Here is a 288,358-nt window from a genome sequence, read left to right on the forward strand (position 1 = left end):
GGGAGCAGGGCCTAGACCTGTGGCGTTATTTCCACACCTCGTCCATAGACCTGGATCAACGCAGAAAAGTCAATTACTGCTTCAATTTGGTAGATTTCTTATGGGACTTACTTGGAGACTTCGAGTGTAATGATGAGTGCCAGGAACGGCTCCATGAACTGGCCCGGGACGTTCCACACGACTGGGACCTCGAGCATCACACAATCGACTGTCACCGGGCAACCAAGAGCTTCAGGGAATTTTCCCGAACCACCTTGGGATTTATGGTGCGCCAGCTAGGGCAGGCCTTAGAGTCATGGCCTGGCTCGAGGCAGCAGTTAAGCCAGGTGGGGGTCTGCCAGAGACATCTGCCTGCTACACTAACCACAGGGTTTAACTCCTTGGGTTTTTTAGGGGACATCCCTATTTGCACACTGGCTACAAAAGCAAAAGCTCAAAAAAGCTTGACAAAATGATGAAAAAATACTCCCAAAATGTTAGTAAAGGAAGTGAGTTCGGTGCTACCTTTGCAAAATCCCCAGGTCCTAACGCACAGTGGGAAGATAGATAAAGACAATAGAGTGATGGAGGCAGAAGTAAGCATGGGCGAATTTTGCGAATCTCGCGTTCGCGAATTTTGCGGATTTGCAAACTCGCAATCCGCAAAATCCGCGAATTCTCGCGAATTTTTTTTTTTTGTGTGTTTGCGCGGGTTTCTGCCAGTTCGCGAGGGTTTTGTACAATTTCGCAAACGCAAACTTACCTGTCGGGTCGCAAGTTTTGCGAACTTGTTGTTTCTACGTGTCCAGCCTGTTTGGGACACTCTTCTTCATCACTGCCACTCTCTGTCACCACTGCCACTCTCTGACTACTCATGCCACCCTCTGGCCCACCCATGCCACCCTCTGTTTCATCACAGCACCCTCTGGTTGTCCAGTCAGTGTACATTATTGTGGCAAAGCAAAGCACACCTTCCCTGCCTCAAGTGACCTGAATTAATTTGGGGCTGATTAATGTGTCACAGAATATTTTTTTAGCTGGCACCTGCTTCCTTAGTGCTTCCTGATTAGTGATCTTTTGCACTTGCTAAGTGCTTTCATTGTTGCAAAATTAGTTACAACACCTGCCCTGCCCCAACTGACAATAATGAATTAGGGGCTGATTAATGGATTTGAACTTCCAGCCTGGCTCCTGCTTGTCTCCCTTAGCTGTAATTCAGGACCTTTGTGGCATATGTGTAACTATTCTGAGGTTCAGAGCAGGGTCACATAATAGTTGCAACTGGCAACTGAACTCTGGAGGGGCCCCTCAGGAAGCACTACAGGAAATGGCTACTAATGATGAGCCTGAACTTTTGAACCTGGTAAGTAGTTTCAGTTTTGCTAAGATCATATTTCTGCAATTTAGCGCTTATTCGCGGGGCGCGAAGTTGTACTGGGAAGCCGCGAACTCACGCGAACAGTGCGAGCAAGCCATAAAATCCGCTGCTCGCGGATTTGCGGATTTTGCGGGAGATTCGCGAATCTCGCGGATTGCGAATTTACCGAAAATCCGCAAAATCCAAGAGCGAAACGGATTTTCCGCCCATGCTTAGGCAGAAGGCCAGGAGGAATAGACACTGGGAAAAAGATACGGAGACAGAAAACAAAGATATGTAAAGAAGGAGACTTGGGGGCAGGCACGGGATTAGGAAACAAGGACCAGAACAAGGAGACTGAGACAGGAAACACAGACACTGTACTATGTGACATACCGGTGGACAGGACATAGGAAAAGGGGACAGCCACAAAGAACAAGATTTACTAAGGCTTTACGCCTGCACAAAGGCATGGATGTAATTTACCATTCAGAGCAAACTGTTTTGCGATGGAATAGTGCCCTTTTTTCACTGCAATAAACGCTTTGGTCAAAATGGTGTTAGACAAAAGAATGTAAAATCCACCTGCCAGGCAATTACAATACCCACACTTAACGTGGCCACCCTATTCCAGCCTTCCAAACACTCCAATGGCTACCCATAGTCAGGTGCTTTGTTACCAGACACTCTGGATTGCTCCTCTGGTCTCAACTGTGGCATTAGATAATCCTTCGTTTAAAAAACAAAAATATAGAGAATAGATAACCGTGGTTTAGGCTGTCACCCTTACTGCCTATTTAGCCTAACAATAAATCACAGATCGGTGGAACCTCCTTATCTGTTCAGACAGCAAAACTATTGAATTCTCAATTAGCAAACATCAAAGATCACCTGGAATTGAGTAAGGAAGTAAACCACCGTCTTTTCCTCCACGGATGACTCCTGACGATAATCAGAATCAAATTCAGCCGCCCATGTAAAGATGGTAGCCACTTACAAACAACAAAGCCGTCTTTCACTCCTCACTCTACTCCTTTTAAAATGGAGAAGCAAGCTCACAGCAACAAATGGTCATCACACAACATTGAAACACTTCCTACACAGGCCCTACTAATTGCCCACACTTTTCAAACCTAGTACAACCTATAAAGTAGCGTGCTACCTGTCCATCAAGTGCTCCCTGGTGCCTCAAAGGGTATGAAGCACTATATAAATAAAACTAAAATACCGCTCAGGCCTGCCACCGATTTGAGTCAATAGTCTCAGACTTTACTGCTAACACCAAGTTCCTATGGTTACCTCACAAAGAGGTGTCTCCTGCTGCCAGCACCTTGCTACACACATCTCGGCAATCTTCTTTCACCATCCTCCTTACCAGTGTTTTTCAACACACAGATCCTGGAGAAATGCCCGCATTTAAGGCACTCCCAACATTACCATTTGCTAGTGGACTAGTGTTGATCACATTATGTGGTCTTTGCTACTGTGCCTTAGCATTTCAGTCTCTTGGGTGTTCCCTTTCTCTATGCATTGACATTCCCACAACACTTCCACCTCACTGGGATCACTGGAGTTCACCAGTATCAGGCTTCATTACCATGGCACAAAAGAGCCCATCCCTTTTCGCCCCAGAATTCTATTTTCTTCATATCATCATAAGGACTTTTTTTGTGGTTAATTAGAACCATTACCATACAGAAATCATACACAGTTCAATTAAAAAAATAAAAATACAAATAATTTGGAATAGCGAAAAATATAATATCAAGTGCAAAATGTAATATCAGGTGAACAGTCAGCTGCCACAAAAATCCATGCTTAATTCACATAGTACAGGTATTATTCTTATACAATAGGAGGCTGGTTGAGCAATGAACTCCTGCAAGTATTAGATGAGCACGGCGGCAGCTGAGGCTGCCTAGAATTTCTTTTGATTGACCAACATGAACTTTACAAAACCGGACTATATCCACACGTCACCGCAGTTGAAACATGATTTAACGGCTTCTTTGCAAGTTCTCACACCCAATGTAAGCAGGGGAGGTTTTAATAAAGGAATTCGGACTGTTTTTAGAGCTGGGCACATGCAGAGAAATGAGACAGTTCATTTGAATTAGCATTCCACAAAGTGCAAAAGTTGATAGTTTTAGCATTTTTCCATCTCTGCCCTGCCTGAACTCAAAAGGACCGAATCTCAATCTCCAGAAATATGTTTTGTAGCCTTTCTTACTGCAAAGGTTATGTATGATTGCAAATTTGGTTTTGTATATGAGCTCTAAACCAGATTAAACAATTCGTGTATTTTCAGCAAAAACAGGTTGTGTTTAAAGGATAGGAGTCTCACCTTTGGTTCAGGAAGCTTTTGAGGTGACCGTCGGGTAGACCGTCACTCCAAGTTGGCACTGTGCCAAGGTTGTCTTGGGAAGTTTTGGGTCATTGAACTCTTTGGATAACAAAGATTTTAAAGGGTTGTCTTAGGCACTTTTGCTCCGATTCCCAACTCCAAAGTAAGCCGGCCTCGCCTGCCAAGTGCTGATTTAGGAATCAGAATTATAGTCTTATCTGTTCTTGGCACGAAGAAGAGGATAGACAAAGTAGATCACAATAGGTTTACCCAGGATGACTACTTACCTTAAAGGCTTCATATCCGAAGGTCAGCCCTATAAGAAATATAGCGCTTGTTAACTAATACAATTGAGGAAAGGAAGTCTAATCGATAGACGACGTAATACAAATGAGAGCAACACTGATTTTGCTTTTAGGGTGGATTTATGGAGTTGGTGGCCACTTCTCTTGTGAAGCCAATTTCCAAGATATTTATAGCCTCTGCCCCTTGGGATCAAAGATCCCTTGAAAGTATTTGTTTCTTAGATACTTAATGAAAAAACTGCTGAAGCAATAAGTCTCCAGGGACGTCAACCAGCACTGGAGGCAAAAGCCAGTCTTGTCTACTAAAAAGGTATCATCAGCGTCTAGCTTTGGTGGACAATACGTGTTACTGAGAGCTATCCGAAGGTACCCGACATGCAGATTTAAAAGTGTGGGTGGCAATACACCACCCTGCTTTAGGCCTGGTAAGTATTTATTGGGTTAGTTATGCGATTTTCAATCCCTAATTTGACGTAAACCCAGGTACCATGATGCAGTCACTGTATCATTAAAGGTAGGACTCACAGTTCATCAGAACCTATCTTGTATCTCCATGTAATAAGGAAACCTAAGAATTGGGTTGTCCTGAGTATTTGTTTATATGGGGCCACATACTTCTTTGGCGACTCATTTTCTTTCAGGTAGAATACACAACTATGATGTGACCACATTTCAACCTTAACTTTGGAGGTAAGCAGTGTTAAAGCAAAAGGCCTTGAAGCTGTCTGGAGCACTGTGACCTTCGTTCAGCATAGTACGTAGTGACTGAAACACCAGCTAGCCTTTAGCCCTTATTGCAGTTCCGCATTATTACATCTTCTGCTAACATTGACGCTTTGATCTTAATACAGTAACCTCGAAATACATTTACTTCTCTTGCAATTTTTGTGTAGTGGTGGCTTCTTTGGCAATAAAACTGAAGGCAGGATCTACTCTGCGTCGCTCTGCTGTGTACATTAGTGCCTGGGTGCAAATGGTGAAGCAAAGACGCCATTTTGGATTCTCTCATTCAGTGTGGCCCCAAATATGTACCTTCCACACATGCCTAGTCAAAGGCAAGCACACCGTCTTTTGTTCATACATCGGCTTCTGGATGCTTCCCGAGTTTGCTCACTTCATCCTCTTAGCTTGTGCACAGATTTTGGTTGTTTCACACATGAGCTCCAACGCTACTTTAATTTACGCACTCGCCAGGAGCATCACAGAAAGCCTCAATTTTGCTGGTGCGCCCTTTCAACAACGAACTTCCAGCTGCTTCAGTGATGACAAGAGCTGGGGCTTCTCTGAGAGGCAGGATTGAAACGACCCCTCATTATCCAGTCTGTGTCCTAAGGTCATTATACCAAGGTCATTATAGCTTCAAACAATGGGCGGTAGCGAAACCATCGAAGTCTATTGGCAATAACAGAACGAGAGACTGTGGACGAGTCAAAACAACAAAATAAAAAAGTTCTTCAGGGTGGGGTCTTGAACTAACATTTTTCTTTTTTAGATATATTTGTTATTTGGAATCACCTCCTCTTTGTATGATGCTTACGCATTGTAAATCAGATTTCGAGAATTATACATAGATGAAGTGCGGAAGCGGCGAAAAGCAATTGGCTGTACACATGTTTAGCAACGATGAATAGTTAACTCGGACATTACCTGTAAAACAATGCATTTTAAACAGGCTTGCACAGTGGCTTAGTGATATGCCTTGTTGGTTTTCAAATTCTTTAAGAACTAAGCTAAAGATAAAATGCTCAATAATAAAAGTGAGAAATTATTTTATTTGTTTTGTAGTTGTCTCAAGTTTAAGAGACTGAAACCAGTTCTGTACTTGAAGAGATATTCTGCCGCTGGTAGTGCTGGCTTGAATCCACTGTTCTCTCTCGCTCATCTCATTCATGTGCGCTGAAGGAAAGGAGGACAGAAGAGCATTAGCAAGGGGACTTCACATCCATGGCAGTAGACAACAGCGACAAACAGAGGACACATTACGGCCATGACAGACACTTCAATCACGATGGATTATAGCAGAGCCCAATTTTACAGCAAGACCTAAGGAATGTTCTTGCGCAATAGCATATGTGCAACTTGTCCAAATGCGCCCAGAACCTTTACTGCATCACTGACAAAAGCACACCCCATTTGGGCCTCTTCTTTTATTTTCCTGAATAAAGAATACCTTCACTGAACTGTCTCTGTAGCTAGGTCCACCCAGGGGTCTCCAACCAGTAGCCACTGCAGCTCTCCAACTACCTCTGAGTAGCTCACATGTGTGCATCCCAGCTAATTCAATTAGAAAGCTTTTGCTTAGTTGAATTATTACACATATAAAAAATTAAAGTTATACAGCACTAATAATATTAGCGGCTCTCAATGCATTTCATTGAACATAAGGATCCCTCAGTTCAGAAGAGGTTGCAACAGCCTTTTTTGCTGGGAAACGAAACCAGCCTGAAAACTTCGATTGTAAACTCAATTCATTTTTGGATGTTCAGACAGATTTTTAAACATTTTGAGAATAAAATTTGCAGCTCCATAAACTATTTCATTGAAGGAAAAAGTTCATTTGTGAAATATGGGCCTGATGGCGGAGTGATGAAGCGCATCGAACAGAACCATTTGTTTGTGCATGACTTTTCTTCAACAGTAACTGGTCCACGTCCATTGACCATATGGTAATTACAATCTTAGACCAACACAAATGATATTTCCTCCAAGATAAAATGAGTATTGCTAATGTTTGTCTGTAAATAATTGTTTAAAAACAGTAAAAGAAAAAACATTTCAAAATCCTGGAGGAAAAGCAAACATATCTTATAGTACATCAAAACTGTACCTCAACCTCCTATATAGTGCCACACACCTGGATTTCATGCCTCCTGCCGGTAAAGTCGTGATACAGCTGTGGCGGGTTAAAGTCTGACAGATGGGTTGGAACGGGAAGTTTACCCAGAAAACCCCACTATGGCAGGGTACATACCTCTGCCCTGTGGCCGCCTTGATGGGGTACCAGGGATGGGATCTAGTAGGGATCTAGACCCTCAGCGATGTGATACGGGGTACTACACTGAAATCCTTCCAGCTATTTATAGGTGGAGTTTGATTTACATAAAACACAATTCTACAAATTCTTCCAACTTTGTCATGCACTCACTCCCCAGATTCACATGCTTGAGACCCTTGCAGAATTCCACCCATTCGAAGGCCTTCTACTAATGGGCGACCTTGGCCTTCACAAGATCCGACAAATATACCAGACCCTGACGACCCACACACTGACAACACTTGACAGGACGCGACTGGCATGGCAGGCCGACATTCCAGACTTGACAGACGACGACTGGGCTGAAGTTATCGCGAGCCCGCGGGGTGCGGCGGTTTCCACCGATACCGCTTGATATAGTTTAAGTACTGCACCGGGCTTACTATACACAGACTAGACTCTGGCGGATGGGAGTTCTCCAGTCCCCTACATGTTTGCGGTGTGACTAGGAGGAGGAGACATTCTTGCACACTGTATGGAGTTGCAGAGTTGCAACCCTTTTGGTGCAGAATTCGGTCCTGCCTCAATGAGGTGCTTTCGTGGGAGCTCCCGCTCGACCCGCGACTCTTTCTCTTACACAGCACAGACGACATTGGGGGTAATAATTACAAGCAACATTTACTGTTTCTGGCTCTCTCTATCGCCAAGAGAGACATCGCATAATTATGGAAAGCGACGTCTCCCGACCCTGGGCAAATGATAGACCGAACTGGATAGATGTATGGGGGCCGAAATAGCAGTATTTCTAGCTCGTGGCTGCCCTGCAAAACATTGGAAAATTTGGACTCGATGGGCGTCATATCGAGGAATCGAGCTTCCTCCGCCTACCACCCGCAGACCCCCGAGTGGTGCTCCATATTCCCAAATGCTCCTTGATCAGACTTTCCTACACCATCTGTTAATGAATCCCTATGCAAATATGTCATATATCATGGTCTTGAGATCGAGTGCTGTCTGCAGTTTGTTTAGTTGTACCACCTGCATGTTTGAAAATTTGTAGAAATACTGGTACTTTCGTGAGGTTAATACTTTTTCTCCTACAGGTCATTGTAGGGCTGTGTCCTGTCTTTTCAACAAATAAACCAATAAAATTTGTTGTTAAAAAAAAAACTGTACCTCAAATTCAGTACTACAAATCTTCATAAAGGTTGTGGGTAATTGTTTCAAATACCTTTCACTCAGGAAACGCCAAACAGAATAAAAAAAAGATTAACTGAGTGTCAGAATGTAAAGAAAAACGCTGGTCAAGTCTAATTTACTTTCCACAGGATTCAGTCATATTCCAGCTAAAATATCCATGTTACTGTGCTTCTACAGATAAGCTTGTAGGGGTGGAGAACAAAACAGCACAAGGGTTTGGGAGGGGGGGGGGGGGGAGTTGTGGGCCATGCTCCATAGAAAGAGCATACACAAGAAAAGGAAGGTAAGACATTAAGTAAAAAGCAAGTAAATTAGAGTGAAAATAAGGCCACCAAATGCTAAGGAATGTGAAGGCTTTAAGCCCACTATAAATTCACAATAGGTCTTTCTCAACCAAACATCTTGTGGTGCGTCGTGGACGAAACCCAGAAAAGGGAAACAATGGGCAGAAATCTCCCCAACCTTCTCCAGATGAGACAAGAGGAGTTTTTGCATGCACATTTATAATGGTTCATAAAAAACAAATGCACCATATTAGGTTTTATTGTTGTGTCTCACTCTGTTGCCCCATTGGCTCACCCTGGAGGACTTTGACACACATGACAGTGCTTCAGGCTAGCACTAGTGTAAACCTAACCCCCACCTGGCCACGGTTAGGAGCTAGGGCTACCCTCCTCTTGCCTCATACTGCAAAGGGATGGCTGGCATCTCTGACAGCTGCGCTCTGTGTTCTTCTTGCAAGTTGCAGAAGGGCTCCACGTAGAAACATGCCATAAACAATCCCCGTAAGTTCTGTTTCTCCTTACCAGCAGTTGTCATGACAGCGTTGACCCAGTCCTATTCAAACATGGTAAATACTGTCAACTACACAGCCAGGATGAGCACAGGACTACTTTGGAATTCAAGAGCCACAGCTCGGCTTTAAAAGATCGCCAATCTGGATCTTTACTATTTGGCAACTGATGGGGTTGCAGAAAAGTTCTTCTACATATATTATATTTCACCCAGTAATTTGAATAGGCAATACATTTTTGCTGGACAATGCAGATGTTGCATGCTTTTTCTTATGTCTCGCCTTCCTTATTTAGTTACTGATTCTCTAAATTTCATTTTAAATACTTGCTGGAGAATTACATTGGGTCACCAGTCCCCTAGGGTAGCATGGCACGAGCGGGTAGGCATCCGAAAGCTTATGTGTAAAGCGACCATACAGCACACGCAACCACTGAGTCAGAAACATGAGCACGCAATTAGGGACGCCACTCCAGTGAGCTTGTGTAAAAACTCAAGTTAACTTTATTAAGGTAGAGCAGGATCAGGGTATTAGGAATTCATCATAAGATTAGCTTCATAGCTCTCTTTTCAGGTACCTGTGTGTCAACACTTGGCATTAAACTTCAGTTGAATAAATATTAGATATTTCATAAATAATAAATATTGGATAAATACATTTTTAGTAAAACACAGGCCTGACCTATGCCTTGCTCCTGGTCAGCACCTGCATCAAATACATTAAGGAGTTATAACAGAAAGCATTTCAATAAATAACAGTAGGTTTCCACTTTCCTTAAATATGAAACATCACATCAGAGGAAACCTTAGCAGTGCATAACTCTTCTCCCATATTAGGAGTAAAACATCTCATAAATAAATAAATGATGAATCATAACTGACTATTGGTCAAAGGTATCATTCTCCTTACGCAGGGGAAAGACTTCCTGAAGAAGTCAATGTAAAACATTTCATTTAACCAGCATTACCCATTTCATCAGGTAATTATAAACCTTTCTTTTAACTAGGGTAAACTATCACAACACCTGAGGCTGGAATAGCAGTGCGTTATCCCTATTAATCAGGAATAAACCTCTCCTCAAATGGGAGTAACCATCTCCTTATATACCTAGAGGTCTTTGGGAACCATTGCATTAGGCAGGAGTATGCATGACATATGACCCAGGAACCATGTAATTATGTAGTATAAACATTTCCTGAGGTAGCAAACAGCATTCAGATAACAGTGCCTTAGACAGTAATATACATGTCATAAGAGTAAAGGCAGAACATTTCATTAGTCATAAACTAACCAGACAGTTAATTACCAGTTTCACTTGGGAGGAATAACCATTCCATTACCTAGAGCATTACTCAAAGCATATTTGAATGAACCTTTCATTAGGCAAACTACACATCGGTTGGTGCATGAATGAGCAGTAAATTGCTCCTATTAATCAGGGAACATTCCCATAAGGCAAGGGAAAAACATTCATCAACAATGCAGCCCAATTTAATAATTATCTCACTGCAGGAGTACAAGGTTCCTACTGCAGAGGACCCACAGTGACCTTCGTGGGCCCAGTCCCCATGCCTGAAGGGCTTCTGTAATTAATTAGGGCCAACAGGACCCAGTCACCAGTTCTCAGCAATTAATGAGGGCCAACGGGGCCCAGTGACATCTTCCCCCCCGGGGAGGGGCGAACACGGGGCCTTACCCGGCCTTCCGCCCTCCTCCCCTGGGGAATTACCTTTTTCTTCGGCCCTCCGGGGCCCTTGCGCAGGTTCTGGAGCCTCACGCGACCGGGCGCGGTGCAGGGAGCAGCCACAGAGCACCAGCGCCGGTCGCGAGGCAGTTCCGGCGTTGTGGGGCAAATCGGAGGGGGCTCTCATGCTTCCCGGCCCCCTCCGCGACGAGCCCTGGCTTCTCTCGGGTTCCTCAGGAGGTCTCCTCCACGTAGGTTTCCTCAGTGCAGTGCCGGCCGCCAATCACAGCGCGGCCGGCAGAGGCCAATGGTGGAGCGGCTTCCGGCAGGGGCGCGGCCTATGACGCGGCGACCCCATCACGTGAGAGGGGTAGGCTTGCTTCAGGCCTAACGCGGCCTTACTGGAATGCGCGGAGGCCTCCTCAGGCTTACAATACGGCGGCCCTCTCCTGGCACACAGGGGCCGCCGAGGGGGGTCACGATGACGGCGCTGGCTCCGCTGGAATCCCTCACTCTCCGGCTGAGCCGCGGCAGTGACAGCGGCCCCAGGTCACGCCGAGACACAGCGCCTTTTCTCCCTCACGCCTCCGGTTGCTGAGGCGGCCCTCTCCTGGCACTGGGGGCCGCCTGGGGGCAAAGCACGGCGTTTCACTAGGCGCTACAGGTAGGCGCTTGGCAAGGTTGCGATCAGTGGCGCTCTTCCACTACTTCCGATCGCTTCACCGGCACAGCTACATAAGAGCGCTTTTCAGGGGTCAGCATTGGAGCAATTAACAGCGCTTGGCAGGTTACTTCGCAGCGCTTTACCGGGTACAAGTCTCAGTTCAGAGCGCTTTTGAGGGGAGCAATTATCAGCGCTTTTCACAGGCAGGCAGTCTATAGCGCTTGTCAAGGGAACAACTACTTCCAGCACCTCAGCGCTCCTCACAGGGACAGCTGGACAGCGCTAGGTAGGCAGGGCAGGTAGCACAACCAGCTCAGTGAGCCAGCGCTTAGTAGATATCGCCTAGGCCATCAACAGATTGCCAGGCTACAGCGCCTGGACAGTTTCTTTTAAAAGCGCTACACTAGTAACTCAGCTAGGTGAAAGCCATTTCCAGTTTGAACAGGACAGTCCACATGTCAGTGGTAGGTTGCCAAAGAGGTCCCAGGTGGCGTCAGGAAGTGCAGGGAGCGACGCAGCGCCAATACCTGGGTAGTTCCTCAAAAGTCCTGTGGTGGCTTAGTTTCTTCTTGGCGTGATGTTTCTTGCGCCCTTAGTTTAGTTGCTTAGTTTTCTGGTTCCTTGAAGGGGGGATAAATTGGTGGCTGGTGTTCCAAGTTCTTCTCAGCCAATCCCTTCAAGTGGTCCCTGGGGGTTCCCTTCCGCGGGGTTAGGTCAGTGGGGGGGAACAGGATACCTCAACACTTGTAAAGCAGCACACTAGGCCCTGTCATTCCAGCATCATAAGACCCTGCCCTGACCCCCACTGCCTATCCTCCTGCGTAGGTACTTCCCCAGGTCTTCCCCTCAGCTTCTCTCCTCAGGAAAGTTTCCCTCCCTTTCCTTATATACTGCCAGTTGACAGTTGGTAGTGGCAGTTGGTGTCACCTCACCTCTCCCAGAAGGTTCCAGAGGCTTCCAGGAGGTTCCACCATTCTACCTGTGGACAGGCTGACAGGCTAAGATGGATACATTGCCTGAGGGTTCCAGCCAGCCCCTGGCTACTAGAATGCGCCCACTAAACCACGCTGCTGCAGCAGTGGTCTGTGGCGGCCATGTTAGGGGTAGGAAGTACCTGCATTTTAACACTAGTTTTAAACTACACAGGGCATTCTCCACCACCCAAGGCCTACACACTGTTGTTTCAATAGGGACATCCTAAATTAACAGGGGATAAAAAGCGAAAAATTTCTGGGGAAAGGGCCAAGTCTCACACATCTCCCCCCCAGCCAAAAGCCAGGGTAGACTGATCATTCCCTTGACGGGCTTCCCTGCTTGGGGCGGAAAAAGGTGGACGCAGGCCCAATACCACCATGACATCCTTGCTAATCCAACCACCCCACTGGTGTTCCTAGTGGGATGCGGCCAGGACAGACCTCCAATCCAGATGTCTCTGGCCCTTACTCTCTCTCAGAGTGGGGGGCAGTCGCCCCAGGCCCGTGGTACCTTTTTCCACTCTCCTCCTCAACCTAGGGTCTAAACCCTTAAGTTGAATTGGTGACAGGGGCGAGACTTACCTCTCCCTGCACCCCCTCCCAGGGTTCCGCACCCTCCCACCTGGAGTAGTACCCCTGAGAGTCACAACCGGGGGAACTCTGAATACAGAGATTCCTCCCGCCAGGTCAGGCAACCCCTGAACCTGGCCACCCAACCCAGGATCTTAACCCCGTGGCTGGACCGGTGCCAGAGGAGAGTCCTTCCTCCCTCTGCACCCCCTTCCAGGGTTCCGCACCCTCCCACCTGGATAGGTACCCCTGGAAGTCACAACCGGAGGAACTCTGAATACAGAGATTCCTCCCGCCAGGTCAGGCAACCCCTGAACCTGGCCACCCAACCCAGGATCTGCGCCCTGTGGCTGGACCGGTGCCAGAGGAGAGTCCTTCCTCCCTCTGCACCCCCTCCCAAGGTTCCGCACCCTCCCACCTGGAGTAGTACCCCTGAGAGTCACTCTGGTAGGGTCCTTAGTCACCGGTACCCCACCCTCCAGGTCAGGCAATTCCTGATCCTGAAACCCCAGTCCAGGTCCTACACTCTGTGACTGGTCTAAACTCCGAACCTCGGGAACGCTGCCACCATTAAGAGCACCTGGTACACATAATTCCAAGGCCTTCAGCTCTAACTCTTCTAGCTGAAGCCTGTGCACCAGCTTCCTCTCATCCATTGCAAGGCTCTCACTCTCCCTCTCATGCTCTATCATCTTAGACGACGCACACCCCCAGTTACTCTATTCCCTGCCCCAGAACATCCTCCCGGTAGCACATTGTCAGACACAACAATTTTGAGTAGGCCTGGGTCTTCTGGTGTGCCCGCCTCCCTGGGTGTGACCTGCCCCTCCTGTTCCCCATCCCCTCTCCCCTCTGGGTGGGCTCCTACCCGTGCCCCCAAAGTGGTACGGAGTTCCTTCTTCCCTCCGCCCAACAGGCACCCCATCCCCTGACAAAACTCCATTATGCCAGGTGGGGACTCAGATAAATCTGGGAAAAGATACCAGGATGTGGGTGACAGGATTAGGTCTAACAGATCTTGATACACTCTACAGGCTAGACAATGGAGGGGTCACTTACTTTGGCTTACACACAATAATTGTGCAGCCCAATTGCTGTGCACCCTGTCCCAATGGAGGGTGCTGCATGGTCACAAGTCCTGGATCCCACCGCTCGACACCAATATGTTGGAACTGGGGTCACCAGTCCCCTAGGGTAGCATGGCACGAGCGGGTAGGCATCCGAAAGCTTATGTGTAAAGCGACCATACAGCACACGCAACCACTGAGTCAGAAACATGAGCACGCAATTAGGGACGCCACTCCAGTGAGCTTGTGTAAAAACTCAAGTTAACTTTATTAAGGTAGAGCAGGATCAGGGTATTAGGAATTCATCATAAGATTAGCTTCATAGCTCTCTTTTCAGGTACCTGTGTGTCAACACTTGGCATTAAACTTCAGTTGAATAAATATTAGATATTTCATAAATAATAAATATTGGATAAATACATTTTTAGTAAAACACAGGCCTGACCTATGCCTTGCTCCTGGTCAGCACCTGCATCAAATACATTAAGGAGTTATAACAGAAAGCATTTCAATAAATAACAGTAGGTTTCCACTTTCCTTAAATATGAAACATCACATCAGAGGAAACCTTAGCTGTGCATGACTCTTCTCCCATATTAGGAGTAAAACATCTCATAAATAAATAAATGATGAATCATAACTGACTATTGGTCAAAGGTATCATTCTCCTTACGCAGGGGAAAGACTTCCTGAAGAAGTCAATGTAAAACATTTCATTTAACCAGCATTACCCATTTCATCAGGTAAGAATAAACCTTTCTTTTAACTAGGGTAAACTATCACAACACCTGAGGCTGGAATAGCAGTGCGTTATCCCTATTAATCAGGAATAAACCTCTCCTCAAATGGGAGTAACCATCTCCTTATATACCTAGAGGTCTTTGGGAACCATTGCATTAGGCAGGAGTATGCATGACATATGACCCAGGAACCATGTAATTATGTAGTATAAACATTTCCTGAGGTAGCAAACAGCATTCAGATAACAGTGCCTTAGACAGTAATATACATGTCATAAGAGTAAAGGCAGAACATTTCATTAGTCATAAACTAACCAGACAGTTAATTACCAGTTTCACTTGGGAGGAATAACCATTCCATTACCTAGAGCATTACTCAAAGCATATTTGAATGAACCTTTCATTAGGCAAACTACACATCGGTTGGTGCATGAATGAGCAGTAAATTGCTCCTATTAATCAGGGAACATTCCCATAAGGCAAGGGAAAAACATTCATCAACAATGCAGCCCAATTTAATAATTATCTCACTGCAGGAGTACAAGGTTCCTACTGCAGAGGACCCACAGTGACCTTCGTGGGCCCAGTCCCCATGCCTGAAGGGCTTCTGTAATTAATTAGGGCCAACAGGACCCAGTCACCAGTTCTCAGCAATTAATGAGGGCCAACGGGGCCCAGTGACATCTTCCCCCCCGGGGAGGGGCGAACACGGGGCCTTACCCGGCCTTCCGCCCTCCTCCCCTGGGGGATTACCTTTTTCTTCGGCCCTCCGGGGCCCTTGCGCAGGTTCTGGAGCCTCACGCGACCGGGCGCGGTGCAGGGAGCAGCCACAGAGCACCAGCGCCGGTCGCGAGGCAGTTCCGGCGTTGTGGGGCAAATCGGAGGGGGCTCTCAGGCTTCCCGGCCCCCTCCGCGACGAGCTCTGGCTTCTCTCGGGTTCCTGAGGAGGTCTCCTCCACGTAGGTTTCCTCAGTGCAGTGCCGGCCGCCAATCACAGCGCGGCCGGCAGAGGCCAATGGTGGAGCGGCTTCCGGCAGGGGCGCGGCCTATGACGCGGCGCCCCCATCACGTGAGAGGGGTAGGCTTGCTTCAGGCCTAACGCGGCCTTACTGAATGCGCGGAGGCCTCCTCAGGCTTACAATACGGCGGCCCTCTCCTGGCACACGGGGGCCGCCGAGGGGGGTCACGATGACGGCGCTGGCTCCGCTGGAATCCCTCACTCTCCGGACGGGCCGCGGCGGTGACAGCGGCCCCAGGTCACGCCGAGACACAGCGCCTTTTCTCCCTCACGCCTCCGGTTGCTGAGGCGGCCCTCTCCTGGCACTGGGGCCCGCCTGGGGGCAAAGCACAGCGTTTCACTAGGCGCTACAGGTAGGCGCTTGGCAAGGTTGCGATCAGTGGCGCTCTTCCACTACTTCCGATCGCTTCACCGGCACAGCTACATAAGAGCGCTTTTCAGGGGTCAGCAGTGGAGCAATTAACAGCGCTTGGCAGGTTACTTCGCAGCGCTTTACCGGGTACAAGTCTCAGTTCACAGCGCTTTTGAGGGGAGCAATTATCAGCGCTTTTCACAGGCAGGCAGTCTATAGCGCTTGTCAAGGGAACAACTACTTCCAGCACCTCAGCGCTCCTCACAGGGACAGCTGGACAGCGCTAGGTAGGCAGGGCAGGTAGCACAACCAGCTCAGTGAGCCAGCGCTTAGTAGATATCGCCTAGGCCATCAACAGATTGCCAGGCTACAGCGCCTGGACAGTTTCTTTTAAAAGCGCTACACTAGTAACTCAGCTAGGTGAAAGCCATTTCCAGTTTGAACAGGACAGTCCACATGTCAGCGGTAGGTTGCCAAAGAGGTCCCAGGTGGCGTCAGGAAGTGCAGGGAGCGACGCAGCGCCAATACCTGGGTAGTTCCTCAAAAGTCCTGTGGTGGCTTAGTTTCTTCTTGGCGTGATGTTTCTTGCGCCCTTAGTTTAGTTGCTTAGTTTTCTGGTTCCTTGAAGGGGGGATAAATTGGTGGCTGGTGTTCCAAGTTCTTCTCAGCCATTCCCTTCAAGTGGTCCCTGGGGGTTCCCTTCCGCGGGGTTAGGTCAGTGGGGGGGGAACAGGATACCTCAACACTTGTAAAGCAGCACACTAGGCCCTGTCATTCCAGCATCATAAGACCCTGCCCTGACCCCCACTGCCTATCCTCCTGCGTAGGTACTTCCCCAGGTCTTCCCCTCAGCTTCTCTCCTCAGGAAAGTTTCCCTCCCTTTCCTTATATACTGCCAGTTGACAGTTGGTAGTGGCAGTTGGTGTCACCTCACCTCTCCCAGAAGGTTCCAGAGGCTTCCAGGAGGTTCCACCATTCTACCTGTGGACAGGCTGGCAGGCTAAGATGGATACATTGCCTGAGGGTTCCAGCCAGCCCCTGGCTACTAGAATGCGCCCACTAAACCACGCTGCTGCAGCAGTGGTCTGTGGCGGCCATGTTAGGGGTAGGAAGTACCTGCATTTTAACACTAGTTTTAAACTACACAGGGCATTCTCCACCACCCAAGGCCTACACACTGTTGTTTCAATAGGGACATCCTAAATTAACAGGGGATAAAAAGCGAAAAATTTCTGGGGAAAGGGCCAAGTCTCACAGCCCCTCCTTTGGAAACTACTATTCTCTCCTCCCAGGCTTTCAGTTTGGATTTTTATGAATAACTCATAGGTCCCTCCCTAAACACCAGAACAGGTACCGTCGATAAACTAGTGGAGGTGAGCCTACACCAAAAGCCAGGTGGTGTCATCTCTGAGCTTTAGAAAGATGGAGATTAGATTTTCTTCCCTCTTTTTTGAGATCTCTTGCCTCCTCCAGGTCCTATGCCCTTAGCTTCCTCTGGTACTCTTTTATTATCATAGGTCAGTGGAGGTTAGATTGATAAGAAGAACACTCAATACCTTCCTCCAGAATGACCCCTTACATCTTAAACACCTAAAGATGCCCTTTTGTTTGTCCTTTTTGCTAGGTACAGTGCAGGTTAAAGGATTTTAGAATCAATAATTTTTATTGTGTGGTAGAAAGATCACAAGTACACAGCGTTCAGGTCTACATCCCGGAGGATGACCTCACGATGAATTCAAACCTCAGAGAAATCGGAAGGCACCCAGCGAAGATACCACTTTTATACAAAATACGAAACAAAGAAAGAAACATAGGGAAAATAGGGTATACTTTGTATGAGGAGAAAAACCATTACATTTCATTTAATGGAGAGCAATGATGCCTGGATGCTGTATAGTATAATCCAAGCAGCATCATGCACTGTACAGAGAACAAACGTATAACTATAATTTGATTGGATAATAAAGGCACAGAAAACTTTGTCTAAAGAATAAAGACTGAAACCCCTTTTGAGACATTAAAACACCTTTTTTATGCGTCACCATCAAAGCCATGCACTCCATAGAAGTGCTACACAGATAGTGTCACCCCCAAACAACGCTGATGTAGATGTAAGACAATATCCTAAGATTAATTTTTTTTCAGCCCTCTAGACTTAAGGAGATTTTAATCAATGAGCAAAAGAAGAAAAGGGAAAGTATTTGCCCAGTACTGGTCAAGATCATCTCCAGTATAATTTGCTAAACAAAGAAGGGCTTCCTTGGCTCGAGACAAATTCACTCATATGATCAACATCCTTTTACCAATCAAACACATTGACAAAATGCCACAATCACCTGCAACAACACTTTACGCATTAGAAATTAAAGCTGAGCTCGGTAGACTTGAATGTGTGTTGGAAAACAGACATTCAAATGACAACAAACTTGTCCTGTTGTGCATCACAAATATACAATGCAACAATCCTTGAAACAGAGAAATAGAACTGTAATAGCACAAAGCTAACAGTGAACACTTATACGACGCAACAGTTGAAAATACTGAAAAAGTTTAAGACGATTGCCTCCTCTCCAGAATACTCCTTTTGCAAATATGGATTGTGCACTAATATCGACAGCCACCTAACAAACAATACAGCAACTGCATGGACAGCCATGACAAACTTCAAGACAATGACAACACCAAACCAACCTCGCAAGCTGTCACTTCGCAACCTGCCATCTTAGCAAATTCACACACTTTCTCTTCATGCAATGGAAATGAGCATTACTCACACCAGAGCAAAAACCACAATCACTGCACAGGAGACTCAGGTATGTGTGGGGTGATCAGGGAATGTGACAATAACGGTCATAGCCAATACACGCAGTTTCCAACCCAACCGCGCCTGAATAAGTCCTGCTAACAAAAGTAATCTAGACAATTATGTACTGACTCTGTCTCATTTATAGTCTTTGTGACTAAAACTGGTGAACAGTAGCCACCACCCAAATAGTTTTTCAGAACACAGAGAGATATCCAAACAGCCCTACTTGACATGAAAGGCTACTATTTACTGCCAAGTAAACATAGCTATATTATGTCAGGTGCTTTCAATGCCATATACTTCCAAATTCGGCTGGACAGATTCAGGCAAATGGGGAACATGGAAAATGGCTAAGAAATGGTTGCCAAAAGGCATGACCAACTCATGGTAGGAAAATTCAATATACTATGCACTGCACAAGCTTGGATCACAGGGAACAGCATGTATCAGTATTCTGCAAAGCAGTGTTCAACATATACATAAATACCTCATATATTTACAAAAATTACTGAAATCATGGGGTGTTATGGCAATCACAGGTGAATAGGAAGCTAAAGACAGGCCTACTGTATTTTATTAGTTGTGCCACAGGAACACAATTAAACGAAGGCACCTCACATTCCGAAGTACTACCTTTTTATCATTGGAATCTCTCAAAGAAACTGGCTTACACTATGACGCGGAGTCCAATCAGTGTTGTATTTAAAAACTAAAAAGGACTTTAATAAAAGGCCCACTTAGGAATATTATACAGTAGGAAATTCAGAAGGTCCTGGACCTTTCTGGTATGGAGACCAAAAGCTGAAAGGGTTTCATAACTCCCATGTGCTAGTAACCCAGTTAATGCTGAGCCCTATAAAGAAGCATGCTCACCCATTTCAATGTACGAAGGTAATGCAACAGTTCCTGAACCCGGTCAGAGATCTTCTCCTGGGTAGCAGGGCTTGAGTGCCCTCGTGGCTCCAGGGAAGACTTGGTCCATCAAGCTGTCCCCACTCAAGAAATTCCCTGTGGATAAGATCTCTCCTCCTGGCAAGTGCAGTTCAGCTGAACTCACAGACATAATGGTAATCCTCCTCTCAACAGTTCAAGCAGCAAGATTATTCTGAAAACGTTTCCATACTTGGGCAGAGTATGGAGGGAGAATGACAACAAAGCCAGGAGTCAAACTTCTCCCTAGTTGCCAATCATTTCTTTTGGTGCAGGAGCATAACCCTCATCTGTGTCAAGTAGAAAATGTCGAACAAAGAAATTATTGAGAGAGACAGAATTTATAGTCCTCCGATGTCAAGCGTGGCATGCCACATCAAACTAGAGAAACTGGACTTTTTAAATGTCAAAGGGCTCTTCCAATCCTAAAGGAGCATCTTACTGCAGCTGCTAGTCAATGTTGGTTTTCATCTTTTCTGTTCTGGTGTCCATACTGAAATCAGTTTCAGCTGGTTCAGATGGAATGAGTATTTGGTCTGGAAGCTCTTGTTGTTCGAGGAGACTTAATAAAAAAATAAATGAAAGCGAGGCAGATTTCATATGAAACTTGGGCTGAGACAAAGAATCTGGGCCAACTACATTTCCTACCCACCTGGAACACAGGTCTGTGGAAGAAGAACAGGGCAGGGTATACATGTGGGCTAAGTCGATCACAAGGGACATCTTAGCTCAGCGTCAAGGAGCCAACTATTTTCTGCAGTGCAAAAATGTGGAGTTGAATTGACTCCAAAAGTCAGCTGTCCAGATACATACATGTAGACCTCTCCAACAGGCACACTAACTATGTTATAGGCATTCTTCGTGTATGTGCTCGACATGAAGAAAGTCTAGGACCGTAACTCTGAGAGACAGAACAAACTCTAACAAGGAGGAGATGGAAAGCAGTCCTCCACAACAGTAAAGGTAAAAAAAAGCCTATGCCGAAACTACAAACATGGTGCCAGCACTGTACATCTACATACATTCCACACTAGGGTACAGAGGGAAGAAGGCACCATGACAAAAAGAGTTCTCTATGGATGTCCTTGGTTGGAACCAAAAATGTGCCCTGAATGGCTCGGAAAAGCATGTGCCCCTGTCCTGATTTCCCCAAAGCAGTTTTCAGGCCTCTGCACACAGGAGAACCATGTGTGTACACTGAGAGACAGTTGTGACAGAGTGCGACCCAGAGCTAGGCTCTGTGGGCATCAGGGGCACACCATCCTCTACTGAGTATGACTATCGTCAGTTCACTGTGCTGATGACGACTGACAGTGGAGGCAGCATATTGATCTTAGTAGCTGGACAGGCCTTTTACCGGTCACGTTGACTGAAGAGTGGCTTACTGGCCTCTCCTGTTGAAACTGGCCTATAAGTCCTATGCAACGGAGCGCATCTCTGCATTCATATGGGATATGAATGTGTGATGATTTAAAATGTACATGTGTCTTAGAGTAAGTATGGCATGACTGTGCTGTGTTCCATCTGTGGCAACCAGGGACCTATTTTTAATTTCCTGGGCAACAACAATAGACTTAATCTGGGTTGGAGAGAGCCTGACAGCTATACCTACTGCAGGGCTCATCCAAAGAATTCCTGATGTCCTTTGTAGTAGACTAGACCCTATGGTGTGACCGACAGGGTACAGAGGGTTCCGAGGTAGTGCAGAGGACTGCTTTAGCCCCTTTCCTGCTTTATTCATCCCCAAGATGAATTACTCCAACAGATGATTAACACCTTCGACGCTGATGACGAGCTCAGCTCATCATGAAGTACACCTCTCATACACTCATGACGAGCTGAGCTCGTCATGAACCGCGGGATTTGCGAATCTTTAGCGCACAGTGGGAAAATGCGCCGCACCGATGGTGTTAAGTGATAGTTGAATGGGGAAGCCACTCCTTCATTTGTGCCTTTGTTTTAGGCTCAGCCCAACCCCTCCTCCTTGCTAACACTATAAGGCAGACTATGGCTCGACAAGTGTAGGAGGATTATGCAAAAAAAACAGGGTCTGCCTGGAACCAGCCCCAGAGCTAGAGAACAGGAATACACACATTTTCTGTAAACTTGGTATAAAGATGGGCTGAAAACCCCAGTAATTGTAGCAAGGGTTTTCAACGAACCAAGTACAGAGGTCCCACACCAGTGGAGGCAGGAACAGACCTTGGAGCACAAAAGTTAGGGATGTGGACTGCCAACTCTCCATGCCAGGTGTGTAACCTGAAATATGAAGAATTCTGTATCTTGCCAAATACCGCTGACTGCATTCATACTGAGGGAAGCAACACACTGTGCAGGAGGTGCCCCTAAAAGAGACTGCCTTGAAGTGCTAGTTGAAAAGTGCTGAAGATTGTCTCTTTGTGATAGACGTAAGGATCAGCAACGCCCGGTTCATCCTTGTAGCTTGGTCCATCTACTGTGTGACTGATGCAAAGTTTCTGGCTTCTCAGGAAATTGCAATACCCTTAATGATGCAGAGATCTGAAGTATCGCAATTGGTTATTTCATCAAGACATACAAAATGCACCTAGACAATATGGGGCAGAGAAGTTTCACTATCACAATTGGAACTGCAGCAAGCCCCTCAGAGAGCCTTGGCAACAGTCGTGGTAGGCTTGTGGCAGTGGGTTGAGAACCCCATGAAAGTAGTCTAGCAACTTTGACATGCTCTGTGCTGAGCGTGGATCGCTTCTGCAATCAGTGGACCCATTGAACTACCCCTGGATCACCACTGTGACTTAGAGTGGGCTCTCTGCTTTGATTAGGTGTCAGGTTTAGGAATGGGACCCTAGGAAGCAGGCTGTAAGGAGGATCCACGTTCCCGATCATGGGAACAAAGCACAATTGCTCCTCATATGCGCTGGCCAATTTGCCTCTCAGTCTGGAAAGCACATGACAACATACTAGAAATAGGAACTGGAGGACAGCAAATGAGACCTCTCACTGCAGACTGACATAGGCGGGAAGAATTAGAAAACCATTATCCTTTCCAGTGAGAGTGGCACAGGCAGCAGGAACTTTGAATCAGGCACTATGCATGGACTGTAATAAGAATAAGGGCAACTAACAGACTACTATCAGACCCTACACCAGGAACCCAGCATCTTTTGAGTGCCTCAGAGCAAAATAGCATCTTCGCTGTCCCAGTCACATAAGTACAACTTACCTTGCACAAACCTTCTAGTATCCAGAGAGACCATCTAATAATAAGATGATGATTTATAAAAGGGCCATTGATAGTATTGGTGATATTTTCACGACGGCTAGGCAACAAATCAATAAAGGTGCCGTGAGACATCCTTGCAGGTAAATGAATTCTCATTGCCAGTTTTGGTTGTGAAATCTGGGGATGTGTCCATCGCGCCCAGTTAGGTGGTGGACAATATGTTTCTCTTGCAGTCTCGTAAATATTACGTATAGAATACCTAGCGAGATTTTGACGTACTACCGTTAATGGAGTTACTGGTGGTTCTCATCACCTTTCACACCAGCTACACATGTAGGCAATGAACTGGCAACAGGAGGCCTGGAGCGGACTAAAAAGAAATGCAGCAATAGGTGTGTTGTTGGGAAACTAGGGCTGTCAGCCGAGGGAGATCGAGGACTGAAATGCTGGTGGTGGGAATGTGGGCTAATACAAGCAGGCAGATGGGAAACTAGAGCTGACAGTCAAGCAATGAGGAAATCTCAAGTGACAGGCAGTCAGCGGGAAAACCTGGACCCACAGCTCATTGTGAGGGTGAAGAATTGAGGCTAGGGTGAGGTGGGGTGGGCAGTGAGGACCAGTTGCTGGCAAGTGCATGTCAGACGGAAGCAGACACATGGCAGTGGCAAGAAAATGTAAGTTAGTAGCAAGAACGATGAAACAGAGAAAGTATTCACTATATTACATATAGGTTGCTGGCATCACCCTATGACATGGCGGGAGTAACAAAATACCATGAAAACGGGTAAACATGAAAGGGGCAGTGTGACAGACGTGAGAGAAAGACAACTGTGATTAGTTGAGGGAGGAGCAATTCAGAAGTAGGCTCGGAAGGAAGCAGCTGACAGGTGGTGGCTGAGCAAAGAGACTGGATGCAGGGAAAGAGTAGTAAGTTGGTGGAGGAACAAGTAGAATAATCAAAAAGGTTAACCTCCTCCTAAGTCCAATTTGATAGAAACTCTGTTTACTGGTTATCCCTAACAACAAAAGCCCCTCATATTAAATGACTGCAATTAAAGGGAGTAGATTGAGGTACAAGATACAACAATTACATTGTCATCATTTGTTCCTGTCATGCGCATACATGTAGATGAGCAGAACCAATAACGTTGCTTTTCCTTCAAAGATAAGCTGTGAAGAATACTGAAACGTGCTATGTTCATTTTTTTTTTTTAACAAATGTATTTATGATCTAGGGCCATTAAACTTCTAAAATTCTAATCAACTCATGGCAACATGTTGCATGCAGGTACTTCCCTATCCTTCGTAAAGCAATGCTTCATAGTTTTGAAAGAGAGGAGTCAAACACATGAAACCTAGAACACAACTGTAACAACTCCAGGCACATACAAAGGTGTTAGGAAGAGCTATCTAGATGTTTACAACACAAAAGAATACAATTAAAAGAATAACGAATTGAAATCTTTACCATTAAGAGTCTTCTGTCCACCTTCGGTAGAATTCTGCCTTCCTTGTAATTCGAGCTCTGGGCTTACATCAATCTCTGTGCCAGAAAGCTGGAAATGAGCCTTTAAAGAGGCTGGCACTTTAACTGTAATATTACCTGCATCACAGTAAAATCATGTTAATGTTAATGCATAATCAACAACTACACAGGAAAAGGTCAACTATCTGTTAACATTCATTTGCCTATGCATTCACATACAAACATCCATACAAGGCGTTAACCTTAGAACTCCAAGGCTGTCTAATTTTCCTGTTGTGGATCACAGGACTAATCCATCACTGATGGGACCTTAAACTAGAAAGAGAAAATAGTGGGGAAATAGCATGTAGAGTCCCGCTGTCGAACAGGTACCACAAAAATAGCTTGAACAAAGGCATCAATTCTAATTGGTCGAAAGGTAGCCAACCATAAAATGTGAAACACTGTGACGTTTTAACCACCCTGATTGGTCGTCCTTAAACCCCTGGGTCACTCTAACTGGATACTTGAGGATCAACCCAAGACACTTATGATCACCAACACTTTAGACCACGAAAAAACAAGGAATCCTTTTGCACAATGACGTGCACCACGAAAGCAGGATTGGTAAAAAAAAATTCCTGAGGTGCCAAATTTTAATAATTGAATTCTGTACCACCAGGGGAATTTCAGAGCAGGTTTATTCTTTCTATTTTACATTTTGCTAAAAACGTATCACTTTGCACTATAAACTGAAATCTCAGAACCACTGCAAAGTGTCAACATACCTTTCCCAATAAACAAAATACACTAAAACTATATGGCTCTGGGATAGATAAGCAGCCTAATAAAACAAACGAAAAAGAGAAAAGATTTGAAAATGCGAACAGGAAAGTGATTACAGCACTCTACAAAGAAGCAACCTGTCCAGGTTCTAAACATATGGCCATATTTTCGCACAGAACACATTAACATTCATGAAGCTTCAGTTAATATACCTTATTGTACACTTTCCTCTTAAGGTAACAATATTTCTATCCTTGAGAGTCACAAATACACAAGCACATTAGCCAGTGTCAATTCAAGATTAAGTAATACATAATAAATTAAGATAATATACCACCTATTTTGACTTCAAGCACAGAAAACACCAGTTGGGACGGCCTCCCACACTGGGTTTCCGGTTCCAATTCTTAAAATCAGGTGGGTGAATGGTTCTACATTACTCTGGGTATCCGCCATGCCTACTGTCTATGTGGTTTGGATAGTTTATATATAGCACTTACAATACGAGATGTGTGGTTCCTCGGGGCATTGACAATTCTGAGCCATCTGTGAGGATTGAGTACTGCCACACAATTTGCAGACAGCACAAGCTATTCGCGCATACTCTGAAGTCCCCAGCCATATCTTATGTCACTTTCCTTCCCTTTAAACTCTAAATTTAATTGAAGCAAAATGGGGCAATCTGTGCAGGTTTAGCGATATCCTGGAAGTTACAGGCAAATTCAAACAAATCAATCAGACAGGTTTAGTTCTTTGCTGCCTGTACGTCCCAGTTGTAAATGCATAAGCTGAGAAGTCATACACTTAGATCATGAAGTCCAAACTGGAGTTAGGCCCAGGGACAATGAATGGGAATCGCTGGCTTCATAGTGAGCTATGCCGATGACAACCAGCTGGTGTTTGCCCTCTCCCAGGCCACGGAAAATCCCCAGGTGCTACACTCCTGCCTATCCAAAGTCCACACCTGGATGGGGGAATCAGCACTTAAGCTGAACGGCTCAAAGACCGAGATAATGCTGATGGGGATGAATAGCCCCTCACTCCCCCAGTCTGCCTGGCCTAGCTGCCTGGGATCCCCCCCCAAACCCAAGGCTGAGATCAAGAGCCTTGGTATTTGGTTGGAGCAAGATCTTTCCTTCAGGATCCAGGCTACCAGACTGGCTGGTGTCTGTTTCGGCCTTCTCCGATCGGTGCGCAAAGTGCTGCCTCTGCTTCCATTTCTATCTCGGAAGCTTTTGATCCAGGGCCTGATTATATCTAGATTAGATTTCAGTAATGCAATCTATCTGGGTGCCCCTGAGATCACTCTGAACAAACTACAGCAAGTTCAGAATGCGCCGGCACGAATGCTCCACAACATCCCTATGTCACGATCTGCCAAACCCGCATTGAGGGCGCTGCATTGGCTGCCAGTGCAAGAAAGGGTGAAATTTAAATCTCTCTGCCTTGCACATAAAATCTTGCAAGGCAAAGGCCCTCCTGCCCTTCAAAAGCTGGTGATCCCATATAAGGCAAGTAGAACACTACGCTCAGACCAACAACACTTACTCATGATCCCCAGGGTCAAAAAGGCCCGCTCAGGAGGGAGAAGATTCTTCGTAAAGGTTGCAACCCTCTGGAACTCACTCCCCCTAGTCTTGCGCTCGGAGCCATGCCTTTTGCGTTTTCGTAAACAACTGAAAACGTTTCTCTTCTGTTAAACCGCTGTGCCTTTCTCTCTCTTAATCTGTTACTCTGTTTGTTGAAGCGCTGGGATGCTCTAGGGTAACCACGCGCTATACAAAACTGTTTTAATAATAATAATAATAATAATAATAAATCTAATGTGGTCACATGTCCAATGCACTCTCTCTAGAGGTCTGAAAACCGCATAACTTTCCCCATAGGCAGACATCATCTGCGCTAATCGCGGGCATGAACAGAACCTGTAGGCAAAGGAGGGAAGAGCTGTTGCCTTTGAGGCCCATGTCAAACAATTTTGAGGCAACAAAGTATCTCCCTTCATTTACGCAGGCCAAGGTGAGGCGGCTGCCCATTAAGATGCCTGCTTCGAGATGCAGAGGTGCAGGGCAGCGGGCTTATGCTGCATCTTCAGCTAGGGGTGGATTTAATGTTTCCCATTTAAAGTGGTCGGAGTCGTGCTGCAGACAGGGGACTAAAGCTTTTACACGACGCCCCCCCGTCCCTCTCTGAGGGAAACTGTATAACGCTATCTATAAAATGATTAGGAACTACATTTTTGTCTCCCACATAGTTTCCTCCAAAGAAACTTTAGAGCTAAAGACTGTTCTCTGCTTGCACAGGTAGACATGTCTATCTGGGCATTGGTGCACCTGAGCTCTGTCTTTTACCAAGGACACCGAGGTTGGCAGAAGTTGCTGTTGACTTAGAAACACCTTTTATTTTCAAATAGTTTTTATTAAAGTTTTACCATAATGGTAGAGTTGCCTGAGCGTAATAGAGACATCCATGATATGTCAGGTGGAAGTCTTCAGTGGTAGGATCATAGGTATTATTTCTAGGGGCAGGTTCCTTACACGGGAGAGTGGGAAAGGAGTACAGAGAGGCACACCACCCATGAAGAAGCAACAGTGGCACAGATTTCCAAAATCCCACTTGCGCCTCAAGGGCCCCAACCGCTCTAGTGAGGTTGCACTCCAGGAGGTCCTCATCAGGGTGATATATCTGAATTACTCGATAGGAAAGGAGGTACTTTCCCCCAGAACCTTGGCTACCCCTCAAATCTAAGTCGAGCTGTGGAACTGAGGGGAGACAAAACGTTCGCCAGCTGACACAAAAAAGTCCTGATTGTGCCCCAAATTCAATAAGGAGTCTGCCTATTCCAGAATGATATTTCTATATATCTTGCAGCTATTATAAGAATATTGGGATATGGTGTGGGCTAAATTAGACTGGTGAGCACGTCTGAGTTGTTAAAAGGGTTCCTTCTGACCCTGGGAGACAGCAATTAAATGCACTCTTTGTTAGGGTCTGAAAGAATAGGGATTCCACCGGAACAATTGTTCAAGGGCAATTGTAACCGCAGGGAGTGCACGGAAGAGACTGGCGGGAACGTAGTATTGAGTAAAACAAGCACTAGCAAAGCTAATAAGTCTCACCTATGCAAAAGCTACTGGATGTGCCAATATGTTTTAGCAATGTTTTACCCCAGAGTGCTGTTTTGCATGGCTAATAGTTAGTGGAGTAAAGAAGAGTGGAGTGTCATAAGTGGAGTCTTCTGGAATGGCGTGAAGTGGCGCAGAGCAGAGTGGAGTGCCTTGGAGTAGAGTGTCAAGGAGTAGAGGGCAGTATTGTGGAGTATCATGGAGGGAGTAGAGTGTTGTAGAGTTGAGTGCAGTACAGTGTCAGAGCAGAGTGCCGGTGAGTGAAGTGGCATGGAGTGGTGTAGAGGGTGCTGCATAGACTGCAGTACAGTGTTGTAGGCTATAGTGGCGTAGATCAGAGTAGATTGTCAGAGTGGAGTAGCATTGAGTGGAGTAGTGTGTCAGAACAGAGTATAGTGGAGTGGCATTAAAGGAGTTGAATAGAGCGTAGTAGAGTGGAGTAGTGTCGTAGAATGGCATAGAGTGCTGTGGAGTGGAATACAGTGGAATTGTGTGTCAGTGGAGGAGAGTTTAATGGATACAGCATCAGAGTGGAGTGTCATGGAGTGGAGTAGAGTAAAGTGGAGTAAAGAGGACGAGAGTGACCTAGAGTGAAGAGGTGTAAAGTACAGTGGTGCAGAGTTGACTGGTGTAGAGTGCAGTGGCCTAGAGTAGCATAGAGTGCAGTGGCATCGAGTAAAGTGGTGCAGAGTAGATTGCAGAGTGTAATGGCATAGGGTGAAGCGACACCGAGTGGAGTGAAGTGGCACAGAGTGGAGTGAAGTGGCACAGAGTGGAGTGAAGTGGCACAGAGTGAAATGGTGCAGGGTAGAGTGGAGTAGAACTGGGTAGGGTGTAGAGAAGAGTGGCGTAGAGTGCAGTGGTGTAGAGTGCACTGGCATAGAGTGCAGTAGAGTGGCATAGAGTTGAGTGGTGCAGAGTAGAGTGCAGTGGCATAGAGAGCAGTCATGCATTAATAGAGTGGCAGAGTGCAGGTTCGTAGAGTGGTGCAGAGAAGAGTGCTGTAGAGAACAGTCACCTAGAGTACAGTGGTGCAGAGTAGAATAGAGTGGTGCAGAGTGCAGTGAGAGTTCACTGGCATAGAGTGACGTAGCATGCAGTGGCATAAGGTAGAATGTTGTAGAGTATAGTGGCATTACGTGCACTGGTGAAAAGTAGTTGGCGTAGGTGCATTCGTTTTAAGTAAAGTGGCGCAGAGTTCAGTAGTTTAGGGTACAGTGGCATAGGGTAGACAGCAGTGCCGCAGTATGGAGTGCAGTGGCGTACAGTACAGTGGTGTAGAATACATTGTTTCAAAGTAGAGTGAAGGGGTGTAGAGTGGATAGGTGAGGGTTCAGTGGAGTGGTGCAAGGTAGAGTGGAGTAGTGGCGTAGAGTGCAGTGTTGCAGAGTGGAGTGGCGTAGAGAGAAGTGATGTAGAGTGCAGTAGCGAAAAGTACAGAAGTGAATTGTAGAGTGGGGTAGAGTACACTGGCATAGAAAAGAGTGGTGCGGAGGAGAGAGGCATGGAGTGAAGTTGCGTAGAGCGCAGTGTCAGAATGCAGTGGTGCACAGTAGATTAGAGTGTGTTGACATAGAGTAGAGTAGACTGCAATAGAGTAGAGTGGTATAGAGTTCAGTGGCAGAGAATGCAGTGCTGCAGAATAGAGTGTCTTAGAGTGCAGTGGTATAGAGTAGAGTTGAGTACAGTGCAGTAGTGTTGAGTGGTGCAGAGTAAAGTGATAGAGTGCAATGGTGTAGAGTGGCATAGAGTGCAGTGGCATAGGGTAGAGTATAGTGGCGTACAGTGCAGTGGTGCAGAGTAGACTGGCAGAGTGCAGTGGCGCAGAGTGTACTGGTTTTAAGTAAAGTGGTTTAGAGAGGTGTAGAATCTAGTGGCATAAAGTGCAGCAGTGTAGAATAAAGTGGTGTAGAGCGAGAGTGGAATGGCGCAGAGTGGAATAGAGTGGCGTAGACTGCAGTGGCACAGAACAGTTTGTTTCTGAGTAGAGTGAAGTGGCTTAGAGTGCAGAGGTATAGAGTAGAGTGTCATAAAATGCAATGGTGCAGAGTGGCTAAGAGTGGATTGGTGTAGAGTACAGTGGCGAAGAGTGGAGCGATGCAGAGTAGAGCGGCGGAGAGAGCAGTGTTGCACATTAGAGTGACGAAGAGTGGTGCAGAATGGTGCAGGGTAGAGTGCAGTGGCATGGAGTTATGCAGTGTACAATAGTCTAAAGGGCATCAGCATAGAGTAGAGTGGTGAAGAGTGCAGTGGCAGAGTACAGTAGGATAAAGTGCAGTAAAGCAGAGCAGTGGCATAGAGTGGTGCAGAGTAGAGTGGGGCAAAGAGAAGTGATGTAGAGGTAGTGGTGCAGAGTAGATTAGAGTGGCGTAGAGTGCAATGGTGTAGAGTAGCGTAGAGTGCAATGGTATAGAGTGACACAGAGTAGAATGTTGTATAGTGGCGTAAAGTGCAGTGGTACAAAGTAGTTGGTGGAGGTACAGTGGCGCAGCGTGTATTGGTTTTGAGTAAAGTGATGTCAAGTGCTGTTTTCCAGTCTAGGGTTTATACATACCTGAATTGTTGTGATTTATATAACAATTTTATATGTACTTGGTGGTTGCGCCTATAAATTAAATGAAGTGCAATGGGTATTAAGTCCAGGGTGATCACTTTCACGGGACGATTTGACTTTAGGTACATTGTAACTTTCTTAAATCTCATTCCCCTGGTCCCAGACCTTATATTAGGGGGCCTCCTATACTTTCTTAGAGAGCAGAAGTACCCACTATGAAACAATGGCGGACCAGCATGGATTTATACATGGGTGTGGAACAAACAATATATAAAGCAAGGGGAAGCCCGAGAAAGTTCAGGAAAGTATGGCAGCCAAGGCTGAGTTATTACAATTTAGAGATGAAGGGGAGGAAACAGATGTAATATAACCCACACAAAGCTGAATGGTAGCGGAGAGCTTTCTATCTCACATCTGCAAACAACTGAGGGATTCGCTATAAAGCCAATTTGGAGAAGAGGGAGCAACACAGGAGCCATGAAGAAGAAGTGTAATGGCGCAAACTCTGTAACTTTCCTAATTGTACCCATTATTTATTGTACTGTATGCATATTATGTGAGATATATCTGCTGATTGTTCTGTTTTTTCAAAATAATAAATATATATATTTTTAAATATGGATTTACATTTTCAAAAGTGTTGCAGATCATCGTTCCTTATTACTTTCATTTCAGGAACTTACAAATGTTAGATGCCATCTCAAATGTAGACTGCCATCATATTTTAGTCCATTATCCCCAACACGTCTACTATCTTTAAATACATTTTACAAGGTGACAATTTCTTCTAAGCTGTCATTAAGTTCCAAACACTAAATGTATGTGTTCTCTACCCACTTTCTGCCGTGTAGCATGTTTTTGTATCGTTCCGGTACAAACTTTGCTATAGGTGTGTGATCTAAGCATGTGGCAGTGGCTCCCTTTTGTTCCCCTCCCTCGTCTATAGGTTTCTGATGTGCGCCAGCATAGGGTGTGCAAGGTTCCAAATGAGCGGGAGTGCTGGGATGGTCTGACTTTTGCTAAACGTTTGTAAACTATAAAGTTCTATTGTTTCTAATCATAGACTGAAGATACAGTGATATGTATGTATTTCACATAACCTAATTATCTAGTGTAGTTTGTTGACCCTTCAGCGCCCTGAAACCTATTGGTGATGTGTGCGCTGTATAAGAACCTATGACTATTCATAATCTCCCACACTACGGCTCGATTTGACCCCACCAGGTCACTTTAAATATGGTCCTTGTTACTCAAAATATTGAAGTAGTCTAAGCACATATTGCATATAATTTTGTTCGGGGCTGAAGAATGCTGCAAACAGAAAAATCACACCACAAAATGTAGTACAGGCTGGAGCCTTAGAGCCTTCCAAATTCCATCACAAAATGGCAGAAAACACAAACGTATGAAACTCAAAGCGTCACTTATTTTGTTGTGGTAAATAAAAATTACCTGTACTGAATTTCTATGCGGTAAAGTTCAATAAGAATAACTCAATCAGAAATGAGAGGCAGAGTCCGTGGCATCTGAGTTTATAAGGGTTTTATTCCATAAAATGGAATTGGTTCGAACCAGGTATCATGTTCCATCACCACGAAGGTTCAGGAAGGGATAGACAATGCTTTATTAACAGATTACAATATATATAGTAAATGCATTTAATGGTGATGGATCCAGAAGGCGTAACAGCTGAGAGAAAAGAGATAAGAACATATGTACGTAACAGAAGGCGTGCACGAGGGCGTACACGGAGGTGTGTGCTAGACAACGTCACATGAAAGTGTCACAGGTAGGTGGATCCATAGAGGAATCCTGCAGTGTCAGCAGAAATACATGGCAGAGATGCGCGCGCAGCAGCATGACGTGTGATTGACGTGGAACTGGAGGGTGAAGGGGACTTGACATTTAGCACCATACGTGGAGACAGAAGTCTGGGGTGTCAGAACAACCTAAACCCAAATCATATCTAATATCTTGTGTTTGAGGAACTGTATTATCTAGAAGGAAAGGTCTCTCGGGCAGAGGCTATTCTATACTGACTGCTAGTGCGTGCATATGTGTCTACGTGTCTACGTGAGATGCGAGGGGCCATGGGCCTACCATGGTAACGGGAGCAATGAATTACTTGCACGGAGACAGAAAGGCCGGGCCCTTTGCTCTGCAGCTGGGGAGATGTTTTCCTAAATCACTAGACAGGAATGTATTTTCGAGGAGCGGAGCAGATAACTTGAAGGCAAAATACAGTCTTGGCAGGCAAGCAGGCCGAGCCAGGCACCGCTCGCCGCACAGGGAGTAAGGCAAGGGTCATGGAAGCGGCAGGCTGCGGCTTTCAGAGGCAGAAGGCAGAAAGGACTCGATGGCAGAAATCAGGGCCTAGCTCACCAGAGCCAGAAAAACGTGAAAGTGCACCATGTAAAGACGGTGGCAAGGCATACTTAGGAACTGAATATTCGACCCATTCATGGTGGATCTGAAAGAGGACATGTTAACGTTGGACGCAAATGTATTTGCGTCTTCATAGCTGGTTGTGGAGGGAACATACATGTACTTGAAGCACGTACATGGAGCCGTTGGGGTCTACGTTAGGGGACACAATTGACCATAAAAATTCATATTACCTCATTCCCTCCTTGTCCCCTACGGACCCTTCATGATATATCGATCTTCATTAGTCTATCAATTTGTTCATATAACATCATTTGCTCTTCTTTTTTCTGGCGGGATTTTGAACGTGGGCTTGAATGGGGAATACATGATGTGGCGCACAAGACGCAAATCGCTGGCCCACATTGTAAACATAGGCAACAACTGAATACTATGAGAAGGGCTATTCCGAGGAAGGATAGGACCTTCCATCCCCAGGCTGATCGCACACTCCAGAACCAACCGTACCAAGTCCAGGTGCCTGGATTCTGATGTATCTGACTTGCAATCTTGTGGAGACGGGTTATGGCTCTATATACTGATGGTGCGTTTTCTGGAATGAAAACACAGCAACTCGATCCGATGACTCTACAGGCTCCGCCCCTATCGGCCAGGATGACGTCAAGGACAAGACGATTTTGAAGAACAACAATCCGCATAGCAGACTGCTCCTCCGTTAAGTTGCCTAGGGCGGAAGTAGTTTCATTCACTACTGCTTCGAGTGTTCTGGTTAATTTACGTATCAGTTTTCTATTAAAGACAGCACCTAAATAGGGAAAGAAACCTTTATTGAAGTCTGTGTACTGCTCCCATGCCGTCTCAGTGTAGTCGACAATCGGGAGATCTCTCTTGGGTCTAATGTGTACTAGATGGGAGTCCCTAGGATAATCAGGAGGGGCTAGGAAAACAGGTGGCAGAAGGAATGCAATGTAACAAGTACCATCCCAATCTAGAGGTAAGCGTATATATGCTGTATGACCACAAATGAAATAGGAATGACGGGAAGCTTTAAATGTAGACTTGCCTTTATCACTGAATTCGATCACAGTAGTACATCGACTATGACCCAGGTGTACTGAGCCATTCTTTCTGACACATAATTCACCTTTGACTGGTAATACGGACATAGCGGGCAAGACTGGTTCGGCTTCGGACTGGACATTCAGAATCATGAGGTTGAGTGTAAAGTTACCTAATCCATATACTTCATTTTCTAGATCAGTCCCTGTCCTTTGGGGAAGACCCTCCTTATCAGGGAAACATACTTTATGCAGAACTGTGTTCAGATTTCCCCATACCCAATTGCCCTGGTAAACTACGGAATCGGAATCTAAAGAGTTCATTAAACTAAACCATGCACCACAGGAACCATTATGTGTAAACGGGTACGGAAAGAGGGGCAGAACTCCCTTGTATTTCTGGTAGAGAGGGAGTCGGCCACATATCCAACACTTGGTAGCATTGCTGGTCTGATGGGAATGATGTAACATGCTGATGAATGTATTGTTGCGCAGCGCAAGTCGATAAGATAACTCATGCGGGGGCAGTTCACTGAAAGTATGCTCGGCAGTGACATTTGAGGAAGAATGTGCACGTTTGAAAATAGGAAAATATATGTGTAACAGTATACTTGCAGCAATAATCAAAAGACTCAGGAAAAACATAATCAATAATGTCACAATACAGTGACTACGGAGAGATTTACAATACTCATGTTTCTTGATCTGTTTCTGTCTATCTCTCTCTCTATTGGGGTCTAGGTGATACATGTCAGAAACTTGTCTAACCGATTCACCTAGGGGAGGACTTAAACAATTAAACTGTCTGACTTGCTAGACCTCAACTTCATGCGAAATTCCTGGGAGGGAGTTTTCTCTACCAGGGGGAGCTTTGTATCAGTCTCTGGAAGGGGGCAGGGCTGGGAGTCTAGTTTCGGAGGCAGTCCATAATGTCGTTTGACATGACTCGAGTGAAGCCAGCCCTTGCGGCCCTCCACCTTGACCGCGGTCCTTGTTGTTAATAACACGAGCTTCGGCGCCTGCCAACGGGGCTCCAGCGGACTCCTCCTGTCAAAGTTCCTCACGAGCACCAGGTCCCCCGGAACAATCTCGTGTGGCTTCACCTCGGTGTTGTCGGGAAAGGCTGCAGCGACCTGTGAACGACATGATTGTAGTGCAGACATCAAGGAGGCAAGGTAATCTGTCAGCATAGTACAGTCAATATCAGTTATTTTACGAGGCAGAGGCGTCCCCCACATATTCGGTGGCCTACCAAAGACCACCTCATACGGGGATAGCCCTGTTCTTGAATGCGCTATCATTCTCATGTAAAAGAGCGCAACTGGTAAAGCTACTATCCAGTCAACGCCTTTCTCTCTACAGATCTTGGCAAGACGAATTTTCAGGGTCTGATTATGACGTTCCACGAGACCTGCTGCCTCAGGATGTCGGACACAGTGGAATTTCCATTCATAACCTAGCAGGAGTGATACCTGCTTCATAAGCTCGGACGAAAATGGCTGACCGTTATCTGAGTATACGATACGGGGCAAGCCATACCTGGGGAAGAATTCACGAACCAGCTGCTTGGCAGTGGTCGGAGCAGTGTAATCTGGGACTGGATATGCTTCTGTCCAACGGGAGAGTGCACATACAACTACGAGGACATATTTGAATCCTCGACAACGTTCCATCTGGATATAATCCATCTGGAGGACTTCAAAAGGGTGATCGGGAGGATGAAATCCACCTTGCTCTACGGGAATGCTTTTACCTGGGTTGAACTGACAGCAAATCATGCAAGTACGTACTTTCTGTTTGGCTGCTGCTCGTAAATGTTTATTGAACCAAAGGTTTTGAATACTGTCTAGCATGGCTTTTTCTCCTAAATGTGCAGGACTGTGTACTGTGTTAATAATAACCTGAACCATAGAGTCGGGGAGAAACCATGTGGCTTTCCCCTTTGTCATCCATCCCTGTTCTGTCTGGATCCCTCCTAGTTCAATCCATTTCTTGATTTCGTCTGGTGTAGCATGTGTCTGTATGTCAATTACATCTAGGGCGGGATCCCGAACTGTCATGCAATGTGTCGGTGTCGGGACTATTGTCTTTGTCAGGTCAGTTACGTGAGTCTGAGTCTGAGCTGTATGCTTGGCTGTTCGATCTGCCAGGTCGTTACCCTGGGAAATTGTATCTGTGACTTTCGTATGTGCCTTGCACTTCATGATGGATATCGCTGTAGGCAAATGAATTGCGTCTAACAGAGCTTGAATGAGGGGACCGTGCTGGATTTTGGCCCCGTGAGAGGTCAAGAAACCCCTCTCTCGCCAGAGTACACCGAAGTCGTGTACGACTCCGAAAGCATAACGTGAATCTGTGTATATGTTAACTCTCTTGTTCTTTGCTCGAATACAGGCTTGAGTCAGAGCGATGAGCTCTGCTGCTTGGGCTGACAGAATGTCAATACAATTTGTTTCTGTGACTTCAGTTTCGGTCGTGACTGCATATGCGGCCACTAACTCTCCTGTACTTGTTCTCATACATGAACCATCCACATAAAGTGTCAGGTCTGGATCTGGTAATGCAGTGTCTGTCAAGTCTTGTCTGGGTTTCGTCGTAATGGTAATGACTTCAATACAATCATGTGCCAAAGGGTCTGTCTCACCTAATGGCAGAAGTGTAGCAGGGTTCAATGTATTGCAACGTCTGATTTCTATGTGTGGCTGAAACAATGTCAATTCATAACCTGTCAGTCGTGCTATAGTCAAGTGCTGAGTCTGTGTTCGGCTTAAAAGAACTTCCACGGAATGTGGAACTTGTACTGTCAATTGGTGTCCTAACACTATGGAATCACTTTGTCTGATTGCTAGAGCTGTTGCTGCAACTGATTTCAAGCATGCAGGCAGAGCCTGAGCTACTGGATCTAATGTACTAGAAAAATAAGCACACGGTTTGTATGAACCTGCTTGATCCTGGGTAAGTACTGACAATGCAGTACCTTCACGTTCTGTGACAAAAAGTGTAAAAGGCTTACTGTAACATGGTGTCGCTAAAACTGGTGCTTGACATAAGGCTTTCTTTAATTCGTCAAAAGCTTGTGTATGTTCCTGAGTCCAAGGGAGGACAGTCGATGTCGCTGCCTCCTGGGTTGTCAACTGTATGAGTGGTTTCGCTAGAAATGCATACTGAGGGATCCATTGTCTACAGTAAGAAGTGAGGCCTATAAAGGCTCGTACCTCCTTTTGTGTCTTGGGTTGTGACATGTTTACAATTAACTGGATACGGTCAGGCGTTAGCTGTCTCCCCCCTTTGGACAGCAAGTGCCCAAGGTAAACCACTTGCTGAACACAGAATTGCAGCTTCGAAGGGGACACCTTGTGTCCCTTGTCAGCCAAGAAATGCAAAACCGTCAGTGATGCTTGCTCACATTCAGGTTCGCTGCGGGCGGTGATCAGTAGATCGACATACTGAAGCAGGGCAGTGTTGTCAGGCATGTGAATACTGTCAAGTTGTCTTTTCAGTGCTTGGCTATAGATGCTGGGGCTTTCTGTGAATCCTTGAGGTGCGCGTGCAAATTTGAAGCTTCGACCATTTAAACAGAATCCGAAAAGATATTGGCTTTCCGGATCGATTGGGACACTAAAGAAGGCGTTCTTCAGATCAATTACAGTAAAGAACGTTGCTTCGGAATCAATGGCAGTCAATAGAGACAAAATATCTGGGACCACGGGATATTGTGGTACAATGCATTTATACAGTTCTCGTAGATCGATCACTAATCGATAAACTGGGGGTGCATTTGGGTCAGTACGTTTAAGAATTGGAATGATAGGGGAGTTACAGAGATTTGAGTCGGTTTCTACAACCACTCCTTGTGCAATTAGCTCGTCAATGATTTTCAGCAAAGCCACTACAGCATCTGGAGGTAACTTGTATTGTCGGATTCGTGGTAGTACTACTCCTGGCTTGAGTGTGACACGATATGGAGTGATGTGCATACAACCTACATCAGTGGGGCCTTGTGCCCATAAATGTGCAGGAACATTCTGTAATCTGGGATCAATATCTCTCAACACATAGTGACCCTTAAAGTCACGCAAAAACAATCTTACTCCTTCCGGAGAACAACATATCACAGCACCTAGAGCCTTCAGTGTCTTGATGCCTAATAAGTTTTCTGGACATGATTTCGTGAGCAATAAATCTGTAGTGCGAGACAACGGACCAACTAAAAGGGGTACTGGTTTCGATACTTCATTTACAATAGGCTTGCCTGAAAATCCAAGGGAAACATTCTGTGAGCCTGAGAGGGGTGCCCCTGGAACCTCGTCGTGACTTATTGTCGTCCTGCTTGCCCCTGTATCAATCAAAAACTTTCTATCTTTTCCTAATACTTGACTATGTACGTAAGGACCCTCTTGATCTACAGGAACCTCAATAAGAGGCAAGCCAACCTCCCTCTCTAGGCTGTTTCATGTGTATCGCTGATAATCGGGATAATCAGTTTGTGCATACTGGTACATCTGCTGTGTTGCATGTTGTGTTGCGGCAATCGGTTGTGGCTGTGGTACCGCTACGGTCTGTACTGTCTGTTGTGGAGCATGCATAGGCTGTACATTCTGTGGAACGTGTTGTTGGGCCTGGTCTTGTCTAGGTTGACGTGGTCTTTCTTTAGTTTTACCTGTGGATATATTGTGTTTCAAGACTGCACAATCGTTTACATAGTGACCTGGCTGTTTACAATAGTTACATGTCCCTTTAACAGGAGCTGCCGAATTATTGGACTGTGTCATACCCTTTTTCTGACCGTCAGCTGGAACTGACTGAGCAACTAGCATTTTCATTTTCGTGTCTTTCATACGTCTTTGTTCGTGATCATGTTCTTCTCTAATTCTGTTCTGGTGGTACTGTAACATTTGTAACATTTGTGAAGGCGTATTTGCTTGCCATGTGCTCTCGACTTTCAGTACACGATTCTTAACTTGGGGTAGAGAATTTTCGACTAGTTTAGATACAAAAAGGTGTGGGTATGACTCGCTACTTGCTTTCAGGCCACTATTAATAATAAAACATTTCTCAAATCGGGAATAAAAATCACTAGTGTCTTCATCGGGTTTCTGTTTACAGGCTGAGATTGCATCCCAGTCCTCCTTTTTAGTTGCTAATAACCTTGGCAATACTTGTACTAATAATCCTGGTTATGCTTTAGTTTTGTCCCCAAGACCCAATCCTGGGGTTCGGGTTGCTTCTTCAGTTTCTAATGCAGCCCAATCAATCTTTGTTTCTCCCACTTCCCATTCTTTTTCTTTGAGTTTCTCGTAAATACCAGCAGGCAATAGTACTTTCAATATCTTCATAATGTCGGGATAGGTATAATCACCCATGAGTAACATGTATTTTATTTCACGGTGAAAACCTGCAGGGTCTTTATCATGACTGGGCACTATTTTCTTCATTTCTAACAATTCCATTTTAGTTATGGGCGTGTATACATACACACGTGTAAGGGTGTTATCATCATTCCTGACTGGATGCACTTCTCGTAAGGGATTTTGTCTGTCTATGTAAAACATTTTTCTTTCTGGGGGTGGAACTGAAACAAACTGTGGATTCAGGAAGGCACTATATTTGTGTCGATGTTCTAGAATTACTTTAATTAAATCGGTACCCAGGCCTCTCCATTTATTCATGAGTAACTCTATTAATACATCAGGTAGGGGACCTGGATCAGAATGTTGGCTTTTATACAGAATAAGGAGATGCTGTATCATGTACATACCAGCTAGTCGCTGTTCGTCTGGGGAAAGATTCAAAAATGCTTGCGCTACTGCGTCATCATTATATTTATCAGAATTGTCAGCCCATTGTACTGCTGACCTGGCTAATTCTTGTTCATCCATGGAATTGAGTACGTGGTACCCCATTCGCTCTTGAAGTACTTTATCGGTAGCCTGAAATAGATGTTCAGGAGTCTTCGGATTTGACATAACAGAGTGGAATGTCTCTGGTATTGGACAGAGGTAATGTTTCTGGTTTTCACACTTTTCTTGCTTACGAATGGGTCTGTCGAAGGGCCTATCAAAAGGATGCGGTCTAGGGAATTTCCCTCTGCCTACATATCCTATCATCTGTTTGCCTGACTGATGCGAAGTTTCTGCTATATTCTCTGTATCATCCTCCTCCTGCGAGGAAGTCGGACCGTCTAATTCAAGATGTTCTTCAGGGGCCCGCCGGGCATGTATATCTATTATTTCTTTACGGATCTTTCTAACCATAGTATGTACACTGTTCTCCTTCTCATGTTTACCATCCGCGATATTCTGGCTCCATCTATGCAGTCTATCCATTTCATTTTGCGGAAAACCTGCCTGATCTTGTTCTCTTATTAAACAATTAACCATAAATCGCATTAGTAAACCTTTGTTCTCTACTTTCTGACGTGACATGGCTTCGGCAACACACTCCATTCCTTCTCCTGTTCTAATAAAATAATACAATTTGTCTAGATGATCTGGCATACCTGGTAGTAACATCAGATAATCTGTAACACGTCGCAAACGTAGGGACGCTAGCAACAAGGGTCCTGTTGTACCGGGCACTGGGTCATATCTACAATCTGTAAGTTCTTTCCTAAGCTGTTCTGCCGGTGCACCCTTAGGTGTCCGAGCATTTGCTAAATCTCTCATTGTCACTCGGTGTAACGGTGGGGGTGTTTGATAACCTCCGGTAGCACCTCCTGAAGCGGAGGCTTGACTATAACCTGGCTGTAGGGTCGGTACCTGCTGTAACTGAGTTGGGGCCTGAACCGCGCCAGGCCCAAAAGGATTATGCGGATTAATAGGGGGCGCAGGTAAGGGTGGAGGAAGCAGACCGGGAGGGGTTTGCTGTTGCGGACCTGGAGGCTGAAGATCAGGGAGCGGGTTACCGTCAGCAGGTGGCACACGGGCAGGCATACTAGCATATGCGGGAGCTACATCATCCAAGTAGGATGAAATAAAAATGTCTGCTGCGGTCTTGTGACGTAATTTAGTCGGAACCAATGGAGGGGGCAGATTTTTCGGTGTTTCCGGGGTCGCCTTAGGCAGGCCCTCGGCCAGGACTGGATACAATCCTGTCATAATTGCGTTACTCCGTCTATCGTGTTGTTCCATTCTAACTCGTTCCCCTTCTTCTAGTAGTTCTTTTTCTTTGGCTTTTTCAGAATCCTCTCTACTTTTCTCTGCTTTTCTGAGTGCTTTCTCTGTCCGTCTGTGTGATTCTTTACGCCATAGTTCAATGGCATCTTTCTGTGACTGTCTGGCTTTCTTTTTCCATAATGCTTCTTCTACTCTCATGATGCAATCGGCATCCCATGTCCCTGTAGCGGGCCATCTCTGATTCTCTGCTAAATCCTTGGTGTAATCCACCCACAAGTCGAGATATAATACAGCGTCTAAGCCGTGCTTGTGGTACATAAAATATCCGGGAGTGTCCCTGGGTGGGATGGGAACAGCTTCCTCGAGTATCCCTTTTCTAGTTCCTATCTGTTTCAGTTTCGAAAACAGCGGCATTTTTAGCCGTGATACTTGATACTTGATACTTACTCGTATTTGGACACCACTAATACAATGAACACAGTAATGAAAATCAAACAATCACTCATACCACGACATTAAAACACATTAAAACATTTCGTAAAAACGAACAATAACTTGATAGTTGAATACTCGATATACTGCTAAACAGTACAGATACACTGCTAAACAGTGCAGACCGGGTCTGTGTACCCAAACCCGTCTTGACCGGACACAAATTAATGCACCCGTCTAGATGCGTCCCCAGCAACGGTACTCACCGGGAAGCACGGAACGGAAGGCCTCGGAAACTCGACACTGGACTGGACCGGACTGGACTCGACTCGTGACGTAGGTACCTCGGAACTTCGGAACTGGTGGGCCTCTGAACACCTCGGACCTTGCTCTCTCGGCTGGGCTCTGGTCGGGATCCTACGCACTCCTCACCGCCTCGTCTGGGTGTCGATCGCAGCCTCAGTCACCTCCGTTGGCCTGAGGGAGATACAGGAAATCCTGCGGGTACGCGTAGTTGTCCGTCACGGCTGTGGCAGGGGACCAGGCCTGCAACGCACCGCCGGCGCGTAAGGTGGGCGAGGGGTCCCTATTCGGGCGCCAATTATGTGGTAAATAAAAATTACCTGTACTGAATTTCTATGCGGTAAAGTTCAATAAGAATAACTCAATCAGAAATGAGAGGCAGAGTCCGTGGCATCTGAGTTTATAAGGGTTTTATTCCATAAAATGGAATTGGTTCGAACCAGGTATCATGTTCCATCACCACGAAGGTTCAGGAAGGGATAGACAATGCTTTATTAACAGATTACAATATATATAGTAAATGCATTTAATGGTGATGGATCCAGAAGGCGTAACAGCTGAGAGAAAAGAGATAAGAACATATGTACGTTACAGAAGGCGTGCACGAGGGCGTACACGGAGGTGTGTGCTAGACAACGTCACATGAAAGTGTCACAGGTAGGTGGATCCATAGAGGAATCCTGCAGTGTCAGCAGAAATACATGGCAGAGATGCGCGCACAGCAGCATGACGTGTGATTGACGTGGAACTGGAGGGTGAAGGGGACTTGACATTTAGCACCATACGTGGAGACAGAAGTCTGGGGTGTCAGAACAACCTAAACCCAAATCATATCTAATATCTTGTGTTTGAGGAACTGTATTATCTAGAAGGAAAGGTCTCTCGGGCAGAGGCTATTCTATACTGACTGCTAGTGCGTGCATATGTGTCTACGTGTCTACGTGAGATGCGAGGGGCCATGGGCCTACCATGGTAACGGGAGCAATGAATTACTTGCACGGAGACAGAAAGGCCGGGCCCTTTGCTCTGCAGCTGGGGAGATGTTTTCCTAAATCACTAGACAGGAATGTATTTTCGAGGAGCGGAGCAGATAACTTGAAGGCAAAATACAGTCTTGGCAGGCAAGCAGGCCGAGCCAGGCACCGCTCGCCGCACAGGGAGTAAGGCAAGGGTCATGGAAGCGGCAGGCTGCGGCTTTCAGAGGCAGAAGGCAGAAAGGACTCGATGGCAGAAATCAGGGCCTAGCTCACCAGAGCCAGAAAAACGTGAAAGTGCACCATGTAAAGACGGTGGCAAGGCATACTTAGGAACTGAATATTCGACCCATTCATGGTGGATCTGAAAGAGGACATGTTAACGTTGGACGCAAATGTATTTGCGTCTTCATAGCTGGTTGTGGAGGGAACATACATGTACTTGAAGCACGTACATGGAGCCGTTGGGGTCTACGTTAGGGGACTCAATTGACCATAAAAATTCATATTACCTCATTGTGCATTTGTTACCCTAAAGAGACTGTCCCTACGATTATATTACTGGCCCGAAAAACGTCAGCAGCACATGCTGCTTGGTACTTCGTAGGGGGCTAGAGGCCGGCTTTTGAGACAGCTGAGGTATAAATCGACTTGCTTGTGAGAAGTGTTTCTATCAATAACTTATTTGCATATTACATTTTTCACAATCAAATCACATTGGCAGCAAAGAATACTTGCAGTGCCTCCTGATGCTGCAGACACATGCAGCTGCTCTGATACCCCTGTTTGGTCTACACTGCCTCTACACCCACACTGAGGCCTCTGTCTCTTGGTGGATGTTCAGTCGATACACAGAACAGTGACCTCCGGGTGTCGCATCACCACCCATGACCTCCACTCCTGCCCGTGAAACCCCATTGTGAGTCCGCCCAGGTCACAGTATCCCCAGGTCTTTTGAAACAGGGTCTCTCTATATATATGTTTCAATTACAAGGAAATCTGGTTAAATGTGGTAGAGACTTTAAACTTTCTTTGGTTGTGGACCTAAATAGATAGCGATATGCCTCTTGCAAAAACCACAGCCAGGTTAGCAATAAATGATGATGAACTAAATCTACAGAATGTTGACATTTTGTAAAAAGAGGTCTTGATGGATAATGTATTTCAACAACACCTCCAAAATCAAACGCTTACTCAAAATCAATAATGTTTGATTGAGAAAGTTAATTAAAATAGGAGAATCTTTGAAAATCTTCATTTATGGGATATGTAGCTCTGGCCAATATGAGGTCTTCAAATGCATTAGGGAAACACTCCCCAGTTATATTTTTGTGTGAGGGGCATCAGCAGGCTGAAGGTAGGTTGTTTATGGCGGTGCCTGGAAAACCTTGGCCATGCCTTACTTTGCTTGCCCCCCCAATACAATTGAGGATCAGAGAGCTGTGGAAAATGTACACTGTACCATGTACAAAATAACAAAGCACACAGGTGAGGTGATAACATGGCGCTATTATTCAACTCTGGGGGCTAATGAAATAGCTGCAGCTTGAGCTTCAGTCTTGCAGTCTAGGATGCCAATCTTAACCTCTGCTTGTTTATACTAACCCATTGATCATTCCACATATTCTCCCGAGTCATGATTTTATTCTACTTTGTATTTTAGAAACAACAATGATGCATACACTTAAAAACCAAAGCTGAATGTTTCAGAGCATTAGTAAGAATCCAGTAGCAGCTAAATATTACGCAAATCACTGGTTTAGATTAAATACTACTACCAACCACCACCCTACACTACAATATCGGGTGTCTGCAAAACAATATATTTAGTGCACTACATACAGTACTTTTCTCTGCTGAATTCATGTTGTGGTAAGTGGGAACCTGGCTTGGCCGCAGAATACTGCGGACGGTAATCAGCAGGCTCCTTGACTAACCAAAGCCCGCTGGCCCTTTTATGATAGACTGACCCCGAAAATCGCTGCCAAAAGGGACTCCACAGCCATGAAATGGTGCGTTTACCGGCGAAAAGCCAGAGTGAGCACCTTCAGATACACGCACCAACAGACCCAACGGCTCTTTCGGCCGCCTTGGTAAAATGGCAACCGGGCGGGGTGTTGGAGCTCTCCTTCCACAGTAGGTAGACCCGAACAGTGAACCCTGTTTATCAAGGCCGAGAACACTAGCTGCTGCAACCCAGGGTTCTCCCATGCTGCCTTGGGTGGAGACGCCTTGACGACCCTCACTGGACACTAACGAATCACAGTACAGGGAGGGGCAAGGATGGATGGAAGCCCCCTGCAGAATTAGTCCAGGCCTCCCTTCGGAGTCAGATACCCCCCTCCCAACAGAAAAACATCCCTCCCACAGATATACTTGGGACAAGTGGAGATATTGCTACCCTCCCCTTACACCGCACTGCATAACAACCAGGGACCTTGGAGACAGTGAAAACTGCCACACTCAACCTATTGGACGGAACATGCCTATCGGGCTTGGCCTCCCAGCACTCTCCTGGAATTTCAAGATTCAGATGGACTACTCAGCGGACTGACCAGGACCAAGGGCAGGGAAAGTTGGGGTCCAGGCCTTGAGGGGATAGCAACAAGAGACACAACTCTTCCTAAGTTACACCCTGGGTACTTAACCAGCTGAAGGCACTTCCTGGAGCTGAAGAATCTACATATTGGATAGGAGGATTGGATGATCACGTTGAAGATCAAAACATGGAATGTTTGGAGTATGTCCACTGTCACTAAGCGATATCAAGTACAATAATTTTTACGTCACCGGGGAATACACACTGCCATGCTTCAGGAAATCCACCTAATGGATAGGGAGGGAGAAAAAAGTCAAACCAAATGGCGGGGACACATGTTATCCACTGAATACTCACTGTATTATAGGGGTACACTTATTTGGATCTGCCTGGGGGTCCTGTTTAAAATTACAACCGACTCATAGACAGCAGTGAGATATACGTCATAATAGAGGGAGAGCTAGATGGCAGACCACTGCTGGTCAGCAGTATATACCCACCCAATATGGGACAATCTAATTTTTACTCCTTTTTAGCCCCACTTCTAGCATCATGGCCAAATAGTCCGCCATTATTGGAGAAGACTTCAGTGGGATAGTTGGCATACTTCTAGATCATTCTAACCCACCACTACCAAACGCTCCGCTTATACCATAGCCAACGTCCCTCAGGACTGTAGCCAAAACTGGCCTGTATTTGGCATCATAAATACCGACATATTAGAGAATCTTTATATTACTCGGCAGTCCATGATGTTCATGTTCAAGCTTCAACCGATTAGTGGCACATTTTAGCCTATTGCTGGAAGTACAAACCTGCCTAACTTTATCAGATCACAATGCATTTTTGATACACTTACTTGGGGACAACGCACAACACCCATACCCACATGGAAACTTCAGTGTGATGTGCTAGAGGATCCTGCTTTCTATACGTGGATTAAGGAGTTTATTGATCAGTATTTTGAAGATAATGAGGATTCTCTGACTCTTAAGTCTTTAAGGTGACACTGCGTGGACATTTCATACAAACATCTGTAGTTGTAAGGAAATCTATCGTCCAACAGATTGATAATTGGCACCTAAGAGAGCTTGAGAAACAATCTGTTGCAGACCATAGGTATTTCACGAACTTACTCCATGCTAAAGAGGAACATGCACTTCTGGTTAACGACAACGTAGCTAGACAGTACAGTGTTGCTGGCCCACCAACATACAGAAGGCAACAAGTTGGGAAAACTGCTCGCTTGGCTAGCCAACCTAGACAAGTGGGGTTCCATCCTGATCATAGACCAGAGTTTTTTTTACAACAATCACAAGAAACAATTAACAAAGACTTCCTTAGCTACTTATCCCTACGGCTGTATGCTACTGGCGATGTAGGACCCACCTCCACCATAAATGACTACCTTAACGCCATCTCCTTGCCCAAACTGGCACTTCAGGACTGGACAGAACTTGTGTGTTGAATTACCTTATAGGAGGTCAAAAGATTCTATTTCTCTACTAGAATGAGGGAAGTCTCAGGCATACACGCCCTGCTACTTGAGCTGTATGCTTTCTTTGCAAATCATTTAGCTCCCAAATTGGTCAAGCTCTAAAAGTAAGCTTTCGAACGGACACTACTCCCTCACCACTAAAGAGGCACTCATAACAGCCCTCCTGAAGACAGGGAAATCAGCCGAAGAACTACAATCTTATCAGCCCCTTTTAATACTGAATGTAATGCATAGAATATTGGGGGAAAATTAAGCCAACAGACTGCTTCCATATATGGCATGCTTGGGACACGACTACCAAAACACCTTCATACCAGTGTGAAACATATCTCAGAACAGAAGACAGTTGTTGTGGATAGCTGAATTTGCCCCATCAGAGCGGCCAAACTCAACTGTCCTGTCATTCGACATGGAGAAAGCGTTTCATTCCACCTAGCTGGAGGTTCTTAAATATGGCCTTAGAATGGTCTGGTTTGGGTGAGGCCTTCCATAGATGGAATAAGCTCTAAAATTAAGCTTTCGAACGGACACTACTCCCCCGCCACTAAAGAGGCACTCATAACAGCCCTCCTGAAGACTGGGAAACCTCCCAAAGAACTACAATCTTATCAGCCCCTTTTAATACTGAATGTAATGCATTGAATATTGGGAGAAAATTAAGCCCAACGGACTGCTTCCATATATTGCATGCTTGGGACACGACGACCAAAACACCTTTATACCAGGGTGAAACATATCTCAGAACAGAAGACAGTTTTGGATAGCTGAATTTGCCCCGTCAGAGCGGCCAAACTCAACTGTCCTGTCATTTGACAGGGAGAAAGCGTTTGATTCCACCTAGCTGGAGGTTCTTATATATGGCCTTAGAATGGTCTGGTTTGGGTGAGGCCTTCCATAGATGGAATAAGATCATATACCACCTTCCGATGGCACAAGTAGCACCAGCCAGGTGATATCAGATCAATATCAAGTATGTCAAGGTACAGACGGAGACCTATTCTGTGAAGGTCATCAGAGAATTGGAGACATTTGGTGAAGTTTCTAGATTAAAGGTAAACTGAGCCAAAACTTAACGTGGATGGGCATGGGGGGACCCAATCTGTAAAGATGGAGTTGAGATGTGAAAGAATGGACAGTGGCAGAGGAGGTTCGGCTACGCTAGTGTAGAGTAGATGAGCATGCAGAGGAAGATTTGATGTCATGGGGAGAAGCCATAGTGTAGTTTGAAGCAGCAGTGTGTGTGGGTGGGTGGGTCGGTGAACTCCGGATCCGACTAGGAGAGATGTACTCCGGCAGGAGGAGGCCCCGGAACTAAAAATGTTGAAACCGGCTATATTAACTGTATGCAACATATAACCTGTATTACTGGAGACCTTTAGAGGATGAAAATATCTAATTAACAACTGCACAGGGAGGGGGTGGAATGGCTACAAAGTTTGTTTCACATTTCTAAATTCTGTTTGGTATCGCACATTACATGTATTTAACAACATTGAAATTGGAAAATAAATACATTCTTTAAAAAAACAGAGCCAAAACTGACATTTTTTCATAACAACCCAGAACCCTAAAGTAAGGGATAATTCTGAAGAACCCTTCCTAGGTGGGACTCCTTCACATCTAAATATCTGAGAGTGCAGATTTATCACACCATAATAGATATGCTGAAAGGGAATGCAGGACAGACAGTGCAGACCCTTCGCTCCCAAATCACATTTTGGCGTTCTCTCCCTCTGACAACAGTAGGCCGGACAATGTTGACTAATTGATAATGCTGCTTCTACTCCTTTGCCTTTACACCAATGTACCTTCTGTTTTACCTAAGACACACTTTAAAGAGTCTTACAGTCTAATATTAGATTTGATTTGGAATGGTAGTCGCCCTCGGGTGGCTATATCCACTTTAAAGCGACATACAGAACAGAAGGGGTGGTGAGTTGTGGATTTCAAATTATATTACATAGTGGTACAAAACCAGAGGCGCCCGAGATGTTTGGCTCAGTTAAATTTAAGTGAACTTGGCTGTGCCACTACATCCACTAAATTAGACCATCTGGCTCCATGGTTCCTACAGCCCTCTAAACTAAATAAAGCTCTGCCCAGACTGCTGGGAGTAGCACAACATTGTCACTAAAGGATCCTTCACCGCAAACCTGACACTAGCTTTTAAAGCCCCCATTATACTGCTCTCTTTAATTATCATTCAACCACTCAAACAGGGAAGACGTGTAACAATAAGATGGTAGCGCGTTGGCCTTACAGTGGCAGGTGTTCTTTTTTAAAATGGAGCATAACCACCTTTGAAGAGTTATGAAATAGATCTGACCTCCCGCCTGGGGCATTTCTAACACACATGATGCAGGTAGCCAAGATGCACTCTCTGGGAAATCACAAACACAGAACCACAACCACACAGCTACATGCAAACCCTATTCAACTTGGGCTGCGGACGTAAGCTTGTCACATGACTATACAGAGCATTATTAACATTAACATTATGTGGATCCTAGCACATTGATTCCATTGTAATGTTATGTTTATTCCCAATGCAAAACTCGAATAAAAAAAAGGATTGTCATTTCAACTGCCATGGCACCTAGCTTGACATGCTTGGGTACTTGAGTGTTCACCTAGACCTGGGGCTCACCACGCTCAGTGAAAACGTACGTATCCTCCTAATAATGGGCATTTGCTATCAAAGCATTGTTTTGATGTACCAAAACATGTGCTTGTTAATAATAAAGAAATTTTGTGTTTAGTAAGCATATCAATAACCTAACAAAAATAGGTCTTAAAAGCTTGGTGGTACGTTTATTTGACAGCGATCGAACATAGCGTAATTGTATACATGAACTACTTAGATAGATTCCCCAACTCTGGTTATGCACGCATCCTCGACATTATAAGTTTCAAACATTTCATAGTTCCTACCTTTCTGTGATTTCAGATCAACCTGTCCCAACTGGGATATATAGGCATCGATTTCTCCTTGATGTGTAGAGGCTTTCAAAGAACCGTCAGATGAATCTACAGGATGGAAACCCATGCAGCAGATAAGAAGCTAGATTTCCAAACTATGCACAGCAACTGAACATACAACATGCATACTATTTATCTCATGACAAAATACACGTTTAATTACTGTGGACTTTATTGCATTGGATGCTTAGCACTAAACATTCGACAATAGTTTCATTTCAAATTCCTAAAGTGCTCACAGATGTGAAATGGAATACATTCCAAAAATGTAGCTTAAGAACTGCCTCCCCCACCCCCGTTTGTTTGCATACATATATCAACTCTTACCAGACAAACAGCTTAAAAACAATCCCAGTCAGCAGTTTTTATGGGCTTAAAGGTTGTTTCCCCCAGAATCAATTCATACCGATAAGCAAATGAAAGAAGTAATATATAACACTCTATGAGGTAAAGTATTCGCCCCCACATGGGGCCTGCCCCCTCAAATCTAAGAACAATACAACTGAAGTTCGGAAACAAGCTTTTACACCTTCACTAGGTGTTCCATTTAGCTTATGTGGAAACTGATTGTGCTATTTGGGTTTTGAGTCAGGAAGCATGCAAAGGTTCATTACGTTGATAAATGTAGTTTGGCGACCTCTAAGCGCCTGGTTGGCACCTACTGTGAAGAACTCAGGCAGGTGCAGGTTCAGCTACCTTAGGAACTTTCTTCCTAAAGGAATACGAGAAGTTAAGTTTCCCAATACAATGTGTAACGTGTCAAGAAATAATGATCTGACAAAGTCCTTTATAAAGAAGACCCTGAACCTAGCACCAGATAAGTCTGGCACCTAAAGGACTAGACGCTCTACAGTCCTTTCTGGAAAACTATCTTTGACAAGTATGGCAAAGTGCAGCCATAAACCGCTGCGATTTCACCATAGAGATGAGACTAGTGTTTGCTCTGGCCTGGCAACACCACCTACCACTGGAGAACTGTGGCAAAAAATGGAGGACCAGAGGCCCTGATGGCTCTTGCTTTACATGGGGAACAGAAGAAACCCAACATTTGTTTCTGTACGCAACTGACAGCTGCTTAATTATTGAGACAATCTGGAAATTGTTGACCTGATTTTGGTCCAACAATTATAACGAAATACCTGCCCGTCTAATAGCAGATCAGGAAGTAGGAGTAATAAAACAAATGACTTCGTATCTAGATAGATCCTTCAACATAAGGGAGAAAGGGTTATTGCACACCAAGAACATGCGAGAGCCTGAGCAGCCTCTGTAACACAGTAAAAACAGCAGCGATCAGGTGGAATGCCCAGACAAAAAGGTATTAAAAAATGAAGGGAATAGACAATCCTTAACGAACTTAAGACGCAAATGACAATACTGCTTTTTTAATTTACCTTGTCCATCTTGTTTGCGTGGCTTGGAAAAGGTTTCGGAGTCAAGAAGTTGCCTCTTCCCAAAAAGGCAGATATGAGGATTCCTGTTCCTTGAAGAATACAGGTCATAATCCTTCAAGGAGACTAGGGTGGCCCCCTGACCTAATTCCACAAGTAATGTCACAGCGCTGGCATTACAAACAGAAGGTTATCTACCTTCAACCAGGAAAACAAGTCGGCCTCGAGAGTTCGAGGCGACTCCAGCAAGCATTAAGGCTCTGATGTATGCCTCTATTATGTGGTTTGCTGAGGCTGGGTCTGTGGCTTCTAATGCTTGGCTGGTGACCTGGATATGGGAGGCCATTATGCTAAAACACTTTAGAACACTAAAGTGTAGCCTGTGGATGAAAGATTGTTCACAAAAGGGCAAAGAAAACCTTGCAAAGAAAAAGTGTTCTAATTTTTATTTCTAATACATGAAGATACGGTTCTAAAAGGGAACCAGGAAAGATCTTTCAAGTTCTTTCAGAGGGCCAATTCATACAGCAGGAAGATCGTCAGATAAAGAGATTATCAAGCATTCTGAGGGGAAACATCCACAACCAGCCAGTCATAATGATAAGGGCAACCGTTTACACCGAAATAATGTTTGTTAAAAGAAGCATTTAAAAAGAAATCGATGGAAGAAAGGGGTTTAAGTAGTGCAGATTTAAGGTAGTAAGCAGAGGAATTTACATTTTCCCATTTGCAAAAAGAGGGGGAAAGACAAATTGTGCACCCTGAAAAAATAGAAAATCGGTTCTTCTATCTTTATCTCATACCAAAAGATCTCTAGTCAGAGATTTTATGTAATGTCTTCCCTTATGTTGAAGGCCCACCCCCAAATGTCATCAAGAAGCTCCAATTAAAATATAACACAACAAGAATTGGAGCTTCCAATGGGAAGTGGTCTCTCCCAACTTAATACGTTTCACAAATTCCCTAATAATAACAGTCCAGTTTAAAACCCTGTGCCTTATGCTGAAGGCCTGTTTACGCCAAGACATGCTTTATGGAACCAGCAACATGTGCATACAATTCTTTCATCTGGGCCTTAAAGCCAAATTTGTAGGATGCTTCATTTCGGTTGTTGTTGCTATTTGAACAAACTGCCTCTCCATACGATATTTTTTGATAATTGCCTTGTCTAATAATCAAAACCTGTACATGGCTTTTATTCATCCTTGTTGAATATCTCTTGCAGCGCTCCATTGATGCACCACAGAACGCTTTAGGCGCTAAGAGACTTGTATTGGCATGAATGAGTTGTAGGCATTTTGGATCAAGTTAAATCCAGCAAATACCTTTCTACTTGGTGGTCTGGCGAAACACGTTGCAGGTAATACGCTTAAGGGCAGAAGACCCTGTGGAAGTGATTGTCTGCATCCCTGTCAGCCAATCAAAAATGAGAGTCTGGCAATCAAGTGGTCTTCAAGATCTGTCAGAGAAACGTGCACCTAATAAAGAGCAATGCCTTCATATCTCCAGGACTTGGGAATTTGTGCTGATTTGCGTGATCGGCATTGGTAGAGACCCTTAGGGGACATTTAGGCACTAAGACCTATTGCCCTGATGATTGGGGGGATCACAACAGCAATGTGTGATTCTTGAATGATTAGCAGAAAATTACATCTGTGGATGGCAGCTAGGATTTGGCTACTGCTGATAGTAATAGTAATACTGGAAGGTGATCTGGTGGCAAATACTCCAGTCTTGTTGTGGTTAATGATCGTGTCTGTCAAAGGTAGAAATATGCCCATCCCACTGGAGGGAAGACCAGTATTTTGCCTGGCCCCATTCTTTTGATCAGTAAAGAACAAAGCCACACCTGTCAATCCAGCCTTGTGCGTTGTGGAAAAACTGTAGCCTTTTTCAAAGTCTTTAAAGTGTGTGGAAGATACGAAGAAGCCCATGAAGAGAACAACTGAGATAGGTCAGGAGTATTAAAATATTCTGAAGAAGGCAGTGCTGTGTAGCTGGAGCTAAGAGAGAAGGCGGTAGCAGAACTGCTGGAGTAAGGGCAATTGGAGTAGCAGGATGGGTGACAGAACCAGGAGCAGACATTGATGTGATTACTGATGTTTGAGACAGCAATCTTTTAAAAAAGAAAAGAAAAAGATTAGAATTCGAAGCCCAGTAATATGGTCACCATAAGTATGAGGTGTATTGTGCTTTTTTGACAAATGGAAAAAGGGAAGTCCTAGGAGAGTTTTCTCCAGTTGACAGCAAAGGACCTGTAAGTCGGAGCCCTGCCATGTCACATCTTTGGGGCAGGACCAGACTGTAGGCAGTATATTCACACATCATGCTGGTTATAAAATGTTTTTTTAGGCCATGTGTTTGACAGGCTCTGAGAAGCAACATTTTAATAAACGTTGCTCAGATTGAACTAAAAGCTATTAAGAGGGCGGTTGCAGGCATAGAAAAAGACTATTCCTTCTAACAACAACCTGCATCAGGCCCTCAAAGTGGGGCTACAACTGCGAAAAGGGATCCCGCAAAAAACAAGCATTTACAATGCAATGGTCTCGGCATTATTAGAGGTAGAGCTATTGGCATTGCTCATGACATTTTTTTTTTAAATCATAAATAAATAGCATTGTCATTTACATTGCCAATAGCTTAATCGTTACGTAAATGGCATTGCACTCGCACTCTGCACTCTGAATCTGCACTCACACTCTGCACTCACACTCTGCACTCTGCACTCTGCACTCTGCACTCTGCACTCTGCACTCTGCACTCTGCACTCTGCACTCTGCACTCTGCACTCTGCACTCTGCACTCACACTCGGAATCTGCACTCTGCACTCACACTCGGAATCTGCACTCTGCACTCACACTCGGAATCTGCACTCTACACTCTGCACTCACACTCTGAATCTGCACTCTAACTGACTGACCTCGGAATTAACACCCCCTCGGCGAGGGTTGCCCGGGAAACAAAGCTTCTTGTGCGTAATCCAACATTATCGAGCTCTTTATCCCGCTTGTGACCTCTTAATTACTTGCTAAATTAGAATGGTTTTCTGAAAATCACAGGCGTGGTTAATGTGAGCTTACAGAGCTGGTCAAGCTACGATGACACTAAATTCACAAGGAATTCACTCGACATGATCCCTGCAGGCGCTCTTTCAGAGGGAAGACGGCCTGTCCCAGTGGGCGCGGCATGTCCTGATAATTGTAGAGAGGGCCATAGACTATGTAGCTGTGCCCAGTGATCCAGCCGATGTCTGCAACACAACCAAACACATCTCCATCGTGGTAATCGAAGACTTACTTATAGGTCAGCGCCAGGCAGGCAACTAGAGCCAAATTTCAGGGGGGGGGGGCTGAAAAATATTTCAGGGGGGCTAATTCTTCCAACCACAGACAGAGTGGCTGTAACGATGGGTGATCAGAACAAAAGCCTCATATACAATGAATGGTATTTTAAAGACCTGTTAAGTACTTGGGTGCGGCTGCAATTAAATGCTCGCCAGCCCGCAAAGACATGTCAGCCCCGGCTGACAGACACGACGGGGGGGGGGGGGCTGAAGCTCAATGGGTGTCGCGCGCCTGGAGCGCTGTGTGCAGCAGGTACCCAGCCTAAGTGTGCACCAGACCCTTGGGCTTCCCAGTGCTCCCCAATGTGGATAGCAGGAAATGCACGTCCTCACTCTTATGGCAACCGGAGCACATGTTATGTCCTCCTTCATCATTTCCTCTTCCAGGGAAACGTCCAGCTTTGACATTGGCACCTTAAGATCCGTCCGCATGGCCACCAGCACCCGCTTCACCAACAGGCAGTGCTTCACTGCCTCATCCACAGTCTTCTTCAGTTCTGCGATCTTCCCACCTCGCAGGCCCCAATTCACAGTTACCACCTACTGAGACTCCGCATCCCGGATTCGGTCTGTCAAGGCCTCAGCGCTGAACCCTGCAAGGACCACATTGTGGATGGCCCCAATGCTGGCACATGCCAGCATGGTGTCCACTGCCAGCGGGCATGAAGGCATGTAGATGGTGACTCGGTCCCCCTTCCTGATGCTGTGTCGCTTCAGAGTATTTCCCAGTCGACATGTCATCTCCAGCAGCTCTCTATATGAAATATGTTCCTCGTTGCCGGGTTAATCCTTTTCCCAAATCAGGGCTACTTTATCTGGAGATGAGTGGACGTGTCGGTCCAGGCAGTTTACTGACACATTCAGCTGCCTCCCTGGGAACCATTTCACCTGGCCCCCGCTAAGGTCCCCCTCCAGTACAGTCTGGAAAGGGTGTAGCCACATCAGCCGGCTCCTGGCTAGGGCCCCCCAAAATGTCCCGGCCGGCCTTCTCCACCGACATCCTGTACTGACTCAGAGGGTCCACCACCACTTCCGGGAAGGAGGCCGTCTCGGGCATGTGTGCAGTGATGGAACCCCCACTCCAGGCTCGGATGGCCCCAGCATATAAGGTCCCCCCAGAGCCTCGAGGAAGGGCTCGGAGGCAGCGAACCCCCAGCTTTATCAGAGCCATGACCAAGGGAGCCCGAAAGGATTTCGGCAAAACAGGTGTTAACGGTCCCGTGCAGTTCCTTAGTCACACCGTGAGTAACAGGAGCGGTCTCATATTGGGCGTGTCAGCTCAGGAGCTGTCTCGTACCAGGAGCAGTGTGCCTTCTCGCCCACTGTGCGAATGAAGCAGGAAGTCTCAGCTTGTGCTCTCACACGTTGAGTGACAGGGTTTGTCTCACGCTCAAAAGTATCAGGAGCTATCTCTCACTGTGAGAGTCAGGGCACCCTCACACTGTGTGCCAGGAGCTCGCTCACACTCAGACTGTCGGGAGTCTCTCGATGAGTGTGAGGGTCTTCCTCTCACTGCTGGTGTCAGGTCAGCGCGGGAGGTTTGTACTCTTCTCTCGATCACAGTGCGTCTGTGGGGTCCCGCCCGCAGCGTCCTGTGACTGTCTCATTGGATGCAACGGGTGTCTCTTTTAAAACGTGAAAGTATTTGCTTGGTAAAGTTAGGCAGCCACGGTGAGAGGAGGACTCTACAGCTGGTAGTTCATTAAGTGATGGCGCTTGAGTGAGGGCGCTACGCAGATTTACGCAATCCTCAGTAGTTAGGTTCTCTGACGGTGGAGGTCTCTTTCCAGTTGTAGGTTGTCCGTCTCTGGCAGTGGTCGTCTAGTCTCCGTACAGCTGCAAGTCGCCTGTCTCTGGTTGTCTCTGTACAGCTCTGTAGGTCACCCGTCTCGTCTTCGCCATGTTGTGCCCGCCGCCGCCTCCTCGCTCTGCCTGGGGATGTCAGCTCGCCTGTGTCCCGCTCCGCTCACTAGTCGGCTCTTTGTCTCCCTTGCAGTTGAAAATGGCTACCCCCTCCCGACCACCAGCAGTTACTGCCTTTCCCAAAGTGTGTCAGCAGGAGCGGCCAAATGGGGCTTTAGCTGTAGTTTAGTTGCAAGATAGGAGCGGAGGCGGAGGGCTACCACTAAATATCATTAGGAGAGAGATGAATAACGATTAGAAGGAGGCCCGTGGATGCAAGCAGATGGATGCAAGAGCCAAACGCGGTCGGTCAGAAATGGCTGCCTGCAAAGCTCCGAAATTTTCGGATTCGGGGGCGTGTTTTGGCGTTCTGAGTGACGGATGACGTCACAGGCGAAAGAACGCAAAAAACACGCCCCCGAATCCGAAAGAGACGGGGCTTTATTGGACTGACTCCCTTCTCCTCCAATGGCTGGCCTCCGTTTAGGAAGCCAGCCAATGGAGGAGAGACTAAAAGAGAGGCGGGATAAAGCAGCCACTCTAAGAAACAATAATTCTCTGGACTTCCGGCTTGGCCTACGGCCAAGCCTACGGTCCCTCGACCTTAAAAACACTTCAAAAGAAAACGTATTTAGTTTAGATACTTGTAACAATATCTGGAGTAGGCATCTGGTTAGATTATTCTCAGAGTTAGGCAACATTTCTCTAGAGAGCTCAACAGATTATTCCGCAACACATTTCACGCAGTAAAAATCTAAAGCCGGTCACTCGTGGTGTAACTAAGCATTTTTCACCTCATTTCCGGTCTTGTGTGCCCACCAACACATGAGGTGAACAGGTAATAGAAAATAAAGTATGCAAGTGACAGGCAGTAATTCAAAATGATGTGATTCTCTGAATCATCAAATAATGGAAAATTGGCTCTTGGAATAGTCATGTTTACCCCTGTCCACACAAGACAAAACCGACTTTCTAGTATCAAACCGTACTTAACTCAAGAGCACAGTAACTAAACCCAACTAAGTGACTTTGAAAAGGTAGTCTGGTGATATATTTCCTACCCATCATCAATAACTGTTGATGGATGGAGACGTGCATGTGTATCCGAAAAATATATCTTCAGTGCTAGAGCTACATGATCGCAGGGTAAGGTGCTGAATTCTGGTATTCTCCTCAAAGAAAAAATCAATTGCATTAAATGCTTTGAATAAATCCCTTACAAAGGGACAGGAGATCGAGGAACTATGAATCAGACTATGTAAATTCGAGTTTTCACGAGGATTGTGCAGCACTGCAGTGACCAAATACCAGATGGCTAAACTGATTTGATCTATGTACTGAAAAACCACCAGGTTGTAAACACAGATGGTACCCACAACACATTTACTGCACTGGAACCTGCTGCTAATGGTTCATTACAGTTGTTTTTCATGCTTACTGAGCTTATACTGGGCGGAGGTCTAGGTGACACTCGCTCTTTTCATCTGTCACATTCTCAGAGGTCTGCTCTGCTGGTGCGCCATTGCCTCTGCCCTGCTAAGGTAGGTGTTCGCGGCCCTCCTCCACCCGCAGGCTCCTGCCTGCACCTCATCCCTGGTGGTCCAGTGGGAGAGCCTTGCTCTTCTGCTTGTCCACTGTTGCCTGGCTTTGTGTTTTGTGCCCCGAGTCTGTTTTCTGTCTTTTGTTGCAGTTCTCCGTCTTCTGTTGTTGTGCCTCTACTTCATATCTGTATTGCAATTGTACCTGTTTTCTCCTCCGTGCCCGTTCTGTCTTGTGCCTTTATTTCATATCTATATTGTAATTGTACCTGTTTTCTCCACCGTATCCGTTCTGTTACTGTGCCTTTATTTTGTATTTGTATTGTAATTGTACCCGTATTTTCCTCTGCACCCGTTTTTGCCGCTGCTGCCCCAGCGGCCCCTCCCCTTTCCCGCTCCCGTCTCCCACATGCGCTTCCCGCCCACTTCCCTATTTAATGGCAGCCGCTGCGAGGGTGTCTGAGCAAGACCTCTGACCTACTGGTCAAAGACCTGCTCGCTCCGCTGGTGCGCCACTGCCGCTGCCCTGTTAAGGTAGGCGTTCAAGGCCCACCTCCACCCGCAGACTCCTGCCTGTGCCTCATTCCTGGTGTTCCAGTGGGAGAGCCTTGCTCTTATGCTGGTCCACTGTTGTCTGGCTTTGTGTTTTGTGCCCTGTGTCTGTTTTCTGTCTTTTGTTGCAGTTCTATGTCTTCTGTTATTGTGCCTCTATTTCATATCTGTATTGTAATTGTACCGGTTTTCTCCTCCGTGCCAGTTCTGTTATTTTGCCTCTATTTCATAACTGTATTGTAATTGTTACTGTTTTCTCCTCTGTGCCCTTTCTGTTACTGTGCCTTTATTTTGTATTTGTATTGTAATTGTACCCGTATTTTCCTCCGTGCCAGTTTTTGCTGCTGCTGCCCCCGTGGCCCCTGCCATTTCCCACTTCCACCTCCTAGCTGCGCCTCCCTCCCCTTCCTTATTTATTGGCAGCAGCTGCGTGGCGGCACCGCTGGCGTGCCAAAGGCAAGCCCATCCACGACCCGACCGCCACCAGCACCAGAGACCCAAAGTCTCCGACCACCCACCACTACGACTCAGCTGCTCTCCTCACACTCAACCCTAGAAGGAACAACACCTGCCAGTTGTCCACGCCTAACACCACCCACGGCCACTTCTCCTGCCGACACTGCTGCCATACCTTCACCATCCTCCGCACCCCCATGGCAACCACCCCCACGCCAGAAGCCAGCACCCCCGAAGCCCTAGGGTGCATCCTCCTCATTGTCCACTCCCTGCACAGACATGCCGTAGAGACCTGGGACCTCCTCGACACCCTCTCGCCAGACATTGCCTTCTTCACAGTAATATGGACCAACTCCACCTCCGCTCCTGACATCGCCACCGCCTTTCCTGACAGATACAAGATCCAGAGGAAGGACCGCCCCAACCGCGCAGGAGGAGGACTCGCCATCGCACACAAGAGCTCCCTCCGACACTCCACCTCCAGCATGAGGGACAGCCTGGCCACCACCGAACACCTCCACTTTCAGATCCAGACCAGCCCCAGAATAACCCTACGAGGCACACTCGCCTACAGACCTCCAGGACCTCGAACCTTGTTTACCACTACCCTCGCTGACCCCATTGTGTCCCACGCCCTCCCCTCCACATGCTCATCGGAGACCTCAACTTCCACCTCAACAACCTCAGCGACCCCAACTCTGTCACCCTCCTGGAGAACTTTAGACTGAAACAACTCATCACCACACCCACCCACAAGGCAGGACACATCTTCGAAGGCAACAACGTCCACTTCAGCCACACCATGCAACCCCCCTGGACGGACCACCACTGCGTACACTTCCACGTCAACAAGCCAACTGCCCCCAAACCTGCCCCCAGCTCGCCGCGAAGAAAACTGGAGCAAGGTCACTGAGGAGCAGCTCAAATCAACCGTCAACTGCGATGCCCCCTCCACCTCGTCCAACGCCAACCTCACAGCCAAAGAACTCCACAAATGGATCACCAACTGTGCAGACGAGTTTGCACCCCTACATAACCCCGACCTGGTTCACCGCCGACCGTCAGGAATCCAGACGCACCAATCCTCGGAAGACCGCACCACCTACAAGAACGCCAAGACATAATACCACCAACACATCAGACCCACCAAAAGGACCTTCATCCAGAACAAGATCCTCACCAACTCCAGCAACTCAAAGGAACTCTTCAACATCATCCAAGAATTAACTAAACCCACCAGCTAAACCACGGACATCACTCCCTCCCAGGACCTCTGCAATAAGCTTGGCTACTACTTCCATCTGAAAATCAAGGCCCTCTACGACAAATTCAGTGAACAGACTCCAGAAACCAGCCTTCTCCCAGCAACGACAGCCAGCCCACCATCACCGCCTGGACCCCAGTCACCACCGAACATACCACCACGACCATGAAGAGCACTCACTCAGGAGCCTCCACAAACCCCTGCCTGCCGCCCATTTTCCACAGAGCCGCCGCCGCCATAGCACCCGAGCTACGACACACCACCAACGCCTCCCTCAAATCCAGCATTTTCCCCAATGACGGGAAACACACAGAAGTTAAGCCTCTCCTCAAGAAACCCTCTGCAGACTCAACGGACCTGAAGAACTACCGACCCTTCTCTCTCCTTCCCTTCACAGCCAAAGTCACCGAGAGGATAGTCAATGCCCCGCTGACAAACTTCATCGAAGAGAACGTCATCCTCAACTCCTCCCAGTCCGGTTTCCGCAGTGACCACAACACCGAGACTGCCCTCCTCGCCGTCACAGACGACATCCGCATGCTCTTTGACCAAGGCCACACCACAGCCCTGATCCTACTGGACCTCTGGAGCCTTCAACACCGTCTCCCACCGCACTCTCGCAGCCAGACTCCGCTCCTTCCTCGCCGGCAGAACCTAAATGATCAGACTCTCGCCTTTCATCTCAGATCAACTGCAGAGTAACCCAAGGATCATCTCTCAGTCCCACGCTCTTCAACATCTAAAAGGCTCCCCTCGCCTCCATCGTCAGACTGCATGGACTCCGCATAGTATCCTACGCCGATGACACCCAGCTCATCCTTTCCCTCACGAAGGACCCCGAAGCCACCAGACTCAGCTTCCAAGAAGGAATGAAAGATTTTGCAGCTTGGATGAGCAGCAGTTGTCTGAAACTCAACTCGAGACGACAGAAGTCCTCATCCTTGGACCCACCCCCTTAGCTTGGGACAACTCCTGGTCGCCCACCGCCCTCAGCAATCCTCCCACACCCATAGACCACACCCAGAACCTCAAAATCATACTCAACTCCTCCCTTCCGACAGATCAACACCATTGTGTCCAATTTCTTAAACCCCTCCGCATCCTCCACAAGACCTTCAAGTGGATCCCCCCAAAGCCAGAAAGACCGTCACCCATGCTCTCATAACTAGAAGACTGGACTATGGAAACGCCCTCTACGCTGGAATCAACAAATCCCTGCTACGCAAACTCCAGACTATTCAGAACACTGCGGCCAGACTCGTCCTCAGCATCCTACGACATGAGCACATTACCCTACACCTGCAAGACCTCCACTGGCTCCACGTAGAGAAGAGAGTAACCTTTAAGCTACTCACCCACGCCTACAAATCCCTCCACAACACCGAACCCAAATACCTCATAGTACCCAAAAGGAACGTCCGCTCCGCCGACCTCGCCCTAACAGAAACCCCGCGCATCCACAGAAGCAGCACAGTTGGAAGAGCCTTCTCCTACATTGCAGCCAAAGCCTGGAATGAGCTCCCAGTCAACATCATACGCTCCCCTACTCTGCACACATTCAGTAACAGCCTCAAGACCTGGCTTTTCGGCTGAATCGGAGCTGCATCTCCCACCCCCAGCACCTTGAGACCCTCGAGGGTGAGTAGCATGCTTTAAACTCCCTGATTGATTGATTTCTTGGAACCATGAAGTGAGACATCCTGAAAGATCCCTGAACCACCCACACCTGGAACAAATCATAGGCCACTGTACTTGATGGGATGGCTAGGCTGGGCTGGGGCACTCAGCCCAGTTAGTCTGGAGGGGATATCAATCCAAGTGCCGACTCCAATTCAAGATGCAGGTTGGCTGTGGGGCCCAGTTATGCTTGTTCTTACGATTACAGGGCACACAGTGCTTCTGACACCTGCAGGTATGATAAGCCTGGAGGCTGAGATCATCTGTGAGGCAGAATAAAAGTCTGTCCAATGTGGCTAAGTAATAGGCAGTGGGAGTGGCCCACTAAGAAAAATATTGGGCCCCGATGCTTATATTTTTACATCGTAGACCCCACTAGTTGTGAAACACTGCACTATCTTCCAATCGGAAAAATAGAGCTACAAAGAGAAATTAAAAAACTACTCCTATTTTCAAACAAATAGATGGGAACAGAGGGCACTCTTTAAGTGACATGAATGTCTGTGCAACTCTTTTTTGGGCCAAATCATGCCTACTCTGTGTACACACTACTAGCAAAATTTACATTGTGGTTTCCTGAAAGTGTAAACATATAATATAAAGAATAACTGATACACGCAAACTGCTTTACCAGGACAAAAATACATCCACAAAATTCACTTCCTTTAAAGTTGGTAAATAGATTACTCTAGTAGAAAACTTTCAAATGCCTACCTACTGTGATGTTTCCGTGCTGGCTTTCAACTGTTACGTCACCTATAACATAAATAGACAAAATGTAATAAATAAAAGCCTGCATGACTTCGAAGAAATGAATACAATTGATTTTGCTTAAAAGAACATTGCATATGTGTACACACAGAGTTTAAAAGGCTGTTGAGTGCAGCAGTAATAAGGCGTAGGGAATTTCAAATGTGGATTTCTGAAGTAGGTCTAAAGATATTTGGAGACCCTATCTCTGTATCTACTTAGAGAAGCATACACTGGCTCAGCAGTAGACAGCCTGTGCCCTCACAGGAGATATATTGTAATCCAAGTTGGTCCCTTCGATGATACAAGTCCTCGAGTGCAAAATTTTATGTTAAGTGATATGATCTCGCCTGAAAATATGTTTGTTGGGCCTCGCTGCATACTTTTTTCCATTTAGGTTGATCAAAGCGGACTGCTGACTTTGCTTCAGATGTTGCTGCACTTTCATGGTTTAAGTGTTGATGTAGTGACTGATGTGCTCAAACTATGATGTGCCATCGGACTTGCATTGTTTACTGTATTGTTTTCCTAAAATGTTAAATCAAATTTTTTTAAATTGGAATCCTCACCAGAGGTGAATCTTCTAACTAAGTAGATATCTGTACCTTACCACAACCACTGGTTACCATTCCTTCAAATCGCTGCCAGACAAAATTGTGGGGATAATATTCAAACTTCATGATGAGTAGGGGCTGCCCCCATAAGTACAGCAAAATCTGGGGTCAATGGAAAGAACAAAACGGCCTGAAGGAGCGACCACCGAGAGGGAGACACCAGGGCAGGTGAATGGTGGATACCTAGCCCTGTGAAAATTTGGCAATGATCGCTGTTAGCATTTACCTGAAGCCATCTTGTTTCCGGCAGCCATTTTGTCAACCATGAGCTTTTTCCTTCTTCTCTGTCCTTTGCCCTTGTACTTTGCTCAACGAACTGGCTATACTTAGCCTCTGCTACTCTGCACATGCTCAGAAGAGTTTGTGGCTGCGCATGCACCTGCTTAGGTTTGTTACTGTCAGGATGTTTCTACTAAAGTCAGCAACTGTTGGCTCCTCCTTCTTGGTTGACTGTGCATTTCTGTATGACTATTTATGTATGTAACTCTCCTATATGTGCTTGTACCACCTTCTTTTGAGCTCCTGTGTGGGTAAAAAAAAAAACCCATGTTTCTTCTACTCCTTGTGCTACTTCCTAAACTACTGAAGGGTGTTGTGTGAATGTAGTTCCACCTCATGAGGTTTAATAAAATTTCTTTTTGCTATTTCAGTTTCCGTGCAAACTTCTATTTACTGGTCTGAGGACTTGTGTGCAGAGAAGGGCAAACCCCTAGCATTGGTAGGCCTTGCTGAGGTCCACCTCTACAGCCCGAGGCACCACGAAGGGCCCTAGGGAATGGGGATGGGGGTAGAAGACACTGACCTAAAGTATAGCCAGCAAGCTGCAGGGTCCATGGCAGCAGCAGACATGGAAGGGAATGTGTCCAGTGGAGGTGGTGTCTCCTGGTTGAATGTGTTAGCATGCTTATTCAATCATTTGTAAGAGTGGATTTGAGGTACTGTTTTGATGGGCCAGGCAGCAGTGGTGATTTGCGGATGTTTTGAATGATTTTACGGTTTCAATCAAAACTCTAATAAAAAAGAATTTAAAAGAACATTGCGAGTGAAGGCACCTGAGGGCCACTGACGAGCTGCTCACAGTTCAAATCACTGCTGCTGCATCACTTTGGGTGGCATCAGAAGCATAGATCTTTTTTCCATCTTTTTTGGATATTCACTGTGAACGAACATTTCAACTCTTATCCTTGGTTCATGCGTAAATCAAGGAGGGCCAGCCCACATATCCTTTCTTTATTTTCATCTTTGTACTCCTTCCTTCTCAGTTCTGACTTTAGCTAAGGCCGCTAGATAAACAGACAGACACCTCCAGCCAGTTCTCCATATTTACTGGTCTGCCAATATTCACAGTTTTGTTTCACTCAACACAGCATATAGCACAGAGCCAGCCCTCTTTAGACACTGGCTTATCTTACTTGGATTTATTAAAAGAGTGTTTGGCCCACAATGCAAGGCATAGCTGACTTTCACACACAAAGAAAAAAAAAGATATATATATATATATAATAAAAAGCTGACAATAAAAGTTTTAAAGAAGACAAAAACTGCACAAGCATAAAAGCACATAACATGTCTACTCTTTAAAAAGCAAACTCTTGAGGAGGAGGAGCTACGACGGCAACCAAGATGGCTGCTTAGGTTCCCGGCTCCGCCGACCTCTGTATCCCGCCACGAGATCCTGTACGATATCCTGCTTCTACACCCAGCCTCTACCTGGATGAAGTGTTCCTCGCTCCGGTGGTGAAATCCCCAAGCTTTTATCATTTGATTTCATGGACTTACACCGAGTTAAAGATCGTGGCCTGTTCCAGCAGTGAAGCCGGGGCCTCGAGTAACTGTAAGGCTGGGTTGCAGTTCAACAACATCGGCTGAGAGACCCTGGCAGGGTCCGGTCTACCGCCATGGAGACTTTGTCTACGCCCAAATTTGATGGCTATTGTTTTCCGTGCCCAGCGTTGTGAAAGAAGTGACCTGTTGCTGCTGATTGAGTGTGGGGATCCCTGTACCGCGGACCCGGTATTGATTCCAGCCGGGGTTCGGTGGGTTGGAACCCCGGACTGCGGTGCTGCGCCGGGCTCTCCCGGCTGTGGATAACTACGGGTCGCTGTCCACGCTTGCCCCCCCAGTATCCTGCTCGTCCCCCCCGAAAATGCCTGATTCACCCGGGAAGTCGATTGCGACTGCCACTGAACGTGGTATAGTGGATCGACCGGCGTCTGGGCCAACGCTGGAAACAATATTAGCAGAACTTTGGGCGTTTCACTCGCAAGTGACTGTGCTAATGGCTAAAATGGATGTCAGTCTGACTGGGATCCTGTTCGAGGTACCGGACCCTGCCCTACGGTCGGACCAGCAAGCAATACCCCTCAAGCCGCGGCCATTTTGACTTCGGGCGAGGACCCCGTGCGAGATCGAGTGTGGAGATTAATATCGGATTCAACGGATGGCGCCCAGGAAGACGCTGTCCTTGGGACCACAAGTGTATCACAGTGCCTTTTGTCATCATCGACTTCGGAGGTCTCGAAAGGCGTTCCCCCCCCGGACAACTGTGCTGTAAACTCTTACCCCATCTTGTGGTTGTATCCCCCTTTTCTGGATGCTCTAGGATTCTGGGGCAAGAACTATCGGGACAGTCCAACTTGGAGAGGGGAATTTTCCGCGTGTGAAGACCTCTTGGAGTCACTAGCCACCGGGGGTAATGGATTGACTTTCGATGCTTTCCCTCTCATCTATGACTTGTTTGTGTCCTCTGGGGTTTCGCTGGGGAGGGTTTGTGTGATGATTCGAAAGGGTCAAGGTTGAATCAACTGAACTGGGCTGGCTTGGAACACTGGTAATGGAAGTTCGAATTGGAACTGTTTAATAATGGAAGCTGGGCGGTGTATCACAATGCCCCCTCTTGATTTTGTACGAGGTGCTTCACATCCGTCTTTGGCTGTAGGGGGTGTCTGTGTTTTGGCGGGGGAGCCAAGGGGCCGGGAACACCGTATGATTAGACCCTCCTCCATTCTTCTTCTTTCACCTTCTTTTAGGGTTTAGGTTACTAGGGCGACAGGCACGCTGCTAGTGGGGTCAGGCTATAGCCATCGGCAGGGGTCCAGGGTGGTGGGGTTGGAGGGGGGGGGTTTATTTTTCCTTTTTTGTTTTCTATGGCCATTTTCTCCCTTCCCATATTTCCTTAGGATCGGTATGGTCTTTGTTTTATTCTGATTTCATTGTGTTCTGAAATTAGTGTCCAAGTTCTTCAGTTACTCGTATCACTGGGCGGGCGGGCCCTGAGGACTGGCGGTCACAAAAATGTATACTGTTTTATTGTTTACAATGATATATAGGTATTAACGCTAGAGACCCACAAATGGCTGTTTCCACACATATATCCTGTTTCCCTGGCCTGCCCCCCGTATCCTGTTGTTAGAAAGTATGGCACCTGATCCGATCATTTCAATATTATAAAAAGAAGACCTTTATTATATCCTGTGCTTTATCAATGCGTCCTGATCCAATATCCATCCTGAATCGCTGCCGGACATCAGGGTTGTCGGCTGAAGAGCTGTGTTGTGTCATGAAACGTCAAGGTTTACTACTGTTTAGCGGCCGGCCCCGGAGGTTGTAGGCCCATCCTTGTATTTCATGAATGCTGCAATAAAGGTTTTTTAAAAAAAAAAAGCAAACTCTTCACAAAGTTCGCCAATATCTGGTCCGGAGTGTTACGTTTCTGCAAACTACAGGTTGTTCAGTAAAAGAAGTGGAGAGCCTAACAGTATTCTCCTTTTGCTGAAGTTTTAACCCAAGGTCTCAGCTTTTTCTCACATACAGATCCGTTTATTTTGTTATATATTCAGAAAGGTCGTTTACAAGGAACAAAATGTGTTGTCTGCATCATCTAGTTCTCCTCTGTACAGTATCTTCAGCAGCGGCTCCTCTATTAGGGCAGAGGAGCGTCGCCCCCTGCTGCCAGTGCTGCAAAGGAGAAAAATCACATGTAATAAAATGAATTTATTACTATTTTATTTTTCACTTGCCCCAGCCAGCCATGGTTGGGGCAAGGGCCACTGCTGCGGGCTGGCAGCAGGGGAGTGGTGCTCACCTCACAAGTTTAGAGTGCACATGCCACTTTGGTCCGCTGTCTTGCGATGGCCAGCCTGACATGCACACTTTAAGCCACTACACCCAGCTGTTGTAGACAGCTGGGTGGAGAGCAGGAAAAGGTCCCCCAGTGCTTGCATGACCGTCGCAGCACCTTGCCCCACCAAATCCTGGTGCTGCCCTCATGTTGCTTAACATTATCAGCAACATGAGAGCAGCGTCTGGATTGGTGTGGAGACTTCAACTGCTGTAGGGACCACCAGTGCAGAGGGACTGAAGCACAAGGAGGATCAGAGGAGGTGAGCCAGCGGAGTGGGAAGGTACATTTGTATTCTTTTTATTTATTTCTTACTGAAAAGCACTGCCTTCAGCTTCAACGCCAGAGCTCTCAGTAGTGGTTTGTTATAAAACCTGTTTATAACAAGCTATAATGGACTGCTTTGGCATTGACCTCATGCAGGTCTGTGGTTGGTTGCACAACAAAATATTTAGGGTACCAGCCGCCACAGAGTATCTTGCTAATTCTGCTCGATCTTATGGTGTTATACAAGTTTATTCAGGGGGTAAAGCTTCTAGTTCTCTGGGGCATTGCCCAAGCATTTATTCTAAATTGCTGGATTTCTTCTGCTCAAGGTGTCATTTTGCAACAAGCATCCCCCCTCGTTAAAGCCAAGAACCACCTTTCCCTGTGATTAGGAGCTAACCAGTATGTTTCAGGATGGGTCAGTTGGCAAAAATAAGTCCGACCCTGAATAAAATGCTTAGTAGATGCTTGGGCCAGAGCCAGTTCTTCCAAGAGCTACATCCCACTGCACCGCGTAAAATAGTGACATTTCATCTACAGGGCGTGGCACAGCTGTGCCGAGAGAAACCTACAATTCTTCTAAGCCTGCCAGAAACTTGCCACCGCAAAAAAAACAAGCATTTGCATTTCAATAGGTCTCGCAGCATTAAAGTTTGAGTTATTGGCATTGTATATGACAATGTGTTGCATTACATTTTTAGCAAAGTCTGTATTGGTGTATAAAGATGATTTGCAAGATGATAGCTGTTGAAAAATATTAAGCAATGTTGGCAATAATATTATATTATAATAATATTGTAAGTTACTGTTGTAGTTATAAGCATTTTGGTTGCGCATAGTGATGTTGTGGTGCCCCTGAGTGATGCTGTGGTGGTGCTGAGTGATGCTGTGGTGATGCAATAGATAGTGAGGGCGATAGATAGATAGTGGGAGGGCGAACGATAGATAGAGGGAGGTCGAAAGATAGAGGGAGGGCGAGAGATAGATAGAGGGAGGACGAGAGATAGATAGAGGGAGGGCGAGAGATAGAGGGAGTGCAAGAGATAGATAGAGGGAGGGCGAGAGATAGATAGAGGGAGGGCGAGAGAGAGAGAGAGGGAGTGCGAGGGATGGAGTGTGGGCGAGGGATGGAGTGTGGGGCGAGGGATGGAGTGTGGGGCGAGGGATGGAGTGTGGGGCGAGGGATGGAGTGTGGGGCGAGGGATGGAGTGTGGGGCGAGGGATGGAGTGTGGGGCGAGGGATGGAGTGTGGGGCGAGGGATGGAGTGTGGGGCGAGGGATGGAGTGTGGGGCGAGGGATGGAGTGTGGGGCGAGGGATGGAGTGTGGGGCAAGGGATGGAGTGTGGGGCGAGGGATGGAGTGTGGGGCGAGGGATGGAGTGATGGATGGATGGAGTGAGGGGATGGATGGATGGATTGTGGGGATGGATGGATGGGGGTTGGATTGAGTGGGGGGGTTGGATGGAGTGGGGGGGATGGATGGAGTGGGGGGATGGATGGATGGATGCATGGATGGAGTGGGGGGATGGATCGATGTAGTGGGGGGATGGATGGATGGATGGAGTGGGGGATCAATGGATGGAGTGGGGGGATGGATGGTTGGATGGAGTGGGGGGATGGAGTGGGGGGATGGATGGAGTGGGGAGGATGGAGTGGGGGATGGATGGATGGAGTGGGGGTGATGGATGGATGGATGGAGTGGGGGGGTTGGATGGAAACACTACAGAAAACATAAGCTCTTGTGAATTAGAAGGCCAAGATTACTATGGGCAGTCAGAGATGCAGGGTGAGGCAGGGCTTTAAGTGGGAATACACGCATTTGCAATGCAATAGGTCTCGCATTAATTAAGTTTGAGCTATTGGCATTGCTAAATATTGCAACACCAATTGCAACAAAAGTATATAAATTGTAGGCCAAAAGAAATTGTATTTATTTTTGTAGCAATGGTGGCATGCTGCGCTTTAGATGAATATGTTTAAAAGTAAAGTGCGCCATACTGCGATTGCTACAATAGTTAATTTTGGATGCGTTAACGATGAACACATTTTATTTACAACTGATAGGGACGGGTGGTGACAAAGTTGGAATATCACTAACTCTTTCACAGAAACCACACAGATGTGCTTGAAAATGTAGTAAAGGGTGGGCTTTGTTATTAAAGAGCCTAAACCAAAGCTTTTTTCAAGTGCTTACTGCAACAGCGCTGAACTATTTTGTGAATGTACAAACAAGGACGCCCAATATAAACATTGGATTTCACGTACCTTAAGTGAGGGAATTACAGCCTTCAGAGAGCAAAGACAGAAACGGCGGGGGCGCCACCTCTAAATGTTAGGGTGGGGGTTATCAGTCATGGGAACATCATACCTAGAGTCTTCCACTCATCTAAACTTCTCGGTGCCATGTTGGGTGAAGAGCTCCCAGGGGAGAGGCGCGTGACCTATGCTCCCTGCCTACGGACAGTGAACCCTCACAATGGCCTACTCACGAGAGGACACTGCAGCAACCAATGTCAAAGCTGTTATTAGTTCTGGCATCGCTTAGGGACTCCATGCCAGCCCGCGGATGAACAGCTCCCAGAAAGGGTCTGCAGAGAAGTCCACAGAACATAAAAAGCACATCTGCATGGCAGTGGAACAGCTTTCCTGTAATCAGTAGGAAATTCGATAAAGTGTTAACTTTAAAAAGAAATTGAAGACGTGGCAGCTTAAATATCTATTGAGTGATATGCAATAGTGCCTGGAAAACCCTCGATTTATGGCGCTATATAAGTCTATAGGCTGTGGGGGCACATTGAACAACTCAGCGCGGAGACAGTGACTTGTGCAGGATCACACAGTTTGTTACAACTGGTAAGCGGGGCTCTGATAACAGCCGCTAGGGCACATTCTATGCCAGGGCACGTAGTGGCCTCTCCTCTGCAGCGCCCTTTCTCCACGAACAGCAGTCAGGAGTCAGTGCCCTTCAGTCCCCGTGTATCGCCCCAGTACTAAAGCGTGTGGCAATTAGAGAAGCATTTTTCATTGTCTTTCCACGCAGGACGCCAAAACCCCATCCTATTTTGTTTTCTCCAGTTGGACAAGTTGCTGTTCGCTCCTCCAGTTCTCCATCTTCCGGTGAGCACAGGAAGAGGGGGGTTCCCAGGAGCTGCAGAACAATATTGGGCTCCCGAGCATGGGGGCAGGGATGAGTTGGCACAGGGGAGCAGATCCGTTCTTGTGAAATCCCCAAAATGTGTGCAAATGTAAAACAGATGCACAGGCGAGCAGCGTATGGGAAAAACAAACACCAGGCCCGCCGCTGAGGGAGCCTTTGCGAGATAGCTCTGTCCTCCCACAACATGATTCTTACGTTTATTTATTTACTAACTTAGTAGTTTTATAAAGCGCTGCGTCGCCTTTCTGAGCTTCGGTGCATCAAGTGATTTGACAGAATGTTTGAGGGTTCAGAGGCTGCCAGAGAGCCTGTGGCCCCCGGGCTCCCAGTGCCCGCCCTTACTGTGTGCTTAAAGTGCCAAGGGGGTCAGCTGTGCACACAATGTGCAGAGTCCTGCTCGGTGTCAGAGAGGGGACAGCGTCTGCAGGGAGCTTGGCCGCTGCTCAGGAATGCTTTGGGCGGAGAACATTAAACGCTGGACACCACGGCGAAAGGGACATTCATTTCAAAACTTTTAGAGCGCTTTAATCAAAGCGCTATACAAAACGACAAAATAATTGAGTGGCACAGGAGTTATGTGATGATGTAAAAAAACAAAAAGCACTGGTCAAGCCAATAGGTCTCGAGTCCGAGGTGCGTGTAGGCACTCAACACCATAACATAAATGAAGGTAGCACACATCCTTGCACTTACAGATCCATTCATCAAACCACTGACTCAGTCTTGCCTTTGCCCACTTTCCCCCCCACACTGAAACCCTCCTCACAATCACTCAACAGGCATATGCAGGAACAATTAAAAGAAAGCAGAAAAAGAAACTAAGTCATCAACTAACAGTGGTAGGCGCTTACTTGAAGTAAAAGAAATTGCGGAAAATGAATCATGGCGGAGGGTGGTGGCCCTTTTGGAGTGATATTGTTCATAGTCTTAGATAACTAGACAATTCATGATCAGCGGAGAACGGGATCAAATAGCTCCTTTAGTGAATTAGACTTTTCGCGGACAAGGGCGCCTCTGCGCACATAGCCGATGACCCAGCTTGTAAAGTAGACTATATGGCTCTCAAAGTCTACCACGGTCATATAAAAAAATCACCTTGTGACTTTTATACTAACAAAATTCAGTCTACCCAGAATTTAAGTCCCTCTTTTCGCCATCTCTAGTCCCAGTCTCTACTTCAACATCAGAGAAAACAAAACTTATCGTGGGGCGGGACTTCCGTCTTCTGAAGCCCCGGCTGGAGGAGCAGTGGTGACGCGGAGCTCCCATGCCCGAGGGAGAGCCCCGCAGAGGATGCAGAAGTCCGGAGTGGCGGTAAGTGGGCCTTAGTTGTAGGGGGGGGAAGCGGGGGGGGGTCTCGGTGCGCGCATGTGTGTGTGTGTATGTATGTGTGCGACAGTGGGGGGATGTCTCTGTGTGTGCGCATGCGTGTGCGAAAGAAGGGGGAGGTGTGCCTGTGTGTGTTGGAGATTCCCAGAAGACAGGAGATGGCCACAGCGTGCGCATTCGCGCGCGCGGCCCGCTCCGATCCGATTTTTGAAGATGCGCGTGGCCATCTCTTGTCTCCTGGAAAGCTGAGTCTCTGACAATAGGTCTCTGGCGAGACAGCGCTTGCGCGCAGTAAACGCCACGAGACCTAAAAACAGAGGAGTGTAATATTTAGAAAACAACACACACAGGGCCGGACTGGGAACCAAAACCGGCCCTGGCAAAGTGCTCGGCCGCCCTCCCCCCTCCCCACTTGGCGGTTGTGGGGGCCGCCGAGTTCTTTGCCAGTGCCGGGTATCAGCCGATTTTGTTACAGGGCCGATTTTGCAGCAATGTTGCAAAAACGGCCCTGTAACAAAAACGGCCCCCAGGGGCCCCAAACCTGCCCCCCCACTCGTGCGACGCACCGGGGGATTGCCCGGTGCCTGCTATGGCCAGTCCAGCACTGAATACACAGAACTCTCAAAAACCATGTCAAACGTTTTGTGGTCGAGCATACAGGTCATTCACCCACGAGATAAGTTCTCCAAAGACAAAGGAACTTAAGTAATTCCAACTCAATGATAAATCTACTGTTTGAATGTTGCCCCTTCTGCAGGCCCCCATGGATTTCTCTTGCCTCTCTGCAGTTTGCCCCTACTATCAAGAGGTAAAGTGCTAGTGCTTCTCCTTTCAACATGGGAAAATTAGTATACATCTGACTGGGTTATTTAACCCGTTGACCGTGGCGCTAATTCCGCAGCGGTGCGGGTGAAATAATGAGTGGGTGTGGGTCGGACGGCCCCCGGGCTGTCCTTCGCACACACCCACTGTGACGTGGAACAGCCGGGGGCCGTCCGACGCATCACACCGCTGCTACCTCACCTTGTTTTTACATTTGCCTAATTTGCTAGCTCATATTTGCTGGATATATTTTGTTTAGCTTTCATTCCTTTATTTCTGTACAGTGGCCCTCCTATACACTGATGCTACCCCACCTTGTTTACATTTGATCAATTTGTTTTTTTTCAACTTTGTATTAGAGCTTGTTTAGCTCTTTATCTGTTTTTATCTCATTTGTGTGTAAAGCGCTCTGATATCCGCAAGGATCTTGTTCGCGCTCTATAAAACTTTGAAAATAAATAAATAAATAAATGGGTTAATTTGCCTACAAATCCCTAGTATCAAGTGTACCCAGGGCCTGTAAACTAAATGCTACCAGTGGACTGCAGCATTCATTGTGCCATCTACAGCAGTGTGAACGTAAAGCCAGTCTCCAGGCCTGGCATGCAGCCTGGCTGTGCCGTTTTAAACTACAAATTTGGCCTGTCAAAATAACTCCTTTTATACGGGCCTAACCTTTCCTTTAAAATGTTAAAAAGTCACCCCTAACTTGATATTATTTCCCACAAGGTGGGATTCACAGTATGTAAAGCGCACTGTTACCTCGTTACGTGGCGTCCTGGCGCTGTATACCGCTGGGGAACCCGTCCTGGCTTTCCCTGTGAGAGGGCACCCCCAAGGTGAAGCCAGGCATCCCCGGTGATGCTGGGGCCGTTGTGGAGATTATGCAAGCTATTGCCCAGAGTTGCAGAGTGGGACCCATGGTTAGCGTAGGCACCTAGGCGAGAATTATCGAGTCCGCGGACATTGACTCAAGACCCTGCCGCGTCGGGAATTGAACCCTGGTCCCAGGCCGACTTCTGCTTCAGGGTCTGCCGCTTCTAACCAGTGAGCCACACTTCTCCACTGTGACATGTAAATGTTAGCTGACACTTGGGCAGGGCCATTTTTGGTCCTCGCAGCCAGACAGGCCCCAATCATAAAGGGCCTCTTTTTGACATTACATTGCTAAAGCCTGTTTGACATGTCTGCTGGGTTTGCATATACCATTTGGGGTGAACTTCAAAGGAGGGAAACACGATGCCTAAACAATATGTTCACTGTCAGGTTGCTGAAAAATCAACTTTTGTTCTGCCAGACTTCTATCTCTGAGGATGTTGAGGGTACAGTATCTGCCTCGAACTGGATCTTTTATGTTAGATACGAGAGAACACGAGGATTACCATAGTACACTCCTTGTACACACACCCAGCTCTCACAGCCTAAGATTAGTGTTACCAAAGACATTGCCCATCTGGAAAATGTACAGAGTGGGTAGGGTTAGCCCTGGGAACCTTTACCTTATTGATTAGAGCATCCACTGGGGTCATTCCCACCTAATAGGTCATGTGGAATCTCCAGGCACCCATGTCACAACACTCCTGAATCTGAGGAAGATCAGAAGAGGACTGATCCTGCTGCTTGCAACCTGAGGAGAGTCCTGGAGGATGGGACCTGCTCTCTCTAGTGTATCCAGGATAAAGAAGCGGACTCCAAGGATCATAAGGCTGACCTCCTTTTCAAGCTACAGATACACAACAAGCTACAAGAGGCCTTTTCTGCAACTGCACTGTTTGGCTACAGAGATGCTTGTGTATTATCCACTGTTTGACACAGCCGAATACAACCCTTGTGTTCCCTTTGGGTTTCCAATCTCTGTGCTAACTCCTGTTATATGTGAGTGCAGTTTTTGCTTGTTTCTTTAATACATTTGTTTATTATTACTTTACTGTTTTAAAAAACAATAATTCTCCTCAGCATTGGATTGCATTTTAGTGACTGCCATCTTGTCTTTCAACCATCGCCATTTATTCGATTTTTTGCTTGGACTATCGATTGATACTTTCACTGCTGTTACTTTAGTGGACCTAATTAATAGCCTGCGTGAGGACCCTAGGTTAATATGGTTAGCAATGTTATATATTGTTCTCGCTGTACAATTCTCCAAGAAGTGTCATCACCTTGTGCCCCTTGTTGTTATGTGGTAATTGACCTGTTTTGATGTTCTAATTGAATGCAAATGAGAAAAACGCCGTCAGAAGGCAACATATTTGATCAAGATGAACCTAGATAGTGTATCTGACCTGTGCTCCATCACGGTCAGAAACAAATTGCGCCTAGGTTTTGTTCTACTATGAACATAGAATGTCATTTCACTTTGTACTTGGTGCTATTTCAATGTAAATTTTTAAAAATGAATGTCTCAAGTTCTCATTGGATTTTTTTGTGATTTTGGTGTCATTTTGTTTATTTCGACTTAATTACGGTTTAAGTACTGTATAAATACTTTACACATTGCCTGTATGTTAAGCCTGTCTGCTCTGTGTCATAGTTGCCAGGAGGTTGAGCGGAGGTTAAGTGAAGTAGTGAGTTACCCTAACAAGGACATTGGTGACTACCCGAGGTCCTTACATATCCACCTCAACAAAAACGCCAATTTCTTACTCCTGCCCAACAGCAAAAGCATTAGCAACATCGAAGGATGATTTTAGAGCCAGATTATAATACTAACACCACCCCTTTCAAGGACTTCTGTAGGCTTCTTCCTACTCCTCAAATGCTTCAGTATGGGACACATTATGAATACAGAATATTCTTAGATGCGGCATTTCCAGCACCAGCCAACAAGTTTTGCTTTATTTGGTCTTACCATGTACACTGCCCAGAGCAATGTCGCCAGCAGTTGATGAGAGAAGAGAAGACTCTGCATAAAGATACTGTGCTTTCAGCAGACCATCTTCTGTACAAACGTTAACAAAGGTCCCTTGCAGCTTATCCAGATACACAGTCTGCAAAAAAGTATGCACCAGAAAATAAGAGTAACAAGGAAAAAGCTAAAACAAACCTAAAGTCAGCATCTCCTTTACACATCTGGCAAAACAAACACAAGTTATTGACTTATATTCAAACGCTTAGCCCACTATAAAGGTGTAACACCCGAAAAGATTCAGAAGGTTGTAATGCACCATGTTAATCAGTTAATACAGAGCCACAATATTTTACTATTAGTCATAGTAAATTGGAATACGTGCAATGATCATTATTGAAATGAAGGCCGACCTGATTTAATATTTCTCTGTTTTTCACTGTACGCACAAGGGTGGTATTCAAACACTTTACAAGATGGAGTTTGTTATTGTGGGAAAGGCACCCCATAGACAAAACAGGTGAAACTTCTGCTTGAATGAAGACAGTTGCATGTGCAACGTTGGAATGCAGGTCTCTCTTTTGAATGAGAAGAGTATCTAGAAACAATAAGGGAGGTTGCCAGTTCTAGTAATACCATGCACTCCTTCCGATGAGTAGCAAGCCGGCCATAAGGAGAAGGAATGGATGACACAAGTAAAATTGAAAAAATGTGAATACATTTGAAATAGGATGCTAAAATTTAGGTTGGTAGCCTCAGCTTGATCGACAGGAGCAGTACAAGCACAGCAACCTATCGATCATGGATGATTGGGGGTCGCTTAGGAAGCACTGTTATGGACCAATACATAGAGCATGCACTGAGAGCAATTTGTACCACCTGACATGCTACAGTCTAGCCTATCACTTCACCTTTAAGAAATAAAAAGACATTTTGAAAAGCTCAAATCTTCCCATTAAAAGTTTGACGTTTAAATGCTTTTGCTTGTTTAGTAAATAGAATATTTCATAATTTGTGTAGTTGTTTGATGTATGCTTGTTTCTGTGTTTTTGTGTATTGTTTTGAAGGTTGGAATTGGCGAAATAATATAGGTTGTGACTGCCTTCCCCATGTCATTGTGCTGGGGTCTACAGAAGTCAAAACGTTTAGAACCACTGTCCTAGAAAACATCCATCTTTACAGCAGAAGAAAATGTAAAGAAAACTACACTGTCAACCTCATCATACTCACATACGATAGAAGACAGGCTATGTGAAAGGACAGAGATTCTATGCAATGGTAGATCAAAAGTAGAAGACACTGGACAGGATCTCAGAAAAGGCTATAGTTTCTGACGTACTCAAAATCTCAGGAACTGCTAGACAGGATAGCGGAGGTCCACACTTTAGAAATAAGGACAACAAAAACCTATGGCACCACACAGACCTCTAGAAGTTAAACACTATGTACATGCATTACGAGAACACCATTACATACAGAAAACACTATGACAAAGGGACAAACAGAACATATAAGTTACTGCTTTTTGAGGAGTCAATGCACTTTTTATTTATTTTAAGGTCTCAGCCTGGCGCAAGCAGAGCATGTGCTACTCTCGCCATGCAGAGGGCTTCTTGGAATCGATACGGATTCCGAAGCAGTGTCCCAGCTCCGCCTTCAGTTTTCATTTGTGCGCGTTGTTTGGCATCACAAATTATGCCAAAGGCAGTGCAATGCTTGCACCAAAGGTATGTTAATCCCTCCTTGTTGCCACCCTGTCTCCTTTCAGCCATGCCCCCTGGGATTTGATCTTTTACTGGTGGCGTGACACTCTCTCCTTCATTAGTCGTTGTAGGCACTTTTTCCCATTAAGGAGAAAGCCTTTACGCAATGGCAACAGCTTGTTCATTATGGTGACAGCTTGTTTCGCTGGTGTTTGATGTTGCGAAGGGCAGACAAGGAGAGGTGATCCTGGGGCAGGCGGGGAGAGCTAATTACAAACACATGGGCTTCCCGGGGTGCACGCCTCGTCTCATTCAAGGGGGCTGCTTTTGCGGCGAAATGGGGCGCCGTAAGCTCACTGCACAAGTAGGGTAGCCGTTGCATTACGTTGTTTACCTGTGAAATGTTGCACATGGGTGCAGGCTTGAATAGAAAGTGATGCAAACATTGCAAAATGAAAGGGTAGGCTGGGGACCCTTTCCCGGTGATGCGCCCGGTAACGGGCACCGTGCCTGGAACAGTATATTCCAGGCAGCGCATTTTCTGGAACGCTTCCTCTACTAATCACTGCCTGAGGTTCAAATCATCCTGAACCATTCCTGTGAACAGAGAAAAGCCAGAGTGCCAGCAGTAGCTTGAGGGGCACTGCCTGGGTAGAGGAGACCCTAAAAGAGGCCACTGTACCGGACTCCCTGTCCGTACAAACCTCCATCTCATCACAGTTACAGTAGGGCTTGTTTGACCTGAGTTCCTCGGCTGTTGATAGAGACGTCTCAGTATGCTTCTTCTTAAACTGCATTTTCTTCAGATAGCGAATCGTATTTTTGCCTCAGTGACTGCATTATCAGCTTTATTTGCGAATGCGGGCATTTGTTTTTGGGCGAGTGCCTTTTGCAACAGCAGGGAGGCAGCGGTTGGAATAGGATTATTTTTGGGGAGGCCTGCAGACAGGGAACATCTCACATGGTGCGTTATCTGCCACCAATTGATCCTAGAGCTGATCCTCCTGTTTATGTTGTTCAACCATTTAACACTTCACCATCCCCTTGGCGTAGTGCACATTATAGTTTTGGGGGAAGGTGGGGAGTGGTACTTATCCGAAATCCGGGCTGCTGAAGGTGCTGGAGAACCCTTGAATGAGCGGGACGCACGGGAGTCGGTGCGGAAGGAGCAGGTAGGTCCGGGCTTTGGTCGGGGGGTGGGTGGACGCTGTGTTGTCTGTTGGTAAAGCTGTGGAGGAACACAAATGACGCGGACGAAGAAGCTTCAGGGGTATCTGCTCAGGAAAGGCAGCCGAGAGGTGGGGGGTAGGCGGGGTGAGGGGAAAGAGGTGAAGCGCCATGCCAGGCACAGGGTGAGGGGCATCGTGGAGGCGCTACCCCCTGTCAAATGGCTGATAGAAAAGGCAGATAAACATGCAGTGTATGAACATCCGGGAAATTGGTGGGTTTACCAGGCAAGGGCTTGGCAGCTAGGGGATGGGTATGGGGGTACAACAGTTCATGTGCACGCAGCTGGGTGCCAGTGGGCAGCAGTTACGTGCTTCTGGTTAGGTAGCTGTTATAGTCACGGAGAGGGGCATACATGGATTCGTAAATGGGCTCTTCTGAAGGCGAGTGACCTCTAGGCAGTAGGCGATGAGGGGTGGATAGGGTGCTTGCTGCAACAATACACTGATAATGTGGTATGACTAGGGGGTGCACAGCATGTCACGAACAGTCCGGTTCGCACACATTACAAATAATGTACATTAATTGCATGGATTTACAGGTGATCGGGGTGGGCAGGGGCCATGTGCATGCATCTATGGTAAAGATGGGGATGGCGATGGACTAGGGCTTCAGGGGTGCTCAGCTACAGATGGATTGGCATGTGCATTGGTGCACACATCACAAGCAACTGACAGGAATTGCACGAGTTTACAGGTGATGAGGGACGGGCAGAGGTCGTGCACACCTGCATATGTGAGATATAGGGCTGGGTAGTAGCTTCATGGGTGCGCAACATTTTATGACTGGGCAGGTGCATGGTTGCACTGATAACAAGCAGCGGGCAGGCTGCTTGCTACATGTGAGCAGGAGACTGACTGGGTATGCAACTCCTGCACAATGAACCGAGATGCATCTGTCTCACTTTCATTGTAGTGAATGGGGCCACATTGTTGAACATGGCTTGGGAAATTGAAAGTGGGTTGCATGTGTGCACATACATTTATTTATTAATTTATTTTAAAGGTTTTCTATAGCGCTGGCTAGACCAAGGGGTATCAGAGTGCTTTACAGGAATGTGATGAGGTACAGTATTAAAAAAAAAACACACATTTGAATAAGCCAAGACCTAATATTACAAGCATTAAAAATGCAATAGGTCTCGCCTTTCATTGAGTTAAAGCAATTTGATTTGCTATACAATACCATTAGCAAAGCAAATGGCTGTAACTTAATCAACGGCGAGACCTATTGCATTTTCAATGCTTGTTAAACACCTCTAGTTGTTCTTGAAATGTTTACTAGGGTTAGTAAATTAATTAAGGTTTTTATTATTTGGACATCATATTGATAACATACAAATATGCCTAGAAGCCCAAGATAAAGTGTGACACATTCTGGCATTCAACAATTTTTTCAAGAGCATGTTGCATTCAGAGATTTTTACTTTCTCTTTTCCAATTTAAAATATGGGGAAACCAATCCCAATAATTAGTTGCCTGCAGGAGTGTGACGTATAAGAAGCACATTTAAATATACTTGTAGGTTTCTATAAGTAATGCGTTATATTATATAAAGAGTGGAGCTGAATAAATTAAAAGACGATATATTTTGGCAATGTAAGGGAATTTAGTCATAGTAACTTTAAATTGTGAGACTCTTTCCATTTATGGCTTATCTTTGTTGGGATTCTGAATTAGCATATTTAAATGGCTGACTTCATGTTTTAACTGGCTTCTTATCTCGTATGAAATAATAGAGAGTACAAGTCATGTTTACCAGAATGGCAATCGCAGGTTGTAATTCTTATTGCTGCATTTATTCAATTTAGAAAGTGTAGGGGAGGGGGAGTGAGGGTGGGTGTAGGTGTGTCCAATCCAAACAAGCTGCAGGTACCTTAAGTATCAGACAGGCCCAACTAAGCCTTTCATCCTTTAACATTTAATACCTGAAATTTAGAGTACATCATGCATTTATAGATATGAACATCTATACAGGCGACTGATACCTTTATTTCTACATAGCTAGTTGACTAACAGATTCAAGTAAAAACAAAGAATATCAAGTCTAGCACAGTAGGAAGAAATCTGAGATTTTCCATCACCCATATGCCGGATCAAGCATATGACCACATTTCTATTGCAAATGGATGCAGGACATTTACAGTATTGATAAATCAATGATTTTGTATTTGTTTGTAAACGTGCCAAGAGTAATAGATGGTGTAACAAATTGCATATAGGGCTGTAGGGAGCTTCACAAGCATGAACTGTGTCAACATTTGCAAAAGAAGTAAATCATCTTTTTACGTACACTTTTCTCTGATGCACGAATATCTAAATTCCCATGAAGTGTTCCACGTCCAACAACTTTGCCTCCTTTAGCTCGTACATAAATGTGATGGCTCTAGAAAAGAAATCAGAGTTGGTTTAAAATCAGCAACATGCGTACTCACTTAGAAAACATACATTATATTCCTTATAATTCATCTAATTAGGTTGTAGCTAAGTGATGCTATATATGAATGAAGAAAGTAGATTAACTCATTCAAGTGTCCATTTCCGCAGTATTGCACTAGAGTGCATAACCACAACCGAATGCTCAGTGCATTGAAACATTCACGTCATGAAGAGGAAATGAAGACCATGAAAAACAAAATGGTTGAAGATAGCATAAAGCAGTGATTAAAGCCTACTATAGCGTTCCTTTAGGTTCTTAGAATAGGACAGGTGATCATAAAGAGTAAAAACATCTTTGTATTACTAAAAGCCTTGTACACAGCGATCTTAAACTAGTAGCCTGCTTCCAAAAGTACACTTTTAAAATGGTTACCCAATTTTAAATGTATTTAGGCCAGCTAGATAGTTCAATCATTTAGTGCTGACCAAGTCCAGTAAATTAAGTACCGTCAAATTGCCAACTGGGTCGTCTGTTATTTACACTTAGAAATGACAAGAGCACAACGATGAGCTTTAATATGAAAAAGTGAATATTTAAGTATCTAGTAATCACTCTGCTCACAAACTAAATCCAAATATATGAAAATTTTGCGCATGGATAAATTGTCAGTCCTTGTAAAAATTATTCTGTTAAGAGTTTACAAATAATGTTGCTGTTTATTTACCATAAAAGAAGTAAACATACTGATGTGTTAACTTGGTATTTTTATTTAAACCAGTCGAAATACCTGGCTGGAACTCAATGATGCAACACAAAAAGATGATAGACGGAATGTTAAACATTGTCAAACATTCACCCCCAGTCACAGATCTAGGTTTAATGCATCTGTATTTTGCTAGCCACGCCATTCCAGTTTGGACCCTGCCATATGCAAATCAGCCTTGCCCCTGTTCCCCATGGGAACAGTTCAGGCCAAACTGCCATGCCAGATCCTCCCTGGACTGGAAAACATTCATCCTGGGGCCGGTTTCGGGGTATCACCCCTCATCAGCCAGGCTAGCTTGAAACCAGTGGCGTAGTGAGCAGAGGACCCACGTCACCCTAAGTGGTAAGGGACCACTTAGGGTGAAAATGCAACACAAAAAGATGAAGGACGGAATGTTGAACATTGTCAAACATTCACTCCCAGTCACAAATCTTGGTTTAATCCATAATTATTTTGCTCGCCACACCATTCCAGTCAATGATTCACTTCATAGGTTTGATGAAGAGCAAACATTTATCTGCCCATCCCCTATGAATTGACTAATTGTTGGACTTTGCTCTCTCTGCTGGGTCACCCCAAATGTTTTCCTTACTTTGCTGAACCAATTTATGTTGGCTTTTAAGACTCTGAACACTTTTTCCTTGCTAACCATTGCCAAAGTGCTATGTAATCTGGGATTGTAAATTAAATGCTACTAGTGGGTAGCAGCACTCTTTGGCCATCCACTAAAGAAGCCTTTTAAAATATGTCTCAGGCCAGCCACTGCAGCCCATAGCACAATATTAAACTGCCAAAATAAACCTTTTGCCAGGCCAAACACTCCTTTTCAATGCTTATAAATTACCATAAAGTAGGCACTAAAGGTCCTAGAGCAGGGTGCATGGTATTTAAAAAGTAGCACACGTGGGATTACATTTTAAATGCCCTGGTAACAAAAAACTCCTAAATTAGTTTTTCACTGCTTTATGCCTCTCTCTCTCCCATAGACTAACACTGGGTTATCTTATAACACTTAAGTGCTAACTTCAGTTTGGGACCAGATAGAGATATGCTGTTTACACTCAAATTAATTGCAATTTAAGATTTTCTTTAGTGGTAAAGTCAGAATTTAAGTTACTATTCGGAAAATGCAATTTTTAGAAAGTTGGCATAGTTCTACCCTAAACCAAATGTGCCTTTTTGCCAGTGCACTTGGTCACATGACTGAGTGGCTCTACTGTAGTGGGTTGTGTGTTGCTTCCAGACATGGGAACAAAGAAGGCCTAGGTGTGAGGAGGGTCTTCCTGACAGGATGGTCGGGAGGCACTGAACCCTGCACTGATTACACTTCAAAGGGCTCTGCCAGTACCCTACTCGAAGGAACTTGACACCAGCGGTGCCCTTGCATTTGTCACCCTAGACACTTTGGAGCCAGGATAAGAGGAAGACTGACCAGAACCAGTATTGAGGATAGGTCAGGCATTTCAGGGTACCAGGTATAAAGGTGGGACCACCTCTCATCAGAACACTCCTGGACCAGTAGAATATTCAGAAGAAGGACTGTCTTGCAGTCTGTAGAAGAAAGATTGGACCTGCTTGCCTTGAACCCAGGTTCTCCACAGTGATTCCAAGGTTCAGCTGGCTGACCACCTGTTTGAGCTGCAGGGACAAAACAAGCTTCCAGAGGCCTCCTTTCAGCTGCCCACCTGACCAGCACCAACTAGACCTGTCTGAGTCTTGCTGCTAGAATCTTCTGCAGTGAGTCCTGATCCCTAAGAGGTGGCCCCAGGTCCTGTACCCTTGGCTGACATCAGTGTGAACTCCTCCTGAAGAAAAAGGGGATGATACTGAGGTTTCCAGCGCATCGTCTCTGCCAAGTTACCATTCTGCGCCAAGAATCAACCACCAGCAATGACTGCCAATGCGAACCTTCAGCAGCACTGGCTCTTTGCGCTGAAAGCAACCACCTGAAAACAACAGGCAATGCTCGACCTGCCCTTCGCGCCGACAGCCCGTGATGATCGCCATTGCAAAGCTCCAAAATGTCCATCTCTTCATGCTACAGCAATGACTGTCTGCGATGCCTGAACTGCTCCTCATGCCACAGCATCCTCCTCAAGGCTCCTGCTAATGGAAACAGCACTTTTTGGGCAGAACTCGAGACGGTAACTCATCAGCAGGACTAACGGGTACTTCTATCCAACCCTCACTCCATCACAGTCATCTTGAACAAATGATTTTCCCCAGGTCCAGTATAACCATATAACTGTTAGTTGCAGTTTGTGCTTCTTGGCGCTATTTTTACCTAAAACTTTGAAAACTCATATCTGCGGTTCTACTGATTGGATTTTTGTTGTTTTAATATAATTTTATTGATTCAAAATTACTCTTTTTTCCTAAATTGGTTAGGAATCTTTCCTTTGATGCGTTTTAACTTTACTACTGTTTAAGTGCTACATAAATACTTTACACATTGCCTCTAAATTAACCCTGACTGTTTTATGCCACGCAACCAAAAGGTTAAGCACAGATTTATTTAGTAACTTTTGTGGTTCACCCTGACCAGGATTGTGTTTATTATTTGAGTGGGGTTTCCACCCCAATCATCGAATATCCCAATTTATTACACTGATGGTACAATTAAAGAATATGTTCAATGAGACCATGACACTGAAATCCAATTAGATGAGTAAGTCAATTCTGGAAAATAGGATTATATCAGTTGGCGCTAGTAGCTTTAGCAGCCTATGCCCTCCTCTTCCTGAACTTTTTCCAATCATTTTGAGATTCAGCACAGTGTTTCTACTTTATTCTACTGAAAGTTGTGCGATATCTCGAATCCACCTACTGAGTTTCTGTTAAATAAGGAGTTTCAATCACCACGCGATGGTTATTGACCGATGGGAGGATATTAAAGGGGCTACCTGGTGCTTTTCACATTATTTAATTTTTTTGGAAGGGGTCATTTACTAATGAAGCAGCAGTGTCATTTGAAATTTAAGTCCCAATCAACCACAGGAGTACACTTCTAAAGCCTATGATCTCAGGAAGAGCACTGTGACAGGGCAACCACGGGGGCAGATCCACAACACCCCGGGGGCACCACCAGGAACAAACTCCCCATCTTCCGGAAGCCCAGCCCTCGGTCAGGGCAGACGCAGAAAAAAGGAAGACACAGAACCAGTGGTGTTCTGCGGCGTGGTGGAGAAGGACGGAGTAGTCGGCTCTGAGGAGAACAACTGCGGCGCGGACTTCGAGAGCACCGGAAGGCGTGAAGACCCCAAGGCGGATGAGGAGAGCGGAGACGAGGCGGCGCAAGAGGCTTCGACCCGGGGCGGCAATGAGCTCCAGGGAAACACCCCTCGGGAAGGCTTGGAGGATGATGCAGCCGTTGACCCCCTTGCTGAGTCACGGTACAAGGAAAGTGCCAAAAGGGACAGGGTGGGTCTGGCAAAGCTCGGCGGTTCACCGGGTGGTCTTCCTGAGATATTGAGGAGCGGGACCTTAGAGCAACAATATTCAGGCGGTAAAGCGGCAATTGTATCGGGCGGTAAGGAGGCCTCGGGTAGAAGATAGCACTTTTTTTTTTTTTTTGGAAAACCTTTATTGGTACTTCAACCAGTTACAAATATGGGCCTACAACCACCAGGGCCGGCCGCTAATCAGTTTCATCACAGTAAGTCAGTTAGAACACGACTCAGCAGCCCGGGAGGCGAATGTACCACAAATTCAATTAAGACTGGCTATTAAGCATACCATGCGAATGACAGGATTCTAAAGGCTCCATTTTACAATATAAAAATAGAAGGATCAGGTGCCATACAATATCACAGAGTCGCATAAAGGGCGGGCAAAATAGTAGGATTTCCACAGTTAGATCGATCTCATTTAAGACAGTGGCGCGAAGGCATACAATTCAGGATAAACAAGCATACAATCACAGTTCGCACCAGTTAAGCGCCCGCCCAATGATACTGAAATACCGTGAAAAGTATTGGCACAGATAAGAAAAATCGATAATTGACACAAGAGTGGACCCACTACGCTGACCCGAAAAAGGAAGAAGCACAAGAAAAGGCAAAAGGAAGGATACGAAAGAGAAAAAGGGCCATAGAAACAATAAAGGAAAAACAAAAATTGTATCACAGGATGGCCGCAGCTCCCATTGTGAATATTCTGTAGAGTTGAGAGAAGGTACCTCAGCCTATTGCTTGCTCCTGGGATGACTTTCACATCTATTCAAGGCTGAGCATAGACTGGGAGCTGTCAAAAGCTTATTCTAATTAGCCCTGGGAGAGTTCAGGCAGGTAAAGGGTAACTTTATAAAAGTTACTTTTTCATAATGTTTTTTAAAAATTGTCTTTTAATCACTATTAAAAATAGTTGTTTGGGGTAGGAACTACGCTAGCAAGCAAGATGGTCGCATAAGCTCCGGGCTCCGCCGACCTCCGCCAGCAGCTCGTATATCCTGCAAGTTATCCTGATTTCACACTGGTCTCCCGTATGTATGAGGAGTAACTGACTCTGAAGGCGAAATCCCGAACTTTTTATCATACCGGGTGACAGAGATACGCCGTCTTTCATTCTCGGCCTACACCGGAGCTGAAGCCGGGGCCTCGATTTCCAACCCATCCGGGCTGGAATTGAACAACATCGGCTGTGAACCTTGGGCTTTGTCCGGTCTCCCGAACGGAGATATAATCTTCCTGTTTTTAACGGCGATTTCGTATCCTGCCTGCAACACACACGCTACGGCGTGACACATCGTTTGCTGCGGCCCCGTGTCCGACGCCCGGAGACACAAAGCTTGTCGGGGGGTGTGGACGGGAGCCCTGATCAGCGGCGAAGGAGTAACATCGTGAGGTGAGAGCGCCTGTTGTTGGTGTCCGCTCCAGATTTGCCTGCTACCCCGGAGAAGCCGGCCTCCGGGGTTTGCATCCTGATCTGTTGCTTGCGAGAGGAGATGGAGGGGGCAAAAGACACGCCACCGCTGCACGCTGTAATGGCGGCCATTAGAGCGCTCCACTCACAGATCATCGTCAACTACCAGGCACTGTCGGTAACAATGGACGATCTTTGCCGGAGACCGGACAGCGGCTTTTTGCCATCATCGCAGCCAGCGGTGCCACCAACGGAACATCGTATATCCAACTTCGAGGTCCCTGTGCAGAAGCCGGATCCCTTTGGCGCTGCGGATTCCTATAAGACAGATCACGCGCCCGTGAACGTTGTCAGCGTCCCTTGCCTGAGCCCTATCTCGCCGAATATCACTATGGACAACCTTGACTGCCTTAACAAGATCACCTGTGACTATTGGAGAGTTTTATCATCCTGCCACGCTTTTTCTCGCTTGCTTTGTGTATATCGTGAACTTTTATCCTTTACTTGGCTTGTTCGTACTGACTTGAATTTTCATGAAAGCGTTACCGCTCTCCCTGTTGCTGTGGCCTGGGTTAGAAGTGCTCCAGTGAACATTCGTACTGGCCAGGGTTAACTTGTGGGGCTTTTCAGGATACGGGACATAATTTAATCTGCTGCTGGGATTGTGACCTGTGAACTGCGGGAGTCGGGTGGTATGTTTGGTACTTCCCCGGATTGATTGTGTATTTCGCTGCATTTTATTTTGAACTGGTTTCCAGGGGGTCACATCTGGTGGGGGGTAGGGGAGTCCGGGAGTGTGTTTTTTGTTTCTCCTACTCCGCTGCTTTCTTCTTTTAGGGACGTTTCTGGGCCACAGGCACGCTGCTAGTGGGTTAGGCCGTAGCCATTGCAGGGGTGCAGGGTGGTGGGGGGGTTTGTTATTTTGCCTTTGTTTTGTTCTATGGCCCCTTTTTTCTTCTCTCTTTCGGGTATTCCTCTGGGCGACAGGCACGCTGCTAGTGGGATAGGCCGTAGCCATTGCAGGGGCGCAGGGTGGGGGGTGCGAGGGGGGTTTGTTATTTTGCCTTTGTTGTGTTCTATGGCCCCTTTTCTTTTTCTTTTTTCTCGCAGGGTCCGGTAGCGATAACTTTCGGTTTCATCCTGAAGTATATGAGTGGGCGGGGTCAGGGGTGGGTGGCTGTGATGATAGAAAGGTAGCTTTGTTCTTTACCCTTAGTGAACTTACTGGCGCTTGCATTTTCACTGTTGGTCTATTTTGATCCACGACTACTTTTAACACCTACCCACATTTTTATACCTCCGAGTGTGTAGCTCCGGATATCATGTATCTTCTTCTTTATCTTGTTCTTGGAGGGGGGGGGGGGGGGGTTAAATATAAAATGAAAACTTATTCATATCCTTGATTCGAAATGTTTTCAATACATCGTTTATCCTTTACCGCTGCCGGACCCATGGGTTGTCGGCTGAAGAGCTGTGTTATTGGCATTACTGATCCGTGTTGCATACATGTGGTACCGGCCCCTGTCGTTGCAGGGCTACTTTTGTATCTTGTGTTGAACGATATAATAAAGGTTTAAAAAAAAAATAGTTGTTTAATTTGGATTCTAGCTGGTCGAATTCCTGAGATATAATATTAGTATATTAATCCTAACTCTGGTTTTCTAATAAATGACAATCAGGACTGCCACATTGTAAATTACTTTTAGAGCCTTGTCAAAGGAGGGACATGGTAACTTTACTTTTCTACATGTTCCACTTTTAAATGCAATGCACCCTGCCTTGTTGGCTACAGAGCCTGCAAGGGGTACCTACTCATTCTAAAAGGGTGTTTTCTACTTTGTCAAAAAGGGCTATTTTTACAGATCACAATGCATCAATTGGGCTACACAGTGTAGGCCTATTGCCATGTTTGCACTGCCACTGTAAAGGATGGCAGCATCAGGATACACTCATGGGTGATAGTGCACTTTACAAATACATAACACAATAGGTGCTACAGTCCAAAAGTGGCACTTAACTTCCAGACCCTGAGTGCAGTGTTTATACAATATACTAGTGACTTATGGACAAGTTCAATGTAGCAATCAGCAGTAAGCCAATGTAACCATGGTTAAAGGGGAGCACATTCACTTTACCACTGGTTAGCAGGATTAAAGTACACAGTATTCAGATAGAGGCAACAGAAATCTAGGGTCCAGCAATTGGTGAAAAATCTGGGGAGACCATGCAGAAAAGGTGAATTTCTTACAATGCCCATCGTATTGGTGGGAGCTTGTGTCTTGAGGAAGCTAGCCACTGGCCTGCTGAGGAAATCTGCCAACTTTAGTGTGAGCATGGCATCATCGGGGGGGCCTGAGGCCCATTCCATTCCCACCAGCTTGAAATTACTAATATGATCTCCAAAATAACCCTTTCTAGTGTCTTTCCTTCTCAGCTCATCCTAAACCTCATTTTACTACTAGGATTTTCCCTATCCATTTCTAGAGACTCTTCTTTCCTCCATGTTTCCTTTTACTCGTTCCAAACTTCATCTTACCACTATGATCTCCCAAATGACCCTTTCTAGCCAACAGGCGTCACACCTATGCAAGATCTATTGGCATTGTCAATAATTGTTTGGACATGTTGCACAGCAGTGTGGGCTTCTGGACAACACAGCTTAAAGTCAAGAAAAAAGCACTCCAACTCGACCAGCGTCTATGTCATTGTACTTTTTTCTCTTTAAGCATCGGAGATGCGGGCGAGGAGGGAGAAGCAATGGACCATGGGAGGATGGCATGGGGAGAGCAAGAGCTGCAGAGGAGGGAGGAGGAAGAAGCAACAACAGATAGGGAGAAGGGCAGAGACTGTACAGTTCTGTTCACTCTTGTAGAGTGCATGTCAAAAATGTTTTTTAAAGTACCTGGAGGAGCGCGAGGGCAGTGGAAGGACACTGTCTGCCAAAGAAGCTGTGCTAGGTCAAAGCTCCAAGGAAAGCCCAGAAGTCCCAGGGGAAAGCATAAGGAGATGAGCAGGGGGAGGAAGCAGGCAGCGTGACCAATAGGAAGCACAGAATAGAGAGGGACGAGGAAACCAACCAATGTTAAATACCGGTCAGTAATGTGCAAGCTCTAACCCCATTTTAATATAAAAAAATGTTTACAAAAAAGGTAGCCGACAGCTTGATGAAACCGAAAAAGAAGACCATTAAAACTAGCACTGTAAGAGCCGTAGAAAAATCTCAGGAAGGACAGGCAAATGCTCAGCAAGCAGCACTAAATGAAACTGCTGCCAACAGCATCTTATATTAAAGAAATAGACAACAAATGGGGTGTAGATAATAAAAACGCATCTGTGAGACATTAGAAAAATAACGCACAATATCTGCAAAGAAAGAGGAAATGATTCCGAAGAACTCTGGCTAAAACCCCCTGTGAGAATAATTAAGAAATCTGATAGGAGGTGAAAAAAGCACCCAGAAAGCATAATGATTCTCCATGCAGAAAACAAAAGGGCCATGGAGAAGCCAAAAAGCATAATTCCGAAGAAAATGATTAGGTCTTAGTAAGAGAGAGCTGGACTTACACATGATCTTCACTTTCCCAAAAAGACTGCCATTTTCTTGTAAATAAAACACATGCTAAAGGTATTGGGAAAAGTGGTGATGGCTTGGCTAAGGACAATTAACGTAGAGCAGGGACTGGCCAACAGCACAGTCCCTCATGGAGCATGATTACAATAATGGCTTCCAGATTCAGGCACTCTGCTAAATACTTGACATGAATGCTGATTAAATTAGTCAGAACTGATCTTTGCTTCACTTGACCTTACTACTTTTGGGTACTTGGTACTTTTATGCTGACACTGCAAGGATGCAATACATGTCTAGCCTTGGGTATTCCTCCCAGAGATGTTCAGATAAACATGTGGACAACACCTTCCTACATTCCACACTGATTAGGGAAAGCCTCACAAACTCTTTCAAATACTCCATTAAGTAATCTCTCCATTGCATTAACTCAGAACATCCACAGATTGAAGCACTAGGCAGGGTCCCGCTTGCCACGGGTGCCACACTGCGAGGGGATACCACACTTCCATCATGGCATTCCTTGTACACACAGTGAGGTACTTCAAGGCCTCCGTATCTATGTCTAGGTCCATCAACCCTTGAAATAATGGTTCCTTCTGTTCTAGGAAAGATGCCCAGTGTCCCCAGCAAATGTGCAAGGTAAGGAGGTTGCCCAGTATAAGAATAGCACCTTGCAATCAACTGAAAAAAACTAACAAGTCTTCTAATTAGCTTCCATATTTAATATCAAACTGAGAATTCATTACACACACTGTGTGGTCTGTTGTCTGTCAGGTGGCTCACTCAAAAGTATAGCGGCATTAAGTATGGGACCCACGAGCAATCAAGGGCAAGAAAACTTTAGTAACTGTGAGCAAAGTAAAATGCCCCAAAATAATGTTAAAGTAATTACTGAAAAGTCAATTTTGATGTTTTCTTTGGGGCACATTGAACAATCTTTGAACAGCAATTATATTAAGGTTTCTTTTCAGCAATTTCTCTGCAAGACAAGTGTTGCACAGAAAGCAAGTTAATACCTAAAATGACGATTTTTCTAAATCTTCCCAAGTGTAGGTCAAGAGAAATCAATAACTCCATAGTATTGCACTACAACTCCGCTTTTAGCCCCCAACAACCTATTGAAACCTGCTTCTAAAATGGTAAAATAATCAACATACGTAAAATATGAGGGGCACACGGAGGTCTATCAATCTCACTAAACAGGGCCCGAGTTGTTAGAGATGATTTAATCGCACTCTACAATTACCATGAATGCTACTTTAAAATGCAGAAACTTCCTCCATCTATTAAGGTTATTTTCTTCAAAACATGGCCATAAACCGAGGCAGATGCATTTTGTACACACCGAAACCATGCAGTCATGTCGACAAAAACATTCAACAGTCTGTAACATAATCAATAGGAAATAATTTGAGACAGTGGAAAAATGATGAAAAGATTGAGCAATATGCAAAGTGGAACGGCGGTGGAAAGGGAAAGGAATTCCTTCCCATTTCAGATCTTTAAAAGATTAGGTTTAAATTGATGATTTTTTTAAATTTTTAATACAAAAGTGAAATGCCTGCTTACAAAGGTTATTAATCATGCGCCTATTATTCATACACACAGAAAGATGTCAATGTACACCATATAATCTTCTTTATTTCTGTTGGTATTTACGCGGTTTCAGAAGGCAATGTCTGCAAATGTGTTTCCTCTTATTTTCTAGAAATACTTATTTCATGTGTGTTCATACCCTTCTTAAAACCGTCTGTTTTTTGCCTTTGTTCAATTTCATGGAGTGGTTTTCCACTGATGTATGAAGACACCCTTTGATTTTTTTTCCTTAACTGTAAATGTCATTTTAAAGCCTAAATTATTTATTAATCGTTGTTCAGTTGTAACAGTTCGAAGGTTTAAGTAATGCTGGCCATAGGAAGCCATACAATTTTATTTTTAAAGCGTGCCATGCACCTGTAATATCCATTACAGTATTTGATGAGAGTTGTATGCAAAATAGTTTAAAGTTTATTGATTTTCGATTAGTTCAAAATGATTACATCTCGACTCGATTAATTAAAATCATTACATCTCGACACATTGAAATGTTTTAAAATATTGATAAAACACTGTTGTGAGAAGGTAAGGAAAAAGCTATCAAGTGTGAAGTCCCCTTTCGGAGCCACAAATGTTCCATCCCAAAAAGTCCGACACAGTCATTCACCTTAGCCTCACAAAGAAGTGAACCGCTAATTAAAAGTGCTCTGTGCTAGAGTGGATGCGACCACAGGAGATAAAGTGCTCTTGGAAATAAACAACGACCAATATAAAAACAATCAAAAGCATTTAAAAATGGTTATAGCTAGTCTGTAACCAGGACATTATCTTCATTCTGATTCATCAGTTAAGACACCCACTGGTCAAGAATGCTCCCAAGGGTCAAGGTGCTCCGTGCAAAAATGGGTAGCAAGGTAAAAGTAATCAAACATATTCAATTACAAAGCACCGCTTACATAAATTTAAGAAAACACCAGGATAGCCAACATGATTCTCCTTTTAAGCAAGTTAGGACAGCTGTTTAACCTGTCCTCACATTGAAAGTTCAAAATATCGGCAGAAAGCCAGTGGCCCCTCTGTGGTTTTAGGGCTTAGCAGATCACATGTATTAAGGACTCTTCTGTTTGGTCACACCACCTGAATGGCATCACCTTCACCATCCTTGCGACTATACCAATAGCACCATATGGGAATAAGTTCAAAGTTCATTCTTATAAATGTACAATCCGCCTTTTTTGGGAGGGGCAGATTCATATATTCAGGTAGGGTAACCGGAGTGTAGAGATTCACAGCCCAGCTGTCATGGAATTGGGCTCTCAAGGCCTAATCCCATGAAGTTCTCTTTTCTGCTTTCATTAATAACTTTGCTATCGTTCTCCGTGTTAAGAGGTTATTTATAAGATCTTCTGCACTCAGGGCCTTAATAGAGATTGCAAAAAAATGCCCCACGCTGAGCCAGGCTCCTGGAATTTCACCCAGAGGTGTTTCATTGAGCCAATTGGTGCCATTTTCAAATGTTGACAGTAGGAAACAAACGTGGCCCGCAAACCCAAATTCTGCTTTGTTAATCCAGTCTTATTTGTGGTTGGCTAGTGCAGGCTGGGAGTGCAAATCCATTATTTGTCAAGCCACTCATGGAGATGATCCTTAAACACCATTGGTTATTGTGGGCATCATCTTTGCTGCCACCACAGTCAGCAGTACATTTGTATTGTGGCATACAAGATTTCTATTGAGTTGGCTCATCCTGCATATCAGGGGTTTCAAAATAAATCTTAGTCAGAAAGCAATTTATAACTGCATGACAAGGAAAGTTGTGATTTAAGAATATTAGAAGTGCCGTACCTTTACTGATTGAAGAACACTGTCCCCCTTCTCAGTTTCAATCTTGCAGTTGTCACATTCAACTTTTTGAATTTTCACACTGCCAGTACCAAATGTCTTAATGTCAAGATCTAGAACGTAAAAAAGAAAAATCCCATTTATTTACAGCATCGGTTTTCAATTATTTTGTGGATTCAGGTTCATGAAAAGTGCCAGAATGAATTTGTACGGCCAAGGCCCCAATCTAGCTACACCAGAGTCTAAATTGCAAATAAACTTCCCATCAGTAGCTAAAAATGAACCTCGTCCTCTTTATGATCAAAGTTTCTGCAAGTAGATAATTCATAGTTCACCTTTAAAAGTCTGTTCACCCTTGGTACAGCAACATAAATGAGCTTACAAACGTGTGTAAAGTTGCAGTGGAAATGCAAAGAGCATTTCAGGGAAAGACTTTCCAGCACATAGAATCCTACACCATCCAGGTGGTAACTCCAACCGGTGTCAATGTTCCTTGTCTGGTAGATTTAGGTTCCATTCACAGGAACAGAGTCAAACTATATCCTGCTCGGGGAAACGTAAGAGACAATGTAGCCGCATAGCAATACACAATAAAAGGAGTATACTCCTTGTAAAATACACCACTTATCGGGTCATAGCTTAATTGATTAGTTAGCATATGCGTGATAGTTTATAAATATTGTTGGGCTCTGGAGTCACTTTTTTTTAGTTTCTTGTAAAGCGCATGTTACCTCCAGGCGAACTGTGTCACTGCTGACAAATTTAATAATAAAATAAGCTAATGCAAATCTAACAGGCTTTCAATTCAGCAAAAAAGCAAGACCAAGAGCTTTCTAAAAAGAAATGTTCCGTATTCTGCACAGCTGTAGAAGCTGGGCATTTCAGCGTAAGGGTCGTAGACGCCGTAAAAATAGCTTGACTAGTGTCACCTGTAACAGCTTGAAAGGGTAACAGGTTTGTGAACATTATGTTCCTCCTCCTTCCCTATGTAGCTGTCAGCCATCTCTTTTTTTAAACAAAAAAAATAATGTTCTTTATAAAGTTTCCAGCAAAAAAGGGAAAAAAGTACAAATTATGTGAAACTCCAGTATTTTGTAAATGCAGCGATCATTCATTGCTTGCTAAGTGAAATACAAGTGCTACAACTAATTATAAATATAATAAACTAGATAAATGTCTCACTGCCTCTAACAAGCAGACGTCGTCTGCCATCTCTGTACATATGTTCTTTACACATATTATTTGGTATCATTATAGAAGACAACCCCGGTGCATGTATGTTAGTTTGGGGTTACATGTAGAAGAAATTCTTACAGTAAAGCATTGTTGTACGTAGGAGAGTTAGAGATCAAACCATTTCAAATCTTCCAAAGGTATACCACAAACCACAAAGACGATATGGTTTTAATAAGTAACCAGTCACACTGTCGCCTATAATTTGTATCCTGTGGGCGAGAATGGTCAGCAAGCTGTAGCTGCAAGGAGGATTAAGTGTACTGTATTGATATCTTCCAATTAACATTAGGTGCAAATTAATCGTATGTATTCTGGGTTGCTTTATCTATGACAACGTGTGATTGCCACCAATGATTGATGCATATTATCATGAGCTTGGACCATTTGGCACAGAAGTCGTACATGTGTGGCTATATGGGCTGATTAATGAGAGTATGCTTATTTGAGAAATTATTGATTTTCCCCCTGAATCCTTGCGAGTTACTAGAGCCCCCCCCCCGGCCAGACCATGACACCACAGCAACCCTTAGCTAGGATGAGTAATAGTGGTGTGGGATTTTTCACCTTCTTCGCACTGATCACGAGTGAAAAGAATTTTTACTGTGCAGTTTCACCATGTGTCACAAGCAACTAGCAACAAACTGTGCTGATAATAGGCCACAGTGCATGTTTTTTAATACTTACACAGTCTAACACTAGACTCACATATAATATTGTGCTATAGTATTTTTACATGCAGTAATATTTATTTTCGAGGGACAAAATTCATTTTTCCACATCCGTCTTCGCATTTTCTTTTTTATCACACCCATACATCAAGGTATTTATACTTCATGATCTGAATCTTGGCATTATTAGTATTTTCTTTATCAGAAAATACTAATAATGCTGCGGTAGCTCCCGCACTGTTAATATCATCTTATCAGGATGGGATGAGGTTGTCTAGGGTGAAGCATGCCACAATTGTGTGGACAAGCCTTCCATCGTTTTTTGGGGATTTTGCAAGAGGATCTTCCTGTGACATTTGAGGAGGCACGCGATGCCCGCAATTTTTAACACATCTGCTGCAATAAAACTTAATGTTTGTTTTGTGTTTCCCCACCCATCACTTTTGCTGCCCGCCTGCCAGAGTTTAGGATGAATCACTGTCTGAGCTTGGCAGACAGCAGCAGAGAAGCATCCCCCCCACTCCTCCCTTCTGCAGGAATTGTTTGGGATCGAGAACAAGGTCTTCAGTGGGTCTCTTCGAGACACAGCTGGAACTCCTGGCATTGCCTTTCTAAGAAGCCTAACCCGATGACCGGGATAAGCAGCTTAGATAAAACAAAACATTTTTTGGCTTCATTTTCTATGCATCATATTTAGGCAAACATGGTCAACAGATGATCACACGTTGTTTCCTGAAGGATGTTCTGCTTTGAACAAGGTTTGTCACCCCAGAGATAAAATATATTTACTTTTCTATCTAATTGTGTCCACCCTGTGACCAGCTAATGGGAGTAAGTCTTTACAAATATGCTTCTAATGTATCATAGGTGTGTAGATGTATGGAACACGTGATAAATTTTTGTATTGAAGAATAATTGTGTGCGCAGGTGACAGTTGATGACTTGTGTACTTGTTGTGTTCAGTACTTGCCTCACCACTTTTTTGGTTCTGCAGAAAAAAATCCATCAGAGCAAAAATTCTACATAGTAGGTACTAAGTATTGTAAGGAGCCTTGAGTTATTAGACAGAATCTTTCCAGCATGACAATTTCTGCATAACATCGAAGACTGTGTCCACCAGATGCTAACCTATGTACATGTGTTTCTATTGCTTCAGAAAGTGGGCTATCTGAAAGGTTTTCACCACAATACAAAGGCTACAGGTAGTATAAATCTTTAGCACTTTCAGTCCTTGGTTATCTTAAGCGATTAGTGTATTTTTTGACAAGTGCAGCATAAAGTGTACACTATACTTAGTAGATAAGTTTTAATATGCTGTGGGGTATTTCTCATGAGAGTTTCACTGTCTGCAAACAGTGTGGTACAAGGCCCCCGTCGGCTCTCCGCATATAGCATGGGAGGTGCTATTAATCCTGCTCCCTGCAGGCAGGAGCAATATTTTAAATCTGCATCACAGTGGGCCGGGAACCAGGGCAAAGCCCGCTACCAGCGGGCGGAAGCACTGTGATGCTCCTGCCCACTGGGAGCAGACTTAGTGTTTACTTCCGCTGGGCAGGAGTTTTGAAAATGCTCCTTCAAAGTGAGAGCAAACACAGGTTTCCCTGTCTACAACTCTGCGGGCGTGGAAACTGCTATGTCCCGGGGGTAGGCGCCCACGGACATAGCATCTGATAAGTCTCGGGGGATGGGGTCATTAATGGCTCTGGGGCTGTGTGGCCTGGCCCCCCTCTCCCCTTTTTGAAAATGTTCGGTCCCGGGGGTTGGGCACACCAGGGCGTCTCGAACCTGGAGGAGCAGGGTTGCGTGTCCCTCCCACTCCCTGTACATAATATGTTCAGCTCTGGCCCGGGGGTGGGCTCCCAAGGGCCTCTGATGGCTTGGGGAGAAGGGCCGGGCACCCCTTCTCCTCATAAACATTTTTTCAGTCCCAGGGGTTGGCTCCCCAGGGTTTCTGGAGGCTCGGGATGGGGTCATATAGCCCCCTTCCTTTTTATAAATTCAGCCCCAAAGTGGGTTAGTAAATAAATGCGACCCAGCTGCCATTTTTTCCCAGAACCCGCAAGAGTCTTGTGGGGTTACAGCATTTGTTGCCTTTTTTCGGCCCGGGGGTAGGGGGAGGTTCCCTCTGGGTTCCTCCATGGGGCCTAGGGGGTATGGGCATTGTTTCTAATATTTTATAACTACAGGACAGGGAACTAAGTTCCAGTTGCTGTCAGCCAATCACAGAGCTTTTTGTTGCAGGAGTCTGACTCTCACAAGAGCAAGATGGCTCAAGTGTAATAAAAGCTCCCTGGGCCAATCAAAATGCTCTACTTTTAAACTGGCGCTCCTGAGTCTCTTGCAGACCCAACTATCTAAATATACAATAATTTTTTACCATACATTTCTCAAAAACTACTGAACGGATTTACACCAAAAAGCACAATATGTGGTCCAAGATCTACCTTCCTTCCAAATTTGGAACAATTCCGTTCGTACGTTTTTGCAAATCAAAAAACGCTCTTTGGAAAGAGCATTCCCACAGGCCTAAAGATACACTGGGGAGCATTTATGTATCTTCTGGCAAGATGCCTAATAGTTTAAACTTCCAAATCTATGGAAAAACTATGCAAAACTAATGAACAGCAACAAAATAAAATGGAACACAAATGCACAATACTGTGCCACAAAATTACACATATTTTGCCTTAAAACTTCCTTTCTATTTCACAATATCCTGGATGATCTGCATATATTCTGCCTAACATAGGTTACCTGAACATTAAATAAGCAACTGTTTAGGGTTGTCATGTCACATTACAAATGCAGAAAGGGTTCATAACCTGATGTTAGTTATGATGTTGGCTTCTTCTTTGGGACCTTCTCACATAACCAGACCTAAACAGATGACCAGGTGTTGTACACGGAAAGGCCAATGGTAAGCTTACTACTAAAAACAAACAGGCTTACAGCCTGCTCATTGCTTAACAGTGGTTAGCTTTATTGTCACTCAATCGCTTCCTTCCTACTCAACAACTTTCCTTTTCCCAGCTTGTCCATCTTGTGTCTGTATCTTACTTGGAGGATATCCTCTTTACCATATCTCTGAATGGCTGGCCTCTATCCTTCCACTAGTCACTTTTATGAAACACATTTTTTCTTTTCCCTTAGGCACTCCATAAGAGCGCATGTGTTTTCCAGCTCTTTCCCTTGTGGGCTTCAAACTAAACGCTTCATGCTGCTTTCTCTTTTGTCATGCAAACTCTCTTATTTCTCCCCCGACAAACTCACTCCCTGCGTTCAGTGTTCTTACTCGTGTGCTTCCTTCCTGTACCTGTATCACTCTTCCTCGTGTTCTGCTTTTCCCCTCCCCTGACCGACCGCTCCTTAGTTGTCTTTTTCTTATCTGGACATTTTAATTGACAGAAGGGTAAGCTGGAAGCCGCAGGTAGACTGCCTAGCTGTTAGGCATGCCCAACTCACGGGGTGTTTGCTGAAGGAGCCCAGCCAGTCTCATACCAAACCTGTAGCACCAGCACTCCAGCTCTACAACTCCAAAATTAGTGCCTCGCTACTTTATGGGGCTGAGTTGTGGGGTTATGTGAACTTGGACTGTCTAGCCATGGCTCAGAACAAATTCCTACGATCTATAATTGGTCTCCCTCAATCTACCCCTTTAGTACCCCTGTTTTTGGATTTAGGGTGTCATTCAATCAGGGATGTGCCACACTACAGGTTGTTTGCCTATTAGAGAAGGCCTTGGGTGACCCCAGAACTCACACATTATGCCCTGGCTTTGGTGGAAGTCAGGGATTTGGACGTAAACAGGAAATTGGTGTGGTTCAGGAGTGTTAAAATTACACTATCAGACATGGGGTTGAGCCATTTGTGGACCTCCCCGGCTGATCTTGTTGTCAATGTTGACAAGACCACGTACATGGTCCTGACGAACTCCCCAAAGGCTATTGGTGTCGTCCGAATGAACAAGGGAATTCTGGAACAAACTGAGACTTTTTCGTATCTGGGCATTTTAATTGACAGAAGGGTAAGCTGGAAGCCGCAGATAGACTGCCTAGCTGTTAGGCATGCCCAACTCACGGGGGATTTGCTGAAGGAGCACAGCCAGTCTCATACAAAACCTGTAGCACCAGCACTCCAGCTCTACAACTCCAAAATTAGTGCCTCGCTACTTTATGGGGCTGAGTTGTGGGGTTATGTGAACTTGGACTGTCTAGCCATGGCTTAGAACAAATTCCTACGATCTATAATTGGTCTCCCCCAATCTACCCCTTTAGTACCCCTGTTTTTGGATTTAGGGTGTCATTCAATCAGGGATGTGGCACACTACAGGTTGTTTGCCTATTGGAGAAGGCTTTGGGTGACCCCAGAACTCTCACATTATGCCCTGGCTTTGGTGGAAGTCAGGGATTTGGACGTAAACAGGAAATTGGTGTGGTTCAGGAGTGTTACAAATACACCATCAGACATGGGGTTGAGCCATTTGTGGACCTCACCGGCTAACAGTATATTTCCATCCAAACTGGAGTTTAAAGCTGCCTATTGGACCCTGGTTAATATGAAGAGTATTGTGGTCTCCCCCAGCTCTTCCTTGTCCGGTGTTTTCCTGGACCTTAAGCCGGAGCCAAACTATAAGGGGTACTGGGATATAATTTTATGAACCCGCGATAGGAAGCAATTCCACCAGTTTAGGGTGGGAACTCTCCCCATTAACACTTTTACATCTAAGTGGGGTAACTCACAATCCAGCAACTGCCCATTTTGTATGGACATGACAGAAACATTAGGTCACATCTTTTTCATCTGTCCCGCTTATAGCAAACCCAGATCTAGATGGTTGAAACCCACCTGTGCCAACTTGGGTACTAGGTCCAGCCTAGAGGCTCTTCGAATCCTCAAAACATCAGTGGCTGGACCGGTTGTGGTTGCGGTAGCTAAGTATCTGGGTTGGGTCTGGGTGCTTCGCTGGAAAGAGAAGAGGCAGAGGCACTGGTCCACCCCCTGATAGGCCTCTTTTTTTTTTAAACATCTATTATGTGTCACCCCATAGAGACATTACCCATTCACTGTAAATGCAGGGCCCCAATTTTAGGTCATTTGTTATGGCTCAGTTTTAATGTTTTAATGTTTTTACATATATTTATCAACAATTTTACAATGGATATATAAGGTGCTCGAATGGATATATTGTATTATTCCTGTTCTGTCTCTTGACAACTACAATGAGTAGCTCCACTATCTTTATGTCATGTATATGTAGTTTTAACTTTTGTGATTTTATGCATATCGAAATAAAGTTATAAATGAAATGAATGAAAAAAGCATGTTTGCACTACTTCTTTTAAAAAAATGTATTTACTGATTCCTCTTGCATCTGTAAATAAGAACAAATGACAAAAGGGGCCGGTATCATTTTGTAGGCGCACAGGTATAATAACGCAAATGCATGCCTACAAAATGACGTGGCTGCTGCATCTACGACATTGCACCTTTTTTGCTGTCTTCTTTTCCCCAATTACCTTTTGGCCATGCTGCATAGAATCTTGCTGATGTTGTACAGCATCATCAAAATGTACAGGCAAAGCCAACAGGCCCCGAAGGAGAGTCCAAAGGAGAAACCTATCGTCTTTCCCAATGCCCGCTCTGTCTTTTCAGCTCTCAGTCCGCCTCTCACAACCTATATGCCCACAGTGCTCTTGCAATAAACCCCAGAACGCTGTAACGTCTTCCTGAAGGCCCTGCAGCAGACCTGCACTTTCAAAAACTGTTATCCAAGAGCACCAGTCCCTGGGAAAATGCAGATGAGTTCACTGGCTGGCCAGCCCGCCCAGATCACGAGAGCAGGGTCTTCTGCTCGTGCACTTTACTACGTTTAAGCAAGTGCAAGAGAACAACTGCAAAACATTTGATAATGTGAAACACACCTCACGATAAGAATACTGTGCAGAAAGCCAGTGTGCTGAACAGGATTGTGCTATGCAAAATACTACCCCACACTGCAAGGAATTGATAAGCTGCCCAAGTTCATTAGAAAACCTGATACATCTTGGCATCACTGTGAAAACTCTGACCCTGAATGTGACAGCATTCACAAAATGTACATGGTGATAGAAGTAAATGAGAAAATATTTTTGGGGGATGCTGCTCAGTCATTACTTATAAGGAATACAAAAACTAACCTGGCCGAGAGAAAAACTCACTATTACTGCAATAAACTCTTGAATAGTGAAATTCAAAAGAAAGTATGTAACAGAGAAGTCATCCATCGTTAACGGATTCCAAAACCTTGTGGCCAAAAAGTATCACATGATATTCCCACTCCCTGGATTCTGTAATGTTTAAAAAATGTGTGAGGAGTCGGCAAATCTCTGCTAAGGAAACACCCTTGAATTCAGCCCAAGAGGGATCAATGCCTCCTGTTGATAATCCCTGGATTTTAGCAGGAAGGAAACCCATAGAATTTCCATAGGCCGAAGAGAAGTTTTCTCTGCTCCTTTGACTTACAGAAATGGCAAAACCTTTGCTACTCTGGTCAACTCCACCAAAACGTAAAAAGCAAATGATCTGTTTTCCTGAAATCCTTGATCCTTCCCATCCAAAGAGTGAAGCAAAAGTTCCTCCGGTGATGATGGTTTGGGAAAGAAAGAGGGAAAATGATTTCCTGCTCTCTACGAGGCAAAGAAGGAACCTTAGGAACAATAAACTGGAGCGGACTTTAACACACTTCTACACAAATCATGGGAATTTACACAGTAATGGACCCTACTCACCTATCATTCTGGCCAATGTGATTTCCACAAGACAAATCACTTTGAAGTAAGCCATTTAAGCTCAACCCTGGATACCCTTGCAAAGAATAAAGGACCCTAGGTAAATCCAGTGGAGGGAAGAAAAGGATGCACAGTGGGTCTAGAAATAGAGAAGCTTCTCAGAAGTCTAAACTTCAGGTTTCCATTATATGGAAAACCTCCCAGAAATTCTCTAAAGTCTCTTGAACGCATAAAGTTGCAACTGATAAGCCTTTGTTGTAACCATCCAACAGGAATTGTAGAGCCACATCATCTCACAATCTACAGAATAAATGTCTCTCTAGACATCATTTCTGAACATTCTTCCGATGTCTAGAATACGTAGCAAGAGTAGAGGTTTTGTCTAGACCGCTGAATTACAGTTGCTAGATTATCAGGTACTCCCTCACTTTCTCACTTTTCATCCCTACTCTTTCAACTTGAAAGAGTCAAGTGCCCTAGAGGAGGAGACCCTCTGGTTCACTAGAGGAATTGGAGAAATCTGAATCTTTCAAAGTGGCAAACTTCCCCCACTGAATCGATCACAATAGTTTGAGGATTAAGGTGTAAGGGAGGAACAGCATTAAAGGAATTTCTAAAGCCACTGAGTTGTTAAAGCACCTACCCCCATGTCCCTGGAGTTGGAAACTGTGTACAAATGTTCTCCAGGTATGCATTGTTGGGAGATGTACATAGATCTAACAATGGTTCTCTGAATCTGTGACATATCTCCCTGAATGTTCTCCTTGACAGGCACGGATCCCTAGATGTTTGAAACTTTGGATTCAGCAATCTGCTTGGACATGGTCCTTTCTCTTGATCTAGTCGCTGACAGGTACAGGAGGAACTTTTCTGCCCACATTCCTATCTTCACTGCTACTAGATTCAAGAAAGATGATTTTGATCCTCCTGGTCTGTTGGTGTATGCTATTGCCACCCAATGGAAAGTCTGGATGAGAACATGATGGTGCTTTATAATGTCCTGAAATGTCTTTAAAGCTTTACAGATCACCATGAGCTCTCTCCCGTCCGAAGACTTAAGTTCCTCCTTCCCAGTGCATCTCCATTGACCTTTGGAGTTTCCCAGAGCTGCTCCCATCCTTCAAGTTTTGTATTGGTTGTTAGGCGATGGGGCAAACTGGATATCAAGGAGGACTTCCTAAGCCATCAAGGAAGCTGTGTTGAATTTTGTCTTGTGACTAGTCATACTCCATTGATGATGGTCTCCAGAACTTTAGCAGATGAGCAAGTAAAGACCTCCTGTGCATTCTCGCCCAAGGAATTAGAAATACACAAAAAGTCATGTGTCTTTAACTTTCATCCAGTCTTGCTGATGCCATTTCCTACTTCAGCACATGTCTTAAGGTCTATTTCAACCCTTCACCATGATCTGTGGAAGAAAGACCATTCCTTGAATGTGTCAAACAGGGCTCTTATCAAAACTCTTTCTTGGGATGGAATCAGTTGACACTTTGCGCAGTTCAAAATGAAAGCATGCGTTTTCAGGCAGTTTTCCATGACTTCTACTCACTTTAGAGTTTCTTCTTCTATTTTGGCTACCAAAAGTAATCCAAATAAGTGAATACTTGAAGACCTTGTAGATGGATCCTGAAGACCTTGTAGATGGAGCCTATCATTTTTGTCAAGCCTTTCAGGCAAGAGTCCAAATAGCAACACCTGGAACCAATTATAATCCCAAAAGTGCAGAACCAGATACATTCCTAATGTTCTGCTGCAACTGTGATGTGAAAATACTAATCTACTAGATCCACCTTGAGCATGAAATCCCCTGGAGTAATTTTAGGTATTATCTTGTTGAATAGTTTCAATTATGAAATGCACATTTTTTTATTCCATTTGTTTGAGTTTTATAAGTCTATTACTAGAAGGAAGCCTCCCGTCACCTGCGGTTCCAGAATCTTTTTGACATTTGAGTAGGCGCCTTTCCCTTGTTGTTGTTTCAGTACAGCTTCCTTGCTAAGTTAAGCTTGTATTGATGTTCTCAGTGACTTCGAAATCTGCATGCAGGAAGGATTTTGCATAGGAATGGTCCATGTATCTGGAAAAATCAAGAGGAACTCTAATCTGTGGCATTTTTCCACTATTTGCAGGAGCCAGGAGTCTGGAGTGGATTGCTTCTAAGCTTCCAGAAATTGTGTAATGCTTTCTCCAATTGGCCAATCTAGATAATTTTCAGCATAGTCAGAGCCTCTTTAATTCCCTTCATTAACTCTGGCCCCACCCCCATCCTGGAGAAAACTTCCCTTTGTTCTCTGGTTGAGATTGAAAAGAAAAGACTTTACTTTTTTTCTTTTTCCTTGATTATATTATTGATGGAGGGCTGTCTATAGGATTTGCATGAGACAGATGACTGAACGTCCTTGTCTGAAAGATGACACATTTTTCTTCTCCTTAAAGATTCAGTGAAGCTTTTCACCCAATTCTAGACAAAAGCAGCTTCTAACCTTTCAACCTTTCAAAAGACCATCATAGTGCTGAATTCTTCTATTTAATATCTGTATACCAGCCTCTCAGGAACACATTCCTTTGTGCAGTTATACTTGCTCCTTCTGATAACACTGCTACTCTAACATCATCAAATGATATGTCAGACAGAAACTTGACTTGCTTTTCAAACTTTCAATAAGGGAAAAGCACTCCCTCTGTATCTTCTACAGCTTTGAATAGTTCCTAAAAATGTGAACGCTTCAATAAACTTGAGAAATGCCATATAAATTAGCCCTGACGTATCTTTCTTTAAAGCAAAGTCCATCAACTTGTCTGTTGAATCTTGGATCATATTTTCTACCATAGAAGCAAGTTCACCCAGCCTAGCCACCAAGGAGTCCAATGGAACAGATTTAGGAAATATTTTATCAAAGTCCTCCAAAGATCGATGTAAGAAACTGGTTTATTAGTTGAGGGGGAGGGGGCATTCAAATAATAAACACAATTCTTGTCAGGTTGAACCACAAAAGTCACTAAATTAACCTGTGTTTAACACTCTGGTAGCTTGGCACAAAGCCAGTCAGGTTTATCTTAGAGGCAATGTGTAAAATCGTTATGAAGCATGTAGACAGTAATAAAGTGAAAAACAGAACAAACAAAAAAATGTCAAACCAATTTAGTAGAGTAATTTAATTACATAAAATGATACCAAAATTAAAAAAAATGCAATCATTAGAGAAGGAAATGTTAATGTTTTAAGTGAAAATAGCATCAACAATCAGAAAGCAGCACTCTCGGTTATCTGGTTGTGCTAGGCCAGGTGAAAGTCACAGGTTCAGGCTGCCCACAATGGACCACAAGTGGGATACTGGGGCAATAATGAAATATGCCCCCCCTTCAGGGGAGGATATGGTGAGGTTTAAAAAGAATGCTAGAACATCAGGTTCACAGTGCCCTGATGGAATTCCCATTTCGATAATCAAAAAAGAGGCTGTCCCCTGGGGAACCTTTCTTGTCCCATAGTTTAATTACTGTTTTCAAACTGGGAATATCCCCCATTTTTGGAAGGGGAGTGTTGTAGGCCTTCTATATAAGCAGGGTCCTAAAACATCTCCATCCAGTTTAGACCAATTACTTTGCTGAACGCCTCGGGCAAATTATTTGCAAATAGCATTCTTCGCCATTTACGCCAATGGGCCCAGGATCAGAATATCATACCCCTAGAACAAGCCAGTTTTAGAAAGAAGCATACTTTAGAAAATACTGTGGCCCTCCAGACTATTGTAGAGAAATATGTCTTCCTTCGGGTTATGCCAATCTACACTGCGTTCATCGATTTCTCTACAGCATTTGATAAAGTGGGCCATCAAACACTGTGGAGAAAGCTTCTTCTCTTGAGTGTCCCTCATTATCTTCTTGGGCTCATTATCGAGTTACAAGTGCCAAGACTTGATGGGAGGATCTCCGGGATTATCTCGTAAGATTAGAACACATAATGGGCTTAAACCGGGCTTCCTGTTGGCCCCTCTCTTGTTTTCTTTAAATATATCTCATCTCCCTGGCACCTTAAATTCCCTGAGGGGGAATGCCCCAAGAATTGGAACAATGTCTGTTGGCTCTCTATTATACACTGATGATGTGGCCATTTTTGATTTAATGCGGATAGGTTTGCAACGCCGCTTGGAAGCCATTGCTAAACATGCAGAAGCCCACTTCCTGAAAAATAATATTGCCAAAAGTAAGATCTTGATATTTTGTAAGAAAGGACTCCGGATAAAGAGGTGTTTGGATTCTCAAAAACTTGATTTGGTTGATGCTTACCTATACCTTGGAAAGGTCTTTTCAAAAACTTGGCGGGATACAGAACATATAAAGCACTGAGCAAGGAGGGTTTTTTCCCAGGCTAGTGCACTGCACAGATTCTATAGAATCTGCGATAGATGCCATTTTGGGCATGTTTTGTCAGTTTTTAGGGTCAAAATCCCTCCCTCCTTGACTTATGCCGCTGAGGTGCTGGATATGAGCTAATGGCTTTCCTTTGATAAGACTGAAGGTCGAATTTGGCACCAAATGTGCAATCTAAACACTTTGACTGCTCCTCATGCTTTGCGCCTTTGAATTTGGTTTCGGTTCCTCAATATCTCGTCATTGGCAGCGATTTTGAGGTGGGGGAATTCTCTCCTCTGGGGGGGTGAAGAAACACTGCCGCCACCTTGAGAGTCGAAATGTTCTTTAAGTTGAAAGAGCAGTCAACAGTTTTTAGGTGCTTTGAGTGAGCACACAATGCATGTGGGCTAACCTTGACATCGATACCCCCATGTTAAAGCCCACTTTGAAGGTGTATATAAAGATTTCTGTGTCCACCGTCAGTCTGGCTAGATAAATTGCCTTAAGTTAGCCAAAGTCGCATAATGATGTGGTCTGCTGTGGTACTTTAGGGAACATATGACAGTCATATTTAACTTGGAAATTGCCTCATTGAGTCAGAAGGCTGATGCTCTTGTTGAGACTGCATTTATTGCCCTCAAAAGAAATTACTGGTATTTGGGACAAAATACAGAAAAAGGGGAGAATTTGTGAGATGTGTTACCAAAAGATATTAAATCACATGCTATGTGTGTGTCCGGAGTTGAAAAAGATTAGGTGCTATTTTTTTGCCTTTTATTCCTTAAACATAACATTCACTCTGGCCTTGAGGCTCGTTCATTTATTTTGTCCCACCAAATGAAATGATTGATAACAAGATTTATCTGTTTTGGTTACCTTTTAGAAAAGTTAATGTTATTTTTTAAGTGGTAATATTTCTACTCCTCATTTGGGAATATGTGCGCTGTAATATTTCTTGGAACTATCTGTTTCTACTTGCACTTTGTATATTGCACTCTGCGCTTTGCTTTTTTATAATATTGTTTTATTTTCTCCTGTATGTGGTATATAGTATGTATGGTAAAATGCTTTTAGGAGATTTTATATATAGGAAAATTCTTTCTCGGAAGAAATGCATTTTAGATGTATCTTTCGTATATAATTACGTGGACCTCCGTAGGCGTTCCGTATCATACAAATAAAATAAATTCTAAGATACAGGGACCTGGTTAGTCCTAGTGAAGAGTTACTTTCTCAAGTATGACGCAAAGAGTTTTGTTCTTGTTAGATGGAGCTGCATGGAGGAGTCTGCCAGCATAGGCAGCAGGTCAAGTGTTGCAGGCGGTCGTTGCTGTATCGCAAGGAGCCGGTCATTACTGTAGATTTGAGTTGGTAGATCGTTGCAGATGTCGGATGTCTGCACGAAGAGGAGGTCTCATGCTGCCGGTCCTGAAGGAATGTTGCTACAGGCGTGAAGGGCAGGTCCTGCTGGAGCTTATCGTTGGGTCTATTCTTGGTGTGAAGAGGTCACTATGGGTTGTGAGTAGCTCAAACTTTAGGATTTTAACCTCTTTTTTGGTGAGGAGTTTACACTGATGCCAGCCAATAGTCCAGGACCTGTGGATCAGGACTCACTCAAGCAGAGGTCAACAGCAGTTCTCGGGCAGGTACAGGCAGATCCAGTTAGTGCTGCTGAGCTAGGCAGTTGCAAGCAGGCCTCTGAATCTTGTTGTGTGCCTGCAGCTCACACAAGAGGTCAGCCAATTTTTTTGAGTCAGTTTGGGTAGCCTGGGATAAAGACAAGCAGGTCCAATTTTCCTTCTTCAGACAGCAAAGCAGTCCTTCAAGTAGCAGGACAGACCTTCTCCTGAATCTTCCACAGGTCCAGGATTGTTAGGATGAAAAATTCTCAAGATGTCACATGTATGCCTGGTGCTGAAAGAATTGAGGCAGGTGCACAGCTGTGTGTTTTTGAGCGGTTTTTAATCCATTAAAAGTGCTCCACAAGAGACGTCCGACGTCCCTGGACGCCAAATACATAGATAAACACGCGCTTCTAATGGGGTACTAGAAGCATCCCTGTGGGCACTCTGTTTCTCCTCGATGCAAGAATGAGGATTCTAAACACCATTTATTTTGCAAACTATTCCATTCTTTATTTCACACACTTTCAGTTGCTTTTTAATTACCACATATTCCAATTTCGTGATTTTTCATATGTTTATAAATGCGACATGGTTACTTTTGAATCCAATGCACTTCGGGCGTAACTAAACAGCCCTTCATCAGGGAACAACAATGTCGCGTTTTGCCAAAATTCAATGCTTGATTCAATATGAAGGCTGATCGTGTTATAACTGGAACGAATTTCCTCTCTTACTGAGACATTCCGCCATACGAAGACCAAATATATTGGCAAAACGCGGCCAATAAAAAGTTATAATGTGCCTCATAGTATCACACTGATTTGCTAATTAGTGGCTGAAATACTGCAGTACTACAGAGGCAGGGGTGGATTCCCCATGTCCTTCTAAATGCCAAGGCAGAGTGTGACACAATCCATCTAGATTAGCAGATGAGACATTTACACCCACGCTTCGGCACCTTAGCTCTGGCAGAAAGCAGAGCAGTTATTGTTTCCTGCTGGTTCGGGCGGAAACTAGCAATGTTAAGGACAAACTTTCAAAGCAGCAGAGCTAAGAATGCAAATGAAACAGTGTCAGATGAAATGTATAGTCCTATGCAAGTGCTCCATTATTTTACTGCGTCAATTCCTAGCAGTGGTTCTCACTGGCATTGCTCTTCTGCTCCTCTCAGGGCTCCACTCACCATGGTTTAGCTCTCCAACAGTTGGGATTGCAACACGGTTTGGTTCTCCAACATCTCAGGTTGCAGAATTGAGGTTGTGATGTGAACGACTCTCAGGAAGGAACACAATGGGCATTCGATTGGAAGAGGTTCTGCCTTTCCCTGGCATGAAGACCAAATAGGGTAAGAGCCCAAAAGGCGGATCTTCAAAGGGGATGTCACCTATGAAGGGCAAACGGTGGACACACAAGAGGGTTGCTCTTTTGTTCTGGTACTCATAGAGGGGGAAACGGTTGCCAAACCAGTTTTCCTGTGGGTGTGTAGCCCTCAGAATCCGGTTTTTAACAATTAGTAGGCACAATCACTTGACCACCACTGATCGCTGAAACAAACCAAGGGAGACAGTCTCAGCACTCAAAAGTGGTCATACAGCTCATAGAGGTTCTGAGGGACATCAGGTAGACAAAGATAGTGATGCTTGAGTTTCTATGATGCCACTCAGAACCCCAATGTGAAAAACATAACAATTATTCACTGTTGAGCCATCTATAATTTTATGATACATATGCCACCACAACTCATCAACCCTTCCATCAAACATACAACCAGTGGCATGGGAGTTATGGAACAGCCATAAATGACATAGCCTGCATGGCAAATAATAATAATAAACAAAAACTGGCCTCCTGCCCACCCAAACCCACCACTGCCCAAACTTGGACAATTAATACAAGGCTTCCTGACAACCACCAGCCCCAACCTAAACATAACCCCCTTAAACTCACTGGGAATATTGAAAAAAAATATACCTGACCTCCTGCCATCTACCCCAACAGCCACGAAAAATAACCCACCCACACCCAGATTTAAATAAAAACATGAATAGGTGAACTTCGGTCACCAACCTCTGTAACTCCCCATCCCCTATCTGTCCAAAACAGCCCACTCTGTGCTAACCAGCAGCTCTGGTCAGCTGAGACCCATGCTGACATGGGAGTGGATGAAAGCCATAACGCTGCCCACATTTGTCTGTCTTTTTCGGGTGTGTGGTTACCAGGGAGAGGAGGAAGGTAGATGAAAATGCCACTGCCACTTCACCACATCTCTTGGGTCGTTTGACACCCGGGAGAGGCAGTAGAACGTAGGGTAAGGCAGAGCCTCCTCAGACGATGTCACAGTGAGTAACCACTTCTGTTACCCACTGTTGTGCCACAGCAGTGACTAACCAGATTTTGATTCAGCTGTTCACGACAAAAAGCTTTGAAAGGAAGCTGCATATAACAAATTGTTTTAATTGCTAGTAATCAATATAACAGTGGGTTTATTTTTTACAGATCGATGGAGCAATTTCCAAAGCACTGATACGGATCTCACTGCTTTCCAGGCCTGATACGAATATTCCTCACACCAACTCATAATTGTCTTTTCCCGACAGAGCAGAGATTTTGTCACACTTTGTCTTCATGTTTTATTTACGGTTTGGTGGCAATTGTATCCACTTTGCAACGTGCAACTGGCAAGAAGTCTGTCAGACAAAACTGCATTTCTGCAGTGGAGCCAGTTCCTCAGCTGCCCGTGCTCAGTCTGTTGCATGATTTATCGTTAACTTTTCTTGCTCTTCTTGTGTTATCCCTCCCAAGGAGCATGAACGCAATACTGTGTTATTCCACTGATAGATTTTTCAAGCACGACTTTTTTACTTGAAGTTAAGCACTCCATGAGAATGCATGTATTTTGCAGCTATCTCTCTTTACAATACGCTTGTGTTTTCTTGACTGTCTCGCTCATGCCTTTCTCCACAGCTTCCTCCACGTTGCTTTTTTGCCCGGGTGTTGGCTCAGATTGTTCTCTGCTGACCCTCTTCTTAACTTTTTCATCCTGCCTTTTGTGATGCTCTGGTGTACAGCACAGTAAATAACCATGTAATTTAATGGTGATCTGCTGACCAAATTGGATTGATGAACGCTGTAGTGTAATGGTCTATATGATTCACTATGTTTTCTGTTTCTGTATTGTTTGAAAAAGCAATAAATATAATATTTTTTTTAAAAATAACCATGTCATACCTGGATAAATGTTTTGCTGCTCTCTACTGTACAGTAAATATATACGCCTGTGTAAAAATAATTCAATCAACTCATGAAAACAGATTTTTTTTCCAGTGGAATTCACCTATAAAAAGCTAGCCCTTTGGAGAGAGATTGAAGAATACCAGATTTTAGGGCTTGACTTACTTTCGACTGAATTGTAAATCCTTAACCTCCCTGTGTCTTTTGCTCACATGCTGCTCCACATTAAAGAGCTGAAGAGATATTTACTCTCTTCTGCTCCTTAATGTGGAGCAACATGCATCAATAAGGCACTTCACTGTAGCGCTGTGAGCCCACTATATATGGATAAAGCCTCGGGTGCGTTCTACTGTACGGCAACGTACACTGTGGGGCACTAGTAATATCATGTTAGACCCTCTGCTGCTCTCTAGCATACATCAGTGTGTACACTGTGAGTGCACTCTTTATACGAGGCTCTGCTGTACCGTACTTTGTACACTATCAACACACTCAATATGTCTGGCTAAAATCTCTGCTGTTCTCTAGTGTACAAAGCAAACACAAGGAGATGTAGTGTAGTGTAGTGTACAGCAGTTTGTGCATTGCAAGCGCATGTAATATATCTAGCTGAACCCTCTGTTGCTTTGTTGTGTACCAGCACTGTTTATGATGTGGGCACAGTCAGTATATCTGGGCAATCCTCTGCCAAGTTCTAGCACACAGCACCGCATACCCTGATCTCAGGCACACATCACTGTACACACTGTAAGCACATGCACAATGCCTAGGTAAGTGATCTGTAATGTACAGCATTGTGTACCCTGTGAGCACATACAGTTTGTCCAGCTAAATCCTCCGCTGCTTTGTAGTGTTCAGCACTGTGTACGCTGGAGGCCAATAGTGTGTCTGAATAAACCATTTACTGCATTCTAGTGCCCTAATGGCAGCAAGAATATGACCCTCCTGTGCCCTTACAGTAATAGACAGCTGTAACTATGGAAGCACAGTGCCCCTCATGCCGCTGGGCCCTGGTGCTACTGCTACTGCACCTGCTGGGCTACTCCAATGCAACCGACCCTCACTAAAACAGCGCAGTCCTGCGAAAAAGAAGCCGCGGAACTGAGTCGGGTTGAGCAGTGCCACACTCTCGCACCTGCAGACAAGGTGAGACAATTTGTGGCTCACCCCAACATCTACAGTTCCTGCTGACTAAGCCATTGATTGGCCCAGTGAAACATGTGCTGTAGATAAAGGTGGAATATAGGCAACATACCACAGATCTGCCTCTATAGGACAACAGGCAGGCAGCTACCGAGGGGCTGATCTCATAAGCCAGTATGCGGGTAGGTTTTTTAGGTCGAGCCTGGGCAGCGCATGCGCTGGGAGGCATGATGTATTCGAGTATGGACTTGAACCTTCACCTACATTTTTCATTGACTTGCGTTATTGTCCTTTGTAAATGCTGGTTCCTGATTCGTTAATAGGCTTGTTAGTCCCTCCTTAGTACCACCTTGTCTTCATTTGTAACCTCCCATGAGGACTGGCCCTTTTACTTCTGTTGTTACACAGTATGTATCAGGGTCTCCGACCTTTTCTGTAGTGAGTGCTACTTATGTTCAATGAAACACATTGACTGCTACTAATATAAGTGCTGTATAATTTCAATTATTTTTTTATGTATAGTAATTCAACAAAGCAGAAGCTTTCTAATTTAATACTCTGGGTTACACACAGGTGAGCTACTCAGGGGAAGCTAGGGAGCTACAGTAATTTACCAGCTACTGGTTGGAGACCCCTGGTATGGACTATTTAGTCTGTAACCACTATTTTCTTTAATGAGTTTCTCCTACATCAGGCATGACATGCTTTCCTGCAACATTCAGTGCGCCATGCGTGCTTTCACTTTCAAAGTAAATGAAATAGGTCTCACATTTACAAGAGTTTGAGCTATTGGCACAGTAAATGACAATGCCTTTTATTTAGGAGTTCATTATCAAAACAGATGGGGGGCGGAGTTTGCCTGGCTCGAAGATGTCCACTGCTTGAGCGAGCTCAGCAAGCCATCTAGACTATCCTGTATGAATCCTGGCATTTACGTGTGCGAAAGACCTGCTACTTGCCGTCGCCTGGGGTGCTGGGAGTGCGCTTTCTGCCAAGATCTTTATTGCGGCGAGACGTGGGGTTAAAGTACGGCATTGAAGTGAGAGCGCTAAAGTCCTTATGTGGGAGCACGGCGGGCCTGCTGCTACAGAGATCCTGAGGTGCCTGGTGGGAAGCCGATGCACTCTGAGGCCTACTACAAGGTACTGGGGGGCCGCAGGGAGCACAGCTGGTCAGACTGACAGAGGCTTTGGGCTGCGGTGCCTTCCGGCCTGGGACGAGCCGTGGAGCACGTGGACGGGTCTGCGGAAATAGCGGCCAGAGTCCTGTCGAGGTGAGAGGACTAGGCCCTGCTCGCTGCCCTGCTGGGTAGATCGGATCAAGTGAGGACCGAGGACAAGCCAGCAACAGGCGTTGCTGAATCGGAGGTGAGGCTACTGGGCCCTCTGTGGATTTGACAAGAAGAAGGAGGTAGGTGGTGCACTGCACAAGTTAATTGGGCTTCTGAAAGTTTTTTGCAAAGTTCTGGGTGCTCTCAAGGGTGGTGTTTTCCGTCCAAACACCAAATGATGATAGAGTAGGTAGTGTACGCAGAGACTGCAGATACATCCCCTAATGAGGCACTCCACGGGTGATCAATGACATGATTCACAAAGTCGATGCCCTTTGTCACGGAGTGCTATGGAGGAAGACAAAGGAGAGTGGGTGAGGAATAGGTGAAGGGCCGGCATGATAATGGGGAGTTACTTGTGTCTTACTTCATATCAAAGGGTCAGAAAGTGTTGGAACGGTGTGGGAAGGCAAGGGGTACATGAAGGATAAGTGGAAGCAATAAGGAGCAATGCAAACAGATAAACAAATAAAGATGTACATTACAGGTAGCAACTATATTCAATGGGACCCTTAGTCCCCTGTTAATTTCTACAGCTCCCCTGTCCCTCATCGCTGTTCACTCCAAGTCATTTATAGCCTCCTCTCACACCCACGCCCGACACCGACCTTACAGCCATTGAATAGTGGAACCCGCTACGCTTTGATATGAAGTAAGTCCTAGCTGCTTTTACCACTCGACACGCGCTAGCGTTTATGTTCTTTGCCTTTTAGCCTCACGCGTTAAATTTCCTCCACGTTCCTTCCCTTCACGATATTTTTCATGCACTATCTAGACCACTCGGTTTTTAGGTCTCGAGCCTGCGATGCATATGGCGAAGCCATATGCATCGCGCAGGCGCGATACTATAGTTGCCAGGTCTGCTTCCCAGGAGACAGGAGACTGGCACGCGCACGCTCAGGAAAGCGATCGGAGCCGGCCGCGTGCGCGCGTTTCTAATCTCCTGTCTCTCTGGTATTAGCGTGTGCTTGTTATTGTTATTTACGGCACCCCTTGCAGTCAACACCACACACATGGCGCTGCTCTTCTCCGTCCAGACAGTGCAGCTGCACAACACCTCCTTCATTTTAGTCAGTGAGCGTTTTTTAAAGCAACCCGGCACCCCGGACTTCATCTTCATCATTAGCATTCGCTTGTTTTTATTTCCAGCACGTTCTGCTGTCCGAGGCCAAGGCTCACTACACTAAAAGAATGAGACAAGCTCAAGGTGCTGATCATAATTATTTGTTATATAGCGCTACTTAGAACGCTTCTGTCGCTTCTAAGCACACTACGTCACAAATATTATTGCTACCAAATGTAACTGTTCTCAGTTTAACAATCTCGTGCAAATATTGAGTCTGAACTGGCAGGATATAAACTTGTGATTTCAAGATGTCAGCAGCAAGCGTTAACTCAAGAATCACTTTCGCGGATCTAAAGATGCGGCCGAAACCAGCGCTGCTTTCGTAATACCTTCATTTGGGTCTGCAGCCACTTTACGGGAATGAAAGCGAATGCCCCCCCCATGGCCTAGTACTGGATGTAAGGTTGTGTGATCCTGATAAAGGAATCCTAGTGCAATTCAAAATGTTCATGATAATGTGTTGGCCTGGCTGGATGAAAGTTCAGGGGCAGATTCTCAAAGAGTTTGGAAAGTTCTTTCCTTGCGTTACTCTCTATGCTTGGAACCCATTTCCAACAATCTTGAAATTCAAAAGAAAATTAAAAAGCACCCATGAAAATCTGTAAGAGGCAACGTTTTCCAAGGATACTCATATAATGTAAATAATTACGGCTACCAAAATGTAGAAAGTTTATATTTCTACATAAGTATGAGAGTTTTTGCAAGATTTACATTTTTCGCTGCTTCTCCAATGGGATTTCTTTCCCTGCCTAAAACCTCCTTACTATACACCCTTACAGTGCCGAGAGCATGTTTTTAAAGCAGCCCAGCACACCGGACTTCATCATTAGCATTCGCTTATTTTTATTTCCAGCGCGTCATGTACGCTTTCACTTTCACAGAGGTGGCCATGCGCCTTTCATTTTTGTGCCGCTCAGCTCCCGTATTCAACATCTGAGAGGAGTAGTTTGAATTCAGCAGTTCGTTAGTACTTGTTGGTTTACCTTTTTAGTGCAGTTATGTGCTTATGTTTCACCCTCCGCCACCTGGTACCAGACCAGCGACTCACCTTGTGCAGCCACAACTTTTTCAAGACCCACTGGAATTGCTTTATCTGTGTGATCTGGTACTCGAGAGCTGTCCCAACCAGTCTAGACGGGGACATGCTGCAGCCACAGTAGTCGGATTTCACTGCTCACCTCCCTATGAACCCTACAGCGAAAAGTGGCTTCCACTGGCAATGGCGCCACTGCGCCTATTCATCAGATTATTATATTTTGGGATGTATAGCCCACCATGCCATGCATTAACTTTAAAATGGCACCTGTGCACCTATTCAGCAGATCATTTTTGTTTTCCTTTGATAAGGATCAGCGATGCAAACCACAGTTCGTTTTCGCCCTCTCATTGCCACAACTTGCACTTTACTAAATCTCCCTGGCTTCCCCCTACACTTACCACCCGGAGATCTGCATTTAAAAGCTGCAGGCGTTTACAGCTCTATTTTTAAAGGGTAGCAAGCAACACCAAATGAAATTACTTATTAAATAAGAGCACTACTCAGGCGGCTCCTTTTTTACCATCATCTCAGACTGCATTGTTTTCCTTTTCCAAACGATCTGCGCAGCATTTGAAAGGATGGTCCTTTCAGGGGGGTTGCTTCAACTACACTTAATCGTCTCTTACTTTCCTCCAACAATTCCCGCCCGGAGCGTCGTGAGATGGCTGCAGCCATATCGAGCTATCTATGTAGAGTTCGGCTGCTACATACTACAAGTGAGCTACTAATTAAATAAGAGGACTGCTTTCCAGCATATTTGTTTTCCTTCCCCCCCTCTCCTCGCCACAGCACTGTACTTAATCTCCCTGGCCTCCCCCTACACTTACCACCCGGAGATCTGCATTTAAAAGCTGCAGGCGTTTACAGCTCTATTTTTAAAGGGTAGCAAACAACACCTAATGAAATTACTTATTAAATAAGAGCACTACTCAGGCGGCTCCTTTTTAGGTCTCGCTGAAGCCAACGCACATGCGTTCCTTCTACGAGACTGTCTTTAAGTCTTTATAGTATTGTCACCCTCATCCGCTACCCACTGGGATAATTTGTGCAAGGCTCGTATTTTAAGTGAGCATTATTCTGCTGGTATTTACATCTTCTATACACCCAATATGGCATCGGACGTGTTCCAGGTATAATAGGAAGGAGGAGCTTTATACGCTTATCAGTCAGAAACCCCTACAGGTGTTCTCTATTCAGCTCCTTATTTATTCCCGGGTTTTTGTTGGCATTCTGTGGACCCCTCTGGACACGGATAGGCCCCTGGATGCATATTCGCCAGAAGGACTTAACAGGTATGCTTTCTGTTTTCAAGAATTCGACCCTTGAATCTACAGGGTTTGTTGAATCTATACTTACCTTTGGTCTCTCTTCTTTTTTTTCTTCTTAGCCTTGAAATGTGTTTACATGAGGTGCCTCTGATCCAAACGGCCTGTGTTTCACTCTCGTGCACACACACAACCCCACCACACACACCCACCCCATACACACAACCCTCCACACACACACAACCCCCCACACACAACCCCACACACACACACACAACACCCCCCACACACACACAACACCCCAAACACACAACACCCCCCCCACACACACAACCACACAACCACCCACACACACAACCACCCACACACACACCCACACAACCCCCCCACACACACACAACCCTACACACACAACCTCCCCACACATATCCCCACAAACACACAACCCCACACACACAATACACTGAACATAATCTTCACAAAAGTTATTTACAAAAGTTAAAGCTATTGCCATCATAAATTACAATCACTTTTATTTAAGTATTAATTATTTAAAAAAATTAAAATCCATTGTTGTTTGTAATATCAATACATCTAAGTCATGTAAATACAACACATATTGTATTACAAATGCTATAGATGTCACATTTGCGAAAGTTAGAACTATTGGCATTGTAAGTGACAAAGCTATTAATTTCCCTATTTTCAAGACCAACACATAAATAAAATATTTGCCATTTACAATGCCAATAGCTCAAACTTCCCTAATGCGAGACCTATTGCATTGCAAATGCTTGTTTAACTTGCACTCCCCCACTGATAGACACAAGTAACTCCCCATTATCATGCCGGCCCTTCACCTATTCCTCACCCACTCTCCTTTGTCTTCCTCCACAGCACTCCGTGACAAAGGGCATTCCCGCCCGAAATGCATTGGAGAAGTTCATATGCCCGTCTAATGGAATAACGTTGCTTTAATTGATATGCTGTCAATATCAGTTTAAAAACATTTGATGAACAATATTGAATAAATCAACAAAACCTCATCGACTTTGTGAATCATGTCATTGATCACCCGTGGAGTGCCTCATTAGGGTATGTATCTGCAGTCTCTGCGTACACTACCTACTCTACCCTCTGTGGATTTGGCACTATTGAACACCGGGCCAGATAAGGAAGAAGCCAGCGGGTGGGAACTACATGATATCGGCTGCAAAGGGGGAAGCAAGGCCGCTTAATAAGCGGTTAAATATGGCCCTACACAAATGGGAACTGAATGAACAACGCATCTACTTACCTATGGGCCTGTGAGGCGTGCAAAATCCGACTTGGCCAGCAACGGAGGAAGTTGTAGTGGACCGGAATAGCTAAGCGTCTCCAGGGCACAGACTATTAGATTATGCAACACTGAGGGTGGTGTGCGACCCTCATTCTTTTTGAATTCGCTAGGGCCCCTTATTGCGTCCTGACAGTGCTAGTGGCCAGTGCTAAGTTGGACAGCCCTGCAGGAACTATGGGTAAAGTTGACAAGTTACAGCCTAAGCTGCAGTTCGAGCAACGAAAGTCACACCATAGAGAAGATGACGCAGGTAAAGTGGTTGCGAAACATCGAAATGCCACCATGGAGCCTGCAGAAGAGTCTATCCACCATAGACGGAAAAATGTACTCTCTGGCCTCCAGGATGGACCGTATGTCCTAGCGCATTGACAAACATGCAGAGCGCCTCGACATAGCAGAGAGAAGAGTGTCTGAGGTTGAAGACGCCCAAATGGAGACCAACAATGTGCAAAAACAGATGGGGAAAATACTCACAGCCCTGCAAGACAAGGCGGAAGATTTGGAGGCAAGGTCAAGGTGCAGCAACATTCGAATTACAGGCTGCCTGAAACAACGGCGATGGGAAATATGAAGGTTTTCGTTGAAAAGTTGCTGGTGACCCTCATGGGCTGGGATACATTCTCAGATATGTTCATTGTTGAGCGAGCCGATCGCTCCTTGGGTCCTAGGCTTCCACCTGGTGCCCTTCCCCGACCTGTGATTTCTAAATTGCTGAATTACAGGGACAGGGACGCCCCACTGAAACACGCTAGAGAACTGCGGGAATTGCAGTTTGAGGGGTCCTCCCTCTCACTATCCCCCCGATTTCACCATGAAAGTTCAGAAAGCGAGGCAGCAGGTTACACCTCTGAAGCGAAAGCTGTGGGAACCTGGGTTCGACTATGCTATGCTGTACCCGGCCAGTCTTAGGGTCATGAAGAAAGGAACATCAAGAATCTTCACAGACCCCATGTCACTACAGAAGGCCCTTAAGGAGTGCATTAAACCGGAGGCCAGAAAATGAACGGTGGAGGAGCAACCGGAGGTGTCAGGAGACGACTTGGAGGAGAAGTCAGATTGGGCCGGTGAGCTGGCCTGCTTATGTATCCTACAAGCAGGTAGGGTACACAATATACTCTGACTGGGATGCCTAAGAGATGGCTGTAGCTGTCTGGAGGCCAAGTGCAACGCTGGCATGCCAGCAGTGACTATAAGCTATACAACCTCAATGACCCCAACTCCGCCACCCTCCTCCCCAACATTGGACTAAAACAACTCGTCCCCACACCGACACACAAGGCAGGACGCACCCTCGACCCCATCTTCGCTGGAGGAAAGTGTCAACTTCAGTCACACCACGCAACCCTCATGGACCGACCACCACTGCGTACACTTCCTCGCCGACAAACCCAAACCCTCTCTGCGCCCCCCAAAGGTACGGGAGCAAAGTCACCAAGGAACAACTCAACTCCCCCCTCAACCGCAACATCCCCACCGCTGCAACAGACACCAGCCTCGCAGACAGGGAACTCTACACTTGGATCTCCAACTACTACGCCCTACTACGCAAACACCACAAACAACACCCTAGGAAAGACGCCTGGTTCACCACCAACCTCCAAGAAGTCGGCGCACATGAGGACGTCTGAAGAAGAACTGGAGAAACAGCAAGACACCTTTAAACCACACCACCTACAGAAATGCCATGACAGAATACCATCAACGCATCAGAACCACCAAAAGAACCTTCTTCCACAACAAAATCCTTGACAACTCCAGCAGCACCAAAGAGCTCTTCAGCGTCATCCAAGAATTCACCAAGCCACACAGCAAAGCCACGGACATCACCTCCTCCCAGGACCTCTGTGACAAGCTTGGATCCTACTTCCACTTGAAGATCAAAAACCTCTACGACAACTTCAGCGACAATACGCCTGATGCCGCAGCCATACCGCCCTCTGGCAACATCAGCCAGACCAAAGAGGCTGCATCAACCATGAAAGGCATCCACTCAGGGGCCCCCGTAGACCTTGCTCATCACACATCTACCACAGTGCCACCACCACCATCACACCCGAACTACAATGCATCATCAACACCACCTTCGAGAACGGCACCTTCCCCGATAACTGGAAATGAGCCAAAGTCAGGGCCCTGCTCAAAAAGCCCTCAGCTGACCCCACGGACCTCAAGAACTACTGGACCATCTCTCTCCTCCAGTTTACGGCAAAAGACGCTGAGAAGACAGTCAGCGCAGACCTGACAAGGTTCATCCAAGACAACGCCATCCTCAACCCTTCCCAATCTGGATTCCACAGCACAGAGACCACCCTACTCGCTGCCACAGACGACATCCGCACCCTCCTAGACCAAGGCCACACCACAGCCCTAATTCTACTCGACCTGTCAGCAGCATTCAACACCATCTCACAATGCACACTTGCAGCCAGACTACACGACGCCCTCAACTGGATCCGATCGTATCTCACCGGCAGAAGCCAAAGGGTCAGACCACCCCCCTTTCGTCAGCCCAACCCACAGAAATCAACTGCGGAGTCCAACAAGGTTCATCGCTCGGAACCTACCCATCGGCATGGAACAACACCTGGTGGCCCACCGCCCTCGGCAGCCCCCGATCCTTGCGGACCACACCTGAAACCTCAGCATCATACTCAACTCCTCCCTCTCCATGCACAGACAGGTCATAGCCGTCCAGCTGTTACAACACCCTCCGCATCATGCGTAAGACTTACAAATGGACACCCCCCCCAATGTCAAAGAAGACAGTCACCCAAGCACTCTTCACCAGCAGGCAGGACCACGGAAACACCCTCTAGGCCGGCATAAACAAGTCTCTACTCTGCAAACTCCAGACGATACGATACAGAACACCGCAGCAAGACTTGTCCTCGGCATCCCTCGAAACGAGCACATCAGCCAACACCTGCGGAAGCTCCACTGGCTTCCCATTGAGAAGAGAGTCACCTTCAAGATACTAACCTACGCATACAAATGCCTACACAACACCGGATCCCAATACCTCAGTGATAGAATCAGCCTCCACGCACCCAAAAGAAACCTCTGATCCGCCAACCTCGTCCTTGCCGAAACTCCACGCATCCACAGAGCCAAAGCAGGAGGAAGATCCTTCTCCTAATTCGCAGCCAAGACCTGGAATGAGCTCCCGATCGACATCAGATGTGCCCCATTCCTGAGCGCCTTCAGGAAGGTTCTCATGATCTAGCTCTTTGACTGAACTGAACTGCTGAACCACCCCCCAAGCGCCTTGAGACCGTCACGGGTGAGTAGCACGCTTACAATTCCCTGAATGATTGATTGATTGAATTATCACTGGTTACTGGAACACTTACTGGGTCTTGAGTTTTGTTGTTAATTGCCGTAGACGTACCCCGAACCTGCTATGGGACTTACATGACTGTTGGTGGCAACCAGCCTTGCTTTAGTGGCACCCAGCATTCTGGTTTTGAGCTCAATATAAGAGGATGGTTGCGATTATTCACTCTATTCAAACGCACTTAAGTGTATCCCCGGTAACATCCGCCCCTGTGTGTTACCCATCACATGGTATTAGACTGTGATAGTTATCTTAATTCTGTAATCTCCACTAGAGTGCAAAGGGGATTGGGGGGGGGGGGAGGGTGGGGGATTGCATCGTCCATGCCAAGTTGGTGCCTGTATGGCGTGGGGGCATGTTTTTGTTCTTTTTGACTATGCAGTGAACACACAGTGTGTATTTGTCGTTCAAGATTCGAGTGATCACCTGGACCGGACTTTGTGGAGCTTGCTTCCAGAGTGACGGCTCACACTACCTACTACCTTGGAACTGAGAACTTGCTACAGATCGCGCATTTCTGGCGACTTGGCGTTTAATTGTGATCTCCTCGACAAACTTGTGAGGATTGATTTGCTCGCGTTCCTGCCTTCCCCAACGCATTTACAGATCGTCCAAGCTAGACGACTTGAATTCTATCTGTGACTCTCTGCACGTTAGTTGATGCGGCTTGAACAAGCAACTAAGAATAAACCCTAAAATTTTAACTTCCTTGTGAATTCAGAGATTTACCTCTGTCCCGGCATAACAAATCACCTGTCTCCACCATACGGAGTTAAAGTCTTTGATTTAAGGGATTTACAAATATTAATTGCCTACTGTCCTGATGATGGTCTTGCAGAGCTATCCATAAAGACCGAAACGTCGACCTCAACCTTATCCAAAGAAGATTTTCTCATAATGTTTATTTTTTGGATAGGCCACTTACAGGCTTTACAGAGATTTTTTGATTTATTTCATTATATTTGTCCTGTATTCCAGTTTTGCTGATTCCTTATGTTTTGTATTTTTCCCTTGATGATTCAATTTTGATAAAATTCACCTTTTGCCTATACACATGTCTATTCGTTTTTGTCTTATGTCAAGTATTGTTTTGTTTAGTCTAGTTTATGAATGCTCATTTAAGCTTGTTTAATTAACTTCACCCAGGGTAATTAAGTTATCTTTTTCAATTCAGTTACATAAGTAAAATAACTTAGTTAGCACAACAAACTCCTTTGGAGACAATTCTACCCATCCTATCACGTTTGTACCCAAGCCCCCAAAGGTTTATCGGGTTGCTCACTTTATCTACCAGAACCACCCCCCAAGCGCCTTGAGACCGTCACGGGTGAGTAGCGCGCTTACAATTCCCTGAATGATTGATTGATTGAATTATCACTGGTTACTGGAACACTTACTGGGTCTTGAGTTTTGTTGTTAATTGCCGTAGACGTACCCCGAACCTGCTATGGGACTTACATGACTGTTGGTGGCAACCAGCCTTGCTTTAGTGGCACCCAGCATTCTGGTTTTGAGCTCAATATAAGAGGATGGTTGCGATTATTCACTCTATTCAAACGCACTTAAGTGTATCCCCGGTAACATCCGCCCCTGTGTGTTACCCATCACATGGTATTAGACTGTGATAGTTATCTTAATTCTGTAATCTCCACTAGAGTGCAAAGGGGATTGGGGGGGGGGGAGGGTGGGGGATTGCATCGTCCATGCCAAGTTGGTGCCTGTATGGCGTGGGGGCATGTTTTTGTTCTTTTTGACTATGCAGTGAACACACAGTGTGTATTTGTCGTTCAAGATTCGAGTGATCACCTGGACCGGACTTTGTGGAGCAGGATATATGAAGACATCACATTTATGACAGGGGTGCATTGCCATGACAGAGCATAGCGGAAGCAGAGTCCGTCTGCTTGCCTGGAATATTAGGGTTCTAAATGATTTTATAAAGTTGTGAAAGGAAGCTGCATACTTAGCAAGGAATAAGATTGACATAGCACTATTACAATAGTCCCATCTCCCAGTAGGCAGTAGTATGCTTACACGCAGGTGCCTGCAGGGCCACTTTCATGTAGCAGGGTTCACAACCCATGCCTGGGGGGTATTTACCTGGGTCAACCCGAAATCAGGGATTACGCTAGCCCCGTAATGCCAGATTCCGACTCATCCAGTATTATATAACACATAGAGCCTATCTGACGCCAGCCAAAATAAATAAATACTTTGACTGCACGACACCATAGGCGAGTAGGGGGCGCTCCTAGGCTGGACAGGCTCACCGTAGCATTTTATAAAGAATTCAAGGAGTTCCAAACCCCACATTTGATTGCACTATTCGAGGAGATGGGGGAGGATGGGACGATGTCCCCCCTCAATGAGAGAAGCTCTTTTGTCACTTTATTAAAACCAGGTAAACCTCGAACAAATGTTCGTCCTTTAGGCTCTTATCACTCCTGAATGTTGACACTAATCTCTTTGCAAAGATCTTGGCTAATCGGCTTGCCCCGTTGGTGCTGTTAATGGTGGGCCCAGAGCATTCCCAAAGCGCAACTTGTCATACAATTTGAGAATGTTTTTGGTGTGATACAACACATTAAGCCTGAGGTCAAAGCAGCAGCAGTTTTTCTGGATGCAGAAAAGGCCTTTGATTCTTTGGAATGGAATTTTGTGTATGCAATACTGAGGCACATGGGGGTAGGGGTAATTTTCCTTAGATTGATGGAGGTGCTGTACAGCTCTCCTGCTGCTCGGATGGTTACATAGTCACAACCCCTTTTAGAATATGGAGAGGCACTCAGCAGGGGTGCCCGTTGTCCCACTGCTTTGTGCCTCAGTGCCTGAGACCCTTGCATGTGCCTTACGGGAATCTCACAGTGTTAGGGGGATTACATTTCCTAAATATAACCTCATTGTGATGACATGCTGTTGTATGTTAGGGACCCGGAGACCAACCTGACCTTGATCCAAGATGAGGTTGTGCGGTATGGGGAAATTTCAGGACTTAAAATCAACTGAACTAAGAGCTATGGTGCCTGTTGGCCTGGACTACCCCCTTCAGTGGACGTCTGACCCGATCAGTTATTTAGACATACAACTACATTCGGATTCAGAACTGGTCCTCAGCAAATACTACAGCAAAGCAATCACAGGACTAGAAGAAGTGGATAGGTGGAGCAGCCTTCCCGCTGTCCTTATTAGGACGCATATCCTTAATTAAGACAATGGTACTTCCCAGATTCTTATTTTTATTTGTGAGTATCCCGATTGTGCTACCTGGGCACATTTTTAAGACAATTCACTCTCTATTGAGGTGATTGGATTGGGCAGGGAAACAGCTGCCCGTCAAGTGGGACGTTCTCACATTGCCATACTCTATTGGAGGATTGGGGGCTCCAGATCTAGAGGTATATTATAGAGGAGTGCAGGGCTTGCATGCTTTTCACTGGATCCACAAGGAAATGTGTCCGCCTCATTTACTAATTGAAAAGGTGGCTGCAGCTCCTGATTCCCTTTCACTGCTACTGTTTCGGGCCCCCCTCAGGAGGACTGGTGTCCTGGACTCTGTTAACTCGCTGGTACATGCGTGGCAAAATCTGGCGAAGAGGCAGGCAGCACCATTCTATATTCTCCCCTGACCCCGATTGAGTAGTGTCATAGGCTGCCGATAAGCGGGTAGAAAGGGGTGGCACAGGCTCTTGCGATGCTTGATATCACTGAGGTAGGAGACTTGTTCGCAGAGGGCAACGCTCTGGGATGGGATGAGTTCGATATTGAAGGGCGCGAATATACACCTCTTGCTCGTTTTTAATTTTATAGAGTGAGACATGCATTGCGCCGATGACATGTCGGAGCTGCCCGAGCTGGGGGCACTATCTCACCTACTGCGCTGCACAACCACCAGAAGGATTGTTTCTATTGTCCATGATATAATGCAGGATTATAGAAGAACTCACTATACTAAGGCCAGATTAGAATGGCAGACTGATCTGGGGGTGGCACTCGAGGACACTGTCTGGGGGTATTGCTGCGAGGTTACACAACACGGATTTCTCAATGGGAAGAATCACCCGATTAATTTTAAATATCTTAATAGTGTCTATCACACGCCGGTACGACGGTTTCGATATGGCCTATGGAATTCTGCAGACTGTGAGAGATGTGGGGCCGGCTTGGCAGGGTTTCTACATATTGCCTGGATGTGCCCGGTGATAGCGAAGTTCTGGGAACAGTTCTTCAAAACATTGAACAAAATCATCATTCTTTCGCTTACAATGGACCCACTGCTGGCGTTGCTGTGGTATACTGGGAAGTTGCTGAAAGAGGCAAGAAAGCTCATGGGTATGGGATTGTTGCTTCCCAAATGCTGGATTGCTATGCGGTGGGTTCGGGGATCCGCGCCTTCAGTTACTGATTGGTCTAAAGATATGGTTTTTGTCACACGCAATCTGAATTGTATAATGATCTGTTACCACCTCAGAGCCGCCCTAGGAGCTTCTGGGGACAGTACCAGCAGTATTTAGTTGGGAAAGAAAAAGGGGAAGCCGAGGGTGCAGGCTCTATTTAAATGAAACAAATTGGATGATGCTCTGCAAAAATAATGGCGGTCCATTCCATTCATTGAATCGTGATGTAATACAATGCTAGTGAAGGTCAATGTTATGCTGGGAGTGGGCCTTGAGAGATGGAGCTTGGGCTGGTAATGTGGCTAAGCAATGGAAGAGAGGTCATAAATTTGTATAATATGAGGTGAGTTTGCTCTATAATTGTTCATGAAGTGTGTACACTGCGAGTTGCAAATGGTCACTGTATTTATATGCTTTATTCTTTTCAATAAAACCACAAATGAAAATAAAATTATCAAAACAGTTCAAAGGCACGTCATTTACAATGCCAATAGCTTAAAGTCTCGCAAATTCTAGACCTTTTGCATTGCAAATGCTTGTTTTTTTAACATTTGTGGGCCTGTTTTATTATCTGGTGGGACAGTTTTTACTGTTTATTTCCCACATATTACCACAAACATTGCTTGTAGCAAGCATAAATACGTGCAGTCTTGAAAAACACCTATAAAACCTCTCCTTACAAGTTCAAAACTGCCCCGGCTTTGAAAATTTGGAATTTTTTTTAACTATCTGATTTACTAAACTGAGCCAGTTTTATATTGGTGCCTGTGGCAATTTTCTGTCCCAGTCCTACCCAGCACCCAATATGGGGATACAAAGATAGCACCGGTCATTGAGCGCCTTTGGCAAGTAAGTGTGGCATTTGGAAAACCCCACAACTGTAGACGAGCAGACAAATTCACTCTTTATCTGGGTCACACTAACCCCCTCTACCACCAGTAACTGTACTCAAAAGACACCATATATACATATAGGACAACAATCTCCGATGATAAAATGTATACCGCCCCTGCCCAAAAATTGCCACATCGTGCACAGGTTTCTAATTGAAAATTGTTCTGTAATGTACAACGTTCCACGTTTCTAACACAGTGGGGTGGTGATCAGTAATCGAGTCATATGGGAAACAATGCCTATCATCAAAACCAGAGCGCTGGCAGCCTTCACGGCTGTATATGGTGGGACTTTAGACTCACAGCCACCCTCCAGTATAGCTCAGTACAGAAAAGGCCATCTTTATATCAATGTTGGCTCTGAGCTCTCCGCTGGGAGGGTGGGATCATTCACTGTACCCAGGCCTCCTCAATGGGAGAGACTGCTGGGGTCAGCTGCTTCGAAGTGCAAGGCTCTATGCACAAGATGCAGCAGTTACCACCTAAAGCGGAGGTTAAGAAACACACTTCCCTCCACTCATTCTACCCCTCTAGCCACAGAGCAGACCTAGTTCCAAAGAGCAGCAGTGTTTTTTACTGAGAACGTTTTATTGTAGCAGAAGCATTTAAAAATTGAGGTACTGCATTTGAAACAATGTAAAAAGAACAATTGATGGACAGAATGCTGAACAATATCAAACATTCACCCCAGTACAGAGATTCGGCCCTAAATCCATAATTTGTGTGTCTTTAGCTTTCTCGTCCTAAGTGTGCTGGTCAAGCTAGCCTAGCTGATGAGGGGTGATACCCTGAAACCAGTACAAGGACCCTTGTTTCTGGTCCAGGGAGGACCTGGCTTGGCTGTTCTGGCTAGACTGTTCCCATGAGGAGCAGGGTCAAGACTGATTTGCATATGGCTGGGTCTAAGCTGGGGTGGCATGGTGAGTAAAAGAATGATGGATTTAACCCAGATCTCTTGACTGGGAGTGAATGTTTGCTTTGTTCCACATTCCATCCATCATGTTCGTGTCTCTTGCATATGAAACAATTTTGCATGTTTGGCACTGATACTAAAAAAAGGCATGACGTGCAGTCATCTAACTTGGTCAGTAAGTACACACTGTATTCCTTGTAAAACAAGTTCCCATTGTAAGGTGCAATAGAGACACGCTGTTTTGCCATAAATCGAATGATTAATTAATCAATTGGTGACCCTCGGATTAGAAAAAAGATACAGAGGTTCCAACAAAAAAAAAAGCAAATCAGTTAAGATTTGGCATCCGCGCTCATTCTTCATAGGTGTCTGGCATAGTTAAGTGTCAAAAGAGCTGGCTGTGAAGGATGGAGGCTCCTATGTACGGAATATGACAACAAAGCACTGTACACAAAGGAAAGGGTTGAGGGGTAGTTGGCCATCCGATGAAATGTGCATTAAGCTCATAGGGTGGGAGATGGAGGTGTCTCTTCTATGTTGGACCCAGGTGGGAGCTTGGTAATTCCACTGTGATGACAAAGGATGCTTAAAATTCTAATCCTGGTTCGAACAGATTGCATGACAAACATTGCCAACTGGATGAAGAACAACTGCTTGGAGCTGAACACAGACTAGACAGAAGTACTGAACGTTGTGAACAGCAGCGACATATGGAACAACTCCTGGTGGCCATCCGACCTGGGACCTGCACCCACTCCCAACCACACCAGAAACCTCTGAATCATCATTGACAACAAGCTCTGCATCAAATCACAGTTCAACACTGTCTCCTCCACCTGCTTCCTCTCTCTGAGCATGCTATGTAAGATCTTCAAGCGGCTACCTCTACACACGAGACGCACCATGACACAAGCTCTCATCACCAGCCAACTGGACTACTGCAATGCCTTCTATGTAGGAATTGCCGCACACCTTCTACAGACACTTCAGATAATGCAGAATGCTGTAGACTGACCCATCCTAAGCCTTCCCCAACAAACCCACATCACACCCTACCTCAGGAAACTCCACTTGATCCCTGTAGAGAACAGTTGCCAATCCAAGCTCCTGACCCACGCACACAAGGCTCTACACAACTAAGGGCCCACCTACATTAACCGCCGCCTAAATTTCCACCAACCATTGAGAAGACTATGCGCCGCCTCCCTTTCACTTGCCCATACTCCCTTTATCTACTGACGCAGAAGTGGAGAAAGCTCTTTCTCTCACATAGCAGCAAAGATCTGGAACAGCCTCCCCCACGCACCTCTGTACCATCACCTCACTTCCGGAATTCTGAATGTCCCTCAATACCTGGCTGTTTGAATAAGCCTCCAGTGCCTGCAAGTGCTTGGATACCCTATCGGGTGATTAGCTGCGCTTTATAAATCCCGATTGATTGTGTGATTCTGGGCAGATCACTCAATCTCACTGTGCTTCCGTTCCCATACCTGCCAACTTTGGAAGATCTAGTAAGTAGTAACTGTAGACATTTACTCCAAAATGCCTGCCCCCTGTCTCCTTTTTAAATAATGTTGTTGGTTCAAAAATTGCCGTTTCTCATATGTCATACTCTTCATTCTGCCCCAGTCGTTGCAACACTAAAATTATTAAATAGCTAAATTATTAAAATCTCTCCAGTCCGTAAACACAGCTGTCTTGTTAACACCAAAGTACTCGAGGACTGGGTGTTGAAAATGATCAGTGATTTCTCCAGGGTTGACATAAGGCCAGGACATGGGTTGTTATTGCCAAAGCTATTCTTCAGTGTGCAAAGGTTCATTAGGAGGGTGGCCGTACTGTGCAGATGGAAACCAATTTTTCAGCACTGTTTTCTAATCACAGATCATTGTTTAGGATGGTGGGAGCTTTGTAATTCCACCCTTGGAATAAAGATCTGCTTGGCTATGTCAGTCCTAAGCAAGCAATTTGAACTGGTAGCCTTTCCTCCAACGTTCTTTAATTTTTCAGATTTCAAAGAGACACTCTAGGGCATATGTACAAGCCCCTATCGCCACCACAATGTCACTTATATCGACGATGTGGTGGCGATAGGGGATGCGCCTTATTTACAAGGCAGCGTTAAGCCACTTAACGTGACTTAACGCTGCCTTGCAAATAAAGCCCCCTTTCACTCTATGGTTAGCGTGAAAGGGGTGGGCAGTGAGTGCTGCGGTGAGCGTTCCACCGCAACACCCATTCATTATGACGCTGCCTCCTATGTACAAGGGTGGCATACAAGGGAGGCAGCACCAAAATACCTGGTCTTAAGTTGGCGAAATGAGGAAAAATGCATTATTTCTCCTTGTTTTTGCTTTTTCCATGTGTGCTGCCTTGTGCAGCACACATGGAAAAAGGCAAAATGCCATGGATTGTTTATGTGCAGGAAGGTGTCCCTTCCTGTACATAAACAACCCTTTAAAAACAATGCCATTTTGTGACTCATGTATGCTGCATGTAACAGCACACATGACAGTGACAGACTGGCATTTTTGGATTGTTTATGTGCAGGAAGGGGCACCTTCCTACACAAACTATCCTCCCCTGCAAGCAGACACCCTTGCACTATGGTGCAAGGGTGCCTGCGTTGGGGCTATGTTGCTAAGCTTAGCACCATCGCAGGGGGAAACGCAATGCTGCACCACATTCTTGTAAGTATGGTGCAGGCTTGCGTTTCAGAAGTGGCAGTTAGAGGCGTTAAGCCAGGTAGGCTAACGCCTCACTCTGCAACTTCCTTGTACATATCCCCCTCTGTTCTTTAGGTCTTGTGTACTAGACAGCACATGCGCTGCATGTTGCAAGATGCATTGTTAGCTTACAGCCCGCCCATTACTTATCATTTCTTGGCTTTATTGTTACTCTCATTTGCTTGCTTATCAGTTTCTGTTGGATTTTGTTCCCCTTCATGTGTTTGTTCTCCTCTGGAGTATGGACACATTATTTGTGTTCTAATGCTCGCTCTTCAAGCAATACTTTTTTCTTTTTAAGCACTCTTCTAGAGTACGTCTATTACCCAGTGCATTCTTGTCTACTTCTCCTCCTCTGTCATGCTGGCTTCTGTTGCTCTTTCACCACCCATGTGCGCCTCCTCCACCAGCGCCAAATGTTTATCTTTTGCTTGTTTGCTTCCCACTACCCACTCTCACATGTTGCTTCCTTCACACCCTCAGTGTTGCTTCCCTCCACAGACATCCTGTGTTGCTTTCACCACCGCCCACCCCCATGTTGCTTTCACCACCGCCCACCCCCCATGTTGCTTCTGCACACCCATGTTTCTTCTACTCCCCACCAGCTCCCTGTGTTGCTTCCAACACTTTTTACCTCGTGGTGTTTCCGAAAATAATAAATAAAAACAGGATTTTCCGCATTTTTTCTTTTCGCTAACCACGCCTACAAAATGATGCGGCTTTTAAAAAATTGTTTAAACATGCTGCATAGCATCAGGGATACTGTGCAACATGACTAAAAAATGGTAAAGCCAGTAAGTCTCAAAGGTGATACATATTGGCTTTACCAATGCTTATTTTAATTCCCATGTTTCTCGTGTATAGCCAAAGCCTCATCATTTAACTTTAATGAGGGTATATGTAAAGGAAAAGCCTCAAAGATCAAGCTACAGATTATGGTGTCAAATAAACACCCACCAATCATCGGTAGCAAATAACAAAGATACATATTTGCATATTCGGCTTCTAGGCTAGGTTAAGTGCCCTTGCACCAAAGCACAGTTTCCTTAATAAGAGTATTAAAAATGTTAATAAAGCACCGGAATATGTTGGTAGATTAATTTGTTTTTGTTAATTTGTTTGCAGTGTTACGAGAAATAAAGACATACAAACTTAGACAGAAACAAGTCCATAATAAAACTAAAAACATGACTAATTCCAGATTGGGTTTAAGTATATCATGGAGTCTTGTGTGTGTTTTTTTTTAAACTTTCAGTATTTTCTAAAAGGAGATGCAACTATCCTAAGAATTAAAATCAATGGAAAACTCAAAACTGGAAGTGCTACTCATACGAAGGAGCAAGTTCAGATCACTATATTATACACATAAAAATATCAAGCCACAAATACTAAAGAGTGGGATCTGACATGGGATAATCCCAGAGGTATTAGCTTGTCCCGTATCAGATGTGCTTAGTTTACCTAGCCATATGTTTTCGCTGCATTCTCTTATTGCAGCCTTGTTATTGTCATTATGAACAGAACTATACGTTATTCAAAGATTAACTGAGGTAGATGCCCCAGTTTTCTTAGCGTTTTATTAAGTGTCACTAGTGGTGTCCTACGAGGGATCCAAACGTCACAGACATAGCTAGATATATTAATGTAAACAGTAGCACATTGGAACTATAGCTCTCTTAGAAGGCGTGAAGGTCTAAACATGCTCTTAAAGCTCCAGCTCTGCTGCTTCTCACGTACCAAACCTGGCAGGCGTGCACACCTCCACCTGGCTCTGGCTGTCGATGTGCTCAGAGAGGATGCTCATCCGTTTGGCCGACTCGTTGTACTTAACCTCGAGGTCCTTGAGGTCCAGCCCCTGCGGCAGAGGCCGGGGCGCCCCGCTGACCGTGACGAAGACCCTGTCCCCGTCTGGGTAGGTGACAGGGTCCAGAGCCCGCACCCGCACGTGGCAAGGCAGCTCCACCAGCAGGCGGCCGACGGGACTGACCACCAGTGTCCACTGTTTCAGGGGCAGGTTCTTGGGGGAGCTGGCATGCAGCCTGCAGGGCACGGCCCAGGGCGGGCGAGGGTAGGTGGGCGACGGCCGGTAGACCGTGGCACTGCCTAGCAGTATGTGCATGGAGCGCTGCAAGGCGCCATTCAGCGCCGGTATTAGTGGCGCCCTGGGGAAGGCAAGAGCCATACCTGCGACCTGAAACTATAACAGACGGGTCAGGGTTATGTTTCTTCTACATGTGCAAAAATGTTGCCACTCTTGGGAAGAGCAACATTCCTAGGAGAACACTTCCGTAAATCGAAACTTCGGGTCGGAAGTACTAACCAATCCCGTGAGCCTGCCAAGTTTGTCATCCAATGACGAGCAGCTTCAGTGACTGTCCTATCAAAAACTGTTTAGTAAGCACAGCGACATAAGCCCGTTTGCGCCTGGTTATGGAAAGAAGCGCAACCAACCTTAAAAATATTGAAAACAAGCGCAACGCGGAGAGAAAGAAACATTGTGGAACCAGCAGTCGAAGTGCATAAAGAAAAGTAGCATGGGAACTGCGAGAGTTGTGGGGAATGTGGGGGTGGGGTCAGAGGTTTGGCTACAATAACGAACTATTTTGTAACTATGTTGTTTTCCCTTCACTTGTAACTGTACATAACATATGTTCCACACACCTTTCATAAGAAATAAATGCAACTTAAATGTATTCTGTGGAGATGCATTTTTCTGGCATGACCGCTCGATTTATTAATGCTATCAGTTCAAAAGTCTGTGGGTGTAACCGGATGATCATTGATTTGAATCCTAATTGGTACACTGGGGAAATAGTGACTTGTATTTATAGTGCTAAGCGGTCCAAGCCTGTGACAGAAAACCCTGTGAATAAATCATTAATTACAACTATGTATTATCTGCAAATCAAGGTAGGCTGCTCACCGTGTAAGTAAACTGTCTCAAATGTGCAAAACCGATTTTGTTTAAATGTTTACAGTACCTACTACTAACCATTTTATTGGATTACATTGAAAGGACACATTCTATCAATTAACGCATATACCTGCAAACAAATAGTCTTTAGATTAGCTGATTAACTAATTGATATATTTACGTGTCTTTCAGGTTGCAGGTACAGTGGTGAGAAGGCTTGCTTCTTTAGCTGCCGATCACTTTTCTCACTTAATGATATAGTAGCCACTGCTTCTCCTCTTTTAACCTGCTCCAACTCAATCGTTCTGGAATGGTTGTTTTTTTAAGTACAAAGCACAGTAACTATTACTCAAATTCAGAAAGCTTGGGAACGTCATTCCCCTGTTACCCTGCCCACTTCGATCTCCGGATGCAACACCGAGGCTGTTATTGCACAGCATCTGTTGCGTGTGTGGAATTGCTGCTCAGCGTTTGGTGCATGTGCATTTAAAACCTTTTCAAAGAGGTTTGCGCCTGTGTACCTCTTTAGAACATAGGGCCTGATGCGCAAAATTTCTACTCGCCAAAAATGCTCTCAGATTGCAGACTGAGTTTTGTGAAGATGAATCAGGAAGCGTTGAGTCTGGGTGAGCTTAAGGAAGGTGAGGAATAGAAAGAGTAGGGTAGAGTAGGATAGAAATTGGTGTGCAAATAAAAAGTGTGAGAGTGAGTGATGCTATGTTAAATAAAGGGTGGAGGAGGGGTGGGAAGGGAAAGTGTGAAGCTCATTTAGTTAAAAAAGTAAGCAGGATGAATGATAAAAAAGAGATCCAAACAGTAGCTGAGAAAAGAGATGGTAGTGTGAGACACAGAGAAGAGCAGAGGAACTGTTTTGGGGAAGAAAACACTAGGTGGAGGCCTAGGCTCCACCTGTTGTTATATTACCAGTACTAGCAGCAAAGGTCTCAACAGTGCTAGAGAGTGTAGTTCAGAAAAATGTACCTTGAACCAGGATGGCAATAATGCTTGTGCTAGGCCTGGGGGTGCACCAAATTCCTTTGGCGGAACAAGAAGGCAAGGATCAGTATTAGGAAACTGAGGCTTGCTAAATCCCAGGGGGGCTGAACCTACCAGATTTCAAAATCTACCAACTAGCCTTCCTAGCAAAACAGGACACACAGTGGGTGACCTAGACGCCTGAATACACACCAGCGTGGTTACAGGTAGAGAAGGCCATTCTAAACAACCTGCACCCTCTTGCCCTACTCCTGAGAAAAACATACCCACTCACTTCTAAGCTGATATTTAAAAACACAAAAATAGCTCTCATAAAAGTAGACAGGAGAATAAAGGTTACCATCAGGGAATCCAAGTCAGAGTCTCTGCGGTCAAACAGCAAAATCAAATATAAGGGGAAGAGTCTTAACTTTGAGACATGGATAGAGAAAGGTATATGCTTTCCACACCAACTAGAGAAGGGGACAGCCCCTATTACTTTCTCTGACCTGAAAACAGACCATCAACTAGAAGACTTAGACCGTTACAGATTCCTAAAGATAAAAGCAGCCTTGTCGAAAACAAAACTAATCAGCACCCAGCTCTCGATCTTCCGCTATGTGACTAACATCAACAAACTAGGACACCAAGTCTCGCAAATGTACAAGCTCCTACGCCCAAAAAACACCAAACTCAATGCTAAAAGAACCAAATATTGGGACCAACAACTTCATCTCCCGCTAAATGACCAGGAGTGGAAAACTATGTGGTCCTCTGCCACACAAAACAAGATCACCCCAGTCCATGCACAAACAAAATTCTGGTTACTACACAAAACCTATTGGACCCCAGACCGACTACAGGGAGGACTCCCTATGCTGGAACTGCAATACACAGAAAGGAGACCTAGCACACCTTAGCATCCATTGCCCAACACTCAATGTATTTTGGGGTAGGGTGTTTGACTTCATTGACAATGTGTTTAAACGCAAAACAACGAGGAACTTCGCTTCCCTTGCCACAGCATTTATGAGGGTTGATCTCTCCTCAGAGAAGGAGATAATTGAATTACTACTGACCGCTGCTGTTAAACTGGTTCTAAACAAACGGAAAGAGACTAGAAAAACTAGCTACCAAGGATGGTTAAATTGGATTACTTACCTCAGAGGACCGGACAGTTTGGCACTACAGTTCTCCCCTTAGAAGGCGTCTTCCAGGGGGCTATGGGAAGCTCTGGACAGGTCCCTTGACCCATACAAGTCACCATAAACGAGTGAACCTACGTTTTTTCTGTTCTTTTTGCTCCTGGGGAACCCCGGAAACGGCCTCAAGAACCCCGAACTGTGGGACATTCGATGTTCAATTTGACCAATCGGTCACTAAGGATTTTGCCTAGAATATATACCTCTCTAATGGGCTTTCTTATCTCTTTCTCCTCTCCTTTCCAACTTTGCTGTCCTTTTCCGCCTTTCACATCCTTCTATATTAAGCCATGCCACCAAGTGGGTAAGCACGGCAATAGCAATGTACTAACAATTAAGGGCCGACTTTGGTGCTGCATGCGCCAGATTCTGTTAATTGTAAACACTTTATAAAAAATAAAAAAAGATAGTGAGAGAGAGGACGGTTTGAATAACAAGTGCGAGAGATTAGAGAGTAAGAGAAAGCAGTAAAAAAACATGAATATGAAATAAGAGGAAAATGAGAAGAGACTGAAATGTAAGCAGAAGAGGTGGATATGAAGGTGGGGAGAGGAAAAGTAGGAAGGGAAAGAATGCATAGAGGTAGAGACTGGATAGGAACTGAGGGAAAGGAAGGAGAATATCTACTAAAAGAGACTACAGAAACAAAAGCGGCAGCGGAGTGGAAGAACAAAAGAGCAGCGCAGTGGTGCTTATTTGTTTTTGCCATTTTATCTTTTAAATGGCTTTATTGGGCACATGCCTGGCCCTTCATCCACTTTCACACCACAAGTAGGTTTAGCTAGGGCCCAGACTTTAATGTCTACGGTTCACTGACAAATGTACATATGAATGGCATCAGCTGGATCCATAGGAAGTGACAGCAGCAAGGGTAAATGATATGGCAACAGGAGATACAGCAATTACAGCAGGTCTCAGAGTGACAACAGCAGGACTGTCAGGATGCTGAAGTGGAGTATCACTTTAGTAAAAATTCACATATTCACTCAGTCATCCAGCTTTGTATTGCTCTCAGTGAGTTAACATGGGCGTCCGCAGGGGGGGGCAAGGAGGGGCGCTTGCCCCCCCCCTGGAGCAACCCTCCTTGCCCCCCCTGCAGACACCCATGAAACCGTGACTTCAAGACGGTGTTCTCACTCTCTTTCCTCGCCTTTCTTTTATTTGCTTCCCTGTGAAATGGATCCAAAAAAGAAAGACGCTTTTGCTGGAAATGTCGTATTTTTCTGAAATTTTAATTCCAAAGTGCAGCATTGGGAATAAAAGGCTAAAAATAGGAAAAATAGATAAATAACAAAATAAAGTAAGACAGAGTAGTAGCAAACTGGCCAAACTGATTGTATTCACACTGAACACATTAGCTCCACTTTTACAGAGTTTGCCAGTGAAGCGCTATTTTTGTTTTCTTGTCTTTGTTTTCCCTGGACTTGAAACTAGTGCACCAATCCTGGAGGTACTGCAATGTGTGGATTGGAAAACAAAATGTGTGCTGCAGCTCTACGTCCAGGGATGTGGTCTTTTTACCATACTGCTTACGTTTTGTAAGGATATAAGCAATGGCCATTGAGATGGGTCCATTCAGGGCCCTGCAGTTGTGTCCTTAACTTTTCAGGCAAAATCACTCACTGATTTCTGAATAGTGAGTGTAAAAGCATTAAGGTAACCATGTTGTTCCTACTTACATTTCCCATGGTTTGCTAAAATTTGCATTCCCTATAAGTGTTTGCTTTTTCCAGGATGTTGTTACTTTTTTTTTTCTAGGCCGCATATTGTTCTTGTCTAGTGCGTCATTTAAATTGACCCCCATCCAGGTGTTTATAGCGGGCAACAATTGGGTTTTAGTTGAAGACAGTGAGTTTTTCTCAGTCGGGCAGTATGGTGCTCAGTGGGAAGAGGATGTGGCACTATGGTCAGAGCTGCTGAATTAGGAACTGGGAACCAGGTTCAGCCTTAATAACCAGCCCACCAGCCCACTCTACTGCGAGAGCACAATGACATGCTAGACCTTAGAAGGCTTCGCAACACCTTAGAAGTCCTGGTGTCTTCGCACCAGCAGGTGGACCCTAGCATGACAAGTGTAGGTTAACCTTCAAGGCTTGTCCACCACTATCCATACTGAAGTTCACCTCCAGTCTTGCGGGCAGGCCTATAAAGCAGCACACCCTAGAACAACAGTCACCGAGCTCACAGGACCCTTGAGAAAGGCCACCTCTAGGGCGGTGCAACCAGTGTGACCGCACAGGGTGCTGACTTTAGGTGGAGGCATCATTTTTGCAAGTATATTATGGTTTTAAAAACACTTGCTGCCTCCTTCCTGGCCACCAGCAATTTTCGGCAACAATACAAATGTCATGATGACTCTGGTGATTACTGTTCTTCCTAGAGAGAGATCGGAATTTTGTCTAGTGGAAGTTTTGACTCACAAAAAGGTAGCTCAGAGGGTTAATGTACCGGCTGCAAAGAACATGCGCTATGCAGATCACAAAGTGCACATAATGTAAATAGGTCAGTGGGCTACTGCTTTTGTCAGAGAGATCCTATTGTTACTTGCAGTTTATAAGTTAAAATCCTAATTTAGAACATTAAGCTATTAACTGTCATCTAAGAGCTGTATACAAACTGCAAGGTATAAATTATAGTGTTATGTCCCTCCCCCCCCCCCCCCAGTCTTTGATTATCCTAATGTCCCAAAAAGTGTTCTTTTGGACAGAAATCAATTCTGATTAAGGAGAACCCCCAACCATGGTATTACGTTTTAAATTCCGGGTATTGTGTTTCTCCAGACCAATCACTATAAAACTATACAGGCTACTAGTATGGTTGTCATGTGACTCCTACACATTGTAGTCATTAGTCTTATGTAACATTTTCTATACAATGATTTACACACACATTTTGATTGTCTCTGTGTAAAGTGCTCTGACACCCTACAATGGTATGAGTGGCGCTGTAAATCAAATTAAATGCATCTGAGAGAGAGTGGTTATGGAAACTTGGGGGGCACAGTTAAAGGGTGATAGTGAGGGAATCCATGGCAGAGGTTGTCATTGGGAGCACTAAAAAACATTAATGCACAGGACACCACCAGTGCTATGGCTGGCCCTGCCCTTGAGGCCAGTCTGCCTCACCCATAGGTACCTCCATTGGCCTTGTTCCAGCAGTAGTAGCTGCAACTCACCAGGGATTGTCAATGCAGGATTTGCACGCACACCAAACTAAGTTTGCAAACTTCAGTCTCCCTGCTTCATTTGCAAGCACTTTTAACATGTGCTGCCTGCTGTGGGGCCACTGGAATTAATAATGCAGCAAAGAATGACAACATTATGCTATAGTGTTGACTAAATTATGCATTAAAAAAAGGTTTCAGCGTAATGCAGTATATTTTCAAATATTTTATTATTTTGACGTGTGTACACATGCTAACAGTCTCTGGAAAGATTTTGCCTTATTAGTACCAGTGTAACATTCAAAAGCAGCAGTGAGAAAGGTGACCAGTCAACCTTTACAATAGGCCATCCACTCCGCAGCAACACAAGTCACATTTTATATTAATTTTTGATATGTTTGAGCTACAAACAATTTATTAGTTTAAATGGTCAGATCATGCAGCAGATATTGCATTATGAGGCAAATATGGCAGAGCCATCATTTTAGAGAAAACATTTGCAAACTAGGATATTTTGCCATTCATGTTTAAACTGCTGTTGTGGAAAAAGGGAGTGGTGCTGATGACAGAAACTCCATGGCTCTGAGACAAATGGCTTATGATTCCACATTTTATTGTATTTGGTACATTCTGTGATTAGAAGCATATCCCACTTTGTGAATATATTTTAATGTCAATAACTCATTATAACCTTAAATAATCATGCGTATTCATTGGTTGATTAAACTGGGCAGTGAAATGTCAAACAAATACTAAAAGTTGGGATGTCTGCACATTCTGGCCACACCTCTGGCTCCACCCACAGATCCAATCTTTGGGTTATTCCCACCCTCTGATTCTCCGCCCACTGTTCCCCTACTTTTTTCCCCCCACTTCGACCACTGTGTAAGACTCAACATCCGTGGACCTGTGATGTGCCGCCGCTGCGGGTGCCGCAGGTGCCACACATTTACGGTGCAGGGCTTCCGCATAAGGGAGCTGGCCATTATTGTATCCCTAAACGTGCGCACGTTGTCAGTTTGACATGGACTACACGTAGAGGAACTCTAAGTTTCTTTTCAAAAATATAGCTAACATTTGGACCTATACATTTTATTGTGTATAAATTAATTGAATGTGTGTAAAATTTAGCAATGCCCTGGGAATTCTAGTAAAGGGAGCACCCATTGGCGAATCACTAGCGTGTGTGATTGCTGCATTATTTATTACTAACTTTGACATTGTGCTTTAACTTTGGATAAAAGTTATCATGAATTCTAGCACCAAGAAGCCAATATTGGTAAATATGTGTGCTACAAATAATCCCTAACATACACTGTGCATACAGTATATTTAATCTGGTACTTTAATCATAGGCTGTTTTAAAGTATTCTGATAAATATCGAAATCAGCCTTGATTGGTGTCGGATCGAGGACCCGGAAGTCTGCACACCTAGCAGACAGAGATAAAGCACCTTGTCAGAAAGTTTAGCGTTTTCCCTACAGGTGGTGTTTGTTGGCCTGTGGCAGGGTCAGTCACATGTCCTGGACCCCTGGCATTTAATTGAGTCTATCCCAGTTCTGCGCCCCAGTGTTTCTTGTGCCCCACCTGGCACACATCATGTCAGAGGATGGTGATGACTTTAACATTTTGCCCCCCCTGGAAAAATGTCTGCGGACGCCCATGTGAGTTAAGCACCCGTTTAAAGATCGATATGTTATCTAAATGACAATCATGCCTTAACTGTACATGTTGAGAGCGATGACAGTTTCTACTTGTATGACTTGCTGAATCTGTTCTGCAGGGAATAGAAGATTGAACTTGTCTTCTGTGAATGGGGAGAGATTGTTTTGCAATTGCCATGCTGTACCTTTTCTGTGAGGAAGCAAAGTTGTACTTATGATGCCTGAATGGTATTTGTCTTGTGATGGGGAAAGTGTGCACTCCTGCTCCTCTTGCTGTACCTGTTCTCTGAAGGGGGAAATCCTACACTCTTACTCCTCATGATTGACATGTTCTATGAAAAAGACGTGTTTCCACTGCTGTTACTCCCATCTTATGAAAAAATAAAGGATATATTGAATGTGGCTGTGTAACATTAACGTGCCCTAGGAGCCAGGAAAGAAAAGTAGGGCACGTTGCTTCACCCTCCTGTTTTTAATCTTGAATAGGTTTAACAAAGGGAGAACATAAACATAGACACAAGGAACATAATCTCACCCAATCTAGGGAAAGCATAACAAGGAGACTTTACAACCAGTGAACAGAAGTATTTTTTTATGTTGCCCAGAGCTAGATGGGGAGCCCATTGATTGGGCATACCACACAAGGTAAGTGAGGGTTCATCGTCTTATGTGAGTAGATGAATGCACAGTAAGTACATAGAAGCTTAGGCTCTTTTTGTTTCATCAGTGTTGTACTTCTGGTGGGTTAATGGTTGTTTATGGAGAGCACACAACAGTCCTTTATCTCCACTAAGTCACTCTTTTTTGTGTTTTAGCTACCCGTGTTGTACTGTTCTGTATGTGTGAGAGAACCGTGTGATGTTCCTACAACTGCTACAGGCCTTTTTCCTATTCTTTCTGTTAGGGAGGGCTGCACTGCAGCTGCCCATGTTGTGCCATTGCTCTGTTGGAAAGCTCGGAATAAAACTTCCCACTACACAAAAGAAAAAAACTATTCATATTGCCAAAGCTTGTTTTAATGCATGATGCAAACAAAAGAGTGAACCCTCAAAAAATGTGTAATCTGTTTTTTTTTTGTGTGTGTAGGAACGAGGCAGTTTATGAAATGGATTAGACTGCTTTGCAAAATGTGGAATATAGTTGACAAGTGGCTCCCATGTCATGTCATGTTTAATAAATTCGGCCAATTTCAGCATTTTAGTCAACAGCACTTTGCATGCTGGAGGGTTCTACATATTATCACAGTGTTAAAAGACCCTTGCTTTCCTGCCTTTTTCTGTCTTCCTTTCTCTCTTTTTCACTAGGTAATGCCATGTTCGGTTAGCTAAGAATCATATCTCTCAGGACACTGTTGTAAACACTGCAGTTGGTACACCCTATGCTAACCTTGTAACAGAATCACTAATGCGTTCTTGTATAAAAAATAAATATAACACGTGATGATTGCCACACAAACAAAAGAAAGAACCCCAGTGCAACATTCTGTTGTCTGACAAGCCAGAAATGGCTGCTGGTGTCATACGTCATAGTGCCACTTGGTCGACTTGTGAAATACAAAATAAAATGTATTTCCTGGCATTCTGCTTTTTTTTCTAGGCAATCAAGGATTAAACAGCCAAGTGAGTGCATCATAATGCCACTTGGCCGAGTTGTGAAATATAATATATAATTTAGTTCTTTACTTTCTGCCTTTTTTCTTGGAGGCATTCAGGGATTAAACAGCCCAGTGGGGTAGAGGGCAGAGATAGTCAATGAAATTCAGATGTGGGCATATCACTGTTAATGGGCTAACAATAATACTTATTGGAAAAACAAACCTGCATGCCAAAAAGAGAATATTTACCATAACAGTCCAAACAAGCAGCAACTGAACATGCCTACAGAGACAACGAAAAGAAAACAATGTGATAGTGTGATTTGGATGGAGCACCTACAACACCACTCTGACGAGCCTTCCTCGAACACCACAGCAAGGTGCCCTGCTCAGAACAGGTGCTGCACGGCCTTCAGGTGCTGCTCCACAAGGGCCACCAGTGGGTTGGCTATACTAATGAATGCATGAAACTTGTTTTGAAGATTAACACTTATTAGTGAATTACAATTTGTTGTTTGTATTTTAATGCTTTCTTTACCCAGTTTTTCCTTTACCTCCCCTATCTGCTGCATTAATTTATTGCTTTAATATTTTATAATTGCTAGGGCTTCTACTGGCTCTACTGTCACTGAAAATGTGGGATAACATTTCAATTTTAAGGACAACATACTGCACAAGGGGCCAGTTTTATAGAGGCAAGTCATGAATACAATGGGCCGTGTAAACCCAAATAAAAAGCAGCTGGCTTGAGTTGATGTTAAATCCATAACTCCTAGCTTTTCAAAAATGGAAAGTCATATTTTGTAGCTGTAATAGTAGAGACATCATTCACTAAATTAGTTGTATATTGAAGCACTCCAAACAAGCTCCATACTTAGCAACCCTGTTGATTTAGGTGGTTGGCTACTGTTTTTTTTGTCAGCCCTATCTATTGTGTACGGGTTTGTTACTGTAATTGTACCATTTTTTCAATGAGGTCAGAGCATGCGTCAGTGGCTCCAATCCACCTCCTACAGTGAAAAAAGCTTTATCCTCTCTTACTTCATATAGCTCTTGCGTACTGGAAAGTGGCCCTGAGATACTGCCCCATGCGTCCCTTATCCCCCAAATATTAATTTACAGGGTCTCCCCATGTCTATGGGTACCCTGACAGAGCAAATACTGCAGACTTATGTTATGGGTCACTGCAGCCACCTGATTCGATGGTTATACCTTGGTCTGCGCATAGACCTGATGGATTCCTTAGCTCGCCTGCCGACCAGGTAGGCGGAGGACTTCACACAAGGTCTTCATGATAAGGAATGGGACTTCCTTATTGAATACCCCAGTAAAATTTCATGCTACTCCCACTTAAAGTTCATACAGTTTTCCATCTTACAAAGGCGTACCTTACACTTCAAAGACTCCATTCTATGTCCCCTCTGTGTCCTCTGCATGCACCATAGTCACACACCCGATGCAGATCCTCTGCATATATTATGGGCCTGTCCTTTGCTATATTCTTATTGGGCAGCTATCCAAGCTGCTTTGTCGAAGTTGACTGAGTTGGACCACTGGCATACTGGAATTATACCCTAGGTCTAAGGGCTCCAAAGTGGTGGTGTGTTTTGCTGATTTAGCGTTTTATTGGCAAAGTGCCTCCTAACGAGACTCTTGAAGTCCCCAGCGGCGCCTCCTATTCCCCAGTGGCAGGAGAGAGTACTGCGATGGGGAACGGCTGAAAGTGGAGCCTTGAGTAGGGAGAAGTACTGGGGCTTGTAGAACCAGTCCATGGGGTGCACTGCTTGCATCGTTCAAGGCTCAGAAGATTGCTGATGACTAACCCTGTATAGAGTGAGCTTTTTCTATTTTATGCTGTGTCCTCCAGGGTCCAATTCCACTGATCTGGTCTAGGATGTGATATCCCTATGCTATCCTATTACATTTGCGACATGAACCTTATGGCTTGACATGTTGCTCATGATGCACTCAGCTATTAATACACATTCTCAGTGGGTTAGACGGTCCCTCTAGTCATGTCCGCACGAAAATATCTCTGTCCAGTTGCACGGTGTATGTGTATATATGAATGCCATGACAAAGTTGATTTCAGGGAAGGGGAGGAGTATGTATGAATGCATATGTCTGCAGATTATTATTAATATTATTATTATTATGTTTCTTACATAGCGCCTGAATCGACCCCCGAAGGGGTATCTCCGCGCTTGCCTTGGGAACCCGTCCTGGCTTTTCCCTGTGAGATAGCCCCTACAGTGCATCCCCAAGGTGAAAGCCAGGCATCCCGCCGCGGGTGGGCCGTTGTGGAGATTAAGCAAGCTTAATTCCAGAGTTGCAGAGTGTGAACCCATAATTAGGTCAGGCACCGAAGCGAGAATTATCGAGTCCATGGACATTTGAGCTCAAGACCCTGCCGCGTCGGGAATTGAACCCTGGTCCCGGGTCTGACCTCTGCTTCAGGGTCTGCCTGCTCTAACTAGTGAGCCACACTTCTCCACAATTCTTCTGATTACACTCCAATTGACCATATATACGGTGGATTAATTTTCTTCAACATTCTTGCTATCTGTACTGCAATTATCAAACATCTTTGTTTTCGTTTCCTTGGCTTGAAGCTTGATAATTGGGCATATCTTTATATCACCATACAGTGGCACATGTCTGTATGTACAAATACACTAATGTTTGTGTTAAAAAACAAAGTGAAATTTCCAATTGGGAAGAGATAAGACCCCGAAATCTAATGTCTCTTGAATCCTAATTTAAAATCCTAACTTATAGTGAAGTTGGATTTTAAATTGCAGTTATGGAAATGCCACTTTTAGAACGTTGGTATTTTCTTACTTTAGCCATTTGGTGCCTGCTGCTTGTCTCTGTTCAGTCTGGGGTGAGTGACAGCTGAGCTTTGTGTGTTCCTCCTAGACAGCCTCACACAATGAGAACTTAGGTGTGACTTGATTGGCTATCCTGGGAGAATGGGAGGGATGAGCTTGACCCAGCCTCACTTACACACTTACACTTGAATAGGCGGTGGACAGAATGAGGAGGGGGTTCCGGGGAAAGAGCTGGTTATTTGTTTTTGGTTCATTGTCATGCAGCCGCACCCACACACTTGACCAACATCACAATATCAGCTGGAGATACGGACTGCACTATTCCAATCCAATCCAATCCAAAAATTCTTTATTTTGGTCATTTAGGCCATAAAATATACAATAAAACATTCAACATTTAAAACGTTCAACATTTAAAAAGAACATTCCCTAGTATAAACAACATTACAATTCCTTGGAAATCTATTCATGAGATTTAGTACTTTCCAGTCCATAACAGTGGTCAGGCTTTTAAAAGTTTGTTTCTTATCTGCCACATGGCCAGTATGTATTTGGCAACTGCAAAGACTATGTGGGGCAAAGTGCTGGTTTTCAGTATTCTGTAAGAATGCAAATGGCTCTGTATGCCCAAATTCCTGCATAATGGCACAAGCCAATATTTCCTAGGTCTATTGTAGGCTGGGCAGAAGAACAGAACATGAATTTCCTCCTCATCATGATCAGCACACCCCGGACAGATTTTATCATCACTCTTTGACCATTTACAGGTAAAAGTTTTGATAGGCAGGGTGCCTAACCTCCATTGGATGAACAGTTTCCGTGCTAAAATGGGGAAAATGATGTCCATAAAACCTTCAAAATTATAGGAATTTTTGGAGTTTAAGAAACGATCTGTTAAGGTGCCGTTATTGGGTGCAGTTACCTGAGTAGATAAACTTTTTTCCTTGTGTATCTCCACCAGTCTTTTACGAGAGACCCTTTGGCAGCCTAGTTCAGGAACATCCCATAATTCCTGGAGTCTCAAGCGATACAGTTCTTTCTTAACAAAAACCAACCAAGGAATTCTGTCACGCTTATTCAAGTTCATTACATGTATGAGATCTTGCCTGTAATGAGCAAGCTCACTAGTGGTCCACAGCCTGTGCCAGAATCTCAAAGGTTTTAATTCAAGATCCTCAGCTATAGCGGGAAGACCCACATCAAGTCTCAAGGGGAGGAGGGGTGTGCCACGGGGGAGGGCCAAGAGGCGTCTAAGAAAATTGTTTTCTACACTCAGAAGTTCTGCCCCAGCTTTGTACCCCCATAACTCGCTCCCATAAGAAGCGGCCGCTTTGGCTTGAGTTTTGTACATTTCTATTGCCGGGCTAATAGGTTTATAGGTAGAAGTATTTGCAACCTTCAAAATTGCACCGGACAATTGACTAAGCTTGAGCTGGGATCTTGCTATTTGTGGCTCCCAGGAAAGGTTCTCATGTAGGGTTACACCCAGATACTAGAAGGTTTTTACCCTTACCAGTTTCACTGAGCCCAGGGATGGATTAGGTCTGGTTTTAGGGGAGGGATTAAATATCATGAATTTGGTCTTCTCTGTATTGATCTCTAGACCATATTGTCTACAGAAAAGACCAAAACCATCTAGGATCCGCTGGATCCCCATCGGTGATTTGGAAAGCAGGAGGGTAACATCGGCAAACATAATAGCCGGTACCCTCCTGCCTGCCAAAAAGGGAGCGTTGTTGTCCCTAACACTGTCGAGATGGGATATTACACTGTTAACATAGAGGCAGAACAGGGTCGGCGCCAAGACGCAACCCTGTCTTACCCCTCTAAGGACTGGTAACCTGGATGACAACGCTCCTTCCCTCCCGCATCTGACCTGTGCAAAATTGTTAGTGTGAAGCCTGACTATGGCATGTAGTAAATGGGCGGGAACACCCAACTCCTTTAGGATCTCCCAGAGCTTCTTGCGAGGGACCAAGTCAAAGACTGACCTCAGGTCCACGAACACCATGTACAGCCTCCCCCCCTCGATCCTCACAGTTTTCCAATAGAGGAGTACGAGGCGGAAAATCTGATCCATGGTGGACGTGTTTTTCCTGAAGCCAGCCTGGAGGGGACTCAGAATTTCATTTTTCTCCATCCAGTACAGGAGCTGGTCCAGGAGAAGGCAGGAAAATAGTTTTTGGGGGACATCTATGAGGCTGATCGGCCTGTAGTTGGCTGGGAAGAGAGGAGAGCCCTTTTTAAAGATGGGCACTATCTCTGCCCCCAGCCAAGTACTAGGGATCTCCATGCCTCCCACGATAGAATTAAACAAAATGAGGAAGTACGGGCCCCATATCTCTGGTTGATGTCTAAAAAGGTCACCAGGCAATTTGTGTAATCCCGGGGCCTTTCCCTTCGCCAATCTCTCTATTGCACTAACCACCTCGCCGAGGGTAAATTCTAGTCCAGCTTGAGGATTGGATATAACATCCAGGTCCACATCATTGGCAAATTCAGTGGTATCTTGATACAATTTGCCAAAGTGGTCTTCCCAGACGGAAGATGCAATGTTTGGCTCCACTGCAGCCTTTGGTTCTCCTGTGCCTATATTTACTAGAGACCAGAATTTTCTTGAGTCCCTCGCTTCTAGCGCTAGGGAGAGATCCTGCCACCTGTTCCAATCCCATTCCGACCTTGCCTCTGCCATGGCTACCCTATAGTTCAGCCTGAGCACAGCGACCTTGCCCTTATCAGAACCGGCTTTCAATGTGGCTATTAACTCTGACTTAATCTTTCTGCAGGAAGAATTATACCAGTTAGAGGTTCGGGTCTTTTGCTTCCATGGGACTACCACTGGATAGAAAACCTCACCCAGATCCACCACTAGGTCTACATGAATTTGGGCTACTTTCTCTTTAAAGTTCGGTGGTCTGGGCTGATTAATTAGTGCATCCAGATCATTGAACTTAGGTAGAGCTGATTCATAGATTTTGGTTATGCTCTCTTCTGAATTAACCAATTTCCCCCATTTTACCCTACGCCTGTTAGAGCTGAGAATCAGATTCCCTGGATGATCTCTAGGATTTTCCGGTGATGATACACCAACAGGTACAGGATGCACCATGTCTAATAGAAGTGCGTTTTGGTCGCTGTCTGTTCTTATGATTACCTTAAAGTCTTGGACCTTAGACCACAGACCAATATCCACAAGGATGAAGTCCAACCTCGATTCATGGTCCTTCCTATTGAAGGTACACAATGAGGGGATGTTGGATGGGGTACGTCCATTACAAGCCCTTAGTGCAAAATTTAGTGTTATGGACATAAGTTGCACTGCAAGCGGGGACCAAGATTTTGGGTAAGGGGATTGGCATGGCGGGACGCTCCAAAAGTCATCTTCAGCAGTAAGAGCACCCTCCCTTAGACCTTCCAGTGGTTCAAAGTGGCAGTTAAAATCTCCACCCATCACTATCTTGTAATCACTAGGAAGTTGACCCAGGAAAGATGATATTTCTTCTAAGGTTGGTGATTCCGCAGTCACACTAACTGGGCGAGAGTAGACATTAATAATTGCGAGATTTAACACATTAGGCCACCTGAGTAGAACACACTGTATGTCTTGTGAAGATGTCGGAACATTCTCCGCATTACACCCAATGTGACTGGCTACCCAAATCGCCAAACCACCCGAGGGCCTCCCTTTGACACTCCATCTGGCTTTAATTTCAAAAACTGCATACCCTACTCTACACAGGAGTTCCCTGGCCCATGTCTCTTGGAAGAGACAAATATCACTACTGCCAACTAAAGAATCCCAGTCATTTGTGTGTAATTTATTGGCAATACCCGCCACATTCCATGAGAGGACTTTTAGGGTTTCGGTTGTGGGTTTTATTCCCAGCCCCCCAATTTTCTCTGATTCAATATCTGGTAAAGGAACTGCGGGCCCTGGTAGTGATATTTCTAATAGGGGTAGGGCAGCAGGTGGTATGTTTAGGCCAGACGGGGCTAGACATGGTCGACTATGTCCAGGTACATTACCCAGTAGGTTAATTGCACGGCCCGGAAGCAGGAAGGAGTTAGGTTTACCTGAGGGGTTGGGTCAATTTCTCGAATAATGACATTAGTATCGCCTTCAGAGACACTGGCGATATTTTGGGTACATCTTATGGGTACATCCTTTCGGAGTCAATCAACCTGATCAAGGCAACCGAATCTGTTCGGGTGTACGTAGGTGCCATGGGCAGGTATGACATTACGGGCGGACCTATATCTTGACCCATCGACAGCAAACCCAACCCTTGTCCAACCATCATTCTTCCTCCCGGTCAGATCACGTACATTCGGGTAGAAGTATGACAGCGGGACCAATTCTATAGAGGTATTTCCTGAACCCCCTAACCAATTACATATGTAAGTTGCAACTTGAGGGCTCTTGAAACGTACAATTATGCAGTCCCCCACAATTTTCTTGGCGGTGTACCCAACCCACGGGACCCTTCTAACCATAAGAACCTCTCCTCTGAGATTAGGTGGTAAGGGCCTTTGGATATTTAACCAGCTGATGACCTTATTGCGTAGAGAATCATATGATTCTACCGCATCATTGGTAAGTTCTGGTACCCCCACCAGGATCACAGTATAGGCTGCCGCCTCCGGTGGTAGGTTAACTGCTTTGCGCCGATTATTAGAACTAGCTGGCCGAAGTGGGCAGCTAGCTGTTTCATTTGTTGGTCTCTCCTGGCCGAGTGAACTGGCCGGAGCAGGTAGTTTCGACCACCTTGCAGTTGGTACAGGAGGCAGTTGCCTGGGAAGGGGTACAGGGACAGACTCTGGGACCGGATCTATACTCCTATTTTCACTAATGGTAGCTATTGTTGGAGTAGGGGCCGTAATAGTTGAAACAATAGGGGAATGGGAAGTCCCAGCATTATGCATATGTCCTCCCTGTGAGCTTACTCTTGGCCCTATCTGGTCGCCACCACTGCCACCTAGTCTTTCTATAGCTAAAAGTCTGGCCTCTATAGAGTCTAGTTTAAGAAAGAGAGGGTCTAAGGAGACTTTTGAGGATACCAGTGAGTGTGCCTATAATGTGCTCTGAGGTATTGGGAACTACCCCGCCAAAGACAAAAGGGCCAGTATGGGTGGTAATAGGTGTGGGGGGAGGGGTGCTTGCCGTTTCCAAATCGTTCCCCATAACGGATGTTCCAGGACAAACTAGGCTGTCCTCTACGGTGTTCACTAGCGGATCAACTTTAGCCCTTTTAGCGCCATTGGACTTTCTAGATCTTTTTCTTTTCGGGGCTGCGTCCTTTCTATTACCCATGTGTTCAGTTAACGTGAGACCATCCCCCTGAGCCCTAGATGGAACTAACTCCACAATAGGGGAAGATTCCACCTCGTCAATGTTACGTGGTGAATCTCGATCCCTATGGGAGTTAGATGGTGTCCTTAGCTGTTGTAGGACTGTCTCTATGGTTTGGTCAATGCTATCCATAAGTGATAAATGCGTAGCGTTAAGTGATAAAGATGACCTCACCTTAGATGATGAACCCGGTGAAGCCAAATGTGATTGCTCTATACCCTCCGCAATTTGCTTCTCCAGCACAGTGAGACCCTTATTGACCTGTTTGTTTCCCTTAGCTAAAAAGTTATCCAAAGTACCTGAGGCCATATTGTTGGCCTTACTTCTTGTTTCTCTGGTGGCCATTTTATAAACTCCAAATTCTCAGGAGACAGACGGGTCAGTCAGTACACCAGGGAATCAGACGTTAGGGGGGTAGCCCAGTCCGGTCTCTACCGTTCTCTAACGGCCTCAAACGGCCCGCCCTTTGCCCGGGCTTAGCCTGGCGCCTGCCCACGCGCGTCCCGCAATACGCGTGTCTTACAGTGATCTTAAAGCCTATGGATGGGCGGGGCGCCCAGGATGGAGGCGGGGTCGAGAGGGAAGAGTCTCCAGGTGCGGCACAGAGACAAGCCGCTGGTGATCCTGGGACTCGCAGTCCCGCTGTTACTGCCGCCGCCCACAACGATGATCCTTCTGCTCCCTGGGACACAGCAACACTCCAAGGGTCAGTAGCCCGCACACACAACTCGAGTGGTTCCCACGGAGCGGGGGCCGCGAGTCGTGGATTTAAGCGCCCAGGAGGGGGGCGGGGTCGAGAGGGAAGAGTCTCCAGTTGCGGCACAGAGACAAGCCGCTGGTGATCATGGGACTCGCAGTCCCGCTGTTACTGCCGCCGCCCACAACGATGATCCTGAGGAAATATAATTTTTGGTCAAATAGTGTTCCCTAACGCGTACCCCACCGTCTCCATGTACTAGCTTGAAGTGCATGTAATTTCCCTCCTGTGCCAGCTATGAAGACGCAAATACATTTGCGTCCATCTTTAACATGTCCTCTTTCAGATCCGCCATGAACGGATTGAATATTCAGTTTCTAAATATGCTATGCCAACGTCTTTTTGTGGTATACTTTACACGTTTTTCAGCTCTGGCGAAGTAGGCCCTGATTCTGCCATCGAGCCTCTTTTTCCTGCCTTCTGACTCTGAGGGCCTCAGCCCAGGCTGCATCTGTACCAGTGACCCCTGCCTTACTCCTTACGCGGCTCACGGCGCTTAACCCAGCCTTCTGCCTGCCAAGACTGTCTTCAACCTTCGAGTTATCTGCTCCACTCCTCGAAAATACATTCCTGTCTCGTCGTTCAAGTAAACATCCTCCCAGCTGCAGGAGCAATGGGCCCGGCCTTTCTGTCTCCGTGCAAGTAATTCATAGACTCCGTTGCCATGGTAGGCCCATGCCCCCTCACCTCTCATGCAGACACGTAGACACGTAGACACAAGACGCTTATACACGCACTCACAACCAGTATAGAATAGCCTCCGTCCGAGAGACCTTTCCCTTCCAGATACTACAGTTCCTTAAACATAAGATATCAGATACGATTTGGGATTAGGTTGGTCTGACATCCCAGACTTATGTCTGCACTTGTAGGTCTAAATGTCAAGTGCCCTTCACCCTCCAGTTACACGTCAGTCACACGTCATACTGCTGCGCGCGCATCTCTGCCATGTATTTCTGCTGACATTGTATGATTCTCTTATGGATCCACCTACTTGTGACCTCATGATAAATGACGTTTTTAGTACACGCCTTTATGCACGCCTATTGCAACGCCTTTTCAGTTACGTATGAACATTTTATCTCTCTTCACAGCTGTTACGCCTTCTGCATATGTCTTTACTGTAATGCATTGACTATATATATGAATAACTGTCAATAAAATGTTGTCTGTCAGTCCCTTCCCGAACCTATGTGGTGACGGAATGGTATGCCACCTTGGCTCGAGCCAAATACCCAATTCCTTTTTAAGGAATAAAACCCTTTTTGAGTAAACCTCAATATCACGGATTTTGCCTCTTATTTATCTGAGTTATTCTTATTGATTTTTCCGCATAAATTAAGCATGGGTAATTAGAATTTACCACAGAACTGGCGCCCGAACAGGGACCCCTCCCCCATCTCACGCGCCGGCGGTGCGTTGCAGGCCTGGCCCCCTGCCACAGCCGGACGGACAATTACGCGTACCCGCAGGATTTCCTGTATCTCCCTCAGGCCAACGGAGGGGACTGAGGCTGCGATCGACACCCAGACGAGGCGGTGAGGAGTGCGGAGGATCCCGACCAGAGCCTAGCTGAGAGAGCAAGATCCGAGGTATACGGAGGCCCACCAGGTTCCGAAGTTCCGAAGTATCTGCGTCACGAGTCGAGTCCGAATCCAGTCCGAGTCCAGTCCAGTCCAGGGTTTCCGAGGCCTTCTGTTTCCGTGCTTCCCGGTGAGTACCGTTGCTAGGGTCGCATCTAGACGTGCACATTAGTTTGTGCCGGTCGAGACGGGCTTGGGTACACAAGCCTGGTCTGCACTGTTTAGCAGTGTATCTGTACTGTTTAGCAGTATATCTAGTTTGCACTGTTTACGGTGTATCTGTACCGTTTAGCGGTACATCCAGTTTCGCTCAGTTAGTAGGTTTTATTATAATTGTATTGGTTCGTTTTTGAAATGTTTTAATGTGTTTTAATGTGTCATTCAAATGTCGTGGTATGAGTGAATGTTCGATCTTCTTTATTGTGATTATTGTGTTCACGTTCAGTGTGTTTATATCTGAGTAGGAACCAAGTAGCCAGATTTCAGAATGCCGTTATTCTCCAAATTAAGACAAATAAAAACTAGAAAAGGGGTACTAGAAGAAGCCGTCCCCATTCCACCTAGGGACACTCCAGGGTACTTTATGTACCACAAGCATGGCCTAGATGCCGTTTTATTTCTCGACTTATGGGTGGATTACACTAAAGACCTATCAGAGATGGCCCGCTGCTGGGACATGGGATGCAGATTGCATCATGAGAGTAGAAGAAGCATTATGGAAAAAGAAAGACAGACAGTCACAGAAAGATGCCATTGAGCTATGGCGTAAAGAATCGCATAGGCGCACAGAAAAAGCACACAGACTAGAAGAGAAAAATAAGGAGGAGCCTGAAAAGACCCGAGAAAATGTATTAGTTGAGGAAGGTATCCGAGTAAAATTAGAACAAGTAGACAGACAGCGAAACACACTCATGAATGGCATGTATCCCCTCTTGACTGAGGGTTTGCCTAAGGCCACCCCGGAAGTCCCGAAAAACCTACCACCCCCACTGCTTCCGACTAAAAAGCACCAGAAAACAGCAAAGGACGTTTTCCTTTCTTCCTATCTAGACGATGTAGCTCCTGCATATGTTAATACCGTACCGCCACGCACACCTTCGCCTGGCGGCCAAGATGGTCAGGCCCTACCTCCCCGACAAGCTACTCCTCCTCCCGCTGTTCCTCCTGGTCTTCCAATCCTCCTTCCACCTCTTCCTGGACCTGCACCCCTTGATATGGCCCCAACTAACCCCTTCGGAGCCGGCGCCTCAGGTGGCGCGTCCGGAGGAGCGGTGGGTTTCCAGACCCCGCCACCCACCCATCGGATGACTTTTAGAGAACAAGCACAACAACGTACACCTAGAACAGGCGATATTACCATCTATGGAGATCGTCTTGCAGACTGTAGATATGATCCAGTACCTGGTAAAAAGAATGATGAAAGAATGTTGCTCGCATCAGTACGATTGCGGAGAGTCACGAACTTCTTATTAACACTACCTGGAATGATAGATCATCTAGATCGAATATATCGGTTTGTCCAGACAGGTGTAGGGCCTGAATGTATTAAGGAGGCCATGGCCTTCCAGAAAGTGGATACTAAAGCCAAGATATTACGTTTTCTTATAAACTGTTTTATAAGAGAAGTGGATAGGCCGGGTATGAACCCGGATGACGTAAAAGCACTTCACAGGTGGGGCCAGAATATAGCAGATGGGCGGCACGACAAAGAGGCCTGTGTAGATAATATGTACCGAAGAATCAGAACTGCAATAAATAAAATGCATGAGAAAAGACAGCCACTACCGGAAGTAGATTCAGACAAACATGAATCCTCGGAGGAGGAGGAGGACGATCAAGCAGAGACACCAGAACACACACAGTTACCAGCTAGAGAAATGATAGCTTATGTAGGTAAAGGAAGACCGTTCAATAATTCCATGCGCCCAGTGCGTCCAGAAAGTAAAAGGATTTTTCAGGAAGCCATGTGTAATCCGAGAACCCCCGAACACTTATTCCAGGCCACTGATAAAGTACTTCAAGAACGAATGGGGTACCATGTACTCGATTCTATGGACGAACAAGAATTAGCTAGGTCAGCCGTGCAATGGGCTGACAATTCTGAGAAATATGGTGATGATGCGTTAGCACATACGTTTTTGAACCTGACACCGAGTGAACAGCGTTTAGCTGGTATATACATGATACAACACCTGCTCTTATTGTATAGAAGCCAACATTCCGATCCAGGCCCCCTTCCTGATATATTAATAGAACTGCTCATGAACAGATGGAGTGGTCTAGGTACTGGTCTATGTCTAGGTCTATGAAGAGCGGCTCCCCTAGCGACCCTGCTCCTCTCCGTATCCTTAAAGAGGTAGCCCCCACTATCATCCCTTCCCTTACCCACTTGATTAATACCTCACTCCAACAAGGAGCTGTACCCTCAAGCTGGAAGAAGGCGGTGGTAAAAGCCCTGCTGAAGAAACCTACGCTGGACCCCGAGAATCTGGCTAACTACCGACCCATCTCCCTACTGCCTGGAGTGAGCAAGGTCGCAGAAAAATTGGTCAATAGGAGACTTTCTCAGTTCCTAGAGGCCAATAATAAATTAAAAAGCTCCCAGACAGGTTTTCGACCTGGACAGGGCACGGATATCGCCCTTCTGGCTGCTGTAGAGGAGGCAAGAGCACTATTGGATGGGGGAGGATCAGTGGCAGTGATCCTCCTCGACCTTAGTGCAGCGTTCGATACAGTTGACCACCAACTTCTTATCGAAAGACTGGCTAGGATGGGAGTGAAAGGTACCTCCCTATCCTGGCTTTCATCCTTCCTGGCCCAACGGTCCTACCAGATCTGGGAAAAGAACGCCCGCTCCTCCGAAATGCCCCTCCAATGTGGTGTGCCTCAGGGCTCCTCCCTGAGCCCCACTCTATTTAATATCTATATGTCCACATTGGAGGAGGTTATCATCCCTTTCGGAGTGAGCGTCGTCAGCTACGCCGACGACACTCAACTAGTGGTGTCTCTGTCCCATCCCAAGCAACAGAAAGCTGATCTGTTCAACTGCCTTACGCAGGTCCATCACTGGATGAACAGATCAGCCCTAAAACTCAACGGGACAAAAACCGAGGTCCTTATACTAGGCCCGAAAGGAGCCTCACTTCCCCTGGACAGCTGGCCAGCCTGTTTGGGTCCGCCCCCTGATCCTAAAAAAGAGGTGAAAAGTCTGGGTGTGTGGATCGATTCCGATCTCTCCTTCACCTCACAAGCCAAGAAGGTGGCAGGGACCTGCTTCGGCCTCTTAAAATCTCTGAGGAAAGTCCTGCCCCTTCTCCCCCCTAAATCCCAAAAACATTTAGTCCAAGGTCTCATAATATCGAGACTGGACTATAGCAATGTGATTTATCTGGGTGCCCCCGAAGCGACCCTTACTAAACTACAGATAATTCAGAACACGGCCGCCCGGATCATCACTAACACCCCGGTCAGATCATCTGCCAAGCCCGCTCTTAAACTCCTCCATTGGCTCCCCATAAGGGAGAGAGTCAAATTCAAAGCCCTATGTCTCGTTCACAAAACGCTGCAGAATCAAGGCCCTCCTGTTCTCAGTAACATCGTCACTCCCTATAGGAACTCTAGGTCCCTCCGCTCCAATGCAGAAAACTTCACCAACATCCCTAGATTCAGGAAAACCCGAGCAGGAGGAAGACGTTTCTCGGTACAAGCATCCTGTCTTTGGAACTCACTTCCCCGTAACCTACGTCTTGAACCGCAATACCTGCGCTTCAGGAAACTGTTAAAAACTCATCTTTTTCCCTAATTCTGTACACCCCCTCCCCTCTTTTCTGCTTCAGTTTCCCCCCTTTCTTCCCTCGTCCTTCTCAGTCTCTTGCTCCGTTGACCTGGTGAATTCATGGTTCTTCAGCGCTGGGATACCTCCGGGTGACTATCGCGCTTTATAAAAATAAATAATAATAATAATAATAACTGATCTAATTAAAGTAATTCTAGAACATCGTCACAAGTATAGTACCTTCTTATGTCCACAGATCAACCCAACACATGTCATGGAAAGAAAAATGTATTACATGGACAGACAGAATCCGTTGCGAGAAGTGCACCCAGTACAGAATGCAGACAATACGCTTAGGCGCGTGTTTGTGTACACACCCATAACTAAAATGGAATTATTGGAAATGAAGAAATTAGTACCTAGTCATGACAAAGATCCCGCAGGTTTTCACCGTGAAATAAAGGATATGTTATTAATGGGTGATTACACTTTTCCAGACCTTATGAAAATATTGAAAGTATTACTGCCTCCAGGTATATACGAGAAACTCAAAGAAAAAGAGTGGGAGGTGGGAGACACAAAGATTGATTGGGCTGCATTAGAAGATGAAGAAAATACTCGAGTTCCAGGCCTAGGGCTTGGAGACAAAGTCAAGGCGTTACCAGGGTTGTTAGTACAAGTATTGCCACGTTTATTGAGTACGAAAAAGGAAGATTGGGGTGCAATCTCAGCCTGCAAGCAGAAACCCGATGAAGACACTAGTGATTTCTACACCCGATTTGAGAAATGTTTTGGTATTAATAGCGGTCTGAAAGCAAGTAGCGAGTCATATCCACATCTTTTTGTAACAAAATTAGTCGAGAATTCCCTGCCCCAGGTTAAGAACAGAGTACTGAAAGTAGAAAGTACTTGGCAAGCTAATACTCCTTCACAAATGTTACAAATGTTACAGTACCATCAGAATAGACTTAGAGAAGAACAAGAACACGAACAAAGACGTATGAAGGATACAAAAATGAAAATGTTAGTTGCTCAGTCAGTTCCAGCTGACGGTCACAAAAAGGGTGCGACCCAATCCAGTAATTCGACAGTTCCTGTTAAAGGGGTATGTAACTATTGTAAACAGCCAGGTCATTATATAAACGATTGTGCAGTTCTGAAACACAATATCTCCACGGGTAAGACCAAGGAGAGACCGCGTCCACCTAGACAAGATCAGGTTCAACAACAAGTACCCCAGAATATACAACATATTCCGCCGATGCCAGCTTCATCACAGACCGTAGCGATACCCCAACAACAGCCTATCACCGCAACACAAAACACGGCACAGCAGATGTACCAGTATGCACAAAATGATTACCCCGATTATCAACGATACACATGAAACAGCCTAGAGAGGGAGTTCCGCTTGCCTCTTATTGAGGTTCCTGTAGATCAAAGGGGTCCTTATGTACACAGTCAAGTATTAGGAAAAGACAGAAAGTTTCTCATTGATACAGGGGCAAGCAGAACCACGATAAGTCACAATGAAGTACCAGGGGCACCCCTCTCAGGCTCACAGAACGTGTCCCTTGGATTTTCAGGAAAACCCATTATTAATGAAGTATCACAACCCCTTCCTCTTGCAGTTGGTCCTTTGACAATGACTACAGATTTATTGCTTACGAAATCATGCCCAGAAAACCTGTTAGGCATAAAGACATTGAAAGCTCTAGGAGCTATTATATGCTGTTCTCCGGAAGGAGTACGATTGTTTTTGCGAGATTTCAAAGGCCATTATGTATTGAGAGACATGGATCGCAGGTTACAGGATGTCCCTGCACACTTGTGGGCGCAAGGCCCCACTGATGTAGGTTGTATGCGCATTACACCATATCGAGTCACACTCAAAGCAGGAGTGATATTACCACGTATTCGACAATACAAGTTACCCCCAGATGCTGTAGTGGCTTTACTGAGAATCATTGACGAGCTCATTGCACAAGGAGTGGTTGTGGAAACTGACTCCAATGTATGTAATTCTCCTATTATTCCAGTTCTTAAACGTACTGACCCAAATGCACCACCTGTTTATCGATTAGTTATTGATCTGCGCGAATTGAATAAATGCATTGTACCACAGTATCCTGTGGTCCCAGATATCTCCTCATTACTGACAGCTATTGATTCAGAAGCGACGTTCTTCACTGTAATTGACCTCAAGAACGCCTTCTTCAGTGTCCCGATCGATCCGGAAAGCCAATACTTGTTCGGATTCAGTTTAAATGGACGATCTTTCAAATTTGCACGCGCACCTCAAGGATTCACAGAAAGCCCCAGCATTTATAGTCAAGCATTGAAAAAACAACTCGACAGTATCCACATGCCAGTTAACACTGCCCTGCTTCAATATGTCGATGATCTGCTGATCACCGCTCGAAGCGAACCCGAATGTGAACATGCCTCACTGACTGTTTTGAACTTCCTGGCTGACAAGGGGCACAAGGTGTCCCCTTCGAAGCTGCAATTCTGTGTTCAGCAAGTTGTGTACCTGGGTCACTTGCTGTCCAAAGTGGGGAGACAGCTCACTCCTGATCGCATTCAGTTAATTGTAAACATGTCACCACCCAGAACACAAAAGGAGGTGCGGGCTTTCATAGGCCTCACTTCATACTGCAGACAATGGATTCCCCAATATGCATTTCTAGCAAAACCACTCATTCAGTTGACAACACAGGAGGCAGCGACTTCGACTGTCCTCCCTTGGACTCAGGAACATACACAAGCTTTTGAAGACTTGAAGAAAGCCTTATGTCAAGCACCTGTTTTAGCGACACCATGTTACAGTAAACCTTTTACACTTTTTGTCACAGAACGTGAAGGTACTGCCTTGTCAGTCCTCACTCAGGAACAAGCAGGTTCACACAAACCGTGTGCTTACTTTTCTAGCACATTAGACCCAGTAGCCCAGGCCCTTCCGGCGTGTTTGAAATCAGTTGCAGCAACAGCTTTAGCAATCAGACAGAGTGATTCCATTGTGTTAGGACATCCATTGACAGTACAGGTTCCACATTCCGTGGAAGTCCTTTTAAATCGAACTCAGACCCAACACCTGACCATAGCAAGATTGACAGGTTACGAACTGACATTGTTTCAACCACACATAGAAATCAGACGCTGCAGCACATTAAATCCTGCCACGTTATTGCCACTCAATGGAGTAGATCCATTGGCACATGATTGTATTGAAGTCATTACTATTACAACAAAACCCAGACAAGACTTGACAGATGTTCCACTATCAGATCCAGACCTGACACTTTATGTGGATGGTTCATGTATGAGAACAAAGACAGGTGAATTAGTGGCAGCCTACGCAGTCACGACAGACACCGATGTTATTGAAACCAATTGTATCGACACCTTATCAGCTCAAGCAGCAGAGCTCATCGCTCTGACACAAGCATTACTGATACCATCTCCCAGGGTAACGACCTGGCAGACCGAACAGCAAAGCAAACTGCTCAAAACCGAACTCATGTAACTGACCAGACACAAATAATAGTACCGACACACTGCATGACAGTCAGGGATCCCGCACATGATGTAATTGACATACAAACACATGCCCCGCCAGATGAAATTAAGAAGTGGACTGAACTAGGAGGGATCCAAACAGACCAGGGATGGATGACGAAGGGAAAATCTACATGGTTTCTCCCCGACTCTATGGTTCAGGTTATCATTAACACGATACATAGTCCTGCACACCTAGGAGAGAAAGCAATGCTAGACAGTATTCAACACATATGGTCCAATAATAACTTACGAGCAGCAGCCAAGCAGAAAGTGCGTACTTGCATGATTTGTGGTCAGTTTAATCCAGGTAAAAGCATCCCCGTAGAGCAAGGTGGATTTCAGCCTCCTGAACACCCTTTTGAAGTCCTCCAGATGGATTATATCCAGATGGAACGTTGTCGAGGATTCAAATATGTCCTCGTAGTTGTATGTGCTCTTTCCCGATGGACAGAAGCATACCCAGTCCCAGATTATACTGCTCCGACCACTGCCAAGCAGCTGGTCCGTGAATTCTTCCCACGGTATGGTTTGCCCCGTATCGTGTACTCAGATAACAGTCAGCCATTCTCATCCGAGCTTGTGAAACACATTACACTCCTGTTAGGCTATCAGTGGAAGTTCCACTGTGTCCGGCATCCCGAGGCAGCAGGTCTCGTGGAGCGTCATAATCAGACTCTAAAAATCCGACTTTCCAAGATCTGTAGAGAGAAGGGTGTTGACTGGATAGTTGCTTTGCCGGTTGCCCTCTTCTATATGAGGATGGTGGCCCATTCTCGAACTGGGCTATCCCCGTATGAAGTGGTCTTTGGTAGGCCACCGAATATGTGGGGGACGCCTATTCCACGTAAAATTACAGATGTTGACTGTATTATGCTGACAGATTACCTTGCCTCCTTGATGTCTGCACTACAATCTTGTCGTTCACAGGTAGCTGCAGCCTTTCCCGACAACACCGAGGTGAAACCCCACGAGGTGGTCCCGGGGGACTTTGTCTTCGTGCGCAACTTCGATCGGAGAAGTCCGTTGGAGCCCCGCTGGCAAACCCCGAAATTGGTTCTTCTAACAACCAGGACGGCGATAAAAGTAGAGGGCAGGAAGGGGTGGCTGCATTCCAGCCACGTAAAGAAATTTCACGGACTCCCTTCGGACTTGGACTTTAAGCCCTGCCCTCCTACACAAACTGATTCGAAACTCCCTTTGGTTGAAAAAACCGCCTCCGAAGAATATAGACTGAAATTACGATCTAGCAAGTCAGACAGTTTAATTGTTTAAGTCCTCCCCTAGGTGAATCGGTTAAATTAGTTTCTGACATGTATCCCCTAGATCGAGATAGAGAGAGAGATAGACAAAGACAACTCAAGAAGAGTGCATATTGTAAATCACTTCGTAGTCACTGTATAGTGACGCTACTGATTATGTTTTTTATAAGTCTTCTGATTATTGCTGCTAGTATTGTATTGCACATATATTACCCTATATTCAAGCGTGCACAATCTGCTTATAACGTCACTGCTGAACATTCCTTTAGTGAATTACCCCCTCACGAATTATCCTACAGACTTGCGCTGCGCAACAACACCTTCATTAGTATGTTACATCACTCCCATCAGACTACCAATGCTACAAATTGTTGGATATGTGGCCGACTCCCTCCCTACCAAGAAAACAAGGGAGTTCTGCCCCTCTTTCCGTACCCGTTCACTCACAATGGTACCTGTGGTGCATGGTTTAAATTGCGTAATTTCCTAGATCCTGATACTGCTGTACATGAAGGAAGCTGGGTTTGGGGAAACCTGAACTTAGTCTTACTTAAAGCCTGCTACCCTGACAAGGAGGTACGTCCCGTTGGGACAGGAACTGATCTAGAAAATGAAGTGTATGGATTAGGTAATTACACAGTTACTTTCATGATTCTAACTGTCGAATCTGATGCTGCACCAGTTCTACCCGCTATGACAGTATTACCAACCACAGGCGAATTATGTGTCCGAAAAAATGGTTCCGTACACTTAGGTCATAGTAAATGCACTACTGTGGTCGATTTCAGTGATCATGGCAAATCTACATTTAGAGCTTCACGTCATTCCTATTTTGTTTGCGGCCATACTGCCTATATCCGCTTACCTCTAGATTGGGATGGTACCTGTTACATCGCATTCCTTTTGCCACCTGTTTTTCTAGCCCCTCCTGACTACCATAGAAATACAAATCTAGTAAACCATAGACTCCGAAGAGATCTCCCGCTTGTCGATTATACTGAAACGGCATGGGAGCAATATACAGATTTCAATAAAGGTTTCTTCCCTTACCTAGGTGCTGTTTTTAACAGTAAACTGATCCGTAGATTAACCAGAACTCTCGAAGCAGTAGTGAATGAGACTACTTCAGCTCTAGGTAACCTAACGGAGGAGCAGTCCGCCATGCGGGTTGTTGTTCTTCAAAATCGTCTCGTTATTGACGTCATCTTGGCAGATAGGGGTGGAGCTTGTAAGGTCATCGGGTCAAGTTGCTGTGTTTTCATTCCAAATAACGCGCCAACTGTATATAAGGCTATCACACGTCTTCATAAAATTGCAAGTTTAATACACCAGAATCCAGGCACCTGGACTTGGTCCGGTTGGTTTTGGACAACGTTAACTGCTTGGGGATGGAAGATCCTATCCCTCCTAGGCATTGGCCTTCTCATAGTATTCAGTTGTTGCCTGTGTCTACAATGTGGACCGGCGATTTGCGGCCTGTGTGCCACATCATGTATCCCGCATTCAAATTCCCATTCAAAACGCGAAAAGAAGAAAGAAGAGCAAATGATGTTACGTGAACAGATTGATCAATTAATGAGAATCGATGTATCATGAAGGGTCCGTAGGGAACAAGGAGGGAATGAGGAAATATAATTTTTGGTCAAATAGTGTTCCCTAACGCGTACCCCACCGTCTCCATGTACTAGCTTGAAGTGCATGTAATTTCCCTCCTGTGCCAGCTATGAAGACGCAAATACATTTGCGTCCATCTTTAACATGTCCTCTTTCAGATCCGCCATGAACGGATTGAATATTCAGTTTCTAAATATGCTATGCCAACGTCTTTTTGTGGTATACTTTACACGTTTTTCAGCTCTGGCGAAGTAGGCCCTGATTCTGCCATCGAGCCTCTTTTTCCTGCCTTCTGACTCTGAGGGCCTCAGCCCAGGCTGCATCTGTACCAGTGACCCCTGCCTTACTCCTTACGCGGCTCACGGCGCTTAACCCAGCCTTCTGCCTGCCAAGACTGTCTTCAACCTTCGAGTTATCTGCTCCACTCCTCGAAAATACATTCCTGTCTCGTCGTTCAAGTAAACATCCTCCCAGCTGCAGGAGCAATGGGCCCGGCCTTTCTGTCTCCGTGCAAGTAATTCATAGACTCCGTTGCCATGGTAGGCCCATGCCCCCTCACCTCTCATGCAGACACGTAGACACGTAGACACAAGACGCTTATACACGCACACACAACCAGTATAGAATAGCCTCCGTCCGAGAGACCTTTCCCTTCCAGATACTACAGTTCCTTAAACATAAGATATCAGATACGATTTGGGATTAGGTTGGTCTGACATCCCAGACTTATGTCTGCACTTGTAGGTCTAAATGTCAAGTCCCCTTCACCCTCCAGTTACACGTCAGTCACACGTCATACTGCTGCGCGCGCATCTCTGCCATGTATTTCTGCTGACATTGTATGATTCTCTTATGGATCCACCTACTTGTGACCTCATGATAAATGACGTTTTTAGTACACGCCTTTATGCACGCCTATTGCAACGCCTTTTCAGTTACGTATGAACATTTTATCTCTCTTCTCAGCTGTTACGCCTTCTGCATATGTCTTTACTGTAATGCATTGACTATATATATGAATAACTGTCAATAAAATGTTGTCTGTCAGTCCCTTCCCGAACCTATGTGGTGACGGAATGGTATGCCACCTTGGCTCGAGCCAAATACCCAATTCCTTTTTAAGGAATAAAACCCTTTTTGAGTAAACCTCAATATCACGGATTTTGCCTCTTATTTATCTGAGTTATTCTTATTGATTTTTCCGCATAAATTAAGCATGGGTAATTAGAATTTACCACAATCCTTCTGCTCCCCGGGACACAGCAACACTCCAAGGGTCAGTAGTCCGCACACACAACTCGAGCGGCACCCTTCCTGTCTAAGCCTGTGAGGGCCTGGGTCCCCCAAGGTAATCACCTATGCACGTTTAGTTTCTTCTTGCTTTAATTCCCAACTGACTAGAAAATGAAGCTCTTTATCACGTCATGGAATTTTAATGGTCTTCTCGACCACATTAAGAGGACAGCTGTCCTCCAATATGCTAAGCACTACCAGCCCCATGTCCTGATGCTCTAAGAAACCCATTTATTGGGGTCCTACTGCCCATTTATCAGACGGTACGGCTACAATAGGATGTTCCACTTGGGATTTGCCCAGGGATCCTGAGGAGTTGCTGTTCTACTTCATAGAAACTGATGGACCATGATTATCTGAGAATGATTTTGCTTGATCTCTTCTGCTGGTGAGTTGGTGAAGATACTCAGGGATCTGTAGGTCCTTCTCCGGAAGAACTGGATGAGTCGATAAAAGAAATAGCCCCTGGATGTAGATTACAAAGAAAATAATTTGAGCATAGATGTGAGCAAATTGAAAGCAGATTTGGAAGAAATAATTTTGGGAAATATTAGTCCAAAGAGATTAGGCAAATATCGTGATGAAGAATTGCTTTTCATGTGTAAGAATATGGCGAGCGAGAACTTTACATAAGAAGTTTGCGGATGTTGCACAATCATATGGAGTTGACATAGAGAAGTCCAAGGCTTTACAAAAGACATATCGCTTAGCCTTTAGTGACACAGATTTTAAGAATTTGAATGTTTCAGGAAAGCGTTTTCAGATCAAAGAGTTCATTAACACTCTAAAGCGTTGGGGTGAATTAGATCGATGGGAAGGCAGATGGGCAAAAAAGAATGGGGATACAATAGTGACTTCAGTGGCTTTATCACTGTATCCTGTGAAGGAAACAGGAACTGGAGCAGCTGATGCGATGACATATCCTATGAGAGAGGTACCAGGAGGTGGGTTTGTTCACGTCCCTTGGTCGAGGCAGGATATATTATCATTTACAAATTATTTCCTTAGGTTAATAGAGAAGCCAGTGGAATGGTATAAACAAGCGGAGAGGTTTGTCAAAGTTTCAAAGGTTTTGTGGGAGGATTTGGATGGTTTGTTTGATATTGTAGTTCCAACTGATTTGTGGGTTGAGTATAAAATTGCTGTAGATTGGCCAAAGGAAGAATATCTAAGAGATCCAAAGACAGGAGCCCCATCAGAAGAAGTCATTAAAACAAACCTGGCTATCTGATTTCTCCCTCCCTGATATCTTGGCTGCTCTGCCCCCTCACTACTACATGCTGAATGCCAATCGGCCTGCAGCCCGCCGCGGCAGGGGGGGGTGGCGGCAATCATACGCAAAGACTTGACATCCATTGCGTCTTCTTCACTATGTCTTCCCGATGTTGATAATCTTCTCATCAGCCTGGCAACGGAAGCAGGTGCTCTGACTCTTATTGTCTTATACCGTCCCCCCACCCCCATGCCCCTGTTCCCCGCTGCCCTTAGCGAACAGCTTGCTGCTTTAATGACCTCTTCCGCTCGCCTAGCCATGTTTGGCGATTTTAACTATTGGTTCAACCATGCTGACGCGGGCCCCCACGCTACTGAACTGTTCGAGGCACTCTCTGGTTTAAATCTGACCCAGCATGTCGCCACCCCCACCCACACTGGTGGCCACATTCTGGATCACATCTGGGTGCAGGGGGTATCGCTCACTGGGCTTAACATCTCCCCCTGCGTCTGGTCCGACCACTCTATGATTGATTCGTTCATTTCTGTAAAGGGCTTGGTCAAGCCACCATTGCGGGAGGGCGGGATGGCTCGGAAGTGGAATGCCCTTGATTCCTCTGCTTTTCTTTCCTTTCTTGCAGAGACTCAGCTCCCACCCAGTAACAATTCTGGCGTCAACAAATTGGACGCCAACATCGCCTATTGGCTTACTACCGCTAGCGACAAGTTCGCCCCCCTGTCCTGCTTCCCTCGCTCTCGTCATAGCAATTCTCACAAATGGTTCAATCCAACACTGAAGTTACAGCATCTCGAGTTGCGCCAATTGGAACGCAGGTGGAGGCGTAATTATCTCAGCATAGATAGGGAGATGTATGTGCTTGCACGTAGGGCATACAAAAAACCCATTACTACAACTAAGGCTGCCTACTTCTCAGACAGAATATCCACAGCTCCAAATAAGTCGAAAGAGATATTCAAGGTCCTCGGTGAACTCACATCGGACACCAGGACACTCCCGAGCCTGCCCCCCTCTGCAGAGTCTTGCAATGCCTTAAACACCTTTTTCATTGACAAGATTCTGGCAATCAAAAACTCCATTCCTCACTCTATTCCCTCAGCAATAGCTGCAGTCCCTCTCACTAACCCCTCCACTCTTGCTTGCTTTCCTACACTTGATCCCGATTCCTTAGCCAAACTGGCCACTCGGGTCAAATCCGGTTCCCCCAAGGACTGCTGCCCCCCCTCCGTGTTCCGTGACATCTGTCACACCCTCCCGCACTGCATCTTACCCCTTCTCAACACTTCTCTTATATCCGGCATAGTTCCTAGTTCTTTTAAGGAGGTTGTACTGGTGCCCTTGCTAAAAAAAACTGGTGCGGATCCTGCTGTCCTCGCTAACTATCAACCCATATCCCTCTTGCCTTACCTGTCAAAAATCCTAGAGGCACATGTAACCACCTGCCTCTCGCAATTCATCGAGGAGTCCAACTTCCTGGAAACGAACCAGGCCGGCTTCAGACTAGCCCATTCCACCGAGGCTGTGCTTCTTGCCGTGTTGGACAACCTCAGATGTAATGCTGACAATGGCCGTCCCCAGGCACTGGTCCTACTGGATTTGTCGGCGGCATTCGACACGGTGGACCACAACATCTTACTCCACCGTGTCGAGTCCGCCGGAGTCCGCGGGCCTGCTTTGTCCTGGGTTAAATCCTTTTTGGAGGGTAGATTCCAAGCAGTCAGTCTGGGCCCTTTCAGCGCCACCAGCGCACCTTCTTCCTGTGGGGTTCCTCAAGGTTCTTCCCTTTCCCCCCTCCTTTTTAATTTATACCTTCAGCCTCTTATCCACTCCTTAGGCAGCTGGGACGTCACCGTTTTCAATTACGCGGACGATTTACAAATTATTTTTCCCCTCTGCTCTCCTGACGCCGACACCAACTTCAAGGCGGTCATGATACACATCCAGCAGTGGATGAACCAAAATCAACTAAAGCTCAACCCTGGGAAAACTGAGCTCCTCCTTCCTGGGAGAAGCCTTTCCCATTGGGACCCACAATTTTGGCCATCTGAGCTTGGTCCATCTCCTCCCCCTGCTGGCCGTGTAAAGAGTCTCAGTGTCATAATTGACTCCGAGCTCACTCTTAAGGCCCAGGTGAGCGCTGTAACATTTTCCTGTATGTTCCAACTACACAAGATCCGGAAAGCCGCTCACCTTCTGACCCCTGAAGCCTTGCTACAAGTTTTAATAGCTCTGGTGCTGTCCCGTCTGGATTTTTCTAACTCTTTGTATCTCGGTCTCTCTAAATCCCTGTTATCTAGGCTACAGATCATTCAAAACCAGGCCGCCAGACTGGCATTTAAAATCCCCAGATGGCAGTCGGCCAGACCTCTCTTACATCAATTACACTGGCTACCAGTCAGCGCAAGAATATCCTTCAAGGTCGGCTGCCTGGTTTTTAATGCCTTGACTGGTCCCTCTCCTGCTTTTTTAAAGTCCTTGGTCACCCCCTACTGCCCTTCCCGAACTCTGAGGTCTACCCACCTCCAACTCTTAGTCACTCCCTGGTTCAAACTCACTAAATTAGGCGGTCGCAGCTTCTCTCACTTGGCCCCCAAATTATGGAATTCTTTCCCACTCTCACTTAAATCCTCACACTCTCTTGTGTCATTTAGGAAGCCCCTAAAAACTCTTCTGTTCTCACATCCCTACTAAAATCCCTCTGTTCAGTGTCAGTGTTCCTATCAGCGCCAGGAAACCCACGGTGACAGTGCGCTTAACAAATGCCCATTAACATAACATAACATAACAACATATAATCAGGTCATTACATATTTATGGAACCATTCTTATTCATTAAGAGATCCGAGAGATAAACACAGCTATGCGCCTACAACCCTGGGGCCGGCAGCATATCAACATTAAGTAGAATACACAGCTTGAATGCCAACAACCCAGGAGGCAGGCAGCGAGCAGGAATCTCATATATTAACAATAAAAAACATAAGAAGGCACAAAATCCAGTAGGAAAGAAAACGGGAAGAAAAGGAGGATAATACCCTCCCTCAATCCCCCTCACCCCTTCCCACTCACCCTCCCTCTGTTCAGCAGCGGAGTACCGACACCTGGGCAAGTCTATCCTAGTCCCCACAGCCTGTGGAGGGCAATTGCCTATGCAATTGCTAAGTCACAGTCAACATAACCCAATTATCTTGGGATAAGCTTCAGGATCCGTAGATATTGAGGACAAGTGACTTCTCAAAATTCAACTGAGAGTATCTGTATGAATGGGGACCAGAGGTCGGTATAGGTTTCCTCTTTGTGGTCTGCCAGCAATGAGAAGCGCTCCATTGCTAGGGTTAGCCATAATTTATGTACCCAATGTACATGGTCTGGGGCATTCGGTGTGACTCACCTAGCCAATATTACCTGACGCGCAGCTAATAGTGCAAGGGCGATTTGATGTCCTCTTAAGGAACATAAGGGAAATGTTAGCGGATTCGGAAGACCCAGGAACGTGTAAGCTGGAAAGCATAGGATGGCAGTGTTGAAGGTTCGATCAATATCATCTAGAACCGCACCCCAGAAGCGCTCCGGTTTGGGTCAATGCCAGAGCTAGTGTACAAGAGAGCCAGTCTGACCACATCTCCCCAACATTTCTCAGACCTGCTTTTGTTCCAACAGTGAATGCGCGTTGGGGTAAGATTCCAATATGAAAGCACTCTGTACATGGATTCCACTCCTGTGGCACTATGTGCTGTGTGCGAGGCTCTGTAGTGTATGTCCTCCCATTCTTTGCCCGAGAGAACCCGCCTCAGCTCTTCCTCCCACCGCTGTTGACCCTTGGAACGACCCCCTCCTGCACGCTTTGTTAACATCGAGTAAAGTTCCGAAATGAGGTGTTCTCGAAGACTGTCAGTTTTTGTGACGCCGCCTCTTTGTAAGCGTGCCCTGTAACCCAGTGACTTAACTGGTGTCATTGGAAGGCATCCGCCCGAGGGAGTCCCTAGTCTTGTATCAGTCGGTCAAAGGGAATTAGGCCGTTCGGGTCAAATAGTGAACCGACCCCCTTACAGCCCTGCTCTCACCATCTTTGTTGAGTTACGCCCCGGCGGAAAGTCTGGGTTCCCCGTGATTGGAGTCATTGGTGAGGGGAATGAAGTCAGGTCCTTGGCACACGACCAAGGTCACTGAGGAGGAGTATAGGCCCTAAGCTCTATGCTTACGTGGGAGCCAACTTTCCCTCCAGATGTTGACCCCTGCAACCGTTTGGTCCATAAATTAGCAATATTTTTCGGAAAGGGGACAGTTCCATTCAAGTATATACCTGAGGTGCGTTGCTTGAAGTTATCTATGAATCAGGGGAAGACCCATTCCTCCCCTCCCATTTGTGCTGGGTTGCACTTTCTTCTCACCTCATACCTTGAACATCTTTTAGACCATCCAGGCAGCACCCCCCCCCCCCCCCCAGAGTTATCCGCTCTTTGCAGTTGGCCATCAACAATTTTGTATGGGGTGAGAAGAAAGGGCAACCCAGCACAAACAGGAGGGGTGCCGCCGGGATGGTCTAAAAGATGTACAGAATGTGCGGCAAGACCGTCATCTTGACCGCAGCCACCCTTCCAAACCAGGACAGACCCATCCGGCTCCAGCTGTTCTGAGCCTGTGAAGTTTGTGCCAGAAGTGCTGTGTAGTTCAACACAGAGGTGTTAAGAAAGGTAAGGCTAGCGAAATACCCAAGTATGTTATGGACCTTTCCACCCAGGAAAGTGGGAACGCTCTCTCGAGGTGGTCCCTCTGGCCGGGGGCTAACGAGAGGTTTAGAATCTGGGATTTACCCAGGTTTACCTTAAATCCCGACACCACTCCAAAGCGATCCATCTCCGACAGCAAGGACGGTAGCGAGGAGTGCAGTTCTGTTAAAGAGAGGAACACATCGTTGGCGTATAAGCTGATAGTGGGTGTGTCCGCGCCGAACTTGATGATGCTAATCTGAGGGTTGTCCCGGACCCTCTGCGCAAAAGGCTTCATATCGAGCACAAAGAGGAGAGGTGACAAGGGGCATTCCTGTCTTGTGCCTCTTTCTATAGGAAACCGATTCAAGGACTCTCCGATGACCCTAACAAAAGCTCTAGGGGTGCTATACATACAAGAGGCCCATTTGTTAAAGCCCTCCCCGAGGCCAAAATGTCATAGAGTGTCAAACAGATAGGACCACTTCACCCGGTCAAACGCATTTTCAGCGTCAATTGCAATGAATGCCTCTTCCCTGCCCAATCTATGTATAACGTCTGTAGGGTGTAGCAGTCTTTTCGTGCTGTCCCCACTTTGCCGGGTGGGGATGAATCCCGATTTGTCTGGGTCAATTAATCCCGCCATCAGCGGGTTGAGCTGGGTCGTTAGGATGCCAGCGAATAGCTTAGCGTTGATGTTCAGTAACAAGATCGGGCAATAAGAAACGCATTCTGCTGGATCTTTCATTGGTTTTAAGATAGACTCTGGTCAGAAGGGGTGCCAATTCTGGTCAGAGCAATTTATAGAATTGGGGCGTGAACCCGTCCGGTCCCGGCACTTTGTGTCTTTGGAGGTTTGCAGTAGCCCAGATCACTTTGTCTATATGGATAGGTTGGTCTAAATGCTCTGCAGTAGACTCTGTCAGTCTAGTGACATGTATGTCCCGCAAAAAAAAGTGGGGGAGTGTCCGAGCCGTATCCTCCTCCGCATATAGGGTCTGATGGAAATTTTGAAATTCTCTTGCTATATCCCTATCTATTTGCACCAAGTCCCCTGAGGCCGTTCTTATGGAGTGGATCATTGTTGTTAGGGTCTTTGCTCTGGGTCTTTGCGCCAGCATTTTGCCGCATTTGTCGCTACTAATAAAAAATGTGTGTCCGAGACTTAAAAGTGCGTATTCTGCTCTATCAGGATCTAATCGTGACAACACCAGTCTCTTTCTCTCCAGTTCCCTCCAAGTCCTGGGTGCCCAGTCCTCTTGTGTATTGCCTCCAGCTCCCTCACTTCCTGCTCTATGCTCTTCCATTTCTCCCAGTGCGATTTGTTCTCTCATGCAGAGATCGCTATGCACTCTTCCCTGACCACTAGTTTCAATGCCTACCACATTACAGCAAGGGATGTAGTGTCAGGCTCCGTCTTCTCAACTTCTTCGGTGCTGTGCTGAATGACCTATAACCTTCCCTACAGAACTCCCCCAGAGCCTGAAGTATAAACACAGGCGACTAGGACAGTCCCGCAGGGGAGGGAATGGAAGGGGACAGCGGGGAGGGAGATCTGAAATGAGAACAACAGCCAGTTAGAATGTTCCTAAACCCTTTCTTTCCTTCCTTATACAATACGGTGTCACCCCTACCTGTAAAGGAAAATACGTTGGACCTGAATCTAGGAGAAGAGACTCGGGGCGTTGACAGAGTGTTGTCACCAACGTCTGAGAAAGACACAATAACTAACATATAATTCACATTCCTATGTAGGTGGAAAGTACATACACATAATTCTTATGCATACCAAAACACTGTATGTTTTCAATCCAGTAAGCATGAGCAAACTAGTAAAAAGTTATGCACAGAGAGCTATTCAAACTAGAAATTCTTTAAAAGAAAATTTAAGAGAAACATGGTGGGTTCACCCTAATTGTCAGAGCCCCTAGGAAGGCTTACATCAATCACCTGGTAGTGGCAGGCATACTTGGAGGAAAGGTTTCCAAAAGGCACAAATACCTTTGCCCAAATGGGAAACGGATATCGAGCTGGCGACATTGGAAAACCAAGATGTCTGCCAATTTGGTCCTCCCCGTTGCGTTCTAGTTGTTTTTTCCTGAAGGCAGATTTAGAATGTGAAGCGCGTCCGAGTTCTAAACGGCGCACTTCACCTGAAGATTTCCATGAGTAGGAGTTTCTTGAGAGTTCTCCGACGGTTAGCCAGTTAAGGTAGTGTTGACGCTAATTTCGTCGTATATTGTTGCTTCTGTAATCAACCCTTTGTAGGAAATAATATCCACGCATGCCCAAACCTTTGGTAGTGTCTCTCTGTTGGGCAACCTCGCGCTGTGAGTTATTTCATCAGTCAAAAGTATTAGGTTGTCTAGGTTACCATAAAGATAAACAAGCTTGTACTGACGAGTGCATCCACTCGGAAGTTTAGAGTGAAAAAAAAAATCTTGCACTGACGAACGTGCTGCGTTCGGCGGTATTTCATTGAGGTCAAAGGAGTCAGGAATCTCCTTCTGGAAGACACTCTCATGTATTATAGAACCAAGTTCAAATAAAGCTTTTAGAGATTAGAATCTATCTCCTTATAATCCACAAAATATTGCACATTTTTATAGAAGGTTCATTCATGAGTTTTCTCAAAATATCATTCCTCTTACTAGGCTATTAAAGAAAGGAGTAACCTTTGAATGGGCAGAAGAAGCCAAAGAAGCCTTTTGCTCCTTGAAAGAATGTTTCACAACTGCTCCAATTCTCCTGCATGCAGATCAACTGAGCTTTTTTATCTTGATACTCATGCTTCGGAGTTGGCTATTGGAGGGGTCCTCTCGCAAAGACACAAGGAAACAGGACAGTTACACCCAGTGGCCTACCGATCTTGAAAATTGAGTCCAGCACAGGTCATCTATACCATTACTGACAAGGAACTACTGGCCATTAAGGATGCGCAAGGAGTGCAGACATTATCTGATGGAAGCGAAGCATTCAGTGACAGTCTTCACAGACCATCGAAAACTAAAGTTCTTAAAGTTGGCACGAACACTCACTCCAAGACAACGCAGGTGGTCCCTGTACTTTGCTGACTACGATTTTGTCATCACCCTCCGACCTGGGAACCAAAAATGGTAAGGCTGATGCCCTATCCAGATTAGACACTGAGAATCCGAAAATGAAAATTGAAGATCAGACGCTAGTTATGTTGATTATTGTTGCTTCTGTAAACAAACCTTTGTAGGAAATAGTATCCGGCATGCCCGTTTCTTTGATAGTGTCTCTCTGTTGGGCAACCTCGCGCTGTGAGGTATTTCATCAGTCAAAAGTATTAGGTTGTCTAGGTTACCATAAAGATAAACTAGCTTGTACTGACGAGCACTTTCGCTAGGCAGTTTTGTGTGAAAAAATAAAGCTTGCACTGACGAATGCGCTGCATTCGGCTGTATTTCATTGAGGTCAAAAGAGTCAGGAATCCCCTTCTGGAAGACGGTCCCGCGTATTATAGAAGCAGGTTCAAATACAGCTTTTAGAGATTAGAATCTACCTTGTTATAAACCGCAAAACAGAAATCGATTTTCAGAAGTGCAATTAAAATCTGACAGAATAAAAAAAAGAGTCTTACCTGAAGGCGAGTTTTCCGGTGAACATACATCAGTTCGATTCTTCAGAGTCTCCTGTTGCATGCAAGTACTTCCTCTGGAAGAAAAAGAAGAAACATAGAGTTTAAGAATTACGTTTTTTTATAATATATTAATACTAGAAGAAAAGAACTACATAATTCAGAAGAGGAGCAATTGCTAAGAAAACGTTGGGTAGGAATGATTGTAAATACAAGATTATTTAATATAATTAAAAAAGACTTGTAAGAATGAATAGTTATTAAATGTCATTGCAGTTTTCAGGTTTAACAAGAGATACTAAAGAAAGTGAAGCAATACTAAACCCTTGGACTGAAGACCACAATTTTCTGGCAGTCTCTTCTCTGTCCCAATCCCCTTTGCCCCATTGGAGCACATTCGCAAGTAGCTAAAAGAAAATATTTGCGGAACGGTTCTGAAGGGAGTGGGGGGAAATTACCTCGCTCTACTCGTGTGCAAATTGGAACTTAAAGTGGCTCAGACAGAGTGAAGTGCCCACGTTGTAATTGCACCCGAGTAGAATAGCGGAAGGTTTTAATTACATTTTTTTTGTAGAAATCCTGGGAAATATTCAAAAAGATTTGGAAGCTGTGAGGGAAGAAAATAAAACCTAGAGATTAGAAATAATCACCTCTATGAGGGAACATTTAGAATTAGATAATGGAATGAGTGGAATGGTTTCGGAAGGGGGTTTTAAGACTCAAACATCACAAGACGTAGGATCCCCAAGTAGTCCAATGACCTTTCCTACCACTCAGGTAATTCATTCGCTCTCTCCAGTAAATCCGCTAGCACTTCCAGAGTGTTTCATTGGAGACCCTAAAAAAAACAGATTTTCCTGACGCAATGCTTGCTCCTCTTCATGTGCCGTCCAACTATTTTTCCTGACGCACAGTCTAAAGTTGCATTCATTTTGTCTTATCTTAGTGGTGATGCAGCCTCGTGGTCCATTCCTTTGGTGACGAAAGATGATCCAATATTATATGACCTTGAGGAATTCAAGAAAGAGTTTCTACAGATATTTGACAGAAGGAAGGCACCACAACCTATGGATAACGAGTTATTGAAGCTGAGACAAGGGAATCGAGAACTAGTTACTTTCCTGGCCCAGTTTAAAAAGTTAGTAGTGGAAACTGAATGACCTGAGAATAAAAGAGCTGTAGTATTCTATTGAGGTTTAAAGGATGAATTGAATGATGCTCTGGTGCAGATCCTTAATCGACAAAGAGAGATCTAGGCCTTGGTAAATTTGGTCTTAGAAATAGACTATCGCCAAAGCGAAAGAAAAGGTGAGAAGAAGAAAGAGTTTCGATCAAGTGTACCTCGTTTTGATAGAGCAAGGTCAGATACAAATGACCAATGGAAGGTTTGTCAGGTCCAGAACCTATGAAAATAGTAACAATCAGAGGTCATTTGATAAAAGATGAAAAAACAAATTGTGCCTCTATTGCGGAGGAAATGGACATTTCGTCAAAATGTGTCAGAAGAAACTCAAAACGCGGTTTAAGGAAAACTTAAAGCACACCCAGTAAGCGAAGTTGGATTGGCATGTGCAAAATAGGAAATAACTCCAAAAGATCATTTGTTAGCCAATCCTGTCCATGACTCAGACATTCCGAAATACCACCTTGGAAGAAATTTCGGTGATGATAGACTCAGGAACCACCGGCAACCTCTGTGATCTAAAGTTTGCAAAATTGATTGGATTGATTGCTATAGGAAAAGAGAAAAGTGAGTCTGTCCGGGCAGTCGATGGAACCAATTTATCTTCTGGTCCCATAACTAGTCACACTGAGTCCGTGCAGCTAAAAACCTCTAACGGTCACCAGGAAGTTTTACAGTTTAACCTGATAGATGCCCCACAGTTCCAACTCATACTGGGACTTCCATGGTTGACTGAACATAACCCAACAATTAACTGGAACACAAGAACAATAAGATTCAATTCAGAATACTGCAAAGAACATTGTTACGCCCAAGAAGAATGCCAACGGAATTCAAGCGCAGCAACCTTACTTTACGAAAATACATTCTCTGTTTGTGTGATAAAGACTAATGAAATTCCAAAAGAATATGAGGACTTTGCTGATGTATTTAATGAGGTGGAAGCTGAGAAACTCCCACCTCATATATCCTACGACTGCAAAATAGAACTAGAAACAGGGGCCAATCCACCTTGCAGTCGTATTTATGCACTGATGGAATAGCAGAACTTGCATTTGAAAGAATATCTTGAGAAATACCAGGAAAACGGATTTATTAGACCTTCGTAATCTCCGGTATTCTCGCCACTTTTTATGTACCAAAGAAAGGAGGCAAACTGAGAACATGCATCGACTACAGGGCGATCAATAGAGTTACCATCAAAAATCTTTACCCATTACCACTCATCTCTGTACTCATCGATCAAGTTTAGGGAGCTAAAATCTACACACAGCTGGACTTAAGACAGGCTTACCATCTGATTAGACTTCAAAAAGAAGATTAGAGGAAAACGGTTTTCAGGACAAAGTACGGCATGTCTGAGTACGAAGTACTGCCCTCTGGTCTTTGTAATGCGCCAGCAGCATTCTAGCATTTTATAAATGATGTATTGAACAAATTTATTGATAAGTGCGCAATTGTATACATCAACGTTATATTGATCTACTTAGATAAAGAAGAAGAACATCGTAAACAAGTGAGATCAGTCCTCCAACGGTTGAGAAAAATGCCTTGTGTGCCAAACTGGAGAAATGTTTACTCAATGTAACAACAGTAGAATTTCTGGGATTCGTGGAATTACAATGGAAAAACATAAGATTCAGGCAGTTATTGAGTGGAGATCACCAACAACTGTGAAGGAAGTCCAGAACTTCATTGGGTTCGCAAATTTTTACAGAAGGTTCATTCAAAAGATCATTCCTCTTACTAGGCTATTAAAGAAAGGAGTGACCTTTAAATGGTCAGAAGAAGCCGAAGAAGCCTTTTGCTCCTTGAAGGAATGTTTCACAACTGCTCCAATTCTCCTGCATACAGATCCAACAGAGTCTTTTTATCTTGAGACTTATGCTTCAAAGTTGGCTAATGGAGGAGTCCTCTCGCAAAGACACAATGAAACAGGACATTTACACCCAGTGGCCTTCCGATCTCGAAAATTGAGTCCAGCAGAGGTCAACTATACCATCACTGACAAGGAACTACTGGCCATAAAGGATGCATTCAAGGAGTGGAGACATTATCCGATGGGAGCGAAGCATACAGTGACAGTCTTCACAGACCATCGAAATTTAAAGTTCTTAAAGTCGGCATCAACACTCACTCCATGATAACTCAGCTGGTCCTTGTACTTTGCTGACTACGATATTGTCATCACCTTCAGACCTGGAAACAAAAATGGTAAGGCGGATGCCGTATCCAGATTAGATACTGAGAATCTGAAAATGAAAATTGAAGATCAGACGCTAATTACGTTGTTTATTGTTGGTTCGGTAAACAACCCTTCATAGGAAAGAGTATCCTTGCATGCCCAAACCTTTGGTAGTGTCTCTCTGTTGGGCAACATCGCGCTGTGAGGTATTTCGTCAGTCAAAAGTATTAGGTTGTCTAGGTTACCATAAAGATAAAAAAGCTTGTACTGACAAGCACTTTTGCTCGGCAGTTTTGTGTGAAAAAATAAATCTCACACTGACGAATGCGCTGCTTTCGGCGGTATTTCATTGAGGTCAAAAGAGTCGGGAATCTCCTTCTGGAAGACGCTCTCACGTATAATAGAAGCAGGTTCAAATAAAGCTTTTAGAGGTTAGAATCTATCTCGTTATCAACTGCAAAACAGAAATCTATTTTCAGAAGTGCTTTTAAAATCTGACAGAATAAAAGAAGAGTCTCCAGAGTCTCCTGCTGCATGCAAGTACTTTCTCTGGAAGAAAAAGAAGAAACATAGAGTTTAGAAATTACGTTTTTTATAATATAATAATACTAGAAGAAAAGAACTACATAATTCAGGAGAGGAGCAATTGGTAAGAAAACATTGGGTAGGAATCATTGTAAATAAAAGATTATTTAATATAATTAAAAAAGACTTGTAAAAATGAAAAGTTATTAAGTGTCATTACAGTTTCAGGTTTAACAAGGGATACAGAAGAAAGTGAAGAAATACTAAACCCTTGGACGGAAGACCACGATTTTCTGACCATCTCTTCTCTGTAGTATACACTGGGGGGTAGCTGTTCCTAAGGTCTCAAGAGAGTGACAACCAAACTCTGGTTGGTAGAGAGGAATAATGGAAAGTGGTCAATCTTAAAGAGGTTGGGTTTATAAATAGTGATGGGGGAATCACTCCTTTTGGATATAGTGCTCTCACACACCCATGCGAGTGTCATGCTTCATCATCGGGCGTTGCTCCTCATGGGGGTGGCACTGGTGTCCCCCACGGGCCCTGCGAGAGGGCTCTTTGGTGAAGATCTTTTAAGGAGACGCCGCAGTTGTGCATGTGGGTGTGTGGGCCTATAGAAATAAGTATGTGAGTGAATTAAATTCACCAGACGGTACACAGAACCAATGTTTATTCGAGGGTCTGAATGGTAAGGTTAAAAATAGATGTGGATCTTGGAGCCCCTCTCAGGAACAAATATAGAGGGCAAATATGTGACTGGCCGCTGCTCTCAGAATCAGTGCACAAGTGAATTAACAAAAAAAAATCAACATGTTTTGCGATTCTTATTGTTCCTTAAGGGATCCATTGGCGCTTCGTCAGGACTGAGAGGGTAAGTGAAAATAATAGAAAAAGGAACAGGTTTCTCCTCCGTAGCAGAGCACCGGGATTGAAGTGGAGTGAGGATGGCCTGCCCAGTTATATCCTCCGGTATTGCAACCCCGGCAGGATGAAGTGGGTCGGTCCAAACGTGCGTGATGACAAGCGGTGTTGTGGATGGGTCTACGGAGCCCTGCTCTGCTCTCCTCTCCTGTGAGGTTCCAGATCATGGCGTCCATCTCGTAGCGGAGTGTCAAAGCTGGATTTACAATCATTATTTACGGCTCTTATTGAACGTGGAGATTAGTTTAAACCTGTTATTTTACTTATTTAGAATAGAGAGCTAATGAATCAACACTAGTGAATAGCGATGTTGAATCAGTAGTGTTGAAAGTGGGTGTGCACTGCTAACGTCAGTCATCTAGGGGTGGTGTCGTCTTCGCAGGTTCATTTAGGTGGTCAAAAACAAAGCAGATGGGCAGTGCTTTGTAGATGGAAAGGCCGTGGTGAGGCGTGTGGTGATGGTCCTCGGTTCCCAAATACTATAGGCCAAGTAATGTTTGTATCAGGGGCGTTTGAAGACGCCCAGGTATATCAATTTAATAGTCTTCCTCAAAAACAGTTATTTTAGGGGCTAGCCTAAGTTCATGACAAGATTGGTGTCAGGAATTAATCATGGCGCCTACCATACTGGCGGAGATGCCGAACTACATCTCCCAGAAGGCCTTCCTTCTGGGAGGAGTATCTGTATTTAATCACGTACCGCGCAGGCAGCTCCATACGTGATTCCTTCTTTGATGTCAGTACTAGGGTTTGGAGTGCAGAGCAGCCCGCTCTGCTTTCGAGTCCCGTTATTCTTCCCGTGATCCCGCGTTCTCGGCTGAGACGCGTAGAGCTACAGAACCGTCCGCTCTATTGTTCGAGCTTCGTTTGTCCACCGCTGTTTCCGCGTTCTCGGCGGAGACGAGTCGAGGTTGGAGCTCGCTTCGTGACCTTGCTCCGCTGAGCAAGGATTGTTGATATTTTCCCCTTTCCGTTTGCGGCTGCAGTGACAAGGGGATAGGATTCCTGAGGATTGAGAATCTCCGGGTTCTGTGGATATTCTCCGCCCGGCTGAGCGTGACCTTATCTACGGAGGTTGAAGCATTCAGGATTTCTTGGTTTTACCGGAGTGGTTACTGTGAGGAGAAACCGAATCCGACAGGCCCACGGGTGACCTATGACCCCCCTCGAACCTAAAAACATGTACCTGCCACAGCGAGGAAAGCACAACGGGAGCCCAGCATCAAACAGGCTCGCAACGTAACTCCTCCCCCTTGTCCTCTCCCCGTACAGCAGTACACGCCGGAAGAAGAACCCCACAGGAGGTGAAAAGGGGCAGAGACGCAAACAGAGGGCGCAATACAGCCGAACACCAGAAGGAAGCACCAGAAGAAGACGAAGGAAAAGAAGAAGACGCCAGAAGACGGACCGAAACAGGAGAAGCAGACGTGGGAGGCCAGGATGAGAGCGAGACGTGGTACGAGGAGTGGTGGTCTCCGCAGGAGGTGGCTGAGGAGCGGCTGTAACTCAGGAGAGTTACGGCAGAGCCGGTGAGTCTCTAAAACCAGGCGGGAGGTTTGGGAGGTGTACAGGAGGGCGGTGGGAGGTTCGGAGGTGTACAGGAGGGTGGCAGGAGGTTCAAAAGGGTATCGGAGGGGAGCGGGAGGCAAAAGCCTTAAGAGCAAGGAAACCTTGAAGGGCGAGGAAGCCTGAGTAATTTTTTTGTTGTTAGTAGTCTTTCTTAGTCTTTCGTTTGATAAGAGTGATTTCAAGCACATAATTAGGGGTTGTGGAAAAACCCTAGACATTGGGCCCCAAGTGTATTCTGAGCACTATCCCTTTTGGAGGTACCTCTGCATTCTTGTAGTGCACTCTCACCTAGGTCGGTTCCCCTGCACGTTCCACATGACAGTGAATCTATTTTAAAGACCTCCCTTGTCACAAGTATCAACCTACTTCCCTCACTTTTGTTTTGACCCGAGTATTAGTTGCACCAAAAGGGTGTGGTGGCGGAGACCTTTGTGTCTACAAAACACTATCATAATCCCTGCAAACACTAGCGGCTCCCTCTTTTCTCTCCTATTCTGAGCCTCCTGGGAAGGACCAACCACTGGAGCAGAAAACCCTGGACCCAAGAGAAGATTACCCAAGACCCCAGAAGAACTGTGATTGTGCGCCTGAACTTTGAAAAGGACACTACCTTTACCAATCATTGTTTCTTGTTGAATAAAAACCGTACTACTGGCCCACTATTTATAGCCTCCACGTCTGTGTATCCGGCCTGCCCTCCCACAAGTGGTGTCAGAAATGGGATCAGCCGGAGACATGGAGGCCGCACTAACTCGAATGGCAGAAAACCAGGCTAGCCTAGGACAGGCTAAGGAGAAATTCCTAGCGGTCGTGGAAGAGGACAGGGGAAAACTACAAAGGGCTATGACAGAACAAGGACAGTCCCACGATACAGCCATGGGAAGACTCGTAGAGGCTATGGGACAACAAAGAGGACCCAGCACCCTACCTTCGGTAATTTTGCAGAAATATGTGGAGGGGGAAGACCCGGAATATTTTTTCAACAACTTTGAGCGCATGGCTCGAGCTGCAGCGTGGGTGGCAGAGAAATGTGGACAGTACTTGAGACCTTTACTATCTAGGGATTTACAAGCCTCATACCAAGCTGCCAATATTCTGGGTACTACCCCTTACGACGAGATAAAACAATGCATCTTGGAACAGCTAGGGATAAATGACGATACTTATAGGATGAAGTTACACCAAATGAAAGAAGGCCCCCAGGAAACCCCTAGAGCGTTATACTTCTGTGTGAAAGACATGGCCGACCGATGGTTAAAGCCCGCTACTGCCACTAAGGAAGAAATCATGGCCAAGGTCTTCTTGGAACAGTATCTATCCTCGCTTCACCCCCAGATACAAAGATGGGTGAGGAAACATGCCCAACTCACACTGGAAACAGCAGTGGAAATCGCTAGTGCATATAATCGAGCTCAAGAAGTACAAAGGGGACGTGAAGACAGTAGCTGGAGGAGTAACCCTGGGGGGGCCCACCGCCCTACTCGAGCACCTGTCCGGAAACCCGAACCCATGACCCTCATCCCGGGAACCCCAGTGTTTAGACCCCCACTAGTCAGACCCCCTGGACCGGCCATGCTGAGGACACCTACCCCCAGACCACAGTGTTACAGTTGTGGGTGTATGGGACATATAGCACGCTCCTGTCCCCAGAAGGAGGAACTTTAGGAGATAGGTCTTGCCAAGAACTATTGTTGTCTTACCCAGTCCTTCCAACCACAATGCTATCGATGTGATGTAACAGTAAACGGACATCCCTTGACAGCCCTCGCCGACACGGGTTGTCGACAAAGCGTGATGAGACCCCAGGAGATGGGAGACAACCACGGCCCCATAGACGGTGTTGTAAACATTCAATGCGTCCATGGAGACACTAAAACATATCCAAGTACTCAGGTTCACATACAACATGCCATGGATCCTGGATCTGATTTAAAAGTGGGTCTCATTCCACGCTTACCAGAACAAGTTATATTAGGGAGCGATTATTCTCATCTACCCTGTTTACTTCAAGAAACAAAGACTAAGGAAGAAGAATGGTGGGGTAATGCCCCCTTTGCCCATGACGAAGATCCTCAATGGCCACCCTCTAAACCTAGGAAACCCAAAATCCAAAGACGAAGAGAGAAGAGCCAGTTCTCCGGAGCATACCCCGCTGTCCCAGTAGAAAATCCCTGGGAAAGCAATAGACATTTTCAGACTGCCCAAAGAGAAGACCCGCTTCTGCAAGAGGCTTGGAATCAAGCCCTAACCCAGGAAGACCCACTGCATGTATGTCCTTATTTTTTTGATAAAAATGGACTGTTATACAGGAAGGCAGACCACACCAAATCACCCCAGTTGCTAGTCCCTACCCCTTTCCAAGACAAAGTACTCTATCTGGCTCACAGTCATTTGTTGGGAGCGCATTTTGGGGATGAAAAGACCAAACAGATCATAATCAAGCAGTTCTATTGGCCAGGGATTCACCATAGAGTAAGGACTTACTATCGTGAATGTCCAGTATGTAAAAAAAACAGTAGATATAGACCGCCTCGAGTCCCTCTCCATCCACTCCCCATCATCTCCACACACCACTATTCCCCTGATAGAGTATGTCAGTAATCTAAAAACCCATCTCGGCCCGATAAGAACCGTAGTGAGGAACAACCTGGAAAAAGCACAAGAGTCACAAAAGAGACAATATGACAAAAACACAAAAGAAAGGTCCTTTACAGTAGGAGACTTCGCATTATTGATGATGTCCTCGTCCGACCATAAGCTGTTGGGACAGTGACAAGGTCCATATACCATAGTAGAAAGAGTGACGCCTGTCACTTACAAGTTGGAACTGGACAAAGATAGAGGTACCACTCAAGTCTATCATATTAACCTTTTCAAAAAATAGGAGGGGCCACTTCCAACCTTGATGGGTCATACAGAGAAAGACCATCCCTTATATCTTCAATGTTTAGATCCCGACTTGCCTTCCCACTTGAAAAGCCATCTAGTGGATAGACTATTGCCTGTACAAAACGTGTTTTCCTTGACACCGGGAAAAACTAAGTTAGTAAAACATGCTATTAAGACTATTCCTGGGAAAAGAGTACGATTCCATCCCTATCGTATACCCGAGGCCCGTCGACAAACCATCCGAGAAGAAGTTCAACAAATGTTGAAGATGGGGATCATAGAACCCTCAGTAAGTGAATGGAATTCACCCATTGTGCTTGTGCCAAAGCCAGATGGCTCAGTACGATTCTGTATCGATTTTAGAGAGGTTAATAAGGCATCAGAATTTGACACCTATCCACTACCTCGAGTGGACGAGATGATAGAACTCATCGGAAATGCCAAATATATCAGTACTCTTGATTTATGTAAGGGGTATTGGCAGATATCCCTAAGGGTACAAGACCAAGAGAAAACTGCATTCTCCACTCCAGATGGGTTATTCCAATTTGTCATGCTTCCTTTCGGACTACATGGGGCTCCAGCTACTTTTCAGAGGGCCATTAATATTATATTACGTCCCCACGAAAAGTACGCAGGAGCCTTTATAGACGATATTGTCATTTATAGTGACTCTTGGGAGCAACATATGATTCACCTATATAAAGTGATACAGGCTTTGGATAATCAGGGTTTCAGAATTAATCCCGCCAAAAGTCACCTGGCTGCCCAAAACGTAAAGTACTTGGGTTATATGTTAGGAGAGGGAAAGATACGACCACAAAGCTCCAAACTCTCTGCCATAGCACAAGTACCCTTTCCCCGTACTGCAAAAGCCCTCCGAGCTTTCCTCTGGCTACTCGGATACTATAGGAGGTTTATACCCCTATTCTCACAACTTGCAGCACCTCTCACTCATCTCTTACAGAAACATGTAAAAACCGAAGCCCGACTAAAAGAACCTAGCCGTGATCTCATCCATGCTTTTGAAACCCTGAAACAGACCTTGAATTCAGACACGGTATTAGTCAGCCCAGACTATGCCCAGCCCTTTATCCTTCAAACGGACACCTCTGACCAAGGACTGGGGGCGGTACTGTCCCAGACAAATCAACAAGGAGAGGAAAGACCAATACTACATATAAGTAGGAAACTATTTCCTAGTGAGCGTAACTATGCAGTAATAGAAAAGGAAGCTCTTGCCATAAAATGGGCCATTGACACCTTAAAATACTATTGAGAAGGACAAGAATTCACACTTTACACTGACCATGCCCCGTTAGAATGTCTCGCACGCAATAAAGGAAACAACGAAAGGGTATTGCGTTGGTTCTTGTCATTGCAACCTTACAGATTCCACACCAAACATCGGAAGGGAGCAGACCATGCAAATGCTGACTTCTTCTCTAGATATCTCTGTGACATCGCCCCTACTAGAAGGACAGCATGGGTGAGGGGATGTGAGGAGAAACCGAATCCGACACGCCCAAGGGTGACCTATGACCCGACTCGAACCCCAAAACACGTACCTGCTACAGCAAGGAAAGCACGACGGCAGCCTAGCATCAAACAGGCTCGTAACATAACTCCTCCCCCTTGTCCTCTCCCCATACAGCAGTACACGCAACAAGAAGAGGGGGAGGACGACCCCGGAAGAAGAACCCCACAGGAGGTGAAAAGGGGCAAAGACACGAACAGAGGGCACGATACAGCCGAACACCAGAAGGAAGCACCAGAGGAAGACGAAGTAAAAGAAGACGCCAGAAGACGGACCGAAACCGAAGAAGCAGACGTGGGAGACCAGGACGAGAGCGAGACATGGTACGAGGAGTGGTGGTCTCCGCAGGAGGTGGCTGAGGAGCGGCCATAACTCAGGAGAGTTACGGCAGAGCGGGTGAGTCTCTAAAACCAGGCGGGAGGTTTGGAAGATGTACAGGAGGGCGGCAGGAGGTTTGGAGGTGTACAGGAGGGCGGCGGGAGGTTCAAAAGGGTTTCGGAGGGGAGCGGGAGGCAAAGGCCTTCAGAGCAAGGAAACCGTGATGGGCGAGGAAGCATGAGTAATTTTTCTGTTGTTAGTAGTCTTAGTCTTTCGTTTGATAAGAGTGATTTCAAGCGCATAATTAGGGGTTGTGGAAAAACCCTAGACATTGGGCCCCAAGTGTATTCTGAGCACTATCCCTTTTAGAGGTACCTCTGAATTCTTGTAGTTTACTCTCACCTAGTTCGGTTACCCTGCACGTTCCACATGACAGTGGATCTAGTTTAAAGACCTCCCTTGTCACAAGTATCAACCTACCTCCCTCACTCTTGCTTTGACCCAAGTATTAGTTGCACCAACATGGTGTGGTGGCGGAGACCTTGGTGTCTACAAAACACTATCATAATCCCTGCAAACACTGACGGCTCCCTCTTTTCTCTCCTATTCTGAGCCTCCTGGGAAGGACCAACCACTGGAGTAGAAAACCCTGGACCCAGGAGAAGATTATCCCAAGACCCCAGAAGAACTGTGATTGTGCGCCTGAACCTTGAAAAGGACACTACCTTTACTAATCATTGTTTCTTGTTGAATCAAAAGCGTACTACTGGCCCACTATTTACGGCCTCCACGTCTGTTTATCCGGCCTGCCCTCCCACAGTTCCATAAACCGGGATTGGCTGAGAGGATTATGGCAGGACTTCCTTTTCTACAGGACTGTTATGAAAGGATAAGGGGCTTAATCCCACGATCTGGTAAGATTGTCCAGCATTACAGAACTTTGCATGTTTTCTTTCTTTTTTGTGCTGTAAGCAAACTGCCACTTTTCATCAAAACTTTATTGCTGGGCAAGCTGGTTGAACTGTGGAATGTCTTTAATTTTGCTGTGACTATTAGGAGTTGCAAGGGTCTCTGGTTAGGAACGATCAGACCTCTGCTTCCTTTCTTGCTATCAACCCAGGCTTTTGTCTGTTGTGGAGAGAGTTTTTCTTTGGATATTTGGGAGTGCAAGAGAGTGGTGATTTGAGGTTTTCCCATTATAATTTTGGATGATTGAGGAAGATGCTAATGTTTTGCTTTGTATTGTAGGAGTGTTCTGGTCAAGGTGATAAGAGACGCATCTTACTTCACCACGACAAGGAGGAAGGGTTCACCTCTGGAAGAAATCATTCTAGGTGTGTGTTCTTACTAGCGAGACTAATATGAGAGTAGTCAGTCTTTAATTTATGCTAACCTTTCCACCTTCTCATTTCAGGTATCCCTTCCGTTGCTGCTCCTTCCCTTTCCCATCCCTCGCTTGATCACCTCTATGCTCTGTGGATGTACTTATATTCAGAGTGTGGGGAAATCAGGCGGTGGACTCCTTTAAGCATCGCCCTGATCCTGAGGAGTTCGACACCTGTGACAATTGGTGACATGTTCCGTGATGCGGAAGATATGTATCCACATACAGGGTATCTCTTGGGTTCCCCTGGGGATAATGTGTGAGATTGATGGGGAACAATAAGGGGGTGGTGTAAATTATGCGGATAGAGAGGAAATTCCTGCTCTAAGTCATTAAGTCCACCCAAGGTATTTCATTATTAAGTCCCTCAGTGTCACTCCTTAGCCTGTGAACCCAGTGCTGTTCCTGCCTGAAAAGGGTTCTGTTGGTCTAGCTAGTGTTGGACTCAATGATAGTCCACCTTATACTCTCTGTGGTGTGATTGTTCTCCAGGAAGTGGGTGAGCAGCTTGGTGTTGGTTTTTCCTTGTCGTATGGTGCTTTTATGCTCACTGATCCTTATCTTGACCTATCTGGTGGTCATGCCAATGTATCTCTTACCACAGGGGCATAGAGTGGTGTAGATACGTTTTTTTTGTGTTGCAATTTGTGTGTTTTGTTTTTCGCCAGGGTGTGGCTAGACCGAGGTCAATCTGTTTGGAAGCTGTGGTGTGAGCACAGATGGACCAGGAGCCGTAAGGAAAATGACCTGGTGTATGTAATTACACTATTCATATACATTTGTGGAACGAATATTACAAACTGAGTCATTTTTTGGAAGTTAATATTTGTTTATTTACATGTGTGAAACAGGCTCCAAAGTCGTCTGAGAGCTGTACAGGGAATTTGCCTATTTTGAAGCTTGCTTTCAAATTGGTGTTACAGGCTTTACCACCACACAACACAGAAAATTGTATATTGCAATGTACATTATCTAATCTTGGTGTAAGAGAAATCATGCATGGATATCTGCAGTAGACAAATGAACACAGCTATTTTACATAGAACACATATCTGCGATAGGGTGACCAACCGTCCATAAATTTCACAGACCGTCTGTAATTTGGACCTCACGTCCATTGTCTGTGAGGATTCCTTTTACGGATGCCTTTTGTCCGTCATTTTGGACATTGCAGGGAACAGCACTGTTCCCTGCATGGAGCCTCAGCACCCTAATGGGGCCGCCTTGAACTCTTCCTGGGAGCACAAGAGCAGCCCCACCCCGTCCATTGTCATTTTGTTTGTGGCTGATTTGCCACATACAGAATGACAATGGGCCAGTTTGGAGTGTTCCTGCATGCGGAATGTGCAAAAACGCCAAGGCTGCTACGTGAGAATCCAATTCAGTCAAAGAAGCTGGTGAATGAAGTTAAAAAGAAGGGGCTAGAGTTCTTTCAGTTTTATCATTTTAGAAAAGTGGATTTTCCATATTATATTCAACGAACCCATGGTTGCTGCATTTTTATTTTATACAACTAACAACCTTTGACAAAGCCAATAGTTCTGGCTTGTTGTGGGTGTATCGTTACTTGTTGTGTTATGTATCTGGATGCAATGACAGAAGAGGCAAAATACCAGTCTGGCGGCTCACTATGCTAAGCACAGATTTTTAGCTTAGGTGTATTAAGCCATGCCCTTAATTACAAACACCCCCTTTGGAGAGACCCACCCCCCCATTTTTAGGTCTCGCCTGCCAATGTGCTTGCGCATTGCTGGCGAGAGATATAGAGGCTAAACCAAGCTCTGAAACCATTGCGGATTTCATCGAGTGCATGTGCTCATGCACGCGCTTGCCCGAGCCTCCTGCCTCCGAGAGCTTAGCTTCACTTCAAAGGGATCCGCTCCCCCGCCCCCTGCTTCACACTTTTCACGGCCGCTAGGCCGTGTCTCGCATTTCTCCTCCCCCCTCCCCACAGCAATGCCAAGAGCTTGTTTGTTCTTATTCCCACAAGCTTTTACCATGTCTCAAGGCCGCACTTTCACGGCCGTTTCTCTTTCACGGTCATTGCTTGTTTACTTCGTCTCCCACTAACCCCAACACTCCGAGATCGCTGTTATTATTTTTTTTTTTAATTAGTAGATCCTGTGATTTGTGTATTTAAATTAGTAGTTTAAGAGATTTTCTAAGAATCACTTAACTTTGAGCCAACGCCTAGGCTCGAACTCTGGTCTCCAGCTCTCTAGTCGGTGAAACTGTTTCAGCACAACAACAGCCACGTCACAACCCACCATTTGGAGCCTCGCATCACACTTCAAAGGCTGCCGCTCCCCCGCCCCGCGGCATCAGACTTCAGAGGAATGCGCTCGCACTTCCCGCCCCGCCCTCCGCTGTATACACATATTCCATTATCTCCTTTAACATATTTATAAGACCGCGCCACATTTCGACGCGCAGCTGTGACTTTATTTTTCTCAGGGACACTTAACCTAATTCATGTTTTATTGTGGAGCGTGACTCTATGCCCGGGGCTAGGAAGTCTGCACAACCTGAGCCGTGCCCGTCTTTTTGTCTGTTAAATGTGCATGCAGCTCAGTAGGTTAGCAAGCCTGCTGCAGATGCGTGTGTCTCTTATTTTCAGTTTTGGGCACGGGTTTAAACTGTCTTTCGGTTCCACGTGTAATTTCTCCTGCTTTCACGTTGATAAGAGCTCTGGTAACAGCCCATAAACAACCTATGTTGTTGCTGGGGCCTTATTACTTATGCTTGTGCCAGTTTTCACAGAGCCTTTGACAAATGAGCTTTGTCAAGATAAGCACAGCTTTTATAGGTTCCTTTTCTTCCGCTCCAAGAATTCCTTGTGTGCTCTTTAGAAGTGGAGTGGTGGGGGGAGAGGGGGGTTATCACCCTTCCGTCCATTTGCCTCAACACCTTTTGCAGATGTCAGCCGCATCTGATTCTGCGTTAGAACTGTTTGTTGAAATATTTACCGTTTGCGATAAATTCAGTGGTTGTTTTACCGTTAGTTTTATTAATTGTATCTGCTTGTTTAATTAGGATAATATTTCTGTCAATAGATGTGTGACTGTCGATTACAGACATTTTGCAGAGAAAATGTTTGCTTTACGCAACATCTATAAACAATGTTATTTTAGATGTAAAATAGTAACTTACATGTGAGAAATGGGGGTGGAGGGGTGCTACAGAGATTACATACAGTGATATTATTTTAAGATAACCCGCCCCCGCCTTTGCCTGTGCAGCTGTGACTGTGTAATGATTAGGTACACTTTAACCTAGTTTGTTTTTTCCTCTAACGTGACTGTGAGCCCGGGGCTAGGAAGGATGCTCTACCTGACCCGCGCTGTTCTTTTGTGTCCGTTAAATATGAATATAGCTCAGTAGGTTATAGTGCCTGCTGCAAATGCGTGTCTGTGATTTTCTGTGTAGCTAACCCATGTGTCCTCTGTACAAACGGGACACACATCGTCTTTTAATTATTATTTATAAAGCAGCCCTCCACTTCCTGTAGGAACAGGGGCCACACTGCCAAAAGAGCACAAAGTGCTGCTGCACTCTTTACAGCTACTTTTATAGCTACATAGGCCACCCGCAAACTTTGTAGAGCCTCTGACTACCGGTGTCTATATGACCACATAAAAACCCTTTCCCACATATTTGGGAAGGCTTCCTTCCACGTACTCTGGATGGCACACACTACAGTTTATAAAGACCCTGTGCGCTGTATTTAGATGCTCTCTGCCTCCAGGCACGGGCATAAACAGGGCATTTTAAACACTGCTGAAGAAGGGAACACAACCACACACACACAACCACACCTAACCACACACAAAACCACACACACACAACCACAACCACACATACAACCACAGACAACCACACACACAACCACACCCACACACAAAACCACACATACAACCATACACAACACACACACACACACACACACACACACACACCATACACACAACCACACACACAACACCTAACCACACATACACACAACCACACACCCAACCACACAACCAAACACAACCACACACACAAAGACACACACAACCACACACACAACCACACACACACAACCACACATACTCCCACACACACAAAACCACACACAACCACACATACAACCACACATACAACCACACACACAACCACACACACAACCTCACAGACAACCACACATAAAACCACACACACAACCACACAAAACCACACAAACACAACCACACACACAAGCAACCACACACACACAACCCCACACAACCACACACACTCAACCACACACACACACCCACCACACACACACACCACACACACACACAACCACACACACAACCACAAACACACACACAACCACACACACACAACCACACACATACAACCATTCACACAACCCGACACAACCACACCCACAACCACACACAACCACAAACACAACCACACACACAAGCAACCACACACACACAACCAAACACACAACCACACGCACAACCACACACAACCCCACACACACAGAACCACACACATGCAACCACACACACACCACACACACACACAAACCACACACAACCACACGCACACATACAACCATACACACAACCACACACACAACCACACACACAAAACCACACACATACACAACCACACACACAACCACACACACACAACCACACACACAATCACACCGTCAGTGCACACTTTCACCAGACACAGACACCATCAGTCGTCAGTGCACGCTTTCAACGGGCACAAACACCACCAGCTGTCAGTGCACGCTTTCACCGGGCACAAACACCACCATCCGTCAGTGCACGCTTTCACCAGGCACACACACACCATCAGCCGTCACCACCAGCCGTCAGAGCACGCTTTTTTACCAGGCATACGTCACCAGCCGTCAGTGCACGCTTTCACCAGAGACACACACCACCAGCCGTCAGTGCACGCTTCCACCAGGCACACACACCACCAGCCGGCAGTGCACACTTCTACCAGGCACACACACCACCAGCCATCAGTGCACAATTTCTACAGGCACGCACACCACCAGCCGTCAGTGCACACATCAATTGTTAACGCATCCACAATTAACTATTGTAGCAATCGCAGTATGGCACACTTTACTTTTAAACATATTCATCTAAAGCGCAGCATGCCACCATTGCTACAAAAATAATACACATTTTTTTGGCCTACAATTTATAGTCTTTTGTTGCAATTGATGTTGCAATATTTAGCAATGCCAATAGCTCAAACTTAATTAATGTGATACCTATTGCATTGCAAATGCTTGTTTTCATTGTGCTTAAAGCCCTGGAAACAGCATATCACAGTCATCTCATGGCATGGCACTGTGCATCATGATGAACCCTCCCTTCCCTCGCACCACCCCACCCACCCCTTGTTTTGGGAACTACAGCAAGGGTGAAATTCTTGATGGGCCTCTTCTGTATGCAACTCTGTTAACAAAGGCTCAGCTTAAAATTAATATGAAAATGTGGGCGAGTGAGTAGGTGAAGGGATGGATGGATGGCTGGATAGATTTGTGAAAGGGTGAATAAAAGGTTGAAAGGATGGATAGATGAGTGAGTGGAAGGATGAATGAGTGAGTGGAAGGATGGATGAGAGAAAATGTAAATAGATGGACGAATGGGTGGAAGAGTAGATGGGTGGGTAAAAGGGTGGATGGATGACTGAAAGGGTGGATGGATGACTGAAAGGGTGGATGGATGACTGAAAGGGTGGGTGACAGGAGAGTGAATGGGTTGATGGATGAGTAAAAGGATGGATGAGTGATACGGTCAGTGGATGGATTCATGAGTGGATGAGTAGAAGGATGGGTGGGTGGATGGAAGGAAGGATGACTAAGTGAAAGGGTCAATAGAGAGAGAAAGGGAGGATGGATGACTGAAAAGGTGAATGGGTGGAAGGATGAGTGACTGGGTGGATGGATGAGTAGGTGAAAGGATTGCTGGATGGGTGAATGGGTAAATGGCTGGATGGATGAGTGGAGGGATGAGTGTACGAATGGATAGGGTGAAAGGGTGGATGGATGAATGAGTGAAAGTGTGGATGGAGGGATGGATGAGGGAAATGATGGATGGAAGGGTACATGATGGATAGGTTTGCAAATAGATAAATATGTTTGGATATAGATGGGATTATTTATATATACTATTGCGCTACCTCCTCTGATGTGTCTGTAAAACGCACCTTTTGTCCTGAAGTTTTGTCCTGACTTTTGACCTCCTGCTCCGAATGTTTGTCCTGAATTTTTACCCTTTGCCCTGAATTTCTACACTCACCGTCCTGAGTTTGCACCCATGCCAGATGGTCACCCTAATCTGCGACCTACATTGTACATGCAGTGTGCGCCGAAGACACATTACTCAGTCATTAACTACGCTATTGTATGATGGTTCGGGCATGCATACTGAAGCTACACGCAGATAAGCTCCATCCAATGAATTCCTAAACTATGCGATGCCGATGTCTGTGACGAACTGAGCCAAAACAAGTTTTCTAACGCGTCAATTTTCTCAGGTACTTTTTGATTCTGCCACGTAAAGACCATCCTTAAAGTTTCCGTTACAACATGAAAGGATGTCAAACAAGTGTTTAAATAGAGCTCAGGGGAGCCCCCATCATCCGTCTCATGAAAGAAATAACGTGCTTCTCTCGTAGCACACAGAATTCGCAAGCTCCAAACGGGAGACGAGCTGTCCGAACCCTGCCCACGTGGGGAGAGGCGTGGCGAAGCAGGCTCTCGTGCCCATGGCAACGGACGCGGTGGCTGAGTGATTTGAAGCCGGTGGTGGAATCTTATCAAGGCCGCGAACCCAGTGGATGCAGTGATTGCAGTGCACGGCCCCTTCCTTCTTTGAGTCTGCCGGAGCGCGCCGGGCCCGTCTGACCGAGGTAAGAGAGGGACTGTGACCGAGCTCATCTCACCCGCACCTTGTGCGGCACATCCAAACCTTTCTGCCTCCGACTGATTTGTTGACGCAGGTTTGCTCTAACGGCAAGGCGCGCGCGCGCAGTGTATCACACGCACAGCTGGCTCGCGCACAGGGTGAGGGATACTGAGTGGGGTCGATCAAGACTGTCTCTTGCTAAGACTCCTGAGAAACGCCCTTTTGATGAAACAGCAAACTGTAAATTTATAAATCCCAACCCTCTTGAAATGTGGAGACTCTCAACGCTTCGAGCTCCATAGTTTTATTGTTAATCTAATCAGAGCTCTGTTGCTTTAAGGGTCAGTCAGGTTTGTAGGTAAATAATGGGTATGAAAACAGTACCATTTAATGGATTTTGGGGTTCGGGCAGGGTAATAAGGGGGTCTCGTATCGGCGAATTTTACTGAATTGTTGGTTAAACTTTCTGAAACGGCCTATAAAAAGCAGCCGAAAGCTCAAGTGGTCCAGAGTACATAAGCCAGCTAGTACCAAAGGAAAGTTTGAACAAGCATTGATAACTTTGTTTCTATATTTTGTGCTTGTGTCTTGATATTTTCTGTCTTGCAACGTTTTCGTGGACGTAGGTGTCAAACCAGTCTGTTCTTCGCATTGCGCGAAATACACGATAACAGCGGAAGATGTTAAGTGGTCTAGTGAATAATATGAAAATAAAACGAATGCATATGGCATTTGAAATGTAGCTTTAATTTAATGCTGGGCATTCGTAATTACAAATTATTACAATGCATCGTTGAATAAAACGCATAAGTGCCTCTGTAGTGAAATCGAAATGAAGAAATTCCAGAAGAAGAGGAATGAACTTTATGTATTTTTATTCGTAAGGTAAAAGAGCTTGTGGCCTGAGCCGTAACAACAAGGAGTCACGGAGTGTGTGACAGCTCACTCCAATGACGTCAGTTTTATACCTGCCAGACATAACAGCTGTCCGCGCGCCTGGCAACCAATAGGAACTGACTGCAACAGTTAACAACTAGACCCACAACATCTCCCTTTTTATGGGAAAAATAAGTAGATAATTAATGCACTTTACATGTAACAGTAGAGGATGGATGATGCTGGAAAAAGTAAACTCCTGGTCCCTTCTAAGTACATAATAAATAACAATTACTTTGGAACCCAAAAGTGAGGTTCAGAATGGGGAAAAATCACAGTGTGAACCTACAACTAAGTCATACTACCCCCGCCTGGTTAGAATTAAGTTCCCCGCTGTGTAGGAGGGAATCTGATTCAATACATATACATATATACATACACCTGAACTTAGGACACATCCCCTTTTCTTACATATTACAATACACTGTTTCTTTACTGGCGGCAAAGGTGCAAATAATGTCCCAGAAGAGCTGGCGTTCTTCTACAAAAGTTCTTAGTATTTTGAAGGGGGGGGGGGTGGATTAGTCTCTATCATAGGCGCAGCAACTGTGTGTAGGACGATAAGGATATCGTTGTTCTCTTCCGTTTGAACGTCAACCTCTAGGGATTCTTGCAAGATGAATTGCTTCAGAAGTAATATTTTCCATCTTCACCAAATACCTTCTTAGCCCCGTTGGATTTCTATGTTTGAAATGAATACATTAGTCTAAAGAACACTACTACTACTTTTTCTTTTACTTTCTGCTCTGCATGAAATAAGTCCTATAAGCCAAATTATGATTACACTAAGATCACTTGTGTGGTTGGAAAATTAAACTAAATTACAATACTAAGCTGGTAATGGTTGGAGGGGGAAAGAGGTGGGACACTAATGACATATGGGATAGGTTATATAACAATGTTGGAACACATGTTCTCATCAAAATCTTCCAGCACATTAATGTTTGTTCTTACGTTGTACTTTTGGTCAAATTTACCACAAACGCTTGCGAAATGTCCTACCTTTAGGCAGCTAGTACACCTTTTCTAACTTGCCGGGCAATTAGTGGAATCAGCTTTGTGGTTTAGGGAACCACATCTAAAACATACCGCAGGGGAGGAATTAGAATTATAGTTAGAATTGTTGGGTTTTGCGTAGTCATATTCTCTTCTTCTTCTGTCATTAACATAATACACACTAGAACACGATTCCTCTTTTCCCCTGGCTAACTCTTTTCTGCCTTCTAATGAACGTTCAATACCCTTCGCGATGTCTACGACTTCAGACAAAGAAGGATTTTTGCATGCTAACAAACGCTCCTGAATTTTGATCTCATGACAATGAAAAACAAATTGATCACGTAAATATTCATCAACTCTGTCACCAAATCCACATTTGGTCGCCAATACTCTCAAACTGCCAATATATTCCTCTACATTCTCAGACTCCGATTGCTTTCTCATAGCGAATCGATGTCTTCCTACCATTATGTTTTCCTCCTCATCAAACTGTCTTTCCAGTCTCTTCACTGCTTCCTGGAACTCATCGAGAGGAATAAATTGTCCTGGATCAGGTTCGTATTCTGGTAGACTTTCAAACATTTCCTGTCCTGCAACTCCTAAGAGTCCATAAAGAATAGCTTTCTTTCGTTCAGCGTCAAATTTCTTGCCATTTATCGCTACCAAATAATTTTCGAAAGCCTTGTACCATATCTTCCATTTTGATACCGGTTTACCGGGCACTTCTAGAAAATGTGCCGGGGCACTGAAATTACTCTCACTTGACATGACTATATTATCCTCTACTGGCTCTATTTTAATTCTGATATCAATTGTGACACTGGATTATGTACTTAATCAGAATAGAAACACTCTACTCATAATACAGTGCGAACGTTAAAGCTGAAATGTGGTTCACTTTTAAAAGGAGACACGTTCTAATTCCGTTTCTTAACTAAACACATATAACATTTTACCTTCTGTTCTGCAAAGCACTTGAAATACGACCTTTGTTAAATGCATCCGCAGCTGGCAGACCTGTATGCTAAATATATAAGTGCTTTACTAAAACAAGAGCCTTGTACACACCTATGATGCTATGATGAATAAATAAAATGAAACTACATGTATCATTTGATTACCTACCCTGCATGCACATCAGTTCACAAAGTGAAAATGAACAATACATGTACCATTTAATTTACCTACCCTGCGTGCACATCAGTTCACGAAGTGAAAGTTTTACAAACACTATAAGCATTAGTTGGCCATTGAATTACTAATTTGCATGTCCCACGTGAAACTGACTGTTGAATTCTCTGTTCCATAAACCTTTTAACCCTTGACCGCTGAATTATTACTTAGCGTGGCATCCGTGAAACTGAATGTAGACTTAGCCGACAGAATATAAATTTGATTCTTTGTCAGTACCTTTAGTTAACATGACGGTGACACTGTGCCTTTCAAAGCGAAATCGGCTTCAAAATGGCGTCGCGTCGCCTACGTCACAGACTCGATAGCGTGCCAGCTGCGTCACTGAATTCTACTCAGCTGAGGCGGTTTGACAGGTGACGGTTGCCGTGAAATCCCGTTAACTGAAACTGACGCTTTGGCGCGCGTCACAGCATTTCAGTTACCTCAACGCTGTGGAAATACAAGATGACAGAAAACACACGATCACCACGCTGACGCTTCTGTTGACAATAAACTGCTTTCTGAACTTGCCTGAAAGTATTCTTTACACAGCCTAGCGAGTGCGAATGTGCAGCTACACCAATCCGAATACTCTTCCTCACACAGCACCTTAATGAAGGACGTCGAAAACTCCACCGACTGAATTCGTGGCTCGAAAATAGAAAATATGCGAATTACCATCAGAACGCTTCATGAAATGTAAAAGAAAGTAGACACTTGCCTCGAAATAAGGTTTAGTCCGCTCGAAGAAATCTCCGCCACAAGCTCTTACTTTTTCATCCCACCCTCGTCGCCATAAATGTAGTGAAATCGAAATGAAGAAATTCCAGAAGAAGAGGAATGAACTTTATGTATTTTTATTCGTAAGGTAAAAGAGCTTGTGGCCTGAGCCGTAACAACAAGGAGTCACGGAGTGTGTGACAGCTCACTCCAATGACGTCAGTTTTATACCTGCCAGACATAACAGCTGTCCGCGCGCCTGGCAACCAATAGGAACTGACTGCAACAGTTAACAACTAGACCCACAACAGCCTCAAACTTCCACCAATGATTTTATCATCACTAGAAACCGCAAACTATTTACACAATATGGTATGCATTTTTTTCTGTCTCCTACGTCTCGATTTCTTCCAACATATAAAAGTGATTATAGACTTGGTCTCTGGCATCTTCTTGTATCTCCAGCTCAAATCTTTTTCTCTTTGATGTTTCCTTCTTTTTACACCCACAATTTAGACCCAAGTTTTTAATGATTATTTTAGACAGTTTGAAGAGAAACAGAACAATTGCACAAATGAGCACTATAATTGTAGGTTTTAGTATAACCCTCAGCATACCACCTCCCAAACTGTCAAACTACTCACCAACCACCAATATTAACAACCTATGCACTAATGACCTTAGTGTTATCCGGCATGAAGGAATAGCACACTTCCACTTTCAAAACCTAATATTTATTTATTTAATTAAATATTAGCCTGGGCTAATGCACCATCATGATTGAAGGAGTGCTGAAACTTTTCAACCACTCATCCCGGTCAAGAGACCTGGGTTTAATCCATTGTTTTTGCTCACTATGACACCCCAGTTTGGACCCAGCCATATTCAAATCAGTCTTGACCCTGTTCCTCATTGAAACAGCCCAACCCAAACTGCCAGGCCCTCCCTGGACCATAAACTAGCACCCTGGGACCGGTTACAGAGTTTCACCCCTCATTAGCCAGGCTAGCTTGAATCCAGTGGCACAGCAAGCAAGAGACCCACATCTGGGCATAACCGTGCCCACATAGGGCGAACATAGCAAAAACAACAAGATGATGGACGGAGTGCTGAAGCTTTTCAACCACTCCCCTCCAGTCAAGAGATCTGGCTTTAATCATCGTACTTTTTCTCACTATGCCACCCCAGTTTGGACCCAGCCACATGCAAATCAGTCATGTTATAAGCTCATTTATAGCGCAGGACTCACCCTGGGTCATCTCGGCGCTGCCTAGAAAAACCCAATAGCGAAAGGTCAGGTCGGCGGCTATTTTAAAACAGTAAAAGGCTTCTAGTTGTTTCCTAAAGGTGGTGTAAATCGGAATTTACCGCAAGGCCATGGGCAGTCTATTCCAGTAGTTTGGAGCAAGATACGAAAAGGCTTTACCCCCAGTGCGGCTCAAGCGTATGCGAGGGATCTGTAGAAGTCCTATTGTACCAGATCTCACATTTCTACCTGGTACGTGTTTTACCAATTTCTTTCGTAGATAGTAAGGTCCTCTACCATTTAGAGCATTATAAGTAAGGCTGACAAATAGAGCACGCCAGGAAGCAAGACTGACCCGACTGATCCGGTCCCCTGGCTGCCGACGGATACCACTGAGTACCGCGGCGACTGCTGCCCGATTGTGGGCGGTCACTCTTTATCCGGCCTCTACCCTCCGAGGCAACTTGGCATTTAGAGGCTAAATCATTTAAGGCTTTCATTGAAATTATCCTGATGATGGACCCCGTGATTTAATAGGGGTCCCAAACGCCGTCGACCTTTTAAAGCACCAAAACTTATAAACGTGATTACTATGTGTTTTAAGGTGCTTAGTTGTTATACTCTGTGCAATTGTATTCATGTCGGAGATACTTGCTTTGCCTTATAAAGCCCTTCTTTGCTTTCTACATCTAACCTTTGTACCCGTTCTGTAAGTGCTGGGCACAGGCTTGTGTTCCACACTGGCTGACTTGTGGAAGGTACTCAGTGTGATTTAACTACATGTACCTTGAGTAAAAACTCTGAAAGACCACTGTCCGGCTGGACATGTCTTTCTAAATATAGATTGACTCTGTCTATACTTTATTTGTTCTCTAATCTCCTGCATGCATGGGACCAATGTTGTTTGAAAAAAAGTACGCTCCCCGAGGTCCCTGCTGACTGAAATTGGGGCCCCTTGTTGTTGTAAAATTATAAGTAAGGCAGCATATTTAAAAAAAGGATCTCTTCCTTACTGGGAGCAAATGCAGTTCTCTTAGCAAAGGTTCAGAGGGGGAGCCGGCTGGCATGTTTAAAATCATTCTGGCAGCGGTATTCTGAATCACCTGTAATTTATTTAGCAGTGTTTCACCCACTTCAGCCAACAGGGCATTGCCATAGTGTAAGCGACTAAACACCATTGCATGTACCAAGGTTCTGCGGTGATTAGTAGGCATGTATGGGAGAATTTTACGAAGTAGTCATAGGCTATAATAGCAAGAGCTCGTTGTGGTTGCTATATGATCTTTCATTGTTAGTGATTTGATCCAGTTTTAGTTCAAGATTTTTGACACTTTGTTTGGGCACAGGGGTTACACCCAACTGTGAAGGCCACCATTCGTTTGACCAGACCGCCGAAGCTTTCCCTAGTAGCATAGCTTCAGTTTTTCCAGGATTCAACTGGAGACCGTTATCAGTCATCCAGTTGGAAATTGCCAATATACCTATGGAGAAACTGACTTTGTCAGCTTCTGGATTAGGGCTGATGGTGAACATAAGCTGGGTGTCGTCAGCGTAGGAAATAGTTTCGAAGCCCAACTGTTATGATACTTTTGCCTGTAGTGTAGTTCCTATTTTCCCGATAGGCCCTGCGCATTGGAATAACATAAACAATAGTATGGACGTAGAAGTGCGGTCTTCCAGGTCTCTACTGACTATGCTAAACTTAATTGGGTTTGTTACCAACTAGCTCAGAGGTCACTGGAAACTTTCTTGACTGAATAGGAAGTGATCAGCTTCCCTGGTACAGGCAAGAAGGGATTCAGTTTTCCAACAACCGCATAAACATGACAACTTTGCTCCTTAGAATAAGAGTCAATCTCTAGAGGCGTGTGAAACAATAGACAGTTATTTTACTCAGTCCGTTGTGCAGATTACTTTTACCAAGATGCAGAGAAATAGAGAGATGGGCGTTTTCAATAAAAAGGTATTATTTACTGAACAGTCTTTCTTCTCATGCAAGAGAAATGAATTGCCACAATTGCAAGACTAGTTATTATAAAAAGTGCGTACAGTAAAATGAGGATTGCGAAATAATACTGTAAAAGCATTGATATGGTTTCTTAGCCATACAATGGTTAAAATGAATACATTTAGCTAACGTACTCAACTGGTGCTTCTAACTACGCCTACCCCAGTGTACCTGACCTAAGCCTAATACTTGGAAAGGAGTAAGGAAGTAGCAGTTTTAGTTAAGTTGGTTTTGCCAAGGTTTGCTTCAAGAATTCTCCATAAGGGTTTAGTCAACACCATACCTCTGGAATAGAATGTTGGAGGTCTTGTATCTCCTTCCAGGACTCGATATCCCAGTCACTCGCAAGAGTAGGCTGGAAACGCCGGAGCTGGATTTTCTAGGCAGGAGAAAAGACAGCTCTTGATCGTTTATGCCATTATAGGGGAATAAATGGATTATAGCCGTATAGGGGCATAAGGTCACAGTATTGATCGGGGTCCTAGATTAGAACGCGACACCCACTCCACGAATTTATGTCCATCAAATCACTAAAAACTATAGCAATAAGATGCATGTGTAACATTACCCACCCCAAAATACATATTTGCATTTCAAATGGCGTACTTTGAAATACATGGAATTATTTGTACTGTACGTCTTAAAGCATAGAAATCATTCAAAATTATAGCATATTTAATCAGGGAACGATTTTGCGAAAAATTACACATGAAATATCTCTTTAAACAGAAAAGAAGGGCGAGATAATTTCATCACATAGAAATGCAATTGCTGTAACATGTGCTAGAGGCTGGTGTAAAGTTATTATGTCTCTAGAATTACCTAAAAATAGAAGCTTCTGTTCTTTATGAATAGGTCTACTTTAAGCAAAGAATTTCGTGCCAGAAAAAGGTAAATATTTTAAAAAGGTGTTCAATTCAAAAAAAATTTTTTCATGGTGAACGGGGGAATAGAGTTCCAACGCTTTTCAGCAGTTTTTGTTGATCAAAACTGAAGGCCGAATTCAGAGTTCATGGGAACGCTGTGTGTCGGAATGCTTTTTAAAATTATTGTTTCTGTTCAGGGGAGAACATCATATCAGACAGGCTCTCAAAGAATTGGTCTACAAAATCAGGTGACAGTTCGACCAAGTTCGATAGTGCTGTAACTTGGCAGGTGTGAGAATGATAGCTATCATCAAAGTCTGGATCAGCAATGCTCACTGAGGGTCGTACCTAGGTGATGTCGTTTTTATTTCTCGCTCCACTGTTACCACCTAGTCGCAGCACAGGAGTCTCAACGAATGCCGTCATCAGGATTGGTAGCCGCTGGGGACAACACAATGCGTGAGCCGTTATCGGACTTAGCAAAGTATCGATATCCATTGGTACTGCTGATGGAAGTGCAAGACAGATGTCCAACACGCACTCATCTCCGCATAGCATACATCGAAGCACAGGTAAGATGCAGGTCTGCCATATAGGTCTGAATGAAAGAAACCAGGTCATGTTCAGATCTCTCAGCCTGGCCAATCCAAGGACTCTAGTTATGTGGTCCCGGTAGCGTATTGCTAGGATCGTTTCTTCCATCCTTGTCGGAGTCATGTCTGAGTTTTGGCTTGCCATATCGGAGCAGGAGGGTCAAAAATAAAATGCCTGCTACCAGTCCCAAAAATAGGGGTATGCCGCCAAAAACTGAATGGACAAAATTAGGAATGATTCCTAGAATTGCTTTGAATGGTGTTAGCAGTCCCGTAAAAATGGTCTTAAATATGCCTGGTATGCCTATGGCACTAGACATGTTAAGGATTTGGCTAAGCATTTCTGTGAAATGCACGGGGCAATTTGTTGATAAAAGGTCATGAATATCTAATGTTGTCCTTGCAACTTGGAGTTCATACGTCTCTTTTGATGACGTGATGGGCACTGTTGTCTGCAAAAGCACAGACTTCATTCTGCTTAAAGTATCAATTCGTATAGAAGAGAAATTCAAACGAGGCCATATGGGAGTCTCAGTGTCTCCAGGGCCGTTTGGAAACAATGCTTGCATACATCATTTGACCATGGAAGTTACGCTTACGAGATATGCTTTCCCTGGCAAAAGTGAGAAAACAATACACCTGCCTGTGCTGAGAAACTATTTCTTAGAACACAACCGTTAATAAAGCATACATGAAAAAATAGCATGAACACTTGCTTTTAGAATTGCAACTTTTACTTTAATTCTTTTCTGAAGACTGTTATTATTTTTAGTCTTTTGTCTTTTTAGTGCATGAGAAAACAACATGAATAATATTATACAGTTATATACAAACAAAAAACACACATTGGTATGTACATAGTTCCAACAAACTCACACTGAACACATTCTTGGCCATCCAATCATACAAAAACCACATTCATACTGGTCCCAGTGTCATGAAAACAATTGTGTAAAATGAAAAACAATCCCGATTGTTAGTTTTTACACATAAATCAAATTTTTCAAAATTTTTAGAAAAAAGCGATATTTCAATCAATTGGTGCATTCCATATAGAACAAATGACAAGGGACCGGGTCAGGTCGACGCGTTTCGAACCCTATAATTCTGGGGGTTCTCTTCAGGACCACAGTCTAACTCGACAAGTGGGACGAGTCTCCACAGAAAACGAGAGGAAACAGATGTATTCCCAGTGAAGAGGGAGCGAAAGGTGCTTTGAGTAGCGCGTGTATGCTCAAAAAGATGCTTCCCAGTCGGGACGAGCGCGGTCCGAGGGATCGGATACGGCGTCACTATAGCCTCGTTCGCCTCTTCCTGTTCGAATGCGATCCTTCAAACTCGTAATTTTGCTTAAAGCTGTTCTTCAGACGACTTAATCCACCACTTTCCGAAATATTTCACGCACCTCCAACTCCCTGGCAAAAGGCCACAACAGCTGTGATCCGTTATTAGAATGTTACTCCCATTCGGGATCTGCTTAAAGAAAGGCTCTATCTGCGAAGCAGGTGTGACATGCTGGTGGCTTGAAAGGTTGTTAGAATTTCCTTCACAGGCTCCGTGTAAAGTAATACCTTGGCACAAAAGTATACCGCTTAGTGAATGTTTGCAGTTTTCACCACTAAGAAATACATTTTTGTTGCTGTCACTATAGCATGTGTGTGTGTATGGTAATTTCCATGCTGACTTAATGTATCCTTTACCCAATTGTTCATATTGGCCAGTAGGTATGTATGTATTCAAGGCAATTTTTAAATCTGAAAGTTGTTATCGGAATTGTGATAATTGCAACACAGGCAAAAAAGGTAGCCGGTACGTGTTTTGGACTGCTCAGGTCAATTCGAAAGATCCTGCCCCTACTCCCCCACAACTCTCAAAAACTGCTGATCCAAGGACTGATTCTTTCTAGGCTCGACTTTAGTAATTCCATCTACTTAGGGGCCCCAGAGGCAACCCTGAATAAACTACAAAGGGTCCAAAAGGGTCCAAAATGCAGCTGCCCGGATCCTTACTAACACCCCGGCCAGAGCCTCAGCCAAATCAGCGCTGAAGTGTCTCCATTGGCTTCCGGTTAGAGAACGTGTGATGTTCAAGGCCCTCTGCCTAGCACACATACTGCTCCAAAACAATGGTCCCCCAAGCCTAAAAAAATTTATCAAACCATACAAAGCCCCTAGATCCCTCTGCTCTGACCAGGAACACCTCATTGTCACCCCCAGAATTAAGAAGGCCCGAACAGGAGGAAGACGTTTCTCGGTTCACACCGCACGTCTCTGGAACGCCTTACCGCACTACCTGAGAACCGAATCCAACTACCTACGGTTCAGGAAGCAATTGAAAACCCACCTCTTCCCTTAAACTGTCTCTCCCCTTCCCTTGCTGACTCCTAGTTGTACTGATTTTAGCGCTGGGATACTTACGGGTGACTACGCGCTCTATAAAATTAAATAATAATAATAATAATAATCCCGTGTATTATCCATTCAATGACAGGACTTTCTGACATTGTTAATGGTAATCTCTCAAGTTTTTCGATGCTCAGGATTGTATAGTCTGCTCCTTTCTGTGCCAAGCTGATTTGTTTATCAGTAAGGTTAAAGATGGAAAACAATGACGTTGTGTTGATTAAACGCCAAGGCACATAGCCTGAACGAAGATTTTGCAGCGTCCAGCCTAACTGTACAATAGAACGCAATTGCGACTGGCCATGCTGTAACATTAGCAAGTCTTTGTCTATTATATCTATGGCAGATGATACAATACTGTCCAGTGAATATATTCTGGAAGACAGTCATTAACCCATTGTCCACAACAGAAAGTGATCTTTCCAAATTAATACGATAAATTTCTCGTATTTTTTCAGCTGTTTCAATTTGTGTGACTTTCCAAGCCTCGTTGTATGCTGCATAGATGCTGGCTGCTATGAAGCGTTTCTGACGCTGTTTGCGTGGTCCCATAATAAAATCGCGCAAATCAGCACCATCTTTAAGTAAAGATAAGTGTTGCTTAATTTCAGCCAGTGTGGATGATTCTAGCTATTCAAGGCACAACTTCCCTACACTGTATGTTGTTACTATCCCTGGATGTTGTCTCTGGGAATATCTAGGGTCTGGTCTGGTCATTGTTAACCCCTGTGTTTTATTCAGGAATCTATCTTAATTAAAATTAATTAATTGTGGGTTTGTAATGCGCTAGAATCGACTCCCGAAGGAGTATCTCTGCGCAGTAGACCGCTGGGGAACCCGTCCTGGCTTTCCCTGTGAGATGGTCCCTACTGGGTATCTCCAAGGTGAAACCAGGCACCCCCGGCGTATGTGGGGGGCCGTTGTGGAGATGAGGCAAGCTAATGCCCAGAGTTGCAGAGTGTGATCCCTGGTTAGAGGAGGCACCGAAAGGAGAATTATCGAGTCCGCTAACCCTGGTCCATGACCCTGCCGCGTCAGGAATTGAACCCTGGTCCCGGGCCGTCCCCTGCTCGCGGGTCTGCCGCCTCTAACCAGTGAGCCACACCACTCCACCTTGACAGTTATTCGTGTCAGTAGGCCAGATTAACCACTTTTTCCAATCAGGATGTGTTCTGTTTAGATGTAAAATTTTAGATATGTCTATTTCAATATCTGTTTTTTTTTTTTTTTTTTAAATATATTTTTATTGCAGGAATCAGTAAATCGTTACATAATCGACCAGCATTATATCACAAGCAAAATCAGTGAAATACAACCCTCCGTCCCCGCGCCGTAAGTTTCTTACACAGCCATCCGGCCCACAACCCTGGGGTCGGGCGGCGAAATTCAATGGGGGCACAGAAGGATGTCGGAGCTGGTCCGGATGATCCACTGTCCGTCATCTGCTTTTCCAAACAAGCCTATAAACCCAAAAGGAAAACCCCACCCTCAAAACACTACTAACCAAAGAAAACCCCACCCAACCCCGCCATCAGCGCCTGGTAACAACCGCAACAGGATCTGCTAAGGGACCCACGGGGAAAGCAACAGGTCTGACAGTGCAATCGTTTATCGGGACATGGGGCGAGCCGCTTCTTCACCTTCAGAGTCGCTGGGGGCGCAATAATCCCTAAGGGCCTGCACTAACGTTTCCCACTCCAGCGCTGCCTCCTGCGCCTTCTCATTACGCTGCCTCCAAGCTAGCTGGTATCTTAGCGTGCTCTCCCCCGCCGCCCACTTCAAGAGCTCGCTGTGCCATCGGCTTCCTGTCGGACCAACTCGTGCCTTCCAGTTCCTGGTCACCTCTCGTTTAGCAAGGAGGAGCCCTAAGTCGATAAATTTGCTGGAAATTTTATTCTTGGGGGTATGAGGGAACCAGTGTAGGAGTCCCACCGCCGCGTCAAACGATAAGGACCTCCCCGTCACCTCCTCCAGGGTCTTCCCCACTTCTACCCAGTAGGAGGACAATCCCGGGCAGGCCCATAGCATGTGGAGAAGGTCCGTCTCCTGGGCTGGGCACCTGGGGCAGTCCGCCGAATTCGTAGCAAAATATCGCCTGATTTTCACCGGGGTCAGATATGCTCTATGGAGCACGTAATAGTGGACCAGCTGAAAGCGGGCGTGGCGTGTGCCCTTCCAGGCTCGCCGCATCAGCTGGGACCAGGTCGTCTCCGGGATCTCCCTGCCAATGTCCTCCTCCCAGCGGTTTCTCAAAGTAGTGAGGGGAGCCAATCCCTCGTTGATCAGTCTGCCGTAAAGGCAAGTGACCGCCTTCATCGTGCCCGCAGACATCATCACGTATTGGCACACCGGAGATAAAGTGGGTTCCTCCTGCCCGCTTTTCCAGTGCGCCTGGATCGCTCGGACTAGGGCCGAGTGCAGCAGAAAGTCGCCGCGGGGGATCTCGAAGCGATCAATAAGCTCCTGAAAGGGCAAGAGCGCCCCGTCCTCATACAGATCCCCTACTAGCTGTAAGCCGGCGTCCTCCCAGGCCGCCAATCGTGACCAATCGTCGCCATGGGGGAGGGCCGTCAGCATCCCCAAAGGTATTTCGGGCGCATACGGTGTTCTCAGATGGCCTCGGGCGTGAGCTCGGTTCCAACACAGGCGAACGGTCCGCTCCTCCAGCGACAAGTCCCGTAGGGCCAAACGTTGTCGCAGCGCTATGAAGGAGAGAACATGCCTGGCCATACCCGTCCCCCTTCTGTCTTCCGGGCCCCGGAATTCCCGGGCGATGTCCTGGGTGAAGGTCTGGAGCTGCGCCGCCAAATAATACTTTTCAAAGTCCGGCACCGCAAGCCCACCCTCATCCTTCGGCCTCATCAGGGTCTTGAGGGCCACCCGTCGGCGGCCCGAGCCCCAGAGGAATCCGACTATCATTGATCTTAGTAGTCGAAACGTGGCCGGAGGGACCCAGATCGGCAGTGTCCGGAAGTAATATAACAGCCGGGGAAGCGCCACCATTTTAAGCAAAGCGATCCGCCCTGCCACCGAGAGCGGCAGCGTGGCCCAGAAGTCCATACAGCCTCGAAGTGCTCGAGTGCTGCGGGCAATGTTCCCATCTAGGAGGTCGGATGGGTCGTGATAGACGTATACCCCCAGGTACTTAAAGCAGTCGGGTTCCCATCTGATCTCCCTACTTAGAGTAGGGGCGGGGGCGCCCTTGCGAACCGGGAAGAGACAGGTCTTAGACCAATTCACCCGGAGGCCTGAGACCTCCCCAAACTCCGTGAGCGCTGTCGCCGCTCCATGTAGGGCGGCGAGCGGGTCCTCTAGGAAGAGCAACAGGTCATCTGCATACAGCGAAACGTAGTGCGGGCCCAAAGGAGTCCACAGGCCCGTATAATGGGCTCCCGATCGAAGATGCAGCGCGAGTGGCTCCACCGCCAGCGCAAAGAGAAGCGGGGACAACGAACACCCCTGCCTCGTGCCTCGTTCCACCGGATATTGTGAGGAAATCAGTGGTCCCGCCCGAACCCTGGCCGATGCAGAGGCATAGAGAACCGTGGTCCATCTGAGGAAGCCCTCACCGAGGCCGAATCTCCGTAGCACAGTGCAAAGGTAGTCCCATTCCAGGCTATCAAAAGCCTTCTCTAGGTCCACCGATAAGACAACCGGGGACGGGGCATCCACAAGCGGTTCCCCTAGCAAGCGGAACAACCTGCGAATGTTCATAGTCGTGTTACGCCTAGGGATAAAACCAGTTTGGTCCTCATGCACCAGGGAGCTCATGTGTCCCAGCAGCCTCGAGGCCAAGATACTGCTCAGTATTTTATAGTCAACCGTCAGCATCGATAAGGGACGGTAAGACCCCGGGTCGGACGAGTCCCTTCCTGGCTTGAGGAGAGGAACCACCAACGCCTCACACATCGAGCTCGGGAGCCGCCCGAGCCTCTTCGCCTCTCTGTAGACTACCAATAACCTAGGGGCTAGGAGGTCAGCATAAGCTGCATAAAACTCCACAGGCAGGCCGTCCAGGCCCGGGGTCCTATTCCTCGCCATCCGTTTAATGGCACTGCGGATCTCTCCCAATTCTATGTCGGACCCCAGGGCTTTCGCCACTTCTTGCTCTACTGTTCGGAGCTCCAGTGGCCGTAAATAATTATCGAGCAGGTCAGGGTCTCGGGCTGAGCGACTGCGGTACAAACGTTCGTAATATTGTCGGTAGCAGCAGAGACTCTCCGGCTGAGTGTACACCTCGGTTCCGTCTGCCTTATGCATAGATGTCGTCAATGAGGACTGACGCGTAGGGTTGGCCAACCATGCCAGCAACGCGCTCGATCTATCCCCCTCTGCGATGGACCGGACCGGACCGTATAGGCCTTGTAGTCAAAACAGCGAAGCCGTTCGACCTCCGCCGCCACCGTCTCCCTCGCCTCCGCCGTGCGTACCTGTAATTCAGGGCGCCCGGGGCGGCGAATTTCCAGCTCGCGGAGTTTCCGGTCCGCTGCATCTAGGTCGGCGAGGATAACTCGCCTCATGCCTACCTTTTTAGAAATACAGTAACCCCTCACCACTACCTTAAAAGCGTCCCACTCTAACGCTCTCGTGCTCGCGGTGCCGCCGTTGGACGCAAAGTACTCTGAGACCTTATCACCTAGGTCCGCCCTGAAAACACTGTCCTCAAGAATCTCGGGCCGTAATTTCCAGGTGGGCACCGCAGGCGCCCCGGGGAACCAACGAAGGTCCAGCAGGAGGGGGTTATGGTCTGAAATGGTTCTGGACAAATATTCAGACCGGACCGCTGCCGAAACCAGTTCGGGCGAGCCAAGAAATCCGTCCAGTCTAACATGCAACTCATGGAGGCTCGAGAAGTAGGAATAGTCCCTAGATGTGGGGTGGTGCGCCCTCCAGATATCCGTTAGACCCCAGCGGGTCTGCCAGTCCTTACGACCCTTAGCCATGCGACGAACCGGAGAATCTGGAAGGGGTGGATGCGAGCGGTCAGTGTCTACGTCCACTACTGAGTTGAAATCTCCCCCGAGCAGAAGGGGCCCGGAGAAGAAGTGGGCCAACGAGCCCGATAACCTGGAAAGGAAGGCAGTCTGGTCTATATTAGGAGCGTACACACAGCAAACGTTCAAGTCCCTCCCTCCCAAAGTGCCCGAGATAGCCACGTAACGCCCCTCTGGATCTATCACTGTTTTCGTGACCTGGAAGGGGACCCCAGCTCTAACCCATATCAGCGCCCCTCTGGCATACGCGGAGTACGATGTGCAAAAGACCTGCCCCCTCCATCTACGCTGTAGCGCCGCCCCTTCCGCCTTGTTCAGATGAGTTTCCTGCAGCAGCGCCATTTGCACTCCCCTACGCACTAAATAAGCGTGGACTTTGTGGCGCCTGGACATAGTATGAAGCCCCCGCACGTTCCAAGTAACACATTTCAAGTTAGCAACATCAGCCATTGTCCCATATCGTTCTCGCAAAGTCTCCCCATCTGGGTCCCAACAAAGAAAGGACATCAATCATCCCAGCACTGATGGCGGCCATTTTCCCCAACCAAAACCGAACAACCCAAGAATGAACTAGACCCCCATCCACCCTCCCCAGAACAGGACCCAAATAGCACCATCTAGATCCCATCCAAACCATACCCTCCAACAACCCACTAACCCCTACTAATCCTGCGGTCGCCACCGTAGGAAGGCCTTAAGGGCCAGGTGCGGGCCGGGCGGAGGCAGTGGGCCCTCGACGCTCCGGCTACCAGGACTAAAGCAAGCCCAAAACAGTGCCGAAAACCCTCGGGGCAAAAACAGGGCACCCCACCCTCCCTGCCCCGGTTGTCAGCATCAATTGACGGCATCCGCCACCCCCCTGCCGGGCCCCCTCCCAAAATGAGGTAGCTCACCCCGTTACCCCTGTCCATCCAGAAGGTCTTCCACCGATTTCGGTATGATCACCGGTGTATGGGCGCTATCAGTCACCGAGTCCTCGGAGTCCGTTGGTGCCCCCTCGTCACCCGGGTCTGCTTCCTCCTCAATGGCATCGTCCCGTGAGCCAGATAGCGCAGATAACACCTCCAGCACTCCCCTCCGCTCCGTCGACGTCTCTGCAGTTGAGGGCCCCCCCGAGCGGCCACGGCGACTCCGAATCCTCCTGGATCGCCGTCTCTGCTCCGGCTCCTCCGCCTGCTGGGATGAGGAGCCGAAGCCATCTTTCCCTGCTCTATAAAGCTCGAGCCAGGCACAGACATCCTCCGGGGTGTCAAAGAATTGAGTTTTGTCATCGACAATTATGCGGAGCCTTGTAGGATAGAGGAGCGAGTACTGGATGCCCTCGCTCCTGAGCTCGCGCTTGACCGCCAGGAAGGAAAACCGCCTGCGTTGAGTTTCGTAGGTGTAATCCGGGAAGATGTTCACCTGACTGTTCGCCACTTTGAATGGACCATTATGTCTGGCGGCATTGAGGATTAAGTCTCTGTCCCGAAAGTGCAATAACCGCGCCACCACTGGTCTCGGGGCACGTCCCTGCTGCGGTGGCCTCGCCGGGACTCTATGGGCACGCTCCAGGGTGTAGAAGGAGGATAGCCCCTCCGGGGCCACCGTGTCACGGAGCCAGGCCTCCAAGTATGCCACCATGTCGCCATCCTCGATCTTTTCCGGAAGGCCCACCACACGGATGTTGTTCCTCCTGTTGCGGCCTTCCGCATCCTCCGCTCTCTGCTCCAGGGTCGCAATCCGGGATAAGGCATCCTTCATAGTCGCAGCCAAGGTTCGCTGCGCCGGCTCCAAGGTTTTCACCGAGCTCTCCACTTCCTTGACCCGGTCCGAAAGTTTGCCGTGGTCCGCTCTAAGGAGACCTAGGCTCGTCGCTACCTGGGCAATGTCCTGCTGGAGGGCCGATCGCGTGGTCGCTATCGCCTCTAAGACGCGGTCAAATTGCTGTTGCATCGATGCACCACCAGAACTCTCTGGGTCCCCACGGTCCTCTTTGTCCTGGGTTTCCGAGTCTGAGGCGGCTGGGGTAGTCCCCTTGGCTCCTCTAGGTTTCCCCATGTCGCCGGGAGCACTCCGTGCTGGTCCAGGAGCAGGCGTCTCCGAGTGTAGGCTCCGGCTACGACTCTCCCGGTTACTGGACCTCAAGTCGAGTACCGGAGATCTCCTTCTCCAGGGCCTGTTGGACCTTCTTCGCCTCGGCTCGCGCCACCACCACGTCGTCCGAGGGCACCGAGGAGGAGGCGGAGACAACCGCCGCCAGGTCGGGCAGGCCCGCACAGCCGATAAAGTCCCGGGGTGAGGGTCACCAACTCCACCGGACGATTTGCGGCGCCAGAGGGTTGCGCCTCCCATGGAAGTGGGTTGGCCAGGAAAAAATAGCTAGGTGCGGTGTCGTGAGTGGGGCCACCGCCGGGAACAACAGACGTCCGCGTGCGGGATCCACTATAGCGTGGGCATCCGCCCAGTCACCCAACCGAGTGCATTCTCGTTGAAAAAAGTCCGATCTGACCGATATCCAGAACACAGATCACTGGGAGATGGCAAAGCCGGGGGCGAGCCGCCGCCGGTGATGCTCCTCCAGTTCAATGGATCCGGCCAGGGGGACAATGAAGTCCGGGCGCCATGTTGGGTCGCACTCCGCAACTCCGCAAACTTCGGTTTTACGCCGGATCATCACTCGTTCAGGCCGCGCCAAGGGCCCTGGCAGGTCTCCGTCGGGCCGTTCAGCAGAATGCGGGGGCTGGGGTGCCCCGCAGCCTCCGATTTACAGGATAATCACGGGCTCAGTCCCGGAGCCGAGCTCTCAGGCGACCATCGCCATCGGCGCCCAAGCCACGCCCCCCCTATTTCAATATCTGTTGTTGCATTATCAGGTATTGGCTTCGGAATAGACGGTTTGTTAAGGTCTTTAATCTTAGCTAGGTCAAGACAGGTTGTTTGGTGAAATGTGTCATTTAAGAACATTATTTGTTCTGGGATCATGCAGGCTCGAAATAATGCTTCTAGGCCTTGTACCTGCCAATCTTTTGTACCCCAGATTATTTTTGTTTCAATGTTATTTTTCCAATAATCAAAACCAAATGTCATCATTTTTTCATAAAATGCTTCTGAATATATCAATTTAGTATTTGTCAGCATTGTTTTCAATCCTGCTTTATCCAACAGTTTATAATAAAACGTTTCTGCATCACTGGTGTTAAACCCTGAGAAGTACTGACATTTCTCATAGAATGTTTTAGAACTGCTTTTAGGTGGAATAGATCAATGTTCCCATTGGTTATATTTAAAAACATTTCTAGGTTGTGCAGATTTGTGCAAGTAATGATCTCCATAATGTGAGAAGCAGTACATCTGTTCATAACTAGACGAACCTTGTAAATAATCATGTTCTGTAAATCTTGCTGACAACACTAAATCAGACATCATATTATTAATACTTTCAAAATCCCAATCATCAGAAAATGTACTTGGTTTTACAAAGTCACTTAGGGAAACCTTGAACTTATGAGGATATTTCAGGATTTCGACCGGACCATATATTTCATAGTCCGTTTTGTCCCATACTACCCCGCCGGGTATTGGAACGGCTGTGACATTTACTGTTGACAGTTCTCTTTTCTTCACGTGGGATGATCTGTGGGGTTTTAGGACTAAGTTGATGTTCTGACTTGCTGTGTCCATTGAATTGTATTTTCCCTCAATGAATTTTCCCAAACAAAGTACCATGATGAGCCAAAGCAGGAGGAAAAATACACCTAATCCAAACCAGAATTCTAACCATGGAGAGATAAGGTAAATTTCCTTGAGTTGATGAAAGGGTTCTGTTGCTTTTTCTTTAAAAGTCTTTGTTTCTGGCATCACTTCTGGGTTGCTTTGATCCTCAGAAAAGTTGTCGAAATTGATGAAGTAGCCAGAGGCAGTTCTGTCAATTGTTGGAATTGTTTTCTCAATTTGTCTTTCGGTAGCACATTCTGATGCCACATCATTGTAGACTGGTGTTTCTCGACTAACTGATTCAATCTGTGTTCCAAGTGGCACGAGTTCCATGGCATTATTGCATAGTCCCTCTCTGTGCACTGCAGGCTTATCAAATGTGATTAGTCTTTCAGTTTGAACCTCTTGGATTGTTGCAAGTTTGGGTATTCTGTTGTTTCTCGGGAGTCCACTGGGCCTACTGTTGATTATAGGCCACTTGCTTCTGGTTTTACCAGGTCGATTGATACAACTCTGTTCTCCTTTTTACCAGCAAGGGGCGGTAGTACTACTGATCTTGTTCCGTTGATTGCTAAGACAGGTACTGCTTTTCTGTAAGAAGGCCCAAATTCCTTCTTCACCGCTATTTTTCTCTGACTAGATCCCCAATCTTTGGAATCCAGACAGGCCTTGCTGGGGCTGGTGGTGCCTCGTCAGTGGCATCTGGCTGTTGCTTTAACTTTGTGTTGCTTAAGGATTTTCTTGTTTCATTCAAGTCCTGTAAAACAGCCAAACGGTCTTTGATGTCAAAGTCTGTTTTCTTATCTTTTACCACTGATACCTGACTATCTAAGTCCTGAATGCACATTCTAGTTCCGCACAATCGTTAATATGGGCTGAAACCTTTTAGAGAATTTCTTGGCAAATTGTTAAGACTTAACTGGACACTTATTAAATGTTTGACCCACCCATCACCCGAACATAATACCTTCGCTGTTATAGATTGCTTTATGTCCCGGTTTTTTCTTTCTACCACACTGTTCCCTTCGGGGTGTGACGGACAAGAATACCGCAAGCCAACGCCCATGCTGGCCATGGCCTCCTTATAAGCTCGAGAGCTGAAAGCAGGACCCTAGTCAGAATGGAACATGGCAATTGCGTATGTGCCGATAAAGACTCGCAGATCTTTTATAACCGTTCTGGCGTCAGCCGAGCACCGGGGCCACATTTTTTAAGTGGATTTTGTCTTAACGATATACAATGGGATGCGTTTCTCTTGTTTGATTGCGCGGATAGATCGCCTTATGCTTTCTATTAGGGTTCCTAACACTACACTGGCCGGTTCTGCACTGCGATCTCTGTTGCAGTCTTCACATTTTTTTGCAAATTCGTGAATACCTACACTCATTTCCGGCCACCAGTACTCTGATTGCAATTCTCTCAGAGAGTCCCTGATTGTTTGGCGTCTCAGACCCAACCCCATATGTGCCTCTTGTAATAGGAATCTTCTCCTGTTCATGTTTGGAATTACTCTATCCCCCACTCCAGGGATTCGAGCAAAAGGAACAGAGTTTGCATCAATTACGTATGCATAATTGAGTGGATAGTTCACGGGTAGAGCTGCACAGTCACCTTTTAAGGACGTTTTTACTGCCAGCATGGTTTCCCCGTCTATGTATTTTTCTGAATGCTTTTTTGTGGCTACGGAAGCCGGTTTAGTTGCTCCCGCTATGGCTGTATTAGCCAATGAATTCCCTGCAACGTGAACGCCATCACGTTGATGACTCAGAGTGTGCATCACCGCCGGTGATGCTCCTCCAGTTCAATGGATCCGGCCAGGGGGACAATGAAGTCCGGGCGCCATGTTGGGTCGCACTCCGCAACTCCGCAAACTTCGGTTTTACGCCGGATCATCACTCGTTCAGGCCGCGCCAAGGGCCCTGGCAGGTCTCCGTCGGGCCGTTCAGCAGAATGCGGGGGCTGGGGTGCCCCGCAGCCTCCGATTTACAGGATAATCACGGGCTCAGTCCCGGAGCCGAGCTCTCAGGCGACCATCGCCATCGGCGCCCAAGCCACGCCCCCCCTATTTCAATATCTGTTGTTGCATTATCAGGTATTGGCTTCGGAATAGACGGTTTGTTAAGGTCTTTAATCTTAGCTAGGTCAAGACAGGTTGTTTGGTGAAATGTGTCATTTAAGAACATTATTTGTTCTGGGATCATGCAGGCTCGAAATAATGCTTCTAGGCCTTGTACCTGCCAATCTTTTGTACCCCAGATTATTTTTGTTTCAATGTTATTTTTCCAATAATCAAAACCAAATGTCATCATTTTTTCATAAAATGCTTCTGAATATATCAATTTAGTATTTGTCAGCATTGTTTTCAATCCTGCTTTATCCAACAGTTTATAATAAAACGTTTCTGCATCACTGGTGTTAAACCCTGAGAAGTACTGACATTTCTCATAGAATGTTTTAGAACTGCTTTTAGGTGGAATAGATCAATGTTCCCATTGGTTATATTTAAAAACATTTCTAGGTTGTGCAGATTTGTGCAAGTAATGATCTCCATAATGTGAGAAGCAGTACATCTGTTCATAACTAGACGAACCTTGTAAATAATCATGTTCTGTAAATCTTGCTGACAACACTAAATCAGACATCATATTATTAATACTTTCAAAATCCCAATCATCAGAAAATGTACTTGGTTTTACAAAGTCACTTAGGGAAACCTTGAACTTATGAGGATATTTCAGGATTTCGACCGGACCATATATTTCATAGTCCGTTTTGTCCCATACTACCCCGCCGGGTATTGGAACGGCTGTGACATTTACTGTTGACAGTTCTCTTTTCTTCACGTGGGATGATCTGTGGGGTTTTAGGACTAAGTTGATGTTCTGACTTGCTGTGTCCATTGAATTGTATTTTCCCTCAATGAATTTTCCCAAACAAAGTACCATGATGAGCCAAAGCAGGAGGAAAAATACACCTAATCCAAACCAGAATTCTAACCATGGAGAGATAAGGTAAATTTCCTTGAGTTGATGAAAGGGTTCTGTTGCTTTTTCTTTAAAAGTCTTTGTTTCTGGCATCACTTCTGGGTTGCTTTGATCCTCAGAAAAGTTGTCGAAATTGATGAAGTAGCCAGAGGCAGTTCTGTCAATTGTTGGAATTGTTTTCTCAATTTGTCTTTCGGTAGCACATTCTGATGCCACATCATTGTAGACTGGTGTTTCTCGACTAACTGATTCAATCTGTGTTCCAAGTGGCACGAGTTCCATGGCATTATTGCATAGTCCCTCTCTGTGCACTGCAGGCTTATCAAATGTGATTAGTCTTTCAGTTTGAACCTCTTGGATTGTTGCAAGTTTGGGTATTCTGTTGTTTCTCGGGAGTCCACTGGGCCTACTGTTGATTATAGGCCACTTGCTTCTGGTTTTACCAGGTCGATTGATACAACTCTGTTCTCCTTTTTACCAGCAAGGGGCGGTAGTACTACTGATCTTGTTCCGTTGATTGCTAAGACAGGTACTGCTTTTCTGTAAAAAGGCCCAAATTCCTTCTTCACCGCTATTTTTCTCTGACTAGATCCCCAATCTTTGGAATCCAGACAGGCCTTGCTGGGGCTGGTGGTGCCTCGTCAGTGGCATCTGGCTGTTGCTTTAACTTTGTGTTGCTTAAGGATTTTCTTGTTTCATTCAAGTCCTGTAAAACAGCCAAACGGTCTTTGATGTCAAAGTCTGTTTTCTTATCTTTTACCACTGATACCTGACTATCTAAGTCCTGAATGCACATTCTAGTTCCGCACAATCGTTAATATGGGCTGAAACCTTTTAGAGAATTTCTTGGCAAATTGTTAAGACTTAACTGGACACTTATTAAATGTTTGACCCACCCATCACCCGAACATAATACCTTCGCTGTTATAGATTGCTTTATGTCCCGGTTTTTTCTTTCTACCACACTGTTCCCTTCGGGGTGTGACGGACAAGAATACCGCAAGCCAACGCCCATGCTGGCCATGGCCTCCTTATAAGCTCGAGAGCTGAAAGCAGGACCCTAGTCAGAATGGAACATGGCAATTGCGTATGTGCCGATAAAGACTCGCAGATCTTTTATAACCGTTCTGGCGTCAGCCGAGCACCGGGGCCACATTTTTTAAGTGGATTTTGTCTTAACGATATACAATGGGATGCGTTTCTCTTGTTTGATTGCGCGGATAGATCGCCTTATGCTTTCTATTAGGGTTCCTAACACTACACTGGCCGGTTCTGCACTGCGATCTCTGTTGCAGTCTTCACATTTTTTTGCAAATTCGTGAATACCTACACTCATTTCCGGCCACCAGTACTCTGATTGCAATTCTCTCAGAGAGTCCCTGATTGTTTGGCGTCTCAGACCCAACCCCATATGTGCCTCTTGTAATAGGAATCTTCTCCTGTTCATGTTTGGAATTACTCTATCCCCCACTCCAGGGATTCGAGCAAAAGGAACAGAGTTTGCATCAATTACGTATGCATAATTGAGTGGATAGTTCACGGGTAGAGCTGCACAGTCACCTTTTAAGGACGTTTTTACTGCCAGCATGGTTTCCCCGTCTATGTATTTTTCTGAATGCTTTTTTGTGGCTACGGAAGCCGGTTTAGTTGCTCCCGCTATGGCTGTATTAGCCAATGAATTCCCTGCAACGTGAACGCCATCACGTTGATGACTCAGAGTGTGCATCACGTGAGTCTTTTGTAGTTCTTTCTGTAAAAGAGCTACCTGTTTCCAAAGCATTTTATGCTTTATTGTGGCACCTGTGTCATCTTTGTAATCATTTTGAATCCAGCTCTGCAACTTATTATTGTAAGAGTTGACGCAAACATGCGAATCGCACACGATTAGTGTCGGGAATTCACGTTCTGCATTTTCAAGCGCCATCTTTAAAGATTTGATTTCAGCTCTCTGAGCCGAACAGTTTCTAACTGATTCAGTTTTTGTTATTTTCGGTCTGAATTTACCGCACAGCCAACGACCTTTAACAATCGCACAGGCTGCATCGTAGGATTTGTTCTCTACGTTGAAATGCTGTACAAATCTATCTGTATAGATTATACAGGCATATTGTTGGAGAGGCAGAAGTTCGATTTGCAGAGGATATTCTTCTTCATATGTCAAATCATTCAGTTTTTCCAATTGCGGAGCGAAATAGTATTTCACATCTTCCGCTCCAAGATCCAAGAGAATTTATACACTGTATCCATTTCGGATCCAGTGACACTGTAGGCAGGTTTACTGGGCTGAATTGCGCCTCGAAGGCGGATTCGGCTGTGAGGATATTGATCCTTTTGCCATGTGCTAGTTCTCGTTCATTTGCTAATGCAGTTTCTACTGCTTTTACAGTATTTTCTGTGAGACTGAATGTTTTTTCTGCTTGTGTGTACAAGTGAGATTTAATTGAAATTGGTACCTTTTCTCCCTCATTAGAGGTCAGGTACGTAAATCCGCATCCTCCTGGGATGATTTTGATTACAAGATTGCGTGTGTTGTCACGTGTATCTAATTTTGTTTTTGCTAACATGTCTGTTTGCAGTGATCTCAAAATTTCTGTGTGTTTTTGAGTCCAAGTGATTGGTTTAAAATCAGGTTTAATTAGTTTGTAGAGAGGTTTAACTCTCTCCGCATAATTTAGAATGTAAGTTCTACTGAAATTCAGGAAGCCTAGAATCGATTGTAAGTTTTTCAGCGTTTTTGGAGCTTGGAGTACAGCGCACTTCTCTAAGAAGTTGTCCGCTAGGCTTTTTCCTTCACTTGATAATTCGTATCCTAAAAATAATACTGTCAGATGGCCAATTCAAGACTTTTTAAAGTTGAATTTGTAACCCTCTGCTGCGAACCCAAGTATTATGGTGTTCACTCTTTTCAAGTGAGTCTCCAAGTCGTCGTCTGTGAGATAGATATCATCTACATAAGATAATGCCTCATCATCATACATTTGTAGTAACTCTGTTACTCTGGCTGAGAATAGTCCTGGGCTGTTCTTGAATCCCTGTGGGAGCCTACAGAAATTTTTCTGAGACCCCATTACTGAGAAAGTATCTGCTTTCTGGTGCAATATTTTGACAAAAGAAACCATTAGATATGTCTAATGTCGTTTTATATTTTTTCCTAACTATGTTATTCATTAGTGCAGCACTATGCAAATTTTGCACTGCAAATGTTTTGCAACATGCATTAAGGTGTCTGTAATCCAAAACTAGACGATATGAATTGTCTGGTTTGGAGACGGGAAACAAAGGATTGTTCTTTTGAGAGGTGCATGTTTCAATCACCCCCTGGTATTCAAGTTGATCTAAAATCTCCCTGACTTGTTTTTTAGCTTCTTGCTTAATGGGATACTGCCTTTGTGCAGTCGGTTGACTTTTTAACTGGATTTTGTGAGGAGGAGAGTCCTCATCCCATCCTACATGATTTTTATATAATGCTGGTGCATGGGCTACTGCCCATTTCCTTGCATAAGTATATTTTTTGTGAATCGGAATGTGATTCGAGAAGGCAGGCATAATCATTTCTTCGCCACGAGGGCACTCCCTGACAAACTCTGGGGGCCAATCTTTTTCAGCTAACAGAATGTCATAGCCTTTTGAGAGTTTATCCCAAAATAGACCCCTTATTTTCCTAGTCTTATCACCCTCTATACGCAGTGTTATTTCGTATATCTTATGGGGCTCGCTAACTCTGGTGTCGGCAGTTTCTACTTGAATGTATTCATTCGTGTCCACTGTCTCCAGATGACTCATCAGGATCTTGCGAGCTATGGTTATTTCTGCTGCATTGTCTAGCATTGTCTGTGCCCACTCCCCGTTTTTCAACTGTGTCCTCAGTATTCTCGGCATGTTCGATTACTCTAATACTGGCTACCTTCTTTATTGGAAATTGAGATTTTTTACTTTGAGCAGGTTCCTTGTCTTTGGACTTGGTGTGCTCTCCTGGTTCTGACCGTCCTCTTCTTTCCGATTTCTGCGAAAAAGATCGAGAGGGACGTGTATCAATACTTTGATATCTATCAGGCTTCTTCAAATTATCCCTATTTCTAAGCTGATATATTTTCTCAGAGGGCTCCCTCTGGGGAGACTGGTGTTCTTGAGTCGGAGTTCTTTCCCTCCGTCGAGGAGACCTTCCTCTGGACTGGAAAACTTTTTCTTTAGGAGTGGATTGTTTATTTCCATCCCAGCTCTTTTTAGGAGTGTTTGAATTATTTTTAATAAATAATTTAACTAACTCTCTCTATGGCTTTGTTAATTCTCTTATTTTAACTAAGAGTTCTTCACTTGACATTTTATCAATGTCCGGATGTGGTGTTTAGCTGGCTAGAACCGGCCACGTTGCTCCTGGTCTACCTAGTGGACCGAGCCTGGTAATATGATCATTGTGTTTTAGGGCGCCTTTAAACCAGAGCAAATGCTCTTGGAATTTTAATGGGATTTCAATCTCCTCAAAAGGAGCGTACTCATCTGGTGGATCCCCTACTATGTAGTAGTGGAACTCGTGTGTTGCGGCGTTTGCCGCTGAAATTTTTATCCAAGAATAGAATACCTCTGTCTGCCGATATTCTTGTGCCTCTATCACGAAGACGACTGTGCCACCTTGTGTGGTCAGTCCATTTTCTATAAGTTTTGACGTTATAGATTTTCTTATGTTGACCGAGATGATTATTGCACCCGGTTCAGTAGTACCATCGGGACCCTGCTCAGTCGCATTTACTGCGGGTGCAGCGGTTCCGTTTTCTCCTGGCATTGTATAAATGCAAGGTTTGCAGAGCGGGTCACCAAGGAGACAAAGATTAAGTGCACAATATTTTGGAACACTGTATCCTTCAACGTTGAATAAACCAGAGCTTTACATAGGAATCTCTTCCTACTAAGTTCGGGCGGATTTTAACCTTTCACCCACTCCAGACATCTATTGGAGTATTTACGGTAGAAAGGGGTCTGTGTGAAAAATGCACGACTGAGTTACTCTAACGTCTTGCGTTAGTTTTATCGCCTTACCAAACGTTGGGCGCCATGTAGTGTAGTTCCTATTTTCCCAATAGGCCCTCCGCATTGGAATAACATAAACAATAGTATGGACGTAGAAGTGTGGTCTTCCAGGTGTCTACTGACTATGCTAAACTTAATTGGGTTTGTTACCAACTAGCTCAGAGGTCACTGGAAACTTTCTTGACTGAATAGGAAGTGATCAGCTTCCCTGGTACAGACAAGAAGGGATTCAGTTTTCCAACAACCGCATAAACATGACAATTTTGCTCCTTAGAATAAGAGTCAATCTCTAGAGTCGTGTGAAACAATAGACCGTTATTTTACTCAGTCAGTTGTGCAGATTACTTTCACCAAGATGCAGAGAAATAGAGAGACAGGCGTTTTCAATAAAAAGGTATTATTTATTGAACAGTCTTTCTTCTCATGCAAGAGAAATGAATTGCCACAATTGCAAGACTAGTTATTATAAAAAGTGCGTACAGTAAAATGAGGATTGCGAAATAATACTGTAAAAGCATTGATATGGTTTCTTAGCCATACAATGGTTAAAATGAATAAAATATATACATTCATATATACGTTTAGCTAACGTACTCAACTGGTGCTTCTAACTACGCCTACCCCAGTGTACCTGACCTAAGCCTAATACTTGGAAGGGAGTAAGGAAGTAGCAGTTTTAGTTAAGTTGGTTTTGCCAAGGTTTGCTTCAAGAATTCTCTCTAAGGGTTTAGTCAACACCATACCTCTGGAATAGAATGTTGGAGGTCTTGTATCTCCTTCCAGGACTCGATATCCCAGTCACTCGCAAGAGTAGGCAGGAAACGCCGGAGCTGGATTTTCTCGGCAGGAGAAAAGACAGCGTCTCTCTCAGCGCGTCGAGGAGGAGGAGGGGCAGCGTCCGTGGGCAGCTTGTATCTGCTGGGCTCTGCAAGGGACAGCTGTTCTGCTCCTGTGTTCACCACACCATCGCTATCATCGATGTCGTTGAGGCAGCGTTTGCTTAAGGCAACTTTGGTAATATTTATACCTGAAAGGTGCCTTGTTTGACGTACGTTTTTGGACATAAGACGTCAATAAAGATGTCACTAGGAAGTGATCGTCTCTCAGTGCTCATTAGAGTTCTATTACTAATCAAAAAATAGCAAGCGGGGTTTTCCCAGGTTGCTGAGTTTTATCTGGTTGAAGAACTCGGAGTGTAATCTAGGAATCTTAGATAGTGGCTTCAGCTGTGTCATTTGCTCTAATGAGCTGCAGAGGAAGAGATTCTGAAATGTGGCTCTGATCGTGTTAGGCCAGAGACGAGTTTCTGAAATATCACTCTTGATCGTTTATGCCATTATAGGGGAATAAATGGATTAGAGCCGTATAGGGGCATAAGGTCACAGTATTGATCGGGGTCCTAGATTAGAACGCGACATGCCAGAGGAGCCATATATAACAGGATGACGGTTTGGGTTTGGTTGGACATAAAGTGCTGCAGCCATTTCAGGGCTATTCCTTGAATGCCACAGGAGGATAGCCTCTCCGCGTGCTTTATATGTGAAATGGTGTCGAAAGCCGCGGAGAGGTCTAATAGGATCAATATGTCTGATCCACCTGCGTCTATTGTCAGCCTAAGGGAGTCAGTCACGGCCAATATGGCTGTCTCCGTGCTGAATCCCGGTCGAATGCCCGATTGTGAGTGGTCCAAGATTTTATTAGTTTCCAGAGAAAGACTTAGTTGCCTGTTAATTATGCTTTCCAGCAATTTAGCCAGTAATGGGAGCAGGGAGATAGGGCAATAATTGCTAAGTTCTTGAGGATCCGCTGAGGGCTTATTCAGTATCGGGCGAACAAACGCTTCCTTCCAGGTAGCGGGTATAATACCTGATTGTATAGACTGATTAAACATATTTTGGATGGCTGGGGCACAGCTAGTGGCTAGTAGGGCCATATTATCAGGGGGGCAGAGGTCTTTGGGTGAGCTCGATTTAGCGGTGGACAATGCATTAGATACTTCTTCCAGCGTGGTAGGTTCAAAGCAATCGAGGGTGCAATCAACTCGCTTTACTGGTCCGTCGGTATAACCTAGAAATTCCAGATTCAGTGTGGCGGTAGATGAGAAGTTGGAATAGATATTGGATATTTTTTCTTGAAAGTAGACTGTTAAGGAATTACAGAATTCTTGAGTTTCCACGGGGGATTGTTTGCAGCTTTGAGGGGATACAAAATCCCTTACTATGCCAAAGAGAGCTTTTGAGGAGTTGCTAGAGAGGTCATTTTGGTTCATGATGTATGTATGTCTGGCTGATTTTCGACTGAGATGGTAACTGGACAATGCCAGTTTGTATTTTTGTCTATTCTGGGGGTCCTTACTCTCTCTCCAGAGTCTCTCTAGCTTCTTACAGATGGATTTTTCAGACCTCAGCTCCGCAGAATACCAGAGTGCTGATGTCCTCCTTTGAGTAGGGCCATTACTATTTTTTATTGGGATTACAGAGTCCAGTGCTTTCACAAAGGCAATATTAAAGGTGTCCAACATTGTGGAAACTTCAATGTCCTTCTTGTTTAGTTCCATATAGAACGCCTCATCAAAGGCATCTAGGGAAAGGTTTCGCCATGATCTGTATGCCACTTGTTTACTCTCTACAGTCTGGAGTAAGTCCTTCGAACAAGGATGTTGGATGGAGAACTTAATCATGGAGTGCTCCGTCCAAGTGAGGGGCTCCGGAGTTTTACAGATCAAATTGCCCATGTTGGAAAATATTAGATCTAATGTATGGCCAGCCAGGTGAGTTGGGCCTTTAACTATTTGGGTTAGTCTAATTTGCTCTAGGCTGGAAAAGAGTTTATTTACCTCATGGGTTGTGAATAATTCACCATGGAAATTTAAGTCTCCCAACAAAAGAAATTTATTGGATGCAAGTGCATGGATGGCTATTTAATCTATTAGCTTGTCCGTGAAGTTAGCTCTTGGACCTGGAGGACGATAAACTAGTGCAAATTGTAAAAGAAGGGGGGAGAGAGAGAGTCAGTGGATTCAGTCTCCCTAAATGTATAATTAAACAAAGTGGAATCCACTCAAGGTGGTGGTGATCCCTAAAGTGATGGGGAGACACACAGTGTTGTTTAAATGCCCCTCACACACCAACAGGCCCCTTGGTGTCATGCTTCATCATCGGGGCCTTCGCACCCCTCTACGGGATGCGGCGTGCTACGACTCGCGGGTACGCAGGAGCACTTTGAAGTGAACTATGTGTGGGGGTGTGTGTATATATAACCAAGGTGTGAGTGAGGTGAGGTGAAAAAGGTAGAAAGTTTAAAAAATACCTGGCACGTGGGAGAAAAAGGATTTTAATTGAATCCCCGGCAGGTATTGTTAAAAAGAAGTGCAGAGCGTGGTTAAGTAGATACGAGTTAAGGTATCGAAAACCACTGTGAAAGTGTCAACATGTTTCGGAGGTCACAGCCTCCTTCTTCAGGACAAGGGTTATGCACTTACCCTCCCCTTACTCACATGCAGAATGTAAAAGTGTTTCAAAAAATTTTTTATTTACAAAATTACCACAATGTGTAATATTCCTAACAATGTTATTTAATGTTAGTGAATGCCGTTGCGCCCAATTGGCGAGAGAACCTGCAAAAAGAAATGCATACATAAATACATGCAACTATACAAGCAGATCCATGGAGAAGAAGAAAACCTTCTCTGAATATCACAAGGTCATACCAAAAATGCTGGGACCCTAGTGATGAAAAGAAAAAACACAAATGGACTTAACTATACTGACACATACAAACACAAAACACAAAGTTACTCTCTGCTCTGATGGAAATTTTTCTTTTCATCACTAGGGTCCCAGCATTTTTGGTATGACCTTGTGATATTCAGAGAAGGTTTTCTTCTTCTCCATGGATCTGCTTGTATAGTTGCGTGTATTTATGTACGCATTTCTTTTTGCAGGTTCTCTCGCCAATTGGGCGCAACGGCATTCACTAACACTAAATAACATTGTTAGGAATATTACACATTGTGGTAATTTTGTAAATAAAAAATTTTTTGAAACACTTTTACATTCTGCATGTGAGTAAGGGGAGGGTAAGTGCATAACCCTTGTCCTGAAGAAGGAGGCTGTGACCTCCGAAACATGTTGACACTTTCACAGTGGTTTTCGATACCTTAACTCGTATCTACTTAACCACGCTCTGCACTTCTTTTTAACAATACCAGCCGGGGATTCAATTAAAATCCTTTTTCTCCCACGTGCCAGGTATTTTTTAAACTTTCTACTTTTTTCACCTCACCTCACTCACACCTTGGTTATATATACACACACCCCCACACATAGTTCACTTCAAAGTGCTCCTGCGTACCCGCGAGTCGTAGCACTCCGCATCCCGTAGAGGGGTGCGAAGGCCCCGATGATGTCGATAAACTAGTGCACCATTCCAGCTATCAATTGGGGTTGAGGTGATCTTAAAAATTCCTATTTCTAAACTGTCATTCTTTAAAGTGGAGATCCAATTCACGGTGAGATGGTTCTTAAAAGCTATGGCTATACCTCCTCCTGTTTTTCCTTCTCTGTCCAAGTGTAGGAATTTGTAGTCCTCTGGGATGGCCAGATTAATAAGGGGATAATTCAAAGGATTCAGCCAAGTTTCTGTGAGGAAACATATTTCAGGGGAATGGGAGGAGATCAGATCCCATATTTCGAAAGGGTGTTTTGCTAAGGAACGTACATTGCATAATATACTATTTAGGCCAACTGCTTATTGATCCACTGACTGCCTAGGTGACATAGTGTTCGTTACCATTAGGTCTCTTTGAAATGGGCAGTGCCTGCAAGCTGCGGGGCCTTCCAGCATACTAGGAAACTTTTTTGTACAACATATGTCTACTCAGCATTTGGCTAGTTCGTAAGCTCTAATATTGTGCAATTTGTCAGCCGAATTTGATATGCGCGTTGGATGAATGGACTTTACCTTGATTTGGGCAGGGTCCGTGACCTCTGGGCTCGGTTGTGCGCAGACGGGCGCAAGCAGGCTTGTCTTTGGCGCGCTGCTGACGCGTCCGCTGCAACCGTGCACATTACCACCTTTTATGTGGTCTGCTGTTGCATAAAAAGACTGGACCGCAACCCTTCGTGACCCCCAAGATGGCTGCTCGTTCCACCGGCTGCCTCTAGGGTTGTGCAGTGCTCACAGCACTCAGCGCCTCAATCGGCGGAGTATTTGTGAGTATATCCGTCAATTCACGATGATGGAGTTTAAAGCGTGTCAATTTAAAAAAATGAGTGCATGAACAACAAACAGTGCAGTTTTTAAAAACACAGCTCCCGGCTTCCGCCTCAGAAGTTTCTAGACTAGCGCCTGCGCGTTACCACCTTCTTTTATGTGGTCCGCTGTTGAGCAAAAAGACTGGACCGCAACCCTTCGTCACCCCCAAGACGGTTGCTTGCTCCATCGGCTGCCTCTAGGGCCGTGCAGTGCTCACAACACTCAGCGCCTCAATCGGCTGAGTATTGGTGAGTAAGTCCATCAATTCACGATGATGGGGTTTAAGCGTGTCAATTTTAAAAAATGAGTGCATGAACAACAAACAGTGTAGTTTTTAAAAACACAGCTCCCGGCTTCCGCCTCAGGAGTTTCTAGACTAGTGCCTGCGCGTTACCACCTTCTTTTATGTGATCCGCGGTTGAGCAAAAAGACTGGACCACAACCCTTCGTGGCCCCCAAGATGGCTGCTCGCTCCATCGGCTGCCTCTAGGGCCTAGCAGTGCTCACAGCACTCAGCGCCTCAATCGGCTGAGTATTGGTGAGTGAGTCAGTCAATTCACGATGATCGGGTTTAAGGGCGTCAATTTTAAAAAATGAGTGCATGAACAACAAACAGTGTAGTTTTTAAAAACACAGCTCCCGGCTTCCGCCTCTGGAGTTTCTAGTCTTGAACCTGTTCGTCATGGGAACAGTCCAGCCTGAACTGCTAGACCAGGTCCTCACTGGACTGGAGACAAGCCTCCTGGGACCGGTTTAGGTGTTTTGCCCCTCATCAGCCAAGCCAGCCAGCCAGCCAGCCAGTGGCACAGCAAGCAAGGAACCCACGTCTGGACATTCCCTTGGCCATTTAGGTAGATCGTAACACATCCAGCACAATTTGTCCAAAACCTCATTCACTTTCTTGAAACCTTCACTCATCTCATTCCCATAGTAAACCCTTGTAAACCCGTGGGAATACTAAAACCAGGGAATACTAAAACCAGGTAAAAAGAACCCACCCAGTTGTGCAGCATATTGAAATAAGCAGTTATTCCACACCCATAAGTTCCTCTAAATATTGGCTCTTCATCAACAAGAAATTCCCCAGTAAAACATAACTCCTTTCACACTCACTCTATCCAACACACTCCATTGACCTAGCAGTTCGGGCTGGACTGTTCCCACAAGGAACAGGGTCAAGACTGATTTGCATATGGCTGGGTCTGAACTGGGGTGGCAAAGTGAGCTAAAGAACGATGATGGATTCAACCCATATCTGTGACTGGGGGTCAGTGCCTGAAAAGTTTCAGTGCTCCGTCCATCATCTCCTTGTGTTTGCTTTGTTCGCCCTATGTTGGCAGGCTATGCCCAGACGTGGGTCCCTTGCTCACTTTGCCACTGGATTCAAGCTAGCCTGGCTGATGAGGGGTGTTGCACTGAAACTGGTCCCAGGATGCTTCTTTCTGGTCCAGAAAGACCTGGCTTGGCAGTTAGGGCTGGACTGTCCCCATAAGGAACAGGGTCTCAACTGATTTGCAGATGTCTGGGTCTGAGCTAGGGTGGCAAAGTGAGCCAAAGAACGATGATGGATTTATCCCAGATCTGTTACTAGGGGTGAGTGCCTGGAAAATTTCAGAGTTCCATCCATCATCTTGTGTTTGTATTGTTTGCCCTATGTTGGTGGATTCAAGCTAGCATGGCCGATGGGGGTGTTACCCCTGAACATGTCCCTGATGCTTTTTTCCGGTCTAGGTAAGCCCTGGCTTGGCAGTTTGGACTGGACTGTTCCCATATGGAACAGGGTCAAGACTGATTTGCATATGGCTGGGTCTAAACTGGGGTGGCAAAGTGAGCTAAAGAACGATGATGGATTCAACTCAGACCTGTGACTGGGGGCGAGTGTCTGAAAAGTTTCAGCGCTACTTACATCATCTCCTTGTGTTTGCTAACTTCTGTAGGTTCATGATTTACCATGGTACAGTTTGAAAGAAGATGGAACAAATGACTATGCGTTAACTATTTGCCTCTACCAACATTTACTTCCTGTGGGAAAATGAAAACACTTTTGCAGTTCCTAGCAATCATGGCTGTCAACAATCCTATTCAGAAAAGGGGGGTGGTGATGAACAGAGTGTCTGAATTAAGCAGACCACTCTTACCCAGTCCAAAGATCAGGGCTTGATCCATCACCGTTATTTATCTCACTGCCCCATCCCAGCTCAGAACCTGGCTATATGCAAATCAGTCTGTCCCTGGCCCAGTGCATCATGGGAACAGGGCAGACTAAACTACCAAGCCAATTCTTCACCAGAAAGGAGACAAGCTACCGGGGACCGGTTTCTGGCATTTCAGCCGTCTTCGGCCCGGCTTGCTTGAATCCTGATGGAGCAGTGAGAAAGGGACTCATGTCTGAGTATACCCTGCCACAACTATAGTGGCCAAAAACGATTCAGAAAAGGGGGGTGGTGATGAACAGAGTGTCTGAATTAAGCAGACCACTCTTACCCAGTCCAAAGATCAGGGCTTGATCCATCACCGTTATTTATCTCACTGCCCCATCCCAGCTCAGAACCGAAGACGGCTGAAATGCCAGAAACCGGTCCCCGGTAGCTTGTTTCCTTCCCAGTATAAGAATTGGCTTGGTAGTTTGGTCTGCCCTGTTCCCATGATGCACTGGGCCAGGGTCAGACTAATTTGCATATAGCCAAGTTCTGAGCTGGGATGGTGCAGTGAGCTAAAAAACGGTGATGGATCAAGCCCTGATCTTTGGACTGGGTAAGAGTGGTCTGCTTAATTCAGACACTCTGTTCATCACCACCCCCTTTTCTGAATCATTTTTGTCCACCATAAGCGTGGAAGGGTATACTCAGATGTGAGTCCCTTGCTCATTGCACCATCAGGATTCAAGCAAGCCGGGCTGAAGACGGCTGAAATGCCAGAAACCGGTCCCCGGTAGCTTGTTTCCTTCCCAGTATAAGAATTGGCTTGGTAGTTTGGTCTGCCCTGTTCCCATGATGCACTGGGCCAGGGTCAGACTAATTTGCATATAGCCAAGTTCTGAGCTGGGATGGTGCAGTGAGCTAAAAAACGGTGATGGATCAAGCCCTGATCTTTGGACTGGGTAAGAGTGGTCTGCTTAATTCAGACACTCTGTTCATCACCACCCCCTTTTCTGAATCATTTTTGTCCACCATAAGCGTGGAAGGGTATACTCAGATGTGAGTCCCTTGCTCATTGCACCATCAGGATTCAAGCAAGCCGGGCCGAAGACGGCTGAAATGCCAGAAACCGGTCCCCGGTAGCTTGTTTCCTTCCCAGTATAAGAATTGGCTTGGTAGTTTGGTCTGCCCTGTTCCCATGATGCACTGGGCCAGGGTCAGACTAATTTGCATATAGCCAAGTTCTGAGCTGGGATGGTGCAGTGAGCTAAAAAACGGTGATGGATCAAGCCCTGATCTTTGGACTGGGTAAGAGTGGTCTGCTTAATTCAGACACTCTGTTCATCACCACCCCCTTTTCTGAATCATTTTTGTCCACCATAAGCGTGGAAGGGTATACTCAGATGTGAGTCCCTTGCTCATTGCACCATCAGGATTCAAGCAAGCCGGGCCGAAGACGGCTGAAATGCCAGAAACCGGTCCCCGGTAGCTTGTTTCCTTCCCAGTATAAGAATTGGCTTGGTAGTTTGGTCTGCCCTGTTCCCATGATGCACTGGGCCAGGGTCAGACTAATTTGCATATAGCCAAGTTCTGAGCTGGGATGGTGCAGTGAGCTAAAAAACGGTGATGGATCAAGCCCTGATCTTTGGACTGGGTAAGAGTGGTCTGCTTAATTCAGACACTCTGTTCATCACCACCCCCTTTTCTGAATCATTTTTGTCCACCATAAGCGTGGAAGGGTATACTCAGATGTGAGTCCCTTGCTCATTGCACCATCAGGATTCAAGCAAGCCGGGCCGAAGACGGCTGAAATGCCAGAAACCGGTCCCCGGTAGCTTGTTTCCTTCCCAGTATAAGAATTGGCTTGGTAGTTTGGTCTGCCCTGTTCCCATGATGCACTGGGCCAGGGTCAGACTAATTTGCATATAGCCAAGTTCTGAGCTGGGATGGTGCAGTGAGCTAAAAAACGGTGATGGATCAAGCCCTGATCTTTGGACTGGGTAAGAGTGGTCTGCTTAATTCAGACACTCTGTTCATCACCACCCCCTTTTCTGAATCATTTTTGTCCACCATAAGCGTGGAAGGGTATACTCAGATGTGAGTCCCTTGCTCATTGCACCATCAGGATTCAAGCAAGCCGGGCCGAAGACGGCTGAAATGCCAGAAACCGGTCCCCGGTAGCTTGTTTCCTTCCCAGTATAAGAATTGGCTTGGTAGTTTGGTCTGCCCTGTTCCCATGATGCACTGGGCCAGGGTCAGACTAATTTGCATATAGCCAAGTTCTGAGCTGGGATGGTGCAGTGAGCTAAAAAACGGTGATGGATCAAGCCCTGATCTTTGGACTGGGTAAGAGTGGTCTGCTTAATTCAGACACTCTGTTCATCACCACCCCCTTTTCTGAATCATTTTTGTCCACCATAAGCGTGGAAGGGTATACTCAGATGTGAGTCCCTTGCTCATTGCACCATCAGGATTCAAGCAAGCCGGGCTGAAGACGGCTGAAATGCCAGAAACCGGTCCCCGGTAGCTTGTTTCCTTCCCAGTATAAGAATTGGCTTGGTAGTTTGGTCTGCCCTGTTCCCATGATGCACTGGGCCAGGGTCAGACTAATTTGCATATAGCCAAGTTCTGAGCTGGGATGGTGCAGTGAGCTAAAAAACGGTGATGGATCAAGCCCTGATCTTTGGACTGGGTAAGAGTGGTCTGCTTAATTCAGACACTCTGTTCATCACCACCCCCTTTTCTGAATCATGTCAACAATCCTAAGCATTAGCTATTAGTATACACACCTTATGGAATGGTGTATGCTGTATATGCAACGTATTCATGACAACAGCAGCACTTAGTAATGTAAGAAGAATCTATAATCTGGGTGTACAGTATAACTTGATGTCCTCCCTACACTTTGTAATGTATTTATATATGCTACTATTCCTTGCACACTGGACTTTTCTTTCCAATTAGTATCACTCCTTAACCCTTTATCGCTGGCAGGGGTCTTCAAAGTGGGGGGCGTGCCCCACCTAGGGGGGCCTTAACAGATCCCAGGGCAGGTGCTAGGCTTTGGTCCAAAGAAGCATCATGCTGATAGCAGTGCTTTGTTTTAAGCTAAAAACAAAGGATCAGCAGTCAGGAACTCTGTAATGGGCCATGTTTAAAAGGTTTAACATAACTCTAATTTTTCAATAAGTCTAGACATACTTAAATATTGAAAATTGAATAGAAGAATTGTGAAAAATTCTGAGGGGGTGGTTGTGGGAGGGCAGGTCGGATATACAGACGCGGAGGCTGAATATATTGGCGAACAGCACTTTTATTATCAGGAAACAAGGATTTAGGTTTCACAACGGGTTCCGCACTTCCTCCCGCAGCACCAAGTTCTCCAGGATTGAAAGGATTAGCCGTGGTACTCGATGTTCCTCCCTCTTCTTCCAGTTGATATAATTCCTGGGACGATGGAAGCTCCGTGGTGTTGTTTTACCCGGAGGTACCGAGAGGGAAAAAGAGAAAGGGGCCGTCAGTTGGACTGTTGGTTTGAAACCCTTACTCCTACACCGGAAGGTAGTGAACAGAAAAGGGAACGGTGAAGGGTTGTGCATAAAGATAATGGTTGTGAGGGAAGGGAAAAAGGGTAGGTGGTGAATTGTACAAGGCGAGGACAAGAATATAGCGGAGGAATAGTTGAAGACCAAGCAAAAACCGACTCAAGATAATCCACCAAGTGCTACTTTCTAGTACTGACTTTGTCCCTATGAACGTATAGGCTTTTCCCCTTAGTCCACTCCACCCGCCACCCACAGGTTTGCACTCCACCACCCGCCTCCCACAATATCAAACAATTCCCCAATGAGCTTCGGATCAATGTCACTCACCGGCCCCGCCGTAACTCTTCTGAGTCACGGCACGCTCTCCAGCCTCCTCCGGGGGACACCACCACTCCTCCGTCCAGCGGTCTTCGGTTTCCCCCGCCTCTTCTCCACGCTCAGCAACGCTGTCTTGACTCTCGGCGTGCAGCTCCGGCTCCCGGCTCCGAGATTCGGCGTCCTCCGCGTGTTCCGTCACTGGTCCCGCCTCCTCGACGTTCTGCGACCCTGCTTCCTGTGTGGCGTCTGTTTTTATTCGTCCATTCTCCGTAGCACCTCCTCTAGATGTTGCCTCACGCTGTGGAAAGAGAGGAGAGACATGGGTCTTCGTCCGCGGTTCTGGTGAGACATGATGCCGCCTTGTTCGTGCAGGGAAGTCTGGGCTCCATAGTCTAACCCTATCAGGTGTTCCGACCGGATCTTTCTCACATCCCTTTCCCTTGGTGTCCTGTTACTATGGTTTCTGTCCTGTGGATATCGGGATAGGAAGTCTACATTCCCTTGTTCTGACCCCTTCCGATGTTGAGTGCGAAACCTATAGGGTTGTAATGCCAGGAACCACCTTAACACCCGATCGTTGTTTCCCTTGTTTCGGGATAACCATTCCAAAGGGGCATGGTCAGTGAATAAAGTAAATTCTCTTCCTTCCAGATAATATCTCAGTGTTTCTATGGCCCACTTCACAGCCAAGGCCTCTTTTTCGATGACTGCATAATTCTGTTCTCTAGGAAATAATTTCCTACTGATGTACAGGATTGGCTGTTCTTGTCCCTGTCGGGATACTTGAGAGAGTACCGTCCCCAACCCCTGATCCGAGGCATCCGTTTGTAGTACAAACGGTAATGAATAGTCAGGACTGGCTAGCACTGTTTCGGACGTAAGCGAACCCTTCAGTGTATGAAAGGCTCTTAGAATGTCGGGACTGGGATTCTTTAAACGTTCTTCTGTGTTGGATGCTTTTTGCAGTAGATTGGTGAAAGGGGACGCTATTTGTGAAAAATTTGGGATGAATCTCCTGTAGTACCCCAAGAGGCCCAAAAAGGCCCGGAGATCTTTTTTTGTCTTAGGAAGGGGTATTTGAGATATGGCTGTCAATTTGGAATCTTGTGGTCTAATCATTCCCTCGCCTAATAGGTATCCCAAATATTTTACTGTTTGAGCAGCTAAGTGACTTTTCGAGGGATTGATTTTTAAGCCATGTCCTCCTAATGTTTCAACGACTTGTTTTAAGTGATGTAAGTGTTGGTCCCATGTATCACTAAAGATGACAATGTCATCGATGTATGCTCCGGCATACCTCTCATGGGGACGTAAGATACAATTCATTGCTCTCTGGAAGGTGGCTGGTGCCCCATGTAAACCAAAAGGCATAACCTTGAAATGGTACAACCCATCAGGGGTAGAAAAAGCTGTTTTCTCCTTGTCTTGTGTACGTAAAGGGATTTGCCAGTACCCTTTACACAGGTCCAGCGTACTGATGTATTTGGCTCTCCCTATTTTCTCCACCATTTCATCCACTCTTGGTAGGGGATATGTATCGAATTCGGATAATTTATTCACTTCTCTGAAATCGATACAAAATCTAACCGAACCATCCGGTTTTGGAACCAGGACAATCGGTGAGTTCCACTCGCTAGAAGAGGGTTCAATAATGTCCATTTCCAGCATCTTTTGGACTTCCTCTCGTATGGTTTGACGACGTGCCTCGGGTATCCGATACGGCCGAAGTCACACCCTTTTCCCTACAGGTGTCCTAATGGCATGTTGTACCAAAGTGGTCCTCCCAGGGGTTAGTGAAAACACTCCTCCAAGGGGAGCAAGATTTTGGGTTAACTGCTCTTTCAAAGTGTTTGGAAGACTGGCATCTATACACTGGGTAAATAAAGGGGCCTCGGTCTCTGTCTGCACACTTAGAACAGGTAGAGGTCCTTCCCACTTCTTCAACAAATTGATATGATAGATTTGTGAAGTACCCCTGGTTGCATCTAACTCTATTCGATAGGTCACCGGGGTGACTTTCTCAGTGACCTTATATGGACCTTGCCATTGGCCAAGAAATTTATGATCCGAGGAGGCCATCATCAATAGGTCGTGGTCTCCCACCTCGAACTTTCTTTCCTTTGCTTTCTTATCATACTGGGTTTTCTGAGCAGCCTGTGCTTCTTCCAGATTATTACGGACAATAGTCCGGATCTGACCAAGATGCGTTTTCAGAGTGGAGACATAATCAACTAAAGGTTTGGTATTGTCAGGTTCGTTCTCCCATTTTTCTTGAGCCATGTCTAAAAATGTACGGGGTTGATGGCCATATAACAACTCAAAAGGAGAATATCCAGTGCTCTTTTGTATTTTACATCGTATGGCAAACAGGGCCAACGGTAACATATCCTCCCATTTCCATGTCTCTAGTTCCAACAGTTTTAAGGGTGGTCTTAAGGGTAGCATTGTATCTTTCGACCAACCCGTCCGTCTGAGGGTGGTAAGCGGACGTTCTGATTTGATGAATACCTAATTGGGTACATACTTGCTTCATGACTTTGGATATAAACAGGGTTCCCTGATCAGTCAGGATTTCTTTTGGAAACCCTACTCTGGAAAACACTGTTATCATTGCTTTGGCGATATTGATGGCATCAGGCCGCCGTAGGGCTATGGCCTCCGGAAAACGGGTAGCGTAATCCACCAATACAAGCACATACCTATAGCCACTCCTCGACGGCAACAAGGGGCCTATTATATCCATTCCTACCCTATTAAAGGGTTCTTCTATCACAGGTAGTGGACGTAAGGGTGCACGAGGGGGTATGTACCTGCTATGTCTCTGACAGATGGGGCATTCCCTGCAATACTTTTTAACTTGTTGGTAAATGCCAGGCCAATAAAACCTCTCTAAGATCTGTTTTCTGTTTTCTCAGGTCCAAAATGACCTCCTAGCAGATGGCTATGGGCCAAGAACATAACCTTTTCACGAAAGGGTGTAGGGATTATCAGCTGTGGTGTTTGAGTAGGACTTCCTTTCCTATAAAGCAACCCATTTTTTTTTAAAGAAATGGGGACCTACATGAAGGGGATCTTCCTGTTCTAGAGCATTCTTCCAGGCCTCCAGTAGTACCGGATCCTCTCTCTGTGTAGCACAAAAACTTCTGTCGGTTTCCCAGGGATTCTCTTCTGGTATAACTGGCAATACAGTAGGTGGCTTCCCTTTTTCTTTCTCCTCTGTTTCCTACTTTTCCGTGGTTTTGATAAGGGCCACTCATGTTCATCTGCTTTAGAAAAAGGAGCTTCGGCCCACCAGTCCTCTCCTTTTTGGTTATCATGTGGCAAATGGGGATAATCATTTCCCAGGATGACTTTCTCAGGTAAATTCGGTATAAGACCTACTTTTAGAGAGGTCCCCGAATCGTTGGTATGTTGTATTGTAACCTGCGAAGTTGGGTATTGTTTAACATCTCCGTGCACACAACGTATGGCCACCATCTCTTCACTTGGTACCATCCTTGGTTGAAAATCTTGGGGTCGAACTACACTTTGTCGACACCCCGTGTCTGCTAACGCCAAAGTGGACTGTCCATTGACCTTTACACCACAGTGATATGGGGGTAAGGGTTCTCGTGATGTAGAACAATAGTAGTTCTGGGCCATCCCTATCTCCATAGGTTCCTCTTTCTGTGGACAAAACTTAGCAATATGTCCCAGCCCTCCGCAATGGAAACACTGAGGTCCAGGATTTGGCGGTCTGAATACTGGGGTGGGTATCATAGGTCCCGGTAAGAGAGCCACAGGTTCAGGTTTTTTAGGGATAGAAACGCGGGGTGGCCTATGATGTCCTGGTCCGAGAGTTCTCCATTGTATATCTTCTCTACCCTTTTGGAGCTCCTGGGCCCTGTTATAGGCACTTGCGATCTCCACCGCGGTTTCTAGAGTCACCCGTGGTTGTTGTCTAACCCACTTGTGTATGGGTGGGTGAAGTGAGGCCAGGTACTGCTCTAAATAAATTTTAGACATGATATCGTCCTTGTCCGATGTAGCAGGCTTCAACCATCGGTCGGTCATGTCTTTCACCCTAAAGTACAAGGCTCGGGGTGTTTCTTGTGGACCCTCTTTTATCTGGCATAATTTTATTCTGTAGGATTCGTCATCCACTCCCAACCTTTCCATTATATAGCGTTTTATATCTGCATACGGCAACGTTCCCTGTACGGTGGCAGCTTGGTATGCTGCCTGTAAATCCCCTGATAGAAGAGGACCTAAATACTGACCCCACTTATTGGCGGGCCATGCGGCAGCAGTGGCTATACGCTCAAAGTTGGTAAAAAAGAAATCGGGATCGTCTCCACTAACATTATTCTGCATGACCATTGATGGAAGTGTAGTAGGTCCTTTTTGATTGCCTAATATTTCAGCTAATTTGTCCATGGCAGCTCCATGTGTTTGACTCTGTCCTGTAAGGACCTTTTGGGTTTTCTCCCGATCTTCTTCTACAACATGGAGAAACTTTTCCATTACTTTGCCCAAATGTTCTTGATGTTCAGCCATTTTTGTAAGTGCCGCCTCCATGTCTCCGTCAGATCCCACTTCTGATACCACTTGTGGGAGGGCAGGTCGGATATACAGACGCGGAGGCTGAATATATTGGCGAACAGCACTTTTATTATCAGGAAGCAAGGATTTAGGTTTCACATCGGGTTCCGCACTTCCTCCCGCAGCACCAACTTCTCCAGGATTGAAAGGATTAGCCGTGGTACTCGATGTTCCTCCCTCTTCTTCCAGTTGATATAATTCCTGGGACGATGGAAGCTCCGTGGTGTTGTTTTACCCGGAGGTACCGAGAGGGAAAAAGAGAAAGGGGCCGTCAGTTGGACTGTTGGTTTGAAACCCTTGCTCCTACACCGGAAGGTAGGGCACGGAAAAGGGAACGGTGAAGCGTTGTGCATAAAGATAATGGTCGTGAGGGAAGGGAAAAAGGGTAGGTGGTGAATTGTACAAGGCGAGGACAAGAATATAGCGGAGGAATAGTCGAAGACCAAGCAAAAACCGACTCAAGATAAACCACCAAGTGCTACTTTCTAGTACTGACTTTGTCCCTATGAACGTATAGGCTTTTCCCCTTAGTCCACTCTACCCGCCACCCACAGGTTTGCACTCCACCACCCGCCTCCCACAATATCAAACAATTCCCCAATGAGCTTCGGATCAATGTCACTCACCGGCCCAGCCGTAACTCTCCTGAGTCACGGCACGCTCTCCAGCCTCCTCCGGGGGACACCACCACTCCTCCGTCCAGCGGTCTTCGGTTTCCCCCGCCTCTTCTCCACGCTCAGCAACGCTGTCTTGACTCTCGGCGTGCAGCTCCGGCTCTCGGCTCCAAGATTCGGCGTCCTCCGCGTGTTCCGTCACTGGTCCCGCCTCCTCGACGTTCTGCGACCCTGCTTCCTGTGTGGCGTCTGTTTTTATTCGTCCATTCTCCTTAGCACCTCCTCTAGATGTTGCCTCACGCTGTGGAAAGAGAGGAGAGACATGGGTCTTCGTCCCCGGTTCTGGTGAGACCTGATGCCGCCTTGTTCGTGCAGGGAAGTCTGGGCTCCGTAGTCCAACCCTATCAGGTGTTCCGACCGGATCTTTCTCACAGTGGTACAATTGTTTTTTTTATACTGTGGTGGCTCTGTATTTAAAAGTTTGAAGACCAAGGTCCTAAAGTATAAGAATTCCACATTCCCTCAGGGCCGGCAATCTTCTACCAAAGAATATTGCAGGTTGAAGAAGCCACATTTCCTGAATCCCAATATGCAACATGTTGCCTTGATGACTCACTGCCTCCATTAGATGCTGCCTCAAGATGATTTAACAGCTTGCATGCACCACAGATTACCAAAAGCGGCTGCTGTGTGGAGGACAAGTAGGTATCGAGGCAGGTACACCTCTTCATGAAATAAGTGGCTGAGCCAAGCTCTTTGCATGTCACCATCAGTATTTTCTCTTTGGTGATTTCCTTGCCATATTGCCCGCTGACACTCATGAGTTGGGGAGAATGCTTATGGCAAGTAGGCATTGATATATGGCTGTAGTAGGTTGAAAGTTGTGTGTGACTGAGTGACTGGCAAATTAAGCAAAATATGTTTTGGGATGCCAACAATTAGAGAATGTCATTGTCTATCCCCGTTGCCACCAAAAATCTGAGGCTTTTGTGCACAGTAAAGAAGGTTTTATATATGTCTGCAGCAGATTATACATTGTACATGAGAATGCTGTGGTCATAACCCTTCATAACATAGGGCTATGACCATATCTATATGTATGATTACATGCTGTCAGTAGTAAGGTGCGATTCCCTACCTCCCACGGCAAACATTGACTTGGTTTTATATAAAAAAAAATTCAAATCCTTTTTATTCGTTATTCTTGTGAGACAACCTCACCTCCGTGGGAATTCCAAATGACATTAGTACATCACATTTCTTTTTTGCATTATAACCAACCGAGAAGAACATAAGAAACAGCAAATGGTACATGTGCTCAGTGTGCATGATAATCCCATTCGTAGTTTCCAGAAGGATCCGGTGCTCAATCCAGTCTCTCCAATGTCAACCCTACCAATCCCATAACCAATAGCCACTTGTCATTTGGCCAGCACAAGGGCCAGCTGCAGAAATCTACATTGCGTCTTACCCCTCTTGGGTTGCTTGACAATCCCCAGTAAACACACCCTGGGGTGACATCTCAACAGGCAATGTTTTAGCCACATGCAGCCGTAATACCACATTCGCCCAATACGCATTCACCCTGGGGCACTCTCACGCCATGTACTGGTTTTATATAATTGAATGATTGTCACTCTTCCTCAACAAAGAATATTGATGTACAGCTGAGTGCCTCATTATCTTTCCCTCTGAAATTAAATTTTACACGACTCCTGGAGACTTTACTGGTATTATCCACTATGGATATGATACAATAATATGATGTCTTTTCCATTTTCTTTTTTCAACAACAACTATACATGTAGTGTGTGACTACAGAGGGGGCCTGCTTCATCCAGACCTAGTAGCATGGTCATCCCACCATGAGGATAAACAGCAGTCGGGAACTGTGTATAATCACTTTTTCACCAAACACATGTGGCTCATCTTTGTGTCCAGTGTAATGCCACAATTGCATAATTTAACCTGAGTTTAAGTGACTGTTATTCACAATGCATGATTTTACAGCACCTTTAATCCAGTAGTTACATTTTCTCGAGACCATAAGAACAATTGTTTTTCTAGTTTTAATTCTGTTTTAGGAACTTTTACTTATGCCCCTTGTCAAGGCAGGAACTTCCTTCATGCCAACTGTGCAACAGTTCTCTAAATAATTCAGAATAAGAAATAGAGATTGTTATTGCTCTCATGAATGCCCCTTACCACTGTAAGCACTAGAAAGGGCAGGACCTTGTTGGCTCATTGAACTCAAGGAGCAGCCACTTTTTTTCTGATTTTAAAACATACGGAGGTACCCACTAATAAAGGAATATCCCTGGGTATATACATCAAGATGTCTGTAATTTATCTTATCTGGATACCCTGTTTATCCAGAACATCTGAGAAGAACTTCCTTCCATTGATGTTGAGTCTGACCTGTAGTACCATCTTACCAGGGTGGGGGAGGTTGAAGTATGCCACAAACTGTGGATGAGGCTTCCTTATCTAATATAACTGGCATGTCTATGTGTATCAATATGTAATTGCTAGCCCAAAAGAAGGGCACATAGCTATCCTATATGAATCATGGTTGTGCCTGAACTAGACGTACCCATAATTACCATCATATCCTTTTGTGTTATTTCATTCATCTTCAACTGATATCAAAATAATTCAGAATTCAAAATCTGGTATTTAGGATTTCTCTTTTCAGTCTTTATAATTGGACTCAAAAACAAAATCGGCAGTTTTTTGCAAAGTTCAAACACTTAGTTTCCAAATTGTCGGGATTCAACAAAAAAAACAAGGTGGCTCTTCTTCTAGTTGATATTCAAAGATACATTGGCAACAGTTTATTGTATTGTAGATTGTAGATTTCCATATCTGGAACTTCTTCTGACACAGATGCTAGAAAGGTTTGCTTAGGTGATACATCATTTCTATTTGGAATGCTTCTTCTTGATGGCCTCTTAGCAACAGGTGATTCACTATCACTGTTTTCAGAATCAATTCACAGACTGATTGGACCTTAACAGCAGCGTCACTCCTGGGAGCTCTAGAGTGGAAGGCTACTGTATTACACTGGACTCTGGTCGAATCCATGGCACTGCAAAAAGAGAAACTGCTGGGCCTGATGAGGCACCAGAAGGCTGCATCCTGCAAAGACCTCCTGCACATGTTCCAAAGTGATCTGAAGGACGAAACGTACCCACTGCAGACTCGCTCGTGGTCACTGGAATACCACGGGCCATATTGGGATATGAAGACCATTATGGTTCCTGACTCAATTTGCCACTTAAATATGGAACTAGGCACATATTGCTGATCAGCCGCCGGACTCCCTACACTACCCTACATTTGCACCCGAAATAAGAGACCAGGCTCCATGTTAATATTGTTTTGTTTTATTTTCCTATCGTTGTGACTAACTACAGGTACCCTCACCAGGATCTTCTTCACCTTTGTCTTCACTAGTTTCAGAATTCACTTCTCCTCCCTCTGGATCCAGGCATCGAACTTGAGCTTGACTCTGTAATTCAGTGGTTGTTATCACCACTTCATCCACCGTCTTCACTCTTCTTGTGTGAGCTGCATGAATCAACTGGTGGTTTCCGGCACCCTTTACAGCAATTTTAGTCAAAAACATGACTTGATGTAGCCCTTTCATCTCTGCTCTAGACAGTTTATGTAAACTTGTTTCAGTGCCATGCACTGCAATCAGACAACCGCTTCTGTTCAAACTTGTTTCTTGATCAGAATCTGTCGTCTGATTGCAGTGCATGGCATTAAGTTTCTTTTGTCTCTGATGTTGTCGTATTCATCTGAAGAGAGACTTTGCAACAAAAGTCAGACCTTTGCAGTAATCCAGTATGGTATCAGTTATTGATATAAGCGTTGGTGAAGGGAGAAATAAAACCAGTCTTTTTATCTGGAATATCTCTAATGCTTATGAGACCAAGCAAAAAATTATCTTTCCAAATATTACTTGTGAATCCACACATCGTGGCAAGCTTGGATCTTATTGTGTCATTCACTTTCTCCATAACTCCTGATGCTCGTGGTTCATACCTACAATGGAACTTTTGCTCAGTCTGGAGAGCAGTACGCATCAATTTTAGGACCTCATTTTTAAATTGAGTTCCAAAATCTGTCTCAATAGAAGTAGGCAAGCCAAACCGTGGTACTAATTGCCTCGAGAGGAGCTTTGCCACAGTCATGCTGTCACTTCGGCTTTTCGGATAGGTCTCAACCCATTGGGAAAATAAGCAATCCCAAGAACGTACATGAGCACTCTATAAACAGGCCTCTCTATGAAGTCTGCTTGAAGTCTAGTAAATGGGCCTTCTGATTTGCTTATATTATTTTAATTATTCACTTAGTGTTCACTTTCCCTGACTATTTCCTTGGCAAGTAATGCATCTCTGGCACAAATATTCTGCTACTCATCTGAATTTTGTACTGTGCCAGTATTTTCTGAAAGTTCTCAGCTATCCATTCCTTCCCACATGACTAGATCCATGCAAATAGTGTGTAATTGGAGTGTAGCATAGTCTAGCAAAACATATTGATCCGGGGAGATCCACAACTCATAATACTTTTTCAAACAACCAGGTAATTCCTATCTTTACCTTTCATCCTCTGGCACTTCCTCCTGCAGCTCTTGTAACTCACTCAGTGTTGTCTGAAATGGATTAAACAAGAAACAATTGACATTATTTACATCATCAGTCTTTACATCAGGTTCATTTTCACATTGTTCTGATTCTTATCTTACAGGTGACTTTCAATTGTGCATTACTTGGCTACCTCATCAGCATGTCTGTTGCCTAATATGACTATATCATCACCAGACGTTTGGGCTTTGCACTTCACTACTGAAATTTCTCTATGTTGCTGGATGGCTTCCAGCAAACATACAATGTACTAACTATTCCCAATGGGAGTACCTGAGGGTGTCGCAAAGTCCGTTTGTGTTCATAGTGGCCTTTGTGCTGATCCTGCCTCGAGCCCAGCTTCTTGAGTCTGAGCACCAGCGTCTTCTATGCACCGATGCAACTTGCTATCTGAGCACATCTCGCACCGGATACGTCGCGTTTATGCTCGCAGTCGGACCTCCTAACTGTTGGGACTGCGTGAGCAGTCATAGATGTGCGACGCAAGACCCCGGATTTTCTAGTGGTAGCCCCAGGTCTGTGAAGCGGTGCTCACACTGGAAACCATCAACGCTCGCCAACGGTTCCCTCCCGGTCAGCGTCGTCTCTGGGACGCTATGGCACTCGGCTGGGTGCCAGGGGAACTGCACAAGAAATCTGACACCCACCCCCGTGATGTCTTGCAGAGCATCTGACTACAGGTACTTTTTCCCCTGTCCTGCTGTTTTCACCGAGATACTGTCTGTAAGGAACGAGGTCTAATGGCGGGCCTGGACCAAAATGGCAGCACTTTAAATAACCCGGAGCGCTTTTTCTACGGGGGCACGTTTTTTACATGCCTTTATGTTTTTTTGTTTTTTTTTTGGTCCCAATTTTAGTCAATCTGAGATATAAGTCTTGTCAATATCTGTGGAATCGAGGCTGTTTGTGCTTGACTCTAAAATGACGGCACATTGAAGACAATTGAATCGCCTACAGTCTCTGACTTTAAAATGGTGGCTTATATATTGTACCTTCCTCAATATATTTTTTTTAAGGTATCTTTACTGGCTCGTAAACATTGTGGTCTCCGCTCGTGGCATCGTCACATTATTTCATTTGATTCTTTTTATGCCCATCTCCGTTTGCTGATGCCCTGGAACTGACTCCGACCCTTGGACTTTAAATTTGGACCCTTCGGTGGGCTTTCAGCAGGCTTTCTCTCGGCTATATTCTCTGGTCTTGAGGCCACGCCTGCATCTCAAGAGGAGCACTCCACCACTCCACTGACTCTTCTGATGGTTTTAAAAACGGATCCCTCCTGGGTGGTCACAACTGGTTCTGTGGCTATTCATTCTTTTCTCAAGGTGCACTCCATTACTCTGGCGTAATTTGGCGTTTTTTAGCCACTGGATCCACACAGCATGATCTCTGCGCCCACGAACGTGTGATCTTTACACCCCCTCATCTTTTCCACTGAGAGATCGAGTATTGTCGCCGCGTACTCCCTCTTCCTTATTCTCCTCTTTGAGCTCCCTCCTCACAAGGTGCCCTGCTTAAAATGGAGATAAGTGGGGGCGTGGCCAAGCAGCATGGCCGACAGGACGTGAGCTCTGCCAGCTCCCGTCCTGCGGACCCGTAAATCCTGTTTAATATCCTGCCCAGGCTCCGGTGAGCAGCCCTGATCGACCGGAGATATCCCTGAAGCTGCGGGGATCATCCCTGCCGAATTTCAGCCGGCGGGAGTAGCGGAGTGGCCGCGGAGCAGCCCCGGTGATCCGTAAGCGGCCGCCACGCCTACGCGAGCCCGTGGTCTGGGCCTGGTCGGCCGGGGGAGGCCATATCCTGGAGTGCTACGGAGGGCCTGCGGGGCGATCGCAGAGCTTGTCCCGGGTCTGGACCCTGACCCGGGGGACGGCGCCGTGAGCGAGGGCGTGGTAGGCGGCGCTGGACTGAGGGACGCCCCGGGAGGAGATTCGGCCCCGGTGAAGCAGGCCGCGGGCGCCGAGTGAAGGTCAGGGGGCTCCGGACCCGTGAGGGCGCCCTGACGTGCGCTTGCCCAGCTGTGCCGCTGCCTACCTGGGGGAAGGTCTGCCATCCTGGAGCGGAGGAGAGACGGGAGAGCCGAGGACCGGAGCGTGCCCCTCCCCCCACCGGGCCGCCATCTTGAAGTCGGCCGTCGGGCTGTGGGGACTGTGAGTGACCGGCGGCGCCTGCAGGTCAGGGTCCCGGCAGAGACTGCGTGACAGTGGGGTGAGAGCAGGCTGGGGGCCCAGAGGAGCACAGACGAGCGGCGCGGACGGCGCAGGCACAAACACTAAGCCCCTGTCAGTCTACGCGGGGCCGGCCCAGTTCTCCCGGGCCTACCTGCCTCCTGGAGTGCGGGGAGGAGGGGGCGAGATCCCCCCATTGACTCTCGGAGGGGCCCCGGGCCTCTGGAGGTAATATTGGTCGAGGGGCGCAGATTGGACTCCTGATTGCGGTGCTGGGGTGGAGCGCCTTGAGGGCCCCCCCTACATGACTGCTGGCTGGGAGATCGGGGCATACGAACTACGCCGCCCGCACAAGCCGGGTGCGGAGAATAGAGTGGCCTGCTTCCTGTGGGGTCCGGCTGGACGAAGGGACACAGCGCCGCACCCGCTGGGGGCCACAGGGACCCTCGACGAGATCGCGCCGCCCCGCTGGTGGGGTGTGGTTGCCGGATTCCCCCTTGCCGGTGCACAACGCTCCCTGACGGTGCCTGCGGTCCCTGGGACTTGCCTGCGACGGGAGTGTTGGGAGAGTGGGGACGCCCAACTGACTGTGCAAGGGTGAGAGCTCGAGCGCGACTCCACACGGAACTTTCCACCGACTGGGTGGAGGCAGAGGTGGACTTGCTGCTACTCTACAGGCAGGCCATCCCCGCATTGGGATCATTCCGAAGATGCGTAAAGACAGGGCGTCCCGCTCGTCACAGGCCAATACGATCACCCAGTACACCACGCAAAGACTGCCGCCACAAAGGATTACACGCCAATCGGGCCAGGATGAGGAGCCGGGGGACCCCGGTGAGCCCTCCTGTGCGGAACTCCTAAAGGCTATTCAGGGCTCCCACTCAGCGCTGGAGAGGCAAACTGAAACAGTCTCCATCGACGTCAACCTCCTGCGAACAGACCTCCGTAAGGTGGCGGACAAAGTCACAGATTTGGAGGCCAATATCGTGCAGCTACAGGGGGAGGTGGCCTCTCTCCGGAAGACGGTCACGCACCTTACGGCGACGACTGGTGCCCTGGAACGGAGAGCTGAGGACGCAGAAGGGTGGGCGCGTCGCAGCAACATTAGAGTCCTAGGGGTCCCGGAGAGACTGGAGGCTGGAGACCCTGAACGCTTTCTGGAAACATGGATTAGAGCGAAGCTGTGCCCGCAGGGTCTCTCAGAAGTGTTTGTCATCGAGAGAGCTCATCGAGCCCTGGTTCCCCCGCCACAACCGGGGGCCCCGCCGCGAGCTCTGATTGCCAAGATATTGAATTATCGGGATCGAGACTGCATCCTGCGAGCGGCGAGGGAGAAGCCGGACCTGGCCATTGAAAATAGCCGGATTTCAATATACCCAGACTATACCCATCAGGTTCAGGAGATGAGGAAATCCTTTCTGGGGGTTAAGCAGAAGCTCCGGGCGATGCAGCTACAATATATGTTGCTATATCCCGCCAAACTCAAGGTGCTGGCTCAGGGCAAGGCACACTTCTTTGAATCCCCGGAGGAGGTTTGGGAATGGCTGGAAGTTAGGGGAGACGGGGTTCCACCGGGAGCCCGTGGTGGGTCCAAGGAGACTTGGGGGAGCCGTCCCCAGCGGCAGCGGAGGCCCCGGGGCGGACGGAGACGACGCTCCACGTCGGAGCACACGGAGGAACCTAGAATCACGGTTGGGGCTGATGGCGGAATGCTCCTGGAACCCTTGCTGCAGGGGGCCGGGGCGGAGTCTCAAAATCCGCTGGAACCTGCGGAAATCCTGGTCCCGGACACGATACCAGCTGCGGTGAGGGACATGGCACCGTCAGACCTGGTGATTCAGGAGACTGGGGGAGCTGGGGCCCTGGAGGTGAATGGCCTACCCTGAGGTGATGTAGGAGCCCTATGTACTTTGTCTTTGGATGGCTGCGGTGGCTCCCGGGGTGGAGAGGGGTATAGGTGGACACTGGAGTGACATTGTACCGGGAGCCACCAGACTTTGCATAATGGGGGGGAAGACGGGGGCCGGTAGATTTTCAATGTGGGAATTGATTGATATTTGGGAGGCGGGGGTGCTACTGTCGGACTTGGTCCTGTATGGTCGACTACAGCTGGGCCGGAGCCGGGCGTACTCAATGTGAGCATTGGGTCTTGCGGGGAGCTGGGGGGGGGGGGGTGTATGCAGTTTGTTGTTGTGTGGGTGTGTGATGTGTTGTGAGGGGTGTGTGGGGAGGCTGTGCACGTCCTGGCACCAGCGGGGGAAGGGTGGGTTGACAGGTTGGGTTGTTGTCGTTATCCTGCTCGTGGGTGGGGGGAGGGGGGAGTGTTCTGCAAATGTTCGATGTTGGGGGGGGAGGATGGGGGGGTACTGTTTAAGAATGTTGGTATAGGCATCATGTGTATCACTGTTCAGGCCCCTAGGAGGTGGTATTTTGGCAGCAGACTGCATGGCCCGGCGGGGCACTTACAGGAAACATGGGATACAAATTCTTAACGTGGAATGTGCGTGGGTTGGGCACTTGTACCAAACGATATAGGGTCCTGTCCTTCCTTCTGAGGCATGGCATTTCGATTGCGTGTTTACAAGAAACGCATCTGAATGAGGAGGGGGCGCAAAAGCTAGCTAAAAAATGGCGGGGTCAGGTCTTTCACTCTTCCTTTTCGACATATGCGCGTGGGGTCTTGATCTGGGTAGCACCCGGGGTCCCCCTCACGGTACAGTATGCGGAAGCGGACATCGAGGGCAGGTACCTGCTGCTGAGGGTGAAGTTGAATGGCAGGGACCTTACACTCCTTAATACATATGCACCCAACGTAGACGACGCGACCTTCTACCCACAAATGCAAGACGTCTTAGTGTCGGACGTGGACAGCCCTTTCCTGTGGTTCGGAGACTTTAACTGTGTCTTGGACCCGGTCCTAGATAGACATCCTCCCCGAGCGGGGACGAAACCTCGCATGACGGCGAGACTGCGCGAGGTCATGGCGAACTTGGGAGCAGTAGATGTGTGGCGTCAGAGTCACCCGTCGCAGAAACTGTACACCTGTTACACTCCTACACACGACACCCATAGCAGACTAGATAGGGTCCTCGCCGCGAATATGGACGCGTCGTATTCCCTAAAGGTCACCCATCTGGCCCGCTTCCTGTCTGACCACTCCCCGGTGTTGTGCGCTACGCAGGACATCGACCAGCCCTGCCACCCCCGTACATGGCGGATGCCTGCGGACTTACTGCAGGACCCATTGGGTAGAGATCATGTGCAGACTACACTCACTAACTACGTCGACCTGAACTGGGAGGTGGATGACGTGCCCCTGTCAACGAAATGGGACGCTCTGAAGGCGGTGGTGCGAGGTGAATGCATGGCTCTTACTTATGGGGTCCGCCGACAGCTGACCCGCGAACTGCGGGAGGCTGAAGACACCCTGCGGACTCGCCAGGCCTCACCAAATCCTGGGGAACCGGAACTGGCCCTGGAGCGGGAAGCCCAGGAGCAAGTCCACGATATACTTACGCGCCTCGACAGATACACGCTGGGTCAATTTAGACAGCGTCTCCACAGGGAGGGGGACAAATCCGGCCGCTTATTCGCCTGGATTTTGAGGAAAGAATCGGCCCCGGTTCGGATACTGGCCCTGAGGGGCCCTGACGGGGTCATGGTGCATTCGGAGTCCGGTATATTGCGGGTTCTCAAATCCCACCTGCAGCAGGTATATACGGCAGACCCGCTGGTCACGGAAGCATCCTATCAGCCTTACCTCCGTGGAGTGACTCTTCCGGCCCTTCCGAGCGAAGCAGCGGAAGAATTAGATGGGGCTTTGACCCTCCACGAAGTGCGGGTGGCTATGGCCAGCCTACCGACGGCGAAATCCCCAGGAGGAGACGGGTTTCCTTCCGAGTTCTACCACGCATTCGGAGACGTCCTCGGCCCCCTCCTCCTCCATGGCTTTCTTACAGCGCTGGAGGATGGAGCTCTTCCGCCCACGATGTACCGGGGTGAGATCTGCATGCTTCTAAAGCCGGGTGGTGATGGTTGTGACCCCGCGGCATACCGCCCTATCACAATGATTAATACGGATGTCAATATTCTGACCAAACTCTTAGCCGCTCGGTTGGCGCCGCACATGGCCCAGTTGGTTCACCAGGACCAGTGTGGGTTCATCCCCGGACGCAACACCGCGATGAATCTGCGGCGATTAACCCATGTTATGCATGAGGTGCGCGGTAGAGAGGATCCCCAGGTCCTGGTTTCGATAGACTTGGCCAAGGCATTTGATACGGTTAGCTGGGGATACCTATCAGAGGTGCTTCAACAGGTGGGATTGGGGCCCGTGTTTCGCAAGTGGATCCAGATACTGTATCGGGCGCCTCGCGCCAGAATCAAACTTGGGGCTGCACGCTCGGAGGACTGGGCGTTGGAGAGAGGCACCCGTCAGGGATGCCCCCTCTCGCCGCTCCTGTTCGCCCTGGCAATTGAGCCATTGGCGGTGGAAGTCCGTACCACAATGGCCCAATGGGGAATCAAAGTGGGGAGTAATGTCCACACGGTGTCCTTGTATGCGGACGATGCTCTGTTTTATTTAACATCTCCGCAGGACGCGCTACCGGTTTTGCTACGGCTGCTGGACCGTTTTGGCGCAGCTTCGGGCCTGCGTATCAATGCAGGGAAGCCCCTGATCTTCCCCCTAGTGGGATGTAATGTGGACGCGCGCGGGGACTTGCCACACCTGGGTCTGCGGTGGGAACTGGAAGCCTTCCGCTATCTGGGGATACAGGTAGCGTCGTCGGACGAACAATTGCTGGCCCGCAATGCGGATAGGGTAGTGCACTCCCTACAACAATCGGTGGCATTCTGGAACACATTGCCTCTCTCCCTGATGGGACGACTGGCAGTGGCGAAAATAGTGATGCTGCCGCGGGTGCTGTATGTGTTACAGAATTCACTGTGCCCACTTCCCCCGCGGATATTCCGCACTCTTAATACTCTCCTTACGTCCTTACTCTGGGCGGGCAGGCGTAGTAGAGTTGCCTTACACACGGTTGTCCGCAGCTGGGAGGAGGGGGGGTTGGAGGCGCCGAGATTCGACCTCTACTACTATGCAGCTCAGCTGTTGCCAGCTGCCAGGTGGTTCGCGGATGCGGACACCTGGGAACTACGGCTCCTTGCGGGGAGTGCGGATGAAAGGGCAGTACAGATGGCCCTGATGCGCGGCAGGGGCGCGGATGCGGCGCTGCCGTACATAGTGCGCCACACCGCAGCCATTTGGCAGCGCGTTGTGGAAAAAATCCTACGGAGGGCCCCCTTTCACAGGGAGCTGCCGATATGGATCATGGCCTCAGTGGTGGACATGGAGGTACACATGCCTTTCCATGACTGGAGAGCGGGTGGGTGCGAGCTGTTGGCAGATCTCTATCCGGACGACACGTTTCTATCTATCGAACGGGCGACGGAGACGTTCGGACTCGGTGAGGGACAGTTCCTACACTACAGGGGCCTCCATGCAATGGCACGAGATACTTGGCCGCAATTCCCTGATGCGCCCCCTGTGTCCCATACCCTCAATATTATCCTTTCCTGTGGTAGGGGCAGGAGGCTGATAACCCTATTGTACTCAGCCATGCGGCAGGACTCCACCCCACCGGTTCCACCGGCGTGGGCGGCCTGGGAGGCTGACCTGGGGGTTGCTTTAGACCCGACACAGTGCAAACGCATTGGTACCCTCACCCGGAAGGTGTCGTGCAATGCACGGTTCAAACTGACACACTTTAACTTTTTACACCGAACATATGTGACTCCGATTGTCTTGAAGCGTATTGCCCCGGACAAGCGCGATAACTGCCCTAGGTGTGGCGCCCCGGGTGCCTCCTTCCTTCATCTAGCGTGGGACTGCCCACTGGTTTACGCCTTCTGGCAGTCGGTGGTGGCGCATATTTGTAAAGTTACTGAACTCCGGATGGAACTGACCCCCCTTCACTGCTTGTTAGCCTTAGTCCCCAAGCCCAGGAAGTGTAATCTGCCCTACAAAATGTTACAACTACTTTTAGTACTGGCAAGGAGGAGGGTGGCCATCACGTGGATGGGACAGAGGGCCCCGGGGATGTCACAGTGGCTTAGAGATGTGGGGGAATGGTCCCTGGCGGAGGAAACCTTCATGCAAACCGTGCATAGAGATGTGAAACTGCAGGACGACCTGCTTGCGTGGAGAATGATGCGAGTGGTGGGAGAGGCAGCCGAAGATTCGGATGGTACGAGTGCGGAGTTGTTCACCCCTGGGGATACAGGGTCTGAGGATGAGGGCGGTGGGGAGGGTGGGGGAGAGCAGTGAGTTGGGGGAGTGCCTGACCGCACACGCACATGTAGGTTACAACTGGGAGGAATTGTGTTTGGTATCTCAAGGTGTCATTCCTAATTTACGTAACGACCGCTGCTATATCTGCTGATAGGAGTGCCATAATGAGGTGAACTACCTGTGTACACATGTTTTAGTCATGAATGCCGAAGTTTTGGGAGGAGGGGTTCCTTTGGGAAGTTGGGGGGTAACCTGTATTAAAGAAAAGCAGATCAGAATATCCTGTCGCGCAGTTACAGGGCTAGGTTCATGACCTGGCTTACATGCTACCAGCTACCGCCGCCCGGCCTTCGGGTTGTGGGCTGATGGGCCGTGTACACAGAAGTATGTTCTTTGACATAATGTCGTTGCTTTCTTGTGGCTGTCGGCGCAACTGTTATATGCTATCATTGTCTGCGACAAAAATAAAGTTTAAAAAAAAAAAATGGAGATAAGTTCCGATCCCAATGGTAGCAATGCCTCTACCATCAACTACCCAGCCAACCTCTCCAAGAACGCAGCAAAAAAACACAAACATTGAATCCTCAAAACTAGTCCAGAAACACTAATCTCCTAGCCCTATTTCTGCACTATCAAGGGTACCCTAGTGAACGACCTTATATTCTACACCAGGAAACGGGCTTGCTGGCGTTCTGTGCTCTACTCTAAGCTGTGAATATCAGGATCTAAGAAAACTCCCAATGGTCTCAAGCTTACAACATCTCCTTCGACCTTCCTAAAAGCCACCACCACTATCACCCTGTACAATAATGTGATAATTTTAACACAATCCTCCAAAGACAACCATGCCAAGTTGGCCATGATCTACCCCACCCTTAAGAAATTGGTATACAGCAACTCCAGTGACCCCCTACACAGCCACCACCTCTTCGTTGGGTTTATCTAGTACTCCCCCATTAACAGTTGCGAGTTCCTCACCCACCCTAAACTCCTCCCCATCAGGCAAGCTCAGAACCTCCTCACCCTTGGTTGGTCAGCGTCAACCCCCTAGATCACCACCTCAGCTAGCTGACGGTTATTTGGACTCATTCACCTCGCCGACTGTCAGCCCGACTCAGGGTGACCCTCGTGATGGGTGGATTCCTCAAGCCCTATAGCTCAGCGATTAACCGATGATACCCCTTCCCCCTCCCCTATAACTTTGCCCCCAGCCAGGCCTGATTCTGGGCAACGTTCCCCTTCGGCCTCTTGTTAACCCAACCCTCTGATCAATGACCCCATCCCATGTGCGAAGGCTCCTACCTCACCAATGAATGGTCCTCTAGTACTTTCCGACCAATCACCTATCCAGGATCCTCCCACCACCATAGTGGACCCCACAGGTCTTCACCGTGTCCCCCTGACGCCCTTAGCCTCTCCTGCACCCACTTCATCCCCCGACTATTACACAGATTTGGTGGCACGCCTTGATGATATAGCTCTACAACTGTTCCATCTCTTGGCGGAGTTACATGACGTGAAAGCCCTCTTGAATGATCTTTTCACCATGTTCAGTGGTAATAATTGGCCCAGAGTCTCCACAGGGGTTAGCGATCATAAAGGTCAGTTATTAGCCCCCTCCATCTCGAAATCTACTCCTTCTCCAAACTCGCCACCCTGCCCCAGAAGCAGTAAGTCCCCCTGACGTCCACTGATCTTCAAGACCATCTCACTTCCTGCTCCTCCTGGACCAATGTTAACCCGACCCCTCCAAGGCAAATACACTCCATCCTTCCCAACACAAACAGAGATCCTTCCCGCAATCTGAGATGCAGCATTTCTGACAACCTCACCAGGGTGAACATCACCCAGACTCCTTCCCCCTCTAATCCGCTTTGTCTCAAGTGTGTACTATTAAACTGCAGATCAGCCAGTAAACACGCCTCAGATATCTGTGACCTCATCCAACACAATGATTCAGATATTATCATCCTCACAGAAACATGGCTAAATCCCGCTTCCACTCCTATTTTAGACCTCCTAGTACCTCCCACTCATGATATAGTCAGGCTTGACAGAAACTTGAAATTGGGTGGTGGTCTAGCCTGCATTTATAGGAATACTCTCTCGATCTCTCAGTGGGAGTCCTCTCCCCCCTCCTCATGTGAATACCTTTGTCTCAGCATCTCAAGTAAGAACCTACTGATCTGTAAACTTCACACCTTTTACCACCCACCGGGAGACAATCTCCCTTTCATTGAGCAATTAATTGAAATCATTTCTAGCAATGTAGACTCTGCAGTATCACAAATCTTCCTAGGGGACTATAATCTGCATTGGTCCAACCACAATGACCCTGCGGTATCCTGCCTCAAATAATTTCTAAATAATCATGATTTGTCTCAGCACTGTGACCAACCAACCCACACGAAAGGTGAAATCCTAGACCTCATCATCTCCAAGGAACAGACCATCTCTTTAGAATCCATAACATAACATATGCTGATGATACTCAGCTTATCATCTCCTTGTCTGGGCAGGAGACGACTTATAACAATCTTTCCTCCTGTCTTAGCAAAGTCCAGGAATGGATGAATGACTCTTTTTTGAAGCTTAATGGAGCTAAAACAGAGGTCATGATGCTAGGACATAAACCACCTACCTCTGTGGATATGTGGTGGCCGGACTCCCTGGGGCAGCCTCCAACCCCCAAGGAGCAAATTAAAAGCCTGGGAGTGTGGCTGGACCCAGCCCTTAACTTTCAGGTCCAAGCCCGGAAGGTAGCAGGGACTGGTTATGCCCTCATGAGAGCACTCAGAAAGATCCTAGGACTACTTCCCTTTGAGGCTAGAAGGATCCTAGTACAATCCCTTATACTATCACGATTAGACTATTCCAACGCAGTCTATCTAGGGGCCCCTAAAGGGACAATCAAGATCCTTCAGACCATCCAAAACTGTGCTGCCCGAATGCTACTAAATATCCCACGCAGAACCTCTGCCAAACCAGCATTGAAGCAACTACACTGGTTGCCTGTGCAACAACGAATCGAATTTAAAGCAATGACTATTGCTCATAAAGCCCTGCATAACTCCGGACCAGACATTCTTGCACCCTTGTTTACTCCTTATCAAACATGCAGAACCCTGAGATCCAGTAATAAGAATCTACTGGCAATCCCCAGGATCAGGAGATCGCGCACCGGGGGCAGACGTTTCTCTCTACCGGCTGCAAAGCTTTGGAACAATCTTCCAGACGCTATCCGCTTGGAGGAGAACCATCTCAGGTTTAGAAAAATGCTGAAAACCTTCCTATTCTGCTAAAATTAATGGAGATGACTGGTCCACGTAAGCGCTGGGATGCCTCAGGGTAACCATGCGCTATAGAAATGTGTAATCATTCATTCATTCATAACCCTTTGTGACTGGTCGGACCATCACAGCATCCTCTTTTATATTAACAGAGAGGTGATATTTAGGAAGGCTCAACCGATATGGAAACGAGATCTCAGATCAATAAACCACGACAAACTAGCTGCCCAATGTAAATCCGTCCTTTCCTCCTAGGCTGACATGGTCGAGGTTCAAACTCTCATGGACCACTACAACTGGAGCATTGCCAAAATCATGGAAAACATGGCTCCAGTCCAGCTTAAAAATACTTCAGCAAATATTTCCAAACCGTGGTACAACGAAAACTTAAACTCGAAACGTCACAACCTTAGAGCAGCTGAACGTTCCTGGCGATCCAATCCCTCCTCAGATCAACTAAAACTTCTGACAGATGTCAGAAGCCTCTACAATAAACAGATCAAGAAAGCTAAGGCTGACTATTTCAGACTACAACTAGACCAAGCGGCAAATTGCCCCAAGAAACTCTTCGAATTGGTCAAACAGCAATCTGTTACTGGTCCAAGCCTCTCTGATTCGAGTGGCAACCCACCCTCTTGCAAGGAATTTGACGCTTTCTTCACGGAGAAATCACTACTCATCTCCATTGACCTCACCTCTAAGAAGGCCCTAATGCCCCCTTTATAGCTGCCTCGTCCCCCGACTTCCTTGAAAAGTGTATCCCGATCGTCTTAAAGGCTATGAACAATGCGTCATGGGACACCTTTTCTTCGGTTAGTGAAAAAGACATTGAAAAAATTCTCCAGACTATTAACCCGTCCAACCACTTTGGTGACCTGTTGCCACCGGCCATCTTCAAAGAGATCAAAAGCGCTCTAATCCCCACCTGGACCAGGATTGTAAACGCCTCCTTATCTCAAGGCTTGATCCCGGACTGCCTAAAAGCAGCCCATGTCTCACCTATTCTAAAAAAAACAATGCCGACAAATCGGATCTCAATAACTTCCGTCCTATCTCCAACATCTCCACCCTAGTGAAACTCCTTGAAAAATGTGTCCAATCCCAACTCTGTGCTCACATTGAGAATTACCAACTCCTACACCATCATCAATCTGGCTTTCGGAGTGGTCACAGCATCGAATCGGCCCTCTTACACATTATTGTTGACATCCTGAAAATACTTGACAAAAACGAATCCTGCCTTTTGATCCTCCTTGACCTTTCCTCTGCATTCGATACGGTTAACCATGACATTTCCTATCGATCCTACAAACAGAGGGGGTTTCTTGGATCGGGTGCTCCACTGTTTCTCATCCTTCATTCATAACAGATCACAAAGATTCAAGGCAAATCACTCTCTCTCTCAGCCCTCTCCAGTACTCATGGGGGTCCCCCAAGGATCTGCCCTTTCTCCTATCCTCTTCAACCTTTTCTTGGAACCTCTTGCTAACTTACTTAACTCCATGAACATTCTCTTCCACATGTATGCCGAAGACACACAACTCTATCTGAAAATGTCATCCCCGGAAAACATTATCTCACTAAACTCTATCATCACATCTACTCAAAACTGGTTAACAGAGAACCATCTCCTGCTCAACGCCTCCAAAACAGAGCTCCTGTTCATCTCCCTGCCGAACCACACCCCCAAGATCGATCTCTGGATGTCTCACCTCACTGCTTTCAACTGCACTCCAATCATCATAGACTCAGCCAAATTGCTCGGAGTCACTGTGGACAAGCACCTGAGTATGAAGACTCATATCAGCATTGTTTGTAATGGAGCGAACCACTTGATGAGGACGCTCAGAAATATCAAACCCTTCCTGCCACAAAATGATTTCAAGCAGGTTGTACAAGTGCTTGTCTTACCAAGGTTAGACTATGGCAGTGCAACTCTCTGTGGCCTTCCCAAATACGCCCTGGTTCCACTTAGGGTTCCACTTAGGGCCTCTTTTAACTCCTCAGCAAGACTGACTCCAGGCTCCAAACTAAATGAGTACATATCCCCAGTCCTTAAATCTCTCAACTGGCTACCCTTCGAAGCGCAAATCCAGCTAAACATTGCAATCCTGGCGCACAAAGCCTTTACTACAATACTCCCACGTATCTGGTGCAAAAACTTGAACTATCTTGTGGGGAGAGGGCATAAAGAAGCACCTCTACTCTCCTCCTGAAACCGATCAGCCTTAGGAAAAAGAGAACTTGTCACCGAGCCTTCTCTGGTGCTGTCCTAAAAATATGGAACTCTCTTCCTCCGGATGTACGCAGACTCTCCTCGACGACGGCTTTCCAACTGGAAGCCAAAAGATTCCTGATGAGCAAATTCTTACCATAAGGGGTGGAGGCACTCATAATGCGGATGTTCTTGGTTTCTATCTCCATGGTACACCTAACAGTCACGGATCGTCTCTTCTGCATAATATTCTACTCTATATGTGTTCCACTGTTTACTGTTTATTTTATTTTCACAATTGCTGTGTATATTTCATTTTTGTCCTCTCGCCCAACATATTGTAAAGCGCTCTGATATCCTTCGGGATCTTGTTCGCGCTGAGTAAAACTTAATAAATAAATAAATAAAATAGCTGCTCAAAATCATGTACCACTCCAAATCTGTACTGGTTGTTTGCGTAAATTGTCACACTCCATTCATTTGTAAAATAAGGATCCTCCGATGACTTCTCTCTGTGGGGCTGACCTGGTTGCCACATGGATTTTTACTAGCTCAGACTGTGTTGCCGGCTGGTCTTGCACACCAATTTAAGTATAACCTCAACTGCCAATTGACATTCTTTTTGTTTAAATTCAGCTGAGGCTCAGATTGATGAAACGATTGCCATTCTGGATTTGTTGCTCCCCCCCACTTGCTCCCCCATTTTGATATGTTGCTCCTCTGTGTTTTTTTTCTCACTCTGGCAGCCATCTTCTCTTTCCTTGCTCTTTCCCTGTTTTCCTGATCTTTTAACTTAACCCCTTTTCTGCTAGGCTTCTCCCCCCGAAGCCCCCCCCCCCCCCACCCCGGTGCTAAGCCTTTTTAGCTATTTGGGGTAGTTCGCACGTAGGCTCCTGTAACGTTTTGACCATATAAGGTATCTATGCAAAATTTGCGTCCATTTCTTCCAACATCATGTGGATTCTAAAGGTATCCAGGGTTTGTGGATTCCCCTTGGAGGGGACCCGGATATTAGCCAAAAAACAGCTTATTATTATTTTTTTTTAAATGGGGGAAAAAGGGCTACAGATGTTTTTTTTTTCCCCTGCAAATGGTATCAACAAAGGGGTTGTGGTGCTGAAATCTCCATCTTGCCAGCTTTCACGGACAAGCAGACTTTTGTCTGAATACCAACATTTTTCACACAGTTTTATCATTTGTCTAGGACATAGCCTATTTTTTTGTGCTTTCAACCTCCTTTCAGTTAATGGTAGAAATGGGTATAAAAGCAATAATGGATCCTGGAAAGCTATACATTTCGGAAAAGTAGACACAATTCTGAATTCAGCAAGGGGTCATTTGTGTAGATCCGTCAAGGTTTCTTTATAGAAACTAACAGTTGAATATAAGAAAAATGTAAAATTAGTAGAAAAAAACAGCCATTTGTGTCAACGTTTTCATCTGTAACTTCTTCTGATTGTGACAGCTGTTTGAAAGCAATATACTGTTACATTCGCTGGACCTTTCTGGTTGGGATATATAGGACTTGTAGTTTCACCAAGAACCAGACGAACCCAGAGCCAATAACTGAGTAGCGTCTTGCAATGGTTTTTTATTAAATAGCGGGTATATAGCAATTAATTTGGGAAACTATATACATGGGAAAATTGGTATGAAAGACACCTATGTATTTCTGAAATTGGAACAAAATAACAAGTTTAGAAACAGTAGATATGTGCACATTTCCGAAATTGTGAGTACCCATACTAGCATGGGAATTATGGCTCTTTTTTTCAAAATGACTTATTTTTTACACTTTGTCCTTCATTTGGAAGGCAGAAATGCATCGAACATCACTAGGTAATAACAGTTGCTCTACAATTCTGTGTTACTCTAAGTCTCCCGATAACAATGGTACCTCACTTGGACACACTTTATTTGTACAGTGAAAATGACCGTGGATCCATAAAATTCCACCCACCTCGTATTCCCCAAAGCCTTCCAAGAAAAATGGCACCTCACTTGTCTGGGTAGGCCTAGTGCCTGCGTCAGGAAATGGCCCAAAACGCAGCGTGGACACACCTCATTTTCACAGTGAAAATTGACCCGTTTTTTGCAAGGTGCCCCTTGCAAAACCAGGTTGGTTTGTGATAAGAATTTTTTATGTGTAGGTTTTGGGCCCTTGCCTGTCCCGGGTACTTGACCCACCCACACAAGTGAGGTACCATTTTTCTCTGAAGACTTTGGGGAATGCGGGATAGGTGGAATTTTGTGGATCCACGCAGATTCCATAACTTTCCACCACAGAAATGTGAGGAAAATGTGTGTTTTACAAATTGTGAGGTTTGCAAGGAATTCTGGGTAACAGAACCTGGTGGGAGCCAGACAAGTCACCCCATCGTGGATTCCCCTGGCTGTCTTGTTTTCACATTTTTATAGGTTTGCTAGGTTTCCCTGGGAGCCAGCAGAGCTAGGGTTCAAAATCTACAGCTAGGCACTTTGCAAAAAAGGGTCAGTTTTCACTTTAAAAATGTGGTGTGGGGGCGTGGCAAAGATGGCGGCGTGAACGGATGGACGTCTCCGGAGGTACCGCCGATGGCCTAATGTAGCACTGGCTTTCAGGCCGCTCCAGCATCAGTCGGCCTATGCATGTGTAGCCGACTTGACCGGGAGCCCCGGGGGTCATTATCTGGCTCGGAGGAGTCCGCTGTGGAGGGGTTCGCTGCCCGAGGCCTTTGAGCATCTGGCCTGACGGACTTGTGAGTGACTGGAGGCCTGGGCGCTGAGGTCGATATCGCGACCCCTGTGGACCGAGGCAGCGGGTCCTGTGGTCTGGGGAGCAGCGGCGAGAGCACCGGAGAGCAGGAGCCGGCCGTGGTGAACCGGGGACCCGGGGCTTGTCGGCCCCCCGCAGCTGCAGACTTAGGCAGGGCCGGGGGTGCCGGCCCGAGCCGCCATCTTGGGTTGCGGACAGCAACCGTGCTTGGAAGCACCACGTGAGGGAGATGACGAGGCTCCGGAGGCCCGGGGGACGGCTTTTCTGGGGCCCGGGGGGGCTGGCCTGGTCAGCTGGCTCAGGCTAAGTGGAACTTGACTGAGGAGGTGACCTGGGTCGCCGGCGAAGGTGTGACTGCAGAGGCGAGTGCTGTGGCCGGAGTTTCCTGTTTTGCCTCCCGGCTGCCGAACATAGCCGGGGGAGATAGGAGCGGTCTGCGGCCTGCCGGAGCCCGGAGCTGCGGCCTTCCCAGCGGCAATAGGAGAGCAACGCCGACTGGTGCTTGGAAGGGGTCGCATCGGCCTAGCAGAGGTGAGGCAGCGTGGGGCCACTGGTCCGGGGAGATGCGCCCTTCGGTGCCCGGGCCCTGATGACTGCAGTTGCGGCTAAGAAGCGGACCCCACCCGAGAAGCTGAGAGCGGGGAGTGCCTGGAGAGAAAGTGGGGGCCCCTGGGAACGACGGTGATAGTCAGCGGTGACGCTTGGCCCACTGGGTTGGAGCGAAGAGACAGAGGAGATGCTCCGGGAGCGCCGGGGCTTCCACTCCTAAGCGTATGTGGGCAGGACTGGCTGGGTGAGGAGCCGGTCGGACTTGGACACACCACACTGCCTTAGCAAGTGGGGTTGATCACACGCTCCCTGCGTTCCTGGAGGGGGAGTGCTGGGCCCGGGGAGCCGCTTTGTGTTTCCTGGTTGGAGAGGGAAAGAACCTCGACTTGGGAGTGATCGGCTGGGTGGTGCCGCCGTCCCCCGGTGAACTCAATTTTGGCTGATAGCAGGTTCTGTGCAACGCAAGGGAGTATCTGCGGACCCTCGTAGCGTTACAAGAGGATCTTATGGCCATAGAGAACCTCGGCACCACAGGGTTGGTGCATCAGCTCAGCCTGTGAGTCTCTGAGGAAGCAAAAAAAAAAGGGGTGTTTGCACTCACGTTGGGACATTTAGTCAATGTGAAAGTGACCTCCCGGGGGGTGAGCATGACGGTCTTCGCCACGGCTTGAGGAGGCAGGCAAGCACTCCAGTTTTGCCCACAAGCAGCGGCCTCTTCGGAGAGATGGCAGGGGAGCTACTAGTCCTGTTTGGGCCCACAGGGAGTCGGGTGGGTCCACTGGGCCTCTTGGGTCAGCCTGGATTTTGAGAGGGCCCTGGTCTGGGAGACGCTGTGGTGCCTAGAACGGACGCTGTCCACTACTAGAGGGCACAAAGATGAAACTGTGAAGGATCCATTCGCCAAGGTTCAAGCGTCCACTGAATTCGGACCTGTGCCTCGACAGAGCACATAGGGTGGGGCCTCCGCAGGCGTCCCCTGCGGCACTGCCAGATATCTTGGTCTGTGTGCAGGACTTTCGGACTAAGGAAGAGATCCTCCAGAAAGCCAGGCAGTTGCACCCAATGGCCTTCAAAGGTCAGTCGCCAGTCTTATTTCAAGACCTTTAGGCTCTTACGTTGCAAAAGAGTAGAATCTTCAAGCCATTCACGACCCACCTGCAACAGCAGAACATATCTTATAGCTGGGGCCATCCGTTCCGTCTGGTGTTCAGACTGGAAAATAAGCTTTACCAGCTTCGATCGGTTTCAGAGGCCTGTCGCTTGCTGGGCATTGATCTCCCGGCTGAGGAATCCGAGGGGGCGAGCCAGCTCACCACCATGGAAGACTCTAGGCCCCAGTGGTGACAGCAAGGCAGACAGCGAAGAGTGAAGAAACCCCCGGCAGCTGCGATTGAGGAGGGAGGGTGAGCCGCGGTGGAGGCGGTTGCACCGGAGAGGAATCTTTCCCTGACTATGGGGGACCAGCGTGCTGCGGTGGAGGTGGTAACACCGGACAAGAACTCTCCCCCGACTGGCTGACATCCATGACTTTCCCAGGCCGGCTGCTTGCCTTCCATGTTTCTTGGGTCATCGGCGGGAGGGGGGAGTGCTGGAAGTTAGATGGACAACCCCGATTTCCTATTCTTCAATCATCCAAGGATGATGGACAATGTGATGATGCTTCTCTTGTTACGTTTTGGGGTTTTCCTTGGGGTGAGGTATTTGGGGGGAGGGTTTTGACGAGCTACCTGTTTTATTGTACTACCAATCATCTGCGGATGACGGACAATACTTTTGAGCGTATTTTTCTTAATTTTTGGGGGCTTTTTTGGGGCAGGGTTTGTGTTGGGAGGGAGTTTAATGTTCTTTGTCCACCGGGCGCTTAAAATTGAGTCAGGCACCCAAGGATGGGACCCTTTGGGGAAGAGCACTTGCTGGACTCTTAGGTCTCCTCCTGTTAGTATACTTCACTGGCTGCTCACAAATGCCAAAGGGTAGATGCCGGTTACGAAGCTTAAATTACTCACTCTTAATGTGAGAGAATTAAATAACCCAGTCAAGCGCAGGGCAGTACTGTCATGCTTAGAACAATCCCACGTCAACATTTGCCTCCTACAGGAGAACTAATCTCTTACAACGGGATTGCCATCGTCTCCTATCTCGGAAGTTTCCCCTTCAGTTCTTTTCTTCTAGCTCTCCCAAGATGGCAGGGGTCGTTATACTGGTGTCCCAGAGATTCAAGGGTAAAGTCATACACAAATCCACGCAGATTAAGGGTAGATTGTTCACCTACAGGTTCTCTTTAGGCACCACTTTGTTTACTGTTGGCTCCATTTATGCTCCCAATGAGGGTCAGGAGAGGTTCTTTCACACTGCTCTCACAGAGGCCACAACTACACCGGACCGCCACATAGTGCTGGGGGTGACCTGAACTTGTTTTTCAATAACTTTTTGGATAGATCATGTCAACACACCTCCCAAGCTGGTGCCCTCTCCGCAGAGGGATTGTCTTGTTTAGGCGAGTTAGGCTTCAGGGACCTATGGTGCATCTTCCACCCCTAGGAGAGGGAATATTCGTAATATTCTAATGCGCACAAAACATATGTTCGTCTAGATTATCTGCTCGTGTCCTCGCCCACACATGCACTAGCTACTAAGGTGGAGCTAGGGGTTGCCTCCCTTTCTGATCACGCCCCGGTGACTGTTGTCCTTTTCCTCCCCCCGGCTCAACGCGCGCAGGGGACTTGCCGCCTAAGAGAGACGTTATTGCATCGCAAGGAGGTGGTTATACAAATACAGCGCGCTATCACAGACTATCTTTCCCACAATAGCAACACAGACACTGCGCTCGCGAAACTGTGCGCAGCTCTGAAGGCCGTCATAAGGGGAGAGTTTATAGCGATTTCTGCTGCAGACAATGCTGAAAGGCAGCGCAAGCGAGATGACCTCATCCAGCAAACCAGGGAGCTGGAACAAATGCACCAGAGGACGGGGAAGCCTAGGGTCGGGAGGCAGCTGAAAGCGATTAGGTAGCAGTTAGCGGCTATCGATCAAGATAGGGCGGAGTTTGCGGCATTGCGGTTACAACACGCATTTTACACTAGAGGGGATAGATGTGAGCGTTTATTAGCACACAAATTACGCAAAGTCAGGCAACAGCAGACGGTGCAGGAAATTCTTTGGGGAGATGGTCGGCGCGTCACTGAGGAGGATCACGATATTGCAGAGGCCTTCCGGGATTTTCATACCAACCTCTATTCCGGTGACACCACTGGTGACCTAGAGGAGGATGCGTTTCTAGACTCCATCCCCCTTCCAGCCCTTACGAAGGATCAGGCGGACCATCGAGAGCGTGACATCCGGACAGAGGAAGTCATTACTGCCATCTCACGCCTCAAAGTGGCGAAGACCCCGGGGCCCAATGGTTTTCCTGTGAGTTTTAATGAAACATTTTGGGCTCAGGTTGCCCCTCTTCTCGGGCACTTTTTTAATTCCTTCTCGGCGCCGGGAGCAATCCAGAGTGATCTCTTAGAGGCCTCCATTGCGGTCATACCGAAGCCGGGAATGGACTAGTTGCAGTGTGGGGAGTACCGCCCTATTTCTCTCCTCAATGTTGACCTCAAATTATACACGGGAATTTTGGCTGCCGAATTGGACCCCACATGGGAGGCTTAATCGACCCAGACCAGGCTGGCTTCATTCCAGAACGCCAAACCTCTGATAATACCAAACGGGCCGGAACATCTTATTGAGAAAACTACACGCATGGCCGGGGAGTACATAATGTTGGCTATTGACGCCGAGAAGGCGTTCGATAGGGTCCTTTGGCCCTATTTAGCGAAAGTACTGGAGAAGGCGTAATTGGGGCCGAAGTTCCGTACTTATGCCCTGAACTGTTACAAATTTCCAGCGGCCACGGTGCGAGTCAACGGCTCCATATTCCCTCGGTTTGCCATTAAGAGGGGTACGAGGCAGGGGTGCCTATTGTCGACCCTCCTCTTCACCCTTTACATGGAGCCGCTGGTGCAGAAATTGAGGCTTAACCCACGAGTATCAGGGATCACATTTGGGGGTTATGTCCACACGATCAGCTTATATGCGGACGACGTCCTGATTTCATTGTCCCGCCTGAAGGAAGCATTGCCTGTATGTTTTGAAGACCTGGAGTTATTTGGTCAAGTTTCTGGGTTCCAGGTTAACATGAGTAAGTCAGTGGCCCTCGGCCTGTCCTTGGAGAAATCCACCCGAGATCTGTTGCAGGGCTCGTTCCCCATTCAGTGGGCGACAGTGGCGGTTCCCTACCTGGGGATTCAGTTGGTCCCCTCCCTGCGGGATACAGTTAATATCAACTACGCCCTGCTGAGAAATAAGATTCGAAGGGAGTTGGGGCGGTGGAAACACTACCCGTTGTCTTGGTTGGGCAAAGGCGCTGCAATCAAGATGACTGTCCTCCCTCAGATCTTATATTTATTTTGCACTATTCTTCTATGGCCTCCGCTAGGCTGGATAAAGCAAACACATTCTGAGTTGGCTCAGTTCATATGGAACAGGCGAAAACCGCGCCTGAAGGAGGAGGAATTGGACTTTCAGATTTGATGCTCCACTGTCAGGCTGCTCAGTTACGTCTCTTGGTGGAATGGAGTAGATGGGAGTCTGGAAAGCAGTGGTTGTTCCAGTACCAGGCAGTGGCTGGTAGGCCCCTGCAAGAAATCCCTTTCCTCCGTAAACAGCACAGACCCCCCAATCTCTACGCCTCATATATTACAAGGGTTCCATTGAAAGTCTGGGACCAGACAAACGTTAGCCATGAACTCACCACCTTCCCATCTCCTCTTACTCCTATCATGGACAAACCTGATTTCACTCCGGGTATGGAGTCAGCGGCCTACGCGAGATGGAGGCCTTTGGGATGCCGGTATCTCTTTCATATATACATGGCGGAAGGGATCATTCCCTTCTCCCATACTAAGCAGGAATATGGGCTACCAGAAGTGGAGAGGCTTCGATACTTGCAGGCTCTACATTGGGTGCTTAGCGAGCAAGTGCGCTCCGTGGCAGATAGAAGTCTTACACCTTATGAATATTAGTTACTCACACTCAAGACAGATACAAAATTAATATCAGATCTATACAGGGTGCTACAGGTTAAATACACACACGTTTATAGCGCTGGTACGAGGTACTGGGAGAAGGGAGCTGGGCAGGACACTTAGTCATAAGGAGTGGGAGGGAACATATCACAGAGCGCGACACTCTGCATACCACATGGGGCTCACGGACACCCTCACTAAGATTGCGACCTACTGGTACTACACCCCGAACGTCTCCATAAAATGGATCACAATAGGGACGCACTGTGCTGGTGAGGTTGCGGGCAGGTGGGTACACTAGTGCATTTGCTTTGGGACTGCGCGCAACTCCAGGGGTATTGGAAGCAGATTTTAGACGAGGTAGATGCACACTTTGCTACAGAGGTCCCCCGTCTCCCATCATATGTCCTCCTGGGGCTACCGAGCCCCTTGACGTAACCGTTGCACTCCCGCAGAGGTTGCCTTATTGCGATTGCGCTGGGCTCGGCGATACAAAACATACTCACGCACTGGCGGACTACGCATGTTCCTACATTTCACGGGTGGCTCCATCGCCTCTGGCTAGTGCTTGGTATGGAAAAGCTTTCACTGACAGTGGCTGGGGAGGGGGCCAAATATGCAGAGCTGTGGCCTTGCTGGCCTCGGAGTTCCGTGAGGTCACCAGCCCCGATACCTTAGATCACACTTCTTCAAACTGTGGGGCGCGCCCCCCTGGGGGGCGTGGATGGGTTCCCAGGGGGGCGCAACGGCCTCTGGAAGTACATGTAAATGAAGATGCCTGGAAGTGCAGCGATTGTTTATTTGCTGCATCTCCAGGCTGTCTTAATTTACTCCGAAGCCCTCAAAGTGCCTGGGGCCAGAGGTCAGTGGGTGTGCTGCTGGGGGCTCCGCGGGCAGCGTCTGGAGTCTCATTAAGACACCAGCACGCCCGAGTTTTTCACAGGTCTTTAAAGACCATTTGCATACCATTGGAAACTGTTTATGAGGCTACGTTTATTTTTTCCTTTTTCCAGTACCCCATGGGCCCCACTCTGCCTATTCCTTACATCTCATATAAGCACTGACAATAAAGCTGCGCATTCACACTATGCGAGATGCAGGTCAGCAGACATTCTAACTAAATATGATGCAGCACTGCATTATTCAATCATGTTGTTGGCCAGGATCCCCTTCCTCCAAACTCACAACCCTGACTGGCAAAGGCACACAAAAAAGTATCACAGCAGAGGTGCCCCTCTCCCCCAGATCCGAGATTCTCCATGCAGTGCCTCCTTTCAAAAGCTGCATCCCCTCGGTTCTGTTCAGGGTCACATCTCCATATTAATAGACATTGACCCCTGCAAGCAAGCAGGCAGAGAAAGAAAAGACACTCACTGCCCCTGATTGGCAACACTGAAACCTGCACACTAAGGCAGTGCAGTGGGCTGGCTTGAGCAGAGGTACTGGGACACAATTAAGAAGTAAACAGTCACTGACTCCAAGGAGGCCTGGCAGACACACTGCTAGTAGCAGAACGAGAGTAAGGGAAGGGAATGCATGGGCAGCAGAAAGGGTTAAGCTAAAACAATACATTCAACATGCACCGCATAGAAACCAGGATGCACCAGCCAAGTCAAAGCTGGAGACCAAGCAGTGTAGTACTAGGGCTGGCTAGATAGTACTAGTAATAAGAATGAATCCATCTGTTTTAATGGACATTTGTGTCCTGTACCAAGGTAGTAGAGCCTATGGTGTGCTCATTTTGTCGTTATGTCCAATATCATATCGTTGCTCATTTTGTAAGTCCATTAACACAGGATCAAATCACTACAGACACTAAAATATTGATTGAACTAAAATGTAAACAAACCTCTTTGGCGAAGTTAGATGTGCAGAAACATTTCTGAACACAATTTCTAAGGCCCTCTTATGCCCCTTCATTCAAAGTGAGCGTGGGGCACACATAGTGGTTAAAGGGCGCAACTTTAAAACGAGCATGGGTCAAGTGACCAGAGTACACTGTGGTAGATGGAGCCAGCCCACACCCTCGCCTAAATAATGTACAATACCCCAGCTTATACCTCCAGCTTCCCAGATGGAGTCACCCCAGTTCAAATCCTTAGCCGCGGGTTGGAGAGGTGACAAGAGCGCAGTGCATGACCCCACGTTACCTAGGGAGTAGCCCCAGCCCATATCTTGTCACCTGGGAGCAGCAGGGGGGAAATACTACAGCTTATGTTTCCAATGTCCCAAAGGCCAGCATGGGGTGGATGGGGCAACATCCCGGTACATGACTTCTGCTCCCAAAGGAAGTATTCCCAGTCCTTTTGTGTTACCCTAAGGTGGGAGCTTGCCCCATCCTTTGATTCCGTGTCCTAAAGAGATCTATCCAAGTCCATATCTGTCACCCGGTAAGGGGGCGTAGTGTTGGTCGCCAATGCACACTGAACCGTGTTACATCCCTGCACCGGAGGGAGACAATCTCAAGTCCCCAGAAGTGCCTCAGGGCAGAGTAATGCCTGCCCACCTCTCACAGTTGGCATTAGCAGACCTCATCTTCTGCCAGCCCACACTCTCTCTCAGAGAGCCATGCTTCACAAACATCCGCCCGCTTGCCCGCCCGCCACCCTCAGCAGAAACACAACCCAAAGCCTGGTGCCACTTACACTGCAGGATCGCAGGCTGCGGCCATCCGAAGGGGTTGAGGCTGCCAAAGTAGGGGCTGAGCCGGGCCTTGTGCAGCATGCAGTTGCCCGGGTAAAAGAGGCAGAGGAGATAGTCTGCTACTCAGGCCTGCAGTTATCATTACTGCAGCAGGTATAGCTGCATTGAGGTCAAAGAGTTTGAGGGGCTCACAACACCCCAATGATGGGGAGAAGTTTGTTTGGGTTATCTGTTTTTGTTTGATGCATTTGCTGTTTTATAAGTCTTATATTTGGTGCGGTTCATAAGCTATAGAAAAAATATTCCTGAAATCATCCCATAAGCCCAGCTCCCTGCACGCAGCCATGTCCCTCCCGCTCCCCCAATCCTTGCCATCAAGTTTTGGTGGGGGGCCCGACCTCAAAACATTTTGCTTAGAGGGGGCTCAGAGTAAAAAAGTTTTAAGACCACTGCCTTAGATTATTGCGTCTCTCGGAAACAGAGTGTTGAGGGCCCGGTTGGGAATGGTGTGGGCTTGGATGATAACAGGCGGTGGACATTGAACATGGGTGGCGGGTGTGTGGGTGGGGTAGGATAGTGGTTTGGAGGGGGGGGGGGACTATGATTATGTGTTCTTTTTTCCTGTTTTTCCTTATTACGGGATTGCATGCATTAGCTCTCTTCACCAGTCTAAATTTCCACTGGTACTGATGGACTCATTTGCCCCTTGATCCCTTAGTTCTCCTTACACCAACAAATGTAATGGCTATGTCAGTACATGTGTGATTATTTGTGTGGCAATTCTTCAATAAAAATGGTTTAATACTAAAAATGTGGTGTGACCACGTTGCGTTTTGGGCCATTTCCTGTTGCGGGCACTAGGCCTACCCACACAAGCGAGGTACTGTTTTTATCTGAAGACTTTAGGGAATGTGCGGTGGGTGGAATTCTGTGGATCCATGCTGATCCCAGAACTTTCCATCACAGAAATTTGAGGAAAATGTGTTTTTTAAAACTAATTTTTAGGTTTGCAAGGGATTCTGGGTAATAAAACCTGTTGAAAGGCTCGCAGGTCACCCCATCCTGGATTCCCCTTGGTGTCTAGTTGTCAAAAATGTACAGGTTTGGTAGGTTTCCTTATGTGTCGACTGCGCTAGGGCCCAAAATCCACAAGTAGGCACATTGCTGAAAACAAGGCTATGCCTAGTGGGCTTTCTGCTGCCCTGCAGGGGAAAACAGGGGAGGGGGTTTGCCCAGACATGTCCCCAAGGATGGCAGAAAGACTGTGGCTATCAGTTTGGGGGGTGGGGGCATTGGTATGCCCATTCTGGATGTACCCACCCCCACGCATAAAAAAGCCATCGTAATCGCTGGTGCCTAGTGTGCTCTCTGATGCCCCCTGGGGGGCAGAACAGGGGCTACTGCCCGATCTGTCTCCTTGGGGGGCAGAAAGACTGTGGCATTTTTTGGGGCGTGGGGGGGACATTGGAATGGCCATTCTGGGCAGCGCACCCCCCTGAATTAAAAAAGTAAATTTTCCCTGATGCCTATTGGTCTTTCTGCCCCCCCTTGGGAGGCAGATATGGGGCTTTTGCCCCTAACTGCCTCACGGGAGGCAGAAAGACTGTGGTCATTTTTTGGGAGGTGGGGTTATTGGCATCCCTAGGTAGAATAAAAAAATTCCCTGATGCTTTCAGGGGCTACTGCCCCCGGGGGGCAGAAAGACTATGCCATTTTTAGGGGGGGGCATTGGCATGCCCATTCTGGGCAGCCCCCTCCCTGAACTACGGAGAAAAAAAATCCTTGGTGCCTAGTGAGCTTTCTGCCCCCCCCCCCCCCACCCCCCAGGGGCAGATAAGGGGCTATTGCCTCATCTGCCTTCCAGGGGGAGCACAAATACTGTACCATTTGGGTGGGGGCATTGATTGGCATGCCCATTCTTGGCAGTCCTCACCTCAGGGAATATATAAAATAAAAAAATCCCTGGAGCCTAGTGGGCTTTCTGCCCCCTGGGGGGCAGTTCAGGGGCTATTGCCCCTATCTGCCTCCTGGGGGTAAAGAAAGTCATGTGCCTTCTTTGGGGTGGGGTTGAGGGGGGCATTGGCATGCCTATTCAGGGCAACCCCAACCCAGGCATTTAAAAAGAAAATCCCTGGTGCCTAGGGTGCTTTCTGCCCCCCCCCCCCGGGGGGGGGCAGATTGGGGCAGAAAGGCTGTATTGCATAATGGTATGGGGGGAGCAAAGGCCCTTACCCAAGGGGCTGCTCCTCCTCCCAGGTGGCTAGTGGGAGGATCCCTGCTTGGGCATCGCCCTCCTGGGGGCAATCCCCAAGCAGGGATCCACTAGGGAAGGGTACCATTGGAAAGGGTAGATTCTCACCTTTCCTACGATACCCCTCCCATGTTTTCCGGTGCTCGGGGGCTGAGATAGCCCCACAAGCACCGAAACTGTAAAATGTAACCTAAGTTTCAGTTTCGTTTTCATTGTAATGAAAACAGCGCACCATGCGAGCGATTGTAATTAGAATGAAAAAAGCCATTATGCTTTGGGAGGTTGGGAAGCACTTCCCATCACCCGAAGCAAAAAAATGTGGGAACCCCTCTGCTGTTTACAGCAGAGGGTATTTTTTAGTGTGTGCTCATGAAGGAATGGTTCCGTCATGAGCACACTGACACTTATGCTCATGAGGGAACCATTCCGCCATAGAAGGGGATAAAGACTCCCTTAGACCAGGCTCCTTCATGTGGTTTTTGATCCTTACCTAGCCCAGCGCTCCATCTATGGGCCTCATCTATACCAATATTCCACCTTATTTTCTATGCTTATCCACTATGTGTCATCTTATTTGTTTTTGAGATTTCCTATTTGAAGAGTGCATATTGCATAACTCCATATCGTGCTCATTCACTATTTGTCCATCTTACTCGTCTTTTACCCCCAGTGATCTGATGTTTTTAAGTATTACCCTTACTTAACTGACGTTTTTGAGTATGACTTAAAATTTGATGTTTTCTAGTAACATCCTTACTTAACTGATGTTTTTAGCTATGATGTAGACGTGCTTGTGCATACCTCCTTAGCTACACTACTCCCAGTCGACTAGCAAATATGCTACTTTCACAATCGATGTTCACATGCGCAGCAATATTACCAAACTGATTCACTGTATAATGTTTACTCCTACACAGCGCCCTGTCCACCCCTCTAACCAACCTGGCCAAATCCTAACTTTTTCATTCACTGTATAACGTCACTTACCCAAAGTGCCCTGTCCACCCTTCTGGGACCTCAAATCATGGTACTCCATTACTTCTCCTTTTTCTACTGTTCAACTGTAACTTGATTTGAAATGTCTTGAACAATGATCCTTCACACAAGCCCCTCGACATTGCGCTTGTGAGATATGGACCCAAGTCCTGGAGCATTAGGTATCCCAAAACTGTCTCCAATAATGCAAAAAAGAAATTCAAACACAGACTACTGTAACAGCACCCAGAAACACTTATAGCCAATAGCTGCCACAGCGTGACCAATGGCAAAAAGAAAACGGACTTTGTCTTCTACTTTAAACGCCCTGCAAAGTAGAAAAAACATTTTCCTTCTCCACCTTCCAGTTACTAAATCTAGCAAAATATTCCATGGCACTAAACTCACCATGCCCCCTACTCTAACTTTAGAGGGGAAATCACTATTTCTATTTACAGGACAGGAAACATACTTGTACAAGCTATGGACTCTCACCTCACCATCTTTGATCGACACTTCCCGTCACTCCTCACCTCACTAACACAACAGGGCCTTGTGCCCAAACTCCTAACTATTCCTCCCCCAGACCTTCAACACAGAACCATCCCACCTTCTTGTCCCCACTGATTCACTATGCACCTCCACGACACCCTCTGACACTCCTGGCAACCTTGCTGCCCCCATTAACACACACCTCCTACAACTATCCACTAGATTGCCTTCACCTACTTCCATCCTAACCAGCAAACACATGGTAGCAAAACTTGATGTTGCACACCCCAAGCCAGATGGTAAAGGCCCAGACTACAGACCATCCACTACTGTTCTCTCTGCGGATGCACCCCTCCCTACCAATTCAGACCCTACTCAGCTCACAAAAACTGTCAACTACCAGCCCCGATGACTGTCCATCCCCATTAGGTAATAAGCCTCAATGACACACTTATTGTGATCCAAATGGAGCAAAACGTCGATTCCCTTGCTAATAACATCTTGCATCTTAGACAGGCCCTCACAAGCCAGGCCAACTTAGCCCTAGTTCTTACACTCCTGGTAGTCATAAATTGTCTCCCCACACTGGTTGTTATTCTGCCTTACAATGCACCCTCTGGCCCTCTACTCCCTTATGTCGTCAGCCCCACAGACCCCACTGAGCACTCAGTCCCATATCTGCTCTGAAAGCTGATGCTATCAATGAATCGTACCTGACAAAGAACCAGAAAATGGTTCAAAAGCCTCCCTCCATAATCCCAGTATTAATGGGCTCAAATAGAATCCCTCGCTTATATACTTGCCCAGACCTCCTTCTCAATACACCACCATTCAAACACTTAATTCCACTAATGGGGATCCTTTTCCTCTATCATGCATGCTCCTTTACTGTAGATCAGCAGTTCAACTGGCTAAAGAACTTGCTGAAGCAATACTCGGTGAAGAAATAGATATTGCTTTTCTCTCAGAATCCTGGCTTAATGATTACTCTACCCCATATTAGACCTGCTTAGACCACCTGGTTACACCATCATTAGACATGACAGACCTAAAAGAACCGGTGGGGGACTAGCTATCATTTGCAAAGCAGAAGAACTGCTTTCCATCTTCAAAGCCGTAAAAAACTCGTCTTTTGAATACCTAGGAGTTGAACTTAAAGGCAAAGGCTCCTCTCCTATCAAACTACACACCATCTACAAACCTCCAGGTGATCACACCCTCTACGCAGAAGAGCTACCTGAATTACTAACACAGTTTCCCTTACTGACACTGAGGACGTATTCTTGGGTGATTGCAATATTCACTGGAACAATTCAAAAGGCTCCACAGCCCAGAACCTCACAAACCTTCTTGAAATGAATGACCTTAAACAACTCTGCAATGAACCAACACATAATAAAAAGCTCCACTCTAGATGCAATATCACTAATAATGAGCTCGTCTCACTTAGATCCATCCCATCAATTGACTAGTCTGACCACCATCTCATAGTGTTTAATATAAATAGCCACCTCAGATCCCACCCAGCCTTAACAGATAAACCTAAGCACTGGACTAGGAACATCAAACAAGTCCCAATAACAACTAGAATCCAGGATTTGTGACCAACTAAAGCATCACCCTCTCAGTCATACCAATGATGACCTCACTACCCACTATAGTGCAAAAATGACTGAAGTCCTTGACCAAGTGGCACCGCTCAAACTAAAACAATCAAGTTCAATCCAATCTAAATCTTAGTTCAACTCCGATCTCAACAATGAGAGGAGACAACTCACACAGGCAGAAAGGACATGGAGGCAGAACCCCTTAACAATGCACCTAGCACTGCTAAGAACTGCACAGCTTTCATATAAGAAGCACATTTTCGGAGAAAAAGCCTTTGTTTCACAACCAGCTTGACCGTGCTAAGAATAGACCCAGGGAGTTCTTCAGAATTGTTACACGTCAAACCACCCACACATCCCCACATGAAGTAACCGCTTCCAACGAACTATGTGAGGAAATTGCCAGCGTCCTCACTGACAAAGTTGCAAAAATTGAGCAATCCTTTATCTCAACTCTGCTTTCCCCCCTTACCTTCCCCGCTGACTCACTTCCCAACATGGTAGCCCCACCACCAGAGCTAACTAATTGACTAAATGGCCTTAAATAAAACAAATGCCAACCATGATCTCACTCAACTGAAAAACTAGGCCAATCGAACTGACTTTTAAACTCATGACTGAAAATAAAGTATTCAATATAATTGCACACTTAAAGCTCACTTCCCATTCTATGGATCCCCTCCCGTCCACAACAGTACAAAATCTCAACCACATAATTGCCCCCTTCTGGACAAAAATCATCAATACATCTCTTGCATCTGGCTGTATACCTGACTCTCTCCAACTAGGACAAATAAGACCCATACAAAAAAAAACAGGGACCGACCCTAATGGTCTCAATAACCTAAGACTTATCTCGAGCCATCCGTTTCTAGCTAAAGCTTTGGAGAAATGCGTCCTACAACAACTTAACCCACATATATGTGAATTCAACCTCCATGACACCTTCCAATCGGGATTTAGGTAAGGCTGTAGCACAGAAACCTCCTTGCTCAATGTCTCAGATGACAGCCACAGATCTTAATACAAAGGTGACGCATGCCTTCTTTTTCCTACTTGACTTAGCGGTTTTTGATACTGTAAATCCCCCAGCCTTACTTGGGACACTGAGGATTAGCTGTGTGATCAATGGCACAGTCCTATCACATCTTACCTTCAACACCGATCGCAACAAATTAAATTAAATTCCTGTCTCTACAAACCCACACCAGTTACTCTTGGTGTACCCAGTGCTTAATTTGTGCCAGAGCTTTCCGGTGCTTAGCACCAGCACTTACTTTTCAGGGCCAGGTCTACGTTTGTCTGCACATCACATATGGCATGATGATATAATTACCTCACTGATTCAACGCAGTGTGTTGTTCTGGTCACCCGAGTCTCGATGAGTGTTGCAGCTGTGAGACTCTGAACCAAGATTCATTAATATGATATGAGGGCGGCCCTTAGTTCAGTGTTGCTGGTGGGCGGGGTACTGATTGGGCTATATTTGGTTCTGCTGTAGTAGGGGCTGTGCGGCATGTAGCATGCGCAGATTTCAGATTGCCACGCGCTGCACACCCCCAACCTAGTAGTTATCAGCCCGAAGACGTTGAGGGCAGGCAGCTGGCAGCAGAGGCAGCAGCACCAGGCAGGCCTACATCAGTTAATAAAGGCAGTGCCCTGGCTGCACATCCCACTCCCACCACGAGTAACTGTAAGTACTTAGTCTCCATGCCCATTGCCAAATCAATGCTGCTTTTTATTTATTGGCGTGGTGGAGTGTCTGGCACCGTGATAGCTCCGGCTCTATAAGATTCGATGATTCACTGTGCCTGGCCTAGTAGCAGCCATCGTACACATTATATTATGATAGGGCCGGCCGGGGTTAAGATGGAGCCTCCTTGAAGGATTATCTTCCGGACCTGAGCCCTCCCATTCACCACCATGTGTTCTGTAGCACATTGATACCCAGAGTGTGGAGGAGGAAGGAAGGGCCGAGCCGAGTCTGGAGCTGAAGGGAGTCTGACAAGGAGGAGGGAAGAAGACTTTAAGAGCTGGAGGTCCAGCACAGTGGCAGTCCGTGAACAAGAAAGGTCGTGGATAGAGACACCGCATCCTGGGTCAATAGGATAGGATGATCTCAAAACCCTTACCCAGTTACTGTGGAACGATGATCTGGGTGGAAAAGGTACCAGATGGGGATTAAGTCCCTAACAACCCTTAGGGGAACGGCGCTCTTTATACACCACAATCCCAACATACTGTCTGTAGGGTGTAACATAATTGGACCCCGCAAGCAACCACAGAGTAGCGAACATACCCTGGCTCTCGCTCAGCCCTGTGCCTTTAGTGTTTGGCATATTAATGACCTATACACTGCCACTGAGGAGAGAAAGAAAACTCCTAAGCACACTCAGTTCCAAGTCTATGGGTGAGAGGGCCGTCATTCCTTGAAATAACATTGCCAGTCTAGTCCTGTCGTTATTCTTTGTTAGGACATCTTTTGTACAATACCACCCGAAAGGGAGGGGGCGAAGAAAACACAAGCATAAGCAGCGGTCACTTAATTTAGAAGGCTTTGGGCTCCCCTTTGCATATGAACTGGTTAGGAGGGGGAAATGATTAATTTCACAAGAAGAGAGTTACACTGGTCCCTACGTAGTGTGACAGTACATTCAAATGTATGGAGGCCCCCTGTTGTAGGCATAAAGTGGGGGGACACTTTAAAGGGGCTCAGAGTGAAGGAGCCCCTCCTCCCTCATTATGGAAGCACCTCTGTTGCAGTCTCCTCCGCCAGGGGTCACTAGCCCACCTCTCAGACCAGCCTACACCAGGGCTCCCACTTCCTGCAGCTACTTGACAGACTGATCTTTAGAAGTCATGTGTTTTTTTAGTGCTGAGCTTTATGTGACAGCCTATTGCATGATGGGTGTTGTACTCCTATTTTAGGTCCATTGATCTAATTTATTCAATAAGCCTAATAGCACTTATCCTTAAATGAAGAGGCCAACCAGTAAGGCCAAAGTGAGGTGACCAACCACCTGCAGAAATAAATTAACATACAAAAAAATATTAATTTGTGTAGCTGTCAAAGGGCACTCACACACGACAACTTGAAACGTTTGGACATGGCTTTCATGTGTCTCTGTCAAGTGACACCTGCAGCCACACACTGTCTTTTTCTGGCAATTGCTGTTTGCATGTTGTGATACTTAAACACGTATAATGGTGAAAGTGAGAATACGAACTCCAGGTTGTAATATGTTGTTGGATGAAATGCCAGGACCTTGTTTATGTGCTACACAATAGATGGAGTCACATAGCGCTATGTTGGTATTCCTGGGTGCATTGTCCTTTGTGGGCCTTAAAGGCGTAGGACTCTGTGACAGTAGTAATAATAGCTCACAAGGGGCTATACACCGGGCTTATTTTGAGCCAGTGGTTTCTGGTGCTCGGCTCAGCACCTAATTGCCAGTACCAGGGCTTATGATAGTCTGCCACATAGTGGCGCGGTCTGGCCAATTTAGGTATGAGCACAACAGCTGTTCATTAGTTTAAGTTACATTTTCAATCACTAATACTTGTCTCCCAAACCGTTTGTGGGCGTGGGAGGTGTGGTGGAGATGGGCGCGGTAACCGTAGGAGGCTGAAATCCAGAGTGTTTTCTCAAACTGAGTTTTATTATCAGGGTACGCCGGGTTCTGAATGTAAGTCTCTCTCTGGCAAACTCCAGCTTGTCCGTTTTGGCGGAGTCTCTAGGTCGCGGTGGCTCCTGGCAGATATTTTCTCCTTTGTTGCGTATACGCCGTCTCCGGACCCTGGCAGATATCTTCTCCCTCGTTGCGGATACGCCGTCTCCGGACCCCAAGGAAAAGGGAGACCAACAGGGGGAGCCGTTAGTTTACGCCTGATATCGGCTTGCCCGCATTAGGACCGAGTGGTGGTGAGGGGGCACCCGTGGTATCTATAAGCCTGACGTGTCCGTGCTCAGGAAGGAGGAGTGGTGTGAGGAACGCGGGAAGGGTAAGGATGAGTGGAGGGAGGGAGGGAGGAAAGGACACCGGAAAAGCACACACAGGAGTATTTACAGTATCTACAAAGGGGCGCTCTTTCTCCCCACTCAGGTTGCCCAACGCCGCCGTACCTGGGAAAGCCACACTCCTTCCTCGAAAGCGTGGCACGGCGGATCATGGGGTCGTTGGCCTCCTGGCTCTCCTCCGCTCTTGATTCTCTTGTCCTCTTCGTTCTTCTCTCGTATTATCCACGGTCCTTCTTCTCCGGTTCCTTCTCTGCAGTCCGGGGTGATGTCACACGCCGTATACAGGACTTCCTGTCCTTTCACCGAATCGGAGCCTCCGACGTCAGCAGGGGGCGGGGTCTCGTGGCGGTCATCATGCGCCCAGTTAAAGGCGGCGGGGTCGATTTCACCGTCCTGTTCTGAACAGCTGTCCCAATCCGCCCTCGAAGAGTCAGTCTGCGGGGAAGGAGGGGAGTTAGGGTCATGGGTCCACCAGTCCTCGAGGCCTCCCGCCCCGACCCTGTTACACTCCATCCCCCCTGGATTCTCCCGATCGGGGAGAACGGGCACCCTCGACAAATAGTCTGCATTGCAGTTGTCTGTCCCTTTTCTGTGAACTATTCTTAAGGAAAAGTGCTGGAGGAAAAGAAACCATCTAAGAACTCTAGGATTCTAGGCCGTATTCTTTTGCATCCATTGCAGGGGAGCGTGGTCTGAGTATAGAGTAAAAGACCTCCCCTCAAGGTAGTATTGCAGCTTGTCCACTGCCCAGCGAATCGCAAGGCACTCTTTTTCGACCGTTGGGTATTTGCGCTCCCTAGGGTGGAGCTTCCGACTTATGTAAAGGATGGGGTGTTCTAATCCGTCCTCCCCTCCTGTGACAGTACCGCCCCCACCCCTGTATCAGAGGCGTCTGTTGCCAGAGCGAATGGTTTCTCATAGTTTGGGGGTATTAACACTGGACTGGACGTGATGGCTCTCTTTAGATCATCGAAAGCCCTTCTGGCTTCTTCGGGTGGGGGTTTTCCCAGGTTGAGTTTGACATTCTTTTTGAGGAGGTCCGTCAAGGGAGCGGCTACGTTTGCGAAGTTCATTATGAACCGCCTGTAATAGCCGATAAGACCCAAGAAGGCCCTTAGTTCTTTCTTGTTGGAGGGAAAAGGGGAGTTAGTTATGGCCCGCGTCTTCTCCTCCTGAGGAGTTATCACCCCCTCCCCCAACATGAACCCCAGGTATTTTACCTTGGGATATGCGACCCTTGATTTTTTTGAGTTTACGTGTAGACCTGCATGTTGTAAGGCAGTGAGGATGTGGGATATGTGTTCTAGGTGTTCCTCCCAAGTCAGACTGAAGATGACAATGTCATTGAGGTACACTGAACTGTACTCGGTGTGAGGGGCTAATACTGTGTTCATCAATCTCTGGAACGTTGCCGGGGCTCCGTGTAGCCCAAATGGGAATACATTAAATTCGAACAAGCCATCGTCCGTGGCAAAGGCTGTTTTATGCCTGTCTCTTTCTCGCAGCGGCACCTGCCAGTAGCCTTTGGTCACGTCTAGTGTCGTTATGTATCTGGCTTCTCCTATCCTCTCTATCAGCTCGTCCACTCTGGGTATTTGGAAGGCATCGAAGGAGGAAATAAATTGCGTTTAATGCACGGAAGTCCATACAAAACCGGGTGGACCCATCTGGTTTTGGTACCATCACGATGGGTGAAGCCCAGTTACTTTGTGATGGACGTATAACTCCGAGCTGAAGCATGTCCCTGACTTCTCTCTTTACGTCCGCTCTCCTGGCAGCCGGAATACGATAAGCTCTCTGCTTGACCACCTTGCCCTGTTCGGTCTCTATGCAGTGTTCTGCTAAGTGGGTACAACCTGGGGTGTCTGAGAACATAGGGGAGAACCGTTGCAGCCTTTGCAGGAGGTCCCCTTGCTTGGTCGCCGTCAGCTCTGGGTTAATGGGAAGTTGGTTTAGTTTGTTACCTTCGTCCCGTGATGGCAACACTAGGTGGTTTGTTTTAGGCGGGGGTCCTATCCATTTCTTCAAAAGATTGATATGGAAGGTCTGTTGTCGACTGGGAGTGACCTGTACCCGGTAGGTCGTTTTGCCTATGGTCTCCATGATCTCATAAGGTCCTTTCCATTCGCTTCTAAACTTTTGTGTGGAAGAGGGGAGAAGTACCAAGGCCCAGTCGCCCTTGTTCATCGTCCTCCATTTCTTGCCCTTGCCATAGTATTGTTTCTGTTTGTCCTGGGTTCTCTCCAAGTTGGAGTAGGGAAGGTCTCTCAGTTTGCCTAACTTGGATTTTAACTGTTTGGTATATTCCAAGAGGGATCTTTGATCGGCCGCCTCTTCTCTTTTCCAAGCGTCCTTGGTTATTTCCAATAGCGACCTGGGCTGTCGCCCATATAGGAGTTCAAAAGGAGAGAACCCTAGGCTGCTCTGTACTTGTGCCCGCAGAACATAAAGGGCTAGGGGCAATAACTTGTCCCAGTCCTTGTTTTCAGCGGTTAACATTTTCTTGAGGGTTGTTTTGAGCGTACGGTTGTATCTCTCGACCAGACCATCCGTCTGGGGGTGGTAGGCCGAGGTACGAATGTGTCGAAGATCTAGCGTTTTACAGACTTCCGCCATCATTCTAGAAACAAAGGGAGTGCCCTGTTCCGTGAGGATCTCCCTGGGGAATCCCACCCTTGAAAACAACTAGGTTAGTTTTTCCGCCACATTCTTGGTAGTAGGGGTGCTAAGAGCAAAGGCCTCCGGGAATCGGGTGTTATAGTCCACCACGACTAGGGCGTAGGTATGTCCCCTGGATGTACGGGGAAGAGGACCAATAAGGTCCATACCCACCCTTTCAAAGGGGTTGCCTATGATAGGTAACGGCTGGAGGGGCACCGCTGGTGGTCTGCTCATATTCTTTTTTTTAAGTACAAAAAGCTTGCCCCCTCTCTCAATGAATTTATACTTGAGGACCAAATAAACAATTTCTTTAAATCTAGTCCGGTATGTTTATTTATACTTTTTTTAAACAATTATTTGAAGTTTTTTTGAATGGCAGAAAGAGAATACAAAATACAATAAATTATTAACAATCTTACTCAATCCACAATTAACAAAAGAACACTTACAAATTATACAAAAAGAAAACTTCAAGTGTTACATCCAACAAACAATACACATTACAGTGCCACAATTTTGCAATATACAATAAACCATTTTGTAAAAAACTTTTGATGTAAGGAGAGCCAGTTCAATACAAGAGCAAGAAAGCATGAGGCAATTATATTTTGAAACACACTAAATGTTGTGATTAGCTCTTGCTGGATTTGCGGCTGACGCGACTCGTTTCAAGTTCGGGCCAAAAGTGTCCAAACTATCATCAGGGCTCTTGTTAATATTCTGGAAGTTCCTATGAGGTTGGCCTGTGGTGGTTTCTATTGATGGACACAATCCTTAATTCAGGTCACAACCGGGGCCACTTTAACACAAACACCAATCTTAAGTTGAGCGGTCTTGCAACATAAGGAGGGGCGGAGGGATATCTTTTCTTTAAATCCTGTCTCGTGCACCACTGTGGGGATACTTTGTTTGTCCGTCAATGAATCTCCCATGTGCCTGTATGGGCAATACACTAGTCAGTGTGTGGTTGTTTATAGTTGCCGTGCTGACATACATTAAATCCTACAAGCGGAATGCGGTGGATCTCGTACCTTTAAACTTGCTGAGCAAGGCACCACCTCTCGCCCCCAGTCTACGGCCCCAGCCGGGGCTGTAGGGTGTCGTAATCGCTTTCTTTTTGTAATCGGCGTCTTCCGATCATGAATCCGTCGTTTTTCTTAGACAGCCTTCTAATTCAGCTTCGTTAGTACGATGCTCCTCAATTGCTCGCTGTTCGAATGTTTGTATTCTTTTTTTGGCAGACCTCACATTGTTTGCAATAACTCTCGGCCGTCTTGTATATGCCGGGCCAGAAGAAGAGTCTGGTGATGTTCTGAAGGGTCTTCTCGGCCCGCTATGCCCTGCTGTCAGATGGGTGTGGGCATAGATAAGTATCTGATCCCTGAAAACGTTTGGGACAACTAGTTGTGGGGGATCACCTGTTTTCATTTCCCTATACAACAGATCGTTTAGGATCCTTAACCTGGGATACCCGTGGGTTGGTGTTGTTTCTGTGATATGGGCTGCCTCCCAGGCGTTCATAAGGGTGGGATCATTGGCCTTCGCAAACTTGAAACCCCGATCCAACTCCCAGGGTTCGGACGTTAAGTATGCTTCCCGGGGCTGTCCTTCTATCTCTCTCCTGAAGAGGGAAAGGAAATCAGGGTTATCTACCCCTGTGATCAGGTCCTCGGGTAGGGATTCCACTACTCCCACTTTCACTACACACGGTTCCCCACCTAGAGGCCGTAGGGTGAGGTGGGCTACGGGGTAGGGTTTCACATCCCCATGTACACATCTAATGTGTACCACTACGTTGGGGCCTAACTGTGAGGGACGGACCAGTCTTTTCTGTATCACCGACTGTCTACAACCGGAGTCCAAAAGGGCTTTCACACATTTGCTGTTCACCTATACCCTTACGTAAAAGGATGGTGCCATCTCCGCCGTGTACATCACTGCTTTGGGAATATAGCCGACCTCCAACAGCTCTTCTGTTGTTCTTTTTCTTGGACACAGTCTGGCGATGTGTCCCCACTCCCCACACTCAAAACACTGTGGTCCCCTTGTGGTGGGTATCTCGTATCTCAGTGTCCGTGTTCTCAGGGGTTCAGGGACCGCCTTATTCTTCTTTTCTGGTTTCGCTATCCCTGGGGCCGCTTTGGTTCCCTTATCGGTTTCCCAAGGGAATGTTCTTGGCATTGCTCGGTTGTAATTGGAGCCCATCTCAATGGCTTGTTTGGCTGTTAAGCCTGAATGTTGCTTCAGCCATCGCTGGGTGCCATAGGGCAGGGCCTCCATGAATTGCTCCAGATAGATGCTGGACATAAGTTCCTCTTTGCTACGGCTCTCTGGCCTCAACCATTTGTCGGTGGCCATTTTCAGCCTCAGGTACAGAGTCTTAGGGTGTTCCCCTGCTATCCCCTTTTCCTTCCTGAACCTGAGTCTATAGGCTTCGGCATCTAGCCCTAAGTGGTCTAGTATCACAGCCTTGATCGTCGGATAGGGGGTTACTCCTGCATGGTTGGCTACTTGTTATGCCGCTTGGGCTTCGCCTGACAATAGGGGGGCTAGAAAGAATGGCCACTTCTCCTCTGGCCATCCGAAGGCTCTGGCCGCCCTTTCGAAGTTGGTGAGGAACGCGTCGGGGTCTTCACCAGGAACGTATTTTTGCAGCTGTACACCAGAGGGGTGCGGTCTGTAATTCCTTCTTTCCATCGGCATAGGCATGCCGGGGCTCTGCACTACTTTCTGTAGGCCCTCAATCTGGGCTGTGATGGTGTTCTTAAACATGTCGCGGTCAGCATCTGCGGTTGAGATCTGCTGGCTGACAGCCCACTCCAGTTTCTGCTGCCCCTCTATCAGTTGCTGTATCACCTGTTCCATTGCTGGGTCCGGCAAGGAAGGGGCAGATCCCACTTCTGACACCAATGTGGGCGTGGGAGGTGTGGTGGAGATGGGCGCGGTAACAGTAGGAGGCTGAAATCCAGAGTGTTTTCTCAAACTGGGTTTTATTATCCGGGTACGCCGGGTTCTGAATGTAAGTCTCTCTCTGGCAAACTCCAGCTTGTCCGTTTTGGCGGAGTCTCTAGGTCGCGGTGGCTCCTGGCAGATATTTTCTCCCTCGTTGCGTATACGCCGTCTCCGGACCCTGGCAGATATCTTCTCCCTCGTTGCGGATACGCCATCTCCGGGCCCCAAGGAAAAAGGAGACCAACAGAGGGAGCCGTTAGTTTACGGCTGATATCGGCTTGCCCGCTTTAGGACCGAGTGGTGGTGAGGGGGCACCCGTGGCATCTATAAGACTGACGTGTCCGTGCTCAGGAAGGAGGAGTTGTGTGAGGAATGCGGGAAGGGTAAGGATGAGTGGAGGGGGGGAGGAAAGGACAAGGGAAAGGCACACACAGGAGTATTTACAGCATCTACAAAAAGGCGCTCTTTCTCCCCACCCAGGTTGCCCAACGCCGCCGTACCTGGGAAAGCCACACTCCTCCCTCGGGAGCGTGGCACGGCGGATCACGGGGTCGTTGGCCTCCTGGCTCTCCTCCGCTCTCGATTCTCTTGTCCTCTTCGTTCTTCTCTCGTATTATCCACGGTCCTTCTTCTCCGGTTCCTTCTCTGCACTCCGGGGTGATGTCACACGCCGTATACAGGACTTCCTGTCCTTTCACCGAAGCGGAGCCTCCGACGTTAGCAGGGGCGGGGTCTTGTGGCGGTCATCATACGCCCAGTTAAAGGCGCCGGGGTCGATTTCACCGTCCTGTTCTGAACAGCTGTCCCAATCCGCCCTCGAAGAGTCAGTCTGCGGGTATGAAGGGGAGTTAGGGTCGTGGGTCAACCAGTCCTCGAGGCCTCCCGCCCCGACCCTGTTACACTGTTCTTATGGCTTTGGGGGGCAGGAATATGATGAATCATCACACTAGCAGGAGTGTGAGTGTTATTAGCTATGTTTTACTGCTATTGGCAGCTGGCGGGGGCAATGTGTGGTGCAAGCTGCAGTGGCCACCCGACGAGAGCCCCCACTCACATTTTTTTTACAAATTAAGGACTGGGTACCCCAAGGGTCAATTCTCTTACCTTCTCTTTTCAATCTCTTCATGGAACCCCATACAATAATCTTGAAGCAAGCAGGGGTTAAATATGACCGATATGCAGCTGACACTTAACTCTACCACAAAATCAAATCAACCAGTGACGTCCTACTTCTCAATGACACACTATTCAAGACACAAACCTGGTTTAATTCCAACCACCTAAAAATTGAACCTCCAACAAGATTGAACTAATTCTGTTTTCCTCTAAAAATAACCCTCTACCAATCCAAGACTGGCTCAAGAACCTGGATGCCCTGAATTGCTCCCTCACTTTTTACAACTCTGTTATGTCCGTAGGCATCCCCCTGGACAAAAACATGTCAATGAAGGATCACATCAAAAACTCAGCCAAAGGAGCACTTTACACACTAAAGCACCTCAAGGTAATTAAACCATTCATTCCCTCCGATGATTTCAAGACAGTAATACAATCGCTAGTCCTCTCTAAACTGGACTATGGGAACGCCACCCTCCCAGGAACGCCAAAAATTCACCTACCCCACTAAGATCAGTTCTAAACATGGCAGCTAACACAGAACAGTGTTAAGTGGTTTGAACACATCACACCTGCCTTCAAGACCCACAGCTGGCTTCCCATTGAAGGATGATATATTTACAAAACTACTTACATCACCCACAAAGTCTTCACTCACACACACCCCCAACTGTCTAGACAGCAAACGTCCGTAAGCACGAAGAACGAGAATTCTGAGAACCTCAAACTCACTTCTTCTCATACCTCCCAAACTGAAAAGGAAATCTGCCATGACTCGCTCTTTTTCTGGAAATGCACCTAAGATATGGAACTCACTCCCTAGAGATCCGATGCAACCCCTCTTTCTCCTGCTTCAAATGGGACCTGAAACTCCTTCTCCTCAACAAGTACTTTAACTCACACAATATTTGAACTGTGTTCCAATATCTCACTCTCTCTCTAAGACTAGACCCTGCGTGACAGTCGGCTGTCTGATGGTTTCAGCTTTTTAATATGTAATTTACTATCTTGACTCTTGCTTCTGTAATTGTCCGCATACTGCTACCTCTCTAATTGCCTGACTATTCTCTTTGTCTCTATTTATGCTCATACCTAACTTATATGTTTCATATTTTATGTAAAAGCATTTTCTTATTTTGTATGCTCATTTTGATGTAAAGCTCTCTGATACCTTCAGGTCTAGCTAGCACTATATAAAACCCATAAATAATAATAATTTGGTAGGTAGAAAGTGCTTGCCAGAGCAGTCAGTTCTGCAACTTGTGCTAAAACTGTGAAAGACAATTACGGTGCTTCAATTAATTCAGAAATGGAGCAGACCACATATGCTGCTTTCAGTATTCCTTGATGGTCTCTCAAACAAAAACCATCCACAAGCAAAGTAAGATTAAATATTTCAAGGGGAAAATCCTTTATCTGGTCTTGGCTTGGTACATAATTCCATTACATTAACACAATCATGGTCGGGGTCATCATCAGTTTCGTCCTTGTTCGGAATCAGCAGCAGCATTGCAGGATTTAAGGTATTGCTACTCTTAATCAAAATATTTTCAGCAGCTAATATTGCTTGCACATACTTTGTGAGTCAGCTGTTTGTCAAGGGCTGAGTTTGGATACGACTCGGCAAAATCTCTACTGAACGAGGGACAAACATAAAGTGTATGACCCATGAGAATGCCTTCACTCTGCTCTATTGAAAGGCAAACTTCTGCAACCTTTTTCTGGCAACCAGGAAGAGCTACAGTTACTAGGATCCAGTGTAGCAGGGAAGTAAGCGACAGGCCTCATTAACACTTAAACTAACATGGGCAGTGAATACTGGCTTCTTTCATGACAGAATTTGAAGACCTCTTTCTCATAATCAGGCATTCAGAAGCCAGCAGTACTACAAAGATTTCTGGGTTCTTCAAATACCTTCATGCATTCGCCATTAAATGCCAATGGAGTAAGCCTCACTAAAGGCTTCACAGTTAGGGAAAAGTTTGAAATCCACTGATGACACTAGCCAACTATTCCCAAAAAAAACATCCTCACTTCCCTCAGGGTAGTTGGAAGATTCATATGTAAGTTTGCGGCTGTTCTTTCTAAACTTTCCTTGCCCTTTTCTCAGTGTGGTGACCAAAGTAAATCCTTTTTTTTTTTTTTGTATTAATGTCTTTTTGCGGGAGAGACTTTGTGTCCATTGTTTTCAAGATGGTTCAAGAATGCAATTCTATCTAATTTGCAATCTTCTTTTGTCTTTGAGTCATCCTTGTATTTGACTACCACTGAATCACAGGTAACTGCAAATATTGTAAATCTTTCATTAGGTTCTGACTAAAGATTGGGGGGTCGATCTGTTCACCCTTGTGGGATTCGACACCAAGCGAGAATTTTATTTTGAAACTGAAAGTAGGGGTGGGCGGAACTCGCAGAGTTTCACGCTGTAATTCTGCAGATTTACATAAGAACTTTGCACAATTCCGCAGAGTTCTGCGAGTGGATTGATTCAGCACATTCAGCTAGATTCATCATAGTGCCGTTTTGCGAGTCCTTAATAGCGATTATTAAGGAATCGCTATTAAGGACTTGCAAAACGGGATTCATGTAGGAATCGCTAAATAAATTGCGATTCCTACACATTCCTTATTTGCGATTAGCAAATTGCTAATCGCTAAACTAATCGCTAAAGGCCCATAGGAATGAATGGGGAGTTATTCCTTATTTGCGATAAGCAATCTGCTAATCGCAAATAAGGATGCGATTTCAAGGGTGCCAGGGGTGTCCAAAGGACACCCTGTAGCACCCTTGAAATGTAAACTACATTGGTGTTGCGCAAACACATGTCCAAAGGACGTGTGTGTGTAACATGCAACTTAGAAAAATGCATTTAAATGCATTTTTCTAAGTTTTCGCTATTTACCACGAGGTTTGACCTCGCAGTAAATAGCGGCCCAAAATAGCGATTTCGTAATTTTTAAATGCTTCTTGAATTGCATTTAAGGAATCTCTAATTGAGATTCCTTAAATGCAATTATTCGCAAATATGCGATTTCTAAAAATGCGATTTTGCATTTGGGATGATGAATCCCAAATGCAAAAATAGCGCTCGCAAAGGGACAGATTCTCAGAATCTGGCCCTTTGCGAGCCGTTTTCGGCTTGATGAATCTGGCCGATTGTGCTGATTTTTAGTGCTGGGACCTTGTTTCATGCTGCAAAATCAGTGCAAAAGGCACCACACGGCGTATCAGAGGGTCCTGATTCTTTGCTGCCACTCAAGTAGATTTTCTACTCGAATAGCAGTTTTCCCACTGCAAAAGGTCATAACTACCTGCGACCACTTCCATTGAGAAAATTTCCCTGGATGCCATCCTAGCTCCTGAAAATCTCTCTAGGGGGCTTCAATTCTCACTCACCAAGTTAATATTGGTGAGCCACGTGTGAAAAAAAACTCAGCCATGTGGCCGTTGGGGGAGTTTTGCTGGAACTCCGAGTTGCAAGCGTACCTCCGAGTGGAGAAAACTGCACAAACTCTGCTGGCAAAGTGGAATGTATTGCCCACCCCTACTGAAATGTGTAAATATATTGGCTATCCTCTTTAAAAGGAATGGAAAAGAATGCATTGCACAAGTCAATGACTACGTAACATTCTGCATCCGCAAAAATGTGATACAAAGCAGGATTTGGTACCACTGGACGACATGGGACTTAAATCCGATTGACATTTCTAAGGTCCTGAGCTATCATCCACTTATCACTCAGGTTTTTGAATGCCCGTCACCGGAAAATTGCAAGAACTACCCAGTGTTGGACCCGGGATCACCGGACCACCTGGGGTAGCCTGACTCAGAAGGGGAAGGCTTAACTTCAGAGCGAATTGTCGTACTTGTGCCACGCTCCACACAGCACCCCAGCGTACCTCCACCAAAAATGACACCACACCGTATTTAGAAAAGGTAGAAAAGCTTTATCTTTCCTTTCAGTTAGGTTCTCAGTTGCATCACAATTTCATAAATCAAAGTTCTAGACATTACAATTAGATTTCCTACATTTGTAAACATATGTCATGGGTTAAGGTTCCTTAGCTTAAACCATTCTTATTTGGTCACAACTCTAAAAAGAAAGCAGGTCAAGTGTAAAGATACGTTACCACCATGAGTTCATTACAATACACAACTGCGAGGAAGCAGATTTGGGTCACAGTCCTGCAGCCATTGTACTTTGTAAGTGAATTAAACAGTTGAATACTTTGAGTGAGGAAAGCGAGCTAAGAAGAAAAATAAAACATTAGATCATATATGCACTGGCTCGCACAGTATTCACCTCTTGAGAAGGCAGTTCACTACATTGAATCAACAAGTTCTGGGCTAACTGTGTTTTATATTCGCTTAAAGAAGACAGTTCATATCTCTAGCAAAGTCACAGAGTTCCCCCTTTTAATCAGGCAGGGCATTCCATCAACTCTAGAAAGTAGACGTGCCCTTAACTCACTACAGGCTTATTGTTGTGACGGATAGTAGTAATCTCTTGACCGGCTAAGGAAATCCTCCCGTGGTATGATTTCTCTCTTCACTTTCCCTGGGCCCACCAATC

General features: G+C 46.1%; 2 protein-coding genes and 1 pseudogene across 2 annotated transcripts in view; 1 reads left to right on the plus strand and 2 right to left on the minus strand.

Moving 5' to 3' along the window:
* Window positions 1-5,737: 5,737 nt before the first annotated feature.
* On the minus strand, window positions 5,738-133,776 carry FAM185A (family with sequence similarity 185 member A). Its single transcript, XM_086967352.1, has 8 exons — window positions 133,210-133,776; window positions 94,094-94,203; window positions 81,429-81,521; window positions 76,210-76,348; window positions 63,017-63,058; window positions 50,128-50,223; window positions 24,431-24,565; window positions 5,738-5,881 (listed from the first exon to the last, which is right to left on the minus strand). Exons 1-8 carry the CDS (start codon window positions 133,652-133,654, stop codon window positions 5,751-5,753), a joined length of 1,191 nt encoding a protein of 396 aa, XP_086823478.1. The 5' UTR covers window positions 133,655-133,776; the 3' UTR covers window positions 5,738-5,750.
* On the minus strand, window positions 54,681-56,084 carry LOC147750705 (acetyl-coenzyme A synthetase 2-like, mitochondrial pseudogene; annotated as a pseudogene).
* Window positions 133,777-193,849: 60,073 nt separating the features above from the next.
* Window positions 193,850-288,358, plus strand: part of CCDC146 (coiled-coil domain containing 146) — a 1,211,813-nt gene continuing 1,117,304 nt past the window's right edge. The window contains exon 1 of the mRNA XM_086967356.1: window positions 193,850-193,984. The gene's annotated coding sequence lies outside the window, so the exon portion shown is untranslated. The remainder of the gene's footprint in view (window positions 193,985-288,358) is intronic.

This window comes from Lissotriton vulgaris, chromosome 1_1, assembly GCF_964263255.1.
Source record: "Lissotriton vulgaris chromosome 1_1, aLisVul1.2, whole genome shotgun sequence".
Classification (NCBI taxonomy): Eukaryota; Metazoa; Chordata; class Amphibia; order Caudata; family Salamandridae; genus Lissotriton; species Lissotriton vulgaris.

Bases quoted from the DNA above. Each gene is read 5' to 3' on its own strand.
- FAM185A (XM_086967352.1), bottom strand. From the start codon at position 133,654: ATGGCTCTTGCCTTCCCCAGGGCGCCACTAATACCGGCGCTGAATGGC. The intron at 81,522-94,093 runs GTACGGCACTTC...TTTCTTTTCTAG, and splicing joins GTGTTCTTCAATCAGTAAAG to AGCCATCACATTTATGTACG. The intron at 5,882-24,430 runs GTAAAGATTTCA...CCTTTCCTTCAG, and splicing joins TGGACAGAAGACTCTTAATG to CGCACATGAATGAGATGAGC.